Consider the following 288,358-nt stretch of genomic DNA (forward strand, 5'->3'; position numbering starts at 1 on the left):
TGACAGGGGACAGGACAAGAGGGAATGGCCTCAAGCTCCGCCAGGGGAGATTTAGGCTGGACATTAGGAAAAAAATTTTCACAGGAAGGGTCATTGGGCACTGGAACAGGCTGCCCAGGGAGGTGGTTGAGTCACCTTCCCTGGAGGTGTTTAAGGGATGTGTGGATGAGGCACTGAGGGGCATGGCTTAGTGTTTGATAGGAATGGTTGGACTCAGTGATCTGGTGGGTCTTTTCCAACCTGGTGATTCTATGCTTCTATGATTATACATCTGGAGACTCCCTTCATGTTATCTCCTGACCTAAAACAGCTAAATCTCACTAGAAAGAATTAAATGACTAGATTATTAAACATACAAACCAGCTGCAGCAAAATTTAGCAGTTAATTCTCACACTTCCAGCCCTAACCTGTGATTCTACCGCGTCGTGAGCCAGGTGCTTGAGCCGACAGAAACCTTGCCTTTATCCGGGTTATTGGTTTGGCTTTATCTGGGAAGCAGGCTATCGCTGCAGAGGGTAAAGGTGATGGTTTATGAAGTTGGCTAGACAGGACTGTGCAAAGATTGTATTTCTGTGTCCTCCCAGTGGGAGTGTTCCCATGTGACTTTAAGTGCCGGGTAGGAGCAGCTCCTTGGTTTGTACCACACTGAAATTTCTGCTTTGTGAAATGGAAAAGCATTGGGCAACATTTGGTCCAATTTAGCACAATTGTGCAAGTCTTAAACCCAGATCTGATCCATAGTTTTGTTTCCCTCCCCCAAGAGCTAAAATGTGAAAACCTCACTGTTCTTTGCAAATTAGATTATGAAATACAAGTTTAGTAAATATTGTTTGCATATTATAAGCACACCTTTGACTCTTGCTTTAAATGGGAATGGTCACATGAATGAACACTCTTAAGTAGTATTGAGGATTGCATCAGAATTGTATTAGTAAATTCCTGTAGTACTATGTGTATAAATTGAACACTAAATGTATTGGCAACAATCACTGGCTTTGACGTGATGAAAGTAAAATATTTAATTTAATTAATCAGAAAACTACCTAACTGAACAAAGTTCTTCAACTAAAGGATTGTGGGGATTTGTGGCAAACAAAGATGGGAAGGGAGAGCAGGAATAGTTATTTTCCTCTGGGGATGTGGATTCTCGTTGCTATGAATAGTGATTTTTGTAGTTATTACTTTGTCCATGTTCATTTTTAGGAAAACAGAGAGAAATATGCAGCATGCACTAACATCCTTCCCTGGCTTTTTTTGTACCTTTCTTCATGATTTTCCCTGTATAAGCAGGAGTCTACAGTGGTAGAGACATCGGTGTAGTTAAGTTACTTTGAATTAATTAACTGTGGTTGAAAAGGGTCCCTTTCCTGTAGATGGGTGTGGGTTGCCTACCATGATCCCTGCCTGGAACCGTTTTTCTGTCCAAAGCCCCTTACATAGGTCAGGCCAGTCCAATATTGCATTCTCTGGAGTACAGCTGGTTTTGCTTGGAAGGGGTTAGCTACGATTCTATCACGCTGAAAGCCTCTGCAGCTTTGCTGTTACAGCAAGTCCCCTACTAGCAAACTTATGCCCATGCGGAATATAACTACTTGTATCCGGGTAAAACTGTGCCTGGTCTAGACATGGTGAATTACATCAGGAGAATCTAAGTCTGAAATTGTTCAAGTGAAACAGCTTTAATCCTTGCTCATGGAATAGCATAAATTAGATACAGTATTCTACTATATTCTACTGTAAGATCTAAAATTTATCAGTGCTTGCATGGCATGAAAGGCACGGATTATTTGTGAAAGGACCTTTTAAATAAATATAGCTGCTTTCTACGATAAATATGATAAAATGACTGTGACATACAGTTAATGAAATTGATCCAGGGATCAAATCCATTATTTCTTCAAAGTTGATATTAAGGCAGACCACCTCCCTGCAATACAGAATCGCAGAACCATTTAGATTGGAAGAGACCTTTAAAATCAAGTCCAACCATAAGCCTAATACTGCCAAGTCCACTGCTAAACCATTTCCCTAAGTGCCACATCTACACCTTTTAAATACTCGCAGGGATGATGACTCAACCATTTCCCTGGGCAGCCTGTGCCAATGCTTGACAACCCTTCTGGTAAAGGAATTTTTACTAATATCCAATCAAAACAAGGCTGCTTGTTAGGGGTCTTGCAAGTGATGAGCAAAACCACACTGAACTTAAGGCTGATGTTGCAAATAAAAACACAATTAAGTGCTTATACCTAGATTTTGAGGTATTTTATATTTATTTCAGGTCAACAAACTCCCCTAAGTTACTACTTCATGACACCAAAAGAAAGTGTGTGTGGGAAGTCTCTTCCAGCTGTAGGGTTATCCAGTTTTACAGGACGAAGGGTGACAAAATCATATTTGTACACATATATGTTTGGGAATTGGATTTGGGGCAGCATGAGGGGGATTCCAAGAGCAGCTGCACTGGGGACAGATGGATTTTTGGTGCATTCCAAAAGAAGGAAGGCACCAAGACATGAAGAAGATGCAGCTCTGCAGGTGGGCTGAGGCCAGGTCTGGCTCTCACTGAGATATCACTTATTTATTGATGGTGGCAGCAGCGTTTCCCTTTGCCCTCTTGATACCAAAAATGCTGGCAAATAAACTCTCTAAGACTTGTTTTAGAATATAAGAAAGCAAGCAGCCTTTATCAGGCCTGGGCAACATGAGGGAGTGATTTCCATTTCTCATGTGCAGTGAGACAAGAGCTGGGACAGAATTTATTTCCCACTTACGTGTGTATGTGTAAATTTTCCCAGAAGCCTTGTGTATATTCTATTACTTTCCAAGAACTAATTGTAATCATAGCATCACTAGGTTGGAAATGACCTTTGAGAGTATCAAGTCAAACTCTACCCATCCACTACTAAACCATATTCCTGCGCACCTCATCTCCCTGTCTTTAAATACCTCCAGGGATGGTGACCCAACCACCTCCCTGAGCAGCCTCTGCCAGTGCGTGACAACATTTACAGTGAAGAAATTTTTCCTAATGTCCAATATGAACCTCCCCTGGTGTAAGTTGAGGCCATAATGTTATTATGAACTTCACAACAGTCAAATATCCTGCTAATTTGGAGTTTTGGAGTCATCTCTGACCTTGCATTAGAGATGAGGAAAAGCTGCGAAAAGAGGTGATTGCAGTGGACACATCTGTTCAGCATAAGTCACACTGCACCCAAGACGTTATCATCTTGAAAGAATGAAGTGCCTGGAAAAACACTGGTTTTGGAAGGAAACACGTTATAAAAAAGGGCACTATCAGAGAGACATTCTGCCTAATGTTCAAAAAACACCGTGACTTGGATGAAAACTTAATTCTGCTTTAGCTTAGTTGAAAAATATCCAAAAAAATGACTCTTCCTTGTATCGTAGCAGTATTCCCGAAGCATTTGGAGAAAGCACAAAAAAATTTGGGAACCACAAAAATCGTGGAGTTCAGCTCCTGTCCCTGCACAGCGCGACCCCACGATTTTTGTGGTTCCCTTCCAAATCCTGATGGTCCGGTCCGAATTTGTATAGGCTGCCAGTGCTAAGGCGGGACCTCGGGAGGGGAAAGCAAGCTAAGAAGCGGTTAAGGTCTTTGTTCATAAAGGCTTGTAGCGATAGGATGAAGGGGAACGGGTATAGATTGGAGAGGAGCCGCTTTAGGCTTGATCTGAGGAAGAATTTCTTCACCATGACGGTGAGGAGCTGGCACAGGTCGCCCAGGGAACCTGCCCCATCCCTGGAGGTGTTCAAGGCCGGGTTGGATGGGGCCTTGAGCAGCCTGGGCTGGTGGGAGGTGTCCCTGCCCACGGCAGGGGGGTTGGAACTGGACGATCTTTAAGGTCCCTCCCAGCCCAAACCGTTCCACGACTCTCCCCGGATAAAGCGTGCGCGGCGCAGGGCAGGAAGGGCTTCCCCCGAGCCCCGCCGCTCCCTTTGTTCCTCCACCCCTGCGGGCACAGGCAGGGGGAGCCGCTTCGCCGGCCGAGGGACAGACAGAGAGACGGAGGGAGGGAGAGAGAGAGCGAGCGAGAGCGCGACGCCTCCTCCTCCCCCCCCCCCCCCCCCCCCCCCTCTCTCTCTTCCATGGAGACCAATGGCATCGCAGCCGCCCGCCCCCGCCGGCCCCGCGCGCGCCGGCACGCGCGGCCCCGCGCCTCTGCCCACCATGGCCCAGCCGGAGCCCCCGGCCAGGTGAGAGAGCTCCGGGCGCGCGACGCCGCCGAGGGGAGGGAGGGAGGGGAGGGAAGCAGCCCACGCGCGCGCACACGCTCGCGAGGCCCCCCCCACTTCGCGCCCCCCTCCGCCCCGGGCACGATCGCGTGGGACGGGGCCGCAGCGGCCGGGAGCCACTACGGTGCCTCCCCCACCCTTTTCCCTTCCCTCTCTCTCTCTCTCATCCTCCCCACCCCGGTCTCCCAGCGTTTCGGTGTACGGGTTGCGAGAAGGGTCCAGAGTGTGTGTGTGTGTGTGTGTGTGTGTGTGTGTGTGTGTGTGTGTGTGTGTTTTCACGGCTTTTTAAACGGGTTCATCCCGGCCCGGCGGGGATGTTGCTCCGGTCGCGGTTACGGAGTGTGGAACTGTGGAGCGGGGGGGGAGGGGAGAGGGGGAAATGGCGGGGGAGGGCGGCGGGCGCGCGCGCGCAGGGGGAGGGGGGGTGAGCGCGCGCGCCAACATGGCGGCGGGTGCGTGTATGTGTGGAAAGAGATTGGGGTGGGGGGGGGGAAGGAGGGCGGACTGCGAGACACGAGACGCCACCCCCCACCCCTTTCCCGGAAGCGCTGTCGCTCTATGGGCTTTACCGAGCGCTAGAGCGTCCCTCGAAGTAGGCCCTGCCCCCCATGGCTGCGTCACCCGCGCGAGCGCAGCCAATGGCGGGAGGGTGCGGACGTTGGGCCCCGCGGTGCATTGTGGGTTAGCGGAGGCCGCGCGCCTCCGGCCGGAAGGGGAGAGGCGGTGGCGAGGCCTGTTGCGGGGAAGCGCCGCGCGGAGAGGCCCCGGCGCAGCGGCGGTGGCTGCTGTCATGGCGACTAATATCGAGCAGATATTCCGGTCCTTTGTGGTTAGCAAAATGCGGGAGATCCAGGAAGAGCAGGAACAGCAGCAGCACAGCGGGTAATGAGGCTGCCTGGCGCGGCGGGGCCTACTGCGGCCGGGGCGGGGGAGTGGCGAGGAAACACTCGAGCCTCGCACCGGGACCGGGGACTCACACCGGCCCTTTCGGCCTCTGCGTGGTGGGGCCTGGCGGTTCGCAGCCTCCCGAGCCCCTCGAGCGAAAGCACGGGTGGGATGGGGGAAGGATTGGGGCGCGGGGGGGGTGGGGGGGCGGGCGGGCGGTTGGGCGGTGCGAATGGATGCGTTTTGTCCTGGCAACCGAGTGTGTGGTGTCGGTCTCTTGTGTGCGAGTGAGAAGGGACGGGATGAGGGTCTGTGTGATTTGACTTGGTGATCTTGCTACGTTTAAGCTCGTCCATTTTTTTTATTGTGGGTTGTTTTTCGTGGTGTGTTTTTTTTTTTGTTGGGTTTTTTTTTCCCAGTTTTCTTTCGCAGAATCTGCTGGGGAAGAGTGAGTGGTGGGTGCTTATTCTGTATAGGCTCCCCTCATAAGTTCTTACATAAAGCATGGGCAACATGGCATGCTTGGGAGCCTGTTTTCCTCTCCTGTGCCTACTCCCCGGTTGTCACAACGTGCTTTGTTTTGAATAGGTGAAAGTTAATCAAAAGATAGATGTTTCCCTAAAAGCGTGGCTTCTTTAGGAGGCTGAAATCCTGTTTCGAAGGGTTGAGTATAATAAATGCTTATGAATTTTTAAAAAAGGTCCAAAAAGGCTCAAAATTGCTTGTATTATGTTGATATTTTTTTTGGTTAGTGGAAAGGTAGAAGGCCAGCCCAATGGTGACACAATCCCAGCTGAGCAAGCCAACCCTTCAGATGAGACTGGTGCTGGGAGTCGTCAGAATGATCAGATAGTGCAGAAAATAGAGGAAGTGCTCTCTGGAGCCCTTGATACAGAGCTGCAGTGCAAATCAGGTAAATGAAAATACATTTGGCAAATATGTTCTTGTGTTAAGAAGGCTGTTATATGGGTTAAAATTGAATTAGTTTTACCGGGATGAAAAAGTACTTTAGATACTGCTCCTCTGAGAGCTGTGTCCAAGAAGTTGTATGTTTGTTTGCTAACTGATTTTTGTCTGCTGAGACTTACAACCACAGATGGACAGAGAAAGTATGTAGTTTAAAAATTGACACTGGTTATTACATGAAAGCGTTATTTAGTGTGCAAAAAAGTTATTTTTTTCCTATTACAATAATGCTAAAACATATAAGTAATATCCATGTAGTTATACAGTTGTGATTTATTTCATTTTATACCTATTTCAGGATCTCAATGAGCAGTTCTTACTAACAGAGCTGGTACTGATGGAGCAAAACGTAATTTGTTTTGCATTAATTTGCAAGATTATTTCTAAAAATAATTTATTAGAAGTCATAACTGTATGGCTAACTGTTCTGTCAGTGTAAGATGCTTTTGTCATTTTCAAATGAATAATGCACTTACCTTTAAAATGTGGATTCTCAGATTGCAGTCTTCTGAAGTCTTAACGTGCAGCAATCTCATAACTTCAATAAATTACTGGATTTATTGTGCCGAAAAGTTGCATACTAGTATCCCTTCTCATGGGACTAGTTTTTCCTATAAGATTTCTGAGTTCTGAGAGTTAACGTGGTGAAGGTTCTAATTACAGCATTTCTAATTTTTTGGAGTCGAAACATAGGTGATTGCTAAGTGTTTGGTAAGTACAGTCCCAGAGTGATTTCTTCTCTTTTTTAAGAGGCAGTGTAGAAAATAGTTTATTTTGGAGATTGTTTTGTAGGGTTTTGGAATTACTTTTCCTTTCTTTTATGCATAGTGGGTTGTTTACCTTGAGCATTTTGTCATGGTTTAACTCTAGCCAGTGACTAAGCACCACACAACCGCTTGCTCACTCCATCTCCCTGGTGGGGTGGGGAAGGAGAATTGTGGAAAAAGGTAAAACTTTAGGGTTGAGGTAAAGGCAGTTTAAGTAAAGTGAAAGCCACACACACAAGCGATGCAAAACAAGGAGTTAGTTCAGTGCTTTCCATTTGCAGGCAGGTGTTCAGCCATCTCTGGGAAAGCAGGGCTCCATCACCTGGTAATAGTTACTTGAGAAGACAAAATGCCATCACTCTGAATCCAAACATCCCCCTCCTTCTTCTTCCCTTACCTTTACGTGCAGGACACGATGCCAAATGGTATGGAATATCGCTTTGGTCAGTTGGGGCCAGCTATGTCCACTCCAGACTTATTTTGGGTCCTCAGCCCATGGCATTAACTCTGTGTGAGCACTCTCCGGCAACAGCTGAAACATCCTTGAATTATCAGTGCTGTTTCCAGCGCAGATCCAAACATAGCCACATCCTAGCTGTGGTGAAGAAAATGAAAGCCGTCACAGCCAAAACCAGCACATTCTCCACCCCTTATTCCATGCCATTTACGTCACGCTTGGGTTCCACATTATCCGGTACACTGTCATTACTCACTACCCCTTCCCATCATTTTATCTAGGACACAGATATCGTTCCCCTAGGCTATGGGCCACCCCTGTAAAATGTCCACAAGATGTCTGTTGAGTTCATTTAGTCCCTGACTTTGGGCTCCATCTGTTAGGGAGGTCACTCGGGACAGGGGAGCTGGCACGTTGTGTGGAGTTACTGGGCACCAAAGCCAGTTCAGGTCAGGTCACTGCTGCGCTTACACTGCTGTTTGGAAGGCTCCTTCTCCGTTGGCTCAGGTGGTTCATCCTGTAGTTAATTCCCATAACATGCAACTCAAATCGTGGGTTACAACAATTTAAAGGTATTCCTTTACATGCTCCACCCTGGTCCCTTTTGGCCAGGTTATAGGGCTTAACATTTCAGTGAACTCCCTCCCTTGCCCCTGTGCCAGCTTGGACTTATCCACAGGCTGCTGTCCCTTAGAGCTTTACCTGTTCCAAGTGGAGCTTATCCACAGCCACAGTCACTTTGAGGTCTGCCTGTTCCAGCCTGGCTTTCTGCATGGACCACAGTGCCATTGGAGATACACCTGCTCCAGCGTGGCCATACCCCCAGCTGTGGTCTCTTCAGGATTAAACCTGCTCCAACATAGCTTTACCTGTGCCTGCAGTCCCTCCAGGGGCGTACCTGCTCTGTCGGGGGCTTATCCATGGCCATGTGCTTTGAGGTGCTCCTGCATGACCCCACGCACCGCGACTGATGCTTCAAGGTGTACCTGCTGCAGCTTGGACTTCTCTTTGAGCCACAATCCATTCAGAGGGATCCCAGCTGTGGCACAGGCACAGTCACGGTGTGGATGCTCTGGAGTGTCCCACTCCTGTGTGGATCATCCACACGTCACAGTCCCTTTGAGTCGGGTTCCTGCTGGAGTTCCAGCGTGTCCACTAGAGCAGCACAGAAAGAGCAGTGATGGCCTGGCCATCTGCCAGCCCAGGGGCATCGCCATTGCTGTTATCAGAACATTCCCAGGCACAGCAGCATAAGCAGATAAGCCTTACAGCAGGCAGTGAAAGCAAAAAGCAGCCACTAACGGGCACTAGGCTCTAAGATGCAGTATTGCCTCACTCTACTGCACGCCCCATGGCAAGCGCAGAAGTCTGCCTCTTGGTATCTGAACAGCAACAGTGGCTATAAATTCAATGTAGCGCATTCCAATCAAATCTGTCATTATCTCAAACCCTTTGAGCTCCACGTTGGGTACCAAAAAGGTCTCTTGCAGTTTAACCCCAGCTGGCAACAAAGCACCATGCAGCTGCTGCTTGCTTGCTCCCCCCCTGCCCGGTGGGATGGGGGAGGAGAATCAGAAAAAAAGGTAAAACTTGTGGGTTGAGATAAAGACAGTTTAATAAGTAAAGTGAAGGATACGCCCTCAAGCAGTGCAAAACAGGGAATCGGTTCACTATTTTCCATTAGCAGGTGGGTGTTTGGTCATCTCCAGGAAAGCAGGGCTCCATCACACATAGTGGTTACTTGTGAAGACAAAATGCTGTAACTCCAAACATTCTCCCTTCCTTCTTCCTCCAGTTGTACGTGCAGAGCATGATGCTGTATGGTATGGAGTGTCTCTTTGGTCAGTTGTCTGTTTCCAGCAGAAATCCAAACATAACCCCGTACTAGGTGTGGTGAAGACAATTAACGCTGTCCTAGTAAAAACCAGCATAGCAGCACTTAAGGCTGGCATATTATTATTATTGTTCTTCTGTTGGGGAGGAATGAGGCAAGCTAACAAGATAATAAATGCTTGAGACTATTAATGTGGAAGCTAATAAACTTAACCTGTGGTAAACATTCCCACTGTTCATTTTTGGAAAGGAGTTAACATTGCTGTTGGATAGCAGAGGTTATCTGAAAATGCTGTGTAGAAAAGGTTATTTGGCTGGTTCATTGTCCTCTTTCAACGCGTTCACAAAAACGTTGGTGGAAGCAATTATTTTCTAAGCTGTTTATTCCATGAAAATGTATATGCTTGAAATTTCCACTCTTTTGTAGAATGTGAAGTCATGTTCATTTAATGATATTGTAATTCCCAACAGTTTTTGATTTTGCATTGTTTACTCAAAAGAGTATACTTTGTTATCACAGCCAGATTACAATTGGAGAATCTCTGTTGCTGCACTGGCTGCTATAAATAGAACCATTGAAGACAGCATGCAAGCAGAATTGAATATGTAGCTCATATTTAGCAAAAATTATTATAAGTTGCCATTAATTGAAATGCATTTCTCATGAAAACATGGCAATAGATCCAAAGAAGGGTAGTAAGAACCTAAAGCAGATAAAATTCAGAGGGAAATGAGGTATAGAATTAAAAGGCAATTGAAACCTCAGTCATCCTCTTTTCTTCCCCTCTCGGCGATAGCTTGTCCCTACAGTCAACTGAATTTATTAGTTAGTTTCCTGTTTGAAGCAAAAGGTCATTCAGGTATTTGCAGGTTTGCAGTTGGTTGTGGCAGCTGCAGTCCAGTCTAAATAGCTGCTTCCCTGCAATGCCTTAAGGCTTGTTTGATTTTGAGGAGGTAGATGCCGTTACCCCAAATCTGTTTGAAGATCTTAGCATGTGAGGAACTTAGTTGGTAATTATGCTTAGATAATTTGTAAGAGACTAGCAATATGGGGCACACCCACAAGTTAAAGCATAGTAGGGGTTAATGGGCTGGCCACCTTTTATGCAGTAAGTATACTACTACTTAGTTAATTTTCCTGGAAAATGGGGAGTCATGTTTCACTTCCATGTGCAGCTTGGTGTAATTAGAAAACACACCTCCAGCCTCCTGGAAGAATGTATTATGCAGTTGGTTATAGATGGAACCCTATTCAGCTGCTTCTTGAAAAGAGTCGTGTTCCCACCGGAACTGGGTTGTTGACCAGAAAGATTTGGTTAACTTTTTGAAAGAAGAGTTAGTTTTAGTTACAGTGACTCCTGAGAGGAAGGGTAAGAGGGGTCAGAGGGGAGTGTGTGGTAGATGTATGTGTCTTGGTTTTGGCTGGGATAGAGGTAATTTTCTTCCCAGTAGCTGCTGTGTTTTGGATTTAGTGTGAGCATTAGTATTGATAACCTGTAGAGTCACAGAATTCCTTGGTGGGAAAAGGCCTTTGAGAGCATCGATCCCAACCATACCTGTCCACTATTAAACCATAACCCTGAGCAGCTCGTCTCCCTGTGTTTTAAACACCTCCAGGGATGGTGATTCAACCACCTCCCTGGGCAGTCTCTGCCACTGCCTGAGGATCCTTTCAGTGAAGAAATTTGCATAATGTCCAGTCTGAACCTTCCCTGGTGCAGCTTGAAGCTGTTCCTTCTCATCCCATCACCTATCACTTGGGCGAAGAGACCAACATCCACCTTGCTACAACCTCCTTTCAGGTAGTTGTAGGCAGTGATGAGGTCTCCCCTCAGCCTCCTTTTCTCCAGGCTGAACAACCCCAGTTCCCTCAGCTATTCCTCATAATGCTTGTTCTCCAGCCCCTTCCCCATCTCCAGTCCCTTCTCTGGACAGGCTCCAGCCTGTCAGTGTCCTTGTACTGATGGGCCCAACACTGAACACAGGATACGAGGTGTGGCCTCTCCAGTGCTGAGTGCAGGAGCACAGTCGTCTCCCTGGTTACGCTGTTTCTGGTCCAAGCCGGGATTCCATTGGCCTTCTTGGGCACGTTGCCGATTTATATTCAGCTGGCTGCCCACCTGTACCCCCAGGTCCTTCTCTGCCTGGCAGCTTCCCAGCTGCTTTTCCCCAAGCCTGTAGCACTGCACGAGGTTGTTGTGTCCCGAGGGCAAGACTCAGTGATGGTTTTAATTGTTGCTAAGAAAACAAGAACTTACTTGGTTTCCCATGCTCTGCTTGTGAGCAGGTGTACAAGAAGCTGGGAGAAAGCATAGCCAGGCAGATGACCCAAGCTGGCCAAAAAGATGCTCAATACTCTATAAGGTTGCCTTTAGTATACAAAGGGGAAATTGAGCAGGGGCCAGGGTTCGCTGGTTAGGGATTGCTCCTTGGGGATGGGCTGGCTATCAATCACCAGGCTGTGAGCGATTCATTGTGCATCGCTTGTTTTGTTTATTCTGTTATTATTCTCCTTATTCTCTCTTCCTTTGTTGTCATATTGAACTGTTTTTATCTCAACCCATTAATTGATTAACTTCCCCCTCCTTCTTTCCCCCATCCCACTGCGGGTGGGGAAGAACGAGCAAGCGGTTGTGTGGTGATTGACTCCCTGCCAGGTTACATCACAACAGGATGGTAGTTTAGTGAAGAAGGTATGGGTTTCAAGTTTAAATTTTTTGTTGCTCTGTCCATGTATTTACTTACTAGCCTAAAAGGTTTTTTTAATGTTGTTACAGTAACATTTACAAGGAAAATATCATTTTTTTTCTAGATGTAGACAAAAAGCCTTCGAAAAGTAGTACTAAGTCTGCAAAAAGAAGTTCTACTGGTGAAGATGAAATTCCTAGGAAAAAATCAAAGAAGAACAAGAAACACAAAAGCAAGAAGAAGAAGAAAAAGAAGAAGAAAAGGAAGAAAGAGAAAAAGCATAAAAAGCAGCCAAAGGAGGCAAAGTTGAGCGCGCGTCATGGAGAACATGCAGACTTGCAGCCTGCTTCTCACTTGATGCCAGAGAAATCAAGCTCCCAGTTGAGCGAACAGTATGGTGGCTGCGGAGATGCAAATCTGGCTGTCCACGTGCAGTCAGAACAGCTGTGCTTAAAAGCAGGCGAGGAGCTTGATAGACAAGCTTTAGGACTTATTTCTCATTCAGGAGCTGATTCTCAGCAAACTTTGGAAAATCTTGGAAGTGAGAAGGGGACTTTATGTCAAATAAATCCTCCGTTTAATTTGGAAGGCAGCCGGTCTGATACCCAAGAAAATACTAGTATAACTCAAACTACAGTTTGCACTAGAGAAGAACAAATTAAACAGTCTCACGAAAGTATTTATCCTACAGCTATTAATACAAGTGAAATAGGTGTTCTTGTTGGTACTGGAAATGATACTTCATCCAGCACCCCAGCTACAGCTGCCAGTAGATCTGAAATTCAGAAAGGTTCAGAAGTTATTCTGAAATCTAAAGGCACTGGGGAAGTAAAAGCTTCGGATACAGCTCTTGAGTCTGAGGCCATGGAGGTGTCGAATTATTCAGAAGCATCTCTACAGTCTGTGGCCCAGTGGGGAGCAAAAGACCTAGGAGCAACTTCAGAATCTGTGTCTTTGGCAAGTAATATGACAACAATTTCTAAATCTGCAAATCAGGCAGGAATGGATACTGTGAAGGTAGGTCACTTGTCTTTGGAATTAGCAGGTGTGAGCAGAACTTTGGAGCCAACCTCAAAGCCCTCAGTTACGTCTGATAATTTGAGAGTGATGCAGTGCAGCCCCATGGACAGTTCAGGTGTCTTGAAGGCAGATGTGTCTTCACAACACGCTTTTCAAATATCTGCAGTGACTGCTATGAACCAGGCAGAAATAAAAAGTGCCAAAGTACCCCTGGGACCAGGAGCTGTTACAAAAGTGAAGGATACTGAACAACATACAGAAAATGTGAAAGCTTTGGAAGAAGCTCTGCAGCCAGTTGCTGTAGTAAAGCCCCAAACTATGGAAACTATCATGGAACCTGTGGGTGTTAAAGCAAAAGATGTCAAAGCAGCTCGAGAATGTCTGCAAACTGATGTAGTCAAAGACGTGGAAAGTACCACTGGTCCTGCAATAGTTTTAAATGCCTCAGGAATGTTCCTGCAACCTCAAGTCTTGACAGAAACAAAAAGCATGGCTAGAACCCAGGAACCTGCGCTTCCAGCAGAATTGGCAGATAGCAAAGTTGTTGTAGAGGCAAGTTTAACATCAGTTGCAGAACCTGTAGCAGCTGTGCAGACCTGTGCTTCCCAAACAGCTCCAGAAATCCAGGTGACAGAGCGTCTGCAAGCAACTGTGGAAGTTGCAGCACTAACAGGAGTAAAAGGTCAAGAAGCAAGTCAAGCTACTCTGCAACTGGAAAATAGCAGTGCTTCAAAAATTTCGGAATCTACTCTCAAGCCTGTATGCACAATGGAGACAAAAGGTTCACAAGGTACTTTGTTACTCAGACAAGAGAAGCTGAGCGGATCGGGATCTGAGACTGAATTAAATGTGAGAGGTTTGGAAGCGTCTCCCCTGTATTTGCAGAAAGACATGGCCAGATGTTTAGCTGCCACACTAGATTCAGCAGTGGTGTCAAAATGTTCATTAGTTAATCTAGGTAGTGTGGCAGGAGTAGAAGCAGGCTCAGATGCCCATCTCCTAGCTATGAAAGTTGGATCTGCAAGACCAATGGAAAGTTTGGAAACAGCTACGCAACTTGTAGCAGACACAGAAATGAAAGATTTGGAAGCAGACAGAGCTGGGACAGAGATGAAGACATGTTCATCACATCCATACCTGAAAGGTGTGGGAGATTTAGGGCATCCGGCGTCTATAGGTCTGGCAAAGACACAAGCTTTGGATGCCGTCTTGCAGCCTGGAACCATTTCTGTGGGAAGAGGCTTAGCAGAAAATGTGTGTTCTCAAGCCAAAATGGATAGCAAAGTCTTAGAAGCAAGTCCAGGACCTATTGCCTTAGAACAAAGGTCAGAAAGGACTCCTGAATCTGTGGTTACGTGTGTAAGCAGGGAACCAGTTAAAGAGTCTGAGGCATTAGTAGGAATGATGCATTTGAAAACCACAGCAGGGAGAGAACCAAAACATAGAAAAACAGTTGCAGAACCTCTTGGTGCAAGCAGAACAGAGTGTTCCATCACTTCACAGTCTCAGGTCATGACACATACAAGAACGTCACAAACTGGGATGGTAGGAGAGATGAAGGATTCTGAACTAGCTACCAGTTCTACCACTGTAGAAGTGAGAGGTTTAGACAACTTGTTGGAAGTTGAGGCAATTGCAGAGGTGACAACTTCACAGTTAACACAGATGAAGAATTTGGAAATGGTTGTGGGATCTGAAACAAGGACACTGATGCAAGGCTTGAGAGGGACATTGGCATCTGAGGTGGTTACAGAGATGAGGCGTTCTGAAGTTGCTCCAGATGATCCAAACAAAGCAGAGGCAAGGAGTGGAGAAGTAATACTAGAACCTGTGCAAACAGTTATGTCACAAACTTTAGAAACAAGTTCAAGATCAGAAGCAATATTGGAGTCTTTGTCCAGAGCAGAAGAAAAGACTGTGGTGTCAGAAATAATGACAGAAGCGAGGAAAGGAACTCTGGAATCTAAGATTTCATCAGATATGACAACTCAGGGACCTACTGTAGGATATATAGTTACAACAAGGAGGACTAGCACAAAAACAGATGAGCCCTCGCTTATAAATCTAAAAGGTTTGGAAGAAACTTCAGAAACTGAGAAAGCAATGGAAGCAGAATATTTGGAACCAGTATCAGAAGCTGGAGAAGTGAGGTGGTTTCAAAGTATGAAAGAGTCTGCAGCAGTAGAGGTGAAAGATTCTGAAACACCTGCAGAGCCTGAGGTACACATGGATATCCAAAGCTTGGAAACTTCCCAGACTTCTGGAAATATGGGGGCAGTGGATGTTTTAGAGGATGCTTCTGGAGCTGTTCCAGAATGTTTGTGCACTGAAAAGCAAGAACATCTAGAAGCAGAAACTGCTGCAGAATGGAAGAGTGCAGAAGACGCTCCAGAAATTTTGAGTGCTGTTGAAATGAAATCTTCTGAAGCAGTTCCGAAACCAGGGGACATGAAAGATCTAGAAACAATGCTGGAACATGAAGTGGCAGCAGAAGTACAATATGCAGAAGGGGTGCAGGGTCAACAAATGGAGGATGTAAGAGTTCAAACTGAGGAATGTGAGATGCTGCTTGAGAAGAGAGACGTAGAACAAACTCAAGCATCTGAGCATTTGATAGAAGAAACATTTTTTAGTTCTTCACATGCAGCAGGTGAAAAAGATTCAGCAGGGACTTGTGCATCTGAAATAGATATGAAGCAGTTGGAAGCAGCTCCAGCCAATGTGTCAGAAGCAAAAGATTTGGAAACAGGTTCTATTCCCGAGACTGTTGTAGAGCTGCAACATGCAGAAGCAGCTGTGGGACTGGAGGCAGAGACAAAAGATTTGGAAGCAGCTCCAGTACCTGAGACTGTTATGGAAGTAGCTGCTGTAGCGGCAGAGGAAGGCCAGTCAGAAGGCATTCTGCAGGCTGAGGCTGTCAAAGAAGCAACTCCAGAAAGAGACTCAAGGAGAAGAGACTCAGAAACATCTGATGTGCAACCTGATGTGGCAGCACGAATGAAGGAAACTCTGATGAGACTTGAGAAGGTTATTGAAAAAAGCAGCCATAGAAGCGATAAAAAACATGATGCAAAGAAACAAAAAAGGAGCCGCTCCAAGTCTCAGTCCAGGTCTAGGAAACGGAAGAAAAAATCAAGGTCACATTCTACTTCCAGGCGTTTGACCTCTAAAAGAGCACGCTCTAGGAGTAGAAATGATTCAGTTTCCAGAAAAAAGCATTCCAAATCTAGATCCCGATCTGTAGAGAAGAGAGAAAGAAGAGTATCCTCCCGGAGGTCCAGGCGCAGACGTTCCAGGTCATCTGACCGTTACAGGTCTAAGTCCAGATCAGCAGAAAAGAGGTTGTCCTCGATGAGGTCCAGACATAGACGTTCCAGGTCTTCTGACCGCTACAGGTCTAAGTCCAGATCAGTGGAAAAGCGACAGTCCTCCCGAAGATCCAGACGTAGACGTTCCAGGTCTTCTGACCGCTACAGATCTAAGTCTAGATCAGTGGAAAAGCGACAGTCCTCTCGAAGGTCTGGGCGTAGACGTTCCAGGTCTTCTGACCGCTACAGGTCTAAATCCAGATCACTGGAGAAGCGACAGTCCTCCCGAAGGTCTGGGCGTAGACGTTCCAGGTCTTCTGACCGCTACAGGTCTAAGTCCAGGTCAGTGGAGAAGCGACAGTCCTCCCGAAGGTCTAGGCGTAGACGTTCCAGGTCTTCTGACCGCTACAGGTCTAAGTCACGGTCAGTGGAAAAGCGACTATCCTCCCGAAGGTCTGGGCGTAGACGTTCCAGGTCATCTGACCGCTACAGGTCTAAATCATTGTCAGTGGATAAGAGGGAAAGCAGGTTGTCCTCTCGAAGATCCCGCCGCAGACGTTCCAGGTCCTCTGACCGTTCTAAATCCAGATCCAGGTCTTCAGAAAAGAGAGGGGGTAAAGAATACTCATGGAGGTTCAGAAACAGAGGGTCTGGTTCCTCTGATCGTTCAAAATCCAGGTCCAGATCTGTTGAGAAAAGAAGTCGGAAGGCGTCCTTGCGGAGATCTAAACGTCAGCGCTCAAAGTCCTCAGACGGTTACAAGTCTAGATCCAGATCAGTAGAAAAAAGAGAGCGAAAGCAGTCATCACGGAAGTCTAAGCGTAAGCGCTCAAAGTCTTCTGACCGTTACAAGTCTAGGTCCAAATCGGTGGAAAAAAAGAAGGAGTCCTCACGAAAATCTAAGCGCCGTCGCTCAAAATCTTCTGACCGTTACAAGTCTAGGTCTAGATCTACTGAAAAAAAGCACAAGGAATCTTCAAAAAAATCCAAACGGAAACGTTCCAAGTCCTCTGATAGTGTTAAGTCAAGGTCCAAATCTGCAGAAAAAAGAGGGAGTAAGTTGTCCTCAGTAAAGAGCAGTAGCAAGTGTGTGGAGTCTTCTGAACTTCAGGAGTCAACTAGATGTCTTGAAAAAGTAGATGGTCCAGGAGCAAGTGCAGACAGCTCCTCCCAGTCTTCTAATGGTCCCATGTCAGTAGCTTTGTCTGCTGAAGGAATAAACGGCCCTGAACTACCACCAGCATCTGAAAGTGCATTTTCTGAAACTTTTGATAGTCTTGACAAAAGCACCTTGTCTGTTGAAAACACAGCGGGGCTGCAGCCTTCTGCAATTCCTGAACTTGGTGTCTCAGAAATCCCGGACAACCAGGAACGGAGATCCGTGCCTGTAGAAGAAGGCATGGTTTCAGAGCTTTCTGTGACATCTGAAAACGGATCAGCTGAAAAATCAGCGGCTCTGGAGCCTTCACTACCTGAACTTGCGTATTCCACATCCAAATCAAGATCCTCATCTGTTGAAAAAACGGGAGATCCAGAAATATCCTCAGTAACAGAATTTCAGCTCTCCACATCTCGTGAAGATGAATCAAGATCTCTGAAAGAAATAGAAGGTCCAGAGCCTCTTCTGACGCTTGAAAGTGGATGCTCTGTATCTTCTGATGATTATAAGACTATCTCGTCATCCTCTGGAAGAATGGAGGCTCAGGGGTCTTCTCTGATGTCTGATGGTCATGAATTGAGTCATATCTCTGTTGAAAAAACACCATTTCAGGTTTTGCAAGTTCCTGAAAGTGAATCTTCAGCATTGGCTGACAGCCCTGCGTCAAGGTCGCTATCTTCTGAAACAGTAGAGGCTCAGAATTCTTTTCTAGCACCGGAAGTTACATGCTCTGCATTCCCTGATGGCTGTGAGTCAGCCTCCTTGCCTGTTGAAAAGGGCCAGATGCAGGAGCCTTCTCCAGCTTCTGACAATGGGTGCTTCAGGTCTCCTGATGGACATGAATCGGGATCCAGCAGTGCTGCGCGAAGAGAGGAGCTTCCATTTTTGTCTGAAGGTGGGTCCTTCAAGTCACCTGATGGAAATCAACACAGAACTTCATCTGTTCCAGATGCTTCCCTGACATCTGAGTGTGGTCCTGTTGAGAACTCGAGTGGCCTCATTTCGGCATCATATTCTGAAAAAATACAGGAAGTCGTATTGACAACTGTAGAACAAAGCTGCAAGTCTTCTGAAGTTCGTGGGTCTGGACTTTCTGTTGACAAAGTTTTAGATGGTCCAGCACTTTCACAAGTAGTTGTTGACAGCTCTGAATCCTCTGAAATGCGTGAATTGAGATACCTGCCTCCTGGAAAATTTGAGGGTACAGGATCTTTCCTGATCTCCAAAAGTGGAATTCCTATGTGCCATGATGGCCATAAATCAAAACACAACTACATTGACAAAACGGAAGGTGTGGAACTGTCATTGGCACCTGAGCTTAGGTGTTCAGCCTTCCCTGAAGGCTATGAATCAACATCTACTGGACTTGAAAAGGTGGAGGTACAAAAGCCTGCTCTGCCATTGGAAGATGGTTTCTCCACATCTGCCGATTGTGAATTAGGAAGCACAACTACTGAAAACCTGCAGGCCCAAATGACTTCAGTAACATCTGAAGGTGGGTTTTTCCTGTTGCCTGATAGTCATGAACTGAGACCTATCCCTGCTGAAAAAGTAGAGGTGCAGAAGTCACCTGAACTGAAATACACTGCATCCCCTGATGGCCATGAGTTGAGATCTGCCTATGATGAAGAAATACAGGTTCAGGAGCCACCTGTGATCTTGGAAAGCAGATGTTCTGTTTCCTCTGTTGGTCATGAGTTGACATCCACTCATGTTGAAAGAAATGAGGTAGAGGAACCTTCTCAAATACCTGAAAATGACTACACACTAGGGCTTGATGGCTCAGAGTTGACATCAACTCCTGCTGGAAAAACAGAGATGCGGGAACTTCATCATGTGTCTGAAGAAAGGTATTCGGTGTCCATTGAGAGCCAGGAGTTGCAGTCACATCTTGTTGAAAAGGCAGAAGTGCAAGAGCCTGCTGTGACACCTGAAAATTACTATGCTGTATCCTGGGAGAACCAGGACTTGAGAACTAGCTCTCCTGAAAAGACGGAGATGCATGAGGCTTCTGTAGTACCTGACAATGAATATGCTGTGTCTTCTGAAGATCACGAATTGCCATCTATCCATGCTGAAAAAACAGAGGTACAGGAGTGTTCTCTGCTGTCTGAGAATGAATATGCTGTGTCTCCTGAGGGCCAGGAGGTGGCAATCAGTCCTGCTACAAGAGACAGGCAAGAGCCTTTTCTGACATCTGATGGAGAATATACCGTCTTCCCTGAAGGCCAAGGATTACAGACTACTCTTGCTGAAAATAGAGTGGTGCAGGAGCCTTCACTGATACCAGACACTCAATATGCTGCATCCCCTGAAGGGCAGGAATTGCTCTCCGCTCATACTGAGAAAGCAGAAGTGCCGGAGTGTTCTTTGCCATCTGAAAATGAGTATGAAGTATACCCTGAAAGCCGTGATTTCAGATCCGGTCCTGTTGAAAAAGAAGAAACGGAGGAACCTTCTGAAACGTCTGAAAGTGAAAGTTCGATGTCCACTGATAGCCAGGAGCAGCAGTCCTCTGTTGTTAGAACAGCAGAGGTGCAGGAATTGTCTTTGTCTGAAGGTGAATGTGCCATGTCTCCTGAAGGTCAGGAGCTTCAGTCTAGCCCTGCTGAAAATGTAGATGCTAAGGAACTTTCTCTGACATCTGAAAATGAACGTGCTCTGTCTCCAGAAGAGTATGAATCAAGATTGGCTCATGCTGAGAAAACACAGGGTGTGGATTCATCTTTGGTATCAGAAAGTGATCATCTTTTGTCTTTTGAGAGCCAGGAGGTAAGATTCACCCATATTGTAACAGCAGATGTGCAGGAACTTTCTCCAGCACCTGAAATTGAAGCATCCCCTGATGACCGGGAATTGAGATACACCACTGTTGGAAATGAAGATTGTCTTGAACCTTTGGCACCAAACGATAGAGCTTCCATGTACCCTGATGGCCGTGACGTGAAGTCCATCCCTGTTGAAAAAATGGATGATGGAGTGCCTTTTTCAATGCCTGAAAGTGGGTGCTGTATGTCCCCTGATGGCTACAGTGTGAAATCTGGCCCTGGTGAAGAAACAGGGGATTTAGAGCCCTCTGAACGTAGACATTCTGTATCCTCGTATCAGGAAGATCATGAGCCGCAATCTCCTGTGGAGGAAGAGGGCCTTGAGTCCTCTTTGACACCTGAACATAGACGATCTGTGTCTCCTGAGGGCCGTGACCAGAAATCCACAGTAGATGAAGAAATGGATGATCGGGAGCCCTCTTTGACATCTGAACATAGGCAGTCCATGTCCCCTGATGACCACGAGTCCAGATCTAGTATTGGAGAAGAGGCAGAGTATCTGGAGCAGCCTTTGACAGTGGAACGTAGATCCTCCGTGTCTTCTGATGAGCACGAGTCAAGGTCTACTGCTGGGGAAGAGGTAGAAGATGCAGAACCCTCCTTAACAGCTGAACGAAGAGACTCCACATCCTCCGATGACCGTGAGTCGAGGTCTACCGCTGGTGAAGATCTAGAAGATGGGGAGCCCTCTTTGACAGCTGAACGTAGACACTCTACATCCTCTGATGACCACGAGTCAAGGTCTACAACTGGGGAAGAAGGAGAGGATATGGAACCTTCTTCGACAGCTGAAGATAGGCGCTCCGTCTCTCCTGATGGACAGGAGTCGAGGTCAACCCTTGGTGAAGAAGCAGAGGACCAGGAGCTTGCTTCAACAGCTGAACGCGCACACTCCACGTCCTCGGATGAACATGAATCAAGGTCTACCGCTGGTGAAGATGTGGAGGATATGGAACCCTCCTTGACAGCTGAACGAAGGGATTCTACATCATCAGATGAACCTGAATCTAGGTCTACTGCTGGTGAAGAAGGAGAGGATGCGGAGCCCTCTTTGACAACTGAACACAGACGATCCACGTCCCCCGATGGGCGTGAATCGAGGTCTACCACTGGTGAAGATGTAGATGATGTGGAGCCCTCTTTGATAGCTGAACGAAGAGACTCCACATCATCAGAAGAGCATGAGTCAAGGTCTACCACTGGTGAGGAGGGGGAGGATGCCGAGGCCTCTTTGGCAGATGAAGATAAACAGGATTCCATGCCTCTTGACAGGTCGGACGAACAGGACTCTTCCTTTGTACCTGAAAGTAGGCGTTCTGAGTCCTCTGAACGTGAAAAATCTGTTGATAAAATGTCTGACAAAGAGTCTTCGCAAAGATCTACAAGCAGACTCTCCAAATCTCCCTCTCCCCAAAAGAGTCGTTCCACATCTGTTGAAAAAGCGGCAGACGAAGAGTCTTCACGGAGATCTAGACATAGACGTTCCAGGTCTACTGCTCGCCAGAAAAGTCGATCCACATCTGCTGAAAAAACAGTAGACAAAGAATCTTCACGGAGATCTAGGCGTAGACGCTCTAGGTCCACTGCTCGCCAAAGGAGTCAATCAACATCTGTTGAAAAAGCAGCAGACAAAGAGTCTTCGCGGAGATCTAGACGTAGACGCTCCAGATCCACAGCTCGCCAAAGAAGTCAATCCAAATCTGTTGAAAAAACAGGAGACAAAGAGTCTTCACGGAGGTCTAGAAGCAGACGCTCCAGGTCTTCTCAGCGCAGATCACAGAGATATGATACAGAGTCTCGCTCTAGACGGAATCGCTCCAGATCAGGAACACGGAGGAGAGCATCAAGATCAAAATCTAATCGTCGTTCTCGGTCTAGGTCGTTGTCACGTTCAAGGCACAGAAGGAGGAGTAGGTCAAGGTCAGCGTCAAGAAGGCGGCGCTCTTTATCGAGAGACAGGCGCAAGAGATCTCAGAGAAATAGATCGAGATCTACTGATAGAAGAAGGAGGAGATCAGATTCGAGAGATCGTAGGATATCACTCAGATTACGGAGCAGGAGTCGAACACCTCTTCGTCAAAGGCGATCAAGGTCAAGAGGAAGAAGACGGAGTTCTAGTAGGTCGCCAATTCGACTACGGCGATCGAGATCTTCAGGGAGAAGAAGATACAGTAGATCACCTGATCGTCGTAGGTCAAGGTCATCAGAACGATTTTCAAGCAGGTCACCTAAACGTCTTACAGACCTGGGTGAGTGATTATTTCATTTTCAGTAGTTCCATGGTTAGGTGATACCGTATTTGGTCTTATTTTAACCTGCCTGTGTAGCGTTCATAAGGAATGTCTTGGAAGTCATTTATGCATTACTTTTAGCACTGACTTCCTGTAGGAACTTTAATGTTGGAGCTGAACCTATGCTTTTCATTTGGATGAAATGGTATTTAGAACATCTTGGTTCCAGAGCTTTTATATGAAGGTGCTATATTGCAGTCTTGAGGAGCACTGTTCGTTGTGGTTAGTAAAGGCCTAGTACTCTATAAGAAACTCATGAATTTCTAGGTTTCTTGAGAACAAATTAGGATGAAAGAAAGTGTTGAAGAGTTCTTAGCTCTGTTGTCAGCTGTAATGCTTGTTTGTCTGTTTCCCTTACCCTGTGTTGCCTCTTTCCCATGCAAAGAACTTAATGGGTAGGGAGACTCGTTTCGAAGATATGCCTAGACCTGGCTGATTGGAAAATAAAAGAGAAAATCCTAATGAACTGCATCCTCTGTGACTGGAGAAGAGGCGTTGTAGTTTCCTTAGGTAGTAAGTTACATAGAGAGAAAGAAGGTTTTATGTTTGAGAGACGAGCCCTTGTACGCTGTGTGAGGAAGCCCTCTTTTTCTGATCATTTTAGTCCTGTCTCATAAAGTTACCAGCAAAGCCCCTCTACCACAGAAGGATTTTTGTACAGAACGTGAGCATTAATGAGCGTCCTTGAATCTATCTTCATGCATTGATTGTGCAGCAAGGCTGTATCTATATATTTCTGTTGCTTAAGAAGTAAAGGAATGTTGTCCGGTTAGGATTTTTGTAAATCTGTATGCTTGCAGAGCATACAGATACTGGCAGATCAGATAAGACATACATGATTTTCATTTCTTGTTTCTGTGATAGACCCTTGTGATTTTCTCCTTAATAGAACCCGATACTGTTTTATTAATGGGTTTGTGTGTAATTGTGTTTTACACAAGGACAAACTTTGTTTTCTGTTGAAAGCGTTTAAGTTCTGTATTGGGGAACTTGAGGAGACTTTCTCAAGACCTTCAAATGCTCTTCAGAGATAGCTAGGAAGTAGACTTCAGGATCTGTGCTGTGCAGAAATGACCCAGTATTTCCAAAACTGGAAGGAATTGGTGAAGTAAAATAGGCATCAGAACATCTGGGGTTTGGAGGATTTTGAGTGCTATAACTCAAACTCCTGTGCTTTGTATAAAATTTGCAATTTCACTTTTTTCTTGAGTAGACCAAATTTTTAAAAGTTTGGAGCAACTAAATATGACTTTAGGTATTTTTACAGAAATAGAAGTGCACAGTGTGGGTAAAATCTTGTGATTTTGTTCTGTACTTTGTTTAGTTTAGTCTGCTTTAAATGTTTATTTAGGATTCAGACAAGAATGTGGAAGAATAATAATTTTTCTTAAACCCTGTTTTTTTAGATAAGGCCCAGCTACTTGAAATAGCCAAAGCTAATGCAGCTGCCATGTGTGCGAAGTCTGGTGTTCCCTTACCACCAAGCCTGATGCCTTTGTTATCTCAAAAGAAAGACGACAAAGCCAATCAGAAGTCATCAAGAGATACGCTAAAGGAGCTCACTGAGGTAAGCAAGAACAGCAGTATCAAACCTGGAAGGAAGCGAGTAGGGGGGTTTGACTTCTAGGCAAGCTGTAATTCTGTCTGATAGATTCACGTGTAAGATGGCTTGTGGCTTGAGCACTTAATCACTCTGTGGTTTTTTAAATGATGAAAACAGGCTTTTTAATTCCGTGATAATGCATGGAATCCAATTCTGTTGCTTCTTTTCAGTTTTGTTTCTGTTCTGATGTTGTACAGATTGCCATTTCTCCTTGTGGTCCTGTTGATAAAAACCAAAGCTTTCAGTTTTAGTTCTTGGTTGTGGTGTTAGTTATGTTCTTATTTTTTGTTAATGATTTTTACATTGTTATCTCTGGGTTAAAAATCTAGTCCCCCCCTTCACGCAGTTCTGTATCTTTTAATGTGCCCTCTAAGACATTTGTAGATAATTATTGTTGCAGTTCTATCCTGTTGCAGTTCAAGTCTACAAATGGGAAGTTTGTGTTCTGTTTGGGGGGGGGTTGAAAGGTGCTAGTTTACCTTCTACTGTAGTAATGGCACCTTCAATTTTCTGATTTCTTCTGTCATTTTTCCCTGGAAACTGGAGAAAATTGAACTGAGGGGGAAAAAAAAGTGCTTTTAGAAAAAAAGATAAAATTGTATAATCGGTTTGACAGTTCTGAAATACCCATTTCTGGAAATAACATCTGAAATTGAGCAATATCAAATAGCTGAGAAGTAATCTCTTAGTTGTGTGTGCTTGTCGAATTGGATGAACTTGTTAGTAAAAAAGCTGAGATTGTGCAGATAAACCATGCAGGCATCATAAGTAGTTCTCCAATTAACTCGATCCTGATCCAGTGTAGCTAAATGAGACTTTGGAAGTCCCAAACCTTCCCTTCCCTTGCCTTTTCTAGCTATGAGAATCTGTCAGCTGCTGTTTTTGTTCTGTTGAATCAGCCGCAGAAGTAGTTCAGGCCATTGTCTGCTGGTAGTGTGCCCGAGCGGAGAACTCTTCCAGAACCTGTTGGGCTTCTCGCAAAGCTGGCTGCTTTGCCTTTCCTCTCTGTGCTGTAACCTGCAAACGGCTTCCAGTTAGTTGGGAGACAGCTAATCACTATTGATAATACATTTTGTTAATTAGCTTTCCAAATAGTGCAGGCTTTTCTTGTTGCCTAAAGAATGTGCTTCAGGCATTGTTTGAAGATGTCTTAGCGCAGGAATTTTTTTTTTATATGGACTGATGAGAACAGTGCCATCAATGTGTTTTGATTTTTAGCGGTGGAGGTGGCTGTTTGCTTCCTGTATGCCAACAATCAGAGCTTCCAACAGGTGTGATACGTAACAGTATGAAGTTGATATAGAATTGGATCAGATGATGGCTTCGCTTTGCTGCTATTACTTCATGTCCTCAAATATCTTATAAGTCTTCTAAGTATATTTGTCATAAATGGGGGCATAATAGAAACGTGATACTAGACTATAATATTCTCAAATGGGGTTTTTGTTGACTAAGGTGTAGTTAGTACCAATAAACACTGAGCACAGGTAACCACAATCTTTAGATTCGTCATAAAATTCTAGCCTCCCTAGAAGGCCGTTATTTTCTTTTTTTCCTGGAGGTTCTCTTCTCATTTGACTACAGTATCCTCATAGCATCTATATGTTTTATTTTCAACTCCTGTTGAATATGAAATGGGGATGTCTTGTGTACCAGGGTAGTGTCAAAATATTTCAGGAGAAATCTGAGCTCTTTTGGGGCCATTGCTTCTCACGCGGTCCCTGTGCTACCAGTGGAACTCAGAACTCTTTAACTGTTAATTCTTAGGTTTTTCTGTGTAGTGTTTTTGTGAGTTATAGCAAAGTTTCTATCAGATTGCAGCATGCTTGTTATGTGGGATGCCAGACAACTAGTGAGTTCCTACTCTGGAATGTTTGCAGCCTTAGACACACAATCTGCAATTAGCTCTGAGTAGCAAGTTTTACTGCATGCTGCTGAAATCTTATGTCTGTGAAACTATTTGCTGCATGAGTGCCTAGCAAATAGAGGTGAGTGTTCAGTGATGTGTGGAAAATCTCAGGTATGCACATATCAATGTCAGTGCCAAAAGCTTTTCTCAGCTTGTATCTTTCTTTAAAAAAGAAAGCCACTTCCTGGTAGAAATCTTATTTTTGTATGTTTTGTTTGAAAATCCAGTTTTATTTAGAGCTGTCACGTCCCTGCCTTTTTTTTTTCTTTTCAGAAATGCAAGAAGATTGCTCAAAGCACAGATGATGTGATAGTTAACAAACCTCACGTTTCTGATGAAGAGGAGGAAGAACGTCCTTTCTATAATCATCCATTTAAGCTCAGTGAACCCAAACCTATCTTTTTCAATTTAAGTGTGAGTACTTCTTTAATTTGTGATATTTAAACTATGGTTATTTTTAAATAATGCAAATGGTTTTACAGAAATTAAACAGGGATTGATAATCTTCGTGAAATTGTTCTCGGATGTTGTTACAGGGATTCTTGCTACAACAAGAAACTTGCCTGCAGTCTGTGAAGTTGTGGTAGTTCCCTTAATTGCATTGAAATATTTTTTTTCATTAATGTCTTTGTAGCTTTTAGAGCTTAAGTAATATAAAGAGGATCAGTTTTACTTCACACTTTCATTGCAAAAATATCAGTATGATTTTGCAAACAGCCTTGGAGTTGGAAAATACTTATGGAATAGCATTGTTTTTCTTTAGAAGTTGAACAAAAGAAACCCAGTGAAATGGTAAAGCAGTTTGAGGTGTAGTGTTCTAAATAAGATGATGGCATCAGCTTTGTGCAGATTCCCAATCTTGTATGTGTGCTTCTTCAGTACCCCTGATGTGTTTGCTAAAGGAGAAAACTATTCTATTAGTTTTTGAGGTTAGTGAATAGAGAAGTAAATGCTGTGTTAAGAACGAGGATCACTTGTGTCGCCTACTACTAAGAGGGTCTGAATGTCACATTAAACCTCCTCCCTGGGGAACTGCTTTTGCCTCTGTCACAGCTTGTGTTGACACTTTCTGTGTATGAGCCTTTTGGAAGGAGTAAATTGAGAGGACGTTTCTTTAAGTGCACCTGGGATTCGTATGCTTTGAAGCATGGATTAGAAGTTGGGGGTTGAGTTTGTTCTTTTTTTCAGTGGCATCTGGGGTCTTTTTGTGCCCATGAAAGTCTGCTCTGATTTATCAGGGCATGAAGTTTAATGCTGCTATAGAAGTATTGATATGTGAATTGAAAATATAAATGGCATTTATATACTTATATTTTTATGTACAAATATGTATAGCTTATGGTGTACACAAAATAAGCAGTAATACATGTTAACGTAAGATGTAAGGTAGAAATGCATTTATACTTTATATTATATCGTTAGAAAACAGTACAATAGAACTCAAGAAACTTTGGGATTCTTACAGGCTCCAAAGAGGAATGTTCTTCAGTGGTTATGGGCTGTTGTGCCTGTTTTCCACAGTTTTGAGCCTTTTAGTAGCGTTCTTTCTGGATTCTAGTCTTTCCACTGTTCCCATCCATTTCCCTTTGATAGTAGGAGGTTACTCAGTATTGTGAGCTGTCTGGGCTCTGTTTACCTCTTGAAAGAGGGACCTGTCAGAGATTTCTGTGGACTCTTAATATGTTAGCAGTACTGTCTGAGGAAAACATGGTCATAGATTTAATCTGCTTCTGAGATGCGTGCTGCTATTAATGATCAATAACTGGAAAACAAAACATTGAAAACTGCCTTCTGTACATATAGTAATGTAAAACTTTTTATCGTTATGTAGATATTACAGCCAATGCTTTTTGCTACCTGGGGTTTTTATTTCAAACCTTTCCATTACAAAATACATGTGTGGCAGATGAAGATTGTTCTCTTTATGATAGGGTGAAAGGAAAGTAGGGAGGTTAGTTGTGAATGTGAGGGTTTGCATATTTTTGGCTACTGAAGCCAGTTTGGGTGATTTTAGCTTCTAGCTGTTTCACCTTCTCTTATATTGCAATTTCTTACTCACTTAGATTTTTTTAGGGATTAACTGAAAAGGCTTTCAGCTTGATGGTAGCTTGAATGACTTCTATGAAAATATAATGCCAACTGGATGCAAAAAATTGTTTCTCAAAGATATGTTGTCAGCATTGTGTGTTTTCAAGTTTTAACTTAGATCTCCAATTTTATTTCTTTAAGACTCCCAGCATAAAACCAGCGCCACCACCACAACCGAAAAATCAGGTCAGCCTGTCAAAGGAGTTCCCTGTTTCATCTGGGTCTCAACATAGGAAAAAAGAAGCAGACAGTGTCTATGGAGAATGGGTTCCAGTTGAAAAAGGCAAAGAAGAAAGCAAGGACGATGTTTTCCCCAAACCATCCATTGAGGTAAGGAAGGGAAGGAAAGCATATCATATAAGAAAACCAAAACCACCACCTGGTCAGCCTGGTAGCAAATCGCAGCCTGTGAAGAAAAAAAAAAAAAAGCTTACATAGGGAGTGCCTAATGCTTTAATAACTGAATTATCTCACCTGCTGCGGACCCCAGCTCATGTGGGCAGTGATCAAAGCAACCTGTACCCATACTGTGTGCTTCTGTCAATTAGTGACTTTTTCTTGAAAAGTGGGATTCTGGTTCAGTTTCCTGCAGAGGTTAATGCCCTAAGTTTAAACTTTAATAATAATTTAAATAGCCCTATCAATCTTAGAGCAATAACATTGCACTGAAATGTAATCCGTTACAAATAGATTTGAAAATATTTTATAAAGCTGCTGTTCCATCTGGATGTACTGGCTAATATTTTTAGCTCTACAGTCACATTTTATCACGTAGTTGTCTTCCACGTGGCCTTCCAAAGGAAAATCTAATTGTATGTATAATGAACTAAGAAAAAAAAAAGAAAACGAAAAAAAAATGTATTTTCCCTGGAAACGCCTTCAAAAGGATATTTTATGGGCTTTTTGTAATTATGTAAATTGAATATTTAAGACAGATGTTAATTTTTTTTAAGTTGCTGTTACCTCACTCCATCTGAAGACTTGTTCTCATACCTTTTAAAGGAAATAAACTAAAAGCTGTGGCATCAGTTTCTGATGAAATGATCTTTCCACTTGGTGCGTTTTGTTCTTCTAAGATTATAGAATTCATTTACTTCCTGAAGCACAGGAGGTATCCTCCTCAGTGTCTGTTACAGCACCAAAAGCACAGTGAATCGAACTCATTCAACAGGCATTTTCACAACACACCTCGCAGCCTGGCAACCAGGCACCCAGTTCATTATCCCCTTGGCGTAGATGCTAACGGCTGTTCAGTCTTTGTCACGAACCACTCATCAGATGAACATTCTGAAATGTTTGTACAGAATCTCCTTCCCGTTTACTAGTGTATATGTAAAAAATCAAGAGCATAGAAAATGTTGTATAATAACATTTGGCTGTGTTTTTACCAGGTGGTAAAAAGTCTTGTCCTTCAAATGGTTAATGATATGTTCATAGTTCAGGCAGACTCTTGTAGATGTCTGCATTCTGGTTGCCAGCGATGCTGGATTTGTGTCTTTGACAGATGGGGTCGGCTGAGCACTGGTGGTTTCTGTATTGATTATGTAGAAGAGGCCTTAAAGATTGACATTGCAGTAAAAATATTAAACATAACTCTCTTTCTGTGATGTGTATCTTTATAAATGCTTGTAATAATGTTGTCTGTTTTATATCTTGTAAATAAATATTTTAATTTGCATTTACCTTAACTTGCTTTGTGTAAAGGGTGATTTCAAGGGTCGTTAGCTGGTGGCAGAGGTTACCATCCCCTTGGGTTTGGCAATCCTTAATTCTGAAATACAGAAATACTCTTGTAGTAGCACAATCTTGAAATATTTCTCTAAGGAGTCTGAAAGGTAACAGTGTGCTGCTCTGCTTAATTTTTTAAATGCTTATGAGGACTCCTTGGGGAAGAAATGGCTTTCTTTGAGCAAAATAAGCCAGATAAACTCCCTTGCTGTTGGAGTAGCGTAGCGGGGGAGTGTGCTTGGATCCTCAAGAAGTTTGACACATAATTTACCTCCGTTCATTGTTGCTAATTTTGAAATCCAGTTGTGACAATTCCGATTCAAGTCTGTATTGATGTTATAGAATACACAATTGGTTTTATCGTGATGTTTTTATTCAAGTCACAGAATTAGTTATGGGAATAAGCAGTCTGACGAGGCCCCGCTAATATATTATGAATTATTTTAAGAAGACATTATGCTCCTAATACAGTTGTTTGTGGCAGTAGGAGATGGAGGCAAAAGTCTTGAGTAATGTGAAGGATCGGCATGTCTCTAGAAGCCAGAGAAACCTGTGAGAAAAAAGCTCTCTCTCAAAGTCTGAAAACAAAGTGTTGTATCCAAGTTTGGAGTATACACGGGTGACCATTACGCAGAGAAGCTGTTGTGACCTAAAAATTTAGTAAATGCATTTGGTGTGTCGGTGGACCAGTGGAGTATGTCACAAATACCCGTTTTCTGTTATCAGCGGGTCCCTTCTTACTTCAATATTTGTGATTTTTTTTCTGTGGGGAAAATGTTATTAAAAGTGAGGATTAGAAAGGCAGAACTCTTACAGAGGCTAGAATACTGAACTTGAAACTGTTTTACTTGACTAAATAATAACAACTTTTCATACTTCAAGCAGAGATTTTTTTGTTTTTCAAGATCCAAAGCTGTCATCGAGTGTCTTGACAAAATACAAAGCCGTGATGGTCTCCAAAGTGGTGACTGACCATGTGGGCAAAGTGTATGGGAGTTCTTACTAACCAGGGTACCTACTAATAGGCCCCAGTCCGGTAAAGCACTAAAGTACACATGTATGTTTAAGTATGTGAGTGGTCCCAATGTGGTTTCAGTGGACTACTTGCATGCTAATGTGTATTGCTGGATTGAAACTTTTGGTGAGTAGAATAACTTTTATTTATCTCCTGAACCAGTCTCACAAACAAAATATTCTAACTATATAAGGAGGACTTAATAACACAAGAAAGCATATATTGTAAACAGGCACTCTTACCTACCTGTACTGTTAGGTGATTGTTAAAAAAATACTCTAGTTCTTGTGTCTTGCTTATGATCTGTGTTTTTGTTAGCTGGGTCAATAAATAAACACTGAAGTCAGTTATGTAGACACATACCGCATCTGGGATTTTATGTCTGTCTTGGTCAGTGCCAGATGTTTCAGTAAGGATCTTCCCCATGAAAATATTTTTTGTCCTAAACAGTAAAAAAAATTAAAAATAAAAATCCCCAATCTTAAAATAAGAGATTTAATAGCCAGAGTACAAAAATATTTACTCATTTGTAGGCAATTTTTTGTGTTCTTGTCTCTTACTGTTTTTCAATTTTTACTAAATTCCTCATGGTGGTTCCTCTGTCAGACATTTTGTGGATTAACTGTATTTTCCCTTCAGCAGGGTCAATTCCAGACCAGTTTCAGTTTCTTCTACTGGCCCTTTAGTACAGAGTCTGAGAGGCTAGGGTTGCGAGGTAGTGACTAACAAGATACAAGTCTTTCCAACATACATTCAAAGAAAAAACTTAAACCATCGACATAACTTTATGTCTACGTGTGCCACCTCTTGTTTTGATTACGAGTTTGTGTTTCAAACAGTTCCAGCCCTTCCAGTCTCCTTCACGTGCTCCTCCAAAGATATTTCACTTGTCTCTGAGCGTGCTGTTCTTTTTTCAAAAGGGAATGATCCATAGCACGCACATCATCCCAAGAACAACGCACACGTTATCTTACAAAAGAGCTATATACCAGCCATAATTTGTTACATCTCTACATCCCCAAATATTTTGGATTTCTGTCTTGATTACTTTGCACACAGTAGAGGTTTGCACTGAGCTTCATTTGGTCTGTATTTTTATGATTGATTAGTACTGAGATAATTTGAAACTATTTTTCTTTATATTTTGCTGTACTTCAACAGCTCAGATCTAAATAATCTTTTCCGAAACAGTCAGATTTATGAGTTACCAGTCTGGTTTTGCTTTCATGCAAGTCTGTTTAGGCTGAAGATAAAGAGTTAAAGTACTAAAGCCAAGTTCATGGAATACATATGATTCTTGCTGAAAGGAGCTTCTGTGAACCACTCTCTATGAAGGCTTTTCTTTAAAAAAAAAAAATCTTAGCTAAATTGCATTTAATTCTGGCTAATAAGAGTTCACTAAACAAAGATATGCTTCTCTATTGAACTATAATGCAGCAGAATGTTTTGTGACCAAAATAGTTCTATGAAAATAATTCTATTGATATTTTGTATGTGTAGGTGATACAAAATTATCAGGGATAAATTATTACTAACTTAATAATTATAAATAAATGTGTTACACTTCAGATTTTGTAGTTGTTTAGGAAAGCCCATATTGGATGCACTTAACAAGTAGTCCCAGGATATTTTTCATGTCGCCTGTTTGTTTCAAACCAACTCTTAAATATGTAAAACAGTTCTGTAGTATTTGTAGCATTTATTCTACAGCAGCTATTCCAGATCCAATGAATATCATTTTGTTCTGATGTATTTTTAAAAATCATCTTTTTCTTCCTAGGGTGTGGACATAACTGCAGCTATGAATGATCGAGCAACGGCTCAGAAAAGGCTTAGTGAAAACTCATTTGATTTAGAGGCCATGTGCATGTTAAATCGTGCACAGGAACAGGTATGTTGCACTTTTTTCATCAGCAGTTTGATGAACTTGAAGAAATTAAATGGTTACCCTTCATACAACCTGATTTTTCTTATGTATTTAAGTACAGGTTTGTGGAAGCCCAGCTTATGGACACGTTTTAAAAAATCTGCCTTTATTTTGCACTTTGTAACGCTTGAGTTTTGAGGATAAGCAAGCTATGAACCAAATTGCTAGACCTTGAGCCTCAGGCTTTAAGGTTTACACGCAAAGATGCTCAGCTTTTTCGATCCTCTACTTACAAACGAGAGTTAATGAACACACCACTATACATAAGTGAGGGAAGAGGAGGCTGAGGGGAGACCTCATTGCTCTCTACAACTACCTGAAAGGAGGTTGTAGAGAGGAGGGTGCTGGCCTCTTCTCCCAAGTGCCAGGGGACAGGACAAGAGGGAATGGCCTCAAGCTCTGACAGGGGAGATTTAGGCTGGACATTAGGAAAAAATTTTTCACAGAAAGGGTCATTGGGCACTGGCAGAGGCTGCCCAGGGAGGTGGTTGATTCACCTTCCCTGGAGGTGTTTAAGGCACGGGTGGACGAGGTGCTAAGGGGCATGGTTTAGTGTTTGGTAGGAATGGTTGGACTCGATGATGCAGTGGGTCTCTTCCAACCTGATTATTCTATGATTCTATGATTATGAAAATTCTTGAGAAGCAGCAGGGAGTTGTGAAGAAAACAAGCTGGAGATCTTTATTTTGGTCTCACTTTTGATTTTTATTCTGTAGATTGACGCCTGGGCTCAATCAAACTCCATACCTGGCCAGTTCACAGGAAGCACTGGAGCACAGATACTGTCCTCAGATGAGCTGACCAACAGCGGTCCCCAAGCATGGATTAGAAAGGTAGAAGTTCTGCAGACATACTTGTCTAACTATCACGTTTTAAGTAGCAGTGGAAGTATTGGAAAATGCAAAATGTGTGCCTTAAAAAACTACGGTAATGCATGTGTGAAGTACAACAGATTGAGTTAAATCATTGTCTTTGGTCAATTTAGATACTTGCTGCTGCTGTATCCGTTCTATTGTGCATTAAGGTGTTGCTCGTGACATAGAGTACTTCAATAAGGTTTGCGTCTGGTATTTGAATCACATTGGTTCGTACATAGCGTTACCTTAACTAAAACGGCATTCATGATATTGATGTGGTTGCAGTGGTAGGTCCATCAATACCTTTTTTGGGATTGGGACAGATCAGGCAAAGTTTGATCCTGATGTTTTGGCATCAGCTTCAGTGAACCGAGACCCAAACTGCTATTTTGTTTGGCTTGGTTCTGTCTGATTGCTACTTAGCCTTTATTTATATCACCGGGGCTTTCTGGGAGCCAGAGATTTGGAGTATTAAACCAGGGGTTGCAGTTGAGTTAATAAGTTTAATGTCATCCTACAGTGAAATAGTTACCTCTTACTGAAGAGTAATATTTTTGGGCTGTGGTGCGTCATACATACATGTGTTTTATAAGTTCAATAATTCATGCTTCATCTTTGAAAATTATTACCAAGCTGGTTTTCTTTCAAGAAGTAGAACTGAGGAATTCAAGCAATATCCACCCTTTGGGCAGAAAGAACAATGGTTTATGGCAGTCAGTCTAGCAAGTCATGTAGTTGAGTATATGCTCAGAATTTGCTTATCCTTCCAGGTTGCAGTGCTAAGACAGCCCTCAAAACTGGTAGGTGAGATCTGAGGCCTAGGTAGAATTTTCCACAAAATTTAGGTGTAAAATGAATGCAAAAGTTTGGAATTATCCTAAAAATTGAAATATTTTGACTAAGATTCACTAACTTGTTTTTCCACTTCATGTAGCTGAACCATATAGAGAGCCAGGCAACACAAGAGGTCCAAGCTACTAGATGAGAATATTTTGAGCTCTTCTCAGTATTAATACAGAGTGTAGATGATAACTTCTTATTTTAAAAATAACTTGAGGTTGTAACAAAATATTGGCTTTGATGATTACAATAAGTGTCCTTGCAATAGGAACGTAGAAATATAAAGCACTCGGCAGGGATGTATTGGTGAGTAAGAGAGCTTTTCCACCAGGAGGCTTGTGAAAGGGATCAGCAGGCCTATGAGGGTTCTCCCTTTCCGCAGTACCTTGAGTGGGTTCCCAAGGCAACAGAACGGGAGCATCTCTGATCATCTTTTTCCCAAGTCTTCCCTTCTCATCTCTTTTTCATTCCTTGATGTTCTGTGGTGGTCTTCTGTGCCTTACAGTAACAGGAGTGTCTGTGATCAAAAATTAAGTGGAGGAGGCAAGTGTCTTTTGCCTTGATCTTTTAACTTCACTGTGATCTGCTTTTTAAAAAAAAAACCACCACAAAACTATCCATACCAAACAAAAGAAAATGCTTTGCAGGGAGAAAACAAAAGAAGAGTCTGGTCTCTGGCTTGTGGGCATGACTGCTGTGGGGAGCAGAAGCATATTAGAACATTTTGTTGAATCTAGAAATAAGAATGAGCTGGCAGAAGCACTTCTGGCCTTCCTATAGCTGTAAGAATGTAGTGGTTTGCAGTAGTAGGTATCCTCCCTAGCTATCATCGTGCTTTGTCAGAAAGGAGGCTGCTACTGGAAACAAGAAGAGTTGTTGGGTGAAGATAAGGGCATGGTTCTCTTTCCTGCCCTAGCATTCCTCAGCTTGACTTCTTTTGCTCTTCCCAGGTTCCACATTTGCACGCACATTGCCATCAAACTCATGAGATGACAAGTAGCTGCAGACATGCGCCCTCTACAAAACATGTTAGGGGCCACACAAGACTGGCCCTCTTTTTTTTTCTTAGGAATGATGGGGCCTGGCAAGACCCTCACAAAACTTAGGATTGATGAACTTAACATGGAGTCACATCCTGTGGTTAGAGGATGACTTCACAAAAAAAGCGAAATAGAGGCAATGGGTTATGAATGCATGTTATCTTTCTCAGTGACCTGAATGCAAGCCAACCATGAAATGCAAAGTACATGTGTTTCTCTTAGGCACTCGAAGCAATGTAACTTAGTTCCTGTTAATTACACAATGTAGAACTGGGAATTCAGACTTGTCCTTCCTCTTGGTGTCCTAAGGAAATGTATTATAACATAAAATTACTAGTGCGTTTTAGTTTTTCGTCTGCTAATAGGGCTGTGGAGTATCTTGGGGTGTGTTGTGTGTGTAAGTTAATGCACTTTTCTGACTGAAGGTGGTGTTTACTGGAGGCTTTTGCTTGGGAGATTGCCGTAAGCAGTTGCCGTAAGAGGACTTGCAGATGTGCACTGTTTAGTGGAAAGAGAGCTCATGTCAGCTAATTTGTCTATCATTAAACAAAGAATTAGAGCATGTACAGACATTGTGATTGACAGGTAATCACAAAACTAGGTAGATGCAACAGAACAGAAAAGCCATGTCAGGAGGGGAGAAAAATTCAAGGACTCGGGGAACTTGTTTGATCAGCGCTGTCTTAACTTTGCATTTCTTGGATTTCAGCTTTTTACTTTAAAAATGACTCTGGAGAGGTAATATGTACTCAAACCAAAATATGCCTGCATTTTCAATTTTATCTCAATAAAGTTTTGAGGGAATTGGTTACTGGCGTGGTTAAGGCGGCGTACTGGAATGACTAACACACCAGTTAGAAGGATGGTTTATTTTTCTAAGTAATGTGTTAAGTCATGATGTTCACGTGTCGCATTCAGAGCAATATTCATAAAGGAGCAAGATGTTTTTAGGTTTCTGACTCATAAAACCAGATGGATGAATATTTTCTTTCTTTTCCAAAGTGGTCTCTGTTTCAGTTTATCATCATTGGTGTAATCAGTTCACAAATACGACTGACTTATTCTGGAGGTTGCTTTTTATTTTTCTTTCATTTTTTCTCACAAATACACTGTGCTGATGAGTAAATGTCAAGTCAGAGGAAGGGATCAGGTTGGTTTTTTTTCCAGGTGAATTCTGTTGAGGTTTGCCTAATCAGTTTCCCAGGCTCACCACTTGTTTCTAGGTCTATCAGCTTATCTGTAGCCTGAACTTGATCTCCAAATGCAGGTATTTGCAGCTTTTCACATGCACAAGGCAGCACTTGGAATCCGTTTCATTCAGTTGTGCTAAAGCACAACACAGTTTTGTGTAGCAAGCTCTGAAAAGTGAAAGCGTTCTTTCCAGTTTTCCACAGTCACAGCAGATGAGTAAAACTCACCATGGAGGTAAAACAGAGTCTTGTGAGGTCACTTGCACATGGACCTTTGAACAAGGCCACTTGTCAAAATACTGGTATTCCTGTTGCCTCATATGATCCAGTGAGCTTTCCTAGGAAATGAAGGTCACACAGCAAAGCGAGCCAACTATATGTTAGTATTATTGGACAGGCTCTCCGTTCAGTCCTCAAAGTGTTTTGTTTTTTTTTTCCAATTGTCCTCAGTTTGCCTTTCTACTGATTGTGTGCAGAAGCTCTGAGTAGAAATTCTGAAGCTGACGGTGAGCATGGTTTTTGTAAGGCATTTGATAGGATTCTTTAGAAAGGTATCCTTCTTCCTGTACTGGGGGAGGAATGTGGCTGCTGCTAAAAGTGCCCATTTATTTCATGGATAACTCAGTTACTTTGCAAAAGTTTTGGCAGAGGCAGATGCTCGTCCTGGTATCTGACCCAGAGAAATTCTTTGGAGTTTATCTTGAAGTAATCTTTAAGCCAGCCCATTGTGCTGTAGCTGAAACTGTCATCCTGTGCCTTTAAGGCTTTGTTGTCTTTTGCTTAATAAATTATTACTCAAAAGAAATAAACCTTTCTTCTGACAGAACTTACATTTTAGTGCCATGTTGGCATTCTGAGAAGGAATGAGTATTTTCTTTTGAGAGAGCAGACGTGAATGATGAAATTTAAGATCTCTCAAATAATTATGCCTTTAATATTTGTGATGTTGCGGGTTCTATTTTATAGACCAGTCAGTTCAACGCTTCATGCTATCCTTTTCCCAAAGACAGCTGTTGCAGTTAAGTGGCGATGACTGTCCAAATTGTATTGTGTTTCATAGAATCAGAGTGGTTTGGGGTGGAAGGGACCTTAAAGCTCATCCAGTTTCAGCCCCCCCTGCCGTGGGCAGGGACACCTCCCACCAGCCCAGGCTGCCCAAGGCCCCATCCAACCTGGCCTTGAACACCCCCAGGGACGGGGCAGCCACAGCTTCCCTGGGCAACCTGTGCCAGGGTCTCACCGCCCTCATGGTGAATAAATTCCTCTTTCTGTCCATTCCATATCTGCCTCTCTCCAGTTTATACCCACTGCCCCTAGTCTTATCACTACAAGCCTTTGTGAACAGTCCCTCCCCAGCTTTGTTGTAGCCCCTTCAGGTACTGGAAAAAAGCCCTATAAAATCAACTTTCAGGTGTTTGCTTGTTTAAGCCCTTCGATGCTGATTAAGGCATTTATGTCCCCCAAAATTTGTTGCCCTAACACAGCTTTAAAAGAAGAATAGTTTTAATTAAAGTAACAGAAAACTCTTAAGTGATGAAGTTTTACTGTGTAGCCTTCTTTTAAAGAGTGTTGGTGCAAGAATGTGTCTCCATCTGCTGGCAGAGTGGAAATGTGCTTTGTTTGGCTGACCTTTCTTGGAATTCAGAGATCAAAAGATGAGGAAAATTACATTAAATGTTCATGCAGACTTACTCAAACTGAGATTAGTGAATGAAAGAAACCAGTTATTTTGTAAGCAATGAGTTAATTCCAACAACAGTAATCAAATACTTAGAAACCTGCAGGTTTATTGTATTACAAATGCTGCAATTTGATATCCTCCTTAGAGGCTGTATCTGCAAGAGTGTACGTAGCTGCTAAATAGTTTTGTGAGACTTGGCCTTTTAGGATCTTTAGAAAATGTTAGAAATTTTTAGAAAATTTTAGAAAAGAAATTTAGGTCTTGCTTCCCTGCTCTTGTTAACGTTTCTACTATTTTTATGTTTCCAAATGTGATTACAATAAGAGTTTTTACTCATACTCTGTTAAATCCTGAGCTGAGTGAAGTTGTCTGTCATTAAATTATAAAAAATAGTTAAGAAGACTATAAATGTACAGGTGACATTAAGATTTCTTTTCAGCTTGTCATTCAAAAAGAAAAGAAAACGGAAAGAAGTCTTTCCCCTGCTTGCAGGCCTTTGCTTCTTCAGTAAACTCACTCAGAGTAGGCTTCTCCTGGCTCCTTTCCTGTTGGTACCAGTAGTAGTTCATGTAGCCTTTTAGTGTGGTGCACAAGTACAGTCGTTCTGTAATGAAATGGAGCTTTCATGAAATCAACTAGAGTCATAGAATGGTTTGGGCTGGAAGGGATAATTTAGAAGTCCTTGTTGTCTTGGTTTTGTTCTATGTATTTAAGAGTCAGCATAGTGTAAAAAATCCCTACTTAAAGTTATCAGATAGGATTCTGATAGTGGTAGTTGGAAGTGGTAGTTTTAGTAAGCTATGCTTTAGTAAGCTATGCTTTAGAATTTAGATTCTCTTTATTTACAGTACTTGGAATTTGTTCAGGCTCTGGTAATACCTATATAGGAGTTTGGGGGGTTGATTTTTTATTTTTTTTTTATGTAGGAAGAGCAATATTTTGCTTGCGTTCTCTCCCTTCTACACCACTCTTAACCCCCGAATAAGTACATGTACGGGTGTCATGAGAAAGCTGTGTAATGTGGAAATGACCTCATGCAGAAGTTGCACGCTGTCATTTGTGAACTGAATACACGCTGGTGGTAATGAAACAGATGCTTATATTGAAAATTCTGTCATTGCAAAGCAGGTACAAAGGAGGAATCGGAACCCAGGGTGACATTGACAGGGGTTTGTATCATTCTCGGCATGGTTGCCCTTTCTTATGAGAGGTTTCCTGGGGAGAATGAAAATGGAAGTAAGTAAAAGCCATTCTAGGTGTATGGATTGAGGCAGTTCGCGCTGGGGAAACTGATGGTCTCTGCACACACACACACACTGCATGGTCTGCACTGGTCAGGGAAACATTGAACCAGAGAAGCGCGCTTAGTCTCTCTTACTCTTCCATCAGAGCGCTTTGTTATTAAATGCAGCATCCAGTTGCATGATTGATAGGAATTTATTTTCTAATAGGTGACTATTTGGAAAGACCTGCCACAATCTCCAGCAATTATTTTTCTTTTTAATTTTTTTGCACCACATGCAGTGGGGTTACACACGTGCATCCTTAGTGCGTGCCAGTTGCCAGTTCCAAATCACCTCAAAAATACATCATCCTTAGGCTCTGCAAAAGTAAGACTTCTGGTTTTGTTTAGCTGCAAATTGAAAACGAGGACCGATCAGTCCTTTGTGCAAATCTGGGAAATGCTTACTTTTGCAAGCACAACTCAAAGGAAAAAAACCAACCCAACTGTTCTATTAATTTGCTTTGATTTCACACAAATACTAGGCATTGTATCATCTAACCTACTGTGCGAAATAACCGATGGACTTATCAGTGCCAGTGTGTAAACTTGTATATTTTAAGGCAAGCAATCTTTTGCTGTGATGGAAATGATTGACTTACTTACTTGGGTCAGCGGGGGGGACAGAAGAGAGATGATAGTTCACAGAATAACCTGTGAACTTTCACCCCTCTATATGGAAACTTGTTTCAGGGTCAAATCCTTGTAGCTGCCTTCTTGCCACGGTCAATGCCAGCCCTACTATTCACAACACTGCGGCCATCGAGGCCTAGGTACGTAAACATTTAAGGAGTTTTTAAAGTTCTTTACATCAAAAGAGACTTTTAAAATTTCTGTTGATAAACTTTCACCATGTGACAGCTATTGTGTTAATGATGATTTGAAAGAATGTGACAACTACTGCTGCTAAACTGTGTGGCTAAGCGCCTTTTTTCCTTTAAAAAAAAAGAAATGAAAAGAAAAACCTGTCTGTTCCGTGTGGATTTTCAGAGTAGAACTTGAATGCGCAACTGCTGTATAATAAAAAGGGGAAACTTTATTTTTATATTTAAAATACGCCTAAACACTGTGAATGTCATTACTAAATGTGCTTGTATTTTGTTCGATAACTAGGTACACTTGGCACACGTGTTGCCAGTTAAACAGTTAACACTGCCTCCTTTCACAAGATGAGAAGATGCATTGGAGCCAAAGTAGCGCGTTTAAAAATGGACGGTTATCATTTTATTAAAGACAGATGATGTTTGCAATGGGTCACTTGACACTTTTGGATTGCGTTAGGATTTTCTTAAGTTGTTCTTTTTGTCTCGTGTGTCTGCGTGAATGCTGGTTTATACAGGATGTTAATGTATATAAAGCTAAGGTGTATTTTTATTTAATTGAGTCTATGAAAGATTGTTAGAAACATTTTTTTTGGAAGCTCCCACTTATTTTTTAAAACGCCAGTGCTAACTTTAGGACTTGTTTTACTTCTCTTTTTCTGGATAGGATCAGTTCTTAAGAGCAGCCCCGGTAACGGGAGGAATGGGAGCTCAACTGATGAGAAAAATGGGCTGGAGAGAAGGAGAAGGGCTTGGGAAAAACAAAGAAGGCAGCGTCGAGCCCATTATGGTCGATTTTAAGACAGATCGAAAAGGTAAGCCCTTCTTTAAATGTCTGATGGCAGCATAAACTTCTCACTTCTGTTTTGGAGACAGGCGAAATAACGCTGAAGTAGCAAGCTTTTTCTGTGTACAGCTTCACTGTGAAATTCACAGAATGGCTTGGATGATTTTGGTGGTTGCTTTTCAAGCCCCGGATTATGGATGTAAGCTTTGTCCTTAAAGCCTGTGAACTCTTCCAGACATTCTTTAGTTTTCCCTAACCTTTGCCTTCCACTGTAAAAAGTGCTTCTTTACGTTCCTAAAGCAGGGATGTGCTTTAGTTGGATATATGGAGAAGGCATTGACAGGGAAATGAATCGTGGAAAAGCTGTTATGGTTGGTACAGAGAAGGGGCTGAAGCAAGGATGGGGCAGAACAGAAGATTGGATGCTGGAGTCAGTTTTAAACTGAGGTGAAAGACAGAGGAGAGCCGCAGAGTTGAGTTACTGCTGCCTTTCAGCTGAAGTCCTGGCATGAATAGACTGCTATACTGATGGGTTCAGGTTTTCCAAATGGATTCCGTTTCCTTTTCTGTCCACCTGATCTTGCTTTTCCAGCTTGTAGTTTGATCCTGCTGCAGGCACCTCTGCTCACCTACAGTGATGTTTCTCTGTTCCCAAACACTGCTCTAGCAGCCTTTCCTCCTCTTTATGTAGTCCATGGCTGCAGGTGAAGAACTGTTGCACTCGTCTCATTCGATCCAAAAGAACAGACCTTTTATACAGAGACAGCGTGGTTTATATGATTGGCTGCCTGGGAATCTTTAATACATGAAATAAAAGCACAGAATCATAGAATAGTTTGGGTTGGAAGGGACCTTAAAGATCACCCAGTTCCAGCCCCCCTGCCATGAGCAGGGACACCTCCCACCAGCCCAGGCTGCCCACGGCCTTATCCAACCTGGCCTTGAACACCCCCAGGGATGGGGCAGCCACAGCTTCCCTGGGCAATCTGGGCCAGTGCCTCACCACTCTAATGGTGAAGAAATTCTTCCTAATGTCTAATCTAAATCTGCCCCTTCCATTTTTAAAGCCGTTCCCCCTCATCCTGTCACTCCATACTCTTGCAAACAGTCCCTCCCGAGTTCTCCTGCAGACCCTTCAGGTACTGAAAGGTCGCTATAAGGTCTCCTCGGAGCCTTCTCTTCTCCAGGCTGAACAAGCCAAACTCTCTCAGCCTGACCTCATATCGGAGGTGCTGCAGCCCTCAGATCATCTTTGTAGCCCTCCTCTGGACCCATTGCAACAGTTCTTTATTATTTTTATGTTGGGGATTCCATAGCTGGACACAGAACTCCAGGTGGGATCTCTAATATTAGATCCGATCTAATATTAAAGCATGAAAATACTTTTAATTATGGGCTTGTTGGCTTTTGTCAGAGCTTGTAATTGAGCATGGAAAAAAAAAAACAAAGCACGAATGCAAATGTTGTGAATCTTGTGTGCAGGAATGCTGTTGGAGGAATCTTTAGGTGTCTGTATTGCTAATTCTCAACACAGACATAGATCAGTGTTGCTCAGGTGACCAAGGTAGTGGTGAAAACATAATTTAAATATTAAGCGCAGAGGTAAAAAAATGAGAAAGCAAGCCTACACTGTGAAAATACCCATTGCTTTCTAAACTGTAAAGACGTTCTAGCACCATGATATGGTTTTATAAAACAACAAGTGCAACAGTCTCAAAATACAGAACACAGTAATACAGACATCTTTATTCTATACAAATAGTGACCAAACTTGCTTTTCAGGGGTTTTTCTTTCTTTTTCAAGCACTGGCAGAGGCTGCCCAGGGAGGTGGTGGAGTCCCCATCCCTAGAGGTGTTTAAAAGACAGGGAGATAGGTGCTCAGGGATCTGGTTTAGTAGTGGACAGGTACGGTTGGACTAGATGCTCTCAAAGGTCTTTTCCAACCAAACAATTCTCTGATTCTATGATTTTGGTGATAAACAGCTGTATCACAGCTCAAGTTTCTAGTTCTGTAAGTGTGTCCCAGGATTTCAGTTTCCTTAATGCTTGCAGCATTTGATACCGAAGTTTCAAAGATCGAGCCTTCAGGCGTGAGACAGGATCAGGTCTTCATTGTGCTGGGCATTCTGCAACAGATAGTTTGCTCTCTCTGCTTCAGAACACTCACTTTTCAATCACAATTAAAAATGTTAGATGGACTTAAAGGACGCCTCTTCTAGCGTGTGATAGATTCCTCTGACAATACTGATAACCCCAGTGATAGCTGGGTTTTGCTTTAATTTCATAGTTTGAAAATATTTTATTATTATCATATATGCAATCTTATCTGATCGTAATCTGCAAGTATGTGGATAAAGAACGCTGCTCAGTGTCAGGCCAGCTGAGACCATAGTGCAGAGAGACAGCTTATGTTACGAAGAGGCAGCATGTTTCATGTGTTAGGAAGAAGCAACTGAACATCCATGAGGACCAGCTGAAAAGCTTCCTCAAACAGTGGTATTCTTTGATGTGCAAATGCATAAAAAGTCATCTTTATTTCCCAGTTCTGCACAGAGTTTTAAAGGAAGTCAGAACTAAGTTTAAAAGGAATCTGTTAAGTAACACGTTCTTCTTTCTAGGGGTTATAAATGCGTTTTTAGAACTTAATCCTCCAAATAAAATACTGTTTCTTGATACAGGAACAAGCAGCTTGCTAAGGGCTTGCTCCGTAGGCTGCACTAAGAAATGAACCAAACCGTAGTCTGCTTTTGCCACAACTTTCCCTTAGGCCCTGCTTTTCCCACGTGCTGAGTGAGCTCTGTAGCTCTCTCACAGGCAGCAGTGACACCAAACGCTTCTTGATCTGTGCTGTCAGCCAGGGAGTTGTCGGTTGTGTGTTTGGAGAAGCTTGGTCAGGCAGCCGAGCTCGTTGGCGTCCGTCACAGCTTTTTTGGAAAGTCCCTCTTGGGATACCAGGGTCAAGATGTGGAAGCCAAGTGTCAGTGACGTAAGAGGGGCGGAGAGACGGTACTAACACAGAGAGTGACCTAAGAGATCTTTTTCTTTGGTGAGAATCTATGGTTATTTTGGGTATGAATTTCCGTAAGGAAAGAAAAAACAGACACTTCGTTTCAGTGACTGTTGTCTGTGAGGGTTTCAAGCCACTTGAAAGAGTCCCTGCTTGGAGCTGCATGAATATTGGGATGAAAAGCTGTTAAGGAGGGAGGGATTTTCTTTTAAAGCAAAACAAAATGCCAACAAAAAAAAAAAAAAAGAAAAAGCTGAAGAAACAGGAGGAAACTGGAAATAATTGCAGTATCTCCCTGTCTTTCTTCACCAAAGCAAGGAACAGAAAGAGATTGAGGTAAGAAACAAAGTAATAATGAAGGATTGGAGCCTGAGAAATTCAGAAAAACTGGTCAGGTATTTTGTTTGTGTTTTTAAAGTAATAGCAAAAATGAAGGGAAAGAAATCGACTCTCTTAGTAAGCAAGGCAGAGTTACTAGCATTTCATAGGGTTTTGGCAGTTATTACGTTGTATTTCTCACTCTGGTAAGATTTTAGAAAGGGAAATGTTCACCTTCCAAGTTTCACAGTGGCTTCCATTGGAACTTGTGCTCTCTGTATTGACGTGGGGCCCAGCCGCCTGCTTTTCTGCTGCTCTCATAGTCAGATGTGGTTGAAATCGCTGTAACTGGGCTGTGAACTTGCCTGTAAAGGACAAATATTTGAATACAGTTAAATAAAGAGAACACATGTAAGAGCACTTCTGTTTGAAGTTCTCTCTTACTCAGTGTTTCTCCAAGGAAGGCAATGAAAACCAGGCATTTCTTGACTTGCATAAGACTACTCAAAGGTTTCCACTGCCCGGCTTGTTGACTGCTAGAGCCTTACCAGAGTGGTTGAGGAGGATGTTGTGTTGTACGGAGGGGGGCGAAAAATGCTGGATGGAAGGTTTGAATGATTTGGGAAAAGACAGTTGTGTGATGTCTCCAGGTTCCATCTCCACTGATACATGTGTTTGCTTTACTGATGAGAACACAGAAACCAGGTGGGAATCGTAAATGTAAACCTTCTTGTGTTTTGTTTAGGGCTTGTTGCTGTGGGAGAGAAGGCACAGAAGAGATCCGGACATTATGTTGTGATGAAGGACCTTTCAGGTGAGATTTTTACTTGTTTAAAAAAAACCAAAGTAATTTAAAATGATCGCTTTGATAGCAGCATTGAAATTTCAAATATGTTTTATCCTTAAGGAAAACATCCAGTTTCTGCATTGATGGAGATCTGTAACAAGAGAAGATGGACACCACCTGAGTTTGTGTTGGTGGACGATAGTGGGCCTGATCATCGTAAACATTTTATCTTTAAGGTATGTTTGAGTTTCCTCATTTGCTGTTGGGTTTTCTGCTAAAGGTGATGTAAATTCATGTTTCTGTATTTCAGAGTCCTGTGGGTGGAAAGGCCAAATCTTTCAAGCACGTTAATCTGTAAAACTATCAAGAAACGCGCTGTTCCGCTTCTTACTAAAATTATTAACCAATGTGGTATCGTACTCTTGCTGTTTACGTGCAGGTGTGGTGTCAAGTCTGACTGTTGTAAAGGGAGCGAGCAAGATGTAGTTAGTCTCGCCCTTCAGTTGTCTAAGGACGCGGGCTTTCTTTTCCATCTCCTGTCTTGCATGAGCAGTTACTGTTTGGAAATTGTTTTGAAGAGGGTTCTGCCTGCCCCTGAAGAAGAGTTGCATAGACGATGTGCTTAAAGGAGCTCTGTATGGAGCTGAGTGGAACTGAAGAGGTACTTTCTAATGCTCTCTTATTTTCCTCCCTGCTCCTAAACAGGTGAGAGTCAATGGAAATGAATACAGGCCTACTTTTGCCAGCCTTAATAAGAAGCACGCTAAAGCCACAGCAGCAACTGCGGCTCTCCAGGCGATGGGACTTGTACCAAAGGAAAGCATGGTTAATACCACCATGTTTAGGAGTGCCTCACACCGCTAGATATTGTTTTTTATATTGACATTATTTCAGATAAATCTACTCTGCACAAAAAAATGGTATTTGCCCTTTCATGTTGTAAATACATCGGCAATTCCCACGTTGTAAAAACTGTACAGACACCTTCAGGTTTTTCTTTTGTACCATCAAAATGTATTTAAATCATACTTAGTTTTTGGTATGTTTATATTGTTTACATTAGTGATGTAATTATTTCTTAAATGACTAAATCAGACGACAGACTCTGGAGGCATCAGTAATCTAAACCCTCGTTTTAAAAGTCATGCAATTTCTCTTCAATACGGAATGTTAACTCTTTCATACTGTTTTGTACTACGCTGCAGTTTTCCCTGGTCTCGGTAAATCTCCTCCTGCCCTTTTGCCAGCAGCCGGTGAAAGGACGTGCAGCTTTCCTTGTTCGAGTCGAGGCTGGCAGGTACCAGTGCCCCCGGGAGCCCCCGTGTGCGGCGTTAGCGCTGCGGCTTCTCTCTCAATTCCCTTTGGGGGTTCAATCGTACAGCCCACGCTCTGGGACGTGCGATTAGGCACAGCAGAAAGCCCAGCAGTGGAACCGATGAGGCTTGCGATGGGAAGGTGACTCTCCCTGCATGTTCTGAGAAGGGAGACGACGGAGTTGTCTGTTCCAAACAAATTTAACACACTGCCTGATGCTGATTGTATGAATTTGTGGTTAATGTGAATTTTAAACTTTAACAAATCTACAACTGGATTTGGGCGGGAGGGAGGGGATAGAATGATGCTTAAATTGTTGTACCCAACTTGGTCAATAAAGCAGCACAAGTTCATAATCTTAATCACTGGTCAGTAAGCAGTAATTAAAATGTATGCCAAAACAAGTTTTCAGAGAAACGCACGGACTAGAACTATGCTTTATGAAGATTTATTGGCAGCCACCAGGGTTGCAGAATCAGGTTTTTTGTTCCTTTGGCCTACTACCAAATTAACTCCTTGGGCTGAAATTTTCTGTAACGGTACTGTGCCCTCAAGGAGACAGCCTGAGCCAGAGTTTCAGCAGTTTGACAAGGGAGAGGATATAGAAAGCTTTTCCTTTTCTTTTTTTTTTTCTTAATTTAATTAAAGAAGTATTAGTACTTTAGTGATGTGCACTTTGAATTATGAAGGGCATTGTACACCTCTTGCCAGCTTGTCGGAGCTGCGAGCGGGTCGCCAGCATTTACTGCCTCCAGTAGTTCAGGGGCTTATTTTGGAAAAGCCTTTTTGAGGTCTCTTTGCGTCACACGTGCCCGGAGGTCTGCCTGGGACAGGAACCAGCGCAGTTTGCATGCAGTAAGGCTGCGCTCAGGCCTCAAGCGAGCGACCTCTGCAGCGGTAATAGCAGCGTGGAGGTGAAGCATTGACAGCACCTCTTCCACTAAGTGAAGTGGCTCGTGTGTTTTCCGTCAGCTGTTACAGAACAAGGTGTCTGTCTTTACCCTAAAAGGACAAGGATCAGTGGCTCATGTTGTGTACAGCAAAGAAATGGTAGTTGGTTCCCCACCAACACACTTGCAAGAAGTAAAGCCCTTTATTAATCTGTCAAAGCGCTCTAGAAATGCCTAAGTTAATCGTCATTTTCGTGGAGGTAGTTGTCCTTAATTAAACTTTTTTTCCCTTTGGCTTCTCACCTTTAGTCTCTTGACTAAATATTTGAAGATCTCTTTGCCTCATTTGCTGAATGAGTTGGTTGGCGTGTGTTAATAACAGAAGTAAATATGATGGTCCAGCAATGGAGGGATGTACTGTGGGGGAAGTGGGTGTTGTCTCTGTCTTGGCTGACACCTGGCTTTTTGATGTACAACTTGAAGTAATTAACTCGGGATGTGGGAGCAGCTCCTAATCAGACTTCTGTTTAAACGTCTGGTTTGGCAGAGCTAAAACATCAGCTATGTTGATGGTTCTGTTTAGTCTGTGATGTCCTGGTTTCACAGCTGTACGGCTTCAAATCTGGGAACACACACTCTCTTGTACTTGTTGGTTTGTTCCATTTTTGGTCTCTTCCCATGTATAATGTAAAGATCCGTGTTATCTCGCAGCAGCAAGGAGCAGATGAATTCAGTCCTGTTGAAGACTCCATTTGAGAAGTATTTAGGCAAGTTCTGGATTCCATATGTTAAAGATGTGGTGGGACTGAATGTGGATTTAACCTTTGGTCTTAAGGAAGATTTGCAAAAAAAGAAAACAATTAAGGTCTGTAATGCCCTAATTCTGACACTTACTTGTTTTTGAGGTTTCTGTTTTAGTTTCATTCCTTGTTGTTTAGAATGATGCGTGATTCTAAAGCCAGCGCAGCGATGTGCTTCTGTTAAATTTTGTAAAGTTGAATTCATCTGAGTGTCCTTTGCATGCAGGAATAGATAAGTAGTAATATATTAAAAAGAGCAACTAGGAAACACTCTCTTGGAACCTGGTTATTTATGCAGCGCTTTAGCTGTCTTAAAGGTGAATAGTCTGTGACTCCTGCTGATAGAAGACATGATCCATTTGGCTCTTGGGTTTCCTTTTGCTGCAGAATTATATTCCTGGAAGGAATCTTGCTGAAAGTGCTCTCGCTTCCCTGTGGCAAGGGGCATTTTGAAATGGGTGCCCGAGAACCTGTAGCCAGCTTCCACCAGAACGATTCCTTGGCAATCTTCTAATTTGTGGTTTTTAAATAGTTAGGACTGGAGAAGCAGGAACATGAAGGTCACAGAATCACAGAATGGTTTGGGTTGGAAGGGACTGGGAAGATCATCTGGTTCCAACCCCCCTGCCATGGGCAGGGACACCTCCCACAAGTTCCCATGCTTTGGAAAATCAGAAATCGCCTTTTGAAGTGCAAAAACTAAACGAAGTCTTAATCAGCTGCTACAGTGTCCGGGTCTCCCAAACAAATCAGAGTTGGGATTAAAGTTCACCCATGAGGACAGGTTAAATAAGTGAACTTTGCTGCTCCTCAAGTGTCTGGAGCAATGGTGGTAGCTATTGCAAGAACCTTTAGGTGGCAGAGCAGCAGAGTGGGTGGCGTAATGCTGTAGCTTCCTTAGGGAAAGCCCAGTGGAGCCAGGCATGCCTGGAGAACAGCGCTGATTCCCAGAGCTGTAAGCAGCTGGAGCGTATTTCTGGGATTACAGGCAAAGCTATGACTTAAAACCAACAGGCAGATGAAAGTACAAGGAGCTTCAGCTCGAGGACTGGTGCAAAGCAGGTTGGATATTGGGAAAAAAATTCTTCACTGAAAGGATTCTTGGGCACTGGCAGAGGCTGCCCAGGGAGGCAGTGGAGTCACCATCCCTGGGGGTGTTGAAAAGACGGGGAGATGAGGTGCTCAGGGATGTGGTTTAGTAGGGGACTGGTATGAGTGGAGTAGATGATCTCAAAGGTCTTTTCCCACCAAGTGATTCTATGACTCTAAAGAATTTGGTGGTAGATGTTTGAAATAGCACAGTTATGGACTACAAGAATGTAATTACAATTCATTTTTTTTGTAAACGACTGCCAGCTATTAATTGGTGCCACTGTCTTTCCATAACGTTGGAACCTGTTCCGAGGTTCGGAGCAGCTTTCAGAAGGGCTCAGGCCTGTGACGGCAGGGGAACCGCGTGCCGTTCAGAGCAGCAGAAAGGTGGTGGCTGCAAGAACTGCTGTCGCTGACCTGTCGCCTTGTGCTGATGGACTGTGAAGCCCAGCGGCAGGGGCTGGGACTGATGGAGCCAGGATCAAAAGGCAGGTTTAATGGTTCCTCTCTTAAAAGTGACTGGAGGTGATGGTGCAGTTGACACACCAGCTGCTTTAGAAATCCAGTCTTCTGGCATTTCCCTGTGATGCCATTAGCACTGGATTTTCACTTCTGGTGTCTGATGCTAATCAAAGGGGGAAAGTTCAGTGACTTGCTTCTAAATTAGTTAGGGAGAACTTTCAAGATTAATTAAAGTCAGATTTTACTACCCTGAACTTACACCAGCAACAGAGTAGTTGACATTATCAAAGTATTTAATATTCTAAGGTGCCTTTTTCCATCAGAAGAGAGGGGCTTTATCTAGGTTTGCTAGGTGTTGTCTTGGTCAGCGTATCACAGGCTGACACCATCGGGGTAGTCACTGCGAAGTAACAACCGTAAGCAGAAGTATTCAGTGTCATTGTGTACAGGCCGTGTTCTTGGGGTGGGATGCTTTGAGTGATGTGGATTTAAAGGAACTGGGAGGCAGGGGAAGCTTTCCTCATGCCGCAGTCTGCAGTAAGTTGTTTACATGCCCACGCTGTTCGTTTATAGGTTATTTCCTCAATTAGGACCTGGCTACAGCTGAGCGTTACTGTCTCAGAATCAGACTGGGGTGGTGAGCAGAGCAGCCAAGTAACTCCAAGGAATCTTAACCTTTGAATCTGATCCAGCTGCAGCCAAAACTCTGTGCTTGTGGCCATCTGCCTTTCATCTGTCTTTGTGTTCCGAGCTGACTAAAGCAAGAGGTGCAACGTACCAAGGTGTATTCATCAAGCTTCTGCCAAGGTGCTTTATGAAGTTTTAAAAGGCGTTTTGCCAAGAATTCCACTCATCCCAAATGGTTAGCAGTTACTGCACAGGGCAGTGGCAGAAGTTTTGTACTTCAGAATAGAATTTGCACGTGCGTGATGAATACAGAGCTTCCAGACATTATTCAGACCAATAAAAGAATGTTTTATCGAGTTTTATTTTTAAAAAAAGCTTTCTAAAACACAAAAAAGCCTCTTCCTTAATTTCCTTCAGAAAGTGAAGGAAATCTGAAGTGTTTTATGATGGGGGATGTGCAATAGCTGTTGGCTGTGATGTACAACTAGATTATGTCCCAGTACCGCGTAGGTGCTCCCTGTGTAGACCCAAAGGAAGTAGAGCAACAGCCCACTAGAGAGCATTCTTTTCCATTAAATGGAACCAGCATACCTAGGACTTCCAGGTATAAGCATAATCCTTCATTTCTAGAAATCGGATGGAAGATTTTCCCAGTGTTGGACACTGGCTCAGTTGATCCAAAGTCTTGGGATGAAGTCCACATGCAGGGAGATCTTTGCATATGGTTTCCTGAGGAAATTCACAAGAGGAGACACATGAATAAGCGTTTCTGTTTGAAATACCTAGTTTTTAATGTTCATTTATGTACCTTTGAGGAGCTCCTGAAAAGCTTTTTTTTTTTTTTTTTTTTGGGGATTCCATTTCTGAGGGAATGCCAAACCCTGAGGGCTGCTAGGTTGTGATCCCAAACAACAGGGTGCAAATCCATGTATTTATTAAGGGGAAGTTGTGTGTCCCAGTGTCCTATGGTTTGTAATAAAGACGCTACTCCCAACAGGAACGATGGCCTCCGCTAGTTTCCTTACCTGACCTAAGGCAGGGCTCGCACAGTGAAGGTTAGTGTTAAACACGGCAGTGGGCTCGTGGGTGTACAACACGGCAGAGAACGCGCCCCGCTGCGCGGATCTGAGCAGCGTGGTCAAGGCATGCAGGGAATGAGGCATGACCGGGCCGACGATCTCCAGACTGAATATATCCTCATAGGCCGAGTGAACCCTGGCTTTGGTGTTTATACTTCGAGCCTGAAGACAAAAGCACACAGGATTAGTTTCGGACACACCCAGCCAAGTCCTAATTTTTATTTCCTTTAATACTGCAGCACCACAGTCCCATTAAGCGTTCAAAATACTGCTCAGTATTGTCAACTTACTGTTCAATATATATTAGAATGGTTTTACTACTCATAAAATGTGCCAACCACAACCCGCAGGAATGCCGTGCATTAGTAAGGAAGTTTAACTGCAGCAGAACAGCAGGGACCACACTGCTGGAAGGAGGGATGCGCTACCTATGTGAATAGCAGCACATCCTTTAGTATCCACAGGCTCCTTACAGCAGCAGCCATGGTTCAAAGGCTCCGTTGTTGCAGGAGCTGTGACAGCCTGAGAAGTCCTAAGATCTCAGGAGAATCTTGTTTTGGGGATGGAAAAAAAGTCTTATGAGGAGCGGCTGAGGGAGCTGGGGTTGTTTAGCCTGGAGGAGGCTGAGGGGAAACCTCATCGCTCTCTACAACTACCTAGAAACAGGTTGCAGAGAGGTGGGTGTTGGTCTCTTCTCCCAAGTGAGAGGTGATAGGACAAGAGGGAATGGCCTCAAGTTGCATCGGGGTAGTTTAGATTGGACATTAGGAAAAATTTCTTCACAGAAAGGGTTACCAAGCACTGGCAGAGGCTGCCCAGAGAGGTGGTTGAGTCACCATCCCTGGAGGTGTTTAAAAGGCAGGTGGATGAAGTGCTTGGGAACACAATTTAGTAATGGACAGGTATGGTTGGAGTTGATGATCTCTAAAGGTCTTTTCCAACCTAATGATTCTATGATGCTAGAAATGTTCTAGTATCTGGGAAGTCTGGTTGACGTCTTCTGTATCAGGATGAAACGGACTCACTGGGATTTCAGTTCAGCAGCACAGATCTAGGTGGGCAGAGACAATTTAGCACTACAGTCCAAATGCTAACTCAGCCTGTAGTGACACTTGCTCTGCTGTACCCGAGGGAGGCCAGATAAAATCAGCACCCAATCTACCAGGTAAAGAGAAAAACCCATTTTCGTTACTGGAAAATGAAAGATGGTTGTGTTACTTACTTTGAGCGTCTGCATTGTTCCACCTCGGAAAGCAACAGGAGACAACAAAGTTGGTGGGAGCCCTGCTTGTGCACCTGCAACAGCCACTAGGCTCTTGCAGTTTATCAAGAAGTTCAGCAAGGTGAATGTGTTTGTTCCTTTCACTAATGCAAGGGATTCGGGTTTGTGATCCATCTGCACTTCACACTTCTCCTTACGACTGTATTGACTGAAGTCAAAGGAAAACCACGAGGAAGCGAAGAGCATCAGTGCACCAAAGGAAGAATCAGAGCAGTGCAACTCCAGACGACACCCTGTTCCCACCTCTGACCAATCAAGTCATTTAAACAAACAAAACCAAAAAAGCCCACCAAGCTTTACACTGATTCAGATTTTTCCCTCAAATATTAAGTAACATCTTCAACCTGGCTTGCAATTTCATTATTAAAGTTGTGAGATAAAATGCATTTTCCAGGTCCAATGTCTTGCACGTCATGTTCACCGAATACCTATGAAGTTAGCAGCTCCTGGCTTTACTATGAATTTTGCTTCAAAGCAAACACCAAACCACAGGCATTTAGAGTTCACATCAGGAGTTTGCTTTTGAAGTGCATCCCTGCCTGTCCCCACTTACAGGCACTGCTGTGGGGGAGCCTGGGGAAGCTGAAACGAGATTGCTCTTGGGTGAAAGCCAGTGGAAGCTGCATTGGGCACTGCAAGTGCAAATGGAGCCAGAGAAAGACCGAGTCAATCAGTCCCTCTGAAACAAGTACAGGATCTCAGCAACAGCTGTTCTGGTTTACAGCTCTGTCCCTACCACGCCACACTACTTCCAGGTGTAAAGCCTACATGAACATGCACCTTTTTATTTCAAAAAATAAAATAATCTAACTAGTCTTTCCAGTGAACCTATCCGTGAGGTGACACAATCAGTTTGTGACCTAACAGATGGATCTTACAAAGTTACATTAACAATTCACGGTGGCTTTTCCTTCAGGAAGAGTGGGACCTAGAAATACCTGTCATAAAGAAACTCAAAAAGACAAACCAGAGTCTCTTAAATATGCAGCAACGTGAAGATTGATATCTGGAAATAAGTTCTCAAAATTTTTCCTAAAAGTTAAATTTATACCAAAAAAAGGTAACATCTACATGGTTTTCTGGTGTCATCCATCTTGATGTGCAACGAAAGGATACAGTTTAATAGAAATAGCATCTGGTTTCTTAACCTTGTCTTGGACTCCCATCTCCTCAAGCCAAGAGAAACTTTCATCATCATCATCATCATCATCATCATCATCATCATCGCTTGGAGCTGGTTCCCTGGGAAACACAGAATCAGCATTAGGAGGGCAATGCTTCCTACAAAGGTTTCCCAAATGGGACATAAAGGAGTCTGTAGATGCCCTTGAATTCTAGCATTGTATAAGAGTTGTTACGTACTGTCCATCTTCCTTAGTGTTGCCCACTTCAAGGCAGTTAGCAGCTTCTGTTTCTAAATTCACTTCAGAGTTTTTCTGTTTTCTGGTTCTGCTTTCTTCTACCAAAGGTAAAGAAAACTCTATGCCTTGAACAGAGAAGGAAAGCAAGCAATGAATGGTTTGTAACACAGCTAATGCACTTTATCAGTTATTCAAACCCTGCTTGGAGTGGTTTCATCTTACCTTCATTTCTCATGGCTTCCCTTAAACCTCTAGTAGTGGGAGAAATTACAGCTGTAATAACGTCACTTCCCGCAAGTCCAGCTGCACGGAAAAGGACAGTAAACTGGTAGGTACATACATAGAAGTAGGGACACAGTTTGGCTTTGAGCAGATTGTACAGAGAAGTAAAGCTGACAGACCTGCAAATCAGAATAAAACAATCCTGTAAATGAAGTTGATTATTTGCTATTGACAAAGCAGACTGTATTTTGCTGCATGTTCCTGGTATGTGTGTGTGCGTGCCCTGCACAGGTTTGAAAGCACAGCGAGTGATTAGTGTGGTATAAACTGGAAAGGGGCAGATTTAGGCTAGACATTGGGAAGAATTTCTTCACAATGAGGCACCAGCACAGGTTGCCCAGGGAAACTGTGGCTGCCCCATCCCTGGAGGTGTTCAAGGCCAGCTTGGATGGGGCCTTGGGCAGCCTGATGTAGTGGGAGGTGTCCCTGCCAATGACAGGGGGGTTGGAACTGGATGATCTTTAAGGTCCTTTCCAACCCAAACTATTCTACAATTCTACGATTAGTCAGGTTTTCAGAGGTGCTAAGCTCCTCTGAAAAACAGCCTGTTTGTGTGTGCTCTGCTCTTCAGCAGACTTTCCAGCACGTAGAGTTTACACAAAGTATCAAAGGCAACATGCTAACAGGATTATGGGATCCCACCCAAATCAATAACCAGGATCAGACAGGGGCATTTAACACAAGGTAGCTTTAGTCCTAAACTTATTTCTCTAGCCTAGTCCTCAAAATAACAAGCATTCTACAGCTGGGGGTGGGAAATCAAAAAACTTTTTCATAAAAATGGAAAGAACCTGCGCATTAATTAAAATCCCCTTGTCTTAATTGTACCAAATACATCAGTTGTTTGGTTCTACTTACCAGTCGCTCAGCAGCACTTGCTGCAAAGCTTCATCTTGTGACCAAGGACTAGCCTTTCCAGCTAGTTTTCTATCTGCTCCAATCCGAGGGAACAGCTGCAGCCATGGCAGTGAAGGGTGAAGCCAATAAACAAGGCTTTGCTGAAAGGCACAACGGAGCTCTGTGGACAATTTTGGTTCCTAGATTTCAAAAAGCATTTCATGAGGACAGTAATACTTTACTTAAGGCAGCAGTGCTTGTCCTGGATTAAAAAAATATGACACTAGATGCTAAAAAAACATTTCTCAGGCTTGCGAATAAGCCAGACTGAAGAAAGATGAACAGTATCTGGCAACTGCTCCATAGCTGGAGATAAATGGCCGCTAACTTGTTACTGTTGTTTGCCACTGTGAGTACAAGCCATGGATGGAATTAGAGAAGTAGTCTAAAGGAGCCTCACTTTTAATGGACCAAAACAAGCCACAGTCAAAGCTTGACTGCCAGCATGTTTAAGGAAAGGTGCAAAGGTCCACTCTATTTCCGAAGCTGGAGCTTCCAGCTCGCCTCTGAAGTATTACCTGTATACTCTGTGGCAGGTTTGTTTCTGTAGCTCTACAGTGCTGCGCAAATCCTTGAGCTTCCTCTTGTGCTTTTAAATGTTCTGCCCACGTAAAAGGTTGGGAAGACATAAATAGAAGTCGCGTTTTAATACTCCAGTCTGCAGGAAATTCGTGTCTTGGCGAGGAGGGAACTTCGGGTACAGCAACAGGTAAATGAAAGTCCTTACAAAACAGAAATAGCATCAGTTAACCAACAGAAAACTGAAAAAAAAAACCCAAACCCTATGTAGCTAATATTTATATTTTAGCACGGTTTGGTGTCCTCTCATGTTGACTTAATACACCTTTCCTGGCAGGCAGACCAGATGCTGGACTAGACAGGACTATGACTATGACATGGAATACCTTGAATTTAGTAGCCTACAAAAAGACAAGTTAAACTTGCTGTGTCCTGCACATTTCTGTTGAATTCAGTGCCACAGCAAAAATGCCTTGCTCATTCTGACCCTAAGAAACACTCACACTAAGAGACTCGTAAAAAAGCTTTTCCAGACAGATTTTTCGGGATTCCAAGTTAGACACAGCTTAACTGTTCACTAGCTAAAAGTCACAGTCTACACTCAAGTGAATATTTTAGTCACTAACAGATTCTAATAGAAATACGGCATTATGCTGTTTATAAAAAAGCAAAGGAGGGTTTTCATTCACAGGAGTCTTTCTTGAAGTCATAAACTAGGAACAGATAAAAGAATGAATGATTAAAAAAAACCCGAAACCAGAAAACTTAGCCTTAAGTTTATGATGATAAGAATTTCCATGCCAAAACAAGACTCAGCTTCCTCCTCTCTTGGGGGTGATAATGTCAGACATTTCCAGGAGGATGCAAAAAACCCCCACTGTGGTGCTCTTTGACAGTTTGTACTCTTTGAGAGGTCATTCTTCTATTCTGCTAAGTTAGTTTGAGCTTAAGTTTCTGAACCTTTAACAACAGTAGACATAATCTGCTTGAAACTCTCTTTCAAGAACTGATTTTCATGTATTCTCTTTTTCCTATGTACCCAATTAAGCCATTTGTTCCCTTTCTGTAGCTGAATAAAAGACTGCAGAGGATATATCACTTTGAAGAACATCTTTATCTCAACAAACATAAAACTATGAAATAGGAGAATTATAGTAAACATAGTAATAAAACTGGAGGAAGACAACAACCTCTGTCAACTATAACAACAGCAGCTACGTCAGCAGAAGGATGGCTATTAAAAGGCTGTCACCATAACAGTAAAAATCAATTATACAATTAAAGAAATTTTCTGCAACGCTAACATGTTAGCACGTCATTTTATATAGAGACGGGCCATCAAACATTAAGTTTACAGTTTCAGCTTTGTTGTGAACTGAGAACAGCTAAAACACTCTGGAAGCAGTATGTGCCGTTTCATACATTGGTTAGGGCAAAGATGTTGGTTCTTTCGAAGGGCTCTTCTCTCCTGGTGAGGTTATCTTCACAGACAGACTCTAAAAGCTGAAGCAAAAAATAGTGTAAGATGCAGCACAAAATGAGATAATTAAAAAACCCACCCTTGCAGTGAAACTTCAGGAGTAACATCAAGCACACACACGCTACAAGCAGTGAAGAGCAGTAAAGAATTATAGAATGCCTGGAGTTGGAATGGACCCACAAGGATCGAGTCCAATTCCCATCCCTGCATAGAATCACAAAATAGTTTGGGTTGGCAGGTACCACAAAGCCCATCCAGTTCCTACCTCCCTGCCATGGGCAGGGACACCTCCCATTAGATCAGGCTGCCCAAGGCCGCATCCAACCTGGCCTTGAACTCCCCCAGGGATGGGGCAGCCACAGCTTCCCTGGGCAACTTGGGCCAGTGTCTCATCACTCTCACGGTGAAGAAATTCTTTCTAACGTCTAGTTCAACTTCAAAGCCCCTCACCTATCACTCCATTCTCTTGGAAAGTCCCTCCCCAGCTTTCCTGCAGCCCCTTCAGGCACTGGGAGGCTGCTCTGAGGCCTCCCCAGAGTCTTAGCCTGGAAGAGGCTGAGGGGAGACCTCACTGCTTTCTACAACTACCTGAAAGGAGGTTGTGGAGAGGAGGGAGCTGGTCTCTTCTCCCAAGTGACAGGGGACAGGACAAGAGGGAATGGCCTCAAGCTCCTCCAGGGGAGGTTCAGTCTTGACATCAGGAAAACATTTTTCACAGAAAGGGTCATTTGGCACTGGCAGAGGCTGCCCAGGGAGGTGGCTGAGTCACCTTCCCTGGAGGTGTTTAAGGCACGGGTGGACGAGGTGCTAAGGGGCATGGTTTAGTGTTTGATAGGAATGGTTGGACTCGATGATCCTGCGGGTCTTTTCCAACCTAGTGATTCTGTGATTCCCTTCTCCAGGCTGAAGAACCCCAACTCTCTCAGTCTGTCCCCACAGCTGAGGTTCTTCAGCCGTCACTCCATCTTCATAGGAGGGCACAACCCCAGCCCTCACACCGTGTGTCTGAGGGCTTTGTCCAAACATTTCTGGGATATTGTCAGGCTTGGCACTGTGTCTGCTTCCCTGGGGAGCCGTTCCCGTGCTCTCCCACCCTGTAGGGGAAGAGCCTTTTCCCGATATCTCACTTAACGCCCGCGGTTCCCATCCCCGCGCTCCCCCGGCTCCCTCCCCCGGAGCCAAGAGCCCGCGCTGCCCTGAGGCGGCCGAGCCGCGCTGAGGCCCCGGCCCCGGTACCTGCGGGCGGCGGGGCTTCGCGGGGGCGGCCCGGGGGGCTCCTTCGCTCCGCACCCGCTTGCGCTTGAGCCGCAGCAGGGCCGGCGGCTTCTTGAAGCCGGGCGAGTACCCGGGCAGGGCGGGCGCGGCCATGGCGGCGCGCGGGAACGGCGGCTCCGCCCCGGGGCCGCGCCTCCTCCGCCCGGCGGACACTCCGGGCAACCCGGATCCCGCTCTTCTAAACTCCGCTGGCTTCCTGGGCAGCCTCTGCCTGGGCCCCAAAGCCCTTTCGGGAAAGAAATTTTTCCTGATGTCCAATCTGAACCTCCCCTGGCGCAACTTGAGGCTGATCCCTCTCGTCCTATCGCCCGTCGCTTGGGAGCAGAGCCCAGCCCCAGCTCCCCCCACCCTCCTTCCAGGCAGCTGCAGGCAGCGCCGAGGTCTCCCCTCAGCCTCCTTTTCCCCAGCTGAACAGCCCCGGGTCCCTCAGCCGCTCCCCATAGTGCTTGTTCTCCAGCCCCTTCCCCAGCTCCGTTCCCTTCTCCGGACGTGCTCCAGCTCTGAACACAAGATTCACAGAATCACCAAGTTGGAAGAGACCCACTGGAACATCGAGTCCAACCATTCCCATCAATCACTAAACCATGTCCCTCAGCACCTCATCCACCCATCCTTTAAATGCCTCCAGGGAAGGTGACTCAACCACCTCCCTGGGCAGCCTCTGCCAGTGCCCAATGACCCTTTCCGTGAAAATTTTTTTCCTAATGTCCAGCCTGAACCTCCCCTGGTGGAGCTTGAGGCCATTCCCTCTTGTCCGTCCCCTGTCACTTGGGAGAAGAGACCAGCTCCCTCCTCTCTACAACCTCCTTCCAGGTAGTTACAGAGAGCAATAAGGTCCCGGCCCTGGTCCTGCCGGCCGCGCTGTGTCTGACCCGAGCCAGGATGCCACTGGCCCCTCGGCCACCTGGGCCACTGCTGCCTCACGCTCAGCCGCTGCTACCCGCATCCCCAGGTCCTTCTCTGCCTTCCCAGCCGCTCTCCCCCAGGCCTGTAGCGCTGATCGGGGTTGTGTCCCAAGGGCAGGACTCAGCACTTGGCCTTGTTGAACCTCATCCCATTGGTCTCAGCCCGTTGGTTCAGCCTGTCCAGGTCCCTCTGCAGAGCCTCCCGACCCTCCAGCAGATCGACACTTCCTCCCAGCTTAGTGTCATCCCCGAACTTGCAAAGGGTACATTCAAACCCCTCCTCCTGATCATTGATAAAGATACTGAACTGAAATGGACCCAGCACTGAGCCACGGTGAACACCACTTGTCCCAGATCTAATGCCACAGCTGCGGAAAAGACTGCCACCCGGGCTCAGCGTGTACCTATTCTTTCTGAGCCAAGGCTGGGCAACCAGCAGAAGCGTGCTGACGAGCCAAACAGCATGGCAACCTCTCAAATTTGGCCATCAAAAATGCTGCCCCTTTATCATTAATGGAGTAAAATGCATGGAAGGAGAAAAAGACCACAGCGGCTCAGATGACGGCATGTGTCTTACGGCACAGGAAGCTGAAGTGACATTGCAATTGGAAAAGGATATAGGATCTTCATAGAGAAATGCATGGAAAAGCATTATCCATTAATTTGATTACCTATGGTATAATTTGTTTAAAATATGTATCATAGTTAATAAAAGACTAAAAGAACTAGAAAGAACACTAAATTTACATTTTATTTCATTTATCTTTGAAATAAAAATGAAGAAGTTTTGCTTTTATTTGTGGAGAATGTAACAGGATGTTTATTGTTTTGCGTGGTTCCACTGCCCCGCCACCACCCTCCCAGCCCAGCTCGGCAAGCGAATAAAAACAGTGTAACTGCTGAAATACCTGTAAATGGGGTTCTGAGTCCAGTTTGAAACAGCCTGAAATGAGTTTCTCCAGTCAGGTATTGTGGAAATTGCCACATGGCGGCACCAGGACAAAAATCACCTGTGAGGATACTAGAGCACAGTTCCAGCTGTGTGGACTGCGAGATAAACACACACTCTGCATATCTGGGGTAGAAAACTCATGATTGCGACTCCCTGGAGGATGTTGCTGCAGAATCTGCTGTAGAAAGGCACCCATCCATCCCCTCACCACTAAGAAATGGGCAGCAGTTTTCAGCCCACACCAGACAGATGATCCTTTCCAAAATACAGCACTGAAAGCTGTCGAATAAAACAGCGGTGGACTATAAAATTAATCCAGATGCAAAGCTGTTTTTGGAGACATGTGGCTGCCCTGAATGGCAATCTACATATTATCCATACGGAGGACCCTGAGTCGACAGGGCTCCTGGCTGCCTCTTGCTGCTACTAGTGCTATTGAGACCACGGCCACCTTCATAGCGCTGTCAGATCAGCGTAGGGCTGGCAGTGAAGAAGACACAACTTTGTTGTCAAACCTACCATGGAACAAGCAAGTACCTGGCAACCTTTTCCCCCAGTGCTAGGGAGACTCGTTCTCACATTCAAGCTACTTTCTGCTTCCTTCTGTCAGGGGATGTCCAAAAGCAGAGACAATTGCTCAGGAAGCCTCAGGAACCCTCTTGTTCAAGCACATGCATGTCTAAAGCTAGCATTACTAAAGAGTGTGAGAAAAAACTGAGACATTTCAGCCCACTAAAAGCACCAATAGGCAGCTCAACACCTGAAGCACAGAGACATTTGCTTCCCAGTCTGATCCAGCTGAAAGACAAATTCAGCAATATTTAGCCTTAGGCTGTTGCACTTGGGGTTCACACATTTATATATGTAGTTAGGAGCAAAATATCTATTGACAAAAGATCTAAAATAAAAAATATACTATAAAATCTTTCTTCTGCAGTTTTGCCAGTAGTTGTTCCTGCTTTATTAAACCTTATTCTTCAACATTTATCTCCTCTGATCTGCTTTATTTTGCAAACATTTAAGCTAAAATGAACTATCAAGAAAAAAGAAGCAGTTGGGTACAAAGCTTCAGAATAAACATCTAATAGAGGATTCACATGCTTTAGATGTGTGCGTACACACACGTGAGTAAAAACATCACTTATTTTCAAAGCTGCCTAACATCACATTAGTAGTAAAATAATATTTACTCATGCTTTTATATGCTTTCCTTGCATCAAGAACCTACCACAAGTCTAGTGAATGATAGAGGATAGATTAATCATGGTTCTAGATAATCTATTTTCACTTCAACGTTCCAACTTATATTGATTTCGAGTGCTAGTGTCTGCTGTTTGAGCTATCCACGCAGTGAAAATGAATTGCACACCTGAGCAGAAAAAATATATTTGCTCTCAAACAAGAGCAAGTAGGAAGCTGCCTGTTTTGAAGAAAGAAAATCAGCAGTTCCTTCCCTTCCCTACTGCTGATTTGCAAATGGTTCACGGTAATGGAGAATGTTGCATAAATACATTTGTGCTGTGCTAGGCATAGGACTGAGGTTAAAGGAGGGGAAGTGGGAGCACACAGCATAGGAAGGTCTTACTGGAAAGATATCAAAGATAACATTACAGTAATAAGATACATAAAATGCCATCTAACAGCTGAATGACACGATCATATCACCTTATGGACACAAGGTTTATTAGGTTTACTGCCTGGTTGGTAAAATGAAGAAAACCAGCTGTGGGGCCCAACTCTTGCTGTCAGTACCACATCTTTCCTCTCTAGCATCCTTGCCAATTCTGATGATTTTGATTGTCTTTCAATTAAATGACAACTTAAAATGTAGATTACAGACTTTAAAGTGTACCACAGAGAGTGCTCAGCCTCAGGGCAGTCAAAAGCAAAAGGTAAATACACAGGTAACTAGAGGCAGGGGCTGGAGAAGGGAGGACTCAAAAAAAAAAACCATCAGATCTTTTCTTCCCCCTTGAATATGTTGTGGTTGAAGAATGACAGCAACTGAGCTTGCCCGTAGATATTACTGACATTTGTAACTGGGGCAGGGCAGACAACATTTGTATGTCAAGACAGCCTCTTCAGAAGTTGCTGATGGGAACATTCTGCTTAAGTGGATCCAAGAAAAACAAACCCTGAAGTCACAGGAGCTTCACAGACTTATTTGTGCTCAGGGACAAAAGATCTTTAAATTCCGGTTACAGAATGATTTGAAAGCATACACAAGTTTGCTCCTCAAATACATTACATTTCTGTATCTTCCACAGGCTTAGAAATCAGGAAATTGTATGTCAAAACTGGATGACTTGTCTTTTTCTCGCTTGATTCTTCTGAACTATTTCCATAGAAACTTTGGCTTCATACAATGGGATTGGTTCATCCAGCTGAGGCCTGAAATGGAACAATATGTCAGAAGCTTCGGATGAGCATGCTCAGATCAACAAAATTATTGCAGGACTACTGCTATAGACTTTACTTTCACTATGTAAACTTTACTCCTTAAACAAAATAAAGGTTTTATGGCTTTGCTTGGGTTCACAGAAGAAGGGAAGAGCCCTAAAGCAAACAGGAAACAGAAGTTAATTAAAAAATATCCTTCTTACAGGGGGTAAAATAAACCGGTGGTGATGGTGAGGCTTTTGCTCAACAATACTGTTACCCTGCATTAAGACAAAGGATCTTCCATTCCCACCCCATTATGGGAGTCTTCAGATCTAGCGAAGCCATCACTCTCCTCAGGACTATTACACCTGTCATCTTTTACAGCTGAAACCATTTCTCAATCAGACAGACTGCAGAGCAGCCAGATGTATGCTATTCATCTACCAAGAAAAGAATATGCTGCCTCTGTTAAATTTTGACATACAGCATAATCATAGGGTTTACCCAATTTCCTTGCGCTTAGCTGGCTTTATTACTAGCAGAAACAGACCATAAGCTGCTCCATATGAACTATGTCAGGCACCTTTTCCTGAGCACCCCAATATAAATCTCTAGCACAGTGCTGGCAAGAGTTTTCTACTTCTAATGTGGAATTAAAAAAAAAAAAGAAGAAAAAAAATTAAAAACAAACAAGAAAAAAAGTGAAAAAAAAAAAAAAAATCTCATCTCTCACCTGAAAACACTGCTTGATAATTTCTCCATTATGTCTTCCAAGATGCGTATCTAAGAGGACTGTCAAGGTAACAATGTATCTACAGATAAATCTTCTATAATCACCTTTGCTGACAAGAATCCTGAACTGACACAAATCCAACAGGATTGAGGGAAAATGAAAATTAACCTTATTACCAATCTTTTGATCAGATTTATCCACTTGTCTATACATTGGAAATGTCCTTTCCTCAAATAGCACGCAGATATAAGCATGGAAAATACACTTTTGAAAAATAAAGAACAAGGGTTAAGACTGACAAATGCAGACTGCACGAGTACAACATTAACTGATCAGAATGGCAACTGCATTTTTTGTGCAGAAGGAAGATGACAGACTTTGGCACCAGTTAACCATCACTACCATTCATACAGACATCCAAGGTAAAAATCAAAATAAAGCTGGGAACATAGCAGAGTCTGTAAATTCTCAGAGCATCACTGTGTATCTGTAAGGGATCGTTGAGTTAATGACCAGCATCCATGACAATGCAACAGACGGGGTTGTACTTAGTCTTTATATGAAACTCAAAAAAATAACGTTCCTTCATTTTAAGAGCAATCCGGTTAATATTTGGAGCTCAAGCCATTTTAAAAAGCAATCGCCGTGTGATTTCTTCAGATACTAATGCCATATGCTCAAGAATTTCACAAGCTACACAGATGAAAAAAAAAAATCAAAACAGATTTTTCCTTTCAGTTTTAAAGCCTGTTGTGATAAAACGTGATGTTATTAAGAGATACCCCAGAAGATGACAGAAGAAACCTTACTGTTTAGTCAGCTTATTTTTTTTGTGGATAACTACTTGGCAAGCATTCAACAAAAATGCCAAACTATAAAATGATACATGATAACCTTCATCCCATAAATATTCCTTAGTGTGCCTGACCTTGGTCGATCTATGTTGCAGTCCAGTGGAGGAGGGGAGGACATCTTGCAGTACAGTTAATCGTTTCACAAATATAATGACTTAATCCTCACCTGCCTCTGCTGTTCTGCTAGACTGCAAAAGTGATTCAGCAGATCTCAATCTGCAGTGCAGTACAGAACAGGGAGGGTTCTTAAAGGCACGAAGAGACAGACCTGGCGTTACTTGAAGCGATCCACTGAAAACTGTCATGCTGCTAAGAAAGGTCAGGGTCCAGCTGCTTCAGAATACATGCAGGTAATGCAAATGAAAGGCTTTCCTCTTCCCACACTCACATCTTTGCTCAATAAAAGTTATGCACATAACACTGCAAATAAGGAGAAGGTTATGAAGCCAAAATATTTTAACTTCCACAGTTACACTGATTGCATTGAGATTTATAGATGATGCATCTAATGACCGAAAGGAAAAAAAGTCCCGAAGTCATCTGCATGATATGAAAGCTTATTGAATGAAATCTTTAATTAATTGGTTCAATCTTGGACCAAAATATGGCATTTTCTCTAGAATGTATGTTTTCTATTTCAGCACTGTTTAATGAAGCCTGCAAAGACATATATTTAGAAGGAATGCAGAGACTAGCTTAAAGCATGAGCGTATGTTATATTTTACTTATACCGTATGCTTAACTTTGCTGGCCTTTGAGCCTGTGATTACGCGACTGAGTAGAAGAGAACCTATTAGTTTGTTTCTTGGTTATATTTCCATCCACTCATAATAGCAGTAAGTATTCAAAATAACAATAGAAAGGATATAGAGATACTTCCCTTGCTGGATATTGGACAAGTTCCATATCTCATCATTCAGAAAGGAGACTGTGGCCCCTTTAAGAAACAAGGAATGGCTATCGGGAGGATCCAGCTTAAATAATTTGAAGAAAAATATTATTTAGTTACATTTTCCTATTAAAAAATAAAGGTTACATCATTATTTTATATCGATACTTAAAATAAACAAAACCCCATCCCTTGCCCATTCTTAAAACATAACAAACTTGTAATATTTACAGCTTTAAATGATAATTTTCTGACTTGTCAGAAAATAATACCCTGAGCAAAATAGGTCCTTTAAAATTTGTCACTACAGCCAAGCCATTAACATAACTCAGTATCATCTCATAAAAGAAGGCCCCAAAGTTGTCCCAAAGGAAAATAAAACCATGTATTATTAATGATTTATACGTCTCCTTTTCTGGATGTGAAAATTTTCTTAAGGGAGAACTGATGTTATTTAACAATGGGGAACCATTCTGCCATGACAGAAGCTCAGACAGACAGACAGACACATACACACAGTAGTGCAAACTAACTTAGTGACACTGTCTCTATACCTGAAGGTTTTTTTCTGTTGTTATCCAGTGTCCCCTGACACCCAGAAGAGTAATGATATCGTGCTTATGAGGCAGCAACTGTGGTTTTGAAGTTGATTCATCTTCAGCGCTATATAATTTCACTGAGGGGAGAAGAACACATCCATTCAAGCTCAGAAGAAAGTTCTACTCAGAAGGCAATGTCCACCTCTTCCTATACAGAAAACCATTATCTTGGGATTCTTTAACAGTCCTGTGTCTTCAGATACAAATGAGTTGCAATATATGCATACAAATAGACCAAACAAAAGGCAGCTGTTTAGAACAGCTCTATAATTAAATTATGCTGTTAGTCCCACCAGAACATCTGAGAAAGTAGAAGACTAAGGCACATTTCCACACATTCAGTGGAACTCTAAGAAGTCCTTCAACTACTTCAGCTAAAAATAGTTACTTCAGAGTCTTCAACTATTACGTTTGGTTCAGAATACAGGTTGACAGTGCTGGTGATTGTGGTGTCATTTTGGTATTAAAATAAGGCACCATAAACAACGATGTCACAGTCCTACCCTTTAAGCACATTTTTTTCTTTTCAGTTTTTAAATAGAGGAAAATTCCAGGCGAATTTAGCAACAGACGAACAGTATTAGATGCTTCCACTAGAGGGTGACATGAGGAGATCTTAAAAGAGGTCTTGCTTAAAGAGATCTATTGAATTAAGATACATACATACATACATAAAATTGCATGGGAATAAGCAACTAAATGTAATCCTTTGAGGTGATATCGCCTCCACTTATTCTTTCCATGCAATACAATAATAATAAAACCCCCTAACGGTGCTCTGAAGACCAGATTCTCATTAGTTACCTACCTCCAGCATCTAGAACAATATCTACTCCCAGGCCACCCGTTTCTTCCAAGCAGCTTTCTGCCACATCTATCTTTCCATTTGACACATCTATCACTCTAGCTAGAAAAGAGCAGAACATTTGGTTAACCACAATAATGAAGCAGAGTTTAGATTCAGAGCAGAACAGAGTTTCTTGTTTTTATAAGTATTAAAAGAAAGTTTGCAGCCATGTAAAATAAAACACCCTAGCCAATAGCTTTTTTTTTTTTCATTTTCCAACACAGTGCAAGATCAACACCAAAAAAAAAAGTATGTATTTTCTTAACAAGTGAAACTCACAAATCTGCAGATCGTTTCCCTTGCTTTCATTTTGCAGAAGGAAACGAAAACCCATTCTCCCTGGCACGACGCACTGTCTCCCAGTACAAGTCAGAAGTAAACATGTAAATATACAGTAAACTCACTTAGAAGGCATTGACTTGACTTTTCTTATTATTCCAGCAAGTCTTTTAATCTTATTATATCCATCATTTCTTTAAAATAACACTTATCTCACAGCATGGATAAACTTATTAATCTATTACTTCCTGCATGATGTTTTTAACCTCTATATGGCTTCCTGGGTCTTTCGGTAAATATTTAGATGCAAGTACTTGCATCTTCTCTCAAAATATTTCTAAACTGAAAATCACAAATACATTTTCTGCTTATGTATCTGTGATACCATAATTACAGATGGTAATAAAGATATAGCACAATATTGGGAATAACTAGGGCAGAGAAGCAGCAGCTCAGATGTTTAGTTTTGTTTCATAATTATGAGGTAGAACAAACATTCAGAAACACAACAGGCCAAAGACTTTCCAGCAAAATGACAACTGAAGTAACGTCAAACAAATGTGGAGGCGTATTTCCAAAGTGTAATGGGATAAACTCAAATCCGCAATGTGTACTTACCCACTAAAGGCTGCCGTATCCCTTCTTGAATTTTATCACGGGGGTAGGAAGGAAGGAGAGAAGAAACATTGCAAGAAACTGGTCATTAAGAACAATATTAACTAATACTAAGCTAATGCTTTGGGTTTGTTTTTTTTTTCCCCTTCCAATCAAATCATAAGATACATTCAAATCATAAGTCAACCACTCATTTTCTTTACTGAAGTCCAATTATCTGGCTAAGAGAATACACATGGTCGTAATTTAATAAAGATGTCACATTAATTTAATAATGATAGTAACATTCCCCGTATGCAAAGAAAACCTCATAAAATCCTTTCCTTATTAGTTTCTTCAGTCAGGAAGTTAAGGGTTTTTTTCTAAACACAGCATTTTGACATAGTATAGAATTCCGTATATAGTTTCACTTTTTGAGAATAATTCCAATTTAATGGACTCAAATCCTGACTATCAAAAAGAAAGGTAATAGTTAAATGAGTTTGGCTATTTCTTTATTTCTGTCTAGCAAACACGTCCAGCTCTATTATTCAATACAAGAGTTCAAACGATATGCATCAAAATCCTGTTTAATTTCCTTCCCAGCAAAATGCTGTAACAATTTCTCTCCACTGTGGAAAAGGCTGAGCAACAAGTTATAATATAACTTTCTACAATGCTTCGTCATTTCTGCAAAATTTCTCACAAAATTTTTGTAAATTAGATCACTTCCTTCTTCTGCGACTTGCACAACTTCTAAAGTAACATTCTGACTGGCAAAAAGCCTTCAGTTTCTCTCTTCTTTCACTGCTGATCAGAAGTAGAAATATCAGCATTTCCACAACTTGCTAGCAGAGCTTACTCTCACTTAGTAAGTTCAGCTACAGAGTTTAAAACCTGCCAGGCAAAAGATCTGCTATTTGCTTTATTTGAACACGCTCAAGAGGGCCATGAAATCACTGCTGAGTTCTTACCAGGAACCTCTCCACTGAAAGCTCAATATTGGTTTGAACAAAAAAAAAAACCCAACAAACCACAAACAAAAAAAAAAGAGAAGGGGGTAACCTAGGAAACAGAAGAAATGTGCGTCTATAAAATCTTTTTCTTCTGTTCTCTAACAAAAATGCATCACATGATAAAAGTTTTCCAATTTTAATGCCCCATATTCAGAATATTACATAAATAATCTCCTTCATACTATTATTATATTTATTCAGAGATTGTTGAAGACTTGTGAAGACCTCATCCTGTTGGTCTAAGTATGAATCCTTAAACATGAACAGGAATCTCTACTCCAGCCACTGGAATCACATTTATTGGAAAAAGAAACCCAAACAGATCAAAGAACTCCAAATCACAAAAACAGCGGCTTTTTGCCTCCACACTCAAACTGTTACTCTTTTTTATTGCTGTACCCAGGTTATATAACTTTATTTGAAGTAAAATTGCAATTAAACTCTTTCCCTAATGTATATGTTCCACAAACATTTGCAAAACTGTTGAACTCCTACTGTTATAAAACAAGCACATACATGAGCAATATAAGTGATGGCCTCTTCATTGCAAGAGATGGTTATTTCTGCCATTTTATGAAGCAGCTAGTTATGCCATACACTGAGAACACAAACTGCTGCTCACTGACAACTGGGAGTCCTGCTAAAACGTAAACAAAACAAAAATGCACTAACACACAAAACTTGTACTTCGGTTACTCAGAATATTTATTTTATATTAACATTCATATAACTCGGAAACACCAGCAAAAAGCAAACCAGAGTCATAGAATAGTTTGGGTTGTAAGGGACCTAAAAGATCATCCAGTTCCAACCCCCCTGCCATGGGCAGGGACACCTCCCACCAGCCCAGGCTGCCCAAGGCCCCATCCAACCTGGCCTTGAACACCTCCAGGGATGGGGCAGCCACAGCTTCCCTGGGCAACCTGTGCCAGTGCCTCACCGCCCCCTTGGTAAAGAAATTCCTCCTTATGTCTAGTATAAATTTGCCCCTCTCCAGTTTATACCCCTTGCCCCATGTCCTATCACTACAAGCCTTTGTAAAAAGTCCCTCCCCACCTTTCTTGTAGGCCCCCTCCAGGTACTAGATATATAATAATACAGGCAACCCAAAGTCATATTCTTATGTGCTGACAGGACTATGATAAAAAAATTAACTGCAAAGTCCTTGCTCAGCTAATGAAGTTTTCATATCATCAGCAAAATATACCCATAAAATATTACAAAACAAAATTTTTGGTCTTTTGTATTTTTTCACCCTGTAACAGCTGGCATAACAAATATCTACATCTCAACAGCATTCACAAAACCGCTTTATGTTCTTAAGTCTGTAATGTCTGTGATGACATCAAAAAAGACTTCTGAAAAAGGAAAAGTTAAAAATAGGGTCTTTTTGTAAAGTTGCAAAAAAAAAAATAATCTAGATAAATAAGTCTGTCAGATCTTCGAAGAAATGATTACATTCCCAACACAAAACTTTGCAGTTCCCAGTTGAAGACTATTAAGGTCAGACTGTAAAAATGTCTTTCTCCCTGCCCTTGTGTAATAACCTCGGCACAGCGTTTCACTTCCTGCTGCATTATCAGCACTCCAAAGCCACTACTGGAAGAACTAAACACCCACTTGGTAGGCTGGAAGTGAATCACTCCCCAACACTGCAGATGTGTGTGAACATGCAGTCCCAGAATGCACGTGCACACTGTGTTGTCTCTGTGCTTCCACTGCCAGTTCTGTTCTCGGGAGCCAGAAATGAATTAAAATTGACAAGAACTCTGTTCTTTCTTGTGTCTAAAGAGCAGCTCTCTGGCTTGTTTCATCCCTCTGCTAGCTTACTATTCTTGAGCCAGCAGGGAGAACACAAGGACAATACTATGTGCACCTGCATATCAGCAACGCCTGATTTTAGTTAGTCACTAAGAACAAGAGAGGAGATCTGAAAACTGCTCTAATTCTCCATGTGGAAAGCTAAGATTGCTATGCAAAACAACAAAGGGGAAGGGAGTCAGAGTCAAGGACAGTTAACCTTGACATTACCTTTTTAATCAGATCTTATCTTAAGCCACTTATATTTTGATTGATGCAACTGTAATATGTGTAGACGTGGTAAGTGACTACACAATGCTTTCCCTGACACAGGCATTCTTACAAGAGGCACAGCTACTCATACTTCTTTGAATGACATAAAAAAAATCATATACTGAAAAATAATCTTGCTGATTACACTGTGGCAATCTGCAATTCGAGGGGGAAATATCAGACACTACTTTTAACCTTCTGCTTACCGCACAGCAAAGTTTATGGACTGCACTCAAAATGGACTTTGCAATGCCATTCATTACTTTAAAACTGTCTGAATCAATAAATATTCTACTTTCTTCCACTCTGCAGCATTAAAATAAGTTTGATCAGGAAAAATACTAGTAGCTTCTACATAAGAGAATCTTCCCATGGTCCAAACAGCACTGTTACTTTGAGGGGAAAACCCCAAAAAACTTAAGTATCAAAGAGAAGAAATGGAAGAAGTCATAGATGAATGCAAGTATTATGCCAAATACAAAGCTCAATTCGAAAATAGGAAAATGCAGAGCCTTTGCACATCCAGCTACAGTTACAGCAGTACTTGAAACTGAGCTGCCACACAGCCTGATAAAATACTATTAAAAGCAAAACGAGTCTGATTAACACCATATCTCAAGTGTACAATTACATATGAACTCTGGCTCAGGTACCTAGATTACATGCCATGATAGTGATAATTTAGCAGTGGTTCTTGTTCATAAGAAACAATTTCATAAAATGAAAAGACTTCTTGAGTAGTTAGGTCAAAAGTCAGCCCTCAAGCACTATTGTGTGAGACGGAAAGTACTGAGAGACAGTCATTACAATTTCAATGAAGAATAAAAATGCCATTAAATACATCTAAAACTGAAATTAAATATCTATGGGGTACATAATAAATTATAAAACTATTTAACTAGACTGCTCATAAATCCGTATTTCAGTTTTCACCTACTAAAATAAGTCTCTAGGCTAAAAAGAAAAAAATATATTTTGAGACATTCTTGAGCATAAACTTTAGCACTGAAGGATATAACTTACCCACAGGAGACCTAAGCCTCTCCAGGTACTGTTTATCTTCAAGACTGTGTGCAGTAGAGATTACTTTGGCTCCTCTGTGTTGCGCTAACTGAATAGCTATTGTACCAAATGGCTGTAGAAGAAAAAAGGTACATGGATTTATTTACAACAACAATTTGATGTTGATTAAGAAAGATTATATTGCAATGGACACTCAGGAGAAGTCAGGATAATATCCAGAAATAACTTACTCCTTCAAAAAAACACATCTGAACCAAGAATTTGAACATTCAGAGGATCTGCTTCTGTTTTAAGGAGGGGCAAAAAAATCTTTTAATTGATAGGGAACCTCTGAACAAACTTCTAGTAATTAACTAGTTTTCCTCTTCAACAAAAAAGCTCAGATTGCCCCTAAAGTAATGCCAAGTCCCATAACTGCAGTTAGTAACTTGTAGCTTTGGGCTTGCTTGCTTGTTGAAGGAAGAAGCACTACCAAGGAAAAATCCCCAGCCACATTAATGTTAATGAATCTAGCTGAGGCAAGCACCACATCTTCATTAGCAATAACGATTGCAGTAATGCAAATGAAATTATTTATATCTAAGAGAAGTTAAAAAGCAGTGGTGGGAAACAAATAAAAAATTAAGGCACTTTCTTCCAGTTATACCTGAGGGTTTAGGGTAAAACAATCTCAATGTGAAACACCAGAAAAGCACTACTTCTCTTCCCTACCCATGCAACATGTAAAGGACTGTATGCTTGGCTCAGTATCTTACGTGGGAGGGCATTTCCTATTAATCCATTAAGTTAAGGGCGTTGCCAGAAACAGAATACAAGACTTGATAAGCTTAGTATGTGGTAAGAAATCCAATCATTCTGGCGATAAGCCAGTTATTTATGGCAGAAGTAATCTTTCTGTTCCAAAATAGTTATTGTACAGTTGTTACCTACACTTGCTCCATCCATTACAAGGACAGTTTTTCCAGGAGAGACTTGAGAAAGGTAGTGTAAAGCTGTGTATGCTCGGACACCATCACGAACAGTCCCGGCTGCTTCAACCCAACAAACTTTTTCAGGTTTACGAACTAAGTTTTGGGGAAACACAAACAAACAAAAAACCCAGATAGGAAAAAAAAAAAAAGCAGCAAATCCCTGACATTTCACTCAGAATTATTTTTTTAGACTTCATCGATTTCTAAAAAGTGAAAGAAAATTATACAAGTCAAATAATCTACGGGTGTAATTATGATCTATTTCACAAAGGCAATATTCCAACGTTGTGGCTCACAACAGTGTTAGCTCAGCTACATGGAGTCAAAGTGGGAAAGGCAATTGTTATTCCAAGAACCATAGAAATCGCTTGGGTTGGAAGGGACCTTAAAGATCATCCAGTTCCAACCCCTGTGCTATGGGCAGGGACATGCCCCACTAGATTGGGTAGCTCAAAGCCCAGTGCAACTTGGCCTTGAACACCTCCAGGGATGGGGCAGCCACAGCTTCCCTGGGAAACCTGTGCCAGTGCCTCACCACCCTCATCAATTTGCTTCTGCAGCACTCTTATGAGCAAGTTCCAATACAGTATTTAAACAGGAAAAACAGTAGCTTGGCACAAAGTAAGCTACTGAAAGTAACATGAAACCAGAAATATTTTCAGCTGTATAGTTGCTGTAATATAGTTGCTGTAAACAGCGGTAAGGCATCACAGACACCTCAGCTTCATTTTGCTTGATTTGTACTTTTAAGCGTTAGAAAGAATAAACCTTATATTTTCATCTCAATGAGTCCATGACTTATTGCGCAAAAACTGTCATAGCTAGTCAGGCGGATCTCATCTTCAAACAAGTCAATGTAAATAATACTTCTTTATCTCTCATATGTATTTAAAAATCAGGGAGAGGATATTTTACTGTATTTTATGCAATAAATGTAGGAATTCAGTTTTGGTATAAACAAAGTTAAAGGAGCCACCTCATAACTACATAGGCTGAATTCATGGACAGTCACAAAAACAAGATACAAATTAATACAAGCAAAGGGTAGCTGCTCAAAGTAAAACAGCAAACCACTGGGAGAAGCACAGTCATTCCCACACTTAGTACTCTACACACTGAAGCACTCTATGCCCAAAAACCAGAAGCTGGAAACTCTCAGTAACTAAAAAAGCTTCAATACTAGTTTTCCCCCGATCATCATTCCCTGAAAATATTTTTCTCCAGCTTCCAGTCTGGCCATTTTATTTAATCTGTTAGTCTGGTGATAATCCCAGACTGAGTCAAAGTGAGGAAAAAAAGAGAACTTCTCATTTAATTTTGTTGCAGATGAGGTGAGGAAAAAGTAGAAAGACAACGAAGCAGCAAAAAGGGAAGTTAGAAGGGGTGAGCGAAAGAGTCAGCTTGTGTGGTTTAGACAAAAGATTAAGCAAGAACAGTAAAGAAAATGCCTTGAGAGTACCTAGCATTCAAAGCTTCTTTGAACAGGTGGAGTCGACAGAATATTTGAGTGTTGCTATATAGAACAAGTTTACCCAGAGGTCCAAGTTAATTAGCTCCCTAATAGAAAAGATAAAACAAAGTCTAAAGATACAGTAAATGTAAATATTAGCAAACTCTATGAGCTACGTACCCAAACAATGCTCATGAATTAGAATAACTTCACAAAGACCAGATTCTTCTGAATCCAGGGGCAAAATTCCTGAGAAAAAAAGTGAACATAGACATTTCATTTCAAAGAACCATACGTTATAACCAAAACAAGCTCCTAATGAAATTTCTAGTCCCGCATGTTCTGTGGTTCACTTGCCCTTGTCAGGTTTATGACATGTTAAGAAAACCTGGCTAGGTAACAGCCTGTAATCTCTATGGGCACAGTGCTCAAGATGTTTCCAAAGGTGCTATGAACAGCATTTTGGGGTTTAGGAGACAAAGAATGGGGACACTACTGAATGCTTTTTGCAACTAAAGTTTTGTCAGGTCATGTCTGAACTCATTTCACGCTGCTCTCGCTCTAATGAGTGCTCCTGTTTCTACTCTGGGCCATGGCTAACAAGAAAATCAAGTTCTTGTGTTGCAGATGGGCACAAAACAAACCACACAACAGATACCTCTACTCTTCCATCCTGATGCCTGTACATGTTTTGTTAGCAAAGGCAGCAAAAAAAGGGACAGAAAGAAGCAAAGGAAAACCAACCAAGAATGTGTGAGTCTAAGTTATAAAAAGCTGGAATAGAGAAGAGGAACTGAAGGGAAAAAAAAACACCCATGGAAGACAGAGAAAGCAAATACAGAACAGGCAGAAGTAAAACTACACCCTGGCCATTACAGTGCTTTTTTTCTCCATGGGCCAAAGAAAGATTCCTGAACAGTAGATTCTGGCATTCGATCAGTTTTCTGTATACATGCACCCTTGGTGATATATGTCCTTGGCGAAACAATCCATCCTGTCCTATATATATGTCCTTGGTGAAAAAAACCATCCCATCCAAATCTTATACTCCATTTAAACAAAAGCAAGAGCTTTGGCTTAAAAATCCTCAGCAAATTTGGCTGCTATTTCCAGTCTTTCACAATTCCTAGTAAAATACAACTACCCTATAGGGCCTGTATACATCTGCAGATCTCTCAAGGATTCCCCTACAGGATAACAATAATTAGTCTAAAGGAACTGTATGTGGCAGCTACTGTGCTATTAGGAAATAATGCAAGAAGGGCAAGAATATCAGAACAGAACAAGCTTTCTTACAATATCAATGTCAATTCTGATTGACTTTCATAACTTAAGCCATCCTCTAAACCTCCAATTTAGCATGCAAAATATAAGCATCTGTGAAAGAATGTCCCTAAGAAACATCTCTGCTATCCTAAAGAATCATGCATATTGTGACAATGAATGCAATACCGTCTTTCAAACATTGAGAAAAGTCTCCTTATAGTAAACAAAAATAGCCTTAGCACCTAAACCAGTTTGCATTCTAACACCTTACTATAGAAAAAACAAAACACAGAGTGAATAATACATGAAGACACAGATGCAAAAGTTCAGGAACAAGCCACATTATCTCCTAACACTCAGGATGGTCTCTAAGGAGTCATTATACATTGCTGTCAACTCACATCGATTTCAGGATCTCTAAAACCATTCACAAAACCATGACCCTTATACTGTGGGAAAGACACATGACATCTTAAAGAACTGTGCCCTTTAGCGTACCTCATAATGCTTACAGAAGCTCCAACATGATGCATAGACTTTTATTTGATATATGCTATACACACGAAGCATTTGACACAAGCAAAAATTATGATTTTTCAACTCATTTGTCAGAAATACTCCATATAGCATAGGGCTTGAGTGCAACAGGGCACATGGAAGAACCAACACACAAACTGGTTAACCACCAGTAAATCTAAGCAGATACATTTATATTTAGGTTCACATTTCCTAGTACTGGCAGCTAATTTAAGACTCAGAATATTTTTCCCTGCATTTACTTTAATGAGGAACATGGCATAACTGATTGCTGAAAGATTCTAAGAGCAACAAATAAAATCGACTGTTCCTTGACAGTTGAAAAGAAGTCAACAATGCATCTCAAAAGATTTTTGGCTGATCTGAGGTTTTACTACTGTGTTTCTTTTTAACCAACCAACCAATTATGTATAAGAGAATACATTAAAAAAAAATTTCTTCTGGAAGATTAAAGAAAAACTTTAAAAGCAAGAAACAACTCTTCATATGATTTTAGGAGTAGATTAATGATTTAACAAACTAAGTAAGGACAGCAAGCACAGTAATATTCTTGCATGAAAAACAGTAGACTCATAAATAAGGATATCACCACATTATTACTGTTAAAGTCAGTAACGTGTATATACCAGGACTATACTCCTTGACAGAAAATCAGGCTTCTTTGTAAAATTAAAGTAGAAATATTTCACAGAATCACAGAATAACCAGGTTGGAAGAGACCCACCGGATCATCGAGTCCAACCGTTCCTATCAAACACTAAACCATATCCCTCAGCACCTCGTCCACCCGTGCCTTAAACACCTCCAGGGAAGGTGACTCAACCACCTCCCTGGGCAGCCTGTTCCAGTGCCCAGTGACCATTTCTGTAAAGAATTTTTTCCTAACGTCTAGCCTAAACCTCCCCTGGCGGAGCTTGAGGCCATTCCCTCTTGTCCTGTCCCCTGTCACTGGGGAGAAGAGGCCAGCACCCTCCTCTCTACAACCTCCTTTCAGGTAGTTGTAGAGAGCAATGAGGTCTCCCCTCAGCCTCCTCTTCTCCAGGCTAAACAACCCCAGCTCTCTCAGCCGCTCCTCATAAGGCCTGTTCTCCAGCCCTTTCACCAGCTTTGTTGCTCTTCTCTGGACTCGCTCCAGAGCCTCAACATCCTTCTTATGGTGAGGGGCCCAGAAATGAACACAGTATTCAAGGAGCGGTCTCACCAGTGCCGAGTACAGAGGGAGGATAACCTCCCTGGACCTGCTGGTCACGCCGTTTCTGATACAAGCCAAGATGCCATTGGCCTTCTTGGCCACCTGGGCACACTGCTGGCTCATGTTCAGTCGGTTGTCAACCAACACCCCCAGGTCCCTCTCCTCCAGGCAGCTTTCTAGACAGACTTCTCCTAGTCTGTAGCACTGCATAGGGTTGTTGTGCCCCAAGTACAGGACCCGGCATTTGGCCTTGTTAAACCTCATGCCATTGGACTCAGCCCAGCGGTCCAGCCTGTTCAGATCCCTTTGCAGAGCCTCCCTACCCTCCAGCAGATCGACACTTCCACCCAGCTTAGTGTCGTCCGCAAACTTGCTAAGGGTGCACTCGATGCCTTCATCCAGGTCATTGATGAAGACATTGAACAGGGCTGGACCCAGCACTGAGCCCTGGGGAACCCCACTTGTCACTGGCCTCCAGCTGGATTTTTGACAACTGTAAATTTTGTGACAGTTTGATATTAATAAACACAGGTAACCAGACCATTTGCCAACAGCTTATTTTCCTTTAAATCTGCTCATTCATTGACTATGTATAAACTCAGAGCAACAGTAACTAGAAAGTGTGCTTGTTTGGAAAGATTTGCCATAGAAGAAATATTTCACTCCTGTCTTTTGCTTTTCTAATACCTATATTGGATGCATAAGTTTAAACAGCTGTTGAAAGGGAATCTTTGATATTTCAGTATTTGAAGAAGTGGGTCTTCTTTCTTTTAGGGCTAAAAATGTTTAATGCTGGTTTCTTCATCTTCCTATTGCATACATTTAATTCTGACTTTTCTGTATCTGCATTCGCAAACGTTTCATATTCAAGAATTAAAAAAATGCATAAACCAGAAATCTCTGGCAAAATAAATCAGCTTCTCCATGACCTAAGTGGAGATTCCATTCACTTAATGTCAAAGTTCCTCTGAAGTAGCTCAGCTTATTCCAACTACTTACTCCATATCTGAATTAACAAGAATGGAATGAAGTCCTAGTTCACAAAAAGCCCTAACCCTCCCACAGCTACTTAGAACATTGCTTAGACCTCTCAGGTCCGCTGACATATTTTCAGAGGGTTTCTTTCCCTAACTACTTACTCAAGCTGTATTCCTTCAGCTACAACAGAAGGTGATTGAAACACAAATACTATTTTAAAATATTAAACAGATATAGCATATGTGAGTAAGATATTTAACTAAATGAGCAATACTGTTCACAATAATGATACTATTCATAATTCAAAGTTAACTCACATGCAAGACTAGAAAACACCTGGCCATACTGTTCTGCTTTATTAAACAAAGCAAAGCCACTTCTGTACACCATAAAATGGATTATTAATCCCCAACTGTAAGGATTACACCTTCTGTGGTGTGTAAATAATGATAATCACACATCTTATTTCATTAGATTTAACTAATGGTATGAAAGATCTCCCCAAAGTTTTACCAGGAAAAGAAAAGCCCCGAACACTTTTCATGTGATTTTTGACCTGGAAGTCTGTTTCAAACAACAAAAAAAGTAAGTGATTACCACTTGCCTTTCTGATGGGCTTCTCTGACAATAAATGTCACAGCAGGATCATAAAGTAGGGGATCCCTGTGGTTAAGTTAGGGTGGAAACAAGTCCACTTTCAAGAACTCTAAAAATGAGCGCTCTGGAAAATGAGCAGCTTGAATCAGTCTTTCTTTTTAAAGTACGGCCTTGCATTTAGCAGAACACATGAGTATGTGCATAGCTTTTGGCAACTCGGAACATCCAGCAGAACTGGAGAACCTGCTTGAATATTTAAGTTAGGACCACTCTTGATCTCTTTATTCAAAGAGGGATCAATGAGTAGAAGAAACTGCACCGTCTTCAGGATGCTTGAAGAAGAGATTCATCACTAACAGTTAAAAGTATATTTTTATATCATCCTCAAGAAGGCAGGAAATAAAAGCCTAGACTTTGTATCACCCACAAGAATCAGAATATATGTACTGAATACAGCAGGATGGTGTTATAAGTACAAGTAATCATGTGTGTATTCAAATGGTAGCCTTTAGAACACTCACTCCATGTGGCTAATTGGACCCAGGTGTATTTTCCTAAAGATTTAGTGAATACAGTAGAACTATGACAAAAAAATTAGCTGGGGATCTGAACTTCCATTCTTATAACCAAAAAACTTCCCTAAGAAAACACTTTTAGAATAGAATTATCTTTTATGAGAGTTTATCCACATGCCATTAGCTGAATCTTCAAAACCACACATATAATTGTAGCTTTAGCAATGATTATAATCTCAGCCATTCATTACAAAAAAATTACTGTGTTGGTTGATAAGGCAAACGAATATTAACTTACCCACCACTTCATCATGTGGCTGAAAGAAGGTCACCTTTCTTCCAACTCACGAAGAATATATGAAAGGGAGGAAAAAACGAAGATAATGTTTATAGCTAAAATTGAACATATATTTGAAAGCATGGTTTCTTGCTAGCTCACAAAATTAAAAATATACCCTGCTAGTGAAGAAACACACTTTTTTCTATTAAATACCCACACAGCAAAGCCAAATGTTTAATTCACTAAACTCTGGCACCGCATCCACAAAGAGTTTTGTGCAGCATCCACAAAGAGTTATGTGCAAGTACATACACGTATATGTGTTTGAAAGATCCAGGCTTTAAACTACACATCAAAGGTAGAAGTGAAACATCGCTTAAATTCCTGAATGTTACTTTGTCTTTAATATTCCAACAAATGTTTTTACAAATACATTAAAGACCGTTATAGCATGTGAAGGTACTATCTTAAGATGTCAGTATATTTTATTTTGAAAGCTGTTGTGCATTAATTTCATTTTTTTTAACTCTGAACAGATATGCGGGAGTTACAGTTCAGTTTCACTTCAGTATCATCACTGACTTGTGGGAAGCCTTATTAAGAAAGCAAATAGTTCCTGCTACTAAAGGTGTATTATACAAACAGTATTTATTTGTTCTGGATAACCAGACCTTAACTCTTGCTCCATACCCTGACAAGACAATCATACTAACTTACCTTCCAATACAACTCCAGAAATTTCTCGACCAACAGGTATAAGCTCCTTCTCCAGTTTAATTTCTGACAGGAGCTAAGTGAAAACAAGGGTTATGACATTCTTATTAAAGTTCAAAACTTGCATATTTATTATACTCTTAAAGCGTTGGGTACTCACAGTAAGAAATTTGGACCATAACCAAAATGTTATCTGGGGTAAAAAGGTACACTCATTCCCTATTTAATATTAAACCCTCTGCACTGTTTTTCTGTAGTTAAATTTAGAAGTATATAAAAAAAATGAGTTATTAACAGCAAGCCAAACTAACTTACAGTCAGTATGCAGAGGATGATAAAAGGGATTTACTGTAAGAGAACTCAGAAATGGTGACTGATCTTTCTCCATAAATTAAGAACCATATGACACGTGCTTTTTATTTAGAGAGATATGCAAGAATACCACATCAATCTTGTGCTGTTCCTCAGCAGCACACCCATACCCCCAGATGGCATAAATGGAACTGTGCCAATCACCAGCAAAGGCCCTGGCTTAGCTCTTCAATGGAAACTGTAAACACCTCTAACTTTTATTAATTAAAAAAAGTAAATACCTTAGTATCTATCCAGCTTAGTGCACAGGCTCTAACTTGCACTTTCACATCGTTGTCTCTTGGAGGAGGAAGGTTTTCCTAGGACAAATTTGCAGGCGTTACATTATACACTGCAACATGAATGTGCTAGTAGGATCTTTTCAAGCTCTTGAAAGCGCTTTTCCACAGTCTTTGGTTTAGATCATTTTGTAGTCAGAATAAGATTTTCTTTTCAATGAAAAGGGAACTGATATCACAATTGATTTACAATACTACTTTGACTACACGTATATCGCTATTACAAGTTGACCACTTACTAAACCTCAACAGATGCTAACATTTTTTTATCTGATGGAGGTTTTTTTTCCTGCAAATTAAATATCACACCCTCACCTGAAACCAGTGATGTGAAGGAGATGTGAATGCATATGAAGCCAGGGTTCATTTTTCACACCTAAAAAAGTTGTTTGTAGAATATGAACACCAAAACTGAATAGACATCTAGAACTTGTCTTGCCAAGTGCTGTGTGATGATGGCACAATACACCTCTTTTCATTTACCTGCCTACATGCCCAAGGATTACACCAGTCCTTTTTTAAGTCTACAGAACAGTTACGTGTTTCAATTCCCCTGTGGCGTTCAGCCACTCTCTCTTTGTCACTCAATGATTAATAATGCTATTATGACCAGAACTCACTCTTTCCTGGAAGACAAATGTCATTTCCTCTCCAGGTGAATTCTGCTGACAGTACAAGGCCTTCATAGTGATCTGAAAAGGACACAGCAACTAAACTGTAATATGTGCAGTATCTATAGACAGAGAAAACAAGTAACCAAAGCTTTATTTTACTGACCAGTGTGTAACTGATCTTCAGCCTGGAGAAGGCAAGGCTTCAGGGGGACCTTATAGAGACCTTCTAATACCTGAAGGGGCTACAAGAAAGCTGTGGAGGGACTGTTCACAAAGGCTTGTAATGATAGGACATAGGGCAATGGGTATAAACTGGAGAGGGGCAGATATAGATTAGACATAAGGAAGAATTTCTTCACCATGGGGGTGGTGAGCCACTGGCACAGGTTGCCCAGGGAAGCTGTGGCTGCCCCATCCCTGGAGGTGTTCAAGGCCAGGTTGGATGGGGCCTTGGGCAGCCTGGGCTGGTGGGAGGTGTCCCTGCCCATGGCAGGGGTGTTGGAACTGGATGATCTTTAAGGTCCCTTCCAACCCAAACTATTCTATGATTCATTCTGTAACAGTGATTGTTGCAAGCAACAGAGGGCCTATGAGTCCTTCCAGCAGATAAGTTCTAAATCAGATCAACAGATAAGACAAGATATAGTGTTATCTGCAACAGGACTGAGATCTACCGCAAAAGGCAATGAATGAAGCATGGCATTTGCCAAGTGGTGGTTCTGTGCAGTAAATGGGTTGTTTGCCACCTAGGCAAGCAGGCACACACAATTCCACTAGCTCAGACAAAGGCAGCGCAAAGGACAACACAACCCTCCAGGACGAAAAGGAAACTTACAGAGGACTTCACTGAAAAAGCACAACTTGGGTTTTCAGTTCTCCTCTCCCAGCTTGGTGCACATTGTCCTTATCAAACAAGAGCCTTTTGGCAGGGATGAAAGAAAACTTAAAAATGAGGTCTCCAAGTTACAGGAAAGAAAGAAAAGCACAGACCAGTGAGGGGTGGGAGGGTGAGGAGAGGAGAGAGGAAGGAAAATCATAGAATATGATTGCCCTAGGATACGTGTTCCAGTGCCTCACCACTCTCACGATGAACAAATTCTTCCTTATGTCTGGTCTAAATCTGCCCCTCTCCAGTTTATACTACTGCCCCTAGTCCTATCACTACAAGCCTTTGTAAAAAGTCCCCCCCGCCAGCTTTCTTGTAGCCCCTTCAGGTACTGGAAGGTCGCTATAAGATCGCCTCAGAGCTTTCTCTTCTCCAGGCTAAGCAAACCTAACTCTCTCAGCCTGTCCTCATATGGGAGGTGCTCCAGCCCTCTGATCATCTTCGTAGCCCTCCTTTGGACCCATTCCAACAGCTCCATATCCTTCTTATGTTGAGGATTCCAGAACTGGAGCAGCACTCCAGATGAGGTCTCACACGAGAGGAGCAGAGGATCAGAATCCCCTCCCTCGCCCTGCTGTCCACGCTTCTTCTGATGCAGCCCAGGACACGTTTTGCCTTCTGGGCTGCGAGCGCACACTGCTGGCTCATGTCGAGCTTCCCATCGACCAGCACCCCCAAGTCCTTCTCTGCAGGACAGCTCAGTCACATCATCCCCCATCTTGTACTGAAACCGAGGATTGCCCCGACCCCGGTGTGGGAGAGAGAGGGAGGAAAGGGGAGAGGAGGCGGGGGGAAACGACGCGGCCACCACGGTGCCCCTGGCAGTCAGCACCGACCCCCGCTCGGCTCGGACAGGCTGGGGGCGCTGCTCCTGCCTGTGAGAGCACCGTGAGGTGCTCGGGGTCCCCAGCCCCGCAACGCCCGTGGGGAAACCCTCCCGAAAGCCCCCCGGGAGCCCGAGGGCCGACGGTTGCCATGACAAACCCTGACTTCCGCCGCGCTCCCGCCTCACCGCCCCGCGCCGGCCCCGCCAGGCGCCACGGGAGTGCCCCATTGGCCATAAAGGCAGAGCTCTGATTGGCTGGGGCGCTGTCACTCGGCTCAAGACGGGGCTCCCATTGGCTGAAGCGGCTGTCACTCTGCACAAAGCGGAGCTCCGATTGGCTGAGGCGGCTGCGGAGGCGGGAGCGGGCGCCTCCAAGCGGCGCGCGGGGATGAGGCAGCCCAGCAGGGGCCGCGGCGCCGCCCCGCGGGTGCCCCGAGCTGGGGGAGCGGGACGGAGCCGGGACACGGGACACGGCCGGGGCGGGAGAGAGGAAGGGAGAAGACCCCCGGCCTGAATTACCTTGGGTCAAAGGAAATCATACAATCGCTTGGCTGGAAAAGACCTTTGAGAGCATCGAGCCCAACCGCACCTGCCCACTACTGAAGCACATCCCCGAGCACCTTGTCTCCCTGTCTTTAAAATCCCCTAGGGGGATGGTGACCCCACCGCCTCCCTGGGCAGCCTCTGCCTGGGCCCCAAAGCCCTTTCGGGGAAGAAATTTTTCCTGATGTCCAATCTGAACCTCCCCTGGCGCAACTTGAGGCTGATCCCTCTCGTCCTATCGCCCGTCGCTTGGGAGCAGAGCCCAGCCCAGCTCCCCCCCCACCCTCCTTCCAGGCAGCTGCAGGCAGCGCCGAGGTCTCCCCTCAGCCTCCTTTTCCCCAGCTGAACAACCCCGGGTCCCTCAGCCGCTCCCCATCGCGCTCGTTCTCCAGCCCCTTCCCCAGCTCCGTTCCCTTCTCCGGACGCGCTCCAGCCCCTCGATGTCCTTGTACTGACGGGCCCAGCGCTGAACACAGGATTCAGTGCCGAGCCCGGGGGCACCATCCCGGCCCTGGTCCTGCCGGCCGCGCTGTGTCTGACCCGAGCCAGGATGCCACTGGCCCCTCGGCCACCTGGGCCACTGCTGCCTCACGCTCAGCCGCTGCCACCCGCACCCCCAGGTCCTTCTCTGCCTTCCCAGCCGCTCTCCCCCAGGCCTGTAGCGCTGATCGGGGTTGTTGTGTCCCAAGGGCAGGACTCGGCACTTGGCCTTGTTGAACCTCATCCCATTGGTCTCAGCCCGTTGGTTCAGCCTGTCCAGGTCCCTCTGCAGAGCCTCCCGACCCTCCAGCAGATCCACGCTTCCTCCCAGCTTAGTGTCATCCCCGAACTTGCAAAGGGTACATTCAATCCCCTCATCCTCATACAAGAAGCAGGTACTATTATAAAAAGTAGATTTCTGATTTAAGCTTAAGTAAAGTTTCATCTAAGTAACTGTGTTCTTTGAAAGCTAGACAGAACGTCCCTCTGACAGCCTGTCTTCCTTTGGTGTTTCTTCAGACTCTGCTCATTCTCTGGGGCCGATAACGCCCTGTGCGCAGTGTGATCTGTGCCGAGCGGCCGGGGCTGCTGCATCCCCTCTGTCTGCAGCCTCTCCCACCCCCGGTGCGGGGTCAGGCAGGGCTGCAGCCGGCTCCGAAGTAGCGAGGGATCTGGCTGATGCGAAGTACATACGACATTAAGATCACGCCTTGGAAAGAATAGAATATGCATAAGGTTTCTGGGAGAATTGATCCCTATGCATGTGAACGGGAAATCCATCCTGTCCCAGCTCTTGTCTCGCTGCACACGATGGATGGAGATCGCTCCCTCGTGTTTCCCAGCCCTGTATAAAACTCCGAAACGAGCCTCAGAGAGTATCGTTGCAGGCATTCTCGGTATCGATCCAGACCATCGACAAAGACATTGACCAGCACTGGACCCAGAACCGGCGCCTGGGGTGCCACCGCTTGTGCCCGACAGAGGCGGGTGAGGGGCGGGAGCCAACCGGCCCCGCTGACCCCTCGGCGCGAGCGCGGCGCTGGCTGAGCCCGGATTGGCCAGACACAGCCTGGTCCGCGGCGCTCCGGGCTTCTGATTGGCTGCGCTCGGGGCGCTCCGGGATTCTGATTGGCTGAACTCAGGGCACTGCGAGCCTCTGATTGGCTGCCGTCGCGGCTGGGAGCGCGGGCGGGAGCGCGTCAGTACGGCGGCTGGGAGGGCGAGCGCGAGCTAGGGCTCCGCCCCCCCCCTCCCCCCCTCCCGCCGCCAGACGGTGGCTGAGGCGGCAGCGGGGAGGGGATGGTGCGTCTGGCGGAGGCGGTGGCGGGCGCCGCTCCGGCTCCTCCATCACCCCGCTACCCGTCCCTCACCGCCGCCATGGGTGTCAGTAGGGCCCCCCGGCCCGCGCACATATGAGGTACTGCCCAGCGGCGAGCGGCGGCGGCCGGGGATGGGAAGGAGGGAGCCGGGAGCCGGGAGCCGGGGGGACGCGGGGACGGCGCGACCCTCGCTGGGAGGGGCGAGCGGTTCAACCCAGGCCAGCAGCGCGCGCCCGCGGCGGGGGCGAGGGGGAGGGCGGGGGGAGCAGCGGCGCGCGCCCGCGGCCGGAGGGGGATGTGTGTGTAGTGGGGGGGGGAGTCCGGCCTGTTTATTTCATTTAATTTATTTTTTGGGTTTTTTTCCCCGTGCTGTTTTAGTTTTTAGTAGGTATCTACGGGTTTGCGCGTAGGGGCGCGCGGGGGGGGGGGGCAGCGACCCGGTCGGTGCCGGCGCGGACCCCCTTGTCGCAAAGATGCAGCCGCCGCTCCCGGGGGCGGCCGCGTCCTCCCGGGAATCTCGGCCGCGGAGCGCCAGGGTTGGGCTGCGAGGCCGCGGGTAGCGGCTCTCCCTCTGCCGCCTTAAAGAACCATTATTTTTGCCGTCCCTTGGGGTGCCTTGGTGGCCCCCCCCGCCCGTACGCCCTTGGGGTGCCTTGGTGGCCCCGCCCCGTACCCCCTTGGGGTGCCTTGGTGGCCCCCCCGTACCCCCTTGAGGTGCTTTCGTGGCCCCCCTGCCTCTTCGGGTGCATTCCGTGAAGGGAGAGAGGAGGAATGCCTTCCCCTACGGCTTGGAAAGGGCACGCGGCCCGCTGAACTGGGGGAACGTTGTGAGGGCATGAGGAAAAGAACCGGTACAGGGTCGGGGTTTTTTTTTTTCCCCTTCATTTCTGTTGGCCTCGGATTAGCAGGCAACTTTTGTAGGTAGTATTTCCCGTGGACGTCTTTTGTTCTGATTCAGCTGCTTCTTCATTCTGAAAGAGGTGTGGGTTTTGCTTTTAGGAGACAATATTTTCTGTGAACCCCACCTTTCTGTGGGGCATGGATGTCATGGAAAAACTTCCATAGACCGTTAAAGCAAGAGAGTATTGTTTACTGTATTATTCTTGTTAGTAAAATAACCGGTGTTCCAGATGTGATAGTGTGATAGTTATTAAAGCAGAAAATGCTCAGTTTTCCTCTGCCTCTTCCTACCCACCGCTTTTAAGGTGTGCTTCTTGTTTAGAGATTGTATGGCAACATATATTTAGAGTAATAGCTGTGTATATTAACAAAATATTTGAAGTCAATCTCCAAATATGTACTTCTTTTTTTTTCATAAATTAAAAAGCCAAACTGTGTATTTACATACTGGTGACTCTGGAGAGTGTCAGACTGTGCCCTGTGTTATTCCACCTAGTGTTAGAGAACCTTTCTTTCTTTTGCCTTTTTTATTCTAGCCACCGATAACTTCCCTCTGAGTATGGCCAGATGATGTTTTTATACAATAGACTTTTTAAAGTACCAGTGAATTGATTAATGAATTCTTCTCTCTGTTTTTAAATGCTCACACTGCATCTCTAAAGCCCTGCTTGAGGGAGTGAGGTATGAAAGGAGGAGTATTGCATGTCAGATGTATTCAGATTTCTAGATATGGGAGTGAGGAGGGTACTTGCTTGTGGATGATGATGAGGACATGTACTGATTGCATACAGAAGTACCGGTAAAGAAAACAGCTGCGTTCTTCTTGATAATGCAGAATTTAGGATATGCAGCCATCTATGTTTGGACGTGCGTGTAAGTCAAAGCAGCTTGAGCCATTTTAGCTTGCGTGCTTAGCACTTGTATGCTCTCACTGATTTTGGCAGCTTTACAGGGGTCATATTTCGTACAGATGAACTCTTTCTGAACAGTTTCTCCAGTGTATTAGGCTGAAACCTCATTTGAGCTGAGCAGGCTGCTCTTTGCACTTGCTGCTTCATAAACCATACTTAATTCTTTCATTAATAGTGTTCCCTCTATAGTATCCCTTTGTCTTTTGTTCCAGATAAGTCCCTTTTCAGAGTAGTTGTGTTTTCTTGAAAATTTTCCTTTATATCTTGATTCAGTGGAATAACTACTTAGATACAATAAAATAAGAACTGGTATCTGAAAATAAACCAATGACCTGCAGTGCCTGTTCTGTTTCTTGCTGCTGTTAACTGTTTGGTGGGAAGTCTGAATGCCCTTTGCTTTATACCTCTAATTATGCAATTAGGATAGATTTGGGTTCAGGAAAGAATGTGAATCTAGCAATGAAATCATTCTAAATGATAATGTTGAATACACTTTTCTGGTCTATTTTTTTTACTGTCATCATAGATTGTAATTTTAATTTATATTAGGGTAACACTAGGAGTTACAAGAGTTCTGCTTGTGGAGTAAAAAGAAAAATAAGAAAGTTATGTAAATAGTCAGCAATGGCTGAAGGAACGGGGAGATCATCATTGTGGAGAGTTATCAACTATGAATATTTGTTAATGCTGACTTCAGTAACAGTAGAATAAATCATAAGCAGAACGATTTCTTCATAGTACACATTTTAGGTGGGGTTGGCTCAGTAGTTAACCTGTGTGGAATCCAAGAGATCAGATTTTATTTATTTATTTTACTACAAGCATAAACCAAAGATTGCTTCTGTTGTCTGCTGGAAACTCTGAATGCTCATTGCTATTATATTTAATAAAGCTGCTGAACTTGAAATACCCCCTGCACAGTAAGCTGCTTTTGTTTTTACTTGCGTAGCATGAAATTGAGTGGTGTGATAGACAATTAGAAATTTGGTCCAGTTTGAGATCTAATGATAAGTTGCGTGTGCACATATAAAACCTTACTGTGAGGTGCTAAAGTTTCTGCATGATATGTGGCAAAAACAGCTCTCTTTTTAAGAGCACACTTTCTGAAATTTAAAGAGACTATAACAGATTCCACAGATTACTTTTGGATGCCATTATTATTGTAGGTATGTCTGGATGTTTTAATTGCAGTGTTCATAACTATTTTCTAATCCTTCATACAACTAAACAAAATTGCATCATTCGTGAGCGTGCATGTAGGTGACTAGTTAATCCACTTGTCTAGAGCGGATCTCTAGATAGGTCGGTGTGTAAGTGGTAGAGGTGGTCAAGTTCTTGGTAGGCCACACCCCGTTTGTATAACGGAGATTAGTTTCTAATTACTGATCTTAAATGCTGTTCTACAACTGAAACTGAAATTTGCCTACCTGCTTCAGAATGTCAGGGCATTAACTTCTTGGCCAGAAAAGAAAATGAATGGACGTGAAATAACTTTGGGCAGGAGTGAGGAGAGGTATCCTGTGTCTTTCCCAGAAACAAAGGATCTTTTTTCTTTTCTTTCTAACGCAAAAGGTGCACTTTTACAGTACTCCTTTCATTGCAATCAAAATGCAGAAAAATTAAATTATATTGTACGCGCTTGGTTTAGTTTTCTCTTATGAAATGTATTGAACTTAGATGTGTTGGATCTTACGTTTTCCTTTTTCAATTGTCATTTCTAAAATAATTGAATTAATTACTGATAGTGTTATTTCAATGCTAGTCTGTTCTCTGTAAAGTCATCTTTTCACAAGCATGTTTGTAAAATACATGTGTCTGGAATTTTGAGATAGTCATATTATTAATCTCTGCTGTGCATTTCTTGTTTGCAATAGTTCTCGATCTTCCTTTCACTGCTCCATCTCTTGTGGTTATGTGTACCCACAGGATACTTGTGGTGACCACAGTTTTGACAGTTGAAGTCTAAATGGTATGGATTTATAAAAGTAAGTTTATGTGTGTTGGCAATCCTTGAAAGTTGCAGGCTTGATGGTATGTTCTAGTATTATAGATCAATGTTCTAGTACTCATAGTACAGATTAGCAGTGCTATTAAAATAATTTCACTGAAGACCTGTTGTCTCAAGAGTTCAGGTTTTCCGTTTTATTTTGATGAAAAGCTGCTCCTAATTTCCATGGGGATTCCTTACCTAAGTATCTTCTAAGGATCTTCTAATCTGCTGTGAATGACTGGACAGTGTTTCATCTTTGCATCATTTCAAGAGACAATTTTACTTGCTGCATATAAATGCACAGTTTGTAGAAAATAGTTACCAATATGCTTCCAAAATACAGAGAACACCTGGGATTTAAGTCTCTGCTATCTGAAAGAGTGTTTGTGGGGAGCCTATCTGAAAATAATTGAGTTTTCCCTGGAGGACTCATAATGAAACTCCTTTGTAATACATTGCTTTCTATACTTCTGTACAAAACTGTATATAGTATTTACAGCAATTAACAAACTTAGGAAATAATTAATGAGCTGTGTATGAGGACTTACAGCATTTAGAAAATTTCTAACTCAAAGTACACATAATAAATCCAAGGTAGTATCTTTGTACCAGTTTACTAGTTAGCTGCTCTACTTATCTTTTAGCCATACTCTGTAAGAATGTTTTCCAAAAGTAATTCTCAGACTTTACATCTGAGAATAAAGTAATTGAAAGTGAGGTTTTTAATGGGATGTTTAGAAGCATAGTAACTTCCAGCTAGTTTCATATGTGCTGTGAGCAGGTGGTCTGGGTTTACCAACATCCTTGGCAGTTAATTGCAGGTTTTATCTTGTTGTTCTTGTCCTCCACTTTTTGGAGAAAGCAACAGTCAATTTATGTGACTGTTTGGTGTTAAGATATATATGTTTTTACTGAACAGTGTGTTAGGCATAACTAAATTACCTTCATTGTATTAACTGCCCACATATTTCTTCAGCAGAATTTTTTAAGGCTTAAAGGACTAAAATAAACAATTCTGCGTTAAATTTAAAGCCGTGTATTTGAGCGCTTACTGAAGATAACGAGTGGCAAGTAATTCAGAGCACAGATTTCTAGTTTCTCAAACATGACAGCTAGAGTTTCTGTACTGATAACTTTGTTAGGGTTTGAAGACCACCACACAGCAGCTTACCAGCAGGCAGCTTTCCCTAGCTTTGTAATCGGAGACATCTGTAGAACTGAACTAAGATTTTGAAGTAAAGGCTGCATGCTAACTCTTCAGTGAAACAGTAATTGTTTTAAGCAATCGGTTGCAGTGTTGCAACATGTTACAAAGTAATTTGTTGTCAATAAATGTAAGAGATGCGCAAATCAAATTGTTGCATTTCTTGTGCCATTCTAAGATTCAAAGGTGCCAATAGATTTGCACTGCAGAAACAAGAACTTTTATTCTTTTCTGATAGTACTGTTAAGTGTCTCAATGTGAGTGCTCGGAAAAAGTATATGTGAAAAATATTAAAATGATGTCTGGTTGTATCTTTAAGAAAGAGCAACCACCTATCTTGGGGGGAAAAAGAAAAAAGGTATCTATTGTTTTCTAAATAATGCTTATCCTGCAGAGTATATACTAACTTTGTTAGTTGCCCTACCAGTTGAACTGTAAAGGAGAAATCTAATATTGACTGCTAGGAAGGTAATTCAACTGTGTATCTGTACAGAACAGTCTTGAGTGTCCATTTAGCTGAAGAAGCTGTGTAAAGTCAGCTGCGTGTCTAACTTTCAAAGGTCAAGGTGAGTTTATGCAGGGACACTTGGATGCTTATCAATGATGGCTATCATCATATTAGGTTACAATTTAGTGCCTATAGTTATGTTTTGGAAGCTTCGTGCTTGTATATTAAGTGTTCGTATGACTGATCTGAAAATTGAAGATGTAGTTGAAGTAATTTTGTGTTTTGAGGTCACCTCTCTCTATTAGAAAAACTCTCTTATTAATAACTGTAAAATACATTTTTCATGTATTCTAGCTTTAAATTAAAATTTCAAATTCACAAGCACAAGAATATGAACTGCCCTGTAAATTGTAAGGTGCATCATTTAACCTTTTTTTTAAAGTAAGTTTTTCAAACTAAGGTTTTTTTTTTTAAGTAAGTGTTTTAATAGGTCATGGTGGGATTGGTCAAAACTTCAATGCTGACTTTTCTGCCAGTCTTGCAACAGAATAAGATAAAAGCTGAGCACATCTATTCCATTTCCTAGTTCCAGTATATTATACTATATTTAGACATCAGCTTCACATTGATAATCCCTCATCCTGCAAGCTGTTCTGTATGAACACATGCATACAAAGCCAGCAACTGGAAAGAATCTGTTGCAATATATAGATGCACCTGTGAAGAGTTCCTTACAGGTACGTGGCCTTCAACTGTCTGCTGATTCTGTATGGATTCCTGTGTTTGTGGTGAGGAGGCTTAGGCAGAAGCTCAATTACCCAGTGTGAGGTTCCAATAACTTCCATAAATCTTCAGGGTATTTTGGGGAAGTAAGATTCTTTTTTTTCCAGAGAATCATGAACTAAAGCTGACAACTTCAGAGTTCTGTTTTGCAATAAAATACCAGTGGTCTGATCATGTACCAAAGGGGACGGTGTGATAGTTTTATTTCTTGCACAAAAATACTGACATTTTTTCTGTGAATCATGTTTGAGTTCCAATTGGATTAACTAATTTCTCTGTTTTTCTGAGGCAGACAGATAGGCTCCTGAGGAACTCGGGGATTATTTTTTTTTGTTATTCTTGTTTGTTTTTGCATAGGCATCCAGTGTAATTGGCTTTTTTAGATAGTGGTTGTCTGACCTGATCCTTTGGTGCATCTGCTGCCTATGCTACTGCAGTGCTTGATTTCCTAGCTCTTTGTCTTCACCAGTCAAGATTCTCCTTATCTCTTCTTTTTTCTCTTTTTTTTTTTTCTTTTCCTCTTATATCTGTCCACTTTAATGATCTGATGTATTTCAGCATTATCTGAAGGCTGGAAGTTGTTCTTTCCCACTTAAGCTTTGTATTTTGATTTTTGTATTTTGTTGTCGATTTTGTTCTGTTGATGTTTGTAAGAGCCAATCCCAACAAGGAAAGATTGTATAAAGTAAACTACTTGAAGTAGTTTGTAGAGCTTCCTGAAATACTTGTAAAATTTTCTCACAAAGAAGCATTCCATCGTCATGCCTCTGTTCTTCAATGTGTACTCAAATTACAAAACAGCATAACAAACAGCGAAGAGAAGAATGAAGAATTTTTTGTTACATTATAGTAGTGTGGAATTAAGTTGCTGTAGCTATTCAGGCAAGTATTGCATTTAAAAACCACACATGTAAGAAGGCTTTCCCCCTTCATTCTTTTCCAGCTGCTCTTTACAGTTGTCTCTGTTTTTAATTCCAGTTTGTAAAACTTACACTTTGAACTTTTCCTCTGAATTTAAGTGTTAAAATATGTTTTCACATGGTGAAGTCCTCTATATTTAAATTAATGGCTGGACATCATAGATTTTGGAGGTGTTTAATGACAAATTTTGGAAACATCTGTTATAGAGCTTAGAAGTTTCTGCATGTTCTGCTCTTCTCTACTGACTCAAAACTGTAGCAAGCAATATAATATGCTCATAAAAGAACAAATATAATAGCAACCTACTACTGAACATAATATGCTAGTTTTAAGAGGTAGAATAGAAATTGAGTTTGTTTTGTCAATTGTGTCTGCTGGAAAGTGGTATTGCTTAAAGGAAATGTTGCAAAGCTATGATGATGTGGTCAGGGGAAGAAAGCAAATGCATTTCATTTTTTTTGTGTGGTGTAGCACTTGACTAGATGCAGTGTTGGCATTACTGATGAGCTCTGACTGGCTCTGGTCAGAAGGCAGTGACTTAGTTGGTATCTGCAAGTCTGTCTTAGTGTTGAAAATTCCTGTTTGCAGAACCCTTCAGATGGTATTAGTGGTAGAGATGGGTTGATAATGGGCTTCTGAAGAAGGGATCTTGTAGTCAATTTAAATAAAGCAGTTGGATCTTCCCACTGTAACGGTGGGTTCCTCCAGTTATTATGCTTTTATGGTCTCTGAACCAGACTTGACGATTGGAAGCTGCTGAGTGCATTTTCCATGCCCTGAACATGCTTCATTACCACAATTCGTATCAGAATAGTCTGAATGGAGTTGAGGCTTGTGCAGCATTTTCACTTTAACAGTTTCATGCTTCTTTGATTAATCATTCATCCTTTTTTTGGCCCAGTCAGAACTTATGTATGAACCATAAGTCACATAGCTCTGTACAATAACTGCAATCTGCTCTTGTGAAACAGAAGGATGAAATAACTCTAGATGCACTGCTAACTTTAACATGGCAAATACAGCAATTCCTTAAATGTTTCATCAACCTACATTTGATGCTACAATTTAAACAATGCCTAAAGCTGAGAGGATTGCTTAAAACTTCCGTTGTCTGTAGATGATACAAGCAAAACATTTTTTCTTTGTGAGTTTTTTTGGGGGTGAAGGGAAAAAGATACATCCTTTTGAGTCTAGTACTGACTATTATTCTGAACTGCTGACAAATGCTATTGTATGGCTTTTTAAAAAAGTAGCTGACTTTTATTAACTGGTTGGGTGAAATTTAACCCAAAGAGTTTAATCTGCTGTTATTTTAGAATTTACAAACAAAACCATGAGTACTTATGTAATAACCCAGAAGTATCCCTAAGTAAAGCTGTCTTCTAAGTAATAATAATTAAAAAAAAACCCAGCCACCAAAGTCTGCAGGAACTTACCCGATTTGTTCTATGAACTTATATAGGACCTTGATATTTTGGTGCCTGTTCCTATTAATTCTCTATCTTAGGAAATATGACAAAGTGGTTTTTAAATCTGTTTGTGTTACCCAGGACTTTTCAGATGATATCATAGGGAAGGTCCTGGTTGAAGACAGTGGACTAGTTAGTGATAGCAGTTATATGGGATGTTAAATAGAATTTAAAAGCTGGATTTGCATTGGGAGCCTGTTGTCCAGAACCAGGTGGTAGTGTTTGACGTGTTAATAAGAAAGGAAGGAAGGAATATTGGATTAACAAAAGTAGCACAGTATTTTTTTTGTGTGTGTGTCTGAGACTAGCATCTTAGGGTCAGATCATCTCAATGCCCTCAGTTTAGGGCTACTGATGTTGAGAAAGAGAAACAGACGAGTTTGGAAATACTTGATAAAGCCTCTCTTCAACAGAAACAAGACCAAACCAAACAAAAACCGCTAAAGGCAAGCCTTTTTTGATTTGAACATCATCTGATTTTAGTCTTTAATTTGAATTCATTGTTTGTACCCGAAAGAATAAATTTGATGTGATGTGGTATGTCTGAGTGTTTAGGCACCACCATTTGTTCATGCCGTTGCTTTTCACTTTGCTGAACTGGAGCAGAAGACTTCAGGTTTCAGTATTAGAATTGGGAATTTCATGGGCTGGTGAAAAACTAGTAGGATCTGGGCTAACTTCATTCTGCTCCTGCTTCTGTCTTGATATAGGCTTCAGAGTCCTTACTGAGAAAGAGGAACTATAGGTCTAAAATGAGTAGGAATATGTAGAATTGCTTTTCTCTACTTTTTTTTTTTTTTTCCTTCCTCGCTTCACCACTTGCTCAGAGGCAAGGATAAGAGAAACAGAGCTTTGACCTTTCGGGCGTCTTGGCACTTATTAGTTGTTGGCTTGAGGAATTGAATGTATTCCAGGGATGACCTGTTAGCTGAAATTTCAGCAGACTGAAAGACTAGTCTTTTCAGCTTGTAGTTGTTTCTGGATACTTGGTAGGCTTTGTTGATAGCTGAGTAATAATCCTTCTGCGTATTGTGTGTTGTGGTTTATTTTTGTGGAGTTTTAAGGACTTTTGCTTAAGTCAAGGGAGGATTCTTCCTTTGGCAGTTTTGATAGCTGATAAAGTTTCTGTAATCAGAAATTGCATGACGCTTCAGAAATATTTTTGGTTTTTATTCCTGCTCTACTTGCTTCAAATAGGAAAATGTTACTTTGTTGCTCCAAAGGAGATGGCATTTCCTACTGAAGCTGCTTAATTCCTAGAGTTTCTGGAATTTATTATGGCAATGCCAAGTTCCTGCTCTTCCTGGATTACCTTGATACAATCCTGAATTCAGCCACCTGGGGTTTGTTAGGAAAAGCAAAGTAGAGGCTAGTTGGGGCAGGGCAACAACAACCTTTGGCTTTCCGGAGTGTATATAGGGAATATAATCATGATGTGTCTCTTAAATCCTTATTTTCAAAATTAGGCAGTCTGCTTGGGAAGGTCAAAACAGTGATAGAAGTTTAGTCCTCTTATTTAAACACCACAGGCGAACCCTCAAAAACTTGCAAGCATTATACATCAAGAATGCTGACTCAGCTAAACTTTGTGTACTGAAAGGAAGTCTGCATATTGAAATCCTTGTGAAATTTCATTTCCTTTGTGTGGAGACTTATTGTGCTTTACTATCCCAGCTTCAAAAAGGAAAAAAAATGGGGGAGGGGAGAAATAAATACATTTTTTTAAAAAAGAGTTATTTGAATCCTCCAGATAGAGAGCAGTGCCTGTAATTACTTTCCACCTGAGATACTTTGTAGCTAGAGAGGTTTAAAAAGGCAGTAAGTATAAGGGGCAAGAAAAGCGTAGAAGGCTACTAATAGTATGAATACAGCAATATCCAGCTTTCCAAACATTGCTCATTATCGTTTTTAAGGTGGCAGCACTAGTTCCTGTTTGTCTAGCAGGCTGTGTACAAGCTCTTGGAATTTCTGACAGTTCTCAGGTATTTTTCTGGAGTAGCTTAGATACTGATAATGAGCCACGCTCTACAGCTTGGGAAGAGAGATGGAAAAACACTAGGTAAACAGCCAGAGAGGGAAAAATGGAAGCCTATCTCAACTAAGGTATTGTAAACAACTACCAGTTGAGTTCAGTTGTTATCCCTGTACCATATTATGAAACTAGATTAATGTAGTCTCCCAATAATTCCATCTTGTATTAGCTTGGCTTTGTCTCTCATTAAAGACTTTATTCTCTGAAGATTTAAATAGAAACAAAGCATTATTGTGAAAAGAGGAAACAGACAGAGGTTACTTAGCTAGATGGCTGCCTTCTTTCTTTTGATTTGTAGACTTCTAAAATGTGTTTTCAGCGGGTACACACTGTGTTCTCTGGTCTCTGATTCTTATTTTGCTGAGAAAAATGCTTTAACTGATGTGCTTGTAGGCATATAGTAGGGAGGTTGAACCTTTTTACAGGTAGGCACATCAGGAGTGGCTGCATTTGAGCACAAGACACAACCAAACTGCTGCTTGCTTTTGAGAGCCTCTGATACCCAAATTACACACACGTGCAGCTACCACTGTGGAGCTGACATGTTCATGGGATATGTTTTAAATCTCCAGAAGACTCCCTTACAGACTCTCACAGGGAACTATTAGTAAAGTTGGCCGGTTGGTGATGTGAATAATCAGTGTGGAAAAAGTTTCATGGAAGTGCTACCCTAGAGGAGAGGCTTCTTAAGTAATATGTTTGTCCTTGCAGAATAATGGCTACTTGCACACCTAAAATTTGTGTATCTGTTTATTTACCTGCCCCTATTTATCTTGTTTTAGATTGCTCTAGTTTTTCAGTGACCTCAGACTTGCACTGTATCTTGGATCATGACAGTGAACATACTTTTTTCCTCCCACTAGGAAAGGCCTAAATTTGTTGGGAAAGTATTTGGCAGTTGTATTCGGTTCATTCTGTTTGAAAAATATCTCAGCAGCTGGTTGCTATAGAATCATTATATCTCTTCCAGATTTTAATGTTTAGTGGGTTAGATACAGTGGGGAGGTTATTGGCAAGGTAACTGAAAAAATGTGTAAGTTCTTTCTCTCTTGGGGTGATGCTGGCTTAGTGCCTCTTCGTAGGGCTTCTTTATTACTGTTTTTCAATGGCTTCCCTGAGCAGTACTGTTGGTGGATGCTGTGACCTCTGGCACTGTGTATCTGGTTACTCATATTTTTGGCCAGGCTGTAGCATTTTAATGCTATGGCTCATTTTTTTTTCCTTGCATCTCTTTGTATCAGTTCAGTTGGTATGCCAAAGTAGAGATGAGCATTTAAAAAATGAAGCTGAACTGAGTTTCCACTATAGGTCTTCAGCACTTAACTGCGCACTGAAATAAATAAGAAAATTGGATCTCTCTTGCAACTGTTACTTGTAACAACTATGATCCTCCCCAAGCTTTTTGGGTTTTGTCTGTTTCTTTTTATTTGTAGTACTTAATTCACAAATTATTTTAATATGTTGCTTGGGCTTCATACTCTGAAATTGTTGTTCTCCAAAGCAGATAAATTCTCGCTTTTTTCAGGTTTGAAGTAAACAGCCATATGCAGTCCTCAAATCTTAAGTATTTAATGTCATCAAAGCTGCTTTATTAGTGAAAAATAAATCAGCCTGAAGCTGAGGCTATGGTCAGGATAGGTCATACATGTCATCCTGTATCTTTTCAGGATATTTTAAGAATAGCCTTCTCTCAAGGGTTCGCGGCCTAAGCTATGTGTAGTGTTGTAATGCCTGTATTTTGTGTGTTCAGGCAGATATGTTTAGTTTTGTCTTAATAGTCTCAATGTTTTAGTTTAGGAGCAGTCTTGATAGCTTTCTTAATTGTCAGTAATTAAATTAATTTCCCAGGAAGACCCATGGAAAACTATTCGGATTTCTAAGTAGGTTAGTATAAGGGAGCAAGTGAGAAAAGTGGAAAACTTGCTACTCTGTGCAGCCCGATGTCAGTCGCCAGCTGTGATTTCTAGCATTAGCTGTCGGTACCCATGTTTCTCTGTGGATTTTAACACTTGCATATACACGTGTACCAGCTGCTGGCAGTCGTATTTCTTGAGGCCTCTCTTTAGGACTTCCCTTCATTTTTGGGCTGTTAAACCAACAGGAACTTTTCAAAATGCTAAAGTAATCATGGCAGGGTTGGAAGAAGCTGGTTTTTCTGCTGGGTCAAATTCAGAATTCTGTCATTTGTTAGTATCTCAAAGGAATTGGATGGAATTTTTTTCTTTTGTCTTACTCCTCAAACTTTCCAATTCTCAGGTGTATGAGCAGTGATTAAGTGAGTCATAGACAAATGTATTGCCCAGCTACTTGTGTTATTCTCTCAATTGTTGCCATGTATTTAGCATTTAAGAACTAGTAGTCAAAATAACTAGTGAAATTTTTCAGCAGGGCTTAGAGTAAGAGCAGAACAGTTGCCATTATTGGAACTCCTGTACTTTGAAACAGTTGTCATGGTCATTGTTTGGAAAATTAAAAAGGAAAAATGGAAGTAATATGTGAGTAAATGGCCTATTTAGTCAGATTGTCAGTATATCTCTTGGCAGTGCTTTCTAGAAGGCTTTATTGAGGATTGCTTGCTGCTGTCTTTTTTTCTCCTCTAAGCACATGTACTGACATTTTTTTACTGGAATGTTTTCTTGTGTAATTTGGGGTTTCCTGCTTAAAAGTTGCACTAAAACAGCTGTACATTTGAAGGAGTACTTTGAGTACTTGGGTTCTGAAACTCTCAGCATGAGTATTGAAGCAGATGAGAGCTGAGACATGTTTGTGTAACTTTATCTGCATGGGTCTTTTGTTGCTCATTTATGTGAGAAAGTAAAGTTGATTTGACTTATATGTAAGACTTATGCTTGTACTGCTCTGGAAACTGTAAAAGTGATAGAAAGTAGTACTGTAGCTTTAGGAAAATTAGTTATTATCACTAGGTTTTCAGAGGAAATTAGTTTAACAACCTTACTCTTGCTGTGTCCTACACTTATTATTTACTGCTTCATAGGACCTCTTATGACTGTTTACAGCTTTGGAACGGAACATATCTAAGAGAAAATGCTGTGTATCATACTTGTCATGTTTAGTGCCTCCATTGGTTCTTGATTAGACATGTATTCGTTGTTCTGATGTGAAACGGTGGTTGAGTATTACTACCTTTTTTTTTCCATCCAAGGAGTACAAGTTAATTTTGAGGCAAAAGTTCAGATTCTTTCCCTTTCAAGTGGTCAACTACTAAGTTTTTGTCTTTTGCCTTTCATTTCAAGCGCTGGTAAATACTATGTGTATTTTTCAGGAGAGTTGAAAACTAAACTGTTGAATTTTTGCGAAAGGCTTTTCTTGTCTGGTGAAGGCTTGATTGTAAGTGCTTCAGAAGATGGGGTTTTGAATAGCTGAAATATCAACTTAATTTTTAATGTAGAATAGCTTTGGCCTACACATCTATAGACAAGTGACTGCAAGAAAACCTCATTTGCCATTTGAGAAGGTAGCTTATTAGCTGTAATGATTGGTGAAGGAGTGGATGCTTTGTTATAATGCCAGTTTTCATTTTCAGGTCTTAACTCACAAGGTAAATAATAAGAAGTGTATTTTTAGAATCCAAAGTTTATTTTTAAAATCTTGTCAGTTGCCAGCTGTTAAAGTGTGCTGGGCTGTACCGAGGTTAGCCAGTGAGAGCTGAAAAATTACTGCTGAGTGCACTACCAATTATGCTAGCCTCTGCTCTTTCAAGCTTCCTTCACAGCTGTCCCCAAGCTTGTCTGATGATATCTCTGCTGCAGAAAATGGCCCTCAAGCTATCTTCTGTTGGAGTCATAAGACTCAATTTTCAAGGCAAATGTGCCCCTATTTTTAACAAACCAGATTGAGAAATAAAGTAACCCCGATCCTTTCAAGAATGAAAGCGCCTTACAAATTGCAGTACCCTCTGGAGTAAGTTGAATGAATAGGGACTGTAATCATTTTAGCTGTTGGGTTTTAATCCACTACTGCAAATGTGAACTATAAATTGTGCTAACTTGTATTCCTCTTGTGCTATAAATTGTACAGATTTTTCACATCATTCTCACGTGAAGATAAGTTAACATATTTGTAATGGAAAATATATGTAATTTGTAATCTTAAACTACAAATCTCTGCTATTTCTTCCCTCCATCTATAAATATGTATATATATAAATCTGATGAAAGACCTACAGATGTGATCCTGTTAGCAAAGTGAGGTGGGTTCCTGTTCTTCCAATAAAAAGAGTTTCTCCTTTCTCCAAGCAATTTTTGGTACCTAGCAATATTACATTATTACTTTACTAATACTAAATGCCTGTTTCACCAAAAAGTGGAGAATTTTGAAAAGCCAATGTTAAAGGTTTTTAAGAAGAAATTTTATTGGGGAACTGTTTTCAATTTGCAAGAAGTAATAACTGAATTAAGTATGACATATGGCTGCCATGGATGCTGTGCTTTCTGGGCTTGAAACTGAGTCACGTATGAGAACTCTTAGTCAAATTAGACTAGTAGATTACAGTCACCTAAACAGGTAGAAAAAATGAGAATTTGTATATAAAGTCCATTTTAAGATGAGATCAAAGCTGGTCAACCAGAGAGCAAAAAGAATTGCCTTTTAAAAAAGCAGAATTTCTTAAGTTCATTTTTTTAAATTTGAGAAACATTCAAAATGCTTCAAGTGAGAAACGTCCTTCGGGTCAGGAGAACTGTATTCACTGAAATGTATTCATTATGGTAGCATATGTGTAACATTCCTTCTGTTCTATGTAGTCAAGTGTTTTTTCAGTCTTGCCACATACATGTACATGCTGTTTATTTCATAATCTTTCTGAGCTTTGGCTGCACACTTTATCTTGAAATTGAAGTCAGCACAGAAAGAAAGGAGCTGTCTTGAGGTTAAATTGAAGGCCTAGTCATTTTTTTTCCTCTTTTGAGAGGCATATCAGTATATCGGTCACTATGGATGTATGTCTTTCAGCGTATCAAATTTGAACCATAAGAGAGAATATTATACTTTTCAGGAGCTTGGAGCTGTAATTGTTAACAAAGCACAGGAAATAACATTTAGTGATTTCTCTTATGTTGTTAGTAGAAGCAAGATTGAGAATGGAGAGAAGGTAGGCAGCTTCACAGCCTTTCTAATAATGTAATATAAATGCTACAGTTTCCTTTGTTTTACTGTGATTGTTTCCATTTTTTTTTTGATAGAATTAGATTTTTAGGCATTTTAGTGGCAATGATGTAAATTTCTTGACTTGCTCCCTGGATTTCGCTTGCTAACTGTCTAAATTGATACTGTAGGTAGCACCTCTGTCTCATTCCTTGCAAATTGTGCCTTTGTCTTGGCAGATGTTTAATTTTCAGTGAACCAAACTAAGCTAATGGCAACAGACATACCAAGAGAAAATTATGAGAGATGTAGTGCTGATGACTTCTGCAGGAATTTAAAAAGATGACTGGAGTCTTTCACTTTAACATCTGTGGGCTACAAGAGCCTTGTTTAGGGCTTGTACTGTGAGGGAAAATGAAAAAGAAAGGGGTCTTACAATCCTATTGACTATTTTTTTTTTTAAATAAAGAACTGTATTAATATCTAGGCAAGTCAGATCCTAAACCAAAGTTCTGTTTTCAGCTCATTGTTCTGTGTCATTGATGGCTGATAGGTGTAACATTGTCTTCTGAGCATGTTTGATCTTTGTTTAGAAGTGTGAAACTTGGAAAACTTAATCTTTGTGAGGTTTTTCACATGAGCGCCCTAAGAACTGTGGGAGTCTGGTGGAGGAATGGGATGAGGTGGATGAACTGTGAAGTCTGCTGTGGCATCATGCCCTTCCTGCTCTTTCATCAGACGTCTTGCTTCATTTTTTATTGGTCTTCCTCTTCTTGACCATTCTTTACTACTCCCTCTGTAAGTGTTTCATCTCTTCACTTAGGGCTTTTTCTGTCCCTGCCTTTGCTGAGGAAGCAAGCCTCGTGAGGACACAGAGTTCACGGTGTCTCTTCATAGTAATCAACCTGCTGCCAGTACACGGCATCAATGAATAAGGGTCATACTGTTGCTTAGCAGCAGAACTGTACTTCTGTGTAATTAGGCACTGGTTAGTAGTCAGCGTATTAAAAACTTGCAAAACTCCAATGGTTTTCTAAAAGTTCAATAGGATTATTTTCATAGCTGTCTCCACTTTTGGCTTGAATCAAACTTGAACTTTTTTTACATTTACATATTTGGAAACCAAAGCAGTTTCACAATTTGATTTTTTCCTAGTTGAAGACTAGGAAACCAAAATGTGACTTGTAACAAATTTTCCTGATTACTAGGTACTGAAATACAGATGACTTTTGAAGTACCCAGAAGGGGAGACATTTTAAGCCACAGTAAATAAATCTCATCATACTGCAGATTTGTGACTTAGAGTAAATTAATGTTATTGTTAGTGCTAATAGTTTATTTTCTTATCCTCTTTAAGGAAAGGAATTTTTATCCTGGAAAGAGGTATTAAAGTATTTCAGTACAAGGCAATTACTCTTTTCAGTATTATTAACCATACAGATTTCTTCGGTCATTTACAGAAGGACCATAACAAAGTAGCCTGCTTTCCAGATCAAGTATTAAAAATGCCTATGTATATGGTGAAGCAATATTATCAGCTATAATATTTATATATTGAGAAGAATTACCTCTTTTCTAACTGCTTGATATATGTATCTTAAAAAAAAAGTCCTATCTTTATCTAGTTTTTTTTTTTCTTGGGGTTGATTTGTTTGTGTGCACATCCTGATCCTGTCTTGCATAGGCTTGAAATAATTCCCAACCCTTGACAGAAATTCAGGATGTTTGTAGCCTGGAACATGGTGACACTGGTTTGAGTGATCCTGTTACTCCCTCAGCTGCTCAGCAGTTTAAAAATGCTGCTGTGGAATAGTGTTTGCAACATCCAGCTTGTTATGACTGAAGCTGAAATCTGGCTGTTTTTCCAATAAACTCTTGCTTCTACCTGGCTCTTCGTGTAGGGGGGAAATCTAACTTCGCTGTATGTGTTGTTAGAAGGAGTCTGTAAAAACTTGTGCTTCTACTCTATTTAACTATATAGAATATCCTCCTTTTTTGTGTATCTGTTTTTGTCATTTCTTTGTTGCATCTGAACTCGTTATTACTATGGGTAATTTATTCAGCAGGATTATTTCTGTCTTTGTATCTTAACATTTGAAGAAGCTTTTACTCCGATCAAGAATTGAACTTTTGTGATAGCTGTTTGTCATGTGGCCTTACACAAATTTTTGTGTCGTTCAACTGCTCTTGCAGTCTATTGATAATTGTTTAATATAGAAATAGGATTTATAAGTTGGAATGCACTTCTAACAATTTTTATATGTGTCTACCATTTATCATTTCATCTTGCAAAACGTTTTTCTTTCCCTTGTCCCTTTGCATATATTGGTTGCGTAGTCTTGTGGCCGCACCTGAAATAGTTCTGCTTTTTTGTGAAAATTGCTTCTATGTTCTTTTGAGGGGAATCAGTATCCTAATGGAAAAAGGAAACAGGAAACCCTTGCTTTGGGATATACCCTGTTGAGCTCTTTTCACGTTCAGTTCATTGGTGTCTTCTTAAGTGTGTTTTAAGTAGGAGACATTACTTTCATCAATTGAGCTTTAACACTTTATGCATCTTCTGCATTCTTGACAATGTAGGGGAATCCTCTATCTTCCATGTGGACTGCTGCCTGATAAGCAACGTTTTAGTGTAAGAAAATACCTTAATTTTACAAAAGACCAACTGTCTGTCCTTATTGCTACATGAAAAATAGCTCAGGAAGTTTCAATATCTGTTCGTCCAACATTTGCATTTCTTCCCAATAAAGCTGCTGTTTAAAGTACCATTTTGTCTTTTCATTGTCTGCTGGAAGCATATTTATGTTAAATGGGATACTAATACTGTAACGTCAGGTAGGTCTTTTTATTCCAAAGTTGTCTTTTTCTTTGTCAAATACATGCCATTACTTTAACTGGGTTGGTTTTAAGAGAAGGATTTCATTTTCTGTAAAGCTGAGAACTGATGATGGTAAAGCATTCCAGATATTAGAACAAGTAATGCTCTAACAAAATAAAACTGCTGCTTCATAAAAGAAATCTTTAGGAAGTAATTCCTTGCAGTACATCAGCTGCTTTATTCTCAAGTGTGTTCTCTGTATTCATCTGGGAACACTTATTTGTATTGTTTTACTAGTAAAGTTCGCTAAATATTTTACTAGAGGTGCCCTGCTTCTAGGTCATCTTCAGTTCAAAGAGAGGAGGATATTGAATTGTATCCTGTATGGCAGGTACTCCTTATGTTTATTTCTTATTTGAAGTAAAAAAGAGACCAAGTCCTCTACTGTAGTCTCTTTTTATGCACAATTTGTCACAATTTCCTTCGCTAAAAGGTAGCGTTGGTAATTTATTCACTGTATTACTATTTTCAGAGAATTTTGTCTGAGTCCTCTTAAAGCTTGTTATGTGCCAAAGGGGTAGAAACCACAATTTGGTAATTTTTATGTAAGTCAGTCTGCACATACTTTCACTATTTATATATGTTATACAAAACTAGTTTCATAAATCAGAACAGTTTTGTCTGTTCATGCTGCTTCCGATTTTGTCATTTCCTGTAAAGTCTCTAATATCTCCTGAAGGGTCAGTATCATCTACGGATGGAATACTGGTTTCTTCAAATAAGGTGTTGGTCTTGGCTGACTGTCAGCTGCCCGCTCAGCTGCTGACTTACTCCCTTCCTCAGCAGACGGGGGAGAAGATGGAGTAAAAAGAATCTTATGGGCTGGGATCAAGACAGGGAGGTCACATAATTACTGTTATGGATGAAACAGACTTGACTTAGAGAAAATTAATTTATCACTAGGTAAAATAGGTTTGGATAGTGAGAAACAAAGGCAAATTGATGAACACCTTCACCCCCCTCCTTTATCCCATGATCAGCTTCACTTCATTCCCAACCTCTCTACCATCCTCGGGTCTGGAGCAATGCAGAGGTCGGGGAATGGAGTCTGTGGTTAGTCCATAACAGCTCCTTTCTTCCGCTTGTTCCTCTGCATGCTTTCTCCTGCTCAGAACTGAGTCCTCTCCACAAGCTGCAGTCCTTCAGGATAAACCTGCTCCAGTCGAGTTGTCCACAGGCTCCATGTGGATATCTGGTCAGTCCAGGGGCTGCAGGGGATCCCTGTGCCGGGGCGCCTGGAGCACCGCCTCCCCCTCTTCTCACCTTGGTGCTCTCAGGCTTTTTCTCAGGCTTTTCCCCTCGCCTCCAGGCTTTCTCTGAGGCGCCGCCGTCCTGCCTGATGAGCTCGGCTCTGCCCGGCTGTGGGTCCTTTGCAGCCTCAGAGAGGCTGCCCTTGCACCACGGGTAGCTGCTTAAACTCATCCTTGTAACAAAAAGGATTTAACTTCACTGCTTTATGCTAAGTGACATGGCACTCTGCGTAGATTCCCACACGTATGAAGCTTCTGCTGCATATATATTGCTTTTATAGCTATATACTTTTTGTTGCATATAAATTTTGTGTGTTGTTTGCGATGAAATCAAAAGTATCGGATAACTGGAGTGTATGCGGTAGATAAGGCACTGCTTTGTACACAAATATATTCAATCACCTTACAGCAGTCGGGTCGAGACTGTACCTCTGTGATAGTGCCACAGAACAATTTCCTGGTGTATGCTGCATTGGTAGCTTTATGTCAATAAGACATTTTTAGCTCAACATGAGAATCTTTTAAACTTTAATCTCACAACTTTTTGCAGAATCTTTGTGTGATCCCTTTCTCTGGGAAGCTCTGTTGAAGAAGAAAAAAGTATTTTCAAAAAAACACTAAGAAATCATCCTCATCTTTGGGATGCTTTCTAATGCATGTTTTGTCTTTGCCCCAAAGAACAAGCTTCTCTCACAACATGCTGTGCAGTGGTGTTGGGCAATTCACTGATAAGTGATTTCTTTTTGAAATCAAAACTAATGAGTGAGTCTTTGCCATTCACATTCATTTTTTTAGGGTCTTTTCTTTTGGTGAAGTGCAGGGAGGTTAGCCGTCCCTTAGGGATGCTACTCATGTTTGAAGCAGGTTCAAAGAGTGCTTATGTAATCTTACAAGGTCTCCTTCAGAGAATTTCGCCCTGAAATCAAAGTTCTTGAATTGTCATTCTCAAAGAAATCAATATGACTAATTAGAAAAAATAAAGAGAGAAAGTAAGCCACAAGGAATGACTGCTAATAATCTGTGTCTGAACAACAGAATAAGCTGACCAGAAGGAAGGCAAGTAACAGGAATACTTGTTGAAATGGCATAGTAATGTTTGTTCTGGGGTCTGAATGTGCTCCTAATGTCTTTCTAACTCTTCTGCGGGACAAAACTTTGAAGAAATTCAGAACAGAAGGTACATGGGTCAGAGATGTTGGCTACTTGAGTCGATGGTGATGTGGCCTGACACAGCTACTGAGATGCTGATAAAGCCTGGTAAACTCTGAATAATTCCTCCTATGAAAGCACTATTTTGAAAATCTGCTTGATAAATCTGCTATAGCAAACTGCTTTTCCCATACCGCTGCATTTATTTAATGGATGATCTCCTTTTTTCTAAGAGTTCAGAAGAGCAGGTGCTTATGGAGGACAAAATGACCCATGCTGGAGTAGTTCAAAGGACAGAGCCATCTGTGCCTTCTCTTATATCACCAACTTTATCTCTGCCCTACAAGACCTTTTTATCTTATGGTTTTGCCTAGGGAGAAGGGAAACAGAAAGGACAGACAGATCCTGAACTCTCTCAACTTATTCTGTGCTGACTCAGGCTTTTTTTTTCCTTTCTTACCCTTCCCACAGCATAACTGTTACTTTCGGGCAAAGCTGAAGAATGTGAAGTGAAAGAACTCAGAACATTTGATATTTTTTTCTTTTCCTTTTCTCGTTTTCTCCATTTCAAATGATCAGCTGTGAAGTTCAGACCAGAATGGGGATTTGCACAGCATAGCTACATGGGATAAGGTTAGGGCTACGAGTAATGACATCTTAGGGTAGAAGACTGCCACTGCTGTCCAAGGAATACATGATGGCTCTGACCTATTCTGTTGGCTGTCATCATTCCTCTAAGAATGTCAGGCTGGGTTGAGTCCTTTGATTCCAATCTAATACTAGAGACAAGTAATGTTGGCCTACTCAGAAAGGGGGACCACAGACACAAACTGCGTCCATAATTTCTTCCCTTTTCAGTTAGTCCTGGGACTGAATACAGCTCACAGGTCCACCATCTCCCCTCCTCTATTGCTTCTGAGCTCGTGCAGGGGTATGAAAAATGAATCCTTGTGGTTAGGGTGGCTTTAGCACTAGTGGAGTTAAGTAGCAACTAACATTGAGAAGGTAGGAACACTGGAGTAATGCTGGCCCAGTGGGGAAACCTGGGAGAGTTCACACAGAGTGGTGTACTGGGAATCTGTAGTAAAGGAAGAGTTTTATCAGCTTATCTATTACCCTCTGATGTATTCACATGACCTTCGTGACCTGTAAGTCATACAGCAGTGTCTATGTCAGTATAGGAGAAGACCCAAGGGGAAGTGGAAGGCGTTGTGTTGTGATAGTTGGTATAGGAATTGGGAAGAGGTTAATCTGCAAAAAACGAAAGTGTAGTGATGCTGTTCTGTAGTTGGGCTATTTCTTATCCAGGCAGTAAGGGAAGGAACAAGGTTACTTGTTATGTAGATTGGAGAGATTAAAAATTGGGTAAGGGAGAAATGCCTAATGAAATAGAAGTGATCTAGCGCTCCAGTGGGCTTTCAAACTGACTATGCTCTACTCTCTGAAAAGCTGGAGTTAAAAAATTAAGGGTGGCTAGGTCAAAGATGTAACGTGACTATCAATGTCTTCATAGAATAGTACACAAATAACATAAAACTAGGACTTGGGTGTTACAGACAACTTAGACTTTGCTTTCCTTTGGCCAAGGCTGGACTCCAGGCTTTGGCCACTCTTCTGTTTTTGTTCTGTATTTATATTCTAAGTGTCATTGCTTAGTGATCCTTGAGCCATAGAGACAGCCAGAATAACAATTCTGAAATAAAGCATGGCTGTCTTCATTTTATGTAATGAAAATAGCAGAACCAATCTGCTTTATCTGTTTCTATTAGCATTCAGTATAACTATATACAATTACTTACTCTCAGTTGAGATTACTGCTCAAGTTCATGTTTCTGAAACAAAATAGACTTTGGGAGTCTAAGAGAACACAGTACTTTCATATTTAGCAGTGATATCACTTATTTCCTTGTCCTCCTTACTGAATCATTCTTGAAGTTAATGCCAGGCTGCTATTGAGGCTATGTTATAGGTGTGGCGTGTATTTCTAACTCTGTAATTCTTGTGTTTCATATTTTCTGTTTTTGTTTTGAAGGTAGAGGAGTTGGGACTTAACCAACTGCAATTGTGTTAATGAAGCTTTTTACAAAAATAACCCCCAAACCAAACAAACTATAAAAACTCAGCTTATTACTACACTTCTGTAAGTAAAGATAACTGAAAAGAAAGAATGAAAGTTGCGAGTGCTAAGAAACTATTAAATATTCATTCTAAAAAAATTAAGCAAAAAGATAGAAGGTCTGGTGCTTCAGAAGAAAGTAAATGAATATTCAAGTGAAAATAAAACAAGATCTTTCTTAATAAGGGTTTAAGGAACAGTTGAGTAATGCAGTGTTTTTTCCATCCTGTTAAATCTTTTGAAACGAAAGACAGTCATCTCTTTCAAAAGGTACTGTAATTCAGTCACAGTTCACTCAGTACTGAAATTACAGGGTGAAATGCTGTCAAGATTAAAAACAGCCTGTGTATGTATGAGATTAAAAGCAGCCATTCAGATTGTGCTAGCTGGACTGTACAACAAAATGATCTTATCACTTCAGGCTTTACTTGCTTTCCTCCTGATATTAGTTCCATTTGATTAGACTGGGAACTCCTTAAGGGAAAGACTTTTGCTTTTGTTATACAGGCCATACTATCCTTGAGTATTTTTACTGTAGAGCTTCGGAGTTACTCGAGTACTGCTGGTAATAAGTAGTCATCAGCAACATTTTTTTTTTTTTATTGATGAAGATGCAGAATGTGATCATACTGGAAGATTTTTGGTTCTTTAACTTCTCATTTCCAGCCTTATCATTTAGTTTCTCTGCTGCTTGTAATAGCCACGTGAAAAACATTCTCATTGTTCATGATTAGGCTGAATTGGGTTTCTGTTCCAACTTAAACTATTAGCTATTACTGTAAATTAGAATGCTTTCCTGCCATAGATTCTCATTTGCTTCAGAAAGGAAAATACTAGTGCCAATAACCAGTAATCTAGTTGTTTTTCATGTATTGGAAGAAGAGGAGGACTAAATTTTCAAGGAATTAATCTCTGAAATCTCTCTGAGAAAGTAAAGTTGTGTGTTAAAGAAAAATCCTGAACACCTTGCTCAGGTTAAATTAATAATTTATCAGGATCTCATCCAGAGGGACCTGAACAAGCCAGAGAGGTGGAATGAGGTTCAACAAAGCCAAGTGCAAGGTCCTATACATGGGTCAGTGCAGTCTGCCATTTCAGTATGGGATGGGGATGATGTGACTGAGCTGCCCTGCAGAGAAGGACTTGGTGGGGCTGCTGGTTGATGAGACGCTTGACATGAGCCAGCAGTGTGCACTCGCAGCCCGGAAGGCAAAACGTGTCCTGGACTGCATCAGGAGTAGTGTGGCCAGCAGGTCAAGGGAGGTGATTCTGACCCTCTGTTCCTCTCTTGTGAGACCTCATCTGGAGTTCTGTGTCCAGTTCTGGAATCCTCAACATAAGAAGGATATAGAACTGTTGGAATGGGTCAAGAGGAGGGCTACAAGGATGATCCGAAGGCTGGAGCACCTCCCATACAAGGAGAGGCTGAGAGAGTTGGGCTTGTTCAGCCTGGAGAAGAGAAAGGGAGACTTTATAATGGTGAAGGGGGCATACGTGAGTTAGGGACTTTTTACAAGGACGTGTAGTGATAGGATGAGGGGGAATGGCTTTAAATTGGAAGGGGGAAGATTAAGATTAGATGTTAGGAAGAAATTCTTCATGATGAAGGTAGTGAAACAGTGGAACTGGTTCCCAGGGAAGCTGTGGCTGCCCCCATCCCTGGACATGTTCAAGGGTAGGTTGGACGGGGCCTTGAGCAGCCTGGTCTGGTGGGAGGTGTCCCTGCCCATTGCAGGGGGGTTGGGACTGGATGATCTTTTAGGTCTCTTCTAACCCAAATGATTCTATGGTTATTGATGTTAATATTTAGATGTCAGTTAAAGAAATTAGAAGTACCTTCACCTAGAAGCGTATGAGTTAGTGTAGCCTGCAAAACTCAGTGTGTCTTACTGAAAGATAAATTGTGGAAAACAATAAACCAGCTGTTAGTCTGTATGGCAAAGAAACTCTGTTGTCTGGATCTTAAACTTGTCTGAGAGTTTTGAGTGGTATAGATCTGATTTTATCAAAAATGTTCTTTTAAGCATCCTCTTGAATTTTGATCCCAATGTCTTGAAGTAATAAAATGTTTTTGGACAGTGTGTCCCTTATGTAGTATTGCAGCAAGAAAAAGATAAAAACCTGGTAGTTCCTGTGGAAGTAGTTGTGGATGTATTTCCTGCAAAAACACTTAAAAATTACGTGAGCAAACAAGATAAAGTGGCGGTGCCATGGCAAGAAAATAAACACTATCCTTAACTGCTGCAACTTTGTTGTACACAGAAATGCCATTTTTGTTTTTCAATCTGAGGCCTCCACCACAGTTGTTGATAAATGTCAACATTACGTTGATAAATGACTTCCTACTTTATAAAAACAGGAAAAATTGAGTTCTGTGTGTGTTAGGCTCTTATGCTGTCTTTTGACTCGCAGTGGAGGGAGGGCTGCTGCATCTTGCCACTACACCTGTTGCCTGCTCAGTGGTTTGTAGTGGTTTATTCTTCCTTTGTGGTCAAGTTATCCTTTTCCTATGGAAGGTAGACACTGTGAATACTAACTAATCTTCTCAGCAGTCTGATGATTGGCACAGCTATTGAAAAGCAGTTGCAATGATGACTAGCTTTTTTAAATCTCATTTCGGTGCTTGGCAAAAATAAACAAGAAACAGTAGAACTTAATATTTGTGAAGGTTTCTTGCAGGTAGAAGTCATTCCTGTGAAGAGCAGAAACTCTGAGAAAGTTTAAGTGAAACTGATAACTGTATTGATGTAATCCCCAAAGAGCAAGGATCAAACTCATATGAATGTCTCAAACTGTTTTTGTTTTCCAACATCTATCTAAAATTACTAGGCTTTGTTGAAGCTATCAGAGTCATTTTATTAACACTAGTCTAAAGGCTTTCCGATGTAATATAGAAAAACAACAAAAGCTGTTAGTCTGTGATACTCACGACATCCTGCTTTGGGGTATTTTGTCAGAGTTTAGAATTCGTGAGAAGGATATAGGGTTTTTATCTGATTGGGTTTGTTTCTTTTTATGTAGGAGAAGGAAGGTGCCTGATAAGTTGCATTAGGAACTAGAAAGCCCTCCTTGAAGTTTAAGGAGGAGCAGAATGTTGGAAGGGTACTTCTTGTATATATATCAGAGAGTACTACTTGCATGCAGAATATTGTTTGTAAGAAGAGAGTAAATTATTTGGAGTGAGGGACAGCAAACAGAATATTTCTGTACTTACCTATGGTAGTATATGATGGAAGAGAGACCAATAAGCACTGAGATAGCCGGGCCATTGTCTCCCCGGCACAGAGCTGAGTGTAATCGAGTTTTTCGTGTAAACTAGCCTGTGAGTTGTAAATGTATGTTTTAACACTCTCTGCATATATAAAAATAATTATGCAGTTTACTAAAGCTATAAGTGTACAGAATATAAAAGTGATGCCTATCTGAATGCCTTGGTCCTGATACACTGTGTGCCAGTATGACACTTCATCGCTGATGCTTAAGCACAGGGAAAGCTTTGTTGTACTCTGAAGTCCGTGGGAGATCATGGATGGGAGGATTGTATTTATTCCATTTGGATTAGCACAGCACAAGGCAGTCAGGGCTGAGAACCTACTTCCAAGTATTGTCTGTCTCCTTACGTCTGAGAAATAGCGTTGGTCTTCAGGCTGGAAAATGTAGGCTCAGCTAGTCTTATCAAGCCCATTATTTTTGCAAGAGAGCATACTCTTCTCTTTCCCCGCTTTCCTTGCTGGAAATATTCACTTCCAGACTTCGTGGGCTTTCCACTTTCCAAGTAGCAGAGAGGTAAAACCCCAGAACACAGTAGACATTGAGTGAAACTGGAGAACAGTGCTCACAAATAACATCCGTTCTGCCTGCTCATAACAACGAAGTATCATAGTCCTGAGCAGAAAATAATTACAGAGAGCGGATGTGTGTCATGGGCCATGTGTGCATTTGCAAATCATTGATCTACTGGAACATCATTTGTTCATTACGCTGCTTTCACTGCCCTGAGAACGCAAATGTGTTCTTGGTGCCGCACAGACCTTTGTGAGGTGAGGGCAGGCAGTGGGGTTGATGTGGGTACCATACTGAATTTGAAATCTGGTGTGTATGTCTTCTCTGGAGAGTTGGGAAGTAGAGAACTTGTGAATGGTTGTTTAGTGGTTTATATTGTAGGTAGATTAGATGTCTGTCTTGCTGTTTATAGATTAAGTGATGTATGTTAGCAGGAAGCGTTTAATGTTAGATCTGTTTGTCAAATCTCAGTGCAGTGATGGCTTGAACTTTTTTTTTGTGGACAACCAGAGGTGAGTAGTTCAATGCTCCTTATACAGCTTTTAGAAAGGACAGTAAAGTATCTGTTGCATCTTCTGATTCTTATGGAAAATAGACTGGTATTTAAAAGTTTGTTGCAGGCATGTTTTTGCTTATGGTAAGAATTTTAGGCTGGCTTTCTAAGGAAGCAGTGCATACAATTGACTGACAGTGCAGTTGTGGTTCCTCTTATTGTCTCTCCATCTTTATCCTTGAATAATTTCAATGTCAGTTGTATTTGTTGGAGTTCAAAAAATTGCTGAGATTTAAATTCCTACAAATACGAATATGAGTAGTTAGAGAGAGATTACCGCTTCCTTGAACAGAAGGGCACAGAGCTCAATTTGCCCATTCTGTTTTCCTGTCAGCTTTCCGGTCAGTTGATTCCTACATATTTTTTGTTTTGTCTCATTATGCATTCTTTTTTCTTGGAGGTGTTGGGAAGAAAAAGGAAGGCAGAAAAGTTAATGCAGCTGTGTAACCAGTAGAGATGAGGGTTTGAGGCATGCAGGTTTAAAACAGCTTGTTACTATTTCAAACTGATGTTGCAAATTGAAGTATCAGTGCTTGTGTTTCCATTATAACTTCCAAATATATGATAAAGTTATAATATAATGACTATGCCATATTTTCAACCTAAAAATAGAATTGTAGAGCAGCCTGGGTCAGTGGACCTCGAAAGACCATCTGATCCGTCCTTTCATAGGAGGGGGAGCCTAGATGAGATTGTCTCACACCCTGTCCAATCGTGCATTGAAAACCTCCAGTGATAGGGATTCTACCACATCCTTGGGGAAGTTGTTCCAGTCATTGATTGTTCTCACTGTAAAAAATTTCTTTGCTATATCAAGATGAAAGCTCTTACAGTGCAACTTGCATCCATTTCCTGTTGTCTTCTTGTGACTCCTTGAGAAAAGAAAGCTTTTGTCCTCTTTGTTGCCGCCCTTCAAGTACTCGGATACTGTGACGAGGGATACTTCTCCAGGGAGGAGAGACTTAACTCTTTCAGTCTTTCCTCACAGGGCAGGTTCTCCAGCTCTTAGATACTTAAACTTCTAAGTCAGTACTGAAATGCTGGGAAATTCTTGATATATTTTAGCCTTCATTTTCGTATATAATTGTCCCTAGGCTGTTGGAATCAACTCTCCACAGTTGCAAGGTTTAATTCCTGCAGAGTTAGAGTGCCTGGTGTCTCCTTGACTGTGTAAAATGAAACTTTTGGAAGCTGGATGTGCATTGGTGATAAACGGCAAACTTAAATTACTCTGTTGCTGGGGAATGTTGATCTTTCTCTCTCTCTGTTTGCATGGTATTGTATGTCTGTCTGCAATCTATTTTATTTTACTGTCTCTGAAGTGTAAACATTGCTTTCTGCTTTTTTTACCCATTTTACTCATCAGTATTTAATCATTTTCTTTGGCATCCAGCACAGGATTAGTCATGAGACTTCCCACTGCCTCCTCTCTTTCCGATATGTTCAAGGTAAAGGAAGAATAAACTATTAATTCCGAGTAGGCTGTGGAGGAATATCTTCCCTGAAGTGCCAAAGATTTTCAGTTCTTTTATGCACTCTTTTTTCTCAGTGTTTACAGTAGTCAAGTTTTCTGAGCTTGCAAAAAAATCCCTAAACCAAAGCAAAATAAACCAAGCACCATCACCCCCACTGCCCAACCCACCCTCTAGTTCTTCTTTGGAAGTCTCGTGTCCTCCCAGTGTTATCCCAAGTGCTTTTCCTGTCCTTCAGTAGCCTGGAGAATGTGGGTTGGAAGAGAATCTCTCTGTTGGTCTCTCTCCTTTTAGCTTATTGACACTTAAGTGTAAAATCCATGCTGGAAGATTCAATAGTATATGTGGAGAAGTTCAGAGAGCTCTGTGTGTCTTTCTTCCTAGTGTTTGCTTGCAGTTTTGAAAAATAGAAGTGTAATAGAGATATTGCCTGCAACATACAAATAGAAAACATAAGCAAAGATTAGAATGCCGATCTTCTAGCACTTAAGAAATGCTTTTGAAAGAGCTACCAAGATAGCTTATTCTGAAAACACTTTATCAGTATGCATGTGATTGTAAGGTTTTGAGATAGTGCTTGCCGTGCATGAAACTAGTATTGGCTGTGTTACCTGGCATCTGGAAGAAGGTTTGAGTCATGTGTCATTCTTGGTTGCTCTGCCAAATTATGAGAAAAAAAGAAAAAACAGTATTTTCTCTAAATTACGACTGATGCAAAAGGGTTTTTCTGCAGTGACATCTGTGGAGTGTATATATAGTAGATTCCTGAGTTCGAAGCCAGAAGAGTACGTGGGAAGTGTGAAAAGGGGATGGGGAGGGCAGCAAACAAGAAATTCAGACAAAAGGAAATTGTTGATGCAAGTTAATGCCTTTTCTTAGTGATATTGATAAATTCCTGCTGCTGTTCAAGCAGTCTAAATTATTCTCCTGATCGTGTTTCCTTTTGCTTTTTCCTGTTGCCTGGAAAACATGAGTGGAATCTAGTAGGACAAGAGGCTGCTTTTTCATTGTTTTGTGGCTCTGTTACTAGGTATTGTCCTCTTGGCTTAGGCAGTTCATGTCAGTCTTTGTGTGGAGTAAGAAAAATGTTTTTCCTTTTTTTCTTTAAAGATTAGGTTTCTAGACTGTGTAAGATGGCCTTTATTTGAAAAGCAAGCAGTGCTAGCTAGTGTATTTTTGCTTGCAGTTTCACCTCTAGCACTTCTTTCATTTGGATGTGCTTATTAAATTTGTGGGCTCGTTTAGGGGTAAAGCAATCTTGAAATCTAGTTCATTTTTTCATGTACTATGTTAAGAACAAAGGAACTCTAAGCAAAACGGTGAATTTCATGATTTTTTTTTTCTAACAGGAATAAAAAACATATTGCTGACGATGTTGTATGTCTTCAACAGTTGGAATTAGGGCCAATATTACTCCTAAGTCGGAGCTGAGCTCTAACACCCGGTAAACTAGTGCAGCCTTGAGCAGTGTCACTGAGAGCTTGTCTGTTCTGGCTGACTTAATTCTGTTCTTGACTACATCACTGATTATTTTTAAGTGAAGATTGGTTTTGAGGAGGATGTTCTGAGAACATAACTAAATGATGCCTGAGATACTGCAAAAATGAGACTTTTAGTTCTCTTGTAAATAACAGTTCTTGTGGATAGCATTTGTATGATCTTATTTTGCTGTGCTAATTGATTATATGGTGGTACAGAATATATATTGAAAATGGAAGACACCATAACTGATTTTCTGCTTCTTTCTTTTTCAGGCATCTATTAACAAACTAAAAGTGACAGAACCATGGCTCAGTTTCCAACACCTTTTGGGGGTAAGTTGTTTATAGTGTGTTCTGAACTATTCTTACGTGTAGAGATTCTGCATTAATGTGTTTAGTGAGCATATTCTGTATGGATAGTGGTTATAGATGGTGCATCTTTATGAGATGACAGTTTATCTGATTTTTGCAGACCCATTAGAGAACACATATGAAATTTTGCAGAGACATCTCGGTAGAGTGAAACAGAAAAGCTGTGCTCTATCCATTTCTGTGCATTGATCCATCACATTTCTATAGTTTAACCGTGGGGGAAATCCAGGCCAGTAAGTCACTAGACAGTAGGACATAGCCTTGTTCTGCAGCTACCCAGTTTTATTTCCTGTCTTTAGCTTCCCTACTCAGTTCTGCTTGCTTTTTTCATATTTTTTTCAGAGGAAATTCTGAAATGCTCCTTAAATGTTATAAATTCTCACTTTAAAAGCAATAGCTCTGGCCAAGTAGTAGATAGGGTTTTTTTCTTTGAGGATTCCTGGACTTTTTCATTGCTAAAAACTACAGCGGATGCCTTTGCTATCACTACAGATTTCTTTTCCTGTTGTCCCATAACCCACATTAAAATTAGAATAAAGGTACTGCATGTTTTTTAGCTCTTCATTTATAAAAGGAGAAGGTATATCATCTTGAACTTCAGTCTTTTTGAAAGATCCTGGTAGTGCAACAGACACATTGCTTTTTTGCTATTCACTTGAAATACGTTTTCAAGCATTTTTTTGCTACTGTTCCAAAGAAAGATTACAAAGATAAATTTCAGTGCTGAGAATTAGCAACTATAGAATTAGTTTGTTTCCACTTAAATGTTGCATCTGCTAAGGGCTTTTCTCTGGAGATTCAGAGATGATTCTTGTGTTCATGTATGTTTGTGTGTGCATATAGACACATAAATAAGCATACATACACAGAAAAGTGTGTGTGTATATGTATATAAATATATATAGAAGTCTGTTTTGGAGATCAGATATAACTAGGAATTAGATTTGTATCTAGTGTTAGTGTTTCAGTGGGAGACTTTGGGAAGAATGCATGCTATTCAGAGTATGTTGTTAGAGAAACCCAATTCTTGTTAAACACAGTTGATTGGATGCAATCTGCCAGTGTGAAAAAGTCCATGAAGCATAACAGAAGAAGCATCTCTTTGCATTTGGTAGCTAGGGGAAGTGTGTAATTGAAAGCTGCCAGTCACTGTCTCAGTTACCTTTCAGTCCAGCCCTCTGGAATTAGATCTTGTTTGGTGACAGACTTCCTGTTTGGAGGTGAAACTGGCTGCCAAAAGCTTTGATCAAATAAACTGACAGGACAGTTTTGCTTAGAATACCCTTTCAGGTGGTATAAAAAGTTGTGGATAACTTAATTTCACCCTAATTTTCGCAATCTAAGAGAAGTCATGCTGTGATCTGCTCGATCAGACTGAAGTATTTCCTTTTGGTTAGAGTTAGGGCTGTGCTTTCCATTCCCCCATGTTTAAACATGTGCATATGTTCTTCATGGACATCTTGCCTTCAAAGCGTTCTCCTCTGCCATCTTCAGAGTTCTCATTGCAATACAGATGGATAGCAGCCTGCTTTTTTCAACTTTATATAGTATTATTTGATCTTCCATATGTTTTCTAGGATCCTGTTAAGTAGTACATGGCTTTATGAAGGAAGGAACTCACTGTTTCTTCTCTAACAACTTTTCTCATCTGACTGCTCTGCAGCGAGGAAGTTGAAATAAGCATGTGGCTAATGTAGTTTCTGGAGTATCTTTAATTTGTAATGTGGTGTAAAGGAAGTTTGTTCTCATATTCATACTTGAACCAAGTCTACCAAGTAGCATCTTAGAATGCAAGTAGCACCCCATCTTAAGAATGACAGAAAAGGCTAATTTTTATTATTTGAATATAATTTTATAATTATTGGGAAGAATGTGGTGTGCAGAAGAAAATGCCCATTTCATATGAGAGCGCACTGCTTCACTTTTGTAGATGAGGTGATTGCTAAGCCATGTAAAAGAAAAGATATTTGGAGGGCTTGCTGCTGTATTCAAGAATAGCTTGCTTAGGAGTCAATTTTGTGTTGTGGTGACTGCCTCCTTTATATCCAAATAAGTTGAAGAAACTCACTAACTCTGTATAGGCCATAGACGATGTCTTGGTGTTGGGTAAGATCCTACTTCATGCCCTCCCACAGGTCTTATCGTTTCTTCAAATAACAAAAGATGGAAATGGGGCAATGTCAGAGATGCCATTCATGCTTTCTGACTAGGCTTGCGTGGTTTAACATTGGCTCTCTTGATGTTCATATCCCACAGAGGGAATCTGCTATTTCAATACCAACCAAATCTCCACCTGGAAGAATAAATATTGACAATCATTTCTCCTAGTTACAGGGACTCCAGAGAAGAAATCAACACATTTTGGTTTTAGTTATAGGATACTTTTTAGTAACCTCATGCTATAAGAGTTTTTATTTCTATTTTTTATTGCCTTCTTTGCAGAAGGAGAGAAGAGCTGATGCTTTTTTGTTGTTGTTACGTTGTTTGGGGTTTGTTTTTTTTGTTGTTTGGATTTAATATTTTTTCTTGGTACTGGAGTCATGCACACCTCAGAGAGAGGGCAAGCCAGTGAATCATTGCAAATTTTGTCTCCCTCCCCACTCCTCTCTTTACATTCAATAAATAATTCTCCATCTTTGTGTAAGCTGCCACATCCAGCTGTAGGTTCATAGGCTGGAGTAGTCGTCTTTCCAGTACAGGGAGATGTTCATCTTCTCGTAGTAGGCCTAGTCTGCATATTGGTCATATGGTCTTAACACTACTCCTTGCCTCGTGTCAGGAGTTCATGAGAAGATGGATGAGATAATTGCTTATGTGAACTACTGTGTTTTGGGATGTTCATATCCAAAGAGTCCCGTTTCATCCCCACAGAGGCACAGCCATAAAATCTGTTTACAGTGCCTCTGTGAGCTTAATCACTAAACTTCTGGGATTTTTGGACTGATCTTGAAATATCCTTTCTTTGAACTGGATATTATTAGCTTGTCTGCTTCTAGAAATATGTTACCTGAAACTGAGATCATAATTTTTTACCAAGAATGTAGCTTTTCTTTTATTAATAAAATCTGCCATTTAAAGGAATGTTTTTCTTCCTCTTGTCCATTTTCTTCTCATTCCAAGTACATCATGCCACATGAAAATAGGTTTAAAATAGAAAAAAATCAGGAGGCAGGGAATTCTCATGTTCTCCCTAACTGCTGAGTCTGATTCTACCTCAGTCTGTAAGCAGTTTTAAATACTTGCTGTGAATATTTGTAGACCTGAAATCTAATCTCTGAGAATTTAGTGCTGAGACAGAATGAACGCTGGATCTCTTCTTCATTTTCCTGCAAGTCTACATTTTCTTTTAAAATTACTTCAATAAAACAGTGGTTCCATTGACTTAGATGCCTTTATATGATTACATTCTTGTACAGTAGGATTTACAGGAAGGTACGCCAGTGCAGTTTATTTCTAGAGATCTTGAAATTGTTTTTTGCTGGTTAGAAATAGTTGAGACAAACCTGAAACACGGTGTTAGAGAGTTCATTGGAAGTCAAATTGAGTGTCCTGTGAAGAATCTGGTTTGTGTAACATACATTCTTACTCATATTTCTCATTCTCAGAAGAATTGGGAATGTTCTTTCATGTGCTGTTGTTGCCTGTGAGAAATGTTTACTAGCTGGTTAAATTGCACTTTTCCTAGGCAAGTAAGGAGAGTTTTTATCTTATTGGTAGTACAAAGCCATACAGTACACAAATGAATATTTGCAGTACCTTTTCAGTTAATAGAACTTGCCTTTCAGCTGCATGCGCTCTGAGAGGCAAACAACTTCCCAGGCCCTAAATGGTCCCGTGTTATGAACTTTCTGTATTACTTCCTCTGGTATGTGGGTGTTGTCTTTTTGATAGTCCATGTGTAAGTTTGATTGCACTTTGAGTAACCTCATTTTTTCTAAGGGCCAGATAAGTGAATCAGTGCTCAGCAATCATCTTAATTTGGTAACACTTTGTTCTTTGAAGTTCCTAAATGGCGATTTAAGGATTAATGAAGCTTTTGACTATAGACTTGGGATGAATGGCTTCCATGTGTATGTTGTTTTCAGAGGTCCAGTATGGTATGATATGATTACACTCTGAAATAGTAGTTTTTAGGTAGTGTTTCATAATTTTATTTCTCCATTTCTTTTGAACTAGGCAACCTGGATATCTGGGCTATTACTGTGGAGGAGAGAGCTAAACATGATCAGCAGTTTCATAGTCTGAAGCCAACCTCTGGATTTATCACTGGTAATGAAATGGTGTTCACTTCTAATTTATTTAATTAAATCTTAACTTAGATGACCTTCATGGTCCTTTCCAATCCAAACCATTCCATGAACTAGTCTAAGTGTGTACAAAGTTGCCTGGCCGACATTTGGGTGTAAGTATTTAAAAAAATTGAACGGAACTGACTCATTTTATATATGCACATCGACTCCATCTTTTCTGGTATTTTTCTGCTATTTGCCAGCTATATACCTTGTTTATGCCACTTGATTTTTCTTTAAGTAGGGTTATTCATGATTGTGGCTCTATAAAGCAGTTCTGTTGTATAGAGCTAGATGATACTTAAAAACTGTAGCGTTAGAGTTCAGGATGTGGAATCATCCTGATGCCTGATAATATTTACAGTACTTTTAATGTGCTCAGTGAATTAACTACTGTACTGAGTGTGGGTGAAGCAGAGTCAACTTTCTTCAAAGCAGCCTGTATGGTGCCATGTTTTGGACATTTTGGGTATGACTGACTGGTGCTTGCAAACCTCCTAGCAAGTAGGCTGGGAGTGGGCAAGAAATTGGGAAGGGAAACAGCAGAGACAGTTGACCCAAACTGACTAAAGGGTTATCCCATACCACTATGCTCAACAAAAACTGTGTGTGTGGGGGCCTATTGTCTTCCAAGGCTGCCATTGCTCACAGACTGAGCTTGAAGGAAGTGGCGAGTGATTACCTTTGCATTACTTGGTGGGGTTTTTTTCTACTCTTGCAGTTATTAAACTGTCTTTATCATGACCAATGGGTTTTCTGAGTTTTCTCACTTTTGCTCTCCCTGTTCTTTCCCCCATCCTGCTGGGGGGGGAGGGGAGTGAGTGACTGGATGCTCAGTTTCTGCCTGAGGTCAACCCACCATGCTAACATACCAATACATCAAGAAGTCTATGTAAAGATGTATTGATTTAATTGAAATTGTTTCAGAAACTGATTGTTTAAAGTAGTGAAATCAGTGTGTGACCTCTTTAAAAAAATCTAAATTGTAAAATTGATTTAAGTTGTGGGAAACAGCTGCAAATAAAGGAATTACACTAATCTTAGAAAATTTCATTGAACTTAGGAGGCCTACTTTTTGTTAGTTTGTTTTGTTTCATTTAATTAGCACTGTCTAAACTCTGATGCTTAATTGAAATGAAAGGCATAAAAGTGATTTACATTTCTTGCTGTCTGATCTCTCAAGAGCATTTCTAGAGTTTGAAATCAGAATTGGGTTCTTAGCAGTCTCATCAGAGGCATACATGCCTCCAAGTATACAGTTTGTTTCTGCTCCTGTTGCATGACAGATATGATATAAAATACTACTGCTTTTATTGACCTCCTTTGATATTTAGTGCTATTTCTAGGCTGTAAACAACTTTCCTTTACAGGCCACAACATTTCCAAGAACCTATTCCTTTTGTAATTGTTTTGCTATCATTACTTTTAATTGATAGTTGGAAAGCTACTTTGAGGTATACTATGGCTTTCTTTAATGGTGACGTCATGTCAGGATACAGACCATTTTATTTAGTTTGTGCTAGCTGACTGTCACTGTACTTCCAAAAGATCTAAGATACTTTATATGTACTTGCCTGGAAGAAAAATTTTTCTTGTTCTCACAGGCATACAATTTCAACAAAGAAAGCTATTAACATAGATTAGGGACTGTGAACCATGAGTTGCCTGTTGCCCTAAATGTTTATGCCCAGTTGACTGCATGTGGTGCTGACGGTTGCAGACTTAAACAGTCTGTGCTTGTTGGAAATATCTGGTAGGCTTGCAAGTGACAAAATAAGTTTAAATCTCATACTGTGTTATGTATGCAACATAGCATTAAGTATTTATGGATTGACTGTAACTTCTGTTTTAGATTTTTTTTGAGTCTTGATTTTGTCTTTTCTTTTACAGGTATTTTTAGCATTTTCTGAAATGATGTCCTATTTGTTTTATAGGTGATCAAGCCAGAAACTTTTTTTTTCAATCTGGGTTACCTCAGCCGGTATTAGCACAGATATGGTGAGTATATGGGAAGGTATACAAAAATTGCAGTTACGTCAGAGCGAAGCTTAGTGGTACAGACTTTGACAGTAACTGTTATTTCACATTCTGGGGTTTAAAAATCACTGCTTTACTTCAGTGTGCTTTCCAAAAGTCTACAAGGCAAATATGCTTTGTAGTATGCTGTACCTGAGATTTTAAGTTAGTAGGCCAATTATTGGAAATCAGCATTCTCTTACAAATGGCATTTTTGAAGTTGGCAATTTTAAATCCTTATTTCATATTACTAAATGCTTTCATTTTACAATGTTTTACAAAAAGTAAGACTGGCATAGACTATTTCTACTGTAGCTGGAGATACAGCTTGAAAGCTTGAAATTTTTACTATTCCTTGGTGAGTTTAGACAGGTAAAAATCTCCATTGCTCTGTTACACGCCACAAACATTTCTACAATCTACCATTTTTTTCATGCAGGATTGCAATTGTTTCTACTCCAAATTATATGACCCTGCCAGACTTGGACATGCTAACTTGCATAGATTATTCAAAATTCACATTGATTGCATTGCTACTAGAACTTTTTTGTTACTAGGCAGGGTGAAATGACACTGGTTTTCATTCTAGACTGGAAAAAAACAGAGGGATGGGTAACTTCTGATGAATCTGTTAACTTTTCCTCTGTTGCTAACATTTTGAAAGAGAGAGTAGTTTGTTGCAGTTATAAAACCCTTTTGTTGTAGTGAGGACTTACAAATGTAGAATCTTGCTCTGATTGGAAAAATTATTTTCTTGAAAGAAAAACGATTGCTTTGGAAATTTTCATCCCTAAAAGAGGAGCTGGATTTATATGGCTTTTAAATAAATAGCTTATTTTCTTTTCAAATTACCTTTATCTCACAGAAGTCAGATCTGTTCTGTTTATGTCATGTGCTGAAGACACAGTGAGAGTTCAAATGTCCCTTTGGAAATTCTCTTGCCTCTTAGTTAAACAAGGAAAGAAGTTTTGTCTCAAACAAGATGTCCTTTCTCCAAAAATGTTCCATAAACATTAACTCTAAATAGGTGTTAACAAAACTATACAATTGTAAATAGTCTGCCTAAAAATCTCTTCCTCTCTGAATTATTCAGTTTTCCAGCCTCCTGAGACGGAGAGAATCATTCCACTAGTTCTGTAGTTGTCATAGAGACAAGACCTGAACTTGCACTTTTTTTTAAATAAAGCTGAACTAAAACTTATTCCTGGTGCCTTTATAAATCATGAAAAAGCATATAGACATCCCTTTCTTGCTGTCTGTCTTTTTTGATCAGCTCTGAATTAAGAGAAGTAAATATTTAAGTAAACATCTGGATTATTTGTATATATTCCTGGTTGGAATTGGAATAACCAAGTAGGAAAATAGTTGCATAGTGGTAGTAAGACCCCTTTAAATAAAAAAAAGAAAAAGGAAAGGAGAATTCCTTTCTTCCACAGCTGAAATGATTTAAGTCTCTTGATCTATCAGTGAATGTTTGTAACTTACCACAGATTGCTGCTGTCCTACAGAAACAATAGAAGTTAAACTGTTCAGCAGCACCAAGTCCTTTGCAGTCAGACATTGCTGGCTGCTTAAGAGTTCATTGAAGAATGTGAATCATTGTTTGTCTTGGCTCCCAGGAGTAAAATCTCCAAGTGGCAACTTGCCTTGTGGATTAATAGCAACATTGTAATGTTGTCTATCTAAATCTCTATTAACATTGATATAGATCTGTGAGTACTTTAATAGAGGAGAGAGTTCTGGAGTCGTTTATGTCTTCTGTCTTAGCTGCTTTGAGAATACTCTGCACTTGGTGTAATTGTTGTCTAAGGTGAGACTCTAAAGAGTTTACCTCATTTTAATTTCCGCTAAGCTTCCCCAGAACTCATGTTCTGTAAAAACAGTAGCTGCATGGTTCTTAATATTGAGACTTCCTGCGTGCCTTCTACTCATCATTCATTTAAGAAAAAAAGAAGTCTCTGGGACCTTGGTGGACCAAGTCAGTGGAATGACTATGCTCTTGTCATGACAAATTTACTATTCTACCTTTTACAAGCTTTGGAGTCTGCCAAGCTGGTAATCTACTAAGAAGCCTCTAAGCAGGCTTTGAATTGAGACTGCAATGCCTCGGAAGATAACTGCTTAAGTAGGCAATAATCTATCTTTCTTCTTCAGCGCTTATGAATGGTGACCTCAAAAAGTGTCCTCTATGTAGCATGTCTCTCTGGAATTAAATGAGAACTAAAACTATCAATAACATCTGGTTTTCATACATTGAGAGTTACTTTTATTTTTTCAGGACAGAATAAAGCCATTGGTTGACTTACCTATTTCTTATATGAGCTTCCCTTGCAACCCTTTTAAGTTTGTGTCCAAGCGTGAGGCTCTGGAGTGAGTCCAGAGAAGAGCAACAAGGCTGGTGAAGGGGCTGTAGAACAGGCCTTATGAGGTACGGCTGAGAGAGCTGGGGTTGTTTAGCCTGGAGAAGAGGAGGCTGTGGGGAGACCTTATTGTTATCTACAACTACCTGAAAGGAGGTTGTGGAGAGCAGAGTGCTGTCCTCTTCTCCCAAGTGACAGGGGACAGGACAAGAGGGAATGGCCTCAAGCTCTGCTAGCGGAGGTTCAGGCTTGACATCAGGAGGAAATTTTTCACAGGAAGGGTCATTGGGCACTGGCAGAGGCTGCCCAGGGAGGTGGTTAAAAGACAGGTGGATGAGGTGCTGAGAGGTATGGTTTAGTGATTGATGGGAATGATTGGACTCAATGATCCAGTGGGTCCTTTCCAACCTAGTGATTCTGTGAGTTGTGACTCTTACTATACATGCATTGATCAAGTGCCTGATGCTGTAGACCTAAGTTTTTCCATTATGGCTGAGTTTTATAATGCAGTATGGGATTGTGTGATCTAATATGGGAATTTAAAGCTAAATAAATCCAGATTATGTCAACTGCAAGGAGGTTTCCTTGTTTTAATGTACTATGCTGTTTTCATGGAGATAGATGTTTTGTAGGCTAATCAAAAGCATATTTCATGGAAAGAACTGTGCGTGTTCAGTTTCTGTGCCTCCTAAATTCAGAAATATTCAAATTGTCTTTGCATTCTGCAGAAAAGAGAAGAGAAAGGATGAGCAAAAGATCTGTAGGGGAAGTTGTCAGTACCTAGCATTGTGATGGAGCCCTACTGCAGCTGTTCTTATTAGGAAACTCATGTTACAAACACAGGCCAGTTCTATAAGATAGAAACATCTAGTCAGTGTTTAAGCCAGTTACTGCTATGTGCTGATTCTGTCCAGACCCTAAATGAAAGAAATTTAAGAATGCTACCTTCTTCTAAATTTTATTAGAAGCAGAACGGTGAAATTAGGTAGTGTTTCTTGTCAGCTGCTCGCTGCATTTAAGGTGATGTTTATTCAAAAGTAGCACTGTAATCTAACAGCATGACACTCAGTTCAGTGATTAGAAATGGAAATTTGTCCTATTTTAGCAGTAAAGATTTTGTTAGACAAGCTGTTTTTGTTAGTATGCTGTAAAAATGCATATAGATTCTGTAACGTGTAGATAGTTTTTCTCACTGAAATTTGTGCTGTTAATTTAAATAACAAAGCCATTGACTTAGAGTTAATGAGTTGAACAGAAGGTCAGATGTTAAATTAAAAGCTACTGATGATTATGTGAATGGGAGTTCAGTTAAAGCAATGAGACTGGCGCACATCAAAGTTTCTTATTACCGGACAATTAATACTTTCTTAATGCAAAGACTTTGTGTTCTAGCAGTGCGCTCTGAGTAGAGCCTGGAGAATCAAGGTTGCCTGCACTGTGATATTTGCTCTTGCTGCATTTTCATGGCCGTGTATGTGGTAGATTGAGGGACTCTGTGCTTTAGTAATAAAGTGCTTAAATTTTATGAATCAAAGTATTTGTGGTGCAGAAGCCTCTTGGCTTGAACAAATAAGGGTATTATAAACACAATGTATATAATTCTTTTGCTTAAGTACAAAGATCTAGGGAACACTGTGACTATTTATTTGAGCTGTCGATGCCAGTTGGTCACCATGGAGCTGACCGACTTCTCTGTATGTGGAAGAACGAGTCATCTTCGGGAGGACCACAGACTGCTTGGAGTGCAGTCAAAAATCTGCTACAGTAGGTTTATCTGAATCAGGTTCTGTAGCTTAGTTCATATGCACATCCCTGCTGGCTATATAAGCCTGATTTTTACTGCCTGTTTCCACTGGGCATCTGACAAAAGAATGGTTAAGTGAGTGTTGAACTAAACTTCCATTAAAAACCCCACGTTTTCCCTGTTGAATATTTTTGGATTTTCTTTGCTTTCTAAAAGGTGTGGTGTCTGCTTGTAAACATCAATTAAGTGAAGCTAATTATGTGCTCCTGGTTTCCTTTACTCTTAATACTCTGTAATTTTCCAATGAGGCTTTCTTACCCTCTATATTCATTCACTGTATGTAAGCTTACTTTCTAGTGCAAAACTCACAAAAGGGAACACTGTAGAAAATATGTTTAGCCATTAAGTTTCTGGTGTTCTAACACTCCAAATACCTTGTGTTGTCATGTCAGTGCCACGTAAATGTACACATGAACTTAAAAATCTATATATTATTCAAACACTCAAATGTGTATTTAGTTCTTCAAATGAATGTAAAGAAATAAGCATAATGTTTAAAACTAAGTTTACGATTGATTACATTATTAATATGCATATACTCTGGTTTCTTTGTTGGCGATCGCAGGGACTAACATTCTTCCTGCTTCTCTTCCCCCCAACCTCTCTTCCTGCTTCTCTTCCCCTCAACCTCCCAACCCTATTCCCTGCTGAGCATAGTTCTCTTAACCATCAAATGAAGAAACAAAAAGACAACTGTTTAAGTCAGACTGCTTTACATGAAAGCCTATTCAAGGTCTAGGCTCAGTGTTTTATCTTGAGTACTATTGTTCAACTGAAAACACATTTGTACACTTGCAGATGTAATGGTATTTAGCTAAGCGCACACATTTAAATAACATTTTGAGTGTAGCTGAAGTACGGATTTGCACACGAAGCCATTTGGTTCCCTATGGTGCTGTTTGTAGTACCAGGTTGTTTTATTTGTGTGATTTTTTGCAAAGTTTTATAGAACTACATTAATCCTTCTCTAGATGCTTCACTGTAATTCCTCTAAGAGTTAAAAAGGTCTCAAGAAGGTCTCAATTTAAATTGTCTTATTTCATGACTATTTTTAGACTAGCATGATAATTTTGAGTGGAAATTGTTTCATCTTGGATATACGTGCTTGTATGTGCACACAAGGTCAGTTCCTGAACCTTGTAATTTAAGAATTTAACTGTGAAAATCCTGTGTTTTGTAGGGCTCTAGCTGACATGAACAATGATGGGAGGATGGATCAGTTGGAGTTTTCAATAGCTATGAAACTTATCAAATTAAAACTGCAAGGTTATCAGCTCCCATCTGCACTGCCTCCTGTCATGAAGCAGCCACCTATTGCTCTGCCAGGTGCACCAGGATTTGGTAAGGTCTTTGTTTTTATCCTTGTTAGACTGTATTGTCGCAGCCTAAGTTGAATTTGGTTGTTGTTTTGCAGTCATTAAAAGGAACTTTTAGGAAAATGTACTTTTGAAAGTACATGGCCCCAAAATAAAATAAAATGGTTCTGCAGACGTGCATTTACTCTGAAAAGTCTCAGTGAGCTTTTAGTACCCAACCATACTGAATAACGTAAGCTGAAGTCCTGTTTGCTTCAGATCTTATACTGTTCCCCATCTGTTCCAAACAATATTGTTTGCCAGCGGAAAAAATTATGGATAAGGTGGTAGGGCTAGTGCATTCCAAAGTACTGGAATTTTTATTTCAATTGTTATTTATTTAGATTTTTCATTAATCTTTGGCAAGATTAGCTCTGTTTTTCTTGACTTTTTACAAATTGTGTTAGTAATGCACCCCTCTATTTATTTTATGAGCGGTGCTGCACTGCTGTTAGCTAGGATAGCTGCTTATTGAGTTCTTATGGCTAGTACTGCCAAGGTCACCATCATTTCAAGGAAGAGAGTAGGGAGAATGTGATAATGAGAGGAGAATAACTAAATGAAGCTGAACCTCATGTTTTTTTAAACTTTGATGTTCCGGTGTATTCTGTAGTGAGAGGTTCTTGACCTTCGTGTTTAGTCATTGCTGTGATGCAAGTTAACTGGTGCTCGAGAATCACTGCTGTCCTTAAGAAAAGGGAATGATGCATTTGATAAACTGCGTGCAACCATGTTTTTGATCACTTGTCGCTCCCATAAGTTTTATGAACAATTTTATTTCTGTCTGTAAGAGATCTGCTGAATTAAAAGAACAAATACTGGTTTAAGTGAGAAAAGGCATAATAAAATCAAACCCCCAAGAAAACCAGCAAAATCTGTGATTTTCTTTTTTTTTTTGTTCATTGTAGACTTGATCTCAGCTGTTTGCACGCAGGCTCATTCTTCCCATTGGCATGACTGGACCTCCTTAACCTCCCTGTTATCCGTGCGACTGTGCTTACACCTAAAATACCTCATTACTGTGCTTTACCCTATTAGCTTTGCACTGTTTCATCTTGACAATAGGCTGCAAGCAGTTATCCTGAAGCTTGTTCTTTTCAGCTGTGGCTAAATGTAGGCTTTGGGTTCATTACTCACTGGAAGCTGACAGTGCTGCTCTTCATTCAGTTCAAGGCAAACAATTCTTTTTCTCAGCAAATGCTAATAGCCTTTTTTTTTTTTTTTGGGTCAGTGTTTCATCCAGTGTGATCTTATATGCATAAATTATAAAGTGGTATGTTGTTCCCTTGCATTATGTTCCCCTGCTGTGCTAATGGTGCAGTGGACTGTAAGAGTTCTTTCAAAGGGTGTGTGGAAGTTTCCATTTCAATTTGCTCTTTAATTCTGCATTTACTGCTGGGTTGCAGGCTGCAGTTAAATTTTTATATCCTATTAGGCTTCTCTAAATTAGAAAAAATATCTCCTTTTCTTGCCCATAGGTATTGGGGGCATTGCCAGCATGCCATCTCTTACAACTGTTGCCCCAGTGCCAATGGCATCTATTCCAGTAGTAGGAATGTCTCCACCATTAGTATCTTCTGTTCCTGCAGCAGCAGTACCTCCCCTGGCTAATGGAGCTCCTGCTGTTATACAGCCTCTGCCTGCTTTTGCTCATCCTGGTATGCTACATACTGAGACTCTCTTTACTCTCTTGCTATTAACAAATTATTTTGCCATTTTATTTGGACCCAGAGAACAGTAGACATGGAATAAGCCATTCTAACTTACTTTAAAGAATGATTTTGTGTACGGACTGAATGTAATTGGCTAGTCAACTTGTTTAAAAGTTAAAAGAAGAAACATGAACATACCATACTGTAACAGTCATTCATGTTGAGCAAAATATTAACCCTGTTATAACAGCAGTATGACAAATCTAGCTTGCCTATAAACTGTTGCCTAGTAATTGGTCCTCTCCTATCTATTTATAAATATTGAAATGCTGCTATTTGTTTGGATTACTCTAAGATACTGGTATACACATGATTGCTAACATTAATTACAAAATGTAATTTGATATCAATGGTGTTTGCATACAATCGCACAAGTAAAAAGACATGAGAGAAGTGCCTGTGTGTTTTCGCCTGTTTTGTTAGACAGTTAACTTATCTTAGTATTTTTTAAAGGGGAGCCATCAAAAGAACCATAGTGTTTGTATTTGATGTTAGGAACAACATATAATTAAAATTCTACAGTCTAAAATGTTAATACTAACAAATACATGTGTTCTGTTGTTTACAGCCACGTTGCCAAAGAGTTCTTCTTTTAGTAGATCTGGTCCAGGATCGCAGCTAAACGCAAAACTGCAAAAGGCGCAGTCATTTGACGTAGCTAGGTAAGTTGGTGTGGAATGAGTCCATGTGTGTATCTGGTTCTCCAGAGTTCGAAAACTACTTCTTTTGCAAATTTCTTTTCTGAAACAATATTTACTTGCAGAAACCAGTTCCTGCGGAGATACTGCTTTAGGATTTCATAGGATGCTGTGGTTTTACAAGGAATGCTCCATGAGTAGTGGCTCATTGAAATATAAGAATTAAGTATTACAGTAGTGTTGACACTATGTTCAAACTCTTGAAAACTTAACTTTTAGAAAAGTATTTGCTTCTGTAAACATAATCTGTGTTGTGTAATGCTGCACAGGCATTCCTCCTGTTACTGTGAAAACATAACAGGTAATATTCTTTAAAATTAGCTACTCTAGGATTATTTGTAAAAGCCAAGTATTCAATAGCTTTCAGATTTTAAATGCGCTCCACGTAACTTTCTTATATTCTTCAAGTTCTGCATGAAAAGTTATCTAAAAGGCTTTTAGATTATTTCAAGACTGAGGAAAATTACATGATTACGCAAAATGTGTTTTATGATGATCTGAATAAATGTATCTAACAAAATAAAACTTCCTTAAAGGGGGTAAGATAGTAATTTCTCCAAGTCTTTATAAATCCAAACTTTCTCACAGGTCTATGCTACGAATCTTTTTTGCAAGAAGAAAATGAGTTAGGACATCATTTTTATTTTCATTTTTGTTTGTGCAGGTTTTTCTTGTGCCCTGGTTTTAGATAAGCAGTGCTACTGATTAAAAATCTTTAAAAACAAGCAATTCTTTTTGAAATCTGAGGAACATTATAGTGATACTCTGTTCTGATTTCCAGAGGTACAAGAAATTATCTGCTCTGTCTGAAACAGCACTTGGGATTTATAATGAATGAAGTTCAAGAAACTACAGCTACAATGGCTTCTAGGTGTTCCGTTAGAGGACTGCTATAATTTTGAGTTTAACTATATCTGAATCTTGCTGGTCATATTTATTGCTGGAAGCTCAGATGAAATGATTTCTTTTCTGAGGTGGAGTTGTGTGATTCTCTGAATCTGTTTGAGCAGGGGTTGAAGCTTCCTTAGCTTGGTCACAGTTACTTCAGTGACTCTGAAGTGCCTGCCAACACTGAAGGGGGTTGTTCCTTCAAAGACTGCTGCTAATGCTGAGCAATAAATGATTGTCATTTCAAGTTTTATTTTGGAGAAAAAAGATAGCAAAGTAATCGGTTTACAGAGTATATGGAAAGGGAGATCGAGATACATAGAGATATGCAAGACAAAAGTAGATCCACTGTGTGGAAACTCCAAATACAGCAAAACTGGTAAGGGAGAAATTCACATGGGTAAAACTTCAATAATCAGCTTTTTTTTTAAGTTTCTGTTCTTATTTTCATTATTTAAGCACAGGAGTTTGGAAACAGAAAATAGAAATAGAGATATTAGATGGTTTGGGTCTTGTTACGCAAGAATAGGACATGAAATCACTTAGCAGAGTTTTCCTGCAATCCTTCTCAGCTCAGCTTTGGAAGATCATACCATGTTATATGTTCAGTGGACCACTGAAAATGGGGGGTTTTATGCTGTAAATTGGGATACTGGTGTAAGTGCATATTTCATCTGGCTGGTTTGTTTGTTGTTTTTTTTTTTTCCAACTTCAACAAAGAAGGACAACACCTGAATGTGCCTAAAAGCAGAAAAACAGTGCTCTTTTTTTTTCAGTATGAAGACTTGTCAGCCTCAAGCATGGGAAATTATAACTACAAATAACAGCACTTAAGCTATTATGGGGATGAATTAGAACAGGGAAAATTACTTTTGTCAATTAAGTTTCATTATGAGAAACTTTGATTTCTTTCAAGTGTAGCTTTTTCATACTTTTTTCTAGATTTTCAGCATATTTTACATAATTTTTTTCCTTAATCAGCTTATGAATTGTTTGGCTAAGACAACCAGTTAAATACAGGGTTAAGTGAGATATCACTTCTGCTGATTGTGATAAGGCATTTCCTATTATACTTTTAAGTGAAAGCTGTTAGCTTCTCTAAACTATTTGTTACTTAATTCTCTGCTAGTAAAGAAAAAGGCAAAACTCTTAGGTCAGTCATTCAACTTTACCAAAAAATGTCTTCTAGGACACTGAATTGTGATAAATGTTTTCCTACAAGAAGTCAAAGCTGTTGTGGTTTCAGGAATAGAAGGGAATATCTGTGAAAAGAACCATTTCAGGCATAAAACCTTGAACTCTGTGCAACACTTTGTCCTGTTATGCCTGTTAGCTTCATGTGGTTACGTTTAAAATTATATTTCACTCTCCCTTTTTATCCTTTTTCTAATTGTAGTGTGCCTGCTGTGGCAGAGTGGGCTGTACCTCAGTCCTCAAGACTGAAGTACAGACAGCTGTTCAATAGCCACGATAAAACTATGAGTGGACACTTAACAGGTATTGAAGCAGTTTTTGTTGTCTTGTTTTTTCAAACTGTAAAGGCCAATTATAATAGCATTTAGAATGCTGTTTAGATAGTAAGAGACTCCTCTCTCTGTTGTCTGTCAATATTTTTTCTTTTCAGATCTCCCATCTGCTTAATAACCTTGTTTAGGAACAAATATTCATTGTAACTGGGATCATTTTATCACCTTCTTTCCTTTATGTTCTGCAAAATACATTTGCACTGGGAAATGATTCTTGGGAAGGTTGCAACAGGTTATGTGAATACTTATACAGCCATTTATATTGTTCAGTTCATCCACCGCTAAGGATGCCTGTCCAGTTTCAGAAAGAAACTAGAATGGTACACTGGCTTAGTTTTACTAGTTCTGGGAGCATATACATAGTCTGTTCATGCTGATAACATCTCTTCAGTGTTATCTATTCAGAACTAAGCTCTGCTTGTGCAGTACTAATTAGTAATGCAAAAAAAAGGAGAAAGTTGCTTAATTGTTTGTTAATTCTGATCTCATTTTATTAGGTCCACAAGCAAGAACTATTCTTATGCAGTCAAGTTTACCCCAGGCTCAGCTGGCTACAATATGGTAAAAATATAAATTTCTGCCAAACTGGAATCTGTACTTAAACCTCTATTCGCTGTATTGTGGGGGTTTTCTACCTTTTCAATGCTCCTCTACTAATACGTCATTTTAAGTTGGTTGTTTTGTTTTTTTTTTTAACGTATAACTTTATAGAACAAACCCCTGCACTGCTGTCTTATAGTAATCTTACTTCATGAAAGTAAAAAAGAGCATCTTCTACACTACACGTAAATGTTTTCAAAGTTGGGTTTCAGTTACGGGATTTTTAGGCAGACCAGATGTTCAGCCTCCTATGGCCAGATGTGATAAAGCAACTTATACATCTGCATGGGTAGTGCAAAAGGAAGCTTAATCCAGAACCCTACTTTCTTTGGGGCTTGTCTACCTTTTATGTGAGATTTCTAAAGGCTTATTTCCGAAAGGCTGGAGTTACATACATTTCAAATAACAGATTTTAAAAGGATTTGTCTTGACTTCTCTTTTTTCCTTTCAACTTCTTGCTTACTGGAGTTTTTGTTCTTACTGTCACATGGATTAACCTCTCTCCTCCCTCATGCTTTGGAAGGTCATGCTTACCTATGTACTGTGTAATGTTTCTATTTTATTACTTGAGTAGTACTTGGTTATTGTTGATCTATGATTTTTTTTTGTGACCTTCATGCTGCTTCTGAATACAGTTGCCCTCTACAAGTTATTTCTAATTAAATACTACACTTCATAAATCTTTACTTGAAAACCCATGTCAGCTCATTAACCCATCTGACTTCCATGTGAGGATGTCAACTGCGTTGTCACTCTCAGGTAGCAGTTCAATTGTGCTTGCTTTCTTTGCTAAGTACTGATGGGTTTGCTATAGTGTAAAAAGTGCTCTCCTTCTCTGTTTCCTAACAAGGCTCTACTACAAGGGAAAAGATAGCAGTCCAATCATCTCGCAGATGATTAGCCAAAAAATTACTCTGCTTGGTGCCAGTGCCTAAGGAGGTTGTGTGGGCAGGGAGTGACATCAGCATACTCCAGGAGTTCTTGATATAACTTTTTTTTTTTTTTTTGACATTCAAAACTACCAAGGCTGTTGAAATAAGAAGTGGATTTTACAGCTTTTGTTGTCCAAATATTGCTCCTTTTCCTCATACTTACTCTGGGGCAGTGGAACCACTGTTACTGTTCTCTAGGCAAGGCTTGTCTGTCTGTATTGGGGTGGATTCACTCACCCATAGACACACAAAGTGAAGTACTGGTGTGCCAGCTATTCTGTAGCCGCTGTTTTGATATTTCCGTGCAAAAGATGTGGACCCTGACTGTTAGTATAGCTCAGTTGTACCCTTGCATGCTGGATTTTTATCCAACTGGCTTGTTCTTATGCCCCAGCCTGAGGAGTTCAGTAATGTGATCAAATGTGGCTATAATTTTCTTCCAAATTTAAATCCTAAAACCAAAGTGCATGGATACGTCAAAGGAATATATCAGTTGCTTACCTTTGATTTTCACAGTATCATGGGAGTTTTTCTTGCATTACTGGAGTACGGTGTGCTACAGAAACAAAGCTGATGTTTAGGCTGTTAAATTTCATCCAATACTGCCTTACTAGAAGTAAAACATTCTGTGCATCTGTTGGAGCACTGGGTTTAGGCCATCCAGAGATGTTATTCCGTATTTTTTAATACGTGCATAATGCTAAGATGTTTTTGTACTTGTCAGGACTAGATTGTTAATGACTTTGATTTTAATGCAAATCTGTGCTCTGGAATGTGAGATAGGAGCCTCTACGGAAGGAGACCAAACAAAAAAGTTCTATGGAGCATCTGACCTGATTCTTTCCTAAATGATATTGCACAGTGGATGCTCACAAGGTGTTCAAGAAAACTCCATTGATTAATGTTATTTATATAGCATATGATACAAGCAGCACTTGAAGAGCAATTGAAGCACAAGCCATGGCTATAAGGATAGTTTTAAAGCACACATGCGTGAGAAATGTGGGAAATAGTGAAGCGTTTGTGTTTTACTTTTTATTTGTTTTAAAGAACCAAAGTGGTTTGAAAAAATAGTGGAAAACTGGATTGATTTGGAACTGAATACTGTAAAATTATGCTTTTTAATAGTGATTTTAAGCCTTTAGCAGTTTACTTACATTGTACCTTCCCTTTAAAAAAGGAATCTTTCAGATATCGATCAAGATGGAAAGCTCACAGCCGAAGAGTTTATTCTGGCTATGCACTTAATTGATGTAGCTATGTCTGGTCAGCCGCTGCCACCTGTACTGCCTCCAGAGTATATTCCACCTTCATTTAGGTAACTGGACTCTCACTCCTAAATTTTGATTTAATTTAGGAAAGCTGTCCTGTGAGTGTAAAGGACAAGACATTGAAAAGTACTGCCCCTTGTTTTTGTACTGCATCTGTGGCACAGAGTGCCTTCTCATTCAGAAATGCCTTTCTAGCTTTTTGGTTTTATTACAAGTACTTGATGCTGGAAGTAGCAAGAATTCCTTGCAAGAACAGAGTTTAATTCAATGTAATACATTGGTTGCATCCCTTCCAAAACTTACTCAGTCTGGCCATATGAATTGAAAGTGTTTTAGTTCAATCTTATACTTCTTAAGAGTTAATGGGTTATATTGGAATTCAAAACACTTATGAATTTGCACTGTAGCAAAGCCAGTGTTTTTTGATAGTGGTATCTGTGAATAGTAGTGATGAGTCATTTCTTCTGTTTCTCTATTTCACTTTTTTGTGGAGAGCTGGGTGGGAAGACAGGAACAGCAGAAATGTTGGTATATGATCATAGCTTCCTGTTCTTTAAGTATCTCCCTGAGGATTACAAGCTTTTTGTTTATTTCACATGGGGTCTTGTTTTTAGCTTGGCTATAGTGAGTTCTTCCTCTGTCTTTGCAAGTTTTGCTATAGTTTAAGTCAACATTTCCTCATGTTCAGACCGGTGTGTGCTGTTGGTACTCTCAAGGATACCATTACCTTAATAGCAACGGGTGAGTAAAACCCTCTGGGAAACACTGAGGGAACATTAAATATCATTAAATATTACATCATTGCATTTAGTTTATGATTTGATGATGAAATCATAAGTAAATTTGTCAAGTAGAGGTTCTCTTAAACAATTTGGAATTATCACTTTATTAACAGAAGAGTACGCTCTGGTAGTGGCATACCTGCTGCAAGTTCGGTATCTGTAGACCAAAGGTTACCAGAAGAACCAGCATTAGAAGAAGAACAGCAGCAACTGGAAAAGAAATTGCCAGGTGAGCAAGCGAAAATAGAGGTATGTTGTGTGCTGTTATCAGACAGGTGCTATCGTTGGTTACATGCTGTGGATTTATAAAGACCTTAAGAAAGGTTTTCTTTCCAGATCATGTCAGAGGTGTAACCAAGACTTTGCTTTGTCCAGCTAATTCCTGACAGCTGCATGATCCTTTTGTGATCGTGACAACAGAGATACAAACAACTTTCAAGCTGCTTATTTTACATACTCTCAACAGAGGCAGCACTTTGCAGCCCTGTTGTAGGACCGCAATGAAAACTTTTTACTACCTCTATTTTCTAACTTAGGTGAAGTGTAGTTTGGCTTATGTACTCTTTAAAAGATCACAGTATGCATACAGTAGCTCTGCTTTTGGAAAAATTAAAAACATAATAAAGGAAAAAAGGAAGAAAAAGGAGGAGGGAAATAAGGCAGAAAGTCTCCTAAGTGCTAAATGTTAGGAAACACCTTAACACCTCTGATCATCACCTCACTCTTTGTTGTACTTGCCTTACTTTTGCTTTATTTTATACTAAGATGACCAGAATGTCCCACAGTTGGAGATGTAGCAAGATGACAGATTTATACAGTGCCATAATAATTCTTCTTGGTTTTGTTCTCAATTATTTTTGCAATTTTTCTAACTGATTCCTTGTGCTGTTTTGCATCTTTGATGATAGCTTAGATCTGAGTCAATGTTTTAGAAGACTTGCCACAATAATGCCTTCTTTCTCTTTCCATACCAGCTTAGTTCAGAGGATCTGCATATGAGTAACTCAGATACAACTCTTGTCTTTGGTTTGTATTTTGTAACTATCCGCTGCTGGCAGACTGCTGGGTAATTTCTGGCTGTAGGAGGATGGAGGGAGATAGAAGAGACCACTGAAGTAGACCTCACAGAGGTCTCACAATGAAACATTTGGTCACAGATGAGATATGACTCTCCTGTATTGGCTCTTTTAGGCCTAAGTCTTGTGTCTCTGAAATCAGAGGACTTCGGTATTCAGTTTGTAGTGTCTGCCTTGACTTAGTTTCTTTATCAGACTTAGAAATTGCACAAGTTATTCTGTTGACCTGATTTTCTATTTCAACTTATTGATACAATTGGTTCTATTAGACTGGAAAGGCAGCTGTTTCCTGCATTGCTTCTTCCACAGTATCATGTTTAGTCATGGATTGTAATAAACTCGCTGTTGTAGCTTCTGCTACTTTGCCCAGCGTGGAAGTAGGCTGACTTGTCTGTAGCTTTCAGGATCATTAGTACTGTCTTTATTCTTAGACTGGTGTTGCTCTTGTCATCTTCTAGTCTTACAGCGCTGACATTGATTAGCAGATGGGTTGCACAGCACAGCTAATAGTTCATTAATTTTGTATTTGAACATGGATTAGCATTGTCTGGGTTTGGCAACCTATTGGTCTTCTTTCTTTGGTTTCATTTTTGTTGTAAAGCCATTTCTGTCTTCAGTTCAAGAGGAACAAGAGTGTGCAAGCCTTTTATTTAGATATATAGATTTTTTCCATTGTAAAGGTCACCTATAATAGTGAATGTCGTCTTGCTTCGTCCCTGGCTTTGCTAAATCTGGCTAGAGACATTTGAAAAGGTTTTTTTGTAGGCTTTTATAACCTCTTAGAAGTTTTACCTTAAGCATACTAACACAGGACTTATTTAATTTGCTAGAAGTTGTTCTGTTCAATTTTCATACTTCGGATATACTTAGTGGTATCTCTGGTAGCTGCTTTGATTTTGTTGAGTGACCATACTAGCTTGCTGGGCAGCTGTGTTAGAACCTTCTTAGTGGTATGTGTTTTCTGAGCCTTGAACGTGGTATCTTAATGTCCGTGCTACTTGGTAGCATTTTGCCCTTCTGCCCATTCCTTTCAATTCACTTTCTTGACCTAAACTTTTGTTTTGTTTTTGCTTGGTTTCCTAAATCACATTCTCTGTTTGTCTTAATATTATCTGAAACTTGTGGCTAACTCTAAAAAGAAAAATTGACAGGGTTAAAGACATGAAAGTGGTTAAATTTTTTTAAAGTTTTATGAAAATTGGTAATGGGCTATAGGAAAGGGGCCCAAACTTAGAAGACGACAAGAATTCAATTGGTTCAGCAGATATTAGGCTTATGTGTCTAACAGTTGGTGCATGCACACCTTTAAGTAACGTGGCATCTCTTGACTTGACTTCTATGCCAAAAATGTACGCTGGAGATATGTGGAGAGAGATATAGACTATGTGGTATGGGAATGGGACGAATAGCTTATGAAAAGAATCAGAAGGTGAAGTGGTACAGGAGAAGGGCAATCCCTGATACTGTGGAATTATGTCAGGGAACCTGTGCTAAAACTGAGGGCATTGTTTTAGGCAAGTGAGTGATGAGAGTGTGAATCTACAGGAATCCATTTCTTTTCGTGACAGTAATGAGTTATCTTTTGAGACTGTCAAATTTAAGTACAATATGGTCGTTTGCATAATGTTTTTTTGATATCTGCTGAATTCTTTGCCTTACTCATAGTAATTGAGATGTTTGTTCTTGTACTGCTTCTGTTATCAAATATATAGAGGAACTACAGATCCTGTGTCCATGCAGAAGATTAGGTGACTGAATTGTCTAAGTTATATACACTTTCTAGGCATTGTGGAAAAACCCAGAAGTCTGAGGAATGGGAACTGGAATTCACACGTTGATTTCCTAAGTGTATAGGTTTCTGGTGTTCTACAATATAAATGCTAATGATAAAGCCTAGCATTACCTGTAGAGCTGTATTATTATTAGTTGAAAGCTGCATCTAGTGCTTCAGGTCTTCCACTTTGACTCAGTATACATGGAATTTCTTCTTTTTTCTAAAGTCAGTAGCCAAATTTAACTATCCTTTCCCCATGTTTCCGCACAAAGTTACATTTGAAGATAAAAAACGTGAGAACTTTGAACGTGGCAATCTAGAACTTGAAAAACGTAGACAGGCTCTCCTGGAGCAGCAACGCAAAGAACAAGAGCGTCTAGCACAGCTGGAACGGGCAGAGCAGGAAAGGAAAGAACGTGAGCGGCAGGAGCAAGAACGTAAAAGACAGCTGGAGCTAGAGAAACAGTTGGAAAAACAACGGGAATTGGAGCGGCAGAGAGAAGAGGAAAGGAGGAAAGAAATAGAAAGAAGAGAGGTAATCAACCAGATAAAAGGAAGGTGGTTATGTCTCTGGTGGCTGTGTTTGATTAGAACAAAATATGTGTATGCTAAATATTTTGTTGTCATTTTTAGTTAAGCAAACAGTTAAAGAATGAACCTAAATTTCTGGGTTTTTGAAATTAAGGCAAGAGTTAGCTATCTCTTTCTTTTTTTTTCATGTGAAATGAATGAATGAGACATTTAGATCTAGGACAGTGTGCTCCTAAACTGTCTTTTTTAGCAATAATAATTATTATTATCTGCCTTGATATAAATAGATGCTTGAATGAACAATGATGACTTAGGGGCTTTGTGGCATTCATTATTTTCCTGTAATGAGTTAATTTATTAAGAAAACACATACTGGTTAACTTAATAAACTAATATTTTCTCCCATTGCCAATTAATGATGTATTCAGTGCAGTAGCATTTGGCTATTCTTTGCAAAGCTGGAGAATGTCTGGTGTTGGAGAGAGATTTGATGCTGTCCTGGAGAGTTCTTGAAGTCCTAATGTGAAACTACCTGTTAAATCAGAAAACTGGATCTTGGGAAACTGATTAAAATGGATTTGTGCTCTGTTTAGTCACCCATCTGCTATACAGTGATGCCCCATTTCACCATTGCTTTCAAGTGAGCGTTGAAACAGTTGACCCCTTTGTGTACTTAAATAGAGGTACATATTTAGCCCATATTTCAGCAGTGTACTTATATTAATGCTTTAATGGTACGTTAAAATATGAATGTCAGTGATTAGAATAATTTCTTAAAATATGTCTTTCATATATTTTATTTTTTAAAATACTACAGGCTGCAAAACGGGAACTTGAGAGGCAACGGCAACTTGAGTGGGAGCGTAATCGTCGCCAAGAACTTCTAAATCAAAGGAACAAAGAACAAGAGGACATAGTTGTTCTGAAGGCCAAGAAGAAGACACTAGAATTTGAGCTGGAAGCTCTAGTAAGTGATGGAATTGCAGATAAAACACACAAACACAAGTAGTGACTGCAATGTGGTCATGTTTATTTTCAATAATTCCAACTTTTAAATATGGAATTAAATTACTTCTTAGAACTTGCATGACAAACCATTCTGGTAAAAAAAAATTTAAACTTTTCTTTTTTTTTTCTGAAGAATGATAAAAAAAATCAGTTGGAGGGAAAGCTTCAGGATATCAGATGCCGTCTATCTACCCAAAGACAAGAAATTGAAAGTACCAATAAATCTAGAGAACTGAGAATTGCAGAAATCACCCATTTGCAACAGCAGCTACAGGTAAGAAAACATTTTCTGGCTTTGTTCTTAGCCTTGCATGTTGACCTCCTCAGCTGTGTCACTATCCTAAGCAAAGTTGCCACAGTATATCATGTGTTGTTCCTTGTACAGAAGGAATTAGTGTAGATAATTTGTCATACTTGTAAATGAATGTTCTTCAGATGTGTCTAGGAATTGCTTTCTATGCTTGAAGGTGTGTGTGATGATGATTTCATCTTCATAGAATCCTCTTGTGGGAAGCACTAAAGTTGTTTGGCTGAAGGCTTTAAAGGGTTTTGGGGATGAGGAGCATGGAATTTTATGGCATGTGTTTTTGTTGGCAGTGATTGCTGTTTGTGTGCTGAAAGAAAGAATTGACTTCAGTGAAGTGGCTTGTTGGTGATGCTTTTTTTTTAATTATGAAATAATAAACTTTCAAAATCAAAGTTACCATTTAAACCAGCTAGTTCTGATTGGAACCCTGGCATTCATCTTTCCTCCTTTTGCATCTAAAATTAAAGATGGGAAGATGAGATTTTAGATGTCTGCTCATTGAGTACATGTCTGCTTTCAGTGAAAGAATAGCCTTTCTAACTTGTAAAGGTTTCAAGATGAGTTGTAGTACTTGATTCAGGGATTTTTCTCTTTATTAAATATTTTTTTATTGCTTGAAATTAATTATTGGCCAGTAATGGGGGCTCTCAGTGCTTTTCTACTGCTACAAAGAGGATCCCACGCTTAAGTTTTATGGGCTTAGGTGTAAAACCTTTCTTCAAACTTAATCCTAGTTTCCATTTCAACTTTTGAAGTATAATTAATATTGTATATTCATTTGAACAAAACCAGGACTTGAAAGTTCAGGGGGTTTGTTTTATGCATGAATATTTCTTTGACTTTTTTTTTTTCCTTCTTTCTTCAAGTCTTACATTTCTATTGAAGTTTTGTGTACACCATTACACCTTTCATAGAATCACCAGGTTGGAAGAGACCCACCGGATCATCGAGTCCAACCATTCCTATCAAACACTAAACCATGCCCCTCAGTGCCTCGTCCACCCGTGCCTTAAACACCTCCAGGGAAGGCCATAAGAGATCTTTCTTTTAACAGGAGCTTGTTATAAAGAGTATAATTTAAAGACCATATTTTTGCACAGTGTTTGTGTCCACTTGATGCAAACAAGAAATGTTACTTAGTGACAAATGTTACTTGTGCCAATAATGAACTGCCATAGTTAGGATTGAAAACACTGTCTTTAATGAAATGCTTCTGTAGTGACAACTGCAAAAGAAGTCACACAGAATCAAGCTGGGAAATTGTTACGCTTAGCAGTGCTGGCTCAGAGACAAACAGCTGACTGTGTTTGATAAATGTGTGAATAAGTGCCCATTTACCTGAGTAAGTTCAAGACTACTGATCTTGCGCGCGTAGCCGACAGCCTATGTAAAAGGAATTGCCACCCAAATTTCCCTCTAATCCTTCTATTCCAAAAGCTTTCCACAGAAATGGTCTAAGGTACTGTAACTCCCTTCAGAAGAAGCTAGGCAGCTCTACAGCCATGGATAGATGGATGCTGTTTAAACAAATTGAATTAAATTTGTATCCTTTCATATCATTCATATGACTTTCATATGTCATTTCTGTTAATTCTTGGTGATTTCTGTTCAGTTAGCCTTCCTAGTCAGAAAAGATAAATTATCTCTTTCCTTTTGACATTATATAAAAAATGAAGAAGATGTTACAGCAGAAAGCTCTAAGTTATTTATGTTGTAGCAAAGACCAATATGTTACAGTTGGAAAAGGGTCCTCTTATAACGTGTATAGTAAAAAAGAAAAAAACATGAGAAAATATCATTATGGTGAAGAACTTGGAATGAATTTCCACAGCTGGGTGTAATCAATTGAAGGTGCAGAGGAAAAAAACTGCAAACCCCACACTGTTGGGAAACAAGTAATGGGCAAAGTAATCTCTGTACAACTGAATGTGGTTAAATTGCTTATTAAAAAGCATTAGATAAACAAGAGGCAGTGTTCTCTGTACACTCGCTACCATTTTTTTTAGTTTTTAGTCATATCCTTGGCTGATAAGAGCACATAGATGTGCTCTAGCTTGTATGCATCAGCTTTAACTGCATAACCATGAAAGGAAAAATTAAGCAGGGCAGAGGGATTCTTTACCTTTCAGACATTTAGTTCGTTCTACATGTTATCTGACCACAGTGGTCAAAAAGCAGATTTTTTTTTTTTTTTTTTTTTGTCTTCAGCATTTTGACACCACCCTGGACAAATTTCTTTATTGAAACGTCTGGTTTTGAGTTTTTGTTGGGTTTTTTTTTGTTTGTTTGTTTTTTAAGTTGACAGCAATAGCTGTGGCTTTGCAGTGTTATTGTCTCAGGTGCTCACTCATCTCTACCCACAGTATTTCAGTTAGTGTTGCTTGAGGGATTTATCACAATCGTGATCCCAGAAAGAAATGTCAGAGTAGAAAAGAAGGAATTATATATGGGGAGAACCTAAAAGAGTGGATAGCTTTTTCTTGAGAAAAAGATCCGTTTCTCAAATATCCTATGTATTTTACTATCTTATTTGTAGAGGTAAGACTAAAGCACTGAAGTGATTTTTTAAAAGGAGATTTTGATCCCCTAAACTCTCCAATAGATTAAAAAGTCAATAGAGTCAGTTATTTTTTTTTCAGTTATTGTATCTTCACTGGAAAATATTTTAGTTTAATACATCTGACACTTGCTATGGACAGATGAGTTAATTCAAAGGAGTAATTATTCTTCAACATATTAATTAGTTTCAAGTTGGAATTTGATTAGACTTGTGGAAGAAATTGCGTAACAGTTAATCCTGGGTCATGAAAATTGGTACTAGCTATTTGAATCTGTAGCATCTGCTGGAGTGCTGTTTCCAGGGGTGTTCGGAAGGATCCTGCCTTCCAAACACTGTAACTGTATATGTTTGAATTGTGTTTGTACTGTCTGCAGGGCTTCTGCTAGTTACCTACAGGGTTTATTTGCCTCCATGGGGAACAGTTTCGCTCCTGAGTAATTTGCCTTTCCTCTGAAGCACTGCAAACAGGGTATGTGATGGAGACTCAAAATGTATGTTGGTATCTCAGTTCCTTATAAACCCACTTGTTCAGGATCAGAAGAGACTTTTCATTGATTAGATTGATGGGAACTGATTTTTGATTGCTTTGTTTGCTTTCTACTGCTCTATGGGTCACTTAGGTTCTTGGAAATTTCTTCTTGAATGAAAAGTCAGTCTTAGTGATGCCATTTATTTCTTTCCTCTGTTTCTTCAGTACAACTAAAGGATGTGGAAAAACATGTTGTGGACACTGGTGGAATAGATGCTTATTACCTAATGGGTTGTGATTTCAGGAAACAGAACAACCTTCGTGGTCCCTTGGCATTCTTTGTTCTTACGTACTATCCAAAATAGTCTGCGTATTAAGGTTGAGTACTCTAGTGTTTAGAAGTAATCTTCCCTTTAAAACTAAACAGCTAAGATTAGGATCACATTCTACCCCAAAATATTGTCCTATGTTACATTTTGTGTTTGCAGAATGATAATTTTTCTGTAAATCCCATCTCATTTTGACATCTGTTCTGCTATTTGGCTTATTTAAGTGGTTCTTGAATTGGATTGATACGATTTCGATATCTTGTGTTTTGAAAGGCAGTTTCCTTTCCTCTTTCTCTTGAGGTTTATCTGTCAACACATTTAGTCTACTTAATGCCACCTTTCTTGTAGTCTAATACTTAAAAACTTCATTTCCGTGATGCTTGTGTGCTTTATTGATTTAATAATACTGTTTAAATTTTTCATCCCCAACTATGGTATGGGGCATGCATGTAATTTGTGTGGGAGTGTATGGTGGAAGGGAAAGTGTGAACACAGAGGACAGTATTTTGCACATTGTTTCAGAATATGGTAATGATGGATGTTGGGAAGAGGCAGGCACCCCTCAGGCAGGTGATTTAGAAATTAGTCCATTATATATTGCTGTTTCTTATACAGTCCTGGAAAGAGAATAGTAGTCCAATTATAGGAGTATCTGGCCTTCATGGTATTCTTGAGGGGCTGCAAAAGATCTGCTGATGCTATGGACAACGCAGCTGAACAGCGAGGGACACATGTAACTCCTAATAGTCAAATGCACAGTTTATCTTAATTTTAGTGCTTTGTGAATATATGTAGTCCTTGACGGTGCTGCGCTAAGTACGTTTTCTGGAACCTGGAGATTGCTGTAGTCTGTGGTCATTGCATGATCATAAGATCTGAGCTGTTTGCTGCAGGGGCCCAATCAAAGCCTGCCCTGAGTAAAGTGGGACAACTGCTGGATCCTGTCAGTATGGTTAGCTTTGTGTTCTTGTAACAAAACCTAAAAACTTTTCACGGGACTCACTATGGTATGAAAGAGATTAGATGACCTTTATGCTTAGGATTGTATTCTGTCATTTGCAGTCCTTCATGACAAATTGAAATTGTCAGATGGTCGATTCCTCAAAAGCCTGCAGTTCAAGACAACTGCTGAAATAAATTACTTAGTGTGTTTGCAATATGGGATGCTGACACTTGGCAGCTTTTATAAAATCAGCCGTTTCACACCATGCTTCTTTAATATGTTTTGACAACTTGAAGTTGGAGGTCAAGGCTTCTTAAAGGTGTATGAAGTAGCACTTCATCTTCCAGAAGGAGCAAGGATTATATGTGATATATAGATGTATGATCTGTCGAAGGAGGAATTTCTCATCGCAGGGTCTCCTGTAATATAGTAGTGTAAAATCTTCTGATTCAGTGTTGAAATTGAGAAAGATCATAATCTTCTTTCAGGAGTGGTAAATTGAGAGATGTAGGACTCCAATATTCTCATCTAACAGAGGTTGTTGCGTAGCTTTTGGCTATAATATTTTTCTTTAAAGTGAAAGCCTTATTTTTTCTTTTTTAAATAAACTGTAAATATTTCTTTCTATTCCTGATCAAAGTTAATATTCATTTATTAAACCGAGAATTAAATGGTTGGTATGTACTTGCTTTAACATTTCCTGAAAAATAACCTTGTCGTTTTGCCCTGAATTTCAAGTTCATTCCACATGAAGTTATGTATTCAGTGAGAATAATTTGTCAAGTAATATGCTTAAATTCGATATGCTCACGTGTTTTGTATTAGCAGAGAACTATGAGTGGTAGTACTATGTGTGTTGTGTTTGGATACTAGCCATAATAAGCAATTTAGTAAGAGAAAGAGTCACTTTAGAAGAAATGAAAATGAGAGGTCTTATGGCAAAGGTCATCCTTCATTCGCCTCTTTGTCTGTTTCTCTTCTTGTTTTCTCTTTGTCCTCTCTTCAGGAATCTCAGCAGATGCTTGGAAGGTTGATTCCAGAAAAACAGTTGCTTAATGACCAGCTAAAGCAGGTTCAACAGAACAGTTTGCACAGTAAGTATACAGTACATCTGAGTTTGTATAGGATGTGGTGCTGTGTTGCACAGTGTACTCAGTAATTTCTTTTTTTTGTATTACAAGATGCATGTTGGAAAATGTCACTTTCTATGACCAGAAATTCTCCATGTAAGAAAATACTTACTTGAAAATATGTTTAAAAATAGGGGACTCTCTTCTTACTATCAAAAGAGCCTTAGAAGCCAAGGAACTAGCACGTCAACAGCTTCGAGACCAACTAGATGAAGTAGAAAAAGAAACCAGATCTAAACTTCAGGAAATTGATATTTTCAATAATCAACTGAAGGTAATCCTAGAGTTTTTAACCCTTGCTTCTGAATGTTCAGTTAATTATTTTTAACTTGAGTGTGAAATAAAATATTAAACTAGAATGGTTCATAGAATAGTTTGGGTTGGAAGGGACCTTAAAGATCAAACGGTTCCAACCCCGCTGCGACGGGCAGGGACACGTCCCACTAGATCAGGCTGCCCTAGGTCCCATACAACCTGGCCGTCAAATAATGATTGAGTTAAAATGTCAGTTTCGGGAACATTCTCAAGTTTCTCTTTTTTTAAAAAATAAAATACTACTTAACATCCAGACTTAGAGTTTGAATCAAAGTAATCTGGAGAATCTATTTAAGAATGACTTTGAGCTCTGATTCCAGATCTGTGTTGGCAAATATGCACGTACCAGTTTCTGCCTTTTTGCATTTAAGTGCAAGATTGTAGTAGGTCACCAGGTATGCTGGAATCAGTACTTCAAATCAAAATCTTCATTAGAGACTTGGATTTCTACTGACATAAAGAATTTTTATCTGCTGTTCATCCGGTCCTACTTGTTCCTGAATGTAGTTGTCTGTTTGTGGTTTCATGCTTTTTTGGTGAGTCGTTTGTTAAAACTGGGGTTTTTTGTTTATTTCTGCAGAAGAAAATTACCGAAGTTGGAAAATTGAGTAAAGGAAGTATATTTCAGAGAAAAGTTATAAATCAGTCTTTAGTTGCAAACTTTTAGTAGTGTTCAGTTTTTCATAAAATATTCTAATGTTGAAGTACTTTATCTGCTTTTTCAACTGATGGTTTCTCCTGAAAGCTGGCTAGAAAAATAATCAGTTTCCTGCAAGGTATAATAAATTGTGCTACAAATATTTAGACTAAGGAAAGGAAAAGCACTCGGAGAGATACAGTAATGTTTCTGTAGCTGTTTTGAAATTAGATCAAGGATGATTGCATCAGATACTTTAAATGGAAGGTGTGTTTGAAGTTAGGCAACAAATAGCTTGTTTTAATATTAAAATTATTAATAATTGTAGGAAAAATTAAAAGCTATAGATTGTACTATCTGTTTCAATACCAGTTCAAAGATGACTTTCATGATCTGAGGCAGGGAGTTAGAAAGAGGAGCATCTCTGCAGAGTCATAAGAGGCACAAGGCAAATAAAATATTCACAGTTTATTTTGAAGAAAACAGGATGATTTACCTCCCATCTTTTTTCTTATATGTGACTTTTGGACACATCTTAACATGTTGTGATTTTGGGGTGATTTTTTTCCTTTTAAATGGAGTAATTTTGAAGTGTTCTGCAGATCAGCATGAGGAAAGGATATTAATTCTAAAATTAGGGTGAGCGTTCAGTTTGATCATAAGTGATCTAAATAGCTTATAAATGGGCAGAATGGTAAATAAGCTTAGAATTGTGACAGTAGAAAAAAAAACCCTCCAAGACAAAAACAGGCAAAATTCAGTGCTTTAAATATCCAAGGGCTTATCTTAACTAATAACAAGCTTATGATAATTAAAAATTGAAAAGGTGCATTAAACAAAGATACTGATTTATCAGAATGTCTGCTATCTACCCAAGAATACTGTATCAAATTGTAAACTATCTTGCAGTTTTAATGGGAAACTGATTTCTCTGTTCTAATTGTAGTATTTGGAGTTATCACTGTAAATACTGAAAATAAGTTATGTATATGGTTATTTGGGAAGACTTTAACAAGCTTCCTCTGGCCTGAGGGTATGTGTTCTTCATTTCATAATGTGTAGAAGCTGTGCTTGATAGGAAGACCACTTTTGGATCTGTCTGTTGGTGTTTTTGCCTTGCTGCAGCTTTCTTTGCTTGCTTGGAAAAGATGACTTCAAGAGGCGAAAACAAGGCAGTGGTGCAGTTGTACTATTGAAACTGAGAGATGGGAGCTTAATTCAGTGAGAGTTATCTTCTGCGTTTTCTAGTTTTGCTAGATATGCAAGATATGTTTTTTGGGGGGCTGGATGATTTCATTATTACATTTAAATAACTACAAAGGCAGATATACCTTTTTTCTGGTTTAAGTATGGAATGGTTGTAGTACTCCCATTGCCAGAAAAATAGCTTAGGAGATGCTGTGTGTGCAGCAGTGATTTAATGGCTGCTGTTATTGTTGGAGAGAGCTCCTGGAGCACCTTGCATATGAGACTTTATGCACAAAGCTAGTGAAAGCTTTCCTGAGACTCTTAGTTTTGTTAGTGTTTGTGTAAAGTGGAAGTTCTGTTCTTAAACAGGGTGGAACACACCTATCTCTTAGGTAATAATATTGCTCAAAACAAGGTACTCTAGGAACTTGCACAGTTCTCAGATAATTTTACCTAAAAAATCAGAAATCTGTGGTGACTTTTAGGAATATCCATTGCAAAAGTGACTGTTACATTTGAATTTGGTATAAAATTGCTTATAAATAATTGCCCCAGTTGTTTTTCTACTCATTATGTAAGTAGCTGGATGCAGAAATACAGCAGGCTTATTTTGTAGCATAGCCAGCAGTTTGTATAATTACCAGTCAAATGTATAATGCTCACTTTTCAATTAATATGTTAAAAATTATACCACAGCTGAGCTCTAAATGTAATAAAGGCTTCTTATATTGTAAATTAAGGGAAATATGTAAAAATGTGAAATACAGAAATATTTATTTTTAAAATTATTTTTAATCAAGGCTGTTCCTAAATTATCTTCTAGGTTTAAAACTGATAGGCTTTTTAATGATAGTCTACTCTTACTTTATGCTTCATTATACTGAGAGATGCACATTTGATAGCATGGCTGTTAGGATGGCAACACCGTAATTGATATCTTGTGCAGATTTTGTTCTCCAGCAAGTGATGGAGAGGCACTGGTGCTAACAGCTAGCTTCTGGACAAGAAGCAGAAAGGTGTGGTTCTGTTTGCAAGCTCCAACAACAAAAAACATATCTAAATTCTCTTTAGGTATATACCATCTTATAGCATTTTGCACTTATTTCCAGCTGGGAGCTAGAGGAGGGTATGTCTTTACTTAGTCAAAATGCTCAATTTAATAGAAAACAGAACCAAATTTGTAAATATGTAAGCTCCCCAAGTACAAGGTATATGCCAAACTAACTTTGAAATGCTTAAGAAACAGTGACGTTGACAGGAAATTATAATATAACCTTCTGTCATCATTTTTGAGATTTCTTCCTTATTATTGACTATGAATATTGGTTGCATTATCTCCTATGTGAATATATCCTTAAAATTTGCAAAACTCCATTTCTAATTAATTCTATTTAAGTAGGCAACACTTGATCTGCTGATAGCTCATACAGAAAGATTTTGTGATAAGATAAACAGTTTAGGTAGTATCTAGTGTGACTTTTCATTGATTAGACCATAAGGTTTACTTGATATTCCAATATATTTTAGGTTAAAGGTGAACTTGTTAACAGAATAGTAGTATGCAGTGGATTGCACTACATTTGCTGCCATATTATACATTGTGTTTGCAGTAAGTGAATACTTAAAACTGGTCTTCCATTATCTTATCGTTGTGTCTTAATAACCTATATGAGTGACTAGGGAGATAAATGAATTTTACTTTTTTTTCTTCCACTGGATCTTTTTCATCCCTCTGAAACAGCTGATTTAAATTTCTTCTGATGAGTCATTTAGAGCTCAAGTACTTTTGCTTCTGGTTAGTGTCTAAACTGTTGGAAATGTTCATAGAAGTGGTTATTTTTCAAAAGCTTTCTGGAATTTAAGATGTTATTGATACTTCAGAGCAGGTAGTTCCAAGTGTCTTTATTGAATATCTTTAGATAGATCCATGTAGTTACAGGAAAATGTTACTTAGAATTATTTGTGTTCTAGGGCATAATTTTAGCCTGAAGCCACAGTACTGGAAAAGCATATGGCAAAGCAATAGGTACCCTAGCCTGCAGCTGGTCAGATATCCTTCTAAATCAGATTCAAGGCATTTTATCAGAGAAGATTAGTCTTGTGAAGTGTTTTGTATTTGGCCATAAAGTAAGTGACTGAGTTTGTAACAAGGTTGAAAGTCAGTCTACTTATTTGTATACTTAATTATGATTCAAAGAGTCTAACTTCTGTTAGTCTTTAAAAGTTTTAGACTAGAAGTGTAATTAAAATTGATACAGATATTAATAAAATTTAATGTGGCACTTGTTTATTTTCTCTAATTTATAAAATAATTCTACAGAACAGAAGGCCTTATATTAGGTTTCCTGTTTGTGTTCGTGTAGTTCTACTATAATTTACCTTTACAAATTCTTTCTACATTTAGTGTAAATTTACATTTAAATTTTACAAAGGTCAGTCATTACACACTGTCAAAAAATGCAATTAAAATTTATAATATAATTCCTGTCTCCAGAGACCAAAAAATCATTTCACATAATCTGGAAGGACAAGTATTTAGAGCTTATCCATGTATTTGCACAGGAGAAGGCAACTAAACTAATGTTTCTGAAATCCGTTAGTCTTGCTGAAAAACTATTCTCGGTGCCTGGAAAAAGGGATGAACAAGTAGAATCAAGTTTTTGAAAATGTTTTGCATTCTGTGTCATGTTCCAGTTGTTGTCAGTCCCTGTCCTAGTCAGTGTGCACTGGACAAGTCTTGCCTATGAATGCCTGTTTACATTTGAGCATTTCTTTCTTCCAGTCAGTGGCAATGGAAGATGCAATGCTGCAGTGCCTGGCAGTTCTCCTGGGCTGCGTCAACTACTTAGACTCCTTTCTAAAGGTCTCCATGCCATACTCAGGCAGTACACAACTATCTCAATCTGAGTGGTGAACCTCCTCCAGTTATGTGCTTCACTTTACCATAAACAGATGAGTGTGCAGTGTTTAACTAAGTTAGTATTTAATAAGAGGTGCTAGCACTAAAACAAAACTTAGGAGAAGAGTTTATGATTTGATTCTTTATCTAATCCTTACTGCCTAGACAAGGAGTGTGCATTGAAATGCAACCTGGGCAAGGTACTAGTTAGTTATCTTTCTTTTGCTTATCCAATTGCCTATTTTGGTCATGGTGGTCAGAAATTTTATAAAGAAAACACTTTAAAATATTCCTACACAGCACTGTAATTTGTGATTCCAGATGTGAGAGATGATGATACATTCTCTTTATCAAATCCTCCACGTGGGGTAGAAGGGGGAACTGTCTCTGTCAAGGACCAAGCAGGCACCTTGGGAGCTGTGAAGCTGTGTAGAAAAGTATTGCTGTGGGAAAGGCTCAGTGAGCACAGAACTGTAGGGTTCTTGCCTCTGGGATCAAATGCTGTGATTTTTCTCAAGGGAGATGATTTGATGGAAATTTTGTACTGTAATTCCTGAAGTATCCTAAGTTCTGTTGTCTTTCTGTCAAGGCAAAATTTGAGTTTAAACAACCACATTTCTAACATTAAGGTTTTCATAGCAATGTGACTTGTCTGTATGTAGTGAATATTACTCTACTGTATGAAACTCATTTTTATTCATATTCAGTATTATGTGGGTATCTAAATGTGGCTATTGTAACATCTCAAAATTATACTTGTTAGTCTGTTTGTGAATTAATAGGAGAGGTAAAAATTTCTCTCTGCTTATAAGGTAAGACGTGCTTTGTCCTGCATACCAGAAAGCAGCAAAGCATTGTTTTGTCTTCAGAGTTACAGTATACAATTTGTAAATGTACAGCTTTGAAATTGCCTGTGTCTATAAAAGATGAGTTTAGGACTGTGCTGAATATTCAGCTTACAAATGTTTCATTCTGTTAACTGTTGAAGCATTGCTGTAATTTTGTTAAACCAGTGTGCTATATAGCACTGTGGGAGATGCTGATTCTCTCTCCTCTGTCCTTCCGCTGGTGCTTGGCAAAGCAACAGAGCATCAGTCTGTTGCGTGAGACACTAATGAAATCTTTATTTCCTCCTAGCTAATGCAAAGAAAGACATGTATTGCATTTATTTATTTACGGTTGGACTCGGTGATCCGGTGGGTCTCTTCCAACCTGGTTATTCTGTGATTCTGTGATTTTTTACCTCCGAAAGTATTCCATCCAGTGCTAGGGTTATAAACTAGGTTAGATTTTCTTTACTGTTACGGGTGTGTCACAGAAAAATCTCATCACAAAATGCCCAATACATTGGCTTAGCTGGGAGGGAATGTGTTAAAACGTCTACAGAATATGTAAATAATCATAAAAATATCCCTTGAGGTCATAACTTAGCTGAGCATGTAGATAAAATGACAAAATGGGCAAACAAAATAATTACTTGGACAACAGCTGGCAGCAACATTTAACTGCTGTGAGGCAGTAGTTAATGATCCTGCTTGTAGGCACTTGGTATGAGAAACTACCTGCTTCAGAGAGACATGGAGGCATGGCTTATAGCTACAACTTCCCTGGTTTTCTGTTTAGATGTATATGTGGTGTATATTGTACTTCCAGTGATGAGATAAACTTACAAGTCTAAATTATAATTAAAATATAAAGTTTGGGCTAGCCTTATGGTTACACATTTAATGGAAATAAAATCATGTTTGGTGCACAAATGTCTTGCAAGTTGAAACTTTGGTTTTATGTATTTGTGAATTCAGGAAGTTTTTCTGAAAGGGGAAAATACCAGTATTTTGAATTAGAGGGAGATTCCCCCCCGATTCTATGGATATAGATGAACCAAATCTTTCTTTCTAGTTTATGAATTTCTCATTAAAATGGTGAACTAAGCTCAGATGCTTGCATCTGGGTTGTCTCACCTGAAGGTTTGGAGATGTTTTGGGTTTTTTTTGTTTAATTATGATAGCCTTCATACGCCTCAAGAATTTTAGTTCCTCTTTCTTTGCCTAGTGATTATTTCTATGTTACTTCTTAAACACCAGAATTTGGGATAAAGATGCAAAGGGGAATTAAAACCAATCCTAAACAGCAATGTTACCTAAATGGATTAAAATTTTGCAAGTAGCAACAGGTTATCTTGAGCATTGCCACCTTAGAAATGTGTGGTTATCAGAGCGCCAAGACGTGGTCTCATTGGCTAGGACTCATAATCTTGAGCTTCTTGGCATACAAAGTTAAGTGGACATGAATGTGAAGGAAAGGCAGAATAAGTAGTACAACAAAGGATTTATAAATGTAAGTCTGACTGAAGCCTAACATAACAGAGGAAACAACTTATGCTTTGCATAGCAGTCTCTTTACCCAGAAAAGTGAAATGGCTAGTTAAAAATCATGAAGGCTTGTCAAGATGTTTGATATTTCACAGCAGCAGTAGTATTTCAAGCTTCAAGAGCTTTATAAATACTTGGTTTTATGTATTTCTGCAGTCTACAAAAATTTATGATACTGTTGGCCAGGTGGAAAACTGCTTTCAGCTGTGCCGTTTTCTAATCTATGTCCTTTCAGATGAAAGCTTGTACATGACCCTGCTGCTCATGTTCTTGTGGTTGTATATTTGTCCTTTGCACTTGTATGTATTTTTTGTTACAAATAGGGTTTAGGTAGTCATGTATGTGAGATGGGGACTGAGATTCCCCTTCAGAGAAGTAAATTTGAAACAAGGGTTAAATCCTTTGTACCTCAATATATTAAAGTGTAACAACACTAAAGAAGCTGAATCAGTAACAAAATTACTGGAAACGAACATTTGCTCTAGTTAGCTCTTCCAAAATGTATAGTCTGGCCAGAGTCCACCTCTAGCTCCAGGTGCAGCTGACCAAATGTGTGTTCACTGCAATCTCTGGATCTTTTATTTTTCATTGTTCTTTATGGACTATCTACTAAAGAAAACAATTTTCTTTGATATTTCTAATGTATTTCCTTTTTAGTAGCCCTTTTCCTTAGTCCAAAATAAGACTATGCATGAATGTTTATAACCATGGGCATTCAGAGTTTAAAAATTTTCCCCAAGGCAGTGTCCTGCCTCAATAATTCTAATGATGTTGTAAGAGTAGTTTATTTTCTGTAATATCCATTCCAGATCCTATCTACTTAGCTTTAATGTGACTGTGGAAAATAATGATGATCATTAAATGTGGTATTGCCCAAATTATTTCCATATTTCAATGAGTTTCATGGCCTGAGCAGAGTTTTAATTAAAACTTGTATAAGAACTGATTATCTCTTTAATGATATTGAATCCAGTTCATTGAATTTAAAATTTAGGATCATTAGTGAAATGAGAGCAGGAGACAGGACACAAGGTTCATCTTAAGGTTTTTTAAACTTTCATCCATATATCAGCAGTGTTTTTAATACCTTGCAAAGGTCATGTGCTGCTCCTCTTCACACTGTAGTTATTTTGACATCTGAAAATTTGACGTTCCACAGTGTGCAGTTGTTTGGCACTGATGCATGTATTATGTCCACTAACTTAATGTTTTACACACATTGCAAATATAGTCTGTAAATAAATGAGTTTTAACTTTCAACTTTTATGACACTATAGCTAAAGTGTTACTAATAATGTCGTGAAATTAACTTAGTGAAACTTTCCTCATTTTGGCTCTTTGAATCACTTGATACTTAGTTACCTTTGTTTTGCTCACCTGGTTTTCTGTATTTCTGTCAGTGCATGAGTATAGGTAAATGAAGTCTTCATCTGGCTAATTTGTAGATAATGAATTTCTGAAAAACTACTTAAATACTTTCAAGATTAACTGTTTCAGTTCCTGAAAAAAAAGCTTAAGCATACAAGAACTGAAAACTGCATGAAATGTATTTCAATAAAAGTAGACATTATTAAGGTACACATTTAGAAACTATTTCCTGATATGTAAATATTTTTTGCTTATTTTTGTCTCCACTGTATTTTCATTAAAAAATTGTTAAGTTTTAAAGCTAATTATTTTCAATGAAAAATTTCAGTTGTCCCAGGTAAAGTTATCCTTTTTTCCCCCCTCTTCTAATTCTGAGAAGTTCTGATGCAAAATTCTTGGTTATGCGAAGAGATTCAAGATAACATTTGTATTTGTGTTAATGGGTGTTAATTCAGAGAACAGATCTTTAGGAAAAGATGATATTTAGAATATAAATCATAATCAAAACGTTTCAAGCAGTGTCTTCCCAGTTAACTAAAGGATAACTGACTTCTATATGGATAAATGCTCTCTGTGCTATGATTCATACCAAAGACACTACTTTAAGGAGTTCAGTCTCCTGGGTATAAAAAAAGAAAATACTGAATTTCTTTAGTAAATTGCCATTAATTTAAAAATAAAACCGATTAACTGAAACAGTTGCTATTATGGGCAGCTCAGAAGGCTTTATTTATATAAAATTTAAGAAATTGATTCAATAAACCAGCAGACAGCTTAATCTGAAAAGTCATTTTGTTTTAAGCTTTGTCAAACCTTTGTCAAGTTTTTAGAGTCCCATTTAAAAGCTTTCTTGTTTCTTAACCATTTAACATCTTGGGTAATATGGATAAAAATAGGAAAACTGTAAGTGGTTTATAGATCTTTGAAATCTACTTTAAAATACTGTAAGTTTGAACAGAGATATCCAACCATTTATAAGTTTTGTTACTTCATAATGAAACATATGGAGCCATTAGTTATGATCCATATAGTGTACGTTTACACTTAATCTACTCTTTTTTTTCTAGGATCTGAGAGAAATACATAACAAACAGCAACTACAGAAGCAAAAGAACATGGAAGCTGAAAGGCTGAAACAGAAAGAACAGGAAAGGAAGACGGTAGAATTGGAAAAGCAAAAAGAAGCTCAAAGGTAAAAACTGCTCTAATATAAAACCTTTGTATAGAGGTGTTGAAGTGCACAGCATTTTGCAAACAAGTAAAATGAACTTTGCATTTCCTGGGGCATAATCTGATTGCCAATAATATGTCATTAAATGGCAGGAATACTCAAGATGTAGACAGTTCCGTTTCAGTGCGGATGATCCTTTTTAAAGTTAGGGGAATCTCTTGACATATGAATGAGAAGTGTGTTGTAGAGTGCAAGGTGATCGATGCCTCGAGCCTGTCATTTTTTAAGAGGCATTTGGACAGTCCCCTTGATAACATGATTTGACTTGGTGAGCCCTGAATTGGTCAGGCAGTTGGACCAAGATGATCATTGTAGGTTCATTCTAAACGTTCCGTTCCACACTACTCCGCCCCTGTCTGTGACTCTTAACTGTCAGTGATATGTACAGGTTTTAGCAGTGTTACTTAAATGTGTAAGGTACTTCTACATCTAGAGGCAGGCTTGAACAGCCTAACTAACTAGCTTTCATGCTAATATAAAATACAGAGCTAATGATTTTTTGCTACGCACATGGAGAAGAACAAAGTTTGATAATATATTTATGTAAAATATGTAAAAGAGTCTTAATGGAGACAGATGTTGGTCAAGACATGAAAGCAAAGGCCTAGGAACAAGGGGCCTTAAATTATCGGTTATATTATGTGGACTGTGACCTAAAGCAAATCAATAGCCTATGTCACCAGTTGGTGAGTCAAGTTACTTTTTACATTTCAGGCAAAAAAACCCTAAAGTGTCAGTGAAAACTAGATCTTCAAACAGTAATCTTACAGATAGAAGCAGTTAAGTTTAAATAATTCCTAAATCATTTGCATAAAATCTATGCCTTTAAGAATCTGAAGAGCAACTTCAGGAATAGCAGACTTTCTAAGAAACCTGTTTTCTATCATGAAAAAGATAACTACTTTAAATATGGCAATATTTTGGGAACTTACCTTGAAAAAAAGAATGCTGCTGAGGTACTGGAAGTAGAAGAACACTAAAAACATTCTATTTGAGAACATTAAATAAAATACTCCACTTGCTTCCAGAAAAATGAAAATTCAAAACCACATTTTTAAAAAAAAAGGGAAAAAATTCTGTCATGAAAAACTTCAAATCTGGCTTTTCATGCCAGCTGAGTGCTCAGACATTATTAGCAATGGTGCCCAAATATTCAAGCTTCTAAGTAATCATAGTTGGTGTACCTGATAACAGGCAGTATACCAGTCTTACTCACTTCCAACAGACACCAAAATGAATAAGGCAGATGATTAATCCTCATAATCTAGATACTGTCCCATAATGGTTACAAAAATAACTTGCCTTTTAATGGCTCTAGTAAAATGAAAGCAAGAAAGAATAATATAAGATCATAATTATGTGCGCTTTAACCTTTTGGATAACCACAATCACTTTGTACTGAGAGCCATCTCAACAATTTTTTGTCGGTAGTTATGCACTGACTTGTGCACGTAACTTAATCGGGAAAACAAAGATACAGATGATACGTATCTGGAATTGTAGAGGCCTTTTTGAAGATCTCTTAAGGCTAACTAGTCTTAATTATCTTATTACATGTAGACTTGCATGATTGTGGGAGTAATATACAGTTCAGAGGGGAGGGAGGGGGAAATCCCGCATTTGAGTAAAATGAATAGAACTCACTCTTGGTATCTGGGACAAGAGCTACCTGAGTGGTACAATGCAGCTGATGAGAGAGAAAAAAGGGAAATTAAAAGAGTAAAAGCAGGTGTAGGTAAATCCCAGATTAGAGGTCATATTCCACAATAATTAGCACATCAGGAGTTTTGAAGCAAAGAAAAGGGCAGAATATCAAGTTCCTAACCCCAAGCTGTGGATTTCACACCTAGGCTTCTTTCATTTGTTTCTCTGTCTCTTCTTACTCCTTTCCTTATTTTCAACTTGTGAAATCAGCTTCAATAACAGTCAAAGAAGAAAATTCTGCAGCTTCTATGGAAGGAAAAAAGAAAGTACATATACCCAACACTCCTCAAAGGTGGATTTTTGTCTGCTCTTCTTGCTCTAGCAATTAGAGCAAACTTTGTTTATAAGTATGGGAAAACTTAATCACTCTACTCGAAACGTAATTAAAAACTCAATTTCCCATCTAAAGCCCAGCTGACTAAGCCCATCAGGTAAGACAGCACTCAAGTCACAAGAAAATTGAGCTCTGTATGATACAGCTTCAGTGTTGCAACAAAACTGCTGAGTGACTCTGAATACTTTGCAAATGAACATACGAAGGACAAAGAAAAAAAATGTGAATTTATTAACTCGCTAAATGACTGTACATTAAAGAATTTTTAAGCCTGTAAGTTAGTAGTTGCCATCCTAAACAGATACTGGGTATCTCAACAGATCTCAGAAAATATTCTAGCCAATTCAAAGCTCACATTGATAGAGATAAGCGTTTTGCCCTCTGGTGCTAACCTACTCTTTAGAAAGGGAATTTTTCCGTGTAAGGAATTAAATTTTTTTCACAATTTTTGGCTATGTTGCCCTTAGACATGGGCCAAGTCTGTAATGGCCAGCTTGTCATGCATTTGTAATTGATTTTGTAAGCATGAGGAAAGTATAGAAGGAACAAAATGAAGCACACTGTACTAATGCCCATTAGAGTTGTATTTACCGGGGCAAAATGTTTCTAGCAGCGAATGCTTATTCTTTTCTTCTATTGTCTTGTCCACTGTTGCGGGGAAGGACTTGTTAACTTTCTAGATTTCGCAGTTGGGAACGTGAAATTTTCTGAGTAGATCGGTAAGGGTGCTGTGTGAAGCTTGCAGATATTTTCACTCCTTGCTCCTCAATAGGAGCATCAGGACTGCCACACTTCTGATCACTTGAATTGGACTGCTTGGGAAGAGATTTTGAAGAACAGCCTCACAGTTAGATGGAACTGAAGGAATTATGTCTGGGTTCGTGGATGCTAAGGAGCTTTATTTCTTCAGCCAAGGGAGATTGTTTTTCTGTCTTGCTTTCTTCCTGCTTTCTCCATATGGCTCATTGCTTAAAACAGCAGCATAAAGTTTATGAATCCCATGGAAAACTATGAAAAGAGAATATACACATTGAATTGTTGAGTCTCCAGGTTGACACTTGGATGTTGTTGAGTTGAAGAGGTGGGACTGAAAGTGTAAGGTCAAGCTTACAAGAGCATTGTGAGTAAGAGGCTGTTCTAAGATATCTGTGTAAAGTTTCCTACAATAATTGGAAGAGCATTGGTAAATATATTCATTTTCAAGCCATTGTAGAGGGAAAGAGATCACAACCTCAGTAAAGCAGGAAAAGTTTACAACTCTCTGAAGAACTCTGACAAGAAAAGTGTGTTGAATGTTTTTTCTCATCTTACATTTGGCTCAAAAACATAACTAGATTCGTATTTCTGTATGCTCAGGTTGCTCTGTACCTCTTCTAGAATTCTGGGGAATCGTATTGTAAAGATACAAAGTTGATAGGTGAGTTAAAATAAAAAAATAAAGGTAGCTTTTAAATGCGAAGACAAAGCAATTCAAGGTAATGGAGGCCTGTGCTCAGTAATAGGCTACATTAACAGTCTCTCACTTGTTTGAGAGTCAGAGCTCTTTCTTTATGAATACACATGGAGTCATAGCAAATCTTTCTGAATATTTCTCCTTTGCCCTCTAGGAGTCATTGTGTACGAAGATGCTGTGGAGTGGTTGATAACTCACCAAAATAAAATTAACAGCTCTTACAGGGTATGCAAAGCCATAAAGAATATGCTTTATATGATAGATCTCACACAAGGACAACTAACTTTTATGGTCTTTTGTTTGACTGCCTTAAAAAAAATCAACCCTTAATTGTCTAACAGGCGAATCCAGGAATGGGATAAACAGCGGCTTGATCGAGTACAACCAGAAGAAGAACTTCAGTGGCAAAAAAAAATTCAAGAAGATGAGAAGCAAAAAAGGGAAGAAATAACCAAGAAGAAGGAAAGTGAGGGGAAACAGGAAATGCAAGAAAAACTGAGTAAGCTTTTCCAGCCACATCAAGAACCAGTCAAACCAGCTGTCCAGGCTCCTTGGTCAAATGCAGGTAGAAGAAAAAAAAATGGAGAAAGGCTGTTGCACATTTCTCTTGAACAATTCTTTTCTGTTTTGTCTTACCATTTAATACAGAAGAATATTATGTTTCAAGATGGGATTGCTAGTCTTATTAACATAAATCATGTATGGATTGAGCTCTAGACTCCAAAAAGTTTTCAGGGTTCATTTCCTAAAAATGTGGTGTTTAGCAGAGAGTGAAGCATAGCTGATGAGGTTCACAGTGCCAGCTGAAGAGAGAATCTTAGCTGTAAGTTGTTGTAAGAGCTTGATGCAAGATGTCTAAATTTATTTCTGCACTTTTCTTCACAATTCTTATTTTGGTGTGGAATATACGCCTTGGGATTTTTTATAGTAGCAATGTGTCATTTAGTTATCTTTTTTCCTCTTCTCCCTTTCCCCTGCATGGTGTTCACTGAACAGGTGACCTAGAGTCTAAGATTTAATCGCTTTTTCTGCAACTCATGATCACGTTGAGCTGAGACCTTTTTCTTCGCATTATAACCTGGGTTTTGACCATATTGGGAGTTGTGGTTCCCTTTTAAGTGGCTTTGATAGCATACACAGAAGAACTGATTGGAAATGTAGTGTTTGTTTAAATGTTTGGTCTCTAAGGATTGCCTAAAGGAGAAATTACTTTCTATCTTTTAGCCCAAGTCTAGGATTGACTTAATCTAATGTATTCTCTTCCTAGGTTTTATTTGTGCAGAGTAGCAGGGGATGACTAAATAGGCAAAATAGGTAGTGCATTATACAAGAGCAGTTTAGCTTGTCTTTGGAGTTTTGCTGTATTTTTCTTTTTCTAATAATGCATCTTCAGTATGTAATTTTTTTAAAACGCCATCTGTAAGTAGCCTCTTTTCAGCCAATCTGTATATATTAGAACATTTTAAAATGTCTTTCTTGTAAGTATAGTCAGGCTGCAACTGAAGCTGCTACACAGGCAGGCTCTGAATGTTATTCGGGATACTATTGGTATATGCAAGATTGTCACTGTTTTAACTGTACCCATGGCTAACCAGGTTTAGCCTACAAAATCATTGAAGCATTTGAGAAGTCATGAGTGCATTCTTTCTATTAAAATAGCTGTATATCATAAAAGTGAAAATACAGTAATTTTCGGAAAAGAAAATAGTAAGAAAACTGTATTTTAAGTAATTACTTTTCTTACTTTCCCTTGTGTAAAAGGGGGAAAATATACTTCCTACAGAGAGTGAGGTTTGTTATTTTTTTTTCTGCTTTCACCTATTTTTTCAAATATTTGAAAATAATAGTTTATTTTAAATGTGTGGGTTTTTTCCTTTTTTTTTCCTCAGAAAAAGCTCCTCTAACCATTTCTGCTCAGGAGGATGTGAAAATAGTGTATTATAGAGCACTGTATCCCTTTGAATCAAGAAGCCACGATGAAATCAGTATTCAGCCGGGTGACATAGTCATGGTAAGAAGTGATTGTGAGATTCCTTGAAAAAAATACTTAAACTATTCTACATGTGTGATTGAAATTTATATATGGCTAGATTTTTTAGACTTGAGAAAAATATTTCAATGTGTAATAATGGACGGCTTCTTACAGTTCACTGTAAGGGTAAAGTTTAAACATAATGTGAGAGTAGATCATAACCTGTTTTAGTGTGCTGAACTGTGCACTTCTGTCAGTGCTAGGAAAGGTTCCTATACGGATGTTATCTCAGCGGGAGGATTCTTGTCCTCCAGGATACCTAGGGAATAAAGTTACTGTTATTTTCTGTTAAGAGAGTGACTATTATGTGTGGAATCAAAAACTGGCTTTGATTAACAGTATCATAGAGTCACAGAATGGTTTGGGTTGGAAGGGCCCTGAAAGCCCATCCAGTTCCAACACCCCCCCTGCCATGGGCAGGGACACCTCCCACCAGCCCAGGCTGCCCAAGGCCCCATCCAACCTGGCCTTGAGTGCCTCCAGGGATGGAGCAGCCACAGCTTCCCTGGGCAACTTGTGCCAGTGCCTCACTGCTCTCAGCATGAAGGGTTTCCTCCTTATGTTTAGTCTAAGTCTGCCCCTCTCCCATTTATATCCACTGCCCCTCGTCCTATCACCACAAGCCTTTGTGAATAGTCCCTCCCCAACTTTCTTGTAGCCCCTTCAGGCACTGAACATAAAGTATGTTTCTAACAAGAAATGTACCATTTTATGAAAATAGTACAAGAGCAGTGTAACATTTTGAATTGGGAAAGTTGCTTTTATTAAGAGAACATCCAGTTTAATGTTATGTGAAACAATTGCGCTAAACTGCAAGCTGCCTACCATTCTGTCATGATCACAAACATAGTCTTTGTATGGTGGTGATACTTCTCAGTAATACCAGAAATTTTTTATACCACTCTTCTCGTGACTATTTTTGACATAATGATATACTATAATTGTAACTTGGAATTGTTTCTATGATGATTTACTCTGTTCTTTTCTTTTCCTTTATTTTCTTTTTATCTAATTAACTCTTTTGTGAGATACTTGAGCATTTATTTTAAAGAGGATATACAGTAGATAAAATGTCATTTCTAAAAAACAGACTTCAAAACCTAAAAATCTGATTGCAGGTATGCTGATACAGAATAATTTCCTTTTATTTATTTATTTATTTATTTTAAGTATATAGTGTGAGACAGGGATGTGGTCAGCCTAAGTGTTAAACAATAAGGCAATATTTTGCTTTTGTCTCTAATTACCGCTAAAATTATGGTTCTCTTATTAATTACTGCAGTTACTAGAAGTGTATATTAACGTTAATAAATTGATAGTATGATTTTAATATACATATGTCTATTAATAATTAAAATTCCTAATGTACATATTGCATGATACCTTATTCACTGTGGGAAAGTGTGTTCCTTACAGTGTTCTACCTAACCAAATAAATGTTAAGACCTATTGCATTTTGGCACAGTTCAGTAAGAATGGATTTTGGAAAAAATACACTTTGTAAACTCTCAGAAGTTGTAATAACTAATTTTTCAAAAGCAAGTGTTCCGGGGAGATGAGCCTCTCTCAGCTTTTTTTGCTTGGTTTGATTTTTTTTTTTTATTGATTCAATTTTGTCACCCTAAGGTGCTTGTGACATTGTAATCTGCTTTTGGAAAATCAAAGTGAACCCTGGATTAGTAGCACTACTGAAGAACTTGGGAAGAGGCCCAATGGCATTAGGCACCAAGAAATAATATTGGTCAGTCAGCTGCTCAGTGAGAGGGGGTGCAGGTACATGGGTGTCCTTAGGCTGTTGAAAAATGCTGTATTGTCTTGCTTTCTTGGGAAAGAGATTGTAGCCTAGGCTTACAAGTAAACTTACTTTTTTTTCCTTGAGGAATAGTGATCACTGTTAGACTTACAGGACATAATATTTTTTGTTAGAAAAATACGATTTTGAGGAGCACAATACATTTTAAATGAGAGACTTTGAGTCTTCCTATATGTTGCTCTTGGACTTAATTTTAACTTACTCTACCTTTGTAGAGTAACTACTCACAATTTTCTTTATTTATCTTGCTTTTGACAATAATTGAACCTGAGAAGTGATTCTTGTGAGATTTATCTCCTGCTCTGTAGTAGTTGCTTAAATGGGCTACTCTTAGAGAAGTGAATAAGACAGTTCTGTGAAATGTGTTATAATTCTGCCTTGCTTTAAATCATTGCTTTCCTGATGGAGGTTAAAAGGGAATGGGTAAGTGTGCTATATGACTGTTAGGAAGTCTATGCAGTTTGTTCATTTTCATAAACACAGACTTTGTTACCATGTAGTTTACTTGTTTTTGATTTCACCTTAGGGCAAAATTAACAAACTAGCTCACATTGTCAAAAGTAATTTTAAGTGCAGTGAACCAGAACTTACTTTTGATAATGTGCATTTGCACTCATAGACTCTTCTGTCCTTAAGTGTTTGTCATGTCCTGTGGTTCTAAAAGGTGCAGATTGGTTATGTTTTTTGCAAAATATTGATTTACAAGCTTACATGTTAAAGTGTGTCTAATTAATGACATAAATGCAACTCTGTAGTTAAGCTGACATATACAGTTAGGAGTTTACTGTGTGCAACAGAATCAATGTCTTGCTTAGAATAACTGTTATCTAACATAGGCAAATTCAGCACTTCATGATTTTAACACCATAAATGGCTTTGTGTGTGCGGGCTTGTGCAGTCATGTCCTGTAATCACATAACGGAAGATACCACTCTAACTGTAACTACTATGAGCACAGAATCCAGCTGAAGCCCAAATCCACTGGCTGTGCACATGGCAACCAGGCCTAAATCCTGGATGTAAATAGGACTGCAGAATTCATTATGTCAGAATGGCTTTAATAGATGTATGGCTTGTAAATAGTTTTTACGATGGTGTAATGCACTTTTACACTATGTGTCAATCTTGAGGACTGTCTTGGTCGAAATGAGGGAGAAGGATGAAGGTTTATTCTTAAAGGAAAAGTATTTGTAAATTTGCAGAGGGCTGTTTTCTCCCTGACTTTCCAATACATTTTAGTTATCGGTAGCACTGATTTATCTTGTGTAGTGGTTTAGAGGATGCATAGGATGTGAGCTGTGGGTTTTTGGTTTTTGTTTGGGTTTTTTTTAATTCTTCATTTTTAAATACAGAGTTTTTCTTTTTTTTTTTTCTTTTACCTTAGACTTCTGCTTTCTCTGATTCTGACCTTTTCTGTGTACTTGAAATTTCTTCCACTGTGTGCTAGATTGATTTATAATCCTAACTGTAACTTTACCAAGCTTTCAAGAAGTTAAATATCTGTTATGTGTGTGAATATATGTATGCAATATGTGGAATTGTTTTGTTTTTCCTTTGGATAGCTCTAACAAAGCAAGTCCTCCTGGCATTTGCTGCTGTTAGGCACCAGCTTGAAGTAAATGAGTGGATTCTGTTCTTGCTGATAATTTTTTATATAATACAGCTTATTTAAACTTAAGCAAAATTCAATGAAATCCAGGTGAATTATTGAATTACTGAACTGTAGTTGCTCAGATAGCAGGAGAACGTAAGTTAAACAGGAAGTTCCTGAAGAAACTTCCATGGAAAACTTAAAACATTTATAATGATTTTTTTTCCATCTGTTTTGTTTAGTTATCAATTGTGAGAGAACGAATGTTCTTTCTATGAGACACACAGCTCAGTTGTGTTCCATCCTGTGTAGGTGTAATCAGCATATGGCCTCTGGCCTGCAGAGCTTTTACTCGACAGTACAACAGGAGTTCCAGTAGTCTCAAAATATCTAGATCAAAAGCCGGCAAGTGGAATAGAATTCAAGTGGTCATTTAATGGATAAATAGTTAAACAAAACAGATGATGATACTCTGTTTATCTTTGATAAAATACTTTTTGTGAGTGTTACGGTTTGGTCTCATAGGTAGTGAGTATATACTGTAAAACGAGGCTTCTCTTTAGTGTGCATATGCTGCTGGTGATGTATGAGCCAGGTTAAAGTGGAGTAGGCCACTGCAAAGCCAGCCCTTTCTATTGACGCAGATAGATACTAGCTCATAGAATTATAGAATGGTTTGGATTGCAAAGGACCATGAAGGTCATCTAGTCCAACCCCTTTGCAATAAGCAGGGATGCCTTAAAGTAGATCAGGTTGCTGAGAGCCCCATCCAACCCAGCCTTGAATATTTCCTGGGATGGAGCATCAACTCTCTCTCTGGACAATCTATTCCAGTTGCCACCCTCAGTGTAAAAAATGTCTTCCTAATATCTACTCTAAACTTCTCCTCTTTTAGTTTAAAACCATTACCCCTTGTCCTATTGTTACAGGCCCTGCTAAAAAGTTTTTTTTCACATCTTTCATATACGCCCCCTGTAAGTATTGAAAAGCTGCAATAAGGTTTCCTCGGAGTCTTGTCCAAGCTGAACAACCTTAGTTGTCTCAGCCTCTCTTCATAAGGGGGATGTTCCAGGTCTTTGATCATCTTAGTGGGTCATGAGGAGTGACACACCCACAGGTCTATGTTTTTGCTGAGGGCTCCAGAGCTGGATGAGTTCTTCAGGTATGATCTCATGAGAGTGGAGTAGAAGGGCAGAATTGCCACCCTTGACCTGCTGGCCACGCATCTTTTGATGTAGCCCAGGATGTTGTTGGCCTTCTGGGCTACGAGCACACATTGCTGGCTCCTGTTCAGCTTCTCATCCATCAGGACCCCCAGGTCCTTCTGCACAGAGCTGTTTTCAATCTCTTCGTCCTCCACCCTGTATCAATATCAAGGGTTGCCCTGACCCAGGTGCAGGACCTTGCTCTTCCTCTTGTTGAACTTTCTGAGTTTTTTTCACAAGCCCACTTCTCCAGCTTGTCCAGGTCCCTCTGGATGGCATCTCTTCCCTCAGGGGTGTCAACCTCACCTCTCAGCTTGGTGTCATTTGCAAACTTACTGAGGGTGCACTCGATTCCATTGTCTGTCATTGATGAAGGTATTAAACAACACTGGTCCCACAACAGAACCCGGAGGGACACTGCGACACTGCTCATTACTGCTCTCCATCTGGACATCTCAACCTATTGCTTTTGTTGCTAAGAGTAGTGCTGCTCTTACTCCTGTCACTTGTCTTCTGTTTCTGGAACTAAGTAGCTGTAAGCTGTGTCTCTAACGTACGGTTGAATAAATAAAAAATAAAACCACAAACGCTATCATTCTTTGTTTAGGTGTACGTTTGAAGTCTAGTTGTATTTTGGAAAAAGTACTCTGGGATAGTTTGTTTGTAGGGACTTCAGGATGGTGGATGTAAAAAAGAAATATAAGGAAATTAGAACAAATGAATTTAAAAAATGTTCAAAAGAATTTATTTCAAGTTGCATACTGTACTACGAAAACAGATGCAAATCATATTTTATATGAATAACTGCCAAATCAATTTTTTTATGAATGTTAGAGTTAAAATTATCCTTCTAAATGCTTTTTCATGAGTATATATATAGAACTTAAGTGGCTTGATTAAGCATAAGTTTAATTAGCCTAATAGGCTATTTCATGAGTTATTTTAACTTAAAACTGTCTTCTAAGGGGGCATTAAATAATTTGTTTTTAAAACTCCTTGGTAGGGTTTTTTTCCCCTCTGCTTGTGCAAAACATTTCTTTCTGAAAAATCATAGGTGCTTCTGTATGACTGTGATTCATTTCAAAGATGCCCTTTTTAGAACATCTCCATAACAGAGTTTTGGCTTTTCAGTCCTAATTCCTTTGTATGTTAGTGATTGTAGTTACTACCTGACCAATTGAATGCAAGTAGAAACCTTGTGACTGTTATTGCTGTTTGGATTATTCAATTTAGCATCAGGTACTGATAATCCATTTCTCCCTCTCTTTCCCCCAAGATTCACCCTCTGCTGTGACCTTTCATCACTCATCCTGCTGCTTTGACAATGAGTCCTTTTCAGTGCTGCAGTGGCAATTTTGTTCTGCACTGCAGTAAAACCACATTGAACCGGTCAAGCATGTAGTCCATTTATTTCTGGGTTTGCTTTGAAATAATGGGCACTGAGACAGAAGTTGAGCTCAACAAAAAGCAGAAATAATGGATTGTTTTGCACCAAAACAGGGGTGTGGGATACAAATTACAATGGGAGGCAGTCAGAGTCAACAACTGGCCTAAGGCAAAGCCATCCATCAACAGCTCAAATGAGTCCAGGGATGGAGGCTTTGCTTTTCAGTCACTTCTAGGCATCCTTTAGTCTAGAGTGACTACTTTCCACCATTGTACCATTTTCTTTCCCACTAATTTTGGCTATTTTTTTTTTCTCTGAACAAGCAGCTGATTGGGTTTTGTTTTCTTAAAATTGATAGAGTGAATTTGTGGGTGTGTTTCCAGCTGCAGAAGCATCTAGCTTGAGACACTACTAAATGTTATTTTTCTGTTATGTTATATACTGAAAACCCCTTTGATGGAAAAGGGTAATGCTTCTTATTCCTTAGCTCATAAAGCATTCTGTAATCAACAAATCCCTCACATTGACAATGGATTTTTAGGAAATATTATCAGGTAATTTATAAGGACAAATTGAAGCATCTCTGACTGCTGTCCTGTGGTCTTTCACAGTCAACTCTTAATTTACACTGTCATTTGAAACTCTTTACGTATTTTGAAATACTGATTGCTAGTGGCCTAAACAGATGAAATTCTTGCCAAAACCCAGCTGCTTTCTGGGGTTGGTAAACTGACTTAATTGGTTGTAGTGCTGACTCAACCGTTGCTAGGGAATCTGTAGCTATGCACAGCAGATAATTGTACAAAGTAGGTGTTATTTACATGTCAAAGGTGCAAACCCTGTTCATATCATAGAATCATAGAATGGTTTGGGTTGGAAGAGACCTTAAAGATCACCCAGTCCCACCCCCCCTGCCATGGGCAGGGACACTTCCCACAAGACCAGGCTGCCCAAGGCCCCATCCAACCTGGCCTTGGACACCTCCAGGGATGGAGCAGCCACAGCTTCCCTGGGCAACCTGTGCCAGTGCCTCACTGCCCTCATCGTGAAGAAATTCCTCCTTATGTTTAGTCTAAATCAGCCCCTCCCCCATTTATATCCATTGCCCCATGTCCTATCACTACAAGCCTTTGGGAACAGTCCCTCCCCTGCTTTCTTGTGTAACCCCTTCAGGTACTGGAAGATTGCTATAAGGTCTCCTTGGAGCCTTCTCTTCTTCAGGCTGAACATGTATATTCTTACTGAATGTATAACAGTTTGCTTGAAAACAGTGATTCTTTTGACCTATCAAAAAGATTAGATAGTTAGAACACCAGATTTACCAAAATTATTACCCAGTGCAGTTATTACCTTTTTTTCTTCTAAAGTGTCTGCAACTGCCTCTGGCTTGGAGGTGTTCAGCCACCTTATCAATTCACCAGGGGAAGCAATAGTGAATTACTTTTCTCTTGAAATTCTTACTGAATGTGGTTAGCTGCAGCTCACCATTTCAATGGTCACTTTTGTTGAAAGAGGAGACTTAAGACAGTAGTCTGTCAGGAGAGCTTGTAGAACAAATGTGTGAAATATTGAAGAGAAGTTAACAGGAAAGTATGAAATTTGCAAAATCATAGCTTAGCATTACTATAATCATCAATATGTAGGAATTAAAACACAGCTGCAAAAATAGCCCTGTTTCATCCAGTCCTCTATGGCTTGGCAAAGATATCAGAGTAAGGGAAAAGAAGAGAGGCCTGCAAATTTATGTATGAAAACTTAACCATGGAATTAATGTTAGCAGATCTGTGGATTTGTTTTGAATTGTTTGAGTGTCGTTTTAAATTTGGTGATGTTTTTAATATGCTGTGGGTTTTTGTTGTATTTTCTGCAAGAGAAACATCTAGGAAAAGTTGTTTAAAAACTGCATTTGTATTAGTTAAACCAGAAATATCAGTGTTTAAGGGATTTCTTTAGAATTCACTTTTCCCAGTTCTGCTGAACTCTGACAGACTTTCAGGCAACTGTTTAAAACCCATGCTTGGCTTATGCATTGGGACTGAAATAAAACTTTTTTACCTGATCACCAAGAAATACTTCTGGTTTTGGCTTGGGGGAGAAGAAAAAAAAAAAAAGTATTGCAAGCAGTATTGTGTTGAAAATGTTCCCTTATTTATTAATACTTCATAGAAGGAATAGCTGTCAACATAATCCTCCAAAAGTAAATTTACTAACAACAAATCTTCCCAAGTGAAACTTGAGTTTGTAATGGAGGTGTCATGTCTCTAACTAGAGGCAGGTAATTACTGTGGATAAGATGGATTGTTTTAAGTAAAAATTTCATTAGGGAGTTAAGTTTTTTAACTGTCTGACTTAATGCATCTACAGGTGGATGAAAGCCAGACTGGAGAACCAGGGTGGCTTGGTGGAGAATTGAAGGGGAAAACTGGATGGTTCCCTGCAAACTATGCAGAGAAAATACCTGAAAATGAAGTTCCAGCTTCTGTAAAGCCAGCAGTTGAGGCGACTGCTGCACCTAAAGTTTCTGTGCATGAAACCACTACATCGCTAGGAACTCCTGCTTCTACAGAGTGTGCTACAACTGCCAATAACTGGGCAGACTTCAGTTCAACGTATGTTTGGGTAGTGATTTTCACCTTAAATGTGGAAAAGTCCCTTTTAACTGATTGGACTGTGGTGACAACGCACAGTATCAAGGTTGCAAAATAAAAATAACTCATTTGAAGTAAAATATTTTTTCCTGTAGTAAATAGTTAAAATTGCAGCCTTGTGGAACTTTAACCAGGCTCCTATCGTATCTTCCTGAGCAATGTGGGAGGACACATCACAAATAAGAGACCTTCCTAAGTGAGGATGGTAACATGGTGGAAATCCTAAAGTGTCTTCCTTCCTTCTCTTAAATTAGTTGACACCAATCCTCTTCAAGGTTTCCAACATGTATTATTATTATGTAAAATATATGACAGAGTTAATATGAAAAGCTGATTTATTAATTCCTTATCACATTAATAAAACTGATGCAAGTAGAACATGTGCCCTTTTCTAGATGTCTCGTTATCTCAGCGTAACGCACTCTGCAGGGGGGTTTATGTAGTAATTATCTTTTGATCATGTAATACATAATTATAAATTAATATCTAAATATCTTAGTGCAACATTACTGTACATGATATGTTCTAATGAAAAAATTTATCAAATGGGTCACAGTACAGTTATTTAAACTTTGACTACAGTATTTTTTTTCAGGGATGGGGGGGATGCAAGAATAAATCTTGAGCTTCCTGTGGATGTTTGGCCACATACTGGATTTTATTGTTTCAAATAAATCATGCTTTTGACAAAAGCTGTTTCTACCCTAGGTGGATAATGCATGCTTTCATGCTTTTCTTAAAAATTAATATTCAGTTTCAATACAAAGTGAGTCCCGAGGCATTTGTATTAATAACACTGTCGTTGTCATGATATAGGGGTAGGGATGGTTGTGGTCTTTGGACACTATTGCAATCCAGATGAACAACAATTGATTAGTCCAATTAATAGCATAAGCACCAGGCAAAGGAGACATAGGTTAAAGATAGTTGCTTTGTTTATGCTTCTATAGTTCAGGGGGTTTTGTTTATTTGAGTTGGTAGTTGGAGGCAGAGATGTGGAATATGAGATTTAGTAGGCACTTTAAAGGATGAGAGATAGTAAAAACGTGGGACTTCCATGAAACTCTAGAGAGTTTGAACAAGTCAGTAGGAAATCATTGTAAGCAAAAGAAAAACGGTTAAGATTTGAAAGAGAAGCAGCAAAATGATATAAAAGGGAAAGGGATGTGAGAGGTCAGGGACATCAGGTGTGAAGATTTCAAGCCAGTTTTGAAGATAATTTTTTTTTTCTTTTGAGTTACCTCTTTCCACTGTAAAGTACAGACTCACTACTTGAACTTCTATTGTATTGGGGCACAGCTAAGAAATGAAACTGAATTACAGGAACAGATGGCCTCAAGTAGCAAGTACAAGCAACTATATTAGAGATTGCCTTTTTAAGATAAATTTATTGTTAGTTTACATTTGATTACACTACTTAGACCTAGGACTTATGATGCTCATAGAATATTCAATTAAAATAAATTAACTTAGCATGTACAATTTCCTTTTTCTGGACAATCTTATGTTTTTATTCAGTTGAGAGCACTAGGAATTAAGTCATTCTCTTTATTTCAGCTGGCCAACAAACAGCAGTGAGAAACCGGAGACAGATAACTGGGATGCTTGGGCAGCTCAGCCATCTTTGACTGTTCCCAGTGCAGGACAGATGCGACAGCGATCGGCCTTTACTCCTGCCACGGTTACAGGATCATCTCCCTCTCCTGTCTTGGGGCAGGTGAGCACCTATATTTATTAAAACTATTCTGACCCAGCACAAATATTTGCAAAGCAAAGTATAAACATAAGGCCGTGCATTAAGAAGATCCCTTGCAATAGGTAAGCTATTTCAATTTGGGGTGATCAACAGGTCGTGTACAGCCATTTGCAAAATCTGTAGCAGAATTTAACAGAAAGCATTTTCTTTTCTGCAGTTCTGTGTTGTCATTTTTAGACTTTGATGGTCCAGTCTTAATGTTTTGGCAGGATGTTAGTTTTGAGTGACTAACTTGAGGTTTCTGTAAATCACATGGCAATAACCTTCACTCCAAAGTGGATTATGTAGTTAAGTCAAAGCTTCGCATCAGAACCTCTGTCCGTCTGTTAAGGCATTTCCTTTTCCTCAACTGAACAACATACTGTTCTTGTAAGCTAATATGTTCTGAAAAATGCTAAATATCTTAGAGCAAAAAAAAAAAACGAAAACTTTGGCATGAATAATTTGTTGCTGCAAACTGTCATTTGCCATAAAGTTTACATTATGTCCTGCCAAAATAGCTTCATGAAGGTTTGTTATATGTATATCTTCATTGTGAAACTTTAACTTGTTAAGCAAATCCTCTGATAATCTTACATTTTATTGATTATGTGGTAACAGATAGAAATGTAAGCATTTCTGGTGTTACTTTAAGTTGAATTGACTTACTTTGCTTTATGTAGTTGAGGAAGAGTCTCTGTATTTTGTTGCTATGTAAGTAGCATAAGAACATAATTCCTTGAGCATCCTTTATGAAAGGTGGTGCATGACTGACTTGTCTCTTTCTTAAAACTATATTAGGGTGAAAAAGTGGAGGGGCTTCAAGCTCAGGCTTTGTATCCCTGGAGAGCAAAAAAAGACAATCACCTTAATTTCAACAAAAATGATATCATCACAGTTTTGGAGCAGCAAGATATGTGGTGGTTTGGAGAGGTTCAAGGCCAGAAGGGGTGGTTTCCTAAATCTTATGTGAAGCTTATTTCAGGCCCAATTAGGAAGTCAACAAGGTATTTTATTTGCTTTTACCATACTTTGCTTCTACATTGTAATAGTTAAATATCAAGAGTTGCACACTTGAATTTTAAAGTTTAAAATCTACTCTGTAAAAATGCCTTTTTCTTTTTTTTTTTTAATATGATTCTCTTCTTGGGGATCTTGACTTCCATCCCTGGTCAGGCATCACCAATGAGAGGTCTAAAGTGTAATGGTTGTTCTTAATTTTATGTGACTTGCAAGTAAAAAAGTAGTGTATTGGATTTTATGAATTGCAACTACAAGTCATAGCTTATCTTTCCCCAAAATAAATGATATACTTCAAAATTTAATCCCTTACTGTTACTCTTTGAGAATGAAACAATCAAAATCTTGTTTTGTGTCATGTGAAGGCCACATTAACATTAATAATACAAATGAGAATGCTATGCACATTTACTTTCTTGTCTTTGAAAATGTAGGGAATTACTTATGGATACAATGGATTACGTTTATTTATCTTAGTTTTTAAATATAATAATAATAATAATTTTTATGGAGAGATTTTATTTCTTAAGTAACTGTTATATTTTTCTAAAGCATGGATTCTGGTTCTTCAGAAAGTCCTGCTAGTCTAAAAAGAGTAGCATCACCAGCAACAAAAGCAACCATGTCAGGTGAAGGTAAGCATTTCAAACCGAATGGCACTGATAGTGTTTTGCTGTGTAATTAAATATAATCAGTCTGCTTATTGCCAGAAGTGAGCTTAGAATCAGATTTGGTGTTTTAAGATTTGGCCTGTTAAAACTGAATTGCAAATCAGTTTGCCTTTGGAATGATTTAAAAGTATTGTGGAGAGAATTTGTATATATAGTGTATATATAGAAGAAATAATTTCACATGCTGTTAAAATATCTTCTGTAGTTTGTGTTGTTTCTTGTATAAATACTTCTGTAACAATTCCCGATCTGGAATGGGGTTTTGCAGAGAGTCACATAAATACATCTGTACATGTACTTCAGGATGTGAGGAATTATTAACACGTCTCAATTTCACTCAAAGCTCATTTCCAATGTTTCATTAAAGCACTTAATTAAAGAAATTGCAGTTATAGAATCTTCTGATCCTTATGGTCAAGGCTACCCGTCATTTATAAAATGGACCCTGGCTCACAGACGGGTAATTGTGAGGCCTCTGAAAGGTTGCAAAAGACTTGTGTTCCTGGCTGTTGCTGCCCTTCGGTTGGAGCTTAATGTCTCCATGTGAGCTGTGTTAACAGACTGTGTGGGCACTCTTAATCCACTTCAGTGCACATTCAGCTAGTTTAATTTAAATCACAGAGTGAATCAATGAATATAAATATGGGTTACAAATGAACATTTTTATATAATGTATGGGATGTCTCCAGTTATATGTTTGTATTAAAAAGGAACACAAAACATAAAACGTATCCAAAAAATTCTTTGTTTTTAAGAAATAATAAAGCATGGATTCAGCATCTTCTATTACATTTAAAAGATCTAAGAAAAATCGAGTGTATAGCATACGTTATAGTATTTAACATGTGTGTTCGTGTGCATGTGCTTACAAACAGATATGTGCTCTCAGATGCATTTGTCGGACAAACCATGCCTTAGCTTTCTTTAGGGATAGTATTTATGGTTTGAATTCTTGCTGACCTTCCTCAAATTAAGCTTTTTGGTCAGATGTAGTGTTCAAGCAAACAGAACAATTGCCAGCTGCAGTGGAATACTTGAACGTTTTAGTTACATATGCATGAAAGTCTTCTTGAGATATTGTGAACTGCTCTTCAGTCCAGAGCTGGACCTAGAAACAAAGAATACAATCTTCAGGAATCTGTTTTGTGTGAAGTGTGATAAAGCTCAGTTAAATAAGAATGTATTGAGTTATATAGAAAATGTTACTGAATTGTCTGAAATTCTTCTTTGTAATCTTGTATGTACGATTTTTCGTGTAGTTCTGTGATCAAATTATGTGTTGCATTGCTCAACATCAGTCTAGTGTAGTGGTTTTGCACTTGAATACTGAGTAGTTGAATGTGTTTTAACAAAATAGAACACATTCAGTCTTTGTCTTAACATATCCGAGCCATCTGTTGCGTAAGATGCAATGAGATGTGTGCCCTTCATGCAGAGCTTCAAGTAATGAAAGAATTCATTGTATACAAGAGGCAAACAGCATATGTAGAATAAAGCCTCTATCTACAGATATTTGGATACTGGGACTTTGCATCCTCGAGACTGAAAGTTCTAGTTGTCAGCACATAACAGAAACCATTGGGAAACATGTTTTCACATTAATTTCTGATACAAATGAATAATTCATGTACATTTTAATTCTACTAGCAAATTTTTTTACAAAAAAAAACAAACCCAGAAGCAGATTTTTCATAGATTGTATTTAGTTCTGACAGATACAATTTTATGCATTAAACATTGAGGTTGCTATAACTAGCAGTGAATAGATTTTGTCTTTTCTCTAGCCCATGGATGCACTACATTATATTAGTTAGGTTTTGCAAATGATAATTGAGCAGTTTATCAAATGTTTTCCCATGTTCTGTATTTATTTCCCTCTTACAGAGTATATTGCTATGTATACTTATGAGAGTTCTGAACAAGGAGACCTAACTTTTCAACAAGGTGATATGATTCTTGTGACAAAGAAAGATGGCGACTGGTGGACAGGAACACTGGGTGATAAATCAGGAGTTTTCCCATCTAATTATGTGAGACTCAAAGATTCTGAGGTAGAGACATATTGCAATGTTATACAATTGAGCAAGAGAAGATATGCTTTATTTGGTATTGTAGTTATAGTTGCAAGTCAGGGGATATAAAGGATGAAAAAATACTTTGCAGTTTTATGGAATGTGAGGTTGGAAAGGCAAAGCAATAATATTTCTATTTTAAAACATAATGCTGTAAATAAGTTTGTGGATCATATGATAAAATGAATTTTCCATTTGTTAACTATTAACTTGCTAGTTTTCTTGAGATGAATCAGAATAGCTATGACTACTTTGTTCCCCAGGTAAGTTTTTGATGACTGGGCTGTATTTTACTGCCATTATTTTTTACAAAATTGAGAGTGATATTTCAGTCTATGATCCCCCCTCTTGTTATTTTCATGTAATCAAGGGGAACAAAGTTGGCAATGAAACTTAGTTAACTATATTTATTTGAAATTCTGTGACTGAATAATAGAAATTCTGTTTAATCTGATTTTTATCCTGGATTAATCTGGTAGAACATGTCCATATTTTTTTCTTTCTTTTTAAGCATTCTAAAGAAAGATGTTTTCTCATTTAGATTCCTCACCTGTTTGAGAGGATAATTCATCTACTAGTAGGAGTTAGCTTAGAGTCATAGTTGAATGCAATACTAGTCTCTTGATGAGAGGACTTCCACTCCTAAGAATAATAGGAGTTTTAAAAGTAAATAAGTAAAAAATTACTGTATTTTTAGAAAGAGTTGTTAAGAGTTTTTCCACAAGTCTTGAATTCTGTGTGTATGTGACACAACTCAATGACAGACTGTCTGTGATACAGAGCTTGAGCAAAGTCACTCCTCAAAATTATGTCTGTTGGTGGAAAAGCAGAAGAATAAAACCTGTACTGAAATACATAGCTGGAGAAAGCCTTTTAATAATAAATTTCTGGATAATAGAGAAGTTTCAGTAATGTACTCTGAGACAGGATTAAAAAAAATTTTGACGTTTATTATTACAGTCCTTGGGAGAAACAGTATGGTGCTATTGCTTCCAGAAATATTTTTGAAACTTTTCTCATCTGTCTTTTGCATCATCTAACAATTTTCTTCCATACCTTATACCACTAGTTTGAGAACTAATCGTTCTTGTACTGGAGAAATCCTGTCCCAGTTTTGATTAGTTGTTCCCCTTATGTTGTGAGGTACGCTTCTCTGTGCACATTAAGGCTATAGTTTCATATACTAGTATCGTAGAACAGTTTAGGATGGAGAAGACCCTGAAGATTATAAAGTCCAACTGTAAACCTAACACTGCCAAGCCACCACTAAGCCATGTCCCGAAGCACCACATCTACTTGTCTTTTACGTACCTCCAGGGATGGTGACTCCACCACTTCTTTGGGCAGCCTGTTACAGTGCTTGGCAACCTTTGTGGTAAAGAAATTTTCCTAATATCCAGTCTAAACCTCCCCTGGGGCAACTTGAGGCCATTCATTCTTGCCCTGTCACTTGTTACTTGGGAGAAGAGACCAGCCTCACCTCCTCACACCCTCCTTTCAGGCAGTTGTGGGTAGTGATGAGGTCTCCCCTCAACATCTTTTTCTCCAGGTTAAACAACCCCCGGTCCCTCAGCTGCTCCTGTAACACTTTTTCTCCAGCCCCTTCCCCAGTTCTGTTCTCTTCTCTGGATGCACTCCAGCCCCTCTATGTCCTTCTTCTACTAAGGAGCCCAACACTGAACACAGGATTTGAGGTGCTGCCTCACCAGTGCCAAGCAGAGGGACACAATGGTTTCTCTACTCCTGCTGGCCACACCAATGGTTATAGAAAATGATTGTTTGTAACCAATTCAAAGTGAGCACAGATACAGTCCTTCCTGCCACGCTTGTTGCCACTGTCTGTCATCTGACTCATTAATAAACCAGCTGAGGACACTAAGCAGAGCAGACTAGTCTAGCAGAAGTGACATATGCTTAGAAGATGGTCTGAATCATCTCAGCAATGGATGGGAAAAGGTCAGTATCAGAATTAGTGCTGTAGGAGACTAGTGAAGAAGGGAAGATTGCCTGGGCATCGGCTTAGATTAACTTGAGCTGGTTTTGAACTGCATTCTTAGCTGACTTTTGTGGTTTTGTGTGCACTTCATTTTAGAAGTGAAACATCATACCTCATTTATGGTATTGGTTTGGACATACCTGTGCTGGTTCCTACCTTTTAGTTGCATCGAACCTAGTGATTGTGGAGCAGCAGAGAGTTAGATGAGGTCCTCGACCAGAAGTGGAGTACTTGGTGGTTCAGTTAGTAGAAACTTCATAGCTGCAGCACTGTGGAGCCCGTCACAGTAGACTAGCTTGTCTTTTTGGCACAGTAAATTTTGTATAGCATTAAGTTGTGATGTTAGGCAGGGTATAGGTTTAACCTGACAGCAGAGTGAGTCTGGACAAGAAATTCTGAACTCTGTTCCTGAGTATAGCGGCTTGATTCTCCTCTGAGTAGTGCAACAACCCTTCTGTTGTGGCAGTGAAGGTGTTGGTGGGTCTGTATCAGGAAATTTACCTGGTTAAGAAGAGCACTCCTTTTTTACAGTCCAGGACGTGGGTTTAAAGTTCAGCCCTGCCAGTAATTCTTCACATACATCATAGTCTTAACCTCAGCTACATTCTTGTTAGTTAATGTTTAATTTCCTTTGAACTTTTGTGTTGGAACATGTTTTGTTTGCCTTGAAGATATTCTTAGTAGAGTTTAGTCTTACAGCCTGGGGATTTACATTCAGATGTGCAGAGCTGCCTGTTGTGTTCCTTTAAGGACTGGATGCCCCTCCTGTCTGTTGAGAGGCAGGCACAGATATTGGAAAAATCTTCTTTGTAGGGAACTCAGAAATAGACATTTAACACTGAAAGCTGTTTTTATTAGAAAGGTCAGTTTGTTTCTCTGATGTCAATTTGTCTGGGGCTGAAAAAGTTAAGTGCAATTCATCAAAAAGTGCTCTAATGGCCTTTTTTCTGGTGAAAATCACATCTCCAGATCACGTCTGGATGAGAGAGGGAGGAAAAGGCACAGAGCTCATGGAGATCTTGATATCCAGGATGCTTATTTTCATAAAGTGATTCATATGCCCTGCAGGACGTAGTTCTTGTTCCAAGTGGATAATTGCCATTACATGTACAGTGTTTTGCTATTCAGCTTGTTCACAGAGCCAGCTTTTACAAAGGCTTTCACAATGGTGGCTGTCTGCTAACTTTGAGATGTGCTGCTGTGCTTGGACAGCTGGCTGATAGTGGAAAATGTTGCTAAAAGAGTAAATTATTTTAATATTTTCTGCCCTTTTAGGCCTGAAGAAAAAGTAAGGCAGTGCTGGTCTCTTAACAGCAAGTATAGAGCTTGTAGAAATGGTTGTAAGCCTCAAAATATAAATGATTTGTACATCAGAAGATATTTTTTTAATCTGTTCTTCTGTACCTGGTCCCACACTACCCATTCACCTCAAACTGCTAAAATAAACTGTTTCTTAAAGTTTCAGTTTATTAGCAGACTGAAAGTCTTTGTTCTTCAATTAAATGATGACACTAGTTCACGGTCCATGCTCAGAGTTTTCATTAGATTGAGGTAGGTGAATACAAATCTGTAACAAGTTTTTATTCTAGTCTGCTTTTCTTGAGACTGGTGATAATTACCTCTGCATAAGGTATGGAGCTCTCACAGTGGACTTAGAAACACAAAAATGTAGATGCTTCTAGTTACAAAACTTTGCATAAATGTTCTGAAACAATAAGTCTGAATGTATTTTATCTGAATTGTAAAGGTCTTGCTGTACAATACAATTGACAAGTCTACCGTTGTGTCTTAGTAAACTAACAAAGCAAGTTCTGCTCTGCCCTTTAAGAGACTTCATCACTTGTCACAAAATACCCTCAAATGCAGTTAGTGCCTCAGGTGTGCAGAAGAGAAATAGTGAGGTATGTCCTGTCCACTGCCTTTCTCTCAACAGAGAGGATAGACAATACTTCGCCATCTACTGAGTGATCCAGAAGTCAGGCCCATCTTAAATGCACTACTCTTCTACGTATTTATTCTGCTTTTTTAACCAAGGATTCAGAGAATCAAAAAAGATGATTTGCTGGCATTATAGAAAGTAACTATATTCAGTCTTTTACAATGACAATAAAGTAGCACTGAGACAGCGGTATCCAAGCATCCACTTCCTGTAATCCTTCCCAAAATTTAGGTTGCAAAATGTCAAGGAGGAGCCTGATGTACTAGATGTATGTAAGGTACTTTGGTGTCAATCTGAAAAAAAAAAAAATTAAAATAGTTCTTCCCATCCTCACTTTTACCTTCCAAAACCAGTTACAGCTCATGAGGTAGGCAACGCTGACTCTGCTGGGTTTTCTGCTGTTATTAGATGGGGCTGGCTTGACTGATACAGCATTGTGGGGTGCTATAGTTCAGTCTGAAAAAATCAGGCTTTCTTTAGTAGCTCTTCTGAATGATATTAAAAATGTGCATGTCTTAGAGCAGGCATGTAACCTCAGGACAGATTGAAGATTGATCTCATTATTTTGTAGAGGCATTCAAAACCAATACACGTTTTTTTGTTTACTCCTTATATTAATTTCTGCCAGAATCCCCATGTTTTCAAAGCATCAAGTTGGTATGGAGAACATTGAGGATGAGACTGTTCTTTTCCCCAGAGGAATTAGGATTCGGTGAAAACCTTTGTTTGGTGTAGACTCCAAGTTTGTAAGGAGGATTCTAAAGGAGAAGTCAAGGGGAGGTGGATGTATTGTGAGCCATGCATGAAAGCAAGAAGATATTTATGGTTATTCAACACTTCTGACCAGAGTGCAGTTTAGATTTGTTATGCTGCTGTTATCCATATCAAACCTTTTTATTACAGAGGATAAGGCGGGCAATGTACTGAGAAGAAACAGAAGTAATTATTTAGGGGGCAAGGGGAAGGTGTCCTATACAGGGGTGGTGACTGAAAGGACTGGAAGGTGACTGAGAGAGGTGTGCAAGGGGCAGAGTTGAGACCACACACAGTTTTGAATAGTCTAATTGCATGTATATCTCTTGACCTGTGAGTCTGCTAAAATGAAATAAATATAACTTCCAAAATAACAAGTGGCCTCAAGGGAAAAGATTTTTTTTTTTTCCAGGAAGACAACTTTGATTTCATTAATTATGAAAGCTTTTCATGTTGAACTTTGCTTTTCACTATTGCTGTCTTCCTGTACATAACTGAACAGAACTAATTTCATTATTTGCTGGATTTCTTGTGGCTGTTCAAAGGCTTTTCTTGCAAATATCTTGGCTTAGGTGAAGATGGGGTGAAATAAGGGATAAATACCATCTAGGTTCAGAGGAAATACCTACAGATAGATGCCCCCTTGCTATTTAGTGTCCTGTGGTCTCACTTGACCAAAAAAGTGGTGGTCGGCCTTTTACTACTGCAACACACACCACCTATAAAGTTCTGATAGCTCACCTTAAAGATGCAGGGAGTACACTGACTATGGTAATAAGCCATATGAGAAATTTTAGAACCATAATATGGACAGTATTGAATTAATTGTGTCCAGTTAGTTTTTTAGGCATATTTGCAGTCCAGCTATTTTTAGAGTTTTGAACTATTGTTTTTTAACTCAGTGTGACAGAAATTATGTTCTGTGGATACACAGATTTACAATTGAAATGCTTTGTGATTTGGAGTTGCATTGGTATTTGCAGACCACAGAAGGAAGGAAAATTAAGTAAAGAAGTCTACGCATTTATGTAGGTAATCGTCCACTTCCATACACTGCTTAGTATTTATTCCTATATATTAATTGTTGTCTAAAATGTTAAGGGTTTCTGTAAGAATAGAATCTTCCTGTGAGTTTTTTACTTAGTATGTTTAGTATGTTGAAGTGAAGCACAATCAATTTCATGTACTGGAGAAATAAATGAGTGCTAAACTACATCTTACTTTCTATTTCAAGGCTTCTGGAGCAGCTGGAAAAACGGGAAGCTTAGGGAAGAAACCTGGTGAGTCATGTATTGTGACAGCACCTTATATATATATGTTCTTAATTACTGAAGGTCAATGGCAACTACATCTTTTCCATGAAAATAAATTGTTTACTCTTGGTAATTTTGTAGCAATTTGCACTGATGAAAACTTTTATCTGTAATGAAATAATGCATAAAGGTATTTATTCTGTGTAGCATGTAGTAGTATGTAGCAAGAGAATAAAAATCTGCTTGCTCAAAAATAGATGTAAACTTCGTGATAGATTGCTGAACAGAACAGTGGAAATCTACAGAACACCCAGGTTTGCCAGTCACTCTGAAAATGGAAGTGCCCTTTCTTGTCCGATGGTTTTACAGCATCTTGCCCAAAAAGCTCCACAATATGGTATACGTCAAGTCTGTGCGCTCGTGCACTTGCTTCTTGTTTTCAAGAGCACGTACTTTGTATTCACACTGTGTAGTGTGTGGCCTGTAAAGTTTCCTCATATTGCAGAAGATCATGTTGCAGGTTACTTTTTGGCTAGAAGGAGGTCCCCTGGCTCTTGGGGCTGTGGGGACTGTCCTTCCAAACAGCCGTTGTATTTCCAAAGATCATTAGAAAAGTGAATTCTCTGCCACTGGCAGGCATTCGTAAACTTTCCAGAAGGGATCTCTTTCCTTCAGTGTATTTATTTGCTTTCATACCAAAGATATGACTTGCTTTGAGCTGAGCCAAACTAAACGTGGGGTGCTCCTATGCAGTCCCTTTCTCTGAGGCTTGTTTAATTGCACCATGAAGTGGTTCAAAGATGTGATCTACTGAATCTTGCCTTATTTCCATTCAAACACACAAGCATACACGCATTTTTTTTTTGTGGGAAGGAGGTTTTTGCTGTGTTTCCCTGAACTGGTTGACTTTGTAAGAAGAGGAGGGGAGAATAGATTGCAGTAGCTCCAGCTTCATTTGGCGTATTTTGCCTTGACATACGAGTAATGGGCTGCTCTTGTCAAATCTTGCTGATCCATCTGTGGTAAAAAGGGCTTGGAAGTAAAACTGCTATTGGCCTTTCTAGCTTTCATTTGCATGATTGAAGTCGTTATGTTAATAGATATAAAATTCAAGAGAGGCAGACAAGGATAGAGATCTGGAAAACCTCTGGAAGCTATACTGGGTAGGAATAGCAAGAAGCTGCTGATGGGGCCAGCTGGTTTTTCCATGCAGGGGAGAGTGGTGGATGGCAAGACTTCAGCCTAGAGGACCAGCCTTATAATTGCTGGTCTCCTGGATTCAAACTTTCAGTGGAGACTGGGGGGATGTTGACAAAAGCTGAATTTGGAATCTTTTGGAGTTTAAGAACAGTTTGGGAACATTCTTTCCTGTTTTTCAGCAAGGATATTCATGGATAGTTTTGCTATAAATGAGCTAGGAGTGCTCAGCCAATATAAGTCAAATGCTAATGAATGAGGTGAAATTTCCTGTTATTCTAGAAACAGCTGTATGAGTGGGCAGGAGTTGGTAACAGCATGTGTTGAAGGGCAAGGAAAAATAAACTGCTCTCTGTGAATTTAAGCAGCAGCATGAGGACAGTTGTATCTGTGAGAAGTCATATATGTTTTTCTTCCAAATGTACCTGTTTTAGTAGAGGCCATATTTTTTTGGCCTGAACTGTAATTAAACTGGTTGTCTTCTCAGTAATTCAGTACTTAAATAAATCAAAATTAAAAAGCCCTTCCTGCAAGGGAAGCTATTTCTGGTTTTTACCTGTTTCAGTGAGTTGTTTTCTCAAACTTTCTGCTTCTCAATGATGTGCAAACGCTGAAATGTTAAGCTTGTAATTCATATTGTAACTTATTTAACATACAGTCCACGGTAAAAATTATTTATGCCGCTTGTTGGCGAAAGGGGATATCTGAAACTTGGAGCCTTGTAAATTACCTCTTAGTAGATAAAAATGAGGAATTTCTTGTTCTGAGGGAGATGCAAGGGATAATATTTTTGCTCTTTCAGTATGATATACCAACTATTATAATTGCCATGGTAGTGAGAGAGGGTTTTGTCTGTTTTGAAAATAAATAAATAAATCTTGACAAACTCCCCCAGTTAATTTGCTTGCTTGTGTTTTGCCTCCTGAATGGCCCTAGAGTGGAGGAACTAATGGGATTCTGGTGAAAAACCTGCAAATGCAAGGAGCTTGCAAACTTCCTAGCAGTATAGCCATGTTTCCTGCCACACAGCTTGCTTGCTTTGCCTTTGTACAGAACAGACTGTGTTAGTACTGGCTTTTCTCTATGTAAACCATTCTGCTCTCGTATCATCACCTTCTGGATTTTACTTACAAACTTTCATCTTCTGCTTTCACATTTTATGTTCTGTCGAAGTTCTAGATCCAGGTTTAAAGTATCTTTCTAACTCTCAGATTTTTTTATCACCTGTTTTGTTCCACCTCTGTGTGCCTGCCTCTCCTTTCTGAGGTATCATGGGGGAGTTAGGCTGCAGTCAGTTCTGCATGTGTTATCGTTCAGTGACCTCAGATTGCTTCTCATCTCTCTGCTTCTTCATATCCTCTATATTGTTCATTTACACCTTGAATGCTTCTCTGACCATTTTTAATTTTTCAAATCATCCTTTTTCTCAAAATTTAAAGTAAACAAAGCAATCTGATCTTTTTCCTGGAGGTCCTCAAATCACTTTGTTGTTTCTTTCATGCAACAAAACCTCCCTCTGTTTCAAGGGAATTGGCTTTGTGGTTTCCTCTGCCTACAACTGACTTTTCAGTGCTTGCTCCCTTTCTCTGCCCTACCAGCCGACTCCCCCTCCTTTCCCAGCCTGTGGGTGATGTGTTGTTGCTGAGGGCCTTTGCTGTTTCTCTTGGCCACAGGAAGTTTGGCGCTTGCTGACATGGCCAAGTAGGACGGTGCCTGGCTTTCTTGGTAGAGCTGCCCATGAGAAAACTGGAGACCACTTCTGTGTACTCACTCCCTTCAGCCACTTTCCCTTGTGCTGCTGTTGCTGTGTTGACTGCTAATCCACCTCACACTCACTGTCACATTGCTTTCTCCTGCTTTATAAAGGGACAAACTAATGGCAGGTGTGACCTTTTTCTGCTTAGTTTTCCAATGCTGTTTTTTTAGGATAGACTAGATTGAAAAGATAGATGAGCAGTAATCATAAGTGAAATTAACTGATACTGATGTTTTTTAATAAATATTTTCAAATAAAAGCTGAAATATCAAGCAGATTGATCTGTGATCAGATAATTGCTGAGCTTTTAAATTAAGCTGCCTGTCTTTTGCACTGATGCACTTGAGGCATATTTCTGTGATCTTGTACAACTAGCTCTGCTGTGGGCTTGTTCTAGGATAGCCTTAGGCCACAACCATAGCCAGTCAGACTTCAGTACCCACATCAGCAGTTTGGTGGTTCCCGATTATAACTGATGTATTGCCAAATAAAAACCTCTTTTATCTTAAACACAGGGGCAGAATTTACCATTCCAGTAAAAGTTGTTCATAAAAACAAAAAACGAATTTCCCAGCTCCTCTTTCCCCTCCCCCCCCCCCAAAAATAAAACAACCCACCCACTCCCTATCACTACTTAAGTGATAAATGACTATGTACTGGGATCTTAAAGTGGAGTTTTCAGCAGTAACCACACTACTTTTGTTCTGCTTTGGCTGTCTGAGACCACTTACATCTAAATGAAGACTAAAAATAAATTCCCCACTGGTTCCTGTAACTCATGACAAAGGACTGCATCAACGTAGCAGCCTAAATGTTTTTGCTTATTGAAAGCCAAGAAGTTCCCAAGTCTACTATCTATTGTTTACGAACGGTTCCCAGTTATCATACAACAAAACGTGTTCTCCATCGCCCTAAACATGGTTGGATGACCTGTTAAACCTGACTTAAAAGCTATCAGTAGGACATCAGATACCCACAGTCACTTATAAGCCTCTGTCCATTCAAGTTGGTTCAAAAAATGGGTTAACGCTGCCCAGTTTTGTGGTAACTTAAGTTATTATTTGTCTTTCCACAATGGCTGTAAATTGGAGTGAACTGCATTGTCTCCTTCGGCTACTGTAAGTGAGAGATAATTGTGAGCTCGTGGTGGTTATTACTCTGTGTCAGATTCATGCTAGTAGGGGATCAAATAAATTACTGGTTTTGTATTAATTTTCCTGGAATAACGATTTTAAAAATAAATCCTGGGTTTCTGGGTTTTTTTTACATTTTCAAAACATTTTTTTGTTTAGTGATTAATATTTTCTGCTGGTCTTCGTTAGTTTGCACCTCTGTTACTGCAACTTCTTCCTTGTGTTGTCATCAACATGTATTGCCTCTTTTTAGAGAGCTTAGTCCAAACCAATGCTAGAAAAATGTATTTATTGGAGAACAGTACTATGACGTGATTTTAAGAGCCATATAGCTCTGATGATGACCATTATTCTTCTCTATTTCAAATATTTTTATATCTCACCTGTAGAGCTTCTGCATATCTGTTTTGTTCCTGTAGTGCTATGAACTTCTGATCTGTTTTATAACAACCATATGTTTTCATAGAACTACATAAATGCGTAACAATTTTACGGAAAAAAATACAAAATGGATTACTGTGCCAGTGATAATAGCAGAGTTAATGTTGTGTGGGGTGTGTTCAGGTTTTTCCAAATTAACTTTTTTTTCCCCCCCATTTTCAACAGAAATTGCCCAAGTTATTGCCTCTTACACAGCAACGGGTCCAGAACAGCTTACTCTTGCTCCTGGTCAGCTGATTCTTATCAGAAAGAAGAATCCAGGTGGCTGGTGGGAAGGAGAGCTCCAAGTTAGTTATTGGGTTTGGTTGTTTTTTTTTTAATAAAATTCCATGTGAAAAATTAAAAATGATGAATGCATTGATGATAAATACTTTTGAAAATGTTCTGCAATTAAGCATTTAAAATGAAATGCCTTTACAAAACTAGACATACATTCTGATTCCTTGAACTTTAAATGGGTTTAGAGGACAGCAGGAGGAAGCCATTGTGCCTCATTGTAAGTCAAGGATACCCATCTCAGGGTCAGACTCAGCCTGCAGTCCACTCGTTTGTACATTTTCCTGGAGCCCTTCAGATATAGGAAAGGAGTAGATTTTAGGGCATGTTGTTCTGGCTGCTTTTGAACCCTCCCAGTCTTGCGTGCAGTTGTCTTTGTGAGAGCCGAAAGGCAGTTATATGAGGTGGTGGGGAAAGCCAGCCGTGCAACAGGAGTGTTTGGGACCTGCTAGATTAAGTGACAGGGTCTACTTGCATGTCCATTCCAGCAGTGAGTGTGCGTATCACTGGCATTTGGATTTGCGCGCTGTAAAAGCAGAATTTAAACAAGGGTATTTTAAAGGCAGGGAATACAGGAGTGTGCACTCCTGACTGTCCTCCTACAAAGCTTTCTGAACCGCTTCAGCCAAAAGTTTATCTATCCCTTTTTTGAAAGATTGATAATTACTTTATAGCAGCGTTTTTTCTAAGATGGCCACCACTTTTTCAGGTTGCTTGATGAATGCAACAGTGTAGAATACCGGTCTAATGGCCCACTTTCAGCAACAGCTCAATTTAATATGTAGGAGAGTGAAGAGAGTGGTGTCTGCTGCAGGCATCAGGTAGAGGAGGGCTTTACAGTTGTATTGGAAGTTAATAGATAACAAAATATTTTAGCCAGTTTGGTTTTTTTAAGAGTAGAACTTGGCAATTTGAAAACTTTGACTTTCAATGGCAAAGTTGAAATGAGACTTTCTTTGGTATTTTTTTTTTTAAAGAGGGAATATTACATGGAAGAGTGCAATTGATTTATTTTTGCAGTACAGAATCTGAAACTAACCAAAATATTTTTTACTGTCTGCCCTTTTTTACTTTCCTGGTGACATTTTCCCATCTTTTGTGGGGAAATCATCTTCCAGGATTGCTTTGGTTTTCGTTCTCACTAACTTTTATGTTGTTGTTAACTTGTAGCTTTAAAGAATCTCACATTAAATATGCTTCACTGGGCAAGAGTTGTCACTACCATGCAGTAGTTAACTTGAGGTTCTTCTAATGTTTGATCCTGCAAATACTCATGTGTAGCTTTGGGTGCCTTACTGTCTTACATAAGGTCTTACAGGTTGTTTTTTCCTCCATTAGCAATCCCCTACCTCTTCTTTTCATTCTCCTATTCCAACGCTGTAATACTAGTTCTTGCTTCTTTGCTATGTGAACACAAAGGCTAATGCAGCAGTTCGGTGAAACGGGGTGAGGAATTGATTGAAAATAATGCAGCAATGCCCCTCCAATTTAGTGAAATGATGGCACCATTTGGATAAGGGCACCAATATTAACTTTTCTTTATGCATTTAATTTCCAAGTGGCAGATTCTTTAGAAGTGTATGTACAGTTCTGTTTCAGTCTCAAATAAATGTTGATGATACTTGTCTTAGGTGTCAGGGTGAGGGTAAAATAGGCCAAATATGTTAAACACTGCATTGTGGGTTTAATTCAATCTTACAGAATATCTTAAAAATTATCCAGCTACACTTTGGATCAAGTGCTTTCTTCTTCAGTAAAGAAAGAGAGAGAGAATTGAAGTAGTTAAATAATCTGTTTTAGATTACTTTTTTCCTAGCAACACAAAAAGATAAGAGCTCAAGTAATTCCTAACAGATGTAACAGGTTTAGAAACAGAGAATTGATTTGAAGTTTTAGAATAACTTTTCTTATCTTAAGAATTCTTCTGATTTTAATTGCAATGAAAAATGCAGTTGGAATAATTACAGAATGTAGTTTCTGTCAAATTCCTATCTTGCTTTGGTGACACAAGCTTTGTCACACTGGATTGGACCTGCAGTTCATCTGGCCCCATATCCCATCTCTGACAGCGACTCACTGGAGCTGCGTTACAAGCTGCAGAGCACCCCTGTAGGCCAGGTGTATGGTAATTGGCCACGCTCTTGGCACACGTGGGGTACGTGCACACTAATACATGTGGAGCATGTTTTTGGACTGATGTTCTCCAATTAACCAGGCATGAGAACATCTAGTGTACTTTCCAAAACCTTAACATCTGTTAATTGGGATAATTTGGACAGTGTCTATCCATATGTATTTGTAGATGCCGAAGCTTGATTTTTGTTTGACTGGAATGTGATTTTGTGATTTTCGTAGAATCATAGAATAGTTTGAGTTGGAAAGGGACCTTAAAGATCATCCATTTCCAACCCCCTTGCCATGGACAGGGACACCTCCCACCAGCCCAGGCTGCTCAAGGTCCCATCCAACCTGGCCTTGAACACCTCCAGGGATGGGGCAGCCACAGCTTCCCTGGGCAACCTGTGACTCAACACTCTTATCATGAAGAAATTCCTCCTTACGTTTAGTCTAAATCTGCCTGTCTCCAGTTTATACTCACTGACCTTAGTCCTATCACTACAAGCCTTTGTGAACAGTCTCTCCCCTGCTTTCTTGTAGCCCTTGCAGGTACTGGAATTGTATTTGAATCCAAGCTTTACTAATTTTTTTTCTTGCCTTGGTATATTGCTGTTATTCTAGCACTTGATTCACATGATGTATGTTTATCCTCTGTCTGTTGCTTGAGCAGGAGAGACTATTAAAAAGTTTGGGTACTGTTTCTTTAAAAGAACAGGGGTAAATGGGATACTAAATATCTACATGCACTATTGTAATCTAGATATCTAGTTAAATGCGGTTCTTTGCATAATGAAAAAAAAAATTTAATGCTGCCACTTATTAGCACAATAGCTAGCCTAATATTCTAGATTTATGGTAGAAACAGGAGAACTCTTTCAGAAGAATTGGGGCTGTTCTATTAATTATAAAGCATACAAAGTAGGAACACTTAAGTGAATAATCACTCAAATTAGTAGTAAATAACTACTGTTTAGATAGTCTAAACTACTGTTTGGGTATTTTAAAAGCTTACTTCACATAATGAATGTGTCATATTAATTAACTATTGCCACAAAAATAGCTGACTTTTTTCCTTATAAAATGTGGGGTTTTTTCTTATTCTAAAAGAGTGTGACTGCAAATAATTAAAATGTCAGCTAAATTACCTTGTCTACAGATCTACTGATGTGCTTAATCCTCTTAAAAGAATTGTTTTTTTACTAGGCACGAGGGAAAAAACGGCAGATAGGATGGTTCCCTGCTAATTATGTAAAACTTTTGAGCCCTGGTACCAGTAAAACTACACCAACCGAGCTACCTAAATCAACAGCATTACCTTCAGGTAAGCAATGCAGTTGCATTAACAGAGTTGCTATTGTAGCGTGTCTGATTTACAATAGGACTTCTGAAAATGTTTATGGATGTTCATTAGGATATTTAGTGTGTGTTACCCTAGTCACTTTGGTTAAATTTTTCGTTCTAATTTTTTTTCCTTTTAGATGAGAAAAAACATACAGTTGGTCTGTATATTTATGGTAGTAATACCTTAGGTATGAATTGCTGAGTGGTGAAAAGCTACCTGTGAGATTACATCTTAGAGCAAAACATTCAGATTGTCAGTCGTATTTGTTTGCACTAAGTGTAGTAAAGGAGTTTTTAAAGGTTCAGGATGGTCCACAGGCTTAGCAATTGGAGCACCTCTCATAAAGAAACTTTTATTTTTCATAAGGTGAATTATGGCAAAAACACTCAAATGAGGAGGTAGCTTTTTGTCCTGTATAGCTACTTATTTTAAGGTTTACAAAAGAATATAAGAGCAGTACAGCATTATATTTTTAAAGCTATTTGTACAACTTTACAATGGGCAATGTCACAGTCTTGTCAGTCTACTGCAAGATACAAAGCCAGGCAGAAGACTGAGAACAATATTTCATTCCTTGTGACTGTTTCAGTCATGAACCATTTCGGACTTGTGAGTTGATGTAGTGATAATTGAAGAGGATTCTTATCCATCAAAAACATGAAAAATTGGTATATTTTCTTCCATAAGCCACCCAAAAGACTTGATGCGGTTGTCTGTCATCTGTCTGGATTTTGGTGGAGGTGACAGGGGACAAGAGCTTGCTACTTCCCCAGGCCATTTTTTGCCTCTCTAGCAGTAAAATGCAATAGAGGTTTCTAAATGAAAAATGTTAGTGAGCATAATTTTGTCCTTTAAATATGTATGAAGGATTAGCATGCAGTTTGTGGAACTAGAATACTATACTATACTATACTTTCACGTAGGCAGATTTTACAAATGGTGCTAACTGGCTCTTTTCATGGCAGTTATAAAGATGCAGAAAATCAGACTTCTGTGAAGACTTATGAGTCTCGGCATTGCGACACGTACTTTTACAAGGCAATATGCCAAGTTTTTTTTTTTTTAATTATTATTTCAGGTTTGACAGTCTAGGACTTCCCATGCATTCTAATAAAACTTTGACAGAATAAACTTTTTAGCACTTTTTTCATTGCTTACAGAACATCCAAATCTTAAAACCATTCAGTTTTATCAAATTCAATTTTGTTATAGACCTTGCATTTGGAGGATGAGAAGAAGAATCTTGTCTTTCCTTTATCATAGATGGCCTTGCTAACTGTGGTTAATGTAAGAGCTTAAGAGGTTAATGCTTGAGAAGCATCTTCATAGCAGAAGTATGTTAGTGGGGAGGCTTAATGTAGCAAAAGACATGGAAAGCCTGAAGAAAACTATCTACAAGGGTTGAATGATGCCCTTGGTGGTACATTATGAAGGGTCTGAGCGTTTGCCATTACTGTCTGGGTTTTGAAGGTAGGAGATCCATCAGAAAGTAGTATCATCAAATCCTCTGTTTCTTTCATCATTCTGTTTTTACATGTGTGCTCTCCATCTACCTTACTGTAATGCAAACTGCATGACTTTTGCAACTTTTTTTTTCTTTTAAATTCTGTTGCATGGACGTTTTCGCTTTATACTTTGAGGTTTTCTTTAATTTTGACTCTTTGTATGCATTCCCTTATAGCTTGTTCCCTTATAGCTTGTTCCCTTATAGCTTGTTCCCTTATAGCTTGTTCCCTTATAGCTTGTTCCCTTATAGCTTGTTCCCTTATAGCTTGTTCCCTTATAAACTTGTTCCCTTATAAACTTGTTCCCTTATAAACTTGTTCCCTTATAAACTTGTTCCCTTATAAACTTGTGTCATGAACTTGTCCTTCCTAGTGTTGAGAAATGAAAAGAACTGTTACTGCTCCTTGGAGTTAGTCAAGCATAAGGAGTTGCACAGTACAGGAAGAGAGAGAAATGTTTCAACCTTGCTGCTTGTTTAAAAAAACCAGCATTGATTGTGCAGATCATGAGTGTTGTATGAGAACCTGGATCTCCTCTGTTATTGCAGTAGAACTAGTATTAATCAACAGGCTATTTTTCCTAAAAGTAAGCAAATAGCTGAAAAGCCCTGGAGCTCAGAGAAGGTAGGCTATAGCTTGCTTCTGTAGGTAGCAGTGGCTTATAGAGTTTAACATAAGTGAAGAACTTCCTTGCTGAGAGTACTGTAAGAGCTTCCTGTATAGGACTAAGGTGTATTCCAAGCTTTGTGACCAAGTGTAAATGAGATCAAGATGCGGTCACTGCTTCAGGTTCAGTTCCTGTCTCTTCAAGAATTCCCTTGAAGTACCTCTCCCAAGTTTAAGATGACATTGGCGTTCCCATTGGACTATTTAGATATTATGATGATACTGCTGGACAGCACCAAATTTCTTTAAGTTCTTTGAAGTAGAAGAGAATTATCTGAATAGATAATTGAAAGAAATTAACTCTAGATGGGTTAAAATCTGCTAGTGTAAGTGTTGTATTCTGATGTGGTCTAACTTAATCTTTTCATCATTCTTAATGTTTGTTATTACTAACCTGCAACCTGTAAAAAAGAATGGTGTGGAACACATTCACGGGTCTTCAGAGTGAAACGTGAACATTGGTGGTGTTCACAGATTTCTATGACAAAGTGACTCGGCTGCTGGATGAGGGAAAGGCTGTGGATGTGGTCTTCCTGGACTTCAGCAAAGCCTTTGACACAGTTTCTCACAGCGTTCTGCTTGAGAAACTGTCAGCCTCTGGGCTGGACAGGCGCACACTCTCCTGGGTGGAAAACTGGTTGGATGGCCGGGCCCAGAGAGTGGTGGGAAATGGTGTGAAGTCCAGCTGGAGGCCAGTGACAAGTGGGGTTCCCCAGCGCTCAGTGCTGGGTCCAGCCCTGTTCAATGTCTTCATCAATGACCTGGATGAAGGCATCGAGTGCACCCTTAGCAAGTTTGCGGACAACACTAAGCTGGGTGGAAGTGTGGATCTGCTGGAGGGTAGGGAGGCTCTGCAAAGGGATCTGAACAGGCTGGACCGCTGGGCTGAGTCCAATGGCATGAGGTTTAACAAGGCCAAATGCCGGGTCCTGCACTTGGGGCACAACAACCCTATGCAGTGCTACAGACTAGGAGAAGTCTGTCTAGAAAGCTGCCTGGAGGAGAGGGACCTGGGTGTGTTGGTTGACAGCCGACTGAATATGAGCCAGCAGTGTGCCCAGGTGGCCAAGAAGGCCAATGGCATCTTGGCTTGTATCAGAAACGGCGTGACCAGCAGGTCCAGGGAGGTTATCCTCCCTCTGTACTCGGCACTGGTGAGACCGCTCCTCGAATCCTGTGTTCAGTTCTGGGCCCCTCACCACAAGAAGGATGTTGAGGCTCTGGAGCGAGTCCAGAGAAGAGCAACAAAGCTGGTGAAGGGGCTGGAGAACAGGCCTTATGAGGAACGGCTGAGAGAGCTGGGGTTGTTTAGCCTGGAGAAGAGGAGGCTGAGGGGAGACCTCATTGCTCTCTACAACTACCTGAAAGGAGGTTGTAGAGAGGAGGGTGCTGGCCTCTTCTCCCAAGTGCCAGGGGACAGGACAAGAGGGAATGGCCTCAAGCTCCGTCAGGGGAGGTTTAGGCTGGACGTTAGGAAAAAATTCTTTACAGAAAGGGTCATTAGGCACTGGAACAGGCTGCCCAGGGAGGAGGTGGTTGAGTCACTTTCCCTGGAGGTGTTTAAGGCACGGGTGGATGAGGTGCTGAGGGATATGGTTTAGTGTTTGATGGGAACGGTTGGACTCGATGATCCGGTGGGTCTCTTCCAACCTGGTTATTCTGTGATTCTGTGATTCTGTGATTTGAACTTCAGTAAGCGCAGAACTACCTAAAACAGGAATACACCATAATATACATTCCTTTGGAAATACTGGTTTATCTCCAGGATGCTAGGGAAATGCACACTTTGGTTAGTTGATGTGTTAGGTGTGACAAATGGCAGTTAGTGCCCCTTTTAAATTTTTTTTTCTTTTTCTTTTTTCCCTTTTGCAAGTAACAAAGCTAAATACTGCGACATAGATTCCTGTTAAGTCTGGAGTTCATTTGATTATGATCTTTGATGAGACACGATGTATTAACTAAAGGGAGATGAATAATTTCTGAAATACAAATTCAAAAAAAAGAGGAGCTATTTAACGAATTTAAAGAAGTTGCTAGCTGAGTACAAGAATGAAAATAAAAGAAAATGTTAGGATTAATATAATGGAGAGAACCTGTCAGCAAGGCTAATTAGATAGAAATCTTGTGTCTCAAAGCAAAATAGCAGAAGCCCTGTGAGTTGGCATAGAGAAAACATCAGAGAAATAAAGGGAATTTTTATATTAAATAAACAGTCCTGCTGCTTCAGAGCATTAGGAAAACTGCTCTATTATCGTTGAACAGAAGTTGCTGTATTCTGAGAACCAGTCAGATTTGATGAGGTTTCACAGCAAGGGAATAGAAAATAGGCTGCTGGAAGCAGTCCTGCGGTGCAAGAAGGGCAGCCTAAATGGCCTGGGATGCTTTATATTTTTCTTGTCCTTTCCAAGACCTTTGTGTTCCTAATGTCACAGTAGTTGTACAAGGATAGCACCATTGACGTTCTGTTGAATTAAAGAGCTGCGTTGTAACTTGGAAAGTGCCTTTTTCAGGCTTCATAGGTAGTGGAACTCAGTTTCCCAGACTTTTCTGTCCATTGGCAAGTTCTGTTGGATGAGTTACTTTTCAGAACACGATGGAAAGGATGCAGAATGTACATTTTTATATATGTACAACAAATTTGATGCTTTTTTTGGGGAAAAAAATATACATATATATATAAAGCGAAGGGAACTACCAATAGAAAGCTGAGATCCTTGAAGGATTTCGACTTTTTAATAAAATTTTCTATTTTTTCACTCCTCTTTTCAGCACTTCCAAACAAAATATTTTGGGTGCAGTTTCAGACAGGTTGCACTGTTCTCAGTTTGTCCTGCTGTGCTCTGTTCTTCCTAATGTGATCCTGACCCCTCAGTAAGCTGATGCAGAGAGCAATGCTGCTAGGAAACTTAGTGGGTTTTTTTAATCACCTTGGACTAATTTGTTGAGGGCTAAGCTGAGCACCAGTAGAGGAGAGAGGGGCAGGATGACTTCAGATCAGCACAGTGCTTTGGAACTGTACTGCAATATCTGTAGCGTTCAAAGTTGGTTTATGCATAGCTTATGTTTTGCTGAAATATTACGAGTGCGATAGACCTCTTCCTTTATCTTACAGTGTGCCAAGTAATTGGCATGTATGACTACACTGCACAGAATGATGATGAGCTAGCGTTCAATAAAGGCCAGATTATAAACGTCCTTAACAAGGAAGACCCAGACTGGTGGAAAGGGGAGGTGAATGGACAAGTGGGTCTCTTTCCATCCAACTATGTGAAGCTGACAACAGACATGGACCCAAGCCAGCAATGTAAGTGACCGTCTCTGCTGCCATGCCGTGGTTGTTTGTCTAGTACCTTAAGATGAAACATGCAGCATTGCTGTGGTTTGCAGAACTCCAGGCTTCACCACTGCTGCACTTGTCAGAGTCTCTTTGAAGACCTTCTGTAATGCAAACCTTATTTTGTTTGTTTTATTTTTAGTTCCCATCCCCTTTGTAGCATGTTCCCTTTATCATTTTTTGCACCATGCTGTTTACATGCCTGACTCATTTTCCTAGCTTGAATTTGCTCATTGTTTTGTTTTGCTTATGTGTTGTTTTCCTCCTTTTTCTAGGAATCATATGTTGTCCATCCCCCACTCAGGCTTGAAAGTCCTCAAAGAGACCCACTATCCCATATCACTGCCCAGAGGGATGATGGGAGATGCAGCCTTGATCATGTGGCTTCCAGCATGATCATCTACTGCCTTCTGAGTAGAAGAACACACTGCAGAGCAGTTTACCTCATTTTACATTAGTTGCATGTAATCGCAATGTTTGAGTTAATTACCTACAGATATAGACGCAAAATTAAAATGAAACAAAAAACACACGAAAAAATCAGAGGATAGTGGGTCCTTTTGTGGCTTTCATAGTTACCAAACTAATTTTTCCACCTTTGCACAGGTGCTTTCAGTAGTTTTAAAATTATTTTTAAATATCTATTTTAGCCTTTTAAAGGAGAAGTATAAATTAAATTTCTTCATTGCAATTGTTTGTGCAAAAAGACCCACTATCAAGGAATGCTGCATGTGCTGTTAAAAATGTTCCAAATGTCCATGAATTTGAGACTTTATGTATCTTTCTTTTTGATTGTTCACTTGTCTAGTGTTGTCAATATGTCGTCTTTTTTTTTTTTTTTTTTTTTTTTATATTACGAAAGAACAGAAGGATTGAAATCAGTTTAAGGAACTTTAATGTGCCCAATTACAGATAAGGAATTTTGTTGTAGTTATTGTATTGTATGTATCAGGTGTTCCTTGTTGAGTGTGTATTACATTGTGGAGAGAAGATAACTTCCTTCCAATGCATCAAACATTAACCTTGCATAATGTTGTTATCCCAGTTATGTTAATTTTATTTTGCACATTACTTGTAGTTGCATACAGTTAGAAAACACCCTGGTCTGTGTTTGTCTTGGATGTTTCAGTTCTTGCAGAAAGCATTTGAACGCTACATTCATGTGGGATATGAGAATTAACTTCTTTATTTTCATCTTGGTTACGTGAAGTTTGATTTCTTGTTTTTACTTTATGACTATGGAACAACACATTTTGAACAAGTAATTTTCCTGACAAGAAAGAATGTATAGAAATATCTCCCTGCAATTAATTTCCAATGTTTACATTTTTTAAACTAGACTGTGGAATTTATACAAATTAATATTAAATGGAGCTTGCAGTCAAGTTTATGTAGCAGATGTGCTGTAGCTAAGCCATGTTTGTCTCTCCAGCGTTAGTTACAAGCTCTTGATGAAATGCCTGGTGCTGTCAGTGCAGAATTCCTCTCTTCCCAGTGCCTCAAGCACAATATAGCCGTTCTACTAATTACTTTACCATTTAGTTATGTTTTGGTTTATGTATTTCATGTATTTCTAAATTTCATGCTGGCAGTGTTGTAGCGTTTATACTCCTGCCCCATCTTCTTCCTTCTGACCTGTCATGCGGTGCAAAGAACGAGTGAAGCTCCTTATTCAATTGCACTTCAGTATTTCATCAATATGAATGTAAATTATATAAATATATAAAAACTTGCAGCTTTAACAACTGTAATACAGCCTTTAAAATTAGTTGCGTGTATAGATAATTAAATTCTTCATATAAAAGATAGACTAAAATGTGTTTGTTGTCTTGTTGCTGTGTACACACAGAATTCACCTGGTGGCATTAGTGCATGTAATGAATTTGCCACCAGAATAGCCTGAAGCCCACTTGTTTATTTTCAGAATGACACTTGTCTTGTTTCTTTGAATATTATTTCAATATAATTACTCAGATTGATCATTATTATCTGCAGCCTTTTGCACCTTTCTTTATTCAATGCTTTGTACGTGTAACAAATCAGTTGATATTTTCTGACGCTATACTATTAGATGAATTAAGAATACTTTGTTGTTCCATCTTGGGTTTACACTGACTTAGGCTCTGTGTTTTATGCCAGGAGCTCTAGTCTTAAAACATGCACAATTGCACAGGTTTTCTTTTTTTTTTTAGGATAGTATTTAACACGCACAAATTTTCCATTTACCTCTGTGCCATGGAAAAAAATGTTTTCTTTTCTGCCATAGCCACTTGCTGAAAAATATGCTGCCTACTATGACAGAAATTGAACAGAACATAATACTTGTAATTTTCAGTGCCCATTGTTTTTCTTACTGAGAATGGTGTAGCCAGATTTTGCTCCACTATTTGAATATTTCATGCATTAGAATGTTATTTTAATGAAAGGGTATCTCTGCTTTCCCCATAATGAGCTGTTGTGTTGAAAGATTTATAACTTAACTAAAAGTGCTTCTCCTAAGGGACAGTTTGGTTTTTATGACTTCAAGCCAGAAACATTCTTTCTCTACATATTGAAATATTGGCAATACTTTGGATATAGGGAATTCAGACGCTGCTTTTCTTTTTTCATTAATTCAAGTGAGAAGAAAAATAAAGCTACTATAATAATCTTCAGGCTACATGTTTTCTAACATGTTTCTTAAAAATACTGAGAGTGATGGCTCGTGAAAGATTTTCAAAATCACAGTACTCTTAAAAGTTCTTGTGTTCAGATTTCTGCTGAAGTGAAAAGAACAGCCTGAAGTTGTCCCTCTGTAGACACCCTCGCTCACTCACTGTACTGTGGAGCATGTTGTGCCAAGACTCCTCCTACAGAAGAGTACTGGGTATTACTCAGCAGAGCAACAGTTTTATTAATCAGTCTATTGTTAACTCACAAGCACCTCAAAACTCGTTTAAAATGTGCTAGACAAAGATATTCAAACCATTGTGGCTTATACCGACGTTCATTGTTGAAATACCTATAATGTTTATTTACTCAATTATTAAAGTTCTCAAGTGTACTACTAGAGCTTGGCATGGTAGTGTTTAATCTTCCTCATAATCACGTATTTCCCTTGAGTAGCAGGGAACAAGATATTGCACTTATTCTTTCTTACCTGTCTGGATTTTTGTTTATATAGCTATATGATAAAGGGAGTATGAAAGCAATTCTTTAATAAAGAGAATTATTTATTTCCATTAAAAAAAAAAAAAGTTTTTCAAGGTTGTGTCTCAATCCAGTTGTGACCTCCCTCTCCTTCATGGTTCATCTGAAAAGTTCTTTCACCTCCTAAGGCACACGATCCCCTCCCAGAGCCATAGATCCAGACAGCAGCAAACAAACCTGTTTTCAAAAAAACACTTGTCTCCTGTGATGGGCATGTGCCCACACTCTTGTTTGTTCAATCCTTGGATTTGTGGCTGCAAAGCCAAAATGCATCAGTCCCAGTCAAAGCTGAAACAAGATTTTCATGGACAAAACTAAGAAATCGTTGAGATGATTTTTTTTTTTACTTTATTTGTATTTTGAGTCAGCGTTAAGCAAAAGAGCAGTCTTACTGCTGCTTAGTCAATTGAATGCATTCTTTATATTAATTCTCATTTGTGAAGTACCTTTGTCCTTTGCACAGGAGCTCAGGAAAAAGAGCTGTCACTTGGGATATAGAGGAGTCTGGAATTAGAGACCCCTCCAAGGAGTGGTGGCGGCTTTTTTTTGTTCAGTTTTTCTGTTTACCTTGAGAAGAATGTCTTCTGTATTCAGCTGTTGAGGAAGAATTCCCCTGAATGTTTTTTCAGGGGTTTTCTTAATATGAATTCCAATGCTTTAAATCTGTCCAAGACAACTGAGAGCCTAAAATGCTGGTATATCAAGAGTGCTTTGCTTTATATTCCGAATAAGTTTTATTTAACTTGCAATTCTTTTGGAGCTTTGGTGGCATCTATTTCAGTCCCCATGAGCTCACTGAACACATTTGAAAATGGTCTATTGCCATAACCTTGCTGCAAGGCAGGAAAATAACAGCATGTTCTGGTTTTGTTCTCTGGTTTTAAAGCAGTTCTTTTTAGTTCTTTGTGATGATTGACTCTAGCTATTTAATTTCTTGTTAAATAGCTCCTTATATGCAATTTTCTGACTACAATAACTGGCTTAATTTTAGTATTTCATTAGACAACTTCAGTAAGTCTAGGGATAAAACAGCTCAAATATTATTTTAAGCAGTTGAATTGCAAGTTAAGTGCATGCACATAGACAGCTGGGTAACAAGCTGCTACTTGGCTAAATAGAGAGTGCTAAGGTGACCTTTTGATTCCAAACCCTGAAAGAATGTTTTCAGAAGGTTGTCCTGGATGCAGTTTAAAAACGTGAATTCTTTTCATGAAGACTTCATTTCCTGCATGTGGACTTTATGGGCTTTTGTACGTGTTGTTTGATAGCTTGCAAAGGAGTACTTTGCCATGAATAAGGGTTAATTTTGACTTATTGTCCATCTGAGGAGAAACGTGAGAGTTATCTTAACTATCTGGTGTAACCTAGTAACAGTAATAGTATGTGTAAACTTAATTCTGATACATGCAACAAACTTCTATAGATTGTGCAGTAAGTTTCACAGCTGTTTCATTCCCCTCCCCTTTCTGTATAGCTTAATTTGGGAATTTCTTTTATAAAAAAACGGAACCCATGAAGTACTCCTATAACCCCTTAGCGTTCTTCCTCAGCATTAAAATTCGGATTGCAATGTCTACCTACATCTGGAGACTAATTTAAATCAAACCTATAACTCTTCTCCTGTAACTTATTAATCCAGTGGAGCAACACTGAGTAAGAATTCATAGTTTAGAATAAGTTCAATCTTGCATAATAGTTTTAGTTAAGCATTTCATGGAAAAACATAGCTGTTAGTGTGTGTAGGCAGAAAGATGTTTATATTTGAGGTAGCTGCAGCAAATGAGTGTAGAGCTTGTAGAAGGTGTTGGGTTACGTGTGGCCTTATAGTACTCCTTGATCACAGAATTTGGCTCTATCTTCTAGCCCAAGTTTCTAATTTGTATCTTTGTGCCCTACCTGCCTTTTTGAGTCTGACTCCTAGGCAGCAGCTGGCTTTAGCAGCCAGAAGGAATCTCTGTGCCTATATGCCATTCAGTTCCTGACTTACACATTTGGTCTGTTCATGTACCGGTTTGTACCCACAGAGTGCTGCACTGATGCTGCCAGCTCAGCTGGAACCCACTGGTGTTCAGCTGTGAACTGGGCTTGAATTAGTGTCACAGGTAAAGGTTTTCTATGCCCTGGCCTCCATGGTTGAAACCAGAGTTGTGTTTTTTTCCACCGCACTTGTATCTTCTAGGCGTAGTTTTCTTTGCTAATTGTGTCATACATTGGAGCAATTATGGATGCAGATGAGTATTCAAATCAATCTCCTTTGATTTCTTCACTTTAATTCTTTCTTGGAGGAAAGCCAGGAAAGGTGATAGCTGGGTGTTTGCCCAAGAAAGGAAAAAAAAAAAAAAGTTGTATTTTAACTTTCAGAATACTACATTTAGTTACCACGTTTCTGACTCAAGGTGAAGTACCCATATAGCACCTTTACTTTTGTAGAAGACAATGTAAAATTGGACTGTGCGTGTTTTTTCAGCTTGAATCCATGGCTGATGCTTTTGACTGATTTGCTGTTACTGTACAGTAAGTGGTCAGGGGCTAAAGATAGGTCCTGGGTCATAGTTCAGAGGTGACAGTTAAAGTTACCTGATGATCTAAACCAGTCTGGGAGTCAGTTAACTCTGCCACTTTGTTTTCAGATGTGTCCATGCCCTCACATACAGATTTTGTCCTCAACAAGCAGGTTCTAGAAAGGGGGGAGGGGTAGACATGTTCTAGTTTTTTCTGAAAGAATTTAGTAGACATCCTTCCCATTATCTTGCTTGCTGTCTTCCCTTCCTTCGCTTGACTGAATGCTGTTGCAAAATGAAGATGATGGTAGTGTATAACAAGTGTATGTTGTTAAGGAGACTACAAAACTTCCCTTTAGCACTCAAGATATTCCCTAGAAATTTAAAAAAAAAAAAAAAAAAGGAAAATTGAAATGGTTACCGAAGGTTCTTCAGTCTGTTGCTTGGCCCTTGAGGCTTGTCAGTGGCAATTCCTCCACCTGACGACAGCTGACTGATCTGAACAGGAGAGGGCACGTGTGTTGGTGGTGCCTGACCTTAGCAAAAACAAGGTAGTGCTTAATATTTTGCGAGTTAGACTTTTCAAGCTTGTTTCTAGATCCTGCTTCCATCATCCCAGAATAAAATACTCTACCAATAAATCCATCTAGACCAGCTGAGAAATTGTAAACATGCTGAAATTGTTGAAAGTAGCTGTGAAACAGGATTTTGCATCATGGAGCTTGAGACGGAGAGTTCTGTTTGATTAAAAGCCTGAGATAGCCTCTCAGTGGTGGGTCTATCTCACAGGATGAAATTGGTGGTTGCATCTGAAACTAGTTGATAAGATGCTGTAATTTGAGTGAAAGAATACTATCATGCTGCCAGGAGTGCTGTTTCTCTTTGCTTAAGGTTTTGGAGGAAACCTGTGACAGTTTTTTACTGCTTCTAGTTTCCCTGTAATGGAACAGATTCTTGTCTACACTGAGCTTGTCATTACAGACTGGGTCAGCATGAGATTTACAGTGAAATCTGGCAGTTGCATTGTTTAGAAAATCTCCCCAAATTAGAAGAAATGAGAAGTTGTGCCCATATATGTAGGTCACTGAGTTCCACAGCAAAACTCTCCTTCTGAAAAAGCAGCATCTCTTGTGCGTTGCTTTCATGCTAAGTGGTTAGTTTGAGACACCCATATTTTCAGGGCTGACTTGGTAAGGAAAAGGAGCAAGTTTTTTTCTTAGAATGGTATTTAAAGGGTTTTCTTGCATTTCTAGAATCCCTTAGTCCTACAGTTCCAATAGTGATATGAGATCAAAGCATGGATTTCTATTTACAGCACTTTTTTATTGGTTCTGTAAGTCCAGACAGAGTAACTAGTCTTGTGAGTGCACGTGAATGCCTCTGCTTGGGGTCATACTGATTATTCAGTTAAAGGGCAGACATTTGTGTAGTCACAATTCTGTGAACATAGCAAGTTAGCTATTGTAATTTCCCTGTTCTTTTGTGATTTTATTAGATTGTTTGTAGCTCAGGGATTCAAATATGTTATATTCCAGATGAGATCCAGCACTGCTTGCTCAGAACAGGAGAGAAAATATTAAAGAACGGGGCACTCAGTAACTGAAAAGACAAATGCCTGAACGGCTGTATGCACCAGAGACTATCTGTGTGCTCTCATTCTCATCATTAACCAATTCTGCACTGAGGTGAGGTCCTGTACTTTACCCACAAAGTTTTCTAGGCCCTAGCGGGAGTCCCTTTTAGTGAACTGAATTCACAAATGGTATTATTACAGCTGCAAGTGGAATTTGGATGTTCATAAAAGTACTTTGCACAGCACTCTGGCGTCCATGAAAAACTAGCCAGAGCTCAATGGCCTGACAATTCCCCTTGGAAAGGAACCCAGTTCTTCTTTGCTGTTTTTAATACACAGACAAGAAAAACTTTAGTACTTGTGTGCCTCATGAGAGAAGTACCTTATCAGAAAAGTGTCTCCTGCATGTTCTGCTCAGACTGAAGCAGGCTGTTTTCCCAAATACTTAGTGTTCCAAGGTACATAATTTGTGTCCCAGTGTCAAGCTAGCCACTAGGATATGTTACGATTTGAAATGTTAAATGCCTTCTCTAAAAGGCTGGTGGTTGGAAACCACTCTTCAAACCAAGGTCATCAGCACCTTTGAACAGTAAACTTCCCCGGTCTCTGGAGAAAAATAATTAACCACTTCATTCATTTTTAATGGAGTAGACAGTGCATGGGAAGAACCATTTCTGTTTATTATGTCTCTGATTTACATGATAACAGAAAAGTCTTGGAAAAAACCCATTTGTTAAACAGAAACTTTTGGCTTTTGTAATGTGCATAGTCCTATGATTATTTTGGCATTAAACCAATAATTCTCAAAACCTACTTTTTTTTGCTTCTAGTGAAGTTTCATTTGCATCTTCTAAAGGACATCAATGTACTGCACCTCAGAGGAGCGTTACCAATATGCTTATCCTTCCAATCTGATCTGTTTTCAGCTTCTTAATCATAGAGGAAAGTACCTTGACTGTCTGTATCTACTGTTTGGTTTTTGTTTATCGTCAAATCTATCAGTGCCTTTTCAGGAGCACAGATTAGTTGAAGCAGCAGATGAAGACAGTCCATGAATAACTTTGTGGTGATACATATGGACCTTGTTAGCGGCATAGAGCAGAATCAACTCCTGAATTACATTCAAGAAACTAAAAATGCAGTAAATTATGGCTGAGTGTTAACTTTATAAGCAAAGAACTGAAGGAGCTGTTTGGGGTGTGGTGTGATTAGGGGCAGTTGAGAACATCTGATCTGGCAGATCTCTATAGGTTGGTGTCATTGTTGGTGCTTGCTAAAAATGTAAAAACAAAATGCATTGACCATTTTAAATCTCACAAACAGAAGGTCTCCTTGAATATTTTTCAGCCAGAACTTTTTCCATAAGGAAAGTCTATTTCTATGGGAAATGTACTGAATTTGCCCATTCTTTGCTGAGAAAGAATTAAACTGAAGAATTTTGATTGAATAGAACTATTTCTAAGTAGTGTGTTTTTAAAACTCAATGTTTTAAACCTGTTTGAAAGTCCATTTCCATTTTGAAATGCATAGAATCATAGAATGGTTTGGGTTGGAAAGGACCTTAAAGATCCCCCATTTCCAACCCCTCTGCCATGGGCAGGGACATGTCCTATTAGATCAGGCTGCTCAAAGCCCCATCCAACCTGGCCTCGAACACCTCCAGGGAAGGGGCAGCCTGTTCCAGTGCCTCACCACTCTCACAGTAAAAAATTCTTCCTGTTATCTAGTCCAAATCTACCCTCTTTCAGCTTGAAGTTATTAAATCGCTGCACTCCCTGATAAAGAGCACCTCCCCAGCTTTCCTGTAGGCCCCCTCTAAGTACTGGAAGATCGCTATAAGGTCTCCCTGGAGCCTTCTCTTCTCCAGGCTGAACAACCCCAACTCTCTCAGCCTGTCCTTGTATGGGAGGTGCTCCAGCCCTCTGATCGTCTTTGTGGCCCTCACTATGTTAAAAGTGAAATTGGAAGAAAACGTTTTTCTTGACAGTGTCAGAAGGCAATTAAGCTCAGCTGAAAAATACTATCGTACAGGCATAAAATTAATTACGTGTTCTATTCTAATTCAGAATAGAAAATAAAATTTTAGATTTTAGAATTTATACAAAAATTCTAGCATCTTCACAGGATAAGTACAAGGGAGGTGGTTTGCAAAAATGAAAGGACAAAACTGATGGAAGATGAGTTCTTAGTTAGAAACTTTTTATGTGCTTTTAAAGGAGAAGTAGGACAATAATCAACCCCTCTGGCTTGTGCTATAAATTAATGAAAGCTGTGGAGTGGTCTCCACTGACTTTCATGTATTCTGACTCAAGTCCTCTAAAAACTTAGACGGAATTTTTAACTGACGTGTGGAGAAAATAAATGAGCTCTACAGTCCCTTCTTGGTTAGGATGCCTACTTTGACCAGAAACATAAAAGCTAACTGAATTTAGAGTATCCATAAGCTGAGGGCTAGCTTATGATTCTGAAGTGCCTATCAGAATGTTAAGGTTTTATAGAACAGTTTCCTAATTCTATTCCCTTTTAGGACATCTCTGCATTTTATTTGGCAGTAATACCAGATGAAGCTTTGCCCCTTTTTTTAACAACAGTGATACATTTGGAGATTTGTTTGGCTGTGTGACTGCAATTGAATGACACAAAGGGTTTGGTGAACATCTGAGTGAGGTTAGATATGGGTGTGTCATCGTGAGGGGGACTTCTAAGCTTTGCCACACCAGAGAAAAGTTAGCATTGAGAAATGGCCTTGATTTAAAAAAAAAAAGTATTAAATACAATGTTTTGAGTCACTAAGAGGTGAAGCATTGCTGTTGTGCCACACCACGTGAATAATGATTAAGTGCACTGAACACTTACGTTGCTGTTCACTAAGCGTTACTTGAACTGCGACAGATCTGAACCGATTTGCAAATGATTATAAGTAAAATCTAGGGTCCTTTTGTGTTTTCCAGGGTGTGCAGACTTGCATCTTCTGGATATGCTAACGCCTACTGAAAGAAAAAGGCAGGGATACATCCATGAGCTCATTGTCACAGAAGAGAACTATGTAAATGATCTGCAGTTGGTTACAGAGGTAAGACAGTACAGCAGCTTTAGGTGTAGGTTTTAATCATTCATCTTTTTAAAGTAAATAAATAATTTCATTGTGCAGACTCATTTTATATCACTTCTGTGTTTGACTTCCTAGGGACGGTCTGTATTAAATTTTCATATCTATACTTAGAGATTTATGTTTGTGCATATGGGTTTGACTGCAACTAATGTTAAGCCCTTGTGTTACTGTTGCCAAGACACTGATATTTAAGGTGTCATTCTTTCCACATTCACAGTGGCTCTAAAGTTATCCCTTACTGTGATTGTCTTTAGATGTTACAAGGTGCATGTGGAAAAATATAAAAGGATATTACTACAGGCAACTGGCTGACACAATTCTTTTGACAGAGAAGGAAAGTCTTTTTTCAAAAAGAAGTCAAGATATGCAAACCTGAGACATTGTGAGGTAAATTGGAACTTCCATAAAAAAGTCCAAATTAAAATGTATTTTCAGTTGTATTATCAAAGTAATCCTAGGATGTTTGGCAGGAGACCTCTGACTAAAATTCCTCAGTTTCAAACAGATTATCCAGGTCATGATTAACACCAACAACACAAATTTTGAGTATTCTCTTTTAAAGCCATACTCTGTTCACAAACATATCAGGGAACAGTATGGGTTTTTAGGGGACAGCACATGTTTGAAGTCTCTTCTACTGGGTGTCAAGTGCTGCTTTAAAGTAAAGTTGTCTCACCTTCAGACTAAGGAAATGAACATCATCAGTCTTAGTCACTTTGATTATACTTACCATGTACATTCTAAATTGCTTAATTTTTGAATCTATAGATCTTCCAGAAGCCACTATTGGAATCTGAACTGCTAACAGAAAAAGAAGTTGCTATGATTTTTGTTAATTGGAAGGAGCTGATTATGTGCAATATAAAACTACTGAAGTAAGTTTTTTTCCCCATACTTAGCAACAACAAAATCATGGGCCTCTCCCTCAACTTCTCCTTCTAGCTGTGTGAAAATATTTACTAATTATGCAAGTAGTCACTAAAAGAGCCATGCATTTTTCCTTGTTGGAAAAAGCAAAATATTAACAAGGTTTGTTGTGACTTATTGGGTTTTGTTGAGAAAAATCCAGTAGTTCTTTGCTAAGTATTTGCACTTACTTTGCTCTTGCTGTACATGTGCTCCAGAAGGTAAGATCAATCTTTCCTGAAGACTAGTGACTGCTAGTCCTCCGTCTCTGTCACAGCCCATACCAAGTTCCAGTCCTATTTATCTTTGAATGTGACATGAAACACAGCAACCTGCCTCCCTTATTCTGAGTTAGTGGATGTATTCCTTTAGTTACTCTATGCTTACGCTGCCAGAATGTGTTGTATTATGAGAAAACGATGCCAACAAAGCCTGGGTTTATGGATTTGTGTCCAGTGTACACTGCACCTTTCTTTTCAAAGTTTCCGACTACTGCAACTCCAGCTCTCTCCCATTAAACTCTACACAGTGCAAGTACACTTGTTTCTGCCTTCATTCTCTGTGGCCTCTGATGGTTCCAGTCTTCCTGCTTGCATTCTTCTCACCCATCCCTACTGCTTTAGCAAGACACAGTAAATGCTGTGGGTGGTTTGGAGGCACATGTACGCAGGTTGCTCATCTGGTCATTGCCAGCGAAACAGAGTAAGGCTTGAGTTAAGTCTGCATCTTCATAAGCAAGGGGATTAATTAACTTCTTTTTTTCCCTACCAATCTGCTAATTTTTGTTGATCTTATAGGGATTTTTTAATTGTTGAGGTTGTGAAAGACCATTATGATCATCAAGCTCATAACTTTGAGATATCTCCTTTTTTGTAAATGGCCTGCAGTCTGGAAAGTTATGACAGTGATAGGACAAATGCAAGCAGTTCAATGACAATAAACCTCCTTTCCTTAGGAAGCCACACTAAAGTAGAAGTAGCTTTGAGCTTAAAGTAGTGGTAAGGCTTTTATCCCTCATTCAGAAGCATATCTGTCTCTCTATCTCTAAACTAATTAAAAAGGAAATTGCATTCCTTTTTATACCGTGTCTGATCTGGCATTACATTAATGTCAAATAACAGGTTGGTGACGACAAGAGGGAAAAATGTTGTTGGCTGAGGGTGCAATCTTGATTATTGTAATCTTACAATAAGCAATAAATCTGTTTATTATTCAGAGGTTTCTTTATTTCATTACTGAATAATATTCAAACTATTTATTTAATAAATGAGGGTTCATTCTTTAGTCTACTTATGATTCATACATGAACTTTTCATGTTTAGGGCTTTGCGTGTACGTAAGAAGATGTCTGGAGAGAAGATGCCAGTGAAAATGATTGGTGACATACTGACAGCTCAGCTGCCACACATGCAACCTTACATTCGATTCTGTAGCTGCCAGCTAAATGGGGCAGCACTCATCCAGCAGAAAACAGATGAAGTCCCTGAGTTCAAGGAGTTTGTTAAAGTAAGAAAAGGAGGAATCGCCATGAATTTTATACCCTGTAAAATTTGCTCATTATTTTGCTGATTTGGAGAAAATAGTCTGAAACAATGCTCTGTGTTGGGCTAGACTGAAGAATCTTCAGACTTAAGCACTCATTGGAGGTGTACATGTTTTCATTGAAGGAATGTGGTTTTTGAAAGAATTATGGAATCATATTTGTTTAATAACAGATTTGCTGTAAAATGCTGGGACAGTAAGCAACGAGCACTGAGATAGTAAGAAGAGGCCCTTTTCTTGTGCAGACAGAGCAGGTGAAGAATATGTTGTAAAAAATACAAGAAATTCTACTGCACTGACAGAGTTTGTAATCCAAGAACAGATTTAGCTGAGGCATGGTGTTCATTTGTTGCCTTACCTTTTTCTTTCTTGGAGGAGCTCGTTTTGCAGGGGTTTAAACAAACTGACTAACACCATTTTACCTCTCTAATGTTTCAGAGGTTAGCAATGGATCCTCGCTGTAAAGGAATGCCACTCTCAAGTTTTCTACTAAAGCCTATGCAACGGGTAACAAGATACCCACTAATAATTAAAAATGTATGTTCTTTGGCGAAGATTGGTTTTTATGCTGCTTTGCTTATAGCTTAATTACAGGGTAGTTTCCCTGTTTGTGTCAAGCGTTATCGTTGTTAGATATTGGATGTGCTAGAAAATGTGAGGTATCCTTTTATATTTGATCACACCAGAGAAAATGTGGTAACTTATTTAGCTTTAGTGAGATTACTTTGGGTTTCTATTGGAAACAGAGGTGAAACTTGCACGCAAAGAACCTGAAGGCAGTAAATGCTGAATGAAGATATTAAAATTCAGGTAGCAGGAGTAAGGGATCAATCTTATGCTTATCTTTGCCTTTTTCTGTGGTGTCATTCAGTGTGAAAACCTGGATGCCAAATTGTTGCAAGCTACCTTACTGTGCAGCTTATGTTGACGGATAACTTGCAACTCTTTCTTTAACTTTTAGTTGTTGCCTAACACTTACCATCCTGAATAATGCTATTGAAATTGGCCCAAGACTTTCACGGGAGAGAATTATAAATTTGATATTGGCTTTTAAGAGATTCCCTAAATAGGGATATATTTTTGTATATGGCTGGAATTTGCATACTTGTGTCAGAAGACTGAGCAAGTGTATGGAGGTAAAGGCTCTGCAGGCAGCATTCATTTCAGCTGCTCATGTACAGACTGTGAGTTTGTCTCCTATTTTTCATGTTTGTCAAGGAGGACAAGAAATTTGGAACATATTGTCTGGTTCTGATGAAAATAAAGAAATAAAACAGAAGTGTAGGGCTGACAGTATGAATACATTTTAACCACAGATAACAGAAAAGGCTGATGTGTTTTATTTACCTGTAGATAATAGAAAACACTCCTGAAAACCACCCTGACCACAGTCACTTGAAGCATGCTCTTGAGAAAGCAGAAGAATTATGTTCTCAAGTAAATGAAGGAGTGCGGGAGAAGGAAAATTCAGATAGGCTGGAGTGGATCCAGGCTCATGTTCAGTGCGAAGGCCTATCAGAGGTAAACAAAGTGCTATCTAGAGTAACACAAATATGGGTGCACTTCTCCACCAGTCGGGAAGAAACCATGGCTCGCTTATGGCACTGCATCAAGGGACAAACAGTGTAATTAATCAAGTGTATAATCTTCAATCTTTTGTTTTCATCTTTCTTTGACTCTCTTTCACTCTTGCACGTAATCATTTTTGCTGCTCGTGTTATGGCCTTCTATATGATAAATGCTGCTTTTGTTGCCTGCCTCTGGACTAGTGCCAGGCTTGATGCTGTAATTTTCAACCACAAGCGTGTGTTTCATAGCACTTTATAATACTGTGGTTAATTGCACTGCTGTATCTCATCCTGAAGCTACACCTGACCATCCTCGAGTGCTTTAAAGCTCATCACAGAAAATATTTTCTGTGATAACAGTTTGAAAATTCAAGAATACTGATCAAGTCTCTCTCAAGATTTTACAGAGAGAATTGCTGCCTCCCATTACATTATTTTTTAAGGCTCAATGCTTTGTTTCTCTGCAGAAACAATAATGGAAATGTATTGGTGTCCTGGAAAAGAATGAAGAATATTTTGATGGCCTCCCTATTGTTGGGGAAGATAATAGAGGCAGGCAGATCACAACTTGATTTTCAAATTATGCATTAGGTTTTCAGTTTGAAAAGATAAAATAGTAAGCACTGGTTGGTTTATAAAAACTGGAAAACATTATATTACATCTGAGGAAATGTAACTGTTTTGGGCAAAGACAGGTATGACAATTTCAGAAGGGTCAAAGTCACATTCAGGTGTCTTATAACTACTGTTTGAAGAAAGGCATCTACTTTTGTCTTCTGTACACGATGTCTGACCCTAGAACACCAGAAATATTACCTGAAAGACCAACTGTCTGCTTGCTGACATGGCAATGTCAGTAGCAGTCTTGAATCTGTTCCAAGGAGTCATCTGAACTTTCTCCAGTTTTCTGGCTGTTTCTAATCTGCAAAAAGAGCCACTCTAGATCTAGCTGCCTGTCCAACTAGGATGGCAAGAACTATACTATTACCTAGTGAAAGTACTACCTCTACTCATCTGTTAACAATCTCCACATGAGTCTTAAACTCAGCCATTTCCAGCCACTGGCCTCGAAGTCCAGGTTACATGGAAGTCCTTTGGTGTGTTTTAGTGGGTGAAAACTGAACATGGTTCAGAAATCTAAGCCTTGTTAAGAAATCTCAGTGTTTGGAGAGGCCATTTGCGTAACTACTGATAATCCAGGAGAAGTCATCATCAGCTCAGTTCCACTCACAGACATGCATGCGCGTGGCAGAGAAGCTTACAAGGAGGCACAAATGCTTTCGGCTTCTTTCTAGCTGTCCAGGCCTTGCCCTGTACAATTAATGGGTTGCCCTAAGGTTAATTTTCATACAGCTTTTCCATGACTTGCACTACTTGTCATGCACAAGGCAGAGACATTGCTCGTCATCCCTGTGATGCAAATTGAAACCAATGTCAGGACTCAAAACTATATTTGATCTCTTTCAGGGGAACCTCGATTGTTTTACTTTATACAGTGCGTTGTTGTTCTTCTTCTACTTTTCGCAGCAACTCGTATTTAATTCTGTTACAAACTGCTTGGGACCACGCAAGTTTCTGCACAGTGGGAAACTCTATAAAGCCAAGAGTAACAAGGAACTGTATGGCTTTCTGTTCAACGATTTCCTCCTCCTGACTCAGATCATAAAACCTCTGGGCTCTTCTGGCACTGACAAGGTCTTCAGCCCCAAGTCTAATCTGCAATACAAAATGTACAAAACTGTAAGTATGGCTTAAATGGTGACAAAGATGGCTTTATGCTAACAGTATGGGTAGCAGGCAGTAGTTCACACACTGGGTGTGTGGGCAATATAGCCTTTATACAGAAAGCTTTGATGTATGCTGGGAATTCTGGGGACTCATTGGGAAAAAGCTGCTTGTTTGCTTTAGCGAGACAATTGAAGATGCTTTTGATGTTTTGCTAATGCAACCTATCCAACAGAGGTCCCGTTTATCAGGGAGTGATGGGGTAATAGCATTTGCTGCTCTTTGTGGGAAAAGAAATTTCCATGCTTCACGAGGAAGCTTACTTCAGCAGAAGTGTTTCCAGACTCTGGGAACACTTCGATTATCTTTGACAGTAAGACCATTTTTAAAAACAATATGTCTGAAAAAAAAGATGGGTGGCAAGCACAAGGGGAAAGACACTGCAGGCACAAGATAAAGCTGTTGTAAATTACTCTGTGTTGAATGCATCTGTTCAGATATTGTGCGGTAGAACTCTAGCTTTGCCTAATGTTTTACAGCCCATTTTTCTAAATGAGGTACTAGTAAAATTACCCACAGACCCTTCTGGAGACGAGCCCATCTTCCATATCTCTCACATTGATAGAGTCTATACTCTCCGGGCTGAAAGCATCAATGAAAGGTAAGTGCCTGTATAAGCCAAGTTAGTACTGACTTTGAAAAATCTGGTGCAAATGTATGTGATGTACACATACATAGCAATCTCCAAGCAGTTTATGTTATAACACTGAGGGCTGATACGTAGGCCATATTTCACAGTACACTATGTTAGCGTAAGGAAGCCAAGAGATAGAATCCTGTCTTCATCTGTTAATATCTGCTTCTTTGTGCCAGTGCAAGCATTTTTATAGCTGGATGTTGAATGAGATTGAGGAATGGGTCAGAATTAGAACTTGAAACAAAAACCTACCAAAATAAACCCAGTTAGCTTTAATCTGATTCAGTTCAGACCAAAACAGTCAAAAGATCTGCAACCTTAAAACCTCAGCTGGTGATTTTTGTCTCTGGCAATCTTAAGGAGACAGGATTACACTGAAGGCGTTTCTCTACACAAATGTAAGGTCTTGAAAGACAACTTCTGTTAAAAAGTGAAAGCTGAAAAGTCCAGTAAAAAAACCCCATATAAGTGTAGACATTGTATTATGCCAGCTTGCAAATGTGTTGTCCCTAAAAATTCTAATGCATAAAAATGTATAAAACATCTCTGATCCCTTCCTGCCTAACATTGTGAGTCACTATTATTTACAAACACATAGTTATTCTTGCAAAAGATGGTACTTCTATGGATTCCACTTGTCCTATGGGACACTGTCTGTCCCTCTGTGCCACAATAGGAACAAGCGTTGTGGTTAGACCTTTGGTGATGAAAACTGACACGGCCTTTTCACATCACAAATCAGACTATAGCAATAATTGCCTGTTCTGTGTCAGAGCACTCCCTGCAGTGGTCAGAAATGTCTGAACTCTGCACCCCATTCATCCTACCTAGCTTGAGGACCTTCAGCGAGATGCTTAGACAAGCTGTACCAAAGGAGCCAGACCTTCACGTACTGAACGCCCTCTGGAGGCTGCTGCTTCTCTCCGTGCACTACAGAGAGAACCCACAGGATGTGCTATCCGAATTTAGGCACTATTCAAATGTTTCTATTTACATGGGATATGGCATTTGACTTTCTTTTATGCCAGAATTACTTGTTAAATAAATACAGTATTTTAGATGAGATGCCTCCAGATTTTCATAATTCACTTGCTTTTAACTAAGAGCAATAGAAATAAAACATTAGCGTCAATGAGTGATTAATTTGTCCATTTAATCTTAAAAGGCCTTTGTGGATCAAAGGCTTGATATACTTCTGAAGCTGCCATTTATCATTTAGACCATTAAGGACAGAATTGTCCTTAAGTGTTTTGTTTTCTTAAACAGCTCTCTGTGCATAATGCAGGTGAGTGTTCAGACACGAATCCAGGCCTGTGTAAGTAGCTTCAATGCCCTGTAGAGCAGCAGCTCTTTGTTTTGGGATCAGAAATGGATGCTTAACTTCTAGATTCTCTTATTGTGCCTTGACTCAGGTCTCAGGTTCCCTTGTATATCATAGCAATTCTTCTAAAACCTTGAGGTCCCTTGAGACTCCTTCTTCCACACTTTTTCTCTGTCAGTTTTTCCACTCAGTCTCATTAAGTATGAAATTATTTCCCAGAAGGGCCCATAGGGAACCACAGTCATTCATCATCTGTGTATTCCCTAAGTGTGTGCTTCATGTGTCCTGTGGCTCAGAAGGATTTTGGTATGAAACTTCAGGGATCAAGAAAAGTGGCCACTTCTGCAACATAGATGTCTTGTATCTACTGGCTGCAAGAAGTGAGTTTATTACAATAAAGCAAAAGGCGTGGTGAAAGCAAACCTTTTATCTATACCTTTTGGTTTCTCACCAAGTTCCTTCTGCTTGTGATTCTTTTGAACTTTGCATGGTGGGATCTGCTAGCTTGGGACAACTAACTTATTCTACAGCTGCTATGATTTCCAGTAAGATTTCTTCTGGGCAGAGAGCTTCAGTGTAGCAAAGCCTGTGATGGGCCATAGCCTTAGACTGCAAGTGACAGGGAAGGAGGGACAGCTTTACTTCTGTCTGCTATGCTCCAGGGAGGAAAAATAGGTATCTTACAACTTTTTTTACCTTCTGAAGGACTGCCTGGGTTCAGAAGATCAAAGCTGCTTCAGAACTTTACATAGAGACCGAAAAGAAGAAGAGGGAAAAGGCCTACTTAGGTACAGCATGGGATGTGGGGTCTCATCTTCTGTTGAAAAGTCTCTGGGCAGGAAAATACATTAATGACTTTTCTCTCTCCCCTTCTGTTCCACCACAGTTCGCTCACAAAGAGCAACAGGCATTGGGAGATTGATGGTCAATATTGTTGAAGGCATTGAACTAAAACCTTGCAGGTCCCATGGTAAGTGCCTTCGGTTTTTCATAATATGCTCTATGAAGAAGACATTCCTATTTTTCTGACTGACTTTGAAGGAGGTGTTGCCCAAACCAAGGTTTTGTTTAATGAAGCCATTTTAATGAACTTAAAATGTACAGAAGTGATTTTGTGCAGTTCAGTAGGAGTCATACAGTCATCCTGCAATGAAACATCTGTTTCAGAGAAACTAAATTTCCTCTACGTAAGCCATTTCATAAGAGTTCACGAGCCACAAAGTCCTAAAACAAAGAGTGGAAGGTGTTCAGTGCCTTGCGGAATTGTGTCCCTGTTCATTATAATGACAGTGAGACCACAGTCTTTCTATTGGCTCTAGGAGTAAAAGCATATTTAGGAGGAGAATTGCACACCTAAAAACGTCACTACTCTTTTCTGTTTGTTTCCATCTTCCCAGGAAAGAGTAACCCATACTGTGAGGTGACGATGGGATCTCAGTGCCACATCACCAAGACAATACAGGACACCCTCAATCCAAAGTGGAACTCCAACTGCCAGTTCTTTATCAAAGACCTTGAGCAGGACGTGCTCTGCATTACGGTGTTTGAGAGGGACCAGTTCTCCCCAGATGGTATGTAGGGGGCTGCCACCCTTCCAAGGGTATTTTCAAATCTCCTGTTTTGAAGAGGTACACGCTTGTTGAGGTGAATGATAGAATCAGAAAATGGTTTAGGTTGGAAGGGACCTTTAAAGATCATCTAATCCAATGCCAGTATTGAATCCCTTAGCATATTGGGAGCCTACTCAACCTTGCTCCCTGGTGGAGTTGTACTAGTATCAGCGCAAAAAGAATGAAGCTATCTCTGGGATTTTGGGGGTTTCCTTTCTCATGCGACTTCACTCCAACTAAAATGTGGTTCACAATTCTGCCAAGTCTTTAAAAACTCTGAATGCTGTTTGCAAATTGATAGATTAATGCAGGAGGAAGAGAAATATCTTCATGTTACTTTAATATACAGTAATAGTGGCAAAAATAAACCCAAGTTTCATAACCCATTCTTATTTAATAACCTGGAATAGACATATGGAGCACCGAAGAGTGTATATTGGAGTCAAAAATCTCAGGAATTATTTGGATAGGACTGTTATTGATCTGGCCAGCACCAGTTGGCCCATTGACCTCGTTACTCCTGTGTGAAGCACTCCTTGGCTTTACATCTTTAGAAGCCTTTGCACTCAGTTTGAACTGTGCAGTGGCCTTAAGCTGGGAAGCTGTGAATTATATGGGACCTTTTATTTTTAATGTTGCTCCTGTCTGATATATATGGTCCAGCTAAAATCCTCTTCTATGCAGATTGGCAGCCTCGGGCCTTCTTGAACTACAAAAATACAGGTGGACTGAAAACTTGTTTTCTGCTTTTGTTTTGTGTGTAGATGGAAGGTTAGTTCCTTCTGTAAATCAGCATGTTATTGCAATGTAGAACAGTTGTGTCATTTCTAAGCATGCTGTCTTTTTGCATTTCAGACTTTTTGGGCAGGACAGAGATCCGTGTGGCGGACATTAAGAAGGATCAGGGTTCAAAGGGACCAGTTACAAAGTGTCTCCTTCTGCATGAAGTCCCAACAGGAGAGATAGTCGTCCGACTAGACCTGCAATTATTTGATGAGCCTTAGAAGAAAAGGGTCCAATGTTTTATTTCACTCTGAGTTCACTGCAATGGGTGTCTGCAGAAGCAAAATCCTTATTGGTGTGGTATGAAACTACTGCTTGCCCTTCACACGTAAGAGGGTTATCAAAGCAAACAGGAGCATCTTTGTGCCTTGATAATTCTCACTGAAAAAATAATCCCAATTTAGTGAGGAGATCTCCCTCAGTTTCTCTGTGTGGAAATTGAGGTTAGTTTCCTGGGTTTGTGAAATAACCTAGTCGTTTGTTGTGCTCCAGTCCGAAAAGCTGGCAAACCACATAGGTTGCTGTGCTTGCTCCAGTTACCCTACTCTTTGATTTACATGAAGAAGGCAATGTTGGTATGTTTTGGAGGCTTTCTGCAGGGTTTTCCCCCTTAAGGAATTTTGTGCCTATTGCTCAGCAAAGTGATGTGTAAATGTAAGGTGAATGGAAGGAGCAGTTATGCAGCAAGAAGATCTTCGAAGATCTTCATGGTGGTACTGAAAAGACTTAGAAAATAAATAGTATATATCTATAAACAGAGAAGATTCTATTAACATACCACTTCATGACTCACGTTACCCCTGAAAATAAATGATGTACAGGCCTTCTGCACAGAGATGAATTGCACTCCAGAAGAGTCCACCCACTCGGTACCTTTGGAAGTTGCTATTTTCTATAGGACTGGAAATGTTCAAACAGTATATGAAGGATTGAACGTAGAGCCTTGCTGAATGTTGTGCTGTACCACTTCGATCCTACTTTACTTTACTAGTGCTGCTCGGCTGTGTGACCGCAGATGGATGATCTGTCATCTGCAGTGGGAAGAAAAAGAAGTCAAGGCTCTAGCTTAGGAAGGTGTTTTTTACCCTGCAGAGTCTAGTTTGCAAAGTGGTGATCAGTTATTAAATTGTACCATGTCTGACTGTGTTTGATATTGCATTACTGAGTTCAGAGCGGCTCGTGAAGGTGTTTGTGCAAGCCAGGGTGATCACAGGTTTGGTGGCAGAGATACTGGATGTAGCCAGAAAGGGAGTGCTTGTGATGATGCCGAGTGGGTAACCACGAAGTAAAAGCCTTGTCATCTAGGGGAACACCAGGGCTTGTATATCCATTGAACTTGATGAATACAGAGGTATAGGCCCACATCCAGCAAATTTTCCCTCTTTGGCAAAGCACCCAGCTTCAAGCGGCACTTACGTCTTGTTTTCCTTAAGCACACATGTAAGTGCTTTGCTGAGTCTGGACCCGAGAGACAATAGACCCCTAAGAGTAAAATTCCTCTTTGTTTGAATGGATTCATTTTGTTCATGACCTGTCATACATACACTGGTATTTTTGTAAGGACTTTATTTCTGAATGGGAGGTGTCGGCCTGTTTCATTAGCATGTGAACGTTCTTGTGGAGCCTGTTGTTAGGTTTTGGTGTTCCTTGCATGTCCTTTCAGTACTGGTTTCCACCTTTCTTGTATAGGCGGTGTTCTCTAGCACTACAAGTCTTAAAGATTTCCATTAGGAAATTAGGATATATTCATAACGGATAGGTAGCTACAGTATGGTAATAAGTGTAAACTGTGCTGGGAAGTGTCTGTGTATTATAATTTCCTACAAGACCACTGTAATGTTTCAAGCAATGGGAAAAAAAATGTATGTTGGAGGGACAACAAAGTTTACATTTCATACTTTTCAGAATCGCTTTATTATTTATTTATTGAAGATAGTGTAGAATTTTGTATCAGAAATGACAGACATACTTATGTATTTTTTGAAACAAAACAGAGATACACACTTTAGTTAGAAACTTTCAACTGACCACGTTTTAGAGGGAGTGTAACTTCCTAGGCATGCATTTGTTTACCACTAACTGGCTGAAAACACGGTTAAGAGAACTTTAAGTTTCTATTTTTCAATGTTGTTAAGAAAATTGTTTTGATTAAAATATGTAAATAGAACTAAACCCATGCTTTCCTAATTCCATATCGATACATTTTATTAAATATATTGTATATGAAAATACACATTGTTGTGGTAGGATAAAAAAGTGATAAAATCTATTAATGGAGTAACATTAAATGTCATTGTCTAACCTTTCATCGCTGTCCTAATTTTACTCAGTATCTGTATATGCAGTGAACGTTCATTTCTGTGTTTAAAAAGTAGCATCACTTTTCTTATGGTATCATTTCACCAGCATGAGTTACAGTAACAACAAAATAGACAAACAGGACAAAAGGGGGCAACAGGACAAGACAGAACAAAAAGGCCATTTAAGGGGGGATGGCCTCAAACTACAGCAGGGGAGTTCAGACTAGATGGGCCTCTCGCCACAAGAAGGATGTTGAGGCTCTGGAGCGAGTCCAGAGAAGAGCAACGAAGCTGGTGAAGGGGCTGGAGAACAGGCCTTATGAGGAGCAGCTGAGAGAGCTGGGGTTGTTTAGCCTGGAGAAGAGGAGGCTGAGGGAAGACCTCATTGCTCTCTACTACTACTTGAAAGGAGGTTGTGGAGAGGAGGGAGCTGGCTTCTTCTCCCAAGTGACAGGGGACAGGACAAGAGGGAATGGCCTCAAGCTGCACCAGGGGAGGTTCAGGCTGGATATCAGAAAGAAATTTTTCACAGAAAGGGTCATTGGTCACTGGAACAGGCTGCCCAGGGAGGTGGTTGAGTCACCTTTCCTGGAGGCATTTAAAAAACGGGTAGATGAGGTGCTGAGGGGCATGGTTTAGTGGCGGATAGGAATGGTTAGACTTTATGATCCAAGAGGTCTTTTCCAACCTGGTGATTCTATGAGAAAAAGACCATGGGAGTAATGCAGAAATCTTGGCCAGGTTTTTGAAGGGAGCCTCGAGGAGCTGCACCTTCCTCTGAGACTCAGCTGGTGCTGGCAGCAGGGGACCTTTAGCTGCATGGGCTCTTCTCAGATTGTGACCCTCGTCGCAGGCACATGCAATTGCACGTTTTGGGGAATTGTAACAGAGCTGACCACCATTGCTTGTGATTTCCCACTTACCCTCAATGCACAGTAATGTTTAACTCATATTCACATCAGGTGTTACACAAACATGATGATGATAGACCAGTGTTCAGCTCAGAGATACCTAATGAATCCCTCGTTATCGGCCTAATCCTAGAGGAAGCTTGTCCAAATCCCTGTGTGTTGAGAGCAGAATATACATACACCCTTAGAGCCAGCTGGCTGTGCATCAGGATGTCACTATTTTCTTGCTTGCCCACCCTCAGTGCTCTGTAGCATATCAGCACTGTTGGCTTCCCAGACGGAACTGTTTTTTACCAGGGTTAGCCCAAGGTTGGTAGAAACCCGTTAACTCTGAATGGTTTTCCCTGTTCAGGAACGCTACAGTCTTGCATGTTGCTTTGCATTAACTCTGGGCCTGTGCAGGCTATGGGTTTCTGCTCTTCTACCCACTTTGGCAGCATAGACCTCCTGCTCATCCAGGCCTTCAAGCTGGCGAAGCTCAGTCCTTTTACTGGAAAAAGAGACTCATTAGCTGTTTTCCTACTAGTGCTTTCATTGAGAAAACTGCAAGCTCTCGTGGGCTTATTTCAATACCACTGATGTTCCGAAGCGTTGAGGGAGAGGTGCACAGCGATATCTAGGAACTCAGGTGCCTCTTGGTGCATTTAGAAAGCCAACTGGCGTGACCACAGTGGCTGGAGGCTGAGCCATCCTCTAACGAATGCCACGTTCTGGTTGCAGGCCAAGATCTGCTGCTCTGTGCTGCTGGAATTCCATACCTGTATTTGTGTAGACCCTGTATTTCAGACTCTGGTTATTGGTCTCTGAATAGCGTCATAAAACAGCACACCCTAGAGCACAGGTCACTTTCCAGCCTCATCAAGATGAGGTTTCATTTCTACCTATTAGCAGGCTCCGCTTTTTCCGACAAGACCATTTGCTTAGAAGTAATTCTTTAGCGTCAAACTCCTTGGCTCAAAATCAAGCCTTCCTAAAAATAACACTGTGACTTTTTAATGAATGGACTGCCTTCACAGAAACAGAGATGTTGCCTTGGATGAACTGGGAGGGAAGTATCTAAGAGAAGAAAGAGCAAAATTGGCAGCTGTGAGAAAACACGCAATGGCAAGAGTCGCAGTGGTGGTTTAGTTTCCAATGTGCAATTGTGGGGATTGCCTTCTTCCCTTAGGTACCTTCATTTTAATGAGGAGAATGATATTTCTCCCTAGCAGTTCCTTGGCTTTAAGTCTTGTAGTGGAACTGAGGTAATGGAAGGGAATGCCACCCCTTTTATATTAAAAGGACTTTTGAAAGTAGACAAGGTAGAATGTCTGTGTTGTGGCTGCAAGCAGGACAGGATACCTCAGTGGAAAGTAAAGGAATCCTTTTTCCTTTACTTTTTTGGGTTTTTTTTGGAGGGGGGCTCTTGTTTTCCAATCAGATCCACAGTCTCACAGCAGAATTTCAGTTGTCCAATACTTCAAGCGTTCATGATAATAGTAATAACAACAACAGTGATTAATAACAAACCATGTGTTTGTCCTCAGCCTGGGAGAACCACCCTGGTGCAGCCCTGTGTTTATGCAGGTGTTTGTACGCGCTTCTTTGTGGAAGTGGAGCTTTTCAGTGTTTGTAACAGCCCTTTAAACTCCTCTTTCCAGGGATTACCTTTGGAGAGACACCTTGGAGGTGCTAGGGCATCGCGCTGTTTCAAGATGCCTTCCTAAAGGTTTTGCAGGCTTCTAAACATTGCTATCGGGCTCTTTGCTTTCCTGTTTCCATCCAGGTTCTCATGACCATCCAGGAGATACAGGGATACATTCCCTTTGCTTACAGGGAATCCTCAGCATCAATGTGACAGTTCAGTCTCTCAAAGGACTCATTTCCACATGCTATAGCTATAAGAGGTATTTGCAAGTGTTGCTGGAAAACATCGAAAGGGTGGCTATTTGCCCTTCCACCTGCAGAGGGGTGTTGGTCTCTTCTCCCAAGTGATAAAACATGAGGGAATGGCCTTAAATTCTTTCAGGAGAAGTTTAGATTGGACATTAGGAAAAAATCCTTCACAGAAAGGGTTCTTGGGCACTGTTAGAAGCTGCCCGGTGGGGGGGGGCGGGGATTGAGTCACCACCCCTGGAGATCTTTAAAAGATGGGGAGATGAGGTGCTTAGGGATATGATTTAGTAATGGACAGGTATGGTTGGAGTTGATGATCTCAAAGGTCTTTTCCAACCTAATGGTTCTGTGATTCTGTATCCCTCTCCATTTTTAGGACATCTCTGTCATTGCTCTGACTGCAGTAAGAATCAGCCTGGTCTTGTTGATCTGCCTTGGGAGCATTTTCTCCCTTGGGACAGGAGTTACGCCTTCAGTGATGTCTCTCTGGGAAACCACCTGAGCTCATTTTCCTCTGTGCTTGGTCAGATGTAGCTGGGAGTCATCATGTCCAGGGCAGGTTCAAGTCTCTCCCCTTTCAGAGGTCCACTCTGCTGCCTAAGCATATATAGAATTATAGAATCATAGAATCACCCGGTTGGAAAAGACCGACCAGATAATCGAGTCCAACCATTCCTATCAAACACTAAACCATGTCCCTCAGCACCTCGTCCACCTGTCCCTTAAACACCTCCAGGGAAGGTGACTCAACCACCTCCCTGGGCAGCCTGTTCCAGTGCCCAATAACCCTTTCTGTGAATTTTTTTTTTCCTAATGTTCAGCCTAAACCTCCCCTGGTGCAGCTTGAGGCCATTCCCTCTCGCCCTGTCACTTGGGAGAAGAGGCCAGCTCCCTCCTCTCCACAACCTCCTTTCTGGTAGTTGTAGAGAGCAGTAAGGTCTCCCCTCAGCCTCCTCTTCTGCAGGCTAATATCCGTGCTGTCCTTCCCAGCAGTGCCAGGCTGCGAGCTCCCACTGCCTGTGCTGCAAGCCCACAGCCTCCAGTTCATTGCTATTAGGGTTGAGGCTCATGTTTGAGATCACCCAAGTCCTCTCCAGGCCACAATTCTCCCCTCCTTGCTGAGCCTGTTGGCTCCCTCCAAGCCAAACACAGACTGCATTGCGTGAACAAACACAGCGGGTGACCAGAAAACACGTCTCACCTCCTCTCACTGCCTTGTTCCGTTGTGGTTTTTGTTCCGTGTACATCTTGTGTGTCGACTGGTGCTTCTGTCCTGTAATTAATTAAGTCCTTTGGAAAGCATCGCTCCTTCCTTCCCTTTAAACCCCCTCGCTGATGCTCAGCTCTGTGAAACAGCGCTGCTTTAGGGACTCCTTTCCAGGCTTCTCCTTCGCAGCTCATCTGGCAGCTGCCGTCGCAGCCCGGCAGCCCTTGGCTCATCGAAGCACTTCAGCAGATGCTTAACTTTAATCTGCACCCCAATTCAGTGCAAAGGCGTCCGTAAAGCCAGCTGGGAGCCTGCCTGCTTTACTGGGGATGCGTGGAGGGATGCAAAACCCTTCGATAATGCAAAGCCTGTATTCTAGACCTGGTCCAAGCTCTGTAAGGACTGAAAGATTGCAACAGGGCAAAGTCAAGATTAAGATAAAATACAGAAGTGATTTATAGTCTTTGCAGCTGGATCTGTTTCCTTCCTCGTCTTCTCAAAAGTGGTTTTAGCCACTAAACTCGCCAGAATTGTATTTACTGGGCAAATCACGATTCACATACTTATAGACTGCAACACATTTGGAAGCACTGGAAATTAAAAACCACTGGGCTGACCTGGCCTCGGGAATAGCAGGTATCTTACCAGGTTTAGTGTTGGTAGAAAGCCAGTCGGGGATGCCGCGAGAAGCTGCTCGCAGCCAGCGGGTTGACTCTGAAAGACAGAGCACGTTGCTGAGCTGATGTGAAGCCAAATGACTGATTGATTACAGAACTCTTTTCTAGGTGCACTTAATTATTATGTATTTTCTCAACATGAGTTTTTATGGGGGAACTTTTTAAATGTTTCTTTCAAAGTTTTTTTTACCCTTTAGAAGTAAATAAATCACTTTTTGTTATGTGTGAGTAGAGTTGGGAGGGGGAACATTGTGGATAATGCAGTTTTTTGTAATATTTATTGCATTTTGAAAACTAAGATGTGACAAGTTCGGACTTTTGCTGCAGCAGTGGTGTCGACTTTCCCGCTACTCCATATGCCATCACGATGGTTCAGCGTGTTCAAGTCTAGCAGTGAAAATCCTTGAAACACAGAAAAGCTGGGAATTGGGTTAACTCATCCTAGCTTTGAGGGGATTGCTCTCTACGGCCATTCCACCTGTATCCTGGCATTTGTTTCACCCAAACACTCTTGTCCTACATGCATATCGATGTATCTATAGTTAAATATATGCTTTTATATATATATATGTGATTATTTGTATATATAACATAAAACAGCAGTTACGTTGTTGTTGTCAAATACTGAGTAAATCTAACAGAAGAGCGTTTATAGGCACCCAGCCTTGTGTGTTCATTTAAATGTTTTAAAGCAAGGACTATCCTTGGGAAATTATTTTTCTGTACATAGGAGGATATATGTAGGATTTCATTTAAAAGAATAAAGAACTGCAGTAGAAATAAGTTAAAATAGCCTGGTCGGTTCCTATAGTCCTCAAAGGCTCTGTTGCAACCATAGGTGAATTCCTTGTGCTGCTTGTAAAGCTGCAAAAGTGTCACTAACGTTGGATTTAATGATCATTTCTGAGATCTTAACATGTTGTGTGAGTGAGGAGACCCCTCCCCAGGGAGCACCTCCTGCCCATCACCGTGAGCACGGGCGAAGAGGAAGGCTGGGATGCAGGACAGTAGAGGAAAAGGGAAGAAGTTGGGGCAGAAAGAGTTTGGTGGGCAGCACAATCTGTGCCTGCCCCCAGAAAACCATGTGTAGGTGTCCATCCAGTGATGGCTTGGAAGAGAAATCCTTCTCAGCGGTGGAGGCTGCCCCGTGGGAAGGGTCTCACGGTGTAACCCATTCTTGCCGGGGGGAAGAGGGAAGATTGGGTGCAAGACCATAGTGCTGGGCCAGGTGCTTGGACAACTCTCTGAGCCCACTCTCGCTTGCCCCATCTCACTGCGTCTTCCAGCCTCTCCTAGGTTTGCACCACTGCACTCACCCCAGGACAATCCCACTGGTGTGGAGGGTTCTGCACGCATCCATCCTGCTCCAGCAAGGCCCGTAGCAAGCCCCTGTGGCAGGGACAGGCTCCCCCCATGGTGAGACAACCCCAATCCTCCAGGGAAAAGGCAAAGCTGCCTCTCCTGGAGCAGGTTTTCCTGAAAGGCTTTGCCTTTGTTAACAGGTTGAATAGAATCATCCTAGTGCAGTTCTCAAGCTGCTGAAAAGGAACTGAGATTCTGGCTGTGTAACAGGCACTTTCTGCTTCATGTCCATAAGTTGTCAGGAGAAAAAAAGATAGCTGAGTGTTTTTAATATTTAGAATGAGAGAATCCCTGTCCCTGCTGGTGGTGGCATTACGTTCTTAGTGCACTTTTTGCTGCCAAACAAATGGTATCACTTAGTTTCCTTTTTTTTCCCTCAAATAAGGAAGGATTTTATTGTCCGTATGATCCTAAAAATTACCAAGAACTAACTGTTCTGCCTATGTCTGAAGGTCTGGCCGAACAGGAGAAAAAGTTACTTTTTTTCCAGAGAAAATAGAATTTGTTTGTTTTGTTCGTTTACATCACAGCTAACTATTCTACACTCAAAAGTTCATATTGTGAAGTCAGTTTCTTTTCTTTATTTCCAAACATTTGTACCAGGTACAACGAATAATTACTGACTAGACACCATTTTGTATAATAACAATTTCAGCTGTACCCAGGTTGCTCTCAATGTGTTGTTTCCTCAGTCATGCTGGTTAAATTGTTCTAGTTACAAACATGGGCTAAGTAAACAAAAAAGTCCTTTAAAATGTGTTTACTTGTTTGAGGAATTGTGCCACTTCCCAGACTGTGGTCACCAAGGTGGAAACTGCCTCCAAGGTTTTAGGCTGCACAGTTTGTGTGATGCAGATGAGGCTGTTTTTGTGCAAGTAAAAGCAATCGAGAATAAGTCCAGATTTTTTTTTTTTTAAAGGTTTAACTGCGTACTCTGACATTCTTGAGCAGCGCTGAAGCAGTGACCTGGTGTCTGACACACCGAGTAAATCAGGTCACTGTTTGCTGCAAAGGAACTGTGCAGGTAGAAGCAAAGGGCAATAGAGTGATACCCTACCAGCATTTAGTGCACAACATGCGCCACTGTGAATCACCTTAATGCGCTGTCTGCATTTTTTTCAGATTTGAAAATAGTTTGGGTTGGAAGGGACCTTAAAGATCATCCAGTTCCAACACCCCTGCCATGGGCAGGGACACCTCCCACCAGCCCAGGCTGCCCAAGGCCCCATCCAACCTGGCCTTGAACACCCCCAGGGATGGGGCAGCCACAGCTTCCCTGGGCAACCTTTGCCAGTGCCTCACCAACCTCATGGTGAAGAAATTCTTCCTTATGTCTAGTCTAAATCTGCCCCTCTCCAGTTTATGCCCATTGCCCCTCGTCCTATCACTACAAGACTTCATAAAAAATCCCTCCCCAGCTTTCTTCTAGCCCCTTCAGGTACTGGAATGTTGCAGTAAGTTCTCCTTGGAGCCTTCTCCTCTCCAAATCTGTAGTAAGACAGCGACAATAAATTATCAAGGAATAATAATTAAAAACACACCCACTCCAAAAAAAGCCCAGCCAAAGCCTTTGCTTAACATGCCAGGTGCCATCACTTTGTGCACGAGGGCTTTACCCAGTCCCTGCTCTGAGGCCAGCGCCTCCTTGAAGGGGCATCAGGAGCGACATTGATGCAGCTCATCAGCAACTGACTGTGCTGTCCAAGAGAATAGGAAGCCCCATGCTGATTTCCATCTCCCTAATTTTAGTTAATAATTACAGCTTGTGCCCAGCTGGCCTGAGGGCCGTGCCCTCTGTATCCTATGGAGCGGTGGCCCCTTTGTGGAGCTTGACACCCACTAACACCTCTACCTCAAGGCTGTATTTTGTTTTTCACAGCTGTTTTGGGGCGCACTGCAGCCAAATGCAATGCCAGAGTTTGTAAATCAAACTCTGCTGCAGAGGTAGGTGTGATGGGACATGCCAGGCAGCTCACCAGCTGTCTGGGCTGCTTTGTCCAGACCACATTGAAATATTCCAGCATGAAGTACCAGAGGAAGCAGAGAGCTAAATAATTAAAGACATTCTTTAAAAAAAAAAAAAAAAGGGGTAGCTGATTAATAGGTTTCAACAATAATCCAACCGGTATGAGCTAGTTCAGCACCCAAGCCCTGCAGGAATGGTATCCATCCAAAATTAAGTCAAATGTCAGTTCTTGATCAAGAACCAACAGGGAGAAACAGGCACGTTGCACTCCTTCACAGGCCTGTGTAAGATTATCTAAACAGAAAAACAAAGGCAGAGCACTTCAGGACAGAAAATGGACACAAATCCACATCCAAATGTTAACCAGGAAGCACACAGAGCTGGTCATGACACCACCACTGTGGCACTGGCTAGTTGCTGTTTTGTTCCAAGACCCTTTTGTACACACAGCTGAGTTACGAACACCTTGGCCTCCCAGCAGGAAGCTTTTAGAGGGTAATTTTACCTTAAGGCATGTACAAAACTTTCTCCAATGACAGATGTGACAGCAAACCGAGCCCGATACAGCATTTGCGGCTGAGAACGATGCACTGATGACCACTTTAACAGCCAGTGCTGTTATTTCTGAAAGCATCTACCAGTCACAGTTCCCGTGTTCACGCTTCCAACACACAGAAATAGCACACGCAGCAGCAGGACTGCTGCTCCGCCATCCTGGTAATATCCTGAGTGAATGTGTTCTCTGAAGACTGAAAGAACCTCAGCAGCTGTGACCTCACTTATCAGCTCCTGGAGCATTATCCTCCACTTCCTTCAGAGCAACGTTCACCTGTGTTCACGGTGAGTGAGACTTTCAAGCTGTGTCATTAAGTGTAGAGTGAGGATCAAGTGAAACTCACTTGCAGACATGTCACCTTTCTCCCTCAGTGCTGTTTCCCGAATCAAAACACTCTACAAAGCCTGTTCAAGAAGAAATAACTTTATTATAGCTTCCATCAGAGAGGTTTCACCACAAATGGTGAGGACAGTTCGTTAGACTGTCTCTCTCATGATTTTAGTGAGTTTCTGGATCTTCGACCTTGTTGACATGTCCACGTACTTCTCCCCGATGTTGACAATCATGCCACCAAGGATTGACGGATCAGTCTGAGGAAGAAACATGGAACAGAAATCCTATTAGCAAAAATGTATTAGCCTAGTATTCAATTTTTACACAAGTAAAAGAAAAGCTTTTAAAAGAGCCTTTTTAAAGACAACTTTGCAGTCACTGTGCTCCAAAGTTAATATTTTAGTAATTTAAGCATCAGCAGGTCTACAAGAAAACAGCAACTGGATTCAGTTAAATAATCCTTTTTTTAAAAGATCAGAGACAGAAACCCAGTTTGACATGAACTTGATGAAAGTTATTCACAAATGAAAAACCCAGACCTTGGTCTCCAGTTTCAAGACCTCTCCCTTAGCCAAGAAGCCACTCAGAGCACTTTTTAGCTCAGTAAGGCTGGCATCATCCAAGGGCTGAAAAACATAAACAGAAGACAAAGGACTTGAAAATACATTAATAAGCTATAGCAAGAACCCAAATTTTCTACTCAAGATTCTTCTAAAGGCATGTACTTCTACCAGGAAGACAGATTAATCAGCCTCCTTGAACAGGAATAACCTAAGGACAACACAGAAACAGAAGTCACTTTGTGCTCTCCTAATTTTATGAAACAAACACTGTACTATGCGCACATATTCATTGCAAAAGGTCAATGCTGACATCTTCAGATCAAAGTGTCAGGAATCCACACTTGCCAAAGTAAGTACTTGATGGAAAACCTGATCTGCCTCACAGCAGCGTTCAGGCTGTACAAGGACAGATTAATTGCTGCTTCTAACAGTTAAGATCACCAGCTTGAGAAGAAACGTGGTTTCATGTAAAGCACTAGGCAGTGACAGAGGACGCAGGCAGTGAGCATCCAGCTCTGCTGCAGGCTGGCAGAACACTCCTGGCTAAGCACACCTCTCTCCATCACCACAGAACCCTGCACTGCTGGGGGAGAGACTGTGAATTTGTCCTTGCTGTCCCTACAGGCAACTCAGAAACCACTGAGACAGAAACAAAAGGGACTTGATCAAGGAGCAGTGGCTTTGAGTTAATAGCTATTTTAGTAATTTCTATTCCAAAGAGTCTCAAAGCAGTTTGGGCTGGAAGGGACCTTTAAAATCATCGAGTCCCAGACCCCTGCCATGGGCAGGGACACCTCCCACTGCATCAGGTTGTTCAAAGCCTCATCCAACCTGGCCTTGAACAGGGGGCAGTCACAACTTCCTGGGGCAACCTGTGTCAGTGCCTCATCACCCGCATAGCAAAACATTTCTTCCTAATATCTAATCTAAATCTCCCCTCTTTCAGCTTAAAACTGTTACCCCTCATCCTGTCCCTGCACTCCCTGATAAAGAGCTGCTCCCAGGCTTTCCTGTAGTCTAATTTAGTAGCCAACACTTTGAGAGCCAAAAGAAACTAACAACAACAAAAAGCAGCAGGAAAGCAACTACGCATTAAATATTAAGTAAAACTTGTGGGAAGGTTTGCACAGGCTTGTGAGTTCACATATCCCTGATGGCTGCCAACTAGAGTAACAATCTGTGCTTGTGGCCTGCAGAGAGCCAGTCAGCCTGAAGCAGAGGAGTCTCCTTATTAAGTGCAGGTAGGCAGCTCACTGTAGCCCTCCCCAAGGTGCTAGAGATTTACATCACATCCCTAGCTGACCAGCTTCCTGCTCTAACACACCTCGTCATGGAACCACGAATGAAGAAGTCATTGAAGAGCCAGACCCACCATGCCTCCAGCCTGACCTTATAGTTCACAGAAACACCATCTTCCCTCTCACATTCCTTCTCATTCTCTCATGCTCCTTCTCACCAGCCAGACTTGCCTGTCTGCTATTTTTGAAGAAGTCTTCCTGAAGTTTAGGAGTTTGCCACTTGTCCCAATTACTGCAGGCGGTGAACTAGGTAACTGCTTCCCGTGAAGCAGAGAACCAAGCACCAGAGGCATTCTCAGTCCTACCAGGTATCTGCCTCTCTCCAGCTAACAGCTCTTCTCTAGTCCTGATCCAATCTGTACGGTTCTGATGACAGAAGTAAGAACGTGGGCAGTTCTGCCCACAGACCAGGCTGACTTTCATCAGCCACTGGGTCCACACATAGGAAGGAAAAGTGTTACCTGTTCAGCCAAAATGGGAGAAACAGATTTAATTTTTGAACAATAATTGTCAGGTATCAAAACTATTTGTAGAAAGACTTCCACTTTGGTAGTGGCAAGTTATTTCTTCACTACTCAGGTATTTAAACTTAAAGTAAAAAAAGCTTTTTTTTTATACTACTACCTCCTAAGCTTGATCTAGAGGTTCCCAACTCACCTGTGCAGTGGTGACTGTGCACACCACCTCTCCTCGGTACGCACTCATGATCTTCCCAAAAGCAGAGACAATGTCTGGTGTGTAACGCAAGCGACCGTTTTCAGCAAGCAAATCTGGAAGAGGCAGATGCATTGGAAGGGTTGAAAACACCCACGAGAAGCAGACTTGGTTGGCTAACAGTAATAACAAGTAGCCTTAAGACATTTTTCTTAAGTCCAGGGGGTACTCACTCATCAGGTTGACAGTAATGGGGGACATCTTCTCTTTTGCCAAGGCATCACTCACAGCTTTTTGTTTAACCGCGCTCTTGGTGTGAGGGTTCATAACAACACTGGATAGCTTGGGGTCCTTCAAGAGAGTCTATGAGGACAAACAAGACACCATGATAAACACCAGCAATTTTTCAGGCACTGCAAGGCCTAACTGGACTAACCAAAACAGGCAATGCAGCCATAGCTTGAGAAAGAACGAAGTGGCCTGAAGCTGATCGGAAGTGAAAAGGCAGCTCCAGTTACAGCTTTTTTATACTATGTTTCTTTTGGAGCTGATGCCCCTCCCATTATCACTTCCAAACTGTTTAACATTGCAGGCAAAGTGCAGATGCCAAGCCAGATGTAAGCGAGTGTCTCACAGTTTGCAAGAGCTGAGCCCACCACCCTCCTCACAAAAATCATAGAATGGTTTGAGTTGGAAGGGACTATGAAGGTCATCTAGTTCACCCTCCCTGCAGTGAGCAGGTACATCTTCAACCAGATGAGGTTCCTCAGAGCCCCGTCCAACTTGGCAGTCAGTGTTTCCAGGAATGGGGCATCTACCACCTGTCTGGGCAACCTGTTCCAGTGTTTCATTACCCTCAATGTAAAATATTTCTTCCCAATATCTAGTCTAAACTTCTCCTCTTTTAGTTTATAACCATTACCTCTTGTCTTGTTGCAACAAGTCTTGCTAAAAAGTTTTTCCCCATCTTTCTTATAAGCCCCTTTAAGTACCGAAAGGCAACAATAAGGCCTCCTTGGAACCTTCTCCAAACTGAACAATCCCAACTTTCTCAGCCCCTCTTCACAGGATGGTGTTCCAGCCCTTTGATCATTTTGATGTCCCTCCTCTGGACCTGCTCCAACAGGACCATGTCTTTTCTGTGCTGAGGGCTCCAGAGCTGGATGGTGTGGTCTCACCAGAGCAGAGGGGCAGAATCACCTCCCTTGACCTGCTGTAGCCACCAACGCTGGCACTACTCCCAGACCCCTGTGGCAAGGCAAATGCAGGCCACCTTACCCACACTCGGTTCAGCTCCTTCTCGACCTGCTCCAGCTTCTTCTGCTTGGAGGCGGCGGAGTACAGCGCGGTGGCATAGCGCCCTTCCAGCCCGTACACCTGGATGGGGGGCTGGGGGAAGAGGGCAGGTGGGCGCTGAGATCAGCCTGAAGCCAGGTAGCAGCCGATGGCTGCCCAGTGATTCTAGTATCCCCCTTTTAGCCCTCTCTCACCTTGACCAGCTTGGAGACCGGCCTTGCTGCCGATGTGCTGAGCTGCCGTACCTGCAGGGGGGAAGGAGGGAGAGAGCTGCCACTGCTGAAAGGCGCCTCAGGGATGGGGGCTGCGCACCAGCAGAGCAGGTGAGTGGGTATGGGGTGAAGGTCTGGATGTGTGAGAAAGTGATACAAAAAGTAGCTGCTATTACAAAAACTGGAAGGTTTTGATTTAAGCTAAAGGAGAGTTAAATTCATCCGAGTAACTGTATTTTTTGAAGGTTAGGCAGAATGCCTCTCTGATAGCATTGTTTTTTACAGCATTTTTTTTTCCGAATACTGGTTTTCCAGACACTTAAGTCTTAAGCACAGTGTGATCTGTACAGAGCAGGTAGGGCTGCTGCAGTCACCTCTGTTTGCAGCCTTTCCCATCTCCAGAGGAGGGTCAGGCAGGGCTGGAGCCGGCTCCGAATCAGGCAGGGATTTGACTGCTGTTAAGTTCATAATAACATTAAGATCACTCCTTGGAAAGAATAGAAGAGGCATAAGGTTTCTGGGAGAACTGATCCCTGTGCACGTGAGTGGGAAATCCATCCTGTCCCAGCTCTCATCTCGCTGCACACGATGGATGGAGATCGCTCCCTCATGTTGCCCAGCCCTGATAAAGGATCCTTGCTTTTCACAGCTGCAAAACAGAGCCTTGGAGAGTTTACTTGCTGGCATTTTCGCTATCAAAGAAAGCTTCGAGGCCCCGCGGGAAGGGGACGAAAGGAGGGAGGGGGCGAAAGGAGGGGAAAGGGGCGAGAGGGTAGGAAGGGGGCGAGGTGGGGCAAGGGAGAACGCTATCCCCGCTGGTTCCTGCTCCCGCCCCCGCCTCACTTTACCTTCAGCCCCAGCCCCGCCACGGCCGCCATGACGCCCCGACCGCCGCCCGAGGTCACAGAGCGGCCCCTCGGCGGAAGACACCGCGCACGCGCGGACACGCCCCTTCCGGCCGCGGGGCACGCCGGGAAATGTAGTCCCGCCCGGCCCTCCTCGCGCCGGGTGTGGAGGGGCAGGTGAGGCCCCTCCCGTCATTCCCCTTCCTTTTACACACGCCCCCCCCCCCCCATTCTCTCCCTTCTCCCCGCTCCCCTTCACTCACAGCCCCAGAAAACCGACTTCAGAAACGCGTTATTTTGTTCAGAAAGGAGTAGTTGCTTTTCTTTTGCGTAGGGTGCTGCGTGGAAGGTCCACCCCAAAGCCAGCCTACCTACTGAAGACCCCCAAAACGCTCAAAACGCTCACCCCTATCTAACACATACATTCAGTAGGTTACACGACTCTGCTTTGACGCAAAATTGCTCAGCTCCTTTCCACGTCCTTAGTTAGGATAAGGACGTCCTCCAGGTAATCCTTAGCCATGAAGTCTCCCTGTCTACCACGCCTTTCCTTGTTTCATCACACGTTCTCAACCTTGAGTCAATTAACTGCCCATTTCATCATTTTCTTAAAACTATGTGTCGACATCCCTGATGTTTGGAGATCATAGAATCGTAGAATAGTTTGGGTTAACCTGGGTGGAAGTGTTGATCTGCTGGAGGGTAGGGAGGCTCTGCAAAGGGATCTGAACAGGCTGGACCGCTGGGCTGAGTCCAATGGCATGAGGTTTAACAAGGCCAAATGCCAGGTCCTGCACTTGGGGCACAACAACCCTGTGCAGTGCTACAGACTAGGAGAAGTCTGTCTAGAAAGCTGCCTGGAGGAGAGGGACCTGGGTGTGTTGGTTGACAGCGACTGAACATGAGCCAGCAGTGTGCCCAGGTGGCCAAGAAGGCCAATGGCATCTTGGCTTGTATCAGAAACGGCGTGACCAGCAGGTCCAGGGAGGTTATCCTCCCTCTGTACTCGGCACTGGTGAGACCGCTGCTCGAATCCTGTGTTCAGTTCTGGGCCCCTCACCACAAGAAGGATGTTGAGGCTCTGGAGCGAGTCCAGAGAAGAGCAACAAAGCTGGTGAGGGGGCTGGAGAACAGGCCTTATGAGGAGCGGCTGAGAGAGCTGGGGTTGTTTAGCCTGGAGAAGAGGAGGCTGAGGGGAGACCTCATTGCTCTCTACAACTACCTGAAAGGAGGTTGTAGAGAGGAGGGTGCTGGCCTCTTCTCCCAAGTGACAGGGGACAGGACAAGAGGGAATGGCCTCAAGCTCCACCAGGGGAGGTTTAGGCTGGACATTAGGAAAAAATTCTTCACAGAAAGGGTCATTGTGAACTGGCAGAGGCTGCCCAGGGAGGTGGTTGAGTCACCTTCCCTGGAGGTGTTTAAGGCACGGGTGGATGAGGTGCTAAGGGGCGTGGTTTAGTGTTTGATAGGAATGGTTGGACTTAATGATCTGGTGGGTCTCTTCCAACCTGGTTGTTCTATGATTCTATGACCTTGAAAATCATCCAGTCCCAAAATTCTGCAATGTGCAGGGACACCTCCCACTGGATCAGGTTGCTCAAAGCCTCACCTGTCCTGGCCTTGAACATCCCCAGGGATGGGGCAGCCACAGCTTCCCTGGGCAACCTGTGCCAGTGCCTCACTGCCCTCATTGTGAAGAAATTCTTCCTTTTGTCTAGTCTACATCTGCCCTTCTCGAGTTTATGCCCATTGCCCCTCGTCCTGTCACTACAAACCTTTGTAAGAAGTCCTTCCCCAGCTTTCCTGTAGGCCCCCTCCAGGTACTGGAAGGTCACTATAAGGTCTCCTCAGAGCCTTCTCTTCTCCAGGCTGAACAACCCCAACTCTCTCAGCTTGTCCTCGTATGGGAGGTGCTCCACCCCTTTGATCATCCTTGTAGCCCTCCTCTGGACCTGTTCCAACAGTTCCATATCCTTCTTATGTTGAGGATTCCAGAACTGGACACAGCACTCCAGATGAGGTCTCACACAAGAGGAACAGAGGGGCAGAATCACCTCCCTCACCCTGCTGGCTGTGCTTCTTTTGATGCAGGCCGGGGATATGGTTGGTCTTCTGGGCTGTGAGTGCACATTGCCGCCGTATATTGAACCTCCTGTCAACCAGCACCCCCAAGTCCTTCCCTGCAGGGCAGCTCTCAATCACGTCATCCCCCGTCATGTACTGAAATGGCAGACTGCCCCAACCCAGGTGTCGGACCTTGCACTTGCCCTTGTTGAACCTCATGAGGTTTGTACAGGCCCACTTCTCCATCTTGTCCAGGTCCCTCTGGATGACATCTTGTCCTTCTGGTGTGATGGTGTCTGCATCTCTAGGATTCTCCTTATTCCCTTGGGTAACAATATCAAGAAAAACTTCTTCACCAAAAAGGTTAGCAGGCACTGGCACAGGCTGCCCAGAGAGGTGGTTTGAGGTGTTTAAAAGACAGGGTGATGAGGTGCTTGGGGATATGGTTTAGTAGTGGACAGGTACAGCTGGACTGATCTCAAAGGTCTTCTCCAACCCAGGAATTCTATGATTCCCAACCCTTGATTCTGAACGTAGCTTTCCTCAGGGAGAGTCTGGTGGTGCAGTGCCCTGGTGAGAATCATAGAATGGTTTGGGTTGGAAGGGACCTTAAAGATCATCCAGCTCCAGACCCCTGTCATGGGCAGGGACAAGTCCCACCAGACCAGGCTGCTCAGGGACCTGAGAGGACTGGTGACCAGGGTGATGGCTGGCTGTCCGGCACATGCAGAGTTACTGCCAGCTCCTCAGCTGGCCATCTGTTTGTGGTTTTGCAGATGGAAAGGCCACAGAATGGGAATAGCAGCGTGGGATAGGGGTGATGCCTGGTGGCCTCGCAATTGCTGCAGTAGATGTGCAGTGACCATCGCCATTTCCCATTTTCCTGTAAGGGTTCTGTAACACACACATCCCTCCATTCAGGTGCACCAGTAGGGCAAGCATCACAACAGCAGCAATAGCAGTAGAGCAAGAGCTCTTCCGACAGAGATGTCAACTGTGCTTCCCTCAGACATTTCTGCTGCCCTCTGACACCGTGAAGCCACCTCTGAAATGCAATGAGCTATTTCTTCCCCTCAGATAAACCAGATCCAAATGCCTCCTGGGGCAAAGACACAATCTTCCAGGCAAAGCATTGGGCAGGCAGCTCTGACTTTGTCAGTCTCTGTATGACCTTGAGCAACTCAGTGAGGTCCTGCCTGCTACTGAACTACCTTGAACGGTTAAACCCTTTCTCTCCCTAATTCTTCCATCTTTTCCATAAGAGAAGGTAAAACGCTTGCCTGTTTTGCAGTGGTGTTGCCAAGTTTGATGAATTATATATTTTTGGTGGTATGACTGGCTCAGATGGGCCATGCTATCAAAATAAAAAGCATGGCATTAAAGCAAATCATGCTGCATGAAGTCTGCAGGGCAGACGCGAAACACTAGATGTTGCTCTTGCTACAAATTAAAAGCGAAGTGATCGTTTCAGCTACCACAGAAACAGAGAATTATAGTGACGTTCTTTAGGAAATATAGTCTAAAGAAAAGACCTGGTCTACCGTCCTGCCAGAAATGAGAGAGTTATCACCAGCAGGCTTTATTCTGGATGTTGGAATTAAGTTCCCTCTTCCAGCCCTGATATTCAAAGGCACAAGTGTAGTCTGTGACAGGTTTAAGCCTGGCATAATACCATGCTTCTTGATGATTTTAATAACTGCAGTACTAAGAAAAGCATATTTAAAATGTAGAAAATCATAGAAAAAAGTCGCAAAAATCATATTTATATTTTTTCTGATAATATGCATGCGCCAAATTTTTGAAATCATGCAGAGAATAACTTGTTTGAAGTGTGGTTCCCTATCCCAGAATTTATTACTGTAGTTCTGAAACACTGGATGATCTTGTAGCATTTTAATACAGAGAAAATCTGGCTTATTGAGTTCAGTCAAATCACTGAGTGCTGAGAGTACTTTAATGAACTAGAGATTGGATCAAATCCTGATAGTGCTTTCAAGAATGAGAGAACCTCTCTCAGGTTAATTTTAGACAAGTAAAATCCCACAGGGGATAAACAATTTGTGCCATTATACCTTATATTGGAAGAAATATTTAAATCCTGATAAAGCCTGTTCTTGAATTTGCATATCTGCCATGGGAATGGATTCCTGCATCATAATTTTATGGGAGCTTTTAGGAGTTTTTTTTCTCCTATAAAACAATTAAACTCCCCATACTGCCAGCCCCTCATCATTTGATGTTTACCTCTGTCCCTGGTTTCCATTTGGTAGCTTAGTGAGCACTTGAACATTTACAAGCTCTCCCATGAGAAACATCTTGGGAGATCATTTACTTCAAGCCACTTCAGTGCTTCTAGGACTGTAACCTTAAAGTACTTATTCTTAGTAAATATGGTGATGTTATAAACATCACATTTTTCTCCTGTTGAGACAGACTAGAACTGAAATAATGCAAAATATATTTTATTTTCCTTTGTGGTTGAGAAATCCTGAAAATAATTGGTGTGACTTTAGATACATTTAGACACGCCCTTGTGCTTCTATTGCAGACACGTGGACTTCACATGGGCGTAGCAGCCACAGAGATCACTGTAATCAGAACTTTTCCCTCTCTAGAAAGAATGTGATGATTCTTCAGCTGTGGTAGTGGTGAGGAAGTGTTTTGGTGAGGGCCCAGCTGCGTGAGGTGTCCTAAAAATTGTACCAAGCCTTAGACCATTCCACAAAGAACTTGCAGCAGGTAGAGGTAAAAAAGGAGATGAGATTTGTAACAATGCACCTGGGATCCTTACAGTGATGAGTGTGTATTGGGTCAGCGCCACAAAACACTCCAAACCCTACACCAGACTATGGCCAGCTCCTTTAAAAAAACAAACAAACCAACCCAAACCTTCACTAGTAATTATATGAGTGACTCCAAATTTTTAAGCAATGCTGAAAACACTGAATACTTTTCTCCCTCACCTTGCAACTCACCTGAAACCTGAGCTTTCATCCTGTTTTGAATGCTGTTCTGCACCTGCTGGTCAGTAATTGCACCTGGCTGCTTCCCTTTGGCTGAGCCTGGGATTCCCAGACTCAGCATGGGAGAGTCCCAGAGGAGCCAGGGCGTAGCTACAAACAAGCTCCTGACCTCTGTGAAAGTTTATGTTATTTACAAGATGTGTAGGAGTTTTCCTCTCGTGGCCCTGGAGTTAAGCTGAGAGAATGTGGCACAGAAAAGCTATGACCCAACTCACCTCCCTGTTGCTACTGTGTTTCTGTTCCTGCAGCTGCTGAAGGAAGGGTTTTGTTTGTTGTGGTTTTTTTTTTTTTTCTCTCCCAGGGGCTGCCCTTTATCTCCCGCAGGAACAGTTGGTACTCTGGCTGAATCTAATTCACCTGGTTGTTTTCCATACCTCTGCTCCATAAGCAGTTCCGCTCGGGTGGATAAGTTCAAGTGCTCTGTCATGCTGACTCTCCAGGGACTAAACTTTTACAGACAGTGACCCACCCACTAAAATCTTGCTGCCTGGGGAAGACCTGACTCATTTTCCCGTTAAGAAAAGGGTTTTTCACCCGGTGACAGGGGACAGAAAACATTTATTTATTTTCTTCAAAATGGAAAGAATGATTGTAAAACCACAAAAATGGTTAGGGGAATTCAGAATAGGAGCAGGAGCAATATTAATCAAGTTAGGCAACTGAACTCACTGACCTTAGCATCAGAATGCTCTGCTGAAAGCTTTTTATGTGGATATTTGAAAAACTAAACATCTATGCCTACATTTTCCTGCCCTGCAAGGGTGGTTTCAGTCTCACATTGTTGTATGATAAAAGAATTAACACTTAAGATTTTATTGTGCACCTGATACTTCTGGGGTGCTCACAGTGTTCTAGTTTATTTTTCATGCTACCCCAGTAATCTGTTGTAAAAGGGGAAGGAAACCTCAACTACGTGCTTGCAACAATGGCAAAATATCTACAATTTTTAAGGGTAGACTTAAAAAAACCTACATCCTTTTAAGATACCCTAGAAATTACTTTAAGGCTACAATATGATTTTTATAGGTTGGCAAAACCAGTACTAATCTGCAAGGCCTTATACTGGAAAAGGTGATGTGGACTCACTTGGACATTTGACTGTTTTAGAGGTTGTCCATGCAATATCCCTGGTAAAAATAGCTGGTTTGGGAAAATACGTGAATAACAGACGTGCTTTGGCATAGGTAGTACAAATAGCTGAGCTTTAGCATTTCACACGTTGGCAGAGGAGCAGTCAGAACATTGCACTGAGACTCAGGGGATTTGGGATCTATTTTCAGCTCTGCATTGGGCCTGCTGATTGGCTTCTAATTATTCTGCACCTCAGTTCCCCTATCAGTAAAAATGCAAGAATGAGCCCAACATCCTCTACAAACAGCTTTAAATTCTGTTGATGAAACACACTTTATTAATAGCAATGATACCTTCTCACGCATGCTGCTGTTAAAAAAAAAAAAGGTAAATTCAGAAATGTCAGTCAACTTATGGTAATGTGCAAATGGCTGTGAAGAAAACAAAGAAGAGGAGGACCATCATGCCTCCTCCATTACTGCCATGGTAAATGAGATGTTAACCTACACTCACGTCTAGAGTCAGAATGGCACCATATGCAGTGAATTAGAGGTGTTGGTCCATGTTCTCGAGGTCTGCCACAGAAATGTCCACTAAACTGGTGGAATCAGCAGAGATCATTGATGGAACAGATCTAGAACATGAGCCCCCTTCTCAGCCAGGACTGAAAATGCCTCTTCTAGTGGAAAACCTCTTTTCATTCACTTTAAACTCTGGCCAGATACTGGCCTGAGTCATAGCAGGGTAGATCTCCGAAATACTCAGTTCAGATATTTTGCAGAGCTGAGAGCCCAGCCTTCCAACCACTGGCTACACACAGATCTTTGTATCTGCCTTCAACTGAAATCAACTGTCTTGTGCGTGGATGCAAGGATCTCGCTCAATGAACTTATTGCGGCATTCTGTGTTAGAAAGATGGCTCAGCAGATTCTGGTTTCATATTAGGGCTACAGCTTACTCATTACCACAAGAGGGAAGCCAATACTAATAATATAACTTTATTCATGTATTAACTGTGGTTGTTGTGACAAGGTCTTTATGCATTTCAAGGCTGTTGCAAGTGTCCTTCTCTTTCCTCGTAGCAAACTGGCATTTGATCATATGTAAAAAACTAAGGAACATTATTCCACATTCCATTTGCTCAATGTCCTGTGAAATGAATTTCATGGATTTGCCTGTCTCATTTGAATGGCAAATACGTAAACCTGAAACAGAAAGTTGGGACGAAACTAAGCTGCTTGCTTTCAAATTTGAACAGACCACTTGCAGTAAGGGGGAGTTCGGTGGGCATCGCACTTGAAAAAATAAAGATGGTATTTTCCCTCATTTGGACGAGCATGAGAAATTAAAGACTATTCCAGGAGTCATAGACATAGCTGTTTCTAGTAGCCCTCACCCCATAGTAGTGACAAACCAAGTCAGCAAGTCTTCTGACTCTTGTTAGCCTGTTTTGCAGTGTATTTGGACACCTTCTTTATGGATTCCTTTATTATGTTAAACCTGATCTCATTCACTCTTTCTCAACCCAGAGTATCTCTGCTGATTTCAGGAACTTCACTGAAACACTTACCTTGTGGTATGGTATCTGTGAAAGTCACCCTTGCTCAGATCACATGTTGAAAGCTTAAACCTGATAGGTCAAGATTTGTCGTTACATTTCATTTTGCAGTCAGACGTTATAATATGCAGGCAGCCTTTTGAAAAAGGTCTTCGTAAAGTGGTGAAAGCAGTGCTTTTGCAAATGGAGATTTTAAAAATAGCCTGGATGTAACACAGAAACTGAATGGGGTTTCATTCAAACCAAATATCTTTGGTTGGTGTTTCCCTGGTCTGCATTCTAGATTACTGCAAGATATAAACATATGAGAGGGGCTGTTCAGAAGATTTCTGTAGAACATTGCTGACATTTGACACTGATTAGAGATCATAATTCCTGGTGATTTTTGAGGAAACAAAGAAATGTGAAGCCAGAAGCAATGTAGGAAAATACTTATTTTGAGGCTTCCTCTGAAGACCCCCAGGGTGTTCCCTGCAAGTGTAGGAGAGGGAATCAGGGCAAGGTTGTGAAAGTCACAGACATAGATTGCAGTCCCCAAAGGACATTTGCATAACTGGCTTCTTTGTTAAATTTTTTTTTAAATGCTTTAGGAGCATTTTGGGTATTTTGTTCCTCACCCCCCCCGCTTTACAGCAGTCATACCTTAAAATGCTTTCCTAAAGATGCTGCTGGTCTCAGAGTAACTGTCAAACTTCAAAGGGGAAACATAGCCCTGAGAATATTACTGTTGCCCAAGCAGGCAGATACCTTTCACAGACCCGCATGGTACATTGTTGCTCAGGTATTCCCAAACTGCGTTTCTTTCTTCTTTCTTCTTTCTTCTTTCCCTCCAATGCTGTTTTAGGCACTGATCCCATGTGTATATATGCATGCATTTGCCTCTAAGTGCACAAGCGGTCACACTGCCTCCAGTGAGAATACTCACATGACTAAAATCATGCACTTGCATAGGGATTTCCTGAATAAAGGGCATAAAAGGAAATGGCCAGGTTAAAAATAATGGGTTGGTTTTATCCCTGATGTAATGCCTTTGACACTAGTGGAATTATACAGGGCTGAAGTGGATCCAATACGTCCAAACAAAGGACTATCTCCAGCTCTCTCACCTGCCAGTTGCTGTGTCTATGTTTATGGTGTAATCAAAGCCAATCCTCCGTTCCCCATGCTTGGGTGGCTGAGGCTGAGGGGAATTTGGATCACTTTGCACCAGCAAGAGCTACACTTTGCTCCAGCAAGAGCTACTCTCCTTCAGGACAGTATCTCTCCAGGTCCCAAATGTGTTTGCCCTGCAGAGCTGTTATGCCCGTGGAGCTTCACCAGAGGCTGTATTCCCTTGTCCCTGTTGCTTGGTCATTGCCACAGAAGGTGGCCAGGGTGGATAACAACAAAGCAGGTCTTGCTTGTCCTGCCATGTACCTGCTGTCCAATGCTGAGCCATTTCATGGCCTTAGCAGGAGCTGCTGGTCTTGGAGCAAAAGCCCCTCTTGTCTCATTTGGTGTCGAGGTTGCTTCTCTTTGTCTTCTGCACCAGTGCTGCTTTGTTCTGTGTGAGTATTAAACCCTCCAGATGAATGCTCACTCTTGAAAATAGGTAAACAAACAAACAAAAGAAAGTCTCAGGCTTAGAAGAAAAAGATGTTTGTCCCTCCTTTCTGAGGGTGTCCTGACTGGCCACATGAGGAGTAAAGGAGTCCCCATGGCGCTCACGAGGTCTTAAGGAGTCCCTGGCGCGTGCCACTGAAGCTTTAACCTGGGACCCACATTAGGCTAAACTCACACCCACAGCTAGGTTTCTGTGCAACCATCTATGGTTTGGTCCAGATCAACAAAAGCATGTGCCATACCCACCAGCTCACCAAAATATTCACTTACATGGGATAGATCTTCGAATGTCAAAAGTTAGAGAGTCAGGAGAGAGAGGAAAAACTCACACCCCAAAACACAATGCTGAATAAATAACCTCTAGCATCCAGGGCTCATGACTACTTTTGACAAGATCTATCTTTAGTTATAATAGTGAGTCACATCATTGTGATCTGACTTTACGGTTAGCTTGAGGTATGAGCCAGGCCATGGGATTGAGAGCAAGAGCGAGAGCATCATGGGATGTAGCTGTAAAATTCCACTACTCGCTACTCTCTAAATCAGGTTTGAAGAGCATTAAGAAACAGGAAGCGTGGGGGGATGGGGAGAAGTATTTTTTTCAGCGGAAAATTATTGCGGCGCATGGTGCATCATGATGTAGTTCATCAGTGCAGGGAGAATAATAGGGGAGATGTATTCGCAATCGGAGACGGCCGTAATAGTCTTGAGCAAAGCACACCTCTTTCTGCATAGCTCTGTGTGCTAAGTGTCACGTCTAACCCACCCCACCAGCCACTACAATCTAATGCAGGATTTTCTTGGATGGTGTTGCGTTGCCTAGCAACATTGCTAGGCAGCATGCTATACATCATGCACAGCACTGGCTACTACGGTGTAGCAGGGCTGCTTCCAGTTATTTTTCTCTGCTATAAAATATTAATTTTCTGCTTGCCAGGAGACGCGGCACCAGGAGGATGAGGGACTCTTCCTCCCTGGGTGGACATGAGCAGCTCCTGTTGACTGTAATGGGAATCACAAGCAGCCCCAGACTGAGCGGGGCTCCCCGTATGTAAAAGGTGGGTGTGATTCTTGAGATATAAACACTTGTCATGCCTGAGATGGAATACAGGTTGGCTTTAACAGAAATAAATAAATAACGAGGCAGTGAAGGTGATGTGACAGACAGAATAATAGATGTAACATATACCTCCCCTACACTTTTTTCCTTGACTGACATGAGCAAATCCTGTTACAAGGGTCGCATGCTTGTGTACACAAAGAAAGGGACATTTACTTGACATGCTGGGATATTTTTGAGGCTCCTCTGCACCATGGTGTTGTTGGATGAGAGCTCATACCGCAAACACCAGTGGTGGTTTTTCAGACTGATGAGTGTGATTTCAGTGGAAACTTCATGCCAAGCCCCCTCCCTGAAATGATTGCATAACCAGCTGTTGCATGCACACATGCACACATACACACATAAAAAGAGAAAATCGACCCTATTCTATAAGGAACTGAGGTGCTGTTACAGAAGGCAAACAACAGAGACCCTGGTCCCCAGAGCTACAGAGAAGCCAGCACCTGCAGCTCATTTCGGGTGTGCAGACTCAGAACTAGGAGCTGTCTTGTCTGAGGGCAAAAGAGGCCTCTGCAAAAGTCCTACACAGGATGGAATTTGAATAGTTGTGAAAGCTCCAGACCTAAAAATGTTCATTTTTTGGTCATATTGTTACTGTTACTGTTAGCAGGTGGCAAGAAGGGAGGGATGCAAAAGAGCTGATAAAAGGCAGCAGATAGTTTCTGGCATCTGAACACTGTGTTTTTCTTCTGCACAACAGCAGACAGGCTCATTGTTTGAGCCAAGCAAAGAGGGAAGCAAGAGGGGAAAACCACACTGTCAAAATACACAACGGTTTGTGAGATGAACAGCCGCATTGCCCCTCATTTACAGTGGCAGATATGGCAACAGTGATGGAGTCAGCAAAATTGTGTTTTGTCGGACGACTACTTTTCGCGAGAGCAGGAATTTAGTTTTAGTGTAACTCATCCTATGGTAAACATACCTTACTGCATTTTGAGGTGTATGGTGGAACCAGATAAATCAGACTTTTCTACAACAGAGCCATATGGCTTGGCGCTACTGATCCTGGAGGAGTTACAACGAGTGCAGGTTGGTACAGAAACTGTTCTTGTGGCATTCAATGGCATTTGTCCAACAGCAGAACAATGACAGTGACAGAACTTCCATTTAACTTTTTCTTACCAAATTGCAGCGGCCTGAAGCAAATTCAGTGACCACAGCTCAGCTCCTCTGTCAGCTTCTCTGCCTTTGTTTGAATGTAAGGCAAATTTAATCCTAGGAGAAGGTGTTCAGAATTTGCAGTGGGAGTAGTTTATGTGCGTTCAATTTTATATGTACTTCCAAGTTTTCACTCTGGAGTGAAAACTACTGCTACAGTCAAGTAAAACGTCATCCCCCCTATACCTGTGCTTTAGGTACAAGAGTCACCTGCAAGCCTCTCTTGGTTTTACAGCCATTTTTTTTCAGGTGAGACAAAAAGTAGTATTTATGATCTGTCATTTTTTTTAACCTGGAAGACTTTAATTGGAGTGATTGCCCAGTTTTCTTGCTATATATTTTAGCAAGGTATTTCTTCCATAAAATGCTTCAACAAATATTGACAGCAGTTGCCATAAAATTTACGGTGTGTGAAAAATTTGCAGAATTTTACCCTATGCTTGCAAATCTTTCTGTTGCGTCACAAAACTTCTCAGCACTGATCCCTTGACAACGGATGGAGCTGTTGTATTTTGGTGAATGAAGACCAAGCCAAAAATCATGAGGCCTGTAGCCATGTGCATTCATTGATGTCTCAAGGCATGGCCCAAGGCTTCCCCTTGTTATTCAAGCAGAGACATGATTTGGTCCAGAAAGACACCCATGAAAGGTAGAGGAATCTTGCACATCTAGGGCTGGTTCCTGCCAACACGAGGACTTCAGCACCAGAAGGATACTTTGCTGTGAATGTAAATGTCATTTATACCTGCTACAAGACCTCCATGGAGTTTTGATACAAATGACGATCTATCCCAGCCCTTCCTGAGGGCCGAGAGTCATCACAGCAAAATTTAAAAGGTAAATTACACTTTACTGCAAAACGGTGGCAAATACAGGACATGGAATTGCCTTAAGTCTGTGCAGAAAGCAGTGGAGTGTTATGTGGGCAGGAGTAAAAAAAGAAACAAGATAATCTCTAATGAAATTGGAAAAGAAAATATCCGAAGGATGACTTCTGTGAGTTTCATGGTAAATACCACTTAGTTTTCAGTACCTTGATGTATTATTATGACTACTATTAAGCAGTAGCCCTACCTACTTTTGTCTGTGTTTTATGGGCATATCTCAGTATTTTACAAGTTGGAAGTTGTACTAAGAGTTGGAAATATTCTATCATCATTTCATTACCACCTGGCTTGAAGAGAAGATCCATTAATACAGTTTTGTAGGCATCTGCTCTGAGAAAGTAACGGAGGAAGCTGCTACAAACTCCACTATAGTTGCAGTGAAACTGCAATTATTTTTTTAAAGAAGAGGTAAATTTCTCTTCTGCTTTCCTAAATTGATCACCACAGCTTCGTTTTCCCTCTTCTATTTATTTACAAGAAGTAAGGTTTGTTTCTTTCTACAAGAGATGTCACAGTTTTCTTTCTCTCCAAATGACTCGGGGTCAATGTAATCTGAAAAACAACTCTAGTGGAACAAATTTTTCACAGATAAACCCATAAGAACTGAATCCAGTGCTGGTGTCTTCCAAAAACTCTTTGCATGTTTTCCTTTCCTTTATATCTTTCTTGTATGCATGGATAAGGGACAACAGGTAGTTATGTTCAGAAGCAGAAGAGCTGTTCTTTAAGGATGTGGACAAAAATGTGACGTGTTGGAGAAGTTACATGTCACCTACTTTACCTAGAAGAACTCTTGACATGAATATAATTGGGAAAAAGTGGAAAAGAGCATTTAATAAAAATTAAGTGCAACCAGATAGGATGTGTATGTGTTTGTGTATGTGTTGTCCCTGACTGTCTCTGAGACTTTACAAAACAGTATTAAAGTTATGAACCAAACCCCTGACAACAGATAAATGAAAAAAGGAGGCAAGCCTGACCAATTTTCCCCTCTGCACCTGTCTTTTAGGATGTGATTTTCATCACTCACTTGCTACTTGCTCATGGAATACCCACCTCATTGACTCGAAGCAGGTGGTGACCACTGAATGGTGTTTTCAAAGCCCTGTGTCAGGGTGAAAGCATGATAGAAATGCCTCCAAGCTACCTCCTGGAGAAGGGCTGGAAGCATACAAACAGAATGCAGGAGTCACAAGCTGACTAGTGAAGATGAAAAGGAAAAGGCCAGCTTGTTCTTTAGCTCAGTACTTTATGTCCTGAGCGCTGAATGTGATAGGTGTTCTTATATAAAAGAGTATCTGCTCTCGTAATAGAAGGATATAATAATTCAAATGCACAAGAAGGTGAGTTAAATCTACTTGGACCCTCATGATCATCTCATCAGACATTCTGCAAAATTCAGGCCATTGATCCTCAAACTAGAGTTCCTCCCTTCACCCTCTGACTACTCTTTGCGCTATAATATATATGACTTTGCTGAGTTCTTTTGATGCTTATTTTAAATGTATTACTTGCGTTTCTCTTTGCACTTTTGATTTGACGTTGCAGCGTAGCCAGCCCAGGTTTCCTTAGAAAGATCTGCACAAAGACTTTGTATGCAAAGTTATATTTTAAATATTGTTAGAAGCACTCTCACAATTAAGATGTTTTGGGGGATTCATATATATTTTTATTTATATTTACTTTTAATTTTATTTAAACATTTGTTTATGTTTACATTCCAAATTGCAGTGAATTGGCAAATGAATAAAAATTTATGAGTTCTTTTGGGCTTCTTTTTTGTTTGAAGAAACACTCCTCCTAAGCAGAGAAGAAAAAGAAACTAAGAATTTTTGTAGATATAGATATTTCAAGACATTTTTCTTTTTTTTTTTTAAATGAAGGGAAAATTAGAATAGTATAACTCCTTCCTTTACTCAGTATTTTTTAAAATTAGATCCTAAAAGCTGATTTGGAAGATGAACATGCATTACAGAGATACCTAAGCATGCATGTTTTTCCCTCTGGTCCTGAATCAATGACAGTAACACCCTCATGGATATTTTTCCAATGCATGGGAGGCTGCTGATTGCTGGTTTATAGGTGTTGGGGCCATTTTGTTTGTTCCTTAAAACTGTGTTAATGTTGCTACCATCTCACAGTAAAAAAATGTGTTGTTGCTATGAACTAAGAACTCACTAAAAAGCTCAGTTACCAAAAAACAGTTACAGAAATCTTTTCTGATTCATTCAAGTAGCTGTACTGATTAGGGGTAACAGCAGCGCTACTGTAGCCAGTTTACTCTCTGTCAATAAATGTTGTTTCGGTCTGGTTGAGCAATGTGATCTGGCTTTTGATATTATACTGTTCTGCGTAGTAACATTTGTACTCAGCTGTAACGTGAACCCATTGTTGACAGCGTGTCATGAAAGCGATGCCAGCCTATGCTTTAGTCAGCCTGTCATTGTCTTCCTTACTCCAGCAAATTGTGCATATATGTTATGTGGCCAATACATTACAAAAAAACCTAGAGGGAAAACTTAAGTTATTTCTAATCTCTTGGGCTCATGAGGCTGAGATAATGCATGAAAATCACATGTAATTTAGTTAGAACTATTGGAGTTTTAAATTTGCGCTAAAATTGGTGAAGGGCTTGAAGGCTTAACCTGTGGTTCAATTTACACAGCAGTAATTCTCCTGCAACTCCACTCACTTTGTTGGTGTTAGGACAGAAGGATGACAAACGTTTCCAACTCCTCGACAAGCCTGTCTGTCACGTAGACAGCCTAAAGTTTGTTGTTGACTTTTGTCCCGCCGAATTCCCCTCTAAATTTCTCTAAATTTGTCCTTGATGACTTTTGTGGTCCTATTTCCAGCCTTGACAGTCCCATGTTAAGTTATACCTGTCAGTTGGAGGGTCTCCTGCTCGTTTAGAATCATAGAATCATAGAATCATCAGGTTGGAAGAGACCCACCGGCTAATCGAGTCCAACCATTCCTATCAAACACTAAACCATGTCCCTCAGCACCTCGTCCACCTGTCCCTTAAACACCTCCAGGGAAGGTGACTCAACCACCTCCCTGGGCAGCCTGTTCCAGTGCCCAATGACCCTTTCTGTGAAAATTTTTTTCCTAATGTTCAGCCTAAACCTCCCCTGGCGGAGCTTGAGGCCATTCCCTCTTGTCCTGTCCCCTGTCACTTGGGAGAAGAGGCCAGCACCCTCCTCTCTACAACCTCCTTTCAGGTAGTTGTAGAGAGCAATGAGGTCTCCCCTCAGCCTTCTCTTCTCCAGGATAAACGACCCCAGCTCTCTCAGCCGTTCCTCATAAGGCCTGTAAATTAGTATTTGTATTTGGCAGGAATGGTTGGACTTGATGATCCAATGGGTCTTTTCCAACCTGGTGATTCTATGATTCTATGATTTTCAAGATTTGATAGCCATTTCGCTACAACTGACTGTCACGTAGCCATTCAGTCCTTCCTCACAGGTGTTTTCATTTTCTCCCATAGCTTCAGTTTGTATTTGATGAACAGTGACATCTTCAGAGGAATCTAATTTAATTTATTTTTAAAATGTCTTTCACACCACTGTGATGGTATAAACATAAAGTAAAAATTAACATTCATGAGCTGCATATTGTAAACCACTAAACAGTTCTGAAGAGTGAGTCGCAGCAAACAGGGTTGGGAAAATCTATTTGCTCATCAGCCCCTGTCAGTGCTTAGCTGCTTCTCCACAGGATATTGTCAAGTGCTTTTTCCAGCTGATGTTTAACTGGCCTGTTCTGACTGGCCAGATTAAACATTCCCATGTGGGTTCCCGTTGAAGGGGGTGTCTATTGCAATAAATGCTGCAAATACTCTGGAGCCTAGCTATCCTTCTCTGGGCTTTGTTGCCTTTCTAGAAGGTGCCAGCAAAGGAAAATCAATATGAAACACGTAAAATTGCTGGCCAGAGGTTTGGAATAACTTCTGATGCAAAGAAGGCAGATAAAGACCCTATTTCTGGGAGAAATTTTTCCAGTATTTAAATTTAAGCGGGGTTAATTTGGGAACAAAAAGTTCTAGAATGGGCATATCTGTTTCCAGGAAAAAAAAAAAAAAGGAGAAAGAAAAGACATGTATTTCTCAATCAGCTAAAATGTCCCTGGCCATATGTATTGGCATTTTGACACCTCTTTCCACACAAAGCTAACCCCAGATTTAAGAATGCAAGTAGTTATTTCCTTAAAGTTAAGCCTAGAAATAAATCTTTTCAGGATCCAAATGTTGTTAAATATTTTGTGGTGCTGGTGTTTAACAGCCTGGGCAGAAGAAAGCTTGCAAATTTCAGATTTGTAGTTGTAATTAAGTATAAGGAGAGAGAAAAATAGTCCCTGTTTCCTTCTCCTTTTTCTTTCATTTTTCAAAGACAAATTCTATGGGCAAATTCTATGGGCAAATTCTACAGCTGCAGATATGTAGGAAATATTGGGACAATGATGATGGTTAACTACTGGAATGTTCAAGTGCTAATTAGGAGTACAATGATGTAGGGAGAAAGGACTAAGTAATGGCTGCTAGCATATAGTCACACCAAGGAAAAATAGGTCAGATTTTTAAAGATTTAAACAGGATTTTAAGAGAATCTGTTTATTTTCAACAAAGACATAAGCATTAAAATCTGCCATTGGTTCTTCATGTACAGCATCCCATCCAGAAGCAAGACTGTCACACATCCAGATATATCTTCTTCCATCCAGAAACTTTGTGCTGTCACGAGAAGAAGAGGGTAAGCATCCACCTTGAACTTCCAGCTGCCATGCAGATGTCCCAAATCCCATAGAGGGGGCCTGTACCTGTGTAGAATAACCATGCAAAGGATGTATGATGAGTCTAGTGTGTTGGGATCATGCTAAGAACAGTGCTCTTAGGCTGCAGGGTTGGTCTGTGTGTCCACACTAAGTCCAGAGCTGTTCAAGTACTGCATGATCTTGTTGTTTTAAGATTTCCCAGAGAGAAGAATGGGAGCCTGAGGTGGATGTGCAAGTAGAAAAAAAAGGCTGTATGGGTCTTCTCACGAGCCTAAGCGAGAAAACAGGTGAAAAAAATCACCGCTTAATATTCATATACACACACAGCCACTGTCAGCCTGCGGTTTGTGAGCTTCTTGTTGTTCTGTGACTGTTCTTATCCAGTTATTGCAATGTGTTTAATGAAAGCGAGGCCACTAGTATGGGAATGGAATCACTGCAGAGGGATCTGCAGCTTCACTGGAAATGTTCTAGGAGCACAAACTGGAAAGCCATGAAAACATAAGTGAGGTAGAATTGGGTTGAATTGTAAAGTGCTGGGGTGAACGACTGTGGCAGACATCATAGTGTGTGTTTGTAGGATTTGGATTTTGGCAAAATTTGATAGGTTTTGATGTGGGTTTTTTATTTGCTCTAAAAAGACATACATATATATGTATATATGCCATTTATACTTCATATACTCACATATGCATATACGCATATATGCTTTGAGGTATGTATACGTGTGTGTATATACACACATGCACACATACATACATACCTGTACATATATATGTATTTACATATAAATACACATACAAACACCTCAAAATGGACCTCTGTTGTTTTCATGCCCAGGTACTCTTTGTGTGAAACACGAAGAGAACAGTGAGAAATGGTTCAAGAACTGAAATGATCACAGGGAAGGATGTCTTGTTGAAGGATGGCTAAGTAAACACCAACTGAAGGGGCATCATCACAAAACCTGCTCCTCCTCCATCTTTCTTCCTTATTTATTTCTTTATTCTCCTAATTTTCAGAACCCAATAGCAATAGCAGCCTTTGTGTAAAGAATTATTTTCTGTAAGTAATGGCTAACTAGGGTTAATGGGTTTCTGTTATTTCTCAATTAATTTGCTCTTCCCAGCTGGCCCCTAATCCCCCAAAATGCCTTACACCTCAATTCTTCCCTTGTTTCCTAGAAGAAGATGCACCAGACCTTTGGTGTTTCAAAATGGATGAGCCACTTTGAATCACACTGAGATCAACTATCCAATTTTAACCTAGTCAACCTTTAATCATGACATAAGTGCTTCACTTTCTTTCATTCACTCCCACTCTTATATGTGGTAACATGTCTTTCATAGACACCAAGAGAAACAGGATAATCACTTTCAGTTCCTCCTCCAAGGTCAGACCACAGCTGATTCAAGTGTATCTGGTTCTCGTCCTCTCTGAAAGCAGCTATGACGGTGTGAGAGCATAGCTGTTTAAATTATTCAGATTACTACTTGCCTGAGACAGTTCTTATATCAAGGCTTTCTTTTGTAGTGCTCAAAGCACTTGTGAGGGGATATTTTACAGGAGATGAGAACTAAGATTAAGGTCTCGCCCAAAGTCCACAGTAGAGCTGGGAGCTTCATCTCAGGAATGGACTGTGATGTCCTAGTCATTGCTCCACTCTGCCTCATGCTAGGTGGGATGGCAGAGAAGCAGGAAAGGGTTTCAAGGAGGCTGGTGGCATAGCTTCTAACACTGGTGTGTGCTCCTGAGGAGTTGTGACTAGCTTTTACACATCCACTATTGAATGGGTATCAGTGCGTATCTTTACAGGTAGGAATTTACTGCTCTCTGACATTTCTGCCAGTGTAAATACAGGATAATTTCACTGCAACCATCACAAAATTGGTGAGAGGCAGCACAATCCAGCCTACACTGCTTTTCAAGTGAAAATAAGGGAATGTTTTGTCGAGAAACACCAGAGATAAAAGTGGCCATTTGTATCATCAGAGTACAAAACTAAAAGAGAAAACAAATAGTTGGTTTAATTAGCATTCATTTTCCTGTTATTCGTGCTGGCTTTTCAAAGCAAATGGCAGGACTTTACTTTGTCTTCACTGGGAGCAGGAAAGAGGCCAGTTTTGCTGCCTGTGTTTTTGTTATTATTTTTATTATCTTAGTGGCACATTGATCAGAGTTTATTGGCAAGTATGTAGCACAGATCATAGGCATCCATGGTGCTGTTTTATTGAAATGAGTAAAATGACATCAGGAGGAAAGTTGACCCAATGTGTTTTGTTTTGATTTTAATCACAAAATCTTGCTGGGCACCGATCAATTTTTTTAAACAAGATTGCTCCAGATTAAACAAGAATAGTACAAACCAAACCATGCAGGGCTTGCTTGTTTTGGACACTGTTATTGAAGAAGTGTAGCTTATGAGCATCCTGTGAATTTGATCAGTTTAGCAGTGAGCAGGAGAAAGCATGTAGTGAGTTAAACATTTATTATGCCAGCTGCCTCTGCAATTATTTGGAGATCCTTAGTTCATCTGGCCTTTAAAACTTACATTAAAACACCATCACTTTTGATAAAGTGAAGCATTAAGGTCAGTTCTTCCTCTCTCAGCAAAGTAAAGCCAGGCAGTGCTGTGCAAGCCGAATGGGACCTTTTAAAGGATATCTTTGTTGTACAACTGCAAGAGAAGATAACTTAAAAGCAATTAAAGATTAAAGATGATGTGGATTTGAACTATGTTTTAAAGCCAAACAAGCAGTGTCAAAATAGGTCCAAACATAAAACACTGTCGTTTGGCCAGATCATTGTATGTCTCTTAAAATTGTTTTGGGATATTCCTGAGTAAAATTAAACACATAAGAAAACACGTGCAGAATTTGTGTTCACATAAACAGACTGTTGTTAAGAAGAGCGTGTCTCAGCCTTGTGGATCACCTGAAGTGCGTTTTAGGCATATAATAAGACTGAAATAAGATCTACATGGCCAGGGGATAAATGTTTCCTTTGTTCCATTCCCTGCTCCCCCTTTCATGTTAAACTCACACTGACTTCATTGACAGTTTGTCATGATGGAGTAATAATTGAATAAATCTCAAAGTCTGACTCATACAATAGCTGTGCAATCCACCCAGATACAGTGACTTGTTAGTCGATTTAAAAAAAAAACCAACACACACCTGAGCCTGTTTTGGGTGATGTTATCTTTAAGGAGTAGGACTTTGCCCTTTGGCTGCTGTTGCTGCGAGAACGTTCACCTCCTGTCAATATTGTGATATCAGATGGGGGCCTCGTGATGCTCTTTATTTGGAGATGTGGAAGCTCAAAGTTTAGCAGAGTGGCATGGCCTGTGCCTTTGTCTTGGCTTTCAGTAGTCTGGCGACAGCAGAGATGGTCATTGGTCCTGTTGGTTTTGACCAAAGAAGAAGCCTACAACCTGAGCTGTGTTTCTTGCTAGGTCCTTGGTGGACTTTGAAGGCTGGACCAATTTTAAATCTCACGAATTATCGTTATTGAATTGACTGAGTTGAGAACAAATTGTCAAGGAAGTAAAATGCTGCCTGTTTCCACTCCATGTCCCATGATACCATTAACACCTCTAGCCAGTTTTCAATACAGAAGCTCCCTATTTTTCACCTCTTCATATTGTTAATGTCAATACCTCCCATACCTGGTACCACGTACACAGCATTTCATCAGAGCAGCAGTATACCTATGTTATGGTTACAGTGTAGTTTTCAAGGGTCGTGTGTTAAGCGCATCATGTATGAGAGGTACCGCACTTTAGGAAGGCTTTAAAAGGGTCTAATTTTTACTTCGATAGCACAGGAAATAGATTGACCTGCTACCTCCCCCTACCAAAACAAAGCATAAAATATTATACGTTTTTCTCCCTCAGTTTTCTGAAGGAGTTTTGTACTTGTGGGTGCCTGTGATTCTTCTGCAGCAGCTTTGTGATTCTCAGCACTGTTCAGCCCATCTTGGTCAGTTTTTTTTCAAACCTTGTACAGTCTGAAGTAGCCCAACCCCCACCCAACTGTGTAAGCATTGACTATCTGTTTTTATCTTCTTTCCAGTGAACCTGGGAGTCTCCCGATCTACCTTCCCTTAGAGGTCTACATCAAAAGAAGTGTGTCCAGCAGGTCGAGGGAGGTGATTCTTCACCTCTACTCTGCTCTTGTGAGACTCTACGTGGAGTATTGTTTCCAGTTCTGGAATTGCCAACATAAGAAGGATATGGAACTGTTGGAATGGGTCCAGAGGAGGGCTACAAAAATGATCAGAGGGCTGGAGCACCTCTGCTGTAAGGACAGGTTGAGAGAGCTGGGGTTGTCCAGCGTGGAGAAGAGAAGGCTCCGGGGAGACCCTAGAGCAGCCTTCCAGTGCCTGAAAGAGGCTACAAGAAAGCAGGGGAGGGACTTTTTACAAGGGTACATAGTGCTGGGATGAGGGCGGTGGCTTTAAATTGGAAGAGGGGAGATTTAGATTAGATATTAGGAAGAAATTCTTCACACTGAGGGTGGTGAGGCACTGGAACAGGCTGCACAGGGAAGTTGTGGGTGCCCCATCATCCCTGGAACTGTTTAAGACCAGATTGGATGGGAAGCCTGATCTAGTGGGACATGTCCCTGCCCATGGCAGGGGGGTTGGAACTGAATGATCTTTAGGGTCCCTTCCAACCCAAACCATTCTATGACTCTATGATTCTATGATTCTATGACTGCAGGCCAGTTTCAGTATCTTGTGTCCTTTGCCATGTGTTAGAGCATTTGTCAGTCTAGAACAGGAGAATACTTGTTTCATATAGCCCTTGACTGAGTAGACAGAGACTCAGGTGGACTGAAAACTGGATGGATGGATGGATGGATGGATGGATGGATGGATGGATGGATGAGCCCAGAGGGTGGTGATCAGTGGTACAAAGTCCATTTGGAGGCCAGTAACTAGCAGTGTAACCCAGGGGTCAATACCAAGTCCAGTTCTGTTCAATGTCTTCATTAATTATCTGGATGTTGGGGCAGAGTACGCCCACAGCAAGTTTGCGGGTGACCCAAACTGCTGTAATGTCAGAGAGGAGGGACCTTGACAAATGAGAACAAGAGCCTCTTGTAGTTCAAAAGGGGGAAGTTCCAAGTCCTGCAGCTGGAAAGGAATAACCTAATGTACCGGTAAGTGCTGGGGAATAACTGATGAGAAAGCAGCTTGGTAGAAAAGGACCTGAGGATCCTGGTGGACACCAAGTTTAATGTGAACCAGCAATACACCCTTACTGCAAAGGTCAGTGGTATCCTGGGCGGCCACAGGAGGAATGTTGCCAATAGGTTGTGGGAAGTGATCCTTTTCCTCTACACAGCATTGGTCAGGCCACACCTGGAGCACTCTGTCCAGTTCTAGGCTCCCTAGTGCAAGAGGGACATGGACGTATTGGAGAGAGCCCAGTGAAAGGCCATGAAGACCATGAAGGGAATGGAACATCTCTCCTATGAGGGAGGGATGGGATAGCTGGGACTGTTCAGCCTGGAGAAAAGAAGGCTCAGAGGGAACTCATCAGTGTATATGAATACCTGAAAGGGGGGTGCAAAGAGGATGGAGCCAGGCTCTTCTCAGTGGTGCCCAGCAACAGGACTGGAGGCAATGGGCACAAAGCAAATCACAGGACGTTCCCTCTGAACATCAGGAAACACTTTTTTACTGTGAGTGTGCCTGAGCACTGGCACAGGTTGCTCAGGGAGGTTGTGGAGTCTCCATCCTTGAACATATTAAAAAGCCACATGGTCCTGGGCCTGCTGTAGGTGACCCTGCTCAAGCAGGGAAGTTGGAACAAATGCCCTCCAGAGGTGCTTTCCAACCTTAACCCTTCTGTGATTTTGTGACAAACCGTTAGGATTTATTTGCCAGCTTGCTCATGTGTTTTGCAATAAGTGGTACAGTCCTTGCCAACAACGGTATCTCACAACGGTATCTCACAACAGCTTGATATTTCACAAGTTGCATATAGATAAATGCTAGAGGTTATCTCACATATATAAATATTAATACATGTGTGAGGTAGGAGATGGGTGTAGATACAAGGAAACGCTGAACGAATTTATATCTCATAAAGAATAAGCAGGGGTTACTCACTTAATAAACCAATCTGTAATGAGTCATAAGGTAAATTTCAGTAACAGCTCACTGTTTTGTGTAACCAAAGTGGTAACTAAAGATTTATGGATAACTAAGATCTACTATGTGATAGCAGAGAGCAATCTAATGCCATCGGATGATACAGTTTGTTTATGTTGGAGAATATAAGCTCTTACCTAATAAGGCAGCTGGTGTATAGCAATGACATGTGCCAAAGGAGAAAAAGGACTGTGCTAGAAAGAGAAAGCTGAGGGTAAAGACCCTTTGCCCCATCCTGGTTAAACCAACACTTGTATGAGTCAGAAGTGACACTGGTCCTCAATAGCTGTAACTTGGTTTCCTGAGGAACTGATGTTTGTCTAATTACGGTTAATCTCCTCATCCCTCCCTACCACTTTGGACCCTTTTGGCTAATTTCAGCTATGTGGGACAGGGGGGAGGGGTTTTCAAAGACATTCAATTCCTACCAGTTTCATGAAAATCAGAATCAGGAGAGAGAGACGGTCAACTCAAAATCACCACCGGGGCTGGCAGGCAGAATTCAGGGATTAGTTTGCCTATTTGATAGTGTTTTGCGGGCTGATCAGCCTATACATAGCCCTGGACTAGCTACATTGCATGTTATTTCTTGCTTGGTAGGAATCTCGTGTGGAACTTGTTTGGATAGCGGATAAAGCGCAATGAATGGCAGAAAATCTGACTTGTTTCATACCACTGATTGTGCGATAATGCATGGAGTTTTCCCATGTTATGTTTTTCCTTCTCTGTGTTTAATTTCTATAACACAGTGATTTAATTAAGGGCTTCAAGAAGCTGAACTTAAGGTAGTTTCTTGAATCAGGATTCAATATTTAAGGGTGTATAGCAGAGGGATTTGTAATGAGAATTTGGAGCCTTCTGAGAAGGGCTCCAAAAGAGCACTTTGGCATTGGATCCTATTTTTTCTCAAAATCTGAGTGTTTTCAAATCCAAAATTCTGTTTCTGACCTCTCTTGGATGATAATTTTTTCCTATTGCACCAATACGGAATATTTTCCTTACAGAATGGATGTTGGTCTTGATGGACAAGCTGCCTCATCTATTGTGGCAGAGCCTATGTTTCTGCTAACATCTTCTCACATAAATATTCCATGCATCAAATATGTACAACACGCAACATAATTGCGTAAAAAGGATGACGTATGAAGAAAAATACACAGTGCCTGTGGTGAAGGATGTCTTAATCAGATGTTCAAAATGCACATCTACGCACCAAGAAAATATTTTGAGGTAGATTATCTAAGCGCTATGAATAAAAATTTTTTTCACCTTAAACATAATAGCTGCTGCAGGAGAACAAATCATTGGATGTATACGCAATACTCTTCTTCTAGGGCAGTGGAAATTTTCTTTCTTTTTCCTTGCATTAATTCAAACAACTCTGCTCTCTGGTCTTTCCAGCCAGATTATTTCAGTAGCTGCCCTCAGGACAGCTTGTTTAAGCATAAACTTATGTAGGGCTCATGTGTTTTTGTTAATTCCAAGGGCTTTTATACTGGTTTCCCCACTGAAACTGAAGAAAGAGATGATGATTTTGTCATTGTGACTATTCTCAGTGAAGATCAGATGTTGTTGGATCCTAGATCGTGGAATTCCCTCACTTTAAGATTTGTAATTTGTTGAGATCGGTTACTTACAATGTTGGATTTTAAGAAGTGTGGGATACCATAAGAACAAGCTGGAGATGGAGAGCTTTAGGTGTGTAAGCACAACATAGGTTTGCAGGACTGAGGATTGAAAATCCAAGTAGGGCAACTGGGAAAGAGAGAGAAGATTATGGTTTTGTATTGTTGTCATGTATCCTTAGTGAATTGCAGCAGTGAATTTATGACTCTCACTGAGGACAGGTTGCTTTTGCCACAGCCTGTTAATTTCTAACAGGAATGAATGAATAGCTGAGTGGGTGAAAGTGGCAAACAATAACAAACAAATAATACAAACTTAAAGAAAGCAATATTAAATAAATGGAATGTTACAGTATGTGACTACACAAGAGAACCTAGGAGAACTGCAGAAAAAGAAGAACTGAAAGGGAATGGGAGTTTGTAAAAGAGTAAATACAAATTAATGCTAAGCGACAGTGAAATTCTCAAGGAAATTTATTTTGCACCCACATGAATACTAGAGTAATTCATCATGATTAATGATGTTACAATGAATCCTGGTATGTGGTGAAATACTTTCCTGTTTTGAAAGTAGGAGAAAAATGTTTACTATGAACAGCTAAATATGGACATTAATCACTATGCCTTTAGTGCCACGTCAAAACTAACTTCCTGCTGTGAATATTCTGCTTATTATTATAATATTTAGAGTGAATAGGCTGACTGAGACAAGTGTAAAATGCCTAAAAAACTGTGCAATTGAAGCTAGAGTTGCAGAAAAAGTCTCAGACCTTTCACAATGTTTGGCAGTCTCCATTGCTACTTACTTTTCACGTGGTATAGGTGCAAAATGGCCGGAGGAGCAACAAATGTAACACGAAGTGTGTTGACACTGATTTTGCAATAGCCTTTGTTGTCAAGGTGTGGAATTAAATTGGCAGAGTCGTACTTGCTCTGTGAAGGACAACGTGGGCTCTGGGGGAATGGGTGCAATCCTGGTGGCTGCAGCGGCATGCCCTCCAGCAAGCATTAAGTTGCTATACTGACTGATAACCCTAGGTATCTCGCTTCTCTGCCTGGCACTCCTAGGTCCTGCATACATCCTTGGGCAACCTCCCCCAAAGCCTGTCCTTGCATTCAGTGCCACAGCTGCTGGTCCTAATTTCTGTTACCTAACTGGAGGACATGCTCTGAATCCAGTTGTAAAAACCTTTTCCTCTCCTCAGCCTCCTGACTTCCACTGTCCTTGCATCTGAAAGGGCAATGCCACCATTTCTGGACGTACCTTCTGCCCTAGGACCCAATCCTGGCCAGTTTGTGCTGCCCTTTACCATGCTGGCAACAGTATTTGTGTGACATGGGGTTGTCCCAGCTGCTTCGCAGGGCTCATTTTCAGCCATTTCAGTTCCCTGATTTGCCTCTTGCGTGGCGTTATGAAAGCTAGACCTGGCTCAAAGGAAACATTTGTTTTTTCATTTTACAGTGCTCTCTAGGATGTTTTACAATGCTCTCCAGCAGCAGCCTGCACTTCAGAGCTGCACTACTGGCTGTTCTTATGGCTTGGATGCTGCAGCTTGATCCTGTTATTCCCCTTATATTACCCCTTTCCTCTGACTGTGACCAACCTGCACAGGCCTCCTCTGATGAAGCAGCTCATGTTATAAGTTCCCCTCCTTTTTGGGTACTTTGTGATAACTTAGAGCCAGGCCAACGCATCTGCTGAGCTTCACCTCTGCTTGGCTCAAGGCTGTGTTGATGGTCAGTGGAGGAACTGGTTAGTGGCAGCCGCCAGGCAGAAGACAGTGCAGGAGTTAAGGCTGCTGGCCATATCCAGGTGGTATGTGCCTCCTGGAGAGCCAGACCCCTCTGGGAAGCACAGGCCAAGGCATCCTTCAATGCCAATGTCCCTGTTCAGAGCTGGGAGATCCAGGCTCTGTGGCAATCCTTCATTACTGACAAGTGGTCGCAGGCTGGTGGGCTCTGCTTCTCCAAGCCTGCCTCCCACAAACATGTGCTTGAAGGGCTCTTCTGCTGGAGTGGTTTTATTTAGGGGAAATTACACTGTCAGGCACATATCCATATCTGTCTGTTTACATTTTGAAGCTTCTGGGTCTGTGTCCAAAGTCCACTGAAATCAGTGGGAGTCTTTCCATTTATTCCAATGAACTCTGATCAGGCTGTGTACCAACACAGAAAGGAGACACACGCACACTTTGCTGCTACCCCACTCCCTTCCTCCCCACTTTCCCTGCCCCGCTTTCTCATCTCCCTCCTCCTCCTCTCCCCACTGACACCACCACCACATAAACCAGAAAGGCTTAACAAAGATTTGTGTTATCAGCGACATTTAAAGCTTCCAGAAATCAGGAGTCTTTGTAATCACAGTCACAGGCTTTGTAATCCTCCTGTGCTGGCACTGATTATACAGGTAATGGGGTGCTGCAGCAAATGTTATCATTGCCTATTCACAGTGCTAATCCGGTGACTAGAAAATTAATGATTGCATTACATTTACACGTTTTTCTATCTGTCTAAGGTATTGGAACATGGTGCTTTCTTTATTGGATTTACTTTCTCAGTTTCTGTTCTCTTTTCCCAGAGGAAACACAACCACCTCCCTTCTGCTGCCACATACAGAGAAAATGATGTGGACAAGGCAATGTGGGCAGCCTGTGGCAGAACAGAGAATTGGATGTGCCTCTTCAAGCAACAGGCTAGAACAGGGAGGGTAGATCCCTTGATTTTGAACAAAACAATGATTTATGTATTTTTTTTAAAGGCCAAATTGTTGACTTTTTTCAACACAAATGGCTGGAGTAATCACTACCAAGCAAACAAATAGAGGTAAGGAAAGGGCAGGGAGAAGGAACTGTATTTCAACATTTTTTAATGTTTTGGGTTCTTTGAGAGAATAAGGCTTCTAGCTTAACCCAAGGTATACTTAGAGGTGACACTGGAGCAACTGAGTGCGGACAAGTGAGGCTAACTGTGCTTCTCTTATCTCACCCTGGTGATTCCTCCACTTTATTAGCCCTGGAAACAATTTTGCAGCACTGTGTGTCCTGTTTATAAGTGCTGTTAAGGGACGGTAAAGTTTTATGTCATGAAAGCAGGACTTTTATCTGCCTTGGAAGTTTCCCTGGCAAACAAGTCTTACTACCTTGGTTCCATCCCTTCAGTTTCCCAGCTCTGCAGTGCCCATAGCCTTTGCTAGGACTTGATCCCTCTGCCTCACGCTGGTGAGCAGAGGAGCAGGGAGCCTGGCTGCTCTCAGCCTTCAGAGAGATGGCACCAGCACAGAAAGCTCCTGGACTGGCAGCGGGATTCGCTGCCACCTCTCGCTGCAGCCCCTGGCATGGGAGTGGAGCCAAGGGGAGCTGGCGGGGAGGAACCCGAAGATGTTGCAACCAGTTGCTCCAGGCTGACATCAGGGCCCCCGGGGGGCTGCTTGCAAGCCAGTGCAGCGTAAGAAGGCCTGGCGTGCGTTATGAGACATGAAAGTGGCTTGGAGCCACCTTTGTTCTTCCACTTGCAGCCCCTCTGCTGTGCACAGGGGCAGAGGATCTCAGGGAACCGGGACGGAAGAAGCCACTGGCCAAGAAACCATGGGGAAGGGAGAGACAATTTAGACAGTGATGATTATGATCAGCTCTGCATTGTTTTAATCACATACTCCTTACAAGGAGCTGCAGAAACTAGTGGCCTATGGGGTATGATACTGAGAAAAGAATTTGTTTAACATAGTGGGGAGTGTATAAAGTAGCGGACGAGAGCTTTGGAAAGTTTGGATTAAATTCAGCATATCTGAGGTCCTTATATGTGTCTTGGGCTGAGTACTGGCTGACAGGGGACTGCAAAGTCTTCATAAACTGTAGACTATCCTGGTCTAATGCTGTCAGTTTTTATCCTAAGAGTAGCTTATTTCTGAGTAATTTCTAAATACTATCTAAAAGGGTGGTGCACATATATTCAAACGGTTTTACTATGTCCACACCATGGTTTCAGTCCTGGAAGTGGCAGTGGCTTTCTGGAGTTAGTAACCTGAATCATGTGAATGCTTCTGTGTCAATTTTGGGGTTTATTTGTTCACTTAAAGATAGGCAGGTATGCAGGAATGGGTCTAGCAGAGCTCATATAAAGGGTTAATTAGAGCCTTGCTATCATGAGGCTATCAAAATATAATAGGCTTTAGAATGAGAGAGGAAATGAATAGGTTTTCCTAATTTAAAGCAAGAAGTAGTACCTTACCACATCTTATTTGTAAGTTAACTCAGTCAATGAAATGGCAACCTTTCTCAACAGTGTATAGCATTGCCTCAAACAAGCATTTATGTTTTTCATAAGCAGCTGTGTTAAATTTTTAATCAATGTTTGGCAGATGCTTTTATGTTTCTAAGCATTTCATTAATGTTTCAGCAAATGTGTCAAATCTCCCAAAGCAAAGCTTTTGCTGCGTGTGTGAGTGCCCCAGTATCCTTTACTGCAGACAGGAGTAACGACTGGGAGGAACCCATCGTCTTGTGTTGGCTTGATTGCCCTGGTGGAAACATGACATTGTGTGAGGAATGTAGAGGCTCTGGGAGAGGTACCTTTGGGCAACCTGAAGGAGATAGAGCATCTGAGAGCTGTTGAACAGCAGTAGGGCAGTATGGGCCGAGGTGTCACTCCTTGATGAAGGATGAAGATGGAAGGAGTTTGCTGGGAGGGCATGCATGTACTGGTGATATTTGTGAAGAGCACGTAGGCAAAAAGGGCACAGATAAGAGAACAGTGGGGGCTTGAGAAGGGTGTCTTGGATGTGATGGGAAGTGGAGGAACAGCAGGGCTGAACAGCAAATACATAATCTCCCAGGAACCGGAGGGCACTGGAGGACTTAACTGTGGTCTAAGAGCAATTCATGCGTGGCCATGAGTTACTGAGATAATGAGGTGGGAGCGAGTGATGAAGGATTATATTCAGCAGGAGGGAAACAGTTTGATTCCTTCATTGCTCATTCCCAAGTGCTCTAATGTTTGGGTGGTATTTCAGTGGCAGAGTTTTTATAAGGGAAGTGTGATGTTGTTTTATGGGGTGCTAGCCAGTTCCCACTGAGCCATACTCTCAATCTTCAGTCTTCTTAGTCACAGTTTTTTCAACAGAGCATTCATCTGTTCATAAAGTTGCCAGTGTTTCAGCGTTATCATTGCTAAGGACTGGTCTACATTTACACTTTTTTTTTTTCCCAATATAACTGTCTCAGTTAGAACTGCGGGTTTTTATGGTTTGGTATTGTTGTTGTAACAAAGGTACAGTCATTAGTGGGAGTGCATTTATAGGACAAAAATCACTTACTGTAGTGAAAGTATACCACTTAGTGCCTGAGAATAGCTGCATTACCATAAACAGCTCTTCATATGCTTGTGTATGGGATTTACTAGCATGAAGGTTAACAGTATAGGAATGATAATGCACCACAGAGTTGTAATATAGAAAAAAACTTGGAAAACAATGTTGGAAAGCTGCTGCTGAGCACTCAGAGTTTTCTTCTTGGTTTTGAGTTTGAAGTATCTTTCTGATGCTTTAGAGCTTTTGTATTTTTCAGGAGATAAAAATTTTGTAAATACTCCGCGTTTTTCATCTGGACTCATTCCTGAGTGCATAGCTTCTGCTATTTTCATGACATGCCAACAAGGCATTTAGAAAATGCATATTCTTTTCTTCATCTGCACAGAAACAATGGTGCAATGTGTCGAATTTGAAACAAACACATTGTTTTCCTCTTTCCTGTGATACCCCTCCACCAGCTCAAGATAGCATCATATTGTTTAGTAACATGCCTGTGAGATATTCTGTTATTGCTCCCCCTTAAGAAAAAAAAAAAAGAATTCTGAATGCTCAGAAACAACATTTCCTTAGTGGGCTAGCTTTTAATCTGTGATATTGCGCTCAAGTGGTTGACATAAGCTACTGTAAAAAGCATTTGGAACAAGGTTGTCAAATTGAAAGTTACTGATTTTGAACTTTTATGATTTAAAGATAAAGTACCTGTTCAGGGCAGAGGGCTTTAGAGCAGCAATAATGCACGTGTGAGCAGGAGAAGTGCCTAAAGCAAAGCGCATGTCATCCTCTGCAGCAGCATTTTGGCTGACATACTGTGAAAAAGGGTGCTTAAAGGCTTCTGAGCACATGCCATGCTAGTTTTACAGATATCTGCTGTGGCACAGTCATCTTTATCCAGTACAGTGCAGTGACAGTCACCTTTTCATGATGAGCTGGAGATTCATCACCACAGTTACACAGAGCTGCTTGTTGTGAAACCATCCCATGCCACCAGGCTGCTACTGAGCTGTAGATATTAGTGAAGCACTGCTGACTTGATCTAATTGAAGATCTCAGGTTGCTTTGCAGTTTACCTTTTCTCATTTTTAATGAGAAAACCCTTCTCAGAGTGTTTTAGGTTGTACTCTGCATCATGATCTTAGTTGTAGTGGTCAGTCAGAAACTGTTATCTGTTGGCGCCATTGATACCCAGGGACTTAGTTCACGTTCATTGCTATTCCTGACTGCAGAAAAGAAGTAGGTTGGATTTTATACCTGGAGACACTGCTTGTGTTAGAGTAAACATTAGGGTTGCTAGAGTAATTGGACACGTACAGCTTACCTATATCGACACTCTAGCCCTGCCCAGATTTCCTTCAGTATCTACAGACAGATCCTACACTGGCAAGGTCCAAAAATAGTTCAGATTTCATATACTTCTGTGTCACTAACTCATAAAAAGGGCACAGTGTATGGTACCCTTGTACGAGTCAAGTTCTAAGCAGGCTTGTCTAAGGGTGAATTTGGAAAGTTTAGAAAGGGCTTTGCCAGCATTCTGGAGACTCAGTACATAACGATTCCTCTGATTTGCTCTGTAGCTAATTTTTAAGACAAGAAGTTCAACAGCTTCTATTACTTTGGGACTAAATTGCAGTGATCAGGTTAAAAGGTTAGATGTTTGTCAGGATCAAAGTGGCTTTGCTTCCCTCTAACTGCGGTCATTGCTTGAAGAATGAGCATGTAATCTCATTAGTAAAATGATGAAAAGATAACCAGTCTGGTTTTGGAGATGAGCAGTAAGGCTGAGGCTGGATAGCAGTGCAAGTCATCCAGTGAGTCAATAGCAGGAGGGAGGGGACCAGGGCCCCCAGAAATTTACTGCCAACGCTAATCGCAGGAGCAGAATATAACAACAGTATAACACCCTTAGCTCCTTAGGGAGACGTAGTCAGATGGAAACCTGGTCTCCATAGCAGATCCTGTGACATTCTGGACCCATGTTACATACTGAAATAAAGTGACTCAGTGCCAGCTTTTACTTCAGAAATGCTATTAGAACACTTCTAAAAAGCAAAATAAGACCAAGAGACACATGATCAGTATGAAGCGATTATTAGTAAAACTACACTGATCCAGCATTAAAATACTTTATTAAATAAAAAGCAAATCAACCTTAATACTGAGTAAGAATTAAGTCACCGAATGAATATCAGCTCTGCGCATTGTTGAGCTGAACTCTAGAAGGTGAATACAAAGTTTTGCTGTAAATCTCAGCTACAAAATTGTATTGAACACATATTCATGATCAGAATCTGTTGGTTGTTTCATATTTAGTTCAAGGGGTTATTTTAGGTGCCCTTTTGTTTTGATGATGGGTGAATTTTTAAAGTCCGCGTTACAGTTGTACGCAGGACACACACACTGCTGCTTTTTTTACTTTTGCACCTTAAAAATGAAGAAAGAGATTAGGTTCTCCACACAACTGGTTAAAACAAAAGATGAGAGAAATTGTTCCACGAGGAAGAAGCTTTGCTTCCTGTGGGTTTGTGCCCCCTCTCTCTCAAGAATCGATTTCCTAAATTCTCTTCCTGTTCAGCTGAGCACGCAGCTGGCCAGCACCGCCTGGCATACACAAGGTGCTGGCTTCTGCCCTCTTGCTCCCATGGGCCACTGGTCCCACACCTCTCCTTTGCCAGGTTTAAAGGAAGGCATATAAACCTCACCTCTCACCTCTTTGAAATCTCCCCTGCTTGGTCAGTTTTAGCAGAAATAGACCACTGGCTCGTAATCTTATTGTGGGAACTAATACTTGGGCGAACAATGTAATCGCTGTAGCATTGTACCCTTGGGAAACCAGACTGAGGAACAGAAAAGTAAGAAAGACTATACTAAAAATATAAGGGCAGCGCAAGCTCCTCAGATCTCAGAGTCTTCTGCACGCCTGTGTTGTAGGGCCTGGAAGCGCAGAGTAGATGTGGCACTGTTTTGCTGGCATACTGCTTTCCACTAGGAGGGATTTTTTTTAATCTGGAGAAGGAAGATGATTGATTAGTCAGCTACTGAAGAAGCTTTTAAAATGTTGATGCAATGACTTGCTTTTCCCCAAATGATATCTGTTGATATTCTGAAGCAGCAATGTTCCCTCAGGTTGCTTGCTGACCCAGAAGACAAGGCTTTTCTGCCTCACCCTTGAATTTTGTGGGTTGCTTTGCACTGTTTCCCCTAGGGCCAGGCATCTTTGTCCAATCAAGCTTGAATTAGGTCACTGTTAACTACTGTCAACTTGGAGGACTCTTGCTGAAGTTGGCAGTCTGAAAAAAAAAAAAAAATATTTTCCATGCCACAAAGACTATTGGTCTGTGACCCACCAAAATATCAAAAATCCAGATGCATAAGACCAGTTCTGATGAAGTTGGCATAGTCTTATCTGGGTCAATTGTCTTAACAAGACATTATGTCACCAGTTAGGGGAAAATACAATCTAACCCCCCTAAAAATAACTAATGGGAAAAACCTTGCACAACAAAGCCAGTCGCACAGCATTTGATCATCAGAAAAATAAAAATATTTTCAGACTCATGATATATTTAATCATCTGTATTTATTCCTCTGTTAATCTAAAAACAGGCAAATGTTCTTTTTCTTCTTGGAAACAAGGCAATTCTGGAAAACTTCATATTTTAGGCAGCCCTTCAAACAGCTTTTCTACCAAAACTTAAATTACTTTATTTTTTAGGAGAAAAGCCATTGGAACGAAAAAAAATTTGAATTGTATATAAGCTTCTTTTCCATACCAACTATGTTGAGGAGAACCATTCCCTACTTTCTCAGAATAAGCACCAGAGGAATTTACTTTTTGTGTTTTGTCACAGAAAAAGAACTTGGATTTCATGACAGTCACTCCGACCTAGTCTGAAGAAGACAGAACTAAAGACACCTGGAAGAAGCTAGACCGTGAATGAAAAAGTGTGAGGTGGGAACACATATGCTTAAGGCACATTAACCAACATTTTGTCCCAGAAGAGCAGTGGCAACTGTGTAACAGCAGCCCAAAGGAGCCCAAGGAAGAAAAGGAAAGGCAGAAGTATCTCCAGATATGTTATGTGTATGCAGGGAGCATCCTGCATGTGAAAATATTTTGTGGTGGTGATGTCCAAAGTGTTCAAAACCACTGCTCCATCAGGAGAGAAGCTACCTATGCATTCTCAGCCACAAACTTTCAGGTCTTTTGTACGAAAAAGCTTGGAAGAGAGGGGAGAGGATAGAGGCAGTAATACTCTGAAATACTTTGTTGAATCCAAGCACTTGTGGAGTTTTTTAAGACCAGCTTTGATTTGAGAGAGAAACAAAAATTGCAGGTGTCTAAGTTGATGACGCTGCGAAAATGTGAAAAGGTCCCGAGATCCTTCATCAAAGAAGTATCCAGAAAACATAAAAGATTCATTAAGGGGATATTTTTGAAAAAGAAGATGAAACAAAGCATTTAAGATGCCTTATAGCTCTTGAGAGTCCTGAAAATGGTTGTTTGAAGCTTTTTTATTTTGCTAAGTGGATTAAAGATTTGGCTGGATTAGGACCTTAACAAATACCTACAGCATTTGTCTTTCATCTGCAAGATGTTTGCCTGCTTCTAAATAGACTATTCTTGTTTGCTCCAGTGTTGTCACGTTGATGGGAAACTGTGGAAACAGGAATTCTACCCTTAATTCAATAAAAGGACTTGGAAACCTGAGGCTAAAACTCGCCTCAAATATAACTGGTAGAAATCCAGAGTAGCAGGACTTTATTTCAGCGCTGGAGAAGCAGCAGGAGACTAACTCCTTGACAATTTTTGATATCTGGATGACTTGTTTATTTGCCTCATGATAGTTTGCGGTAGTGTAGCTATTATTTTTAAAGCTCAGCCCTGGCCAGAGGGCAGCTGTTCTGTTCCACACAACGGGGAAACCCAGCGGTGCTTCCCTGGGCGGGAGACAGTTCTTTCATCTGGAGAGCAGAGGGCTGCTGGCTACCGCAGTGGTGAACAGCAAGGCGAGGGTGGGCCGTCTTCGCTAGTCTGATAGATACGCGTCATCAAATGGGAGCAGGTCTCATGAAACAAGACTGAACCTCGTGAAATCTGTTAGGTGGCAGTAAGCCAAAGTAGTGCAAGGAAAGGTGCTGTCCAGCTGTGCTCTTTCCCTTTTCTGTGCAGCACTAGTGCTGTTCCCTCCTACCCTTTTACTTTGAGGAGCAGCTTGGGTGGCCCGGTGTGCGGATAAACCTGCATGTGCAGTGGAGGAGATGCCGTGTGCACCACCACAAAGGAGATGCTGTAGCCATAAACACAAAAGTCATAAAACCTGCTCCCCATGACTCCAGCTACCCTTTGGATGCTATTAACTGACGAACAATTCAAAGGTGATAACTCGATGATGACAATTTATTGCAGTGATTTATAACTTCAGTCATGTACAATTAACAACCTACAGGCAGTAGGAGGGCAATGGTGAAAATTTACTGCAGCCATTTGTAATTTCTATGGGTGGCCAGAACAAAGTATGTCAAGGCACAAAGAGAGGCCACAGACTAGGCAGTGGGAGCCAGCTGCCAGCTTTGCGGATGAGGAGGTCTTGTCACGGATGAGTGGAGTGCACCTCACTCCAAAGACAGAAGCAGCAATGTGATTTATTGAGGTAAATTAATAATTCGTCAGAGTTCAATAAATTCAAAGGCATTTAACAAAGGTTAACAGTTGTTCACTAATATTCAACAAGTTAGTCGTCAATGTTCACCTTATAAATTACTACATGGAAGAAACATACTAAGGAAAATTCGGTTAATGAAGCTTGCGAAGTTTAAGAAGCTATCAGTCACTTACCAAGGATGTGTTGTGGCAAGGCATATCTCAGCATCAGAGAGTAAAGGATCTCTTAATGCTGAGGAGTAAGGCATCTCTCTGTCTTGGGCAAGGAAGTATCTCTGTATCTCTGGTGAGGAATCCCAAACCTTGAGACGTGTCCCAGCTCAAAGGGAGAGATACTGGGCAGCAGTCTAGCTGTGAGTCAGCGGGAGTTCAAATTGGGCTCATCCAACCACGTGCCATCGGTAAAAGGTCTCTCTGCCTTGAGGAACAACATTGAAAGGCTTCCCGGTGCAAGGGGAGATCACTGCCATGCAGCCACACTGCCTAGCAGGGAGAGCTGGAAGAAGGCTCACTTAGGCTGTCATATTTATGGAATAAAGTGGTTGGCTCATAGTCAAATCACACATGATGGAAAGGTAGCCATGAGACTCCTCGTACCCACAACTTTCTTTGTTTCTTGATAAATGAGTTTTGGAAAAGCCACCTGTTATTTGTGCGTTAATCACATGATTAGTGTTCCAAACTCATATGTATTGATGTTTACTGTGTCACTCTGCTCCTTTGTGGGTTTTCAGAGAACAGGTTGAAACCAGACAAGTTCTTGGCCCAGCTACAGCTCAGGCCTTTACCTTCTTTGAAGCCTGTACCAAACTACTGCTTGTTTGGTTAAGGAGTCGAGTGCATCTGTCCCAGGCCCCCAGCTCCAAGTGCTGACCCACAGCATATCAACCCCTTTTCATGCCTTTCCCATGAGGGCACAGTCACATGGGTTTTGTGGACCTGGTTGTGTACTGGCATGGTGGGGAGGTCTGTTTCCAAAGGCATTATTGACAGTCTCTTTGCAGAGCAGAGATCAGCTCAATAATGAAAGCCTCAGAATAAATCAATGGTAGGACAGCTTCTGGATCTGGTGATTTTCCATCTTCTGCAGCTTCTAGGTAGCAGACCAGCACAGGCCGTCGGACAGCAAGGACAGGGGGGCCGACTTCACTTCCACCTTGGGAAGCACTCAAGGAGTCCACTTGCTTTCACTTCAGCTCAGCAGTGCGGCCTTTTTTGTTCAAGATACGTCTCAGCAGCATCTCAGATACATATTGTCCAGGCTGGTGGTTTTGCTTCAAGGAGCTGCAAAGGTCACTGACAGAGATGTTCAGATGCCGTTACTCTCTCTTCAATACTACTCTGTCCTCTGCCATCTGGTCTTTTCGTATTTGTGATGACGGGACTGGTTTTCACTCTGCCTGATGAAGACAGCCAGTAGCTTGCAGTGTTTATTTCCACTCTCATAATATTTTTTTAAAGAACTGTATTGATCTTTAAAAAAGAGAATTACAAGGTCATAAGACAATTATGGTGTGCTGAATTTCGTGGTGTGCATAAGTAGTGGAGAGATCAAATCCTGTGGGTTCAAGTGAAACTTAGATCTGGAGTATGATGATAATTGACCTGTATGTAACATCTCGTAGGGGGATATAAATTAGTATGATTTATTGCTTACATTTTAAGAATCCTGTTTCTCTGGCCACCACAGCCACAAATAATATAAAGAATCTGCTTCACAAAGACCGTAATGCAGCCACCTACTCATATGACAAAAAAGCAGGTGGGAAAGAGCAATAACAAAGAAAGGAGGCAAAGGGTGTATAAGTATCAACACAATGGTCACAGATGTCAGCAAACTGTCTACCTGCCCCTTGTCAGATGATCTGTAGACAACAACAGTTGTTCAACACCCTGTTTTTGCACAGGAATGTCTTTTGATATGGCCTTCAGTTGTCTTCTTTTCCTTCCTTTTTCTTTTCCGCCAGAACAGGAAAGCAATAGACACATTGATATCAGACATGCACAGAAAGGAAGAAGCAAAGAAGGAACCAGAAGGTCCACGCCAGAGTGGTGAGTAAACAGGGAAACTATTTTGTGATTGTGAGAGAAAGATGTCAAATGATAGGCTGAACAGTTTGGGCAAATGGAGGTGTTATTCTTTGTGTCATTTTAATAGCTGATGAATAAATAAGAAGAAAGAGAGGGCAGGCAAGAGTACTTTACTGTTAAAAGGGATAAGAAGGAAAAATTGTGTGATCTCCTAGGATGGATCACACACCCAGAGCTAAACTTGTCAGAACAGAATCAGGTCGATTCATGAGTCTGTGTGCTGTGTGTAATTATACTTTATTTCAAAATAAAAAAAGAAACATTTTTTTTTTTTAAATAATGGTCTTAAGGTTCATCCGCACTGCTCTTGTGGAGCTAAATCTTGCCCAAATTAGGGAGGAGGAAACACTGCTGGAAGGCCCTGAGTTACAGGGCTCCTCCTGGCCAAACCAAGATTCCTTGGGATGGTTGAGGCACTACATTCTAGAGACAAAAACACACTCGGGCCTTCCTCCAAAGGCAGCTGTCATGCTAGCAGGCCTAATAAACTACCCACCCCCCCAAACCACATAGTCTTGCGTGAGCTTGCCCACATAGAGAGCTGGTCTTCTGTGCTAGCGCTTTCTTGAGCATGGAGAACCCGATCAGCTACATGGGCCGGAAAAAGAGGCTTCCTACATCTGCTGAACAGCACATGATAGAATTTAGCCAAAAGATGACTTAATTTCTGTGGAAATAGCTTGTTTTTTTCCAAAGTGGCTGAGCAACATCCTGCTGAGATGAGGGGAGAGGGAAGATGCAGGTGCTCAGGCTTGGTGAAGACCACCGCAAAGGGCTGTGGTCCTCGGTGCGATAAGGAGATGGGGAGGGCTGTCAGGTACCGCACAGCTTGCCAGATGTATTTTTCGTTCTTGCAAAATTCAGCTGCGGCTGAAAGGATCCAACGAAATCTTTTCTGATACAGAGACAAAGTGAGGAAACTTCAGCTTGAGCAGAGAATTGCCTCAGAAATGCAGGAATAGGTGATAATGGGATTGAAAAAAAACAACATTGCAGCTTGAAGTGAAATCATTGCTGCCCCAGAGGCTCGTGTGTTCAGATCAAGAGTGGGAGGTAAATTAGGCTGGCAATACCTCTGTCTAGTCACCCCACCTGCAGAGTTTCCGAGCATGGTATTTTTGAGCTTTCTGTATTAAACAGCTGAAGTTCAGCCCTTTCCGTACTGCTAAAACCATTTCTCTCTCTCTCTCATGTCCTTGATTAAGTGATGGCTACTGATAATGCTCCTCTGCCAGCTCCCCTTCATCTAAACCACCCCTCTTAACAAGGACTTCCAGTCCAGCTGGCTGACTTACTGCCTTCAATGCTTCTGTTTTTCCCAACTCCCTCTGTTCGGGAATGTAGTGTGGAAAGGAAGGCAGCACCGCATGGAGGGCACCGAGCGGGAAAGGACACAGACAGCCTGGGCTGCCAGGAGGTGGGCGCCAGGAAGTGTTGAGAAACACCCTGATCCTTTTTCACAGTCACAGATGATGGCATCGGACAGCCTTACCATACCTCACCAATGTCAATATCGAGAGTTTGGAGTTAGGTCAGTCAAAAATGCACAAGCTAGAGCTACCCTCTACTCCCACACAAGTTAATGGCACCATTAAATGTCAAACAGCTTTTGCTATGATTTTCTGCTGATCAAATGCCCAGTCTGAAAGTGTGTTTTGCCCACCTATTCCATAAATTCTCACCATTTTGATCTTCCACAATGATGTGTCGTTATCACTTACCTGACTTGTTTGCCTTTACAGGTGTCATGGTTGCAGCCTTGGAAACTTCTCAGTCTAGGGCACACATATTTCTGAGGCGTGATTTGTTTTGTGCAGACGTTGTTCTCCTGTACCCTGTTGACTCAGTGAGGGTGGCACCTCTACACTGAACAGCAGAGCATTGCTTCGAATGTGAAACATGCTAATAGATAATAATCTCGTTGACCAAATGCCAGTTGATTTTGTAAGCCTAGAGTAGATAAACCAGCAATAGTTTGGTATTTGCTTGTCTGAGACAAGTGTCTTAATTTTGTGAGCTCAATGTGGGATAGGCACAGAGGAGAAGGGAACACTGGGCTCTTCTTCAACTCCATCTTTAAGGCTGGTTGGATAAGTCATAGTACTCGTGATAGTGCCCTGTGGACAGTTTTATGTTAATCTCAGTCCATGCAACCACATTCCTCCATGCATATTCCCCACTGACGTTCCCCTCTGCCTTGATATCCTTGTGGTCAGGCTAGTGCTCATGTGGCCGCCAGCATGAGCACCAGCATGACCAGAAGGGGGACAGGAACGTCAGCAGGGAGTGTGCATATGGGGAAAAGGGAGAAGGCAGGAATGTGCACCGGTGGGAAAAGATTGATTCAGAGGTGATCACAGAGCCACTTGGACATGGTTGCTGATTGTGCATGAGTCCACAAATCTTCTTGGTAGTCAAAAAAGCCAATGGCCCCTGGCCCAGCCACCTTTATCTCTTGCCATATCATGGTTTTGGAGGTGAAGTACAGATGCCCTAGAGGTTTAGTATCGTGGACAAGATGTTTGTGAACATTGCAGGGCTCTTCTGACAGGTGGCCAAGATGATTTTTCAGTCATTTTGCATCACGCAAATGGGGATCTGGATCAAGCCCAGGTTGTATGTGCATGCTCAGGCTGCCCACTGCTATGGAGCATTGAAGTTTAAGTACCAATAGAAATGTTGAACTGAATCCTGCTTTCTCCTTAGCACAGTATTGATCTTTAAATAGGAAAAGACCAAAGCATAAAACGGAAGCTCTATATCCATGGAAACATGGAGCTTATCTCCTACGACTCAACAAGCACAACAGTAATTATTTTGCTGTCATTTCTACAACTTCATAGCTTAATGGTATTAAGAGACCTTCAACTCCACTGATTGATTATTATCTGTCATTTGTGGTTAAATAATACTGTTAGAAGAATATCACTGACTAAAATTTTATGTTCCCATTTCAAAAAAAAACACCTACTGCAATACTGCTGTATTAAGTAGTAGCAGAGGATTTAAAATTAGAGGGATAGACATACATACATACATACATACATACAGATAGATAGATATTTCGTCTCTTGTTTCTCTCTCATTAATTTGTTACAAACATGTTCTTGTAGTTTTATTATAACCCTGACTGAGCTTGTTAGCTAAATTTCTTTTTTTCCCTGGTTGTCAGGTTGGGCTTTTATTCAGAGGTGAAGGAAGCTTTTTTTGTAAATTGGTAACAAAAACACTGTTCAAAACTGAAAAGGCAACTAGAATGCCTCTGGCAGGACCAATTTATACATAAAGACTGCTTTTTTAGTGCAGCGTCAATACTGATGGAACTGGTTTTAACAGAGAGCAGAACTGCTTCTGTTAATGATAGCTTTTTCTGGCTTATCTCAGAGCTTCGGGGAACAAATGCGTGACCATATAAACAGGACAGGGCTGGGGTAAGTGATTCTTAACTGAGTGCGAGCAAGCTTTGGGTGACAGGAAGCTTTCTATTTTAAATAAAAGGTGTTCTACTGTATTGGATCCCATGGCGTTACTTACTTCATAAATATGCACTTATTCATAGTGAGGAAGACTCTTTCATGACATGTGTGGAACAAACTAGCTTTAGGTAGAGTATTTTTCATCAAGTTTGCAATAAGTTGATGGCAGGCTAAAGACAGGGTTGGAAAACATTGAATCCTGGGGAGAAGGAATGAGAAGGTCTGATTTCCTTACCAGAGCCTGCAGGATGCTTCCTAAGTGTAACAAGTGGTACTGCAACTTGCAACACAAAGGGCTCATAAACAAGGGAACCTTTATTGCAGAAAAGTTTCCACTGCAGTGAGTTCTCAACTGGTCCATAAAAGGGCATAAATTGGCTCTTTCATTTCAGAAAAATAAAATGCCTTCCCACTTGATAGCACAAATAGTAGAACTCAAAGACAGCTCTCATTTAAGGTGCTTGTGGGATTAGGCACACACCAGAGAATGGGAGTGGAGTAGAGTAAGGGAGGAGCCCACGCCTCCCTGGACTGCTGCATCGTGTACCTGGACCCAGAAGATCCATTCAGGATCCAGGTTAAAAAAAGAAAGCAGACAACACCTTAATGGTTTAAAAAGCACTGGCAAAAGAGAAGCACCAGGAAATGTTCTGGTTTTGTTGCAGTCTGACAAAAAAAGAGAGAAGGCCTTTAATTTTAAGAGTTTCAGGGCTTTTTTTCCTCCTTTTTTTTCCTTTTTATTTCTTTAGCTATTCGCATGAGAAAATAACTCAGCATTCCAACGACATCATTTGGCAGAAATGAAATCTGAGTGCTCCAATTTGAGTTTCAATAAATCAGTACTAGAATTGGCTCTGTCACTCTATAAACTCTTGGGCATTAGCTTTTATACCCTTTTGGAACTGGCTGGCTGCATTCTTAAACATGCTGATCATGACGCAGTGGTGGTTTCATCATGACATGCTCTGATCCAAAAAAAAAAAGCAGAAGAATATTTGTCTTGCTCTCTTTGCATCCCATCCCCCTCCCCAAGTAGCATTTTTAATAGTTTTATTGCAGCCTAATGAAAATAGAGTAGTTTGTTTAACATTTCCAGGATTTCCTTTCTTTTCTTTCTTTTTTTTTTTCTTTAATTATTTGGAAAAATAAAAAGGCAATAGGATACCACACAGCAGCTACTGCTGTTAACATGATCTTTCTGTAATGGTGTATGGAAAGAATGCACAACAAAGGAGCTGGAAAACCTCTGTACATATACATTGCCTGTTTTGGCAGAGAATAAACGTGTCTGATTATCTTTCTGCTGCTGCTATAAGTGACATTGCCATTTTATTGAATAGATGCAGGCCCTTCTGAATCCAGTTAAAGGCTTCTCAGGTGTGCCCATATGAGAAAATTCTGGTTGCTGAGGTGTATATGCATTTAATGCAGCAGGTATATCTGTTGTAAAAGCTATGAAGCCCTGGGTATAAGCATCTGTACATTGGGGGGACTATGTGTTTTCGCAACACAGACACACTGTCAGATGCTCTTGGTATCAGTGAATATGAAAAGCATTGTTGTTTCTCTAAAAGTTATGACAAAAGCATGAATGGAATTACAGCATTTCTAAATATTTCGCCTAATTAGGTTGTTGAGTAGAATTTGAACTCCACTTGTCCTGGGTGTGAATGCTAAGTGCTAACTAAACCTGAAACACCCTTGCTGGCCATCGGGAAGACCCAGGGTCAGTATCACCAGACAACTGCAAATCCCAAAGGACACGTCTCATGTAACCCACCTTCTAGCCTTTGCATCTCTAAGGTTTTTTTTACTCTGAACCAGAAGTGTCTCAGATTCCAAGTCCTGGTCTTCCTCCCTTGGCTTTGAAGTGTGTGGTACAAACAAAAATGTAGGCATAAGCCATTTAAATAGAAATTAACCCAGGAAGGGATTATAACCCTATAAAACTGCTAAACCCTGTTAGGCCTAGCTGAAACAGCTGTGTTCCCCTCTGTGTATCTGTTGGAGAGGCACCCTCTGATTCCCCAGCTTATTCAAAACCGAAGCCTACTTTCTGTGGTAGATAAAGCAGCTGCTTTCCCACGGGAGGAAGGAACTGGAGCAAGGGACTCTGCCTGTGGTTCCATAGCCTTTACTGGCAGGGCTGAAAATGGAGCAATGAGAGGTCAAAGGGTTTTATCATTGTGACAGAGGTTTAAAAAGAAAAGTTCCTGAAATGCTTTATCTGCCTTTGGTCCACTGCTACAGCTACCAGCACAGCCACAATAACAGCGAGCGGTGATAGTTAAACAGAGACATGGCCTTCTTTACTTGGAGGTCTCCCTGGGATCATCTAGCTTGGGGGAAGCTCTGGAGGGCAATGCAAGCCCTCCTCACTGCCTCTCGGTCGACTCCAGACAGCACTTGTGTGTCTGAGCAGGTCCCTGCACCTTTTTAGAATAAATCTCATTCAAATGAATTCTTCATCATGTTAGTAGGACCCATCACATGGCATCTGCAAGAATCGGGAACCAGCAAAGGAGACAAGTAGGATGACAGGGCTGCTCAGAGGAAGGGAGAGAACACAGCAACAACATCAACGATGTTGTTGAAGTGGAGGCAGATCCATTTAGCCTCACTCTTCTTAAGTGGGTAGATGACAGATCTCCTTTCCCTTAGGTGTTGCCTGTTGCAGAACACCTGGATTGTGGCTGCCTGGAAGTGAATCTCACTCTTTCAATTTGGAAATCCAATCTAGCCACTGGTTCCTCTTCGGAGCAGGGAAGGCCCAGAACTCAGAAAAAAAAGTCCCACTACTTCTTATCCACAGGCTAAGCCTAACCTCTGCAAGTGAAAAATATATGTGCAGTTGTGTGTGGTGTGCAAGTCTGCATGCACCTAACTGCAGTGAACATGGGATAACATGCCATCACCTGGTGAACAAATTAACCGTCTCCTAATAAATTCTGTTCCCACTGACTTCTGCCTCCAACTGCTGTTCCCCTCCTCCCCTTCCTCCTGGCCAGCTTGAATCCTCCCTTACCTCTTCTCTGTTTCAGCTAACCTTTTACCTCACCAGGGAACAGAAAGACCTAGCCTCCCACCTCCTTCTTTCGCACTTACAACTTCTACTTCACTCTGCTTCTGCAAAGACTTCTCCACCTCTCCGGCAGCAGGTTCCTGATCTTGTTTCCTGCCAGCCTTTCTGCTGCAGGGGTCTGTGCTCCTGCTTCTGCAGGCTGAGGGTCCCACCAACCAGTGCCAGAGGCAGGCAGTGCAACTGTCGCAGTGGATAAGCCAGGACAAGAGAGCACTATGTCACTGATAAAGTAGAGCAAGATTAATGGGAAACTGCAGATTAAATATGGAGACGAAACAGGCCGGTCTCACTGAACTCATGGCAAGTTTTATAGCTTGCTGGAGGATCTGCCTTGTTTTCTGCTCTTATTTTCACCCTATGATGTGAATGGGTCTGCAGGGAAGTGATGTCACTTTTTTATGATTCTCTGACAACACATGAAGTCCTGTTTGTATATGCACACCTTGCATCCATATGGCACCTAGAGTCACTTTAAATAGTAGCCATTGACTTCCCAGGTATGTTCTAGAGTACACTAGTTCCTATGCCTTCAAAGATCTAACCTCCTATAATCCATGCTGGGTGTATTAAGAATCATGTATACTGTGAAGATGGATTTGTTACACCCGAATAAATAAATACCTAGGAAATGAGCATGTTGAAAAATTCAGAAAAATGAGTGTCAATGAATCCAAACCAGCAAAAATGCCCACTTAAGGAGGAAACAGCCAAGAAATCCTGTATTAGTGAAGCTTGTTAAATTAGAAACTTGTTGTATCTGATATTGTAAGGCTATTAGCGGGCTTCCCACTTCACTGTGGTACATCAGGTTTGTTAATGTATGCTTCAGCCCTGTGATTACTTTTTCAATGTGTGAATTTCTTCTTTAATTTACTGTGGCCAGGGTTAATTTTCTGAAAAGAGAGGAGAGGGTACTGCGAGGTAAGGTGTTCAGTATTTATAAAGCATCTTTTAGCCACAGCCACCATGTAACGCTATGAGTAGAATGTCAGTGATTTTTTATGCTTATAGTAGAAAATGATCATGAGATCTTAGATGCCTCAGTGAAGCTACTCTTAACAAACGCAGACACTCCAGGAGACTTTTTGCCTTAGGAACCTCTTCTTCTTGAGTCAAGTAAACCACTGATCTGTCTCATTTCTACACGTAGCCCACGCTTGTGGCAAATTATTCTCTGTTTATTTTCTCATTTGCCTGAAGACTTCTGCCTAGGAGCTAAAATTTGTTCATTTATTTCAGGAAGTTGTCTAGATAGGGTTACAGCAAATGACCCATGGCAATCCTTAATGCTAATCTTTCACATGCTTCAGCACATTAGGTTAAAAAGAGGACAAATACCATACTTGCTCATATAACTGATATGTCCCTCCTTTCACTTCCCAAGATTTTATTTGTAAAAGCAAGGATATGGCCAGTATGCACATCTTTGCTACAACCAATGCTGGTAACACCGATTAGGCAGCACAAGTGTGTGTTACGCCACCAGGGCCACATATGAGTCTTGTCCTTCAGGACAGGACTTGGAGGTGAAGTTTCCACTTCTAGCATTTCTCAAACTTCCTGACTTATGCACTGACTTTGGAGCACCTTTTCAAGAGTGCGTCGGAGTTTAGGATGCCTCATGTCTGAGCTATCAAGTTGAGATACCTGGGATTTTATTTTTGCACTAAAGGAGTCCTTGGAGTGTCAACTGCAATTGGTGGCTACCCAGCAGGAATTCAGGCTCAAGTGAATCCAGCTTGAAGGCATGCAGAACAGGTGTTGCTTTTGAAAATGCTGGCTTCCAACTTGCTCTTCAACCTGGAAATTACTCTTAATACTAAGACCCCTCATAAGGAGATAATTTAGGTGAAAGTCTTTCTAGTATCTTTGGGCTGTTTCTGTTTGATGTACCAGGTGACTGAAAGTGTCAAACTTCAGCAAATTTAAATTAAGTGCTAACTGCATTTCCTTCTTGGTAACAAAACCTATTTGTTAACATCAAAGGGACTCTCCCAACTCCTTGGGTGAATACCTGAGTTATCAACTGAGTACCTGCCTAGAAATAGGGAATAGAAAACATAAATAGATAACGTGGTGAGCCACTGATTCATCTTCATTTGTAAAAATGACTGTTTAACAAATCTTTTACCATAGTGACTTCTGCGACTGAGTCCACCTGGGACAAATAACTTTTATATAACATTTGGGGTCTAAATTAAGAGCTGGATTCTGCTTTTAGCTGCCTTCTATAAGAAAGGGAGCAGAGAAGCACAGATGGTAGGAAAGCACAGTGCAAAATAGTGACCTTACACGCAGTATGACTGCCTAGCCAACAAATCTGCTCTCTGCACTAGAAGATATTGCTTATGTAGCAGACTGCACACTGAAGTAGCTGTTAGTAGCTAGAAAATAGCTAATGGGCTTTTCCTCGTGTTAGTATATGCATGTGTTATCCTCAGCAGTAAAAGTAACAGCAGATACAATGTGCAATCAGTTGGTGCTAGAAAGATCAGCAAGGAGCATCATCCCATGGCATCAGGCTTCCTGGTACAAACTGGCCTTTTGTGACTGTGCACTTTATGAACTGGGGTCCCCAGTGTATCTATTCTTTGCTGACTGGGGCAGGATGCAGGGGCAGGATAGTCTCTAACACTTCAATGACAACAACCCATTGTTTTAAATACTTCTGTGCAGGATTGGGCTCATCTTCTTTTTGCTAGTTGGTTTTTGTTTGGAAGACTTAGGGAGTGAGTGCATCTCCTACTGGAAAAAGGCCTTCCAGTTCAAACAGTGCAGGCAACTGACTGCCCTTGCTTGGTTGGTCTTTACCAAATGGGGAATGAAAATGAAGGGAAGGAATATGTGACCTTCCAACCTTAAGCTCTGCATGCCATGTGGCTGGTGGGAGGCATTAGCAAGGCTCCACTGTTCACTGTTGTGGGTGTCTTTATGAACATTAGTGACAGGGAGCTAGCAAGATAGCATTAAATACAGATAAGCACCAGAATCATGTTGACACTTCTCCACTGACAACAGAAAAGACATTGGAAGTGTTACTGTTTTTCAAAAGTTATGTGTTTGAATTTGGTCTGCAAAGCAGAGGTATTTAAGGCCATGGTGACATAACAGATCCCATCGAGTAAGCACTATTTGCAGGGAACTGTGTACAAGCCAGATATATGTGTGCTCTAGCCCTACTTAAAATAAACCTACACATACTATCACTTTCTTATTCTGTGAACCAGCTAAAGGGAACGAGGGCTGCAGCAGCTACATATCAGTATATACTGCACATACGCTGATTACTCCCACTCTTGTCACGGCCATTTCTACTCAGCAGTTGCCAGTGTTGTGCAGAGGCATAACTCCTGATATTTTGGAGATGCAGGAACAGGGTAGTCAATGTTTGTTTTGTACCCTTGCTGTTGTCAAACTAGATGATGGGTTTCCAGCTGTGTGTGTGCATGTAGAAGCAATTCTGGTGCACACAGGCATCTGGGTTAAAATTCCTTGCTGCTCTGGGAGAGAAGGGTGTATTTATTGATGGAGGGATGCCTGAACCCCAATCCACGCTTCACTGAAGTTAGTGGGAACCTCTCTGATGGTGTCACAGCTGTTGTGTTACAAACATAGAGGTGACAAAGCAGCAGTGGAAAATATGTATGATGCTCATTCAGCAAAGGCTACAAACCCTCGTGCCTACCTCCCCTCTTCCAGTCCCCCCCCCAGTCCACATAAGCTTGCTGGATGAGCTGGTAGAGATGAAAAAATAAATACTTTTGGATAATGCTGCTGAGTCATTAACCATGTGATGGAAACAATTCATCCAGTTATCACCAGCCATTGCCACCTCCAGCCTCCCAGTAGCTGTGGGCTGCTAAACTGCTGTCCCTCCTCCTCGGAGCCTTTTTGCTACAAGTCCCTCTGTCCACAAGCAGGAGCAGTGACTGGTGTGTGACTCATGCCCTGGGCATTGCATTAGCTACAATAATACTCTCTTCTCAGGCCCTTTCATACCTATCACAGCTGGGAATGTCTGAAATAAGTAGAGTGGGGAGGGAAAAAAGATTAGCTCCCAGTTTCTTCCCTTTTATTTATTTAAATTAGTACCTGAAAACTAACTTTAAAAGGGACCCCAGCTTGGCCTCTGCAATCATAAGTCTAAATTCTCACACCTATTTCTGCATATGCAACATCCTGGATATAGGTGTGTATGTACTGCAGATGCTGGTTTGCATATAGAAAAGCTAGTTTTAGAGGTGTTTAAGAGGTGCAGAAAAAGCTTTTCTGTATTCAAACCCACACCTAGATTTTGAAAATGTGTCATTAAGTGGTAGTTTATCACAGATTTTTTGCCCTCCTTTCTTCCAAAAGACTGTACGCATACAACTGAAATACTGAACAAGCTGCTGGTTGGAACAGGATTTTCTGATTCTTCAGTAATTTATATTTACTTCCATTTAACAATGAAAATTGCTTACAGTGCACAACTTTCAGCCTACTATGGATTAAAATGCATTTTGGAAAGCTCCCCAGATTCCTGGCACATTTATTACAACAATTCAAAAATATAGAGCATTTGGGATCTTTAATCTTCACATTCCTGTAATAAGAAAAGTTGTATAATCCACCTCTGAAGGACAAATCCTTATGAAAATATCGAGACTGTATACTGATAGTAGGCTTTCTTTGTATTAAATCTTTCATCCACATTCACCGAGGAAAAGCCTCTCATTTTCTCATTTTATAACATTTGTTTGTTTGTCGAAAAGCGCCCATGAAAGCTCAGCAGCCTGTTTCTGAAGGTCTGCTTCCCCCCCGCCCCTCATCTTTTTCCTCCACACAGCTGGCTTCCTGTGCTGGCGCAGCTTGTGGGTGGGCAAAGATGGGATCAGAGCCGTGCCCGCTGGAACAGCATGCCAGCTGGGAAAGGGGAGAGAGGCGAAGCCCAAGGGATGGACAAGCAGGCGGAAAGGCAGGGTTAAAGTACGGTGCACGTGCTTCCTAATTTTCCCTATTTAATGTACTTATCATGGTCTTGGAAGACGCTATCTTTCTCTGGCAGAGGCCTTATAGGACATTTCCATCCCTAATTTCCAAAGTGCTAAAGTTAATGGCATTTTATTGCTTCTTTTCCTCTAATAACTTGGCCTCCATACATTGCAGCTGCAGATAAAATATATACATGAAGGAAAATTCCACTGGACATATTGTTATTCACTTGCTCCTTGTTTCCAACCACCACTCTTAAGGCATGCAATGCTAAGTTACATATTGTGTATTAGTTCTCCTTATTCTGTTCCTGGGCCCCATACAGAAACTTGTTTGTCCTCTGTAAGGGCAGCTGAAGAGCAAGAAACAAATAGATCATTCTTTCACATGTAGTCTAGATAGCAAGACAGCTGAGCTGGTCTATTGACAAAGACCTAGTATTAGAAAGCAAACCATTTTCCAGAAAGGTGCGTTGTTCAGTGATCATCTATCTGAGGAGTGATCTTTGGATGTGACATGACATGAAAAAGTCTAGCTATTACTTGGATCCTTTCAGAGTATGGACATTGTGTATCGCTTGCTGAATTTGAGAAACCATAGAGAATCTCTTTAAAACGGAACAGCCCACTGTGGATAATGATCAGTGGTTATTGGTGGCACTACAGAAAAAAATGGGATTGAACCTATCGGAACTTCAACAGGTTCAGATTAAAATTTTGACAGCCATTTGCTGTGTAATATCTATATTTATATTTTTATCTATAAAAAAAATCTATCAGCTAGACCTGTTGTTATCCTAACCAAATGGAAGGATAGATACAAATCATCTACAAAAATGTGTGAAATGAGACTATTGTTTATGTGACCTGGAACAATTTTGTTGCTGTTAACAATTTATTGTGGTAGAACTACAAAGTGGAAAAAGCTTTTTAGGTTTTCTTTGCAAAGATAGGAAAGAAAGCAAACTTAAAGCATTACAGTTTCTTTAGCGTTTTCATAATGATAATGGGCTTGTTCAGCTTCAAGACTTAGAAATGCTTAGAGCCCAGGGAGTTAAGGGTAAAAAGGTCAAATTTTGCCTTAACACTCTGCTAAAGGACATTTGTCACTTTCTATATATTTCTAAGCGCAATTTTTACTGCTCTTTACAGTGTAGCTGTCTAAATCTCCACCACAAATCATATACAGGGTAGTGCTGTTTCTTACAGGTAAAGGAACTTCTCCTTCATTATTTTAATATTTTTTTGTTGTTGTTAATGTATTGTGTATTCATCCCCTGGCTCTGAAGCCCACATTCACCTGCAACTATGCTTGCGTGAGTGTCCTGCTTGTGTCTCTGCAGCAGTGCAACACAGTTCCACAGTAGCCTGAGCCACCAAAAAACAGAGGAAGATTACAGTGATGCTGGTACTGCAGTTCCACTCTTTATGCTAACACTGCCACCAAAAATGTGGTCTTACGCTGCCTCTGCTGCTCTTTCTACTCCACATGCTCATTCCTCCCATCTCTGCTTGCCAACGGTAGCATTTATTTGGCTGGGTGTTGAGCCAAACCATGAATTTGATCTGACTGAAAATTAAGTAAGCCCCACAACTCTTCCATAGACACGTACATGTGTGTACACACACATACCTGCCTTAGGAATTACTGTAGAAATGCTACCATAGGCTGCAGACACAGGTCATCAAACAGTAAATAGTTTGCGCTTTGTCTTGTTTCCTCTTCACAGAGCGCCTGGCACACACAAAGCACTAGACAAATAACAGCATTGCCATGGAAATGATCATCACCAGTATAGACGACTGCTAGCATTTGCATCTTCCGAAGCCGAAAGAACCACTGGAAGATCGTTGTATTAGTACCCCAGGTAAGTAAAAACATCATGTCACTTAATCAGTAGCTACAGTGAGGACCTTAGCCTCTATAGCACATGTTCTATGAGCAGAGAAATGATAGGGGTGTGTGTTAGGGGGCTTTCTGTTGGCAAAGAAAATCCCTAGTGTGTGAATGCTGCCCAGAGCACTACCACTGTTTGCAGTGGTCTGTGACCACAGTGGAGAGGTTGTTCTCTCCACTGCTATCAGTCTGTGTTATCACACTGTGCTGTGGGAGCGTTAAACAGCACAGCTCCTTTGTGCACGGTTCCCTCTGTCTGCATAGGAGTGGATGGTTCAGGCTCAGTTGAAACCACTGCCTAAATAGGTGAGCAAACAAAGGAAGGCAGGATGTGGTCTTACTGTTCTAATTTTATATCAGGGCATGTTGGCACAGCACTGAGCATGAGTACTTGGTGGTGCCAATGGAAAAATGCCAATATTGTCAGCTGCTGCATTGCCAATATTGGAGGGGAAGAGGGTGTAAAGCACTGGGTATAATTATGTGCATTACTGCCCTATTAACATGAGGTAGGTGTTCGGTACCTCCTATCTTATAATCTAGGTTTTCCATGAGAACTGGGAATGTGACACATAAGAGAAGTGCCAGCTGAAAACAGTGATCTTGAGAATTACTGATTGTATCATATCTTCCACACAATTTTGTGCAGGGAGGGAACTATGGAGACTCCACTGCTAAAAATGAAGGAAAGGAGTTGCTGTTATGCCCTGAGTTATTCTGCTGAGAATAGCACAAATTGTTCTGCCTCACAGACTTGTAACATCTTATTACACAGTGTGGACAATTCCACATTCCGTAAAGCAATGACATAGTTCATTGTTTCACAGTGTCCATTTTTTGTATCTAATTTCACCAGTGGAATTGGGAATTGCTAGAATAGTTTTTTTGTGTATCAGTATTCATAACATCTCTGCAAGGGGCTATTTGACTTCCTACTTTCCTGCAACCGTCATCTGTTTTGCTGTATCTTCCCCATATTGTTTTTCACACACTTTTGGTATAAAAATTGTTCTGTGACTTACATAATCCTAACTTCTGTACACAGATCCTCATGCTTTGCTGATACAATACACAGTTCTGAAAGCAAAGCCCTGTTCTGATTCACCTCATTTTTGGTAGTGTTGTCAATACTGTAATTGCCCTTTGTGCATTGCAAGTCGCAGTAAATGTGACAGCTAGATCACCTTTCACTAAAAAAGAAAAAGGTGTGACTCTTTCTCAAACACTTGTAGCTGCTGAAGCAAGTCCGAAAATCCATATTTTAATGGGATACACACACACACACACATTCTCTTGGGAGGGCTGTGTGCATTGCTGCCAGGCACTGTACTTGCCCTAACTTGCTGTGCTTAGTAACTCAGGTTCAACATACTCTTGCTCCTACAAAGCTTGCTGTGTTGTTAAATTGTGTGTTAAATTGCAGAACAGACCCAGCATGGCTGTAAGTAGAAAGCAAATCCCACTGATTTTCTCGAAAGCTAAGAAGTTAGAAATTCTGGACGTAGGTCTCTATAAGAAATGATACTATAAACTACTTTCATCTGTTGGCTGTATCATTTTTGTGTCTTCTTTTGAAGTTGTGGTCCTTGGAGAGGTTTCTGAGTTTTTATTCAAAGTACAGAAAAACAGCTGATGCTCCATTTTTACACATTCAGATATTCTTGCTTGCAGTGTTTTCTTCCAAGACTTTTGCTTTGTTACTTCACTGTGAATAAAAAGCAGACTGAACAAGCTGGAGCTTTTTCCCTCTTACAGATGAGGCAGAGCTGTTTACTGTAGTACATTGAGTTAATTCTCTGCAGATTCACTGAAGGCAGTGGGATAGCTAAGATGCCATTAAGGGCATAAAACAGCCCACAAGCATTATGACTGGAAATAATGCATATACTGTTAAAACACCCCTGGGATGATACTCACAAACCATGTGTTTTCAGGTCTGGAGGTAAAGGTAGGCTTTCCCTTCTATATGGAGCACCTTTCTTGCAAAAATTATTGAGACAACAATTTGGAGGCCCTGATTCCTATTTTAGGATTTTTTTCGTGGTAGAATCCCATTTAAAAGTTCAGAGTAGTTGAAATTTTCATGGTCACAAGCACAGAACTGTCCTGTAATTGTCACTGAGAGAGACTTGTGGTGTTCTGTCACTTCATTCACTGAGGAATTTTCAGTATGTTATGGTGAAGATCTACCACAAGCTTCATTAGCATTTTGAAGCCATTAGGTTCTTAATGTAGATTGGTTTGAATATACCCAGGATTTAAACACACTAGATCTGTGCACAGATTTTGCTTGCTGGGAATTAGATATATAGATAAATACATTCACCATGCAAATACGTTGCATTGCTTGCTATAAATCATTTCACAGATCCCATATTTTACTTAAATGTAGAAAACATAATAAAAAGTGAGACAGCAGACTACTTATTTGGCATATGTGTTCATTATACTGTATTCCATGAAAAAAAGTTAGTAAACTTGTATCAGTTCATTATCTTATGAGAACTTAAATCATACTTGTAGTTGAATTGGACAGGCAAACCCCCAAGTGATACCAAAGCCAGACTCATTATCATTGTGTTATATGCTTGTTGTTTAGCTAGAAAGTTTCATTGGGATAATTTACTGAGAAGCTAATATTTTAAAAGAAAGAAATGGATCTGGATAATACGATGGGTCATTCCAAATCAATCTATGCTAGTGGCTGAAAGAACATTGTCTTACTTCCCTTTTTTTCTATCAATATTTTTGAACTGTGAAGATCTGCTGTGCTGTGGTTTTCCCTCAGTGTGGTTTTCCCCAATACCCAGTGAGAAGATTTAGCATTTTTAATACTTTAATTTCTGGTGATCATTTTGTCTCACCTGCACACTTAGTTTATTTACAGTGTTTTGTCTTCTTGAAAAGGAGACAATGAAAGCAAACAAAAAGCTGAACTATTTTGGTTTTATAAGATCCGGGTGAGTTGTCTTGGAAGAGCTGAATTTGGAAAGAGGAAGAGAAGGGAAGAATGAGTAGATTAAAAATCTACCAGGAGTCTTTGTTTTGAAAGGTCATGGATGATTCTGGTCTATCACCACATAGCGTCCCTGTGGTCTGCATGTTTTACTAGATAATTACAACTGCAAGACCAAACACCTGGTTTGTGCCCAGAAATACCTTTGTGTAAGAGATGATCTTCAGCTAAGCGTTTTCACTGATGTTATGCTTTTTCTTGTGTGACTTGAGAAGTGCAGAAAGATTGAAGTTAGACAAGGATGCAGCCCCACTCTCTGCCCTTGATTTTGCTATATGAGACTAATCTAATGATGCAGAACTAAGTGAGTGAGTCAAAATATGTGTACACTCTTTAGAAGGAGGTAGAATGGTTTCTGAACTGAAGCTTGGAGAAAACATTTCTTGCAACTTGCAGAATCTGGAGCGATTATTTCATACTTCCTTGCTAAATGAAGGGGCAGTGCTTTAAAGGTGGCAGAAGCTGGTGTGCTTGCTAGCTTCTTACAATGTTTTTCCTGTCCTACTGACTGTGTTGGTGACTCTGTTGGTTCTGCCTGACTCTAGACTGACTTCCTTAGTCAGCTGCTAACCTTCCATAAGCTGTCTCATTTTTCTGTGACACAATTGACTGTGCTTGTCGAGAAAGGAAGAGCCAAGTGATTCTGAAAATCGTTGAGCGCAGTGCCTATGAGGCTGTCTCATTACTTTTCCAAGACTTGGGTTTTTATTTTGTGAAAAATGAAGGGAGACTCATATATGAATCTATAATCTTATTCCAAATCCCCAAATCCTACAGATCCTGGGGGAGTTCAGACAACCGTTCTGGCTTTTACTTTCAGTTTGGAAGTCTTGTTGTGTAAGGATTTTAAGTGCTATCAAAATTCTCATGCTATCAAAATTATCAAATGCCACTGAACTCCAACCCAGACATAAACACAAATTACCAGAAATTTACTTTCAAAATGTACACCACCAGGTGACTGCATTTCCCAAGTAGATGATATCAGTAACAATAAACAC

At 40.7% G+C, this 288,358-nt stretch overlaps 5 protein-coding genes across 12 annotated transcripts; 2 read left to right on the forward strand and 3 right to left on the reverse strand.

The window, feature by feature from the left end:
* The first annotated feature begins 4,090 nt into the window (after window positions 1-4,090).
* SON (SON DNA and RNA binding protein) lies at window positions 4,091-47,851 on the forward strand. Of its 4 annotated transcripts, none has more exons than XM_069871487.1 (12): window positions 4,104-4,222; window positions 5,899-6,059; window positions 11,982-22,421; window positions 23,870-24,030; window positions 26,249-26,389; window positions 28,205-28,393; window positions 32,587-32,697; window positions 33,450-33,566; window positions 41,112-41,259; window positions 45,303-45,371; window positions 45,465-45,580; window positions 46,050-47,851. In XM_069871487.1, the coding sequence occupies exons 1-12, from the start codon at window positions 4,125-4,127 to the stop codon at window positions 46,206-46,208; spliced, it is 11,910 nt and encodes a 3,969-aa protein (XP_069727588.1). In that variant the 5' UTR covers window positions 4,104-4,124; the 3' UTR covers window positions 46,209-47,851. The 4 variants fall into 4 exon arrangements, with proteins under 4 accessions (XP_069727615.1, XP_069727606.1, XP_069727588.1 ...); XM_069871496.1 differs by lacking the exon at window positions 4,104-4,222 and adding an exon at window positions 4,981-5,143; XM_069871514.1 differs by lacking the exon at window positions 5,899-6,059 and having other exon boundaries at window positions 4,091-4,222.
* Window positions 47,852-50,909: 3,058 nt separating this feature from the next.
* DONSON (DNA replication fork stabilization factor DONSON) lies at window positions 50,910-58,797 on the reverse strand. The gene is made up of 10 exons (XM_069871790.1): window positions 58,666-58,797; window positions 57,372-57,452; window positions 55,949-56,152; window positions 55,392-55,570; window positions 54,474-54,652; window positions 54,253-54,376; window positions 54,007-54,132; window positions 52,831-53,029; window positions 51,555-51,770; window positions 50,910-51,258 (listed from the first exon to the last, which is right to left on the reverse strand). Exons 1-10 carry the CDS (start codon window positions 58,795-58,797, stop codon window positions 51,121-51,123), a joined length of 1,578 nt encoding a protein of 525 aa, XP_069727891.1. The 3' UTR covers window positions 50,910-51,120.
* Window positions 58,798-60,423: 1,626 nt separating this feature from the next.
* Window positions 60,424-83,520, reverse strand: CRYZL1 (crystallin zeta like 1). 3 transcript variants are annotated; one of them, XM_069871926.1, is made up of 14 exons: window positions 83,485-83,520; window positions 81,621-81,692; window positions 80,944-81,021; window positions 80,354-80,426; window positions 79,655-79,699; window positions 74,452-74,520; window positions 72,781-72,914; window positions 71,851-71,962; window positions 67,763-67,786; window positions 66,827-66,925; window positions 65,974-66,095; window positions 65,396-65,504; window positions 63,677-63,723; window positions 60,424-62,952 (listed from the first exon to the last, which is right to left on the reverse strand). In XM_069871926.1, exons 2-14 carry the CDS (start codon window positions 81,684-81,686, stop codon window positions 62,938-62,940), a joined length of 993 nt encoding a protein of 330 aa, XP_069728027.1. In that variant the 5' UTR covers window positions 81,687-81,692; window positions 83,485-83,520; the 3' UTR covers window positions 60,424-62,937. The 3 variants fall into 3 exon arrangements, with proteins under 3 accessions (XP_069728027.1, XP_069728011.1, XP_069728020.1); XM_069871910.1 differs by having other exon boundaries at window positions 60,427-62,952; window positions 63,677-63,722; window positions 65,399-65,504; XM_069871919.1 differs by lacking the exon at window positions 67,763-67,786 and having other exon boundaries at window positions 60,427-62,952; window positions 63,677-63,722; window positions 65,399-65,504.
* A 2,096-nt stretch (window positions 83,521-85,616) lies between these two features.
* Window positions 85,617-219,060, forward strand: ITSN1 (intersectin 1). Of its 3 annotated transcripts, XM_069871605.1 has the most exons (40): window positions 85,617-85,766; window positions 116,385-116,444; window positions 120,660-120,752; window positions 122,707-122,770; window positions 128,133-128,293; window positions 129,786-129,965; window positions 130,588-130,681; window positions 133,002-133,102; window positions 133,629-133,692; window positions 135,844-135,981; window positions 136,830-136,945; window positions 139,839-140,101; window positions 140,915-141,064; window positions 141,239-141,379; window positions 146,720-146,807; window positions 146,978-147,117; window positions 156,690-156,814; window positions 160,686-160,909; window positions 162,234-162,355; window positions 164,598-164,612; window positions 170,737-170,981; window positions 172,578-172,737; window positions 173,557-173,762; window positions 174,328-174,410; window positions 176,331-176,497; window positions 182,441-182,486; window positions 187,152-187,273; window positions 190,584-190,701; window positions 196,006-196,197; window positions 206,442-206,563; window positions 207,371-207,477; window positions 208,831-209,014; window positions 209,489-209,587; window positions 210,404-210,571; window positions 212,146-212,358; window positions 212,883-213,004; window positions 215,067-215,149; window positions 215,248-215,331; window positions 215,759-215,932; window positions 216,827-219,060. In XM_069871605.1, exons 2-40 carry the CDS (start codon window positions 116,417-116,419, stop codon window positions 216,973-216,975), a joined length of 5,151 nt encoding a protein of 1,716 aa, XP_069727706.1. In that variant the 5' UTR covers window positions 85,617-85,766; window positions 116,385-116,416; the 3' UTR covers window positions 216,976-219,060. The 3 variants fall into 3 exon arrangements, with proteins under 3 accessions (XP_069727706.1, XP_069727715.1, XP_069727725.1); XM_069871614.1 differs by lacking the exon at window positions 164,598-164,612; XM_069871624.1 differs by lacking the exon at window positions 129,786-129,965.
* An 8,955-nt stretch (window positions 219,061-228,015) lies between these two features.
* ATP5PO (ATP synthase peripheral stalk subunit OSCP) lies at window positions 228,016-232,891 on the reverse strand. Its single transcript, XM_069871996.1, has 7 exons — window positions 232,813-232,891; window positions 231,947-231,997; window positions 231,735-231,845; window positions 230,690-230,819; window positions 230,460-230,572; window positions 228,481-228,567; window positions 228,016-228,198 (listed from the first exon to the last, which is right to left on the reverse strand). Exons 1-7 carry the CDS (start codon window positions 232,840-232,842, stop codon window positions 228,085-228,087), a joined length of 636 nt encoding a protein of 211 aa, XP_069728097.1. The 5' UTR covers window positions 232,843-232,891; the 3' UTR covers window positions 228,016-228,084.
* Window positions 232,892-288,358: the final 55,467 nt, after the last annotated feature.

Source organism: Phaenicophaeus curvirostris, chromosome 1 (assembly GCF_032191515.1).
Source record: "Phaenicophaeus curvirostris isolate KB17595 chromosome 1, BPBGC_Pcur_1.0, whole genome shotgun sequence".
NCBI classification, from domain to species: Eukaryota; Metazoa; Chordata; class Aves; order Cuculiformes; family Cuculidae; genus Phaenicophaeus; species Phaenicophaeus curvirostris.

Bases quoted from the DNA above. Each gene is read 5' to 3' on its own strand.
- SON (XM_069871487.1), top strand. From the start codon at position 4,125: ATGGCATCGCAGCCGCCCGCCCCCGCCGGCCCCGCGCGCGCCGGCACG. The intron at 24,031-26,248 runs GTAAGCAAGAAC...TTTTCTTTTCAG, and splicing joins CGCTAAAGGAGCTCACTGAG to AAATGCAAGAAGATTGCTCA. The intron at 33,567-41,111 runs GTAGAAGTTCTG...TTTTCTGGATAG, and splicing joins CCCAAGCATGGATTAGAAAG to GATCAGTTCTTAAGAGCAGC.
- DONSON (XM_069871790.1), bottom strand. From the start codon at position 58,797: ATGGCCGCGCCCGCCCTGCCCGGGTACTCGCCCGGCTTCAAGAAGCCG. The intron at 54,653-55,391 runs GTAAGTAGAACC...TCTGATTTGCAG, and splicing joins CAAGTGCTGCTGAGCGACTG to GTCTGTCAGCTTTACTTCTC. The intron at 53,030-54,006 runs GTATCCTTTCGT...CAGTCAATACAG, and splicing joins GATGCTATTTCTATTAAACT to TCGTAAGGAGAAGTGTGAAG.
- CRYZL1 (XM_069871910.1), bottom strand. From the start codon at position 81,686: ATGAAGGCCTTGTACTGTCAGCAGAATTCACCTGGAGAGGAAATGACA. The intron at 65,505-65,973 runs GTATAGAGACAG...AAATTATTTAAG, and splicing joins CAACAGAAAAAAACCTTCAG to CTGGATCCTCCCGATAGCCA. The intron at 63,723-65,398 runs ATATCCTTTCTA...CCTCTTAGATAC, and splicing joins CCAGCAAGGGAAGTATCTCT to GCATCTTGGAAGACATAATG.
- ITSN1 (XM_069871605.1), top strand. From the start codon at position 116,417: ATGGCTCAGTTTCCAACACCTTTTGGGG. The intron at 146,808-146,977 runs GTAAGTATACAG...GTTTAAAAATAG, and splicing joins TCAACAGAACAGTTTGCACA to GGGACTCTCTTCTTACTATC. The intron at 209,588-210,403 runs GTATGTTCTTTG...ATTTACCTGTAG, and splicing joins ACCCACTAATAATTAAAAAT to ATAATAGAAAACACTCCTGA.
- ATP5PO (XM_069871996.1), bottom strand. From the start codon at position 232,842: ATGGCGGCCGTGGCGGGGCTGGGGCTGAAG. The intron at 230,573-230,689 runs GTGAGTACCCCC...TGCCTCTTCCAG, and splicing joins CATTACTGTCAACCTGATGA to ATTTGCTTGCTGAAAACGGT. The intron at 228,199-228,480 runs GTCTGGGTTTTT...TTTCTTCCTCAG, and splicing joins TCTTGAAACTGGAGACCAAG to ACTGATCCGTCAATCCTTGG.